At 41.5% G+C, this 224,547-nt stretch overlaps 1 protein-coding gene across 3 annotated transcripts; it reads right to left on the bottom strand.

The window, feature by feature from the left end:
* Positions 1–20,299: 20,299 nt before the first annotated feature.
* PDS5A (PDS5 cohesin associated factor A) lies at positions 20,300–157,856 on the bottom strand. 3 transcript variants are annotated; one of them, XM_062212636.1, is made up of 34 exons: positions 157,766–157,856; positions 156,717–156,894; positions 110,513–110,716; positions 107,422–107,508; positions 106,861–106,958; positions 101,565–101,691; positions 98,599–98,679; positions 96,232–96,372; positions 91,943–92,058; positions 89,332–89,426; positions 86,997–87,142; positions 84,652–84,803; positions 83,339–83,452; positions 81,264–81,345; positions 79,236–79,284; positions 78,869–79,008; positions 73,836–73,951; positions 68,393–68,498; positions 65,804–65,964; positions 61,963–62,086; positions 60,982–61,140; positions 58,507–58,575; positions 57,254–57,390; positions 53,271–53,394; positions 52,880–53,084; positions 52,324–52,438; positions 43,232–43,364; positions 42,589–42,708; positions 37,104–37,166; positions 36,273–36,418; positions 35,153–35,261; positions 28,273–28,625; positions 26,164–26,220; positions 20,300–22,889 (listed from the first exon to the last, which is right to left on the bottom strand). In XM_062212636.1, the coding sequence occupies exons 2-33, from the start codon at positions 156,852–156,854 to the stop codon at positions 26,208–26,210; spliced, it is 4,023 nt and encodes a 1,340-aa protein (XP_062068620.1). In that variant the 5' UTR covers positions 156,855–156,894; positions 157,766–157,856; the 3' UTR covers positions 20,300–22,889; positions 26,164–26,207. The 3 variants fall into 3 exon arrangements, with proteins under 3 accessions (XP_062068620.1, XP_062068619.1, XP_062068621.1); XM_062212635.1 differs by lacking the exon at positions 157,766–157,856 and adding an exon at positions 157,634–157,652; XM_062212637.1 differs by lacking the exons at positions 26,164–26,220; positions 157,766–157,856 and adding an exon at positions 157,634–157,652.
* Positions 157,857–224,547: the final 66,691 nt, after the last annotated feature.

Genomic DNA, 224,547 nt, shown 5'->3' with positions numbered 1-224,547 from the left:
TCTTAAAAATTTTCCTGTGTAAGTAATAATGTAAAAATGGAGCTGCCAGTTTTGTTTCCTTGCAAAAACAGGAACTACTTGACGTTGCAGTATTCCCAGAAAGGAAGGACGCCGCTTAGTTTGTCACAGAATTTGACTTTTATTCCTAAACCGATGAACTCTTTGAGGACTTGCAAAGATGCAGTCAACTGTTTCTAGTAGCTTTTAGCCCTATTGTGGGCTTTGCAGAGATGGCCCTATGGGATCCTGTGGTGTCATTCTGGCCTGCACTTCCCCATGTTCACACCTGAGAGCTGTGCTGCTGTTGCACTGTACAGACTTGAGACACACATAGGACTAGAGGTGTGTTACAGATCTAGCTTGCTTTATGATGTTTCTGATTATGTGAGAACTGAAAACTTGACCTTCTCTTCTTGTACATAGTCACACTTTCTATTCATATTAAAGTTACATTTCATTCTAAGTTCAAAAGTTTGACAGTTATTAGTTTTGAAAGCTCAAACAGTAATGTGACCATTTGTGAAGACTGAGTGGATTTCTGCAGGCAGTTCTGTGTATCGAAATACAGTTCTTATCAGATTTTCAGGACCAATGGTAAATAAAAACCTAATGGATTTAGACTCAATTTAGGCTGTACATTGAAGGACATATGATAAAAGTTTTGCTTTCTTCTTGTGTTACTGATATTAAATTATAATCATTAAGTGTTTAAAAAAATAATTTTTGAACTACAAAGTCAGCCTACCTTCATTTGACTTCTCAATAATCTTGATACTAGAAGCAATAAAAGAACCATTCTTAAATATATTGTAATGTTAAAATGTGAAGGTTCTTCCAAAAACCCATCAGGCTTCCCTAACTAACCCTTAGTGTTGATATTGCATACTAAACACAAGTTGCTATGTTCCCCCCATGTATTTGATTAAGCTAAATTTCTTTATGCAGTCACATTCTTTTAATATTGTAGTTTATTTTCTCAAGATGCCAAAGGAAACAAGATTTTTCTTTATTTTAGATAGCTAAAATCTGTACTTTCTATTTTGAAGTAAGGTGGGTTGCCTGGAAATGTTGATAGTTCTGCTCCATTGTTAGTTAGAATTAATTTTTTTTTTAATCAGAGAGTGGCCTCTTAATATTAGTAATGTTTGGATTTTTACAAATACCCAGTTTACTGTTTGCCTGTATTGTCAGGGTGTTTCTAATTGTCCTGTGGTTAGACAAAGGAAGAAGAAAACTCAGAAATGACATCAGGGGAAGCATGACCTACTTCACTCTTGGAGGCAGCTCTGTCTAGCTTTTGGTTTGTGTTTGTACGGTAGTCCCATAAGGTAGCTACTTGTCTAACCACACTTCAACATCCCCAGTACCCAGGAAATTGGAAAGTATAATATTTGATTTGAGAAAGTCTGTATTGTGAATTATAAAGATTTTTCTCATTTATAGTTAATGTGATTTTTCTTTTTTCTCCCTAGTAGACTTTCTACTGCCTTGCCTTTATTTTTGTCCACTTCCCTGTCTCCTCCACTGGTGGATTCACTTTTCCAAACAGAGAAACAAAGGCCCCCAGTGCTTTTCTTCTGCTCTTAAAGGTTTGCACAGGGGCACTAGAAGTTCAGACCTAGGGAAAAAGTGCCCTCGGCGAAATTATTATTTTTGTAATTCTCAGTGTTTTAGGGTGTGTCAATTTTAAAAGCCTCTCAAACTACAGGTTCAAAGGAAAATACAGTGAGATCCCCTTTAGCATAGGCAGATTTGCTAGAAGTCACTGATACTCCAGTTGGCTTTCATTATAATCAGGTCTGTTTCCTAAGTATGTGCCTAACATTTAAAAGAAGAAATAATGAGCTCTGTAGTATTTCAGTGCAGATTACTGAATGAAGGGCAGTGTGTGCTCCAGATCTGTATACAGTAGTATATAAATATCTGAGGAACTTGGTACTAAAATTAATGCTCTGAGTTGGCTCCCTGAAATGTTTAGAATTTTTACTATGGTTTACCTAAATACATGACATGTTCAAGAATATATAACTGTTTGGAGTCTGAGTATTTTGCTTTTGGGAACAGTGATCTATGAAGTAAACTAAGACTGGTTTCTCTCACATTGTTGGTGACACGTAAAACTATGCAAAATGATTGTTTTCAAGTATAAGAAAGAATTGGCAGTTGCAGTCGCTTTTGCTTGCTCATGCACTACAGAATGCAGCATGTTTATTACTGTTACTGAATTTAACAATGTGAAAGCAGAGCTTAGCTATAAGTGTATGCTTGACTTGAGCTTTTAAAATGCTGCTCTAGGGATATGGTAAATGTCTTCACAATCCTATGTAGCAACTCAGAAAACTTAAGATTTTTTAAAAATTATTTTAAAGATTAATATGGGGCTGGAGCCAGGTCTACCTTCTTGTACATAGGTGGAACCAATGTTTAGGACAGAAAAAGGCAGATGTCTACACAGTTAACCTTATTTTGGACTTTTTACACAATGATGATGTATTAATTATTTTCTAGTTCAAGGAATTTCAATTCCAGGGTACAGGTTGTTTGATTTTTAAAAATTTGCATTTCCATTCTTTTAGTACTTGTTTTAAAATAAATATCAGCCAACTGATTCCACTGGGAAGAAGGCAACCTGAAGTGTTTCCTGATAAAGTCTTCTTCCCCAGTCTGACTTTTCTGTAGTGTCAGCATATTCTGTCACGCGTTCTGTTTGCACTGTGGCAATATAGATCAACAGTCAACAGTCTTGCAGCATAGGGATAGGGGAGCATTAATGTCTCCTTTGTCCTGGTGGTAGTTACTGCTTTGTTGGACTGATCTACCCTCATAAACCTGCTTTCATCACCTAAGTGGAAGTGGTGAATGTGTCACCCTCTACTCGGCTATTTCAACCATGCTGCTGTATATAATCAAGTGGGGCACAGTGGACAACTTCGGCACTACACTGAGTTGTAGGATAGCAATCATTGCACTGTGCTGTTCCCGTCCTTGGCTGCTTGCCATCACCTACTGTTGATAGGCATCATCATAAAAGCTAGACTATTTCTTTGGTGGGGGGGAAAGAGACTTATTTAATGTAATTTAAAGACTTTTCCAATAGAAAATGAAATACTATTGAAAATAATATCTATTTTTTAGCTTTCAGCAATTGATGGTGCTTTGTTGTGGTGTCTGCTGGAAGTCTACTGCCGTTGTAGGGATTTTCATTAACCTCACTGAGAAAGAACCGTGCTTGTTAGCTTCCTCTCGGTCTCTATCCTAAACAGTCTGTTAGTGATGATACTTTCTGTAGGCGGTCTATTCTGAGCCGTTAACTTCCTGTAAGGGAAAAATGGGTGGGTTACCAGAAATACCATCACAGCAGGGTGGGCTGTGGGTGGAGGGTTGGGGGTATTTGTCTTGAGACTTAAAAACTACGAAACACTTTTGTACACAACTGATTTTTAAAAAAATAAACACATTTTTAAAGATGTTGAATTTTTCCCCCCTTATTGGGAATTCTTAAAAATAAATGCATGCATGTTTTCCCCTGAAATGGTTTACATCTTATTTCTGGATATTCATCTCTGGACAAGAAGTTAAGGCTTCACAGTAACAAGAAAAATGAGGTAACTATTTCTCCGACAAATTTTATAGGGATGGGCATATGATGATAAATGCAATAAACTGTAGGGTCTTTGCATTTAGAAACAGGTTGAAATTGTTTAGTCTATGTATTTGAAAGAACAACTTTGGTTAGGCTGTAATCCCAAATGCAGAGTAATCTTGAGAGTTGGGACTGTTTATTCTGCTTCCAGATAGGTAGTCAGTCTTTGTGGTCTACATGGGACTGCAAAGGGCTCTGGGATGGTTAAATCCCAAGTATTAATTCTAGCCTAGACTTTGTTGATCTTCAGTTTCTTCATCTAGGTCAAACATTTGGCCACTATGCAATATGTCTGTATAGAATTTAATATAAATCTAGTGCTGAATTTTGGCTGAACTTCTGTGCAGCCGGAACCACCAACAGGATGACTTGTTTATAAAACTTGTTCTGCTTTGGCAGAGGTGCCATTTTTTTAAAGTCTAATAACAGAATTACCCAATTACATTACAATTGGAAGAGGCTGTATTTGCCAGGGTTTGCACTGATGATTTCAAATGGGGCAAAACTGATTTTGTCAATACAATATTTACAACCAGTTCAAAGTTTGCTTTACAGAGATGGAACTGCTGCTCATGTGGAATGCCTATATGAACTTCTCTCTTCATGGAGTTGGAGCTTTAAATGTTAAATCACAGCTAACAAATGGCATTCCAGCGAGCTGTCGTACCTGAGCAGTGGCTGGCCAGGTAAAAAGTTCAGTAAAACCTGGAAAATGGTTTAGCAGTGAGTTCTTTGGGGGTGAATAACAGGTTCTCAAGAAGGGAAATCTTATAGTATCATCACATGGAAATTAAACCAAAAGACAAATTTTGTTTTGAGAGACAGAGTTGGTACTGATTACTTCTCAGATGCCTTTTTAAAACACTGACTCCAGGTCAAGATAATAGTCACTGAAGGGTTTATTAGCATGGTTGGTTTTCTTTGTTTCAAATAATTCTTTCCAGGTGTTTATTTAGCGAAATCAGTAGTAGGGGAGAACTGAAAGTGATTGCATCTCCAGCTCTTCCATAGAATAGCTTTTTTCCTAAGATACTGAATTTTAATTTTCAGTCACTAAATATTTTATCCTGCTTTATGTAATTTTAGGCTTGCTTTGTTAAGTTTGTCTCTCGATTTCCAGTTTTCATCCCTAGTCTGTATCTTCACTCTGTAATGGAGTTTAGGTTGAGAGAAAGATGTTGCATTGTGCATAAGTATTGAGAAAACTGAGGGCACTGACTCCCTGAAATAAAATTGCTTTGAATTTAGGTAGAGGAAAAGAAAATGAGTTAATGGGAACAGGATTATGGCACCTGGCTGAGGGTCATCATTGGATGATTAAAGAGATTAGGAAAGGAAGGAAGGAAGTCTGGGTATGCTAAGAGTATGAGGGTTGTGAACCTATTAAGGGCAAAGTGGAAAGGATAAAATTTACGTGTGTAAACTGCCCATAAATCCTTTGGTAATCCTGCTAAAATTATTTGCTAAAAGTGAAATTGGTTAAAGGATGCCAATCCTGCCTCCTCTCCATCTCTTGCTTCAGCTGATTAAAGTGCTCATTGGGTGTTTCTGGCTTCCCAAGGGAAGTCATACTCAGGACTACTTTCCAGTGGGCTTAGATTTTCCTAGCTCTTTCCTCCAGGATCTCTTTCCCAGAAACTAATTAAATATGCTTATATTTTCACTTTCTGCGTCCCACTAAATTTGAGAAAGTTGCTTCCTTAGCCTATTTAAATTTTCATTTGAGAAACAGATCTTTTCATCCACTGGTTCATTCCCCAAACACCTCAAGAAGAGAGAACTGTGCCAGTTTGGAAGCCAAGCGCCTGGAGTTCCCTGGGTGGCAGGGAACGAAGCACTTGAGCCATCATCTGCTGTTTCCCAGATGTGCTCGCAGGAAGTTGGAGCAGACAGAGTAGCCAGGATTCAAAGGAGGAACTCATAAGGGATGCAGGTGTCTTAGCCACTGCACCAAATGCCTTACTTGTCATACAGTTTATTTTTGAACATTCACTCTTTCAGCCTGGCCTCCATTATGTTTAATTCAAATTGGCTTGAAAATCCTGCAGCGCTTTAAGTTACAGATCCATAAAAACAAGGCACTGAGTTGCTTGGAGGTAACGTGATGACCGGTGCTGTGGTTTGTCCCCTAAAGGTTCCTGTGCGAGGTAATGATATTGAAGTGGTGAGGCCTTCAACGAGGTAAGTGGAGTCCTCACACAACTTGCTGAGTTCTCACACACTTGGCCTCTTCTGCATACGGCTATTTCCCTTCCTGCAGTCAGGCCCTCCCCTGAGGCCTACACCATGCTGTTTGGACTTCCTGGCCACTGGACTCGTTAGCCAAATAAACCTGTTTTCCTGATAAACCACCCAGCCTCCAGTATTTTGTTACAGCAATACAACATGTACTAATACAACTGGCACTGAGAATCTGGGTTTCCCATCCACTGTATTGCTTAATTCACTTTCATTTTCTAGGCAGTTTTAATCACAAGTGCTCATTTAAGCAGTTGTTTAAAAAGTGAGATCAGGGGGTTGGTGCCATGGTGCAGTGGGTTAATCCTCCACCTACGACACCAGCATCCCATATGGGCGCCGGTTCTAGTTCTGGCTGCACCTCTTCCGATCCAGCTCTCTGCTGTGGCCCGGGAGGGCAGTAAAAGATGGCCCAAGTCCTTGGGCCCCTGCACTTGCATGGGAGACCTGGGAGAAGCACCTGGCTTCTGGCTTTGGATTGGCGCAGCTCTAGCTGTTGTGGACATTTGGGGGGTGAACCAACGGAAGGAAGACCTCTCTCTCTATTCCTCTTACTGTCTGTAACTATACCTCTCAAGTAAGTAAATAAAAAAACTTAAAAAGACACATATTAAAAAAGACCAAGTCACACTGCCTAGAATCAACTTAGTATTTTGGAATTTTTTTTAAAAAGATTTATTTATCTGAAAGAGTTACACACAGAGAGAAGGAGAAGCAGGTAGAGACAGAGAGAGGTCTTCCATCGCTGGTTCACTCCCCAATTGGCTGCAACGGCCAGAGCTGCGCTGATCAGGAGTCCGGAGCTGCTTCTGGGTCTGCGACACGGGTGCAGGGGCCCAAGGACTTGGGCCTTCTTCCACTGCTTTCCCAAGCCATAGCAGAGAGCTGGATCGGAAGAGGAGCAGCTGGGACTAGAATTGGCGCCCATATGGGATGCTGGTGTTAACCTGCTGTGCCACAGCGCTGGCCCTGGAATATTCTTTTCAGTACAACTTGTTTTGAGCAATTATTACACAACTGAAATAGACATCATAATCATAGTTCTTTAGAGTCTCTACCGAAATGTGTGGATGGCTACATACAGACCATGAGTAGAGCTGCCATATTTTCTTTATTGACCTATTAGCTACGTAGATGGTTTCCAGTTACGTGCTTTACATTAGCCCTTTCTTCAAACTCCACAGAAATGATAGTTACAGGTAGAAATCTTGAGGGTGAAGACAATGGAGAGAAGAGGAGACACTGTTTTAGTGCAGTAGAGCAAGCTGAAACCTAACTCCTTCCTTATGTGCCTGGGAAAGCGGCAGAAAATGACCCACATGTTTGGACCCCCCCACACACTTGGGAGGCCCTAATCAAGTTCCCACTTCCAGCTTGGGTGGCCATTTGGGGAGTTAATCAGTGGATGGAAGATCTGTGTATCTCCCTCTAATTCAAAGCTAAAACTCATGTTGTGCCATGTTACCAACCTGGTATTTTCAAAACTATTTTTAACATTTTCCCTCTTTTAGTAATTCAATGTAAACTGATTACAACTAAAATGGGCTGGCACATCCACCCCCAGTTTCCCAAGGGCACAGTTAACAGAAGGAAATGAAATATAAAGTGACAACAATGAAGAAGCCATGATAGACTCAACAGTGTTAAAACAGCAAAAATCTGAAGAGTAGAAATCAAACAGGTCTAAACTACACAAGGAGAAAAAACACAGCTAAGAATTCAGCTGATTGAACCATGGAGGCATATAGGCCTTAAAGAAACCAGAAAATGTGGGAAAATAGAATTATTATGAGACTAAACATGAGAACTCACTCAAAATGAGTGGGGTCAGCGCTGTGGTGTAATGGCTAAGGGCGCCGGTTTGAGTTCTAGCTGCTCCACTTCCAATCCAGCTCTCTGCTAAGGCCTGGGAAAGCAGTAGAAGATGGTTCAAGTCTTTGGGCCTCTGCGCCGACGTGGGAGATCTGGAAGAGTCTCGTGGCTCCTGGCTTCGGATTGGCGCAGCTCCAACAGTTGCAACTATAGCAGAGAGCTGCGTCAGAAGAGCAGCTGGGACTAGAACCGACGCCCAAATGGGATGTGGGCACTCCAGGCCAGGGCTTTAACCCGCTGCGCCACAGCGCCGGCCCCTATGATTATCTTAAAGAGGCAGTCAAACCACAGTCGCAGAGCTCTTCACTAGCCTTCCTGTGCTCCTGGTTGTCCTCTGCCTTCTCTCTCTCTCCCTGGATGACTACACCAGCCACAGGAGCCTCTGGCTGGCTCTCAAATGCACACGCCTTTCCACTTCCTCCTCCTGGAGTGTCCTGCCCCAAGACTGTCATGTCTTGCTCAAACACCTCAGTACTATGTGGTCCCTATGTCAGGTCTGCCTTCTGTGCCACCCTAATGCAAGCAGCGTCTTCACCTCCGTTCCCTTTCCCTGCTTAGCTCCCCTTTAGTGCACTTACCATTAGGCCACGTTGACATTTTGCCCAACATTTGTCTTTATTGGCTGTATTTCCATTTGCCTGGAACACAGATAACAGAGCATGCAGTTATAAGTAACCATTTGAGTAAATGAATAGAAATATAAAGGAAGCTTCAATGGGGAAAAAATAAGAGCAAGAACATAACAAATAGATCAACCCAGATCACATAACTGTTCCCAGGGAGGGACCAGAGAACAAGTTCCACCGAAAGAGAACAGAGAAAGTGGGGGCTGAAATTGCCAAAGAACATCTTCATAACTAGAGGTCACAAATTTTCAGACGCCCAGCTCTAGGCAATCAATGAAAAAGGCTTTCATATCTTTTTTTTCCACCAAAGATTGATTTATTTATTCAAAAGGTAGAATTACAGAGATTTTCCATCCACTGGTTCACATCCCAAATGGCTGCAGCATAAGGGCAGGGCTAAGCTGAAGTCAGGAGATTGGAACTCCATCCAATCCCCCTCATGAGTGCAGGGGCCCAAGGAGATGGAAGATCTGCTGCTGCTTTCCCAGGCCATTAGCAGGAAGCTAGATCTTAAGTGGAGCAGCTGACTCAAACCAGGACCCATATGGGATGCTGGTGCTGCAGGTGACAGCTTAACATGCCATACCACACTGCCAGCCCCAAAGTCCCCATGTCATTATCCACTGGCATAAGAAGATCCTGAAGGCCCCGTGAAAGAGAAGAGCAAGGATCAAGAATATCTGGTTTCTTGGGAACTGTATGGAAAAGTGTTTAAACACTGAAAATAATTATTTTTATCAAAAACTGAAACAATGTAGCTCTTCATGAACCACTTTTGGAAAGTAATGAATACTGATAATTGACAACTAAATGCAGTGACAAAACTCTACAGATTTTCATCTGAGCAGGTTGCAGACCAGACCCACAATTTATAAATTAATATTTAAACAGGCCGGTGCTGTGGTGTAGCGGGTAAAGCCGACACCTCCAGTGCCAGCATCCCATATGTGCGCTGGTTCAAGTCCCGTGTTCTCCACTTCTGATCCAGCTCTCTGCTGTGGCCTGAGAAAGCATAAGATGGCCCAGGTCCTTGGGGCCCTGCACCCATGTGGGAGACCTAGAGGAAGCTCCTGGCTTCGGATCAGCGCAGTTCTGGCTGTTGTGTCCAATTGGGGAGTGAACCAGCGGATGGAAGACCTCTCTCTCTCTCTCTCTGCCTCTCCTCTCTCTGTGTAACTCTGACTTTAAATAAATAAATCTTTAGGGGCCCAGCGCCATGGCTCACTAGGCTAATCCTCCACCTGCGGTGCCAGCATCCCATATGGGCACTGGGTTTTAGTCCCGGTTGCTCCTCTTCCTGTCCAGCTCTCTGCTGTGGCCCAGGAAGGCAGTGGAGGATGGCCCAAGTACTTGGGCTCCTGCACCTGCATGGGAGACCAGGAGGAAGTGCCTGGCTCCTAGCTTTGGATCGGCGCAGTGCCAGCTGTAGCAGCCATTTTGGGGGGTGAACCAATGGAGGGAAGACCTTTCTCTCTGTCTCTCTCACTGTAACTCTACCTGTCAAATAAATAAAAATAAAAAATAAAAAAATCTTTAAAAAATTAATATTTAAGTAAAAATATGGAAAGTTTTTTTAAAAAAGATTTATCACTTATTTGAAAGATGACACAGTTAGAGAGGCAGAGAGTTTTCCATCTACTGGTTCACTCCTCAAATGACCACAATGGCCAGGGCTGGGCCAGGCCAAAGCTAGGAATTAGGAGCCAGGAGCTCCTTCCAGGTCTCCCACATGGGTGAAGGGACCCAAAGACTTGGGCCATCCTCTGCTGCTTTCCCAGGTACATTAGCAGGGAGCTGGATTTTAAGTGGAGCAGCCAGGACTCACACCAATGCCCACATGGGATGCTGGTGCTGCAGGCAGCAGCTTTACCTGGTACCCCATAGTGCCAGCCCCATAAATGAAATTTTTTTAAAAAGGAACTAAATTGGGGGGGGGGGGGGGAGCCATTGTAATCCATAAGCTGTACTTTGGAAATTTGTATTCATTAAATAAAAGTTAAAAAAAAAAGATTAAAAAAAAAAGAACTAAATTAATGGTAACCTAATTGTAGTAGGACCAGGGAGAAGACAATAGAGGCAAGACCAAAGGACCAGGCAACGCCCATGCAATTGTGTAATCTTCATCCCACAGTGCTAAATGCTTGATTGCTCTCAGGGACCAAACCAAGCAATCAGTGCTGTGTCTGGCCCCACCTCTAGGATTTCTGGACAGCATCTTTTTGTTTTCAGTCAGATCCTGTGGACTAAATTGAAAAATTAACAGCAAAACGTACTAAAATGTAGAGAATGTTAACCAGTTTAGAAATCTATAAATTATCTCAAAATTTAAATAAACTAACCTATGTGTTACTTAAATTCTCCAGCAAGAAGCTATATTTCATGGCTACAGTCCTTGTTACTACATCTGATCATGAGATAGATGAGTATTACTCTTTTATTTACCTATATCCATTCCAAATTCGCCTTGCATTTAGCCAACACCTGAAGAGATGATGTTGTTTACAGTAAGGTGACCCAAACATTTATTCTTTGGGCACACACCAGTCAAGGCTGGGGAAGAAGAAAACTCCCAGTCCCTTAGGTAAGAGGTAGAAAGCCTCCTGAACCTGGGCCAGTCCATTCGACTGCTGGGAGTCAGAATCACCCAGGAAACATCCTTAAGACCTAGGAATCCAAAGCCTGCCTATGTCTGAATTGGCCCAGAACAGCAGAAAACACCTTCCAGGTGAAGCAGAGGGCAACAAGTTGGGTGAGGATTGAGATACCCAGATAAGGTTGAAAGCCGAGGGTGAGGCTGGAATACTGCACCCCACCGAGGGCACTTGGAACCAGGGTTGTACAGAAGGTAAGCATAGCAACAGGTTCAAATTCTGAGCAGCATGACTCAGTCCTCCACTGCTGGCCTAGCAGGAGAGGCCTGATGGTGCGAGGAAAACCTCCCTGTGCCCCCAGGTGGCCCTACGTCGCCGCGTCAGAGTGTTGCTGGGAAGGAAGGCTGGGGGTGTTGGGAGTTCAGATGATGCCAGTCAGTGCTCACAAGACAAATCCAGGGAAGCTGGCGGTTCAACACACTGCAGGTTAGCAACACCAAGAACAAAACTTTGGATTTGATTTTGACTATGTCAGTCCTAAAAATGTAATGAGTAAGAGGTTCATGGCAAGTCATCCAAAATGCTTAGTCCCTGAATTCCTTCTGCTTTCTCCTAGTAAGCTGTGGCAACTGGCACTTAGTCCCCAGAAAGCTTACCTTCCACGGACACCTCACTGCATATGGCCTCAAGGCATAGCTCCGTCACCTCAGGCTGCCACAACATAATACCACGCACCGGGTAACTTCAACAAAGTTATTTTCTCACTGTTCTACAGTCTAGAAATTGTGTATCTGTGTGTACATGACAGAGACACACAATATAAGGATGCTGGTCCTATTGGATCAGAGCTTTAGTCTATGACTTTTTAAAAATTCTCTCCAGAAATATTCATATTAGGTATTAGTGCCTCGGCACAGTTCACAGCAGTAATAATTTGACAAATTATTTCATCACTGTTCAGCTGCTGAAGCACAACCTGCAGCACTGGCTAGATTTTCACTACCTTCTGCGCAGCCCCCTACAGAACTAATCAGATTCCCCCCTCTCCCTGAGCACCTGCTGGCTGCGACTACTTCAAGTACCAATTACCAGTCAGCAATCAACTCTGGCTAACTTAAGAATAAGACACATTCACTGATGTTGGTTAAGAAACTCAGACTCTCAGGGTAGGCCAGAAAACTAGCCCTGGAGGTTTTAGAGCCAGGAGAGATCCCAAGTCACAGAACTGGTCCAGGAATGACCCAGCCTCTGGGCCAATGCCTGGAGCACCCCAAGCAGCCTGCACCACCACCACTATCACTCCTGGACACTGGGCACTGCTGCCCAAGATCCACTAGGGAGTGCTCTCTAATGTATGGTATTCCAATCACATCCAAAATAAGGTGTGTGTGTCTGGCAGAGACCAAGTCATATGTCTGGGCCCTAGGTACAAAGGAGGTTGGGAAAGTGAGTGTACGGATTTCTCAGTTTCTACAGCGAAACAGCTTGTACTTTATTAACAGAATCTTGGGGCAGGTTCTCAAAAACCCAAAATGGGGGGGGGGGGGGTTTCAGTTATGAACTGGGCAAAAATAAAGTTTTGCTATGGAGATGGCTTCCTTGAGGATGAACTGTAAGGGAATATAAGAGAAAGTAGGATGTTATAGTACCTGGCTTAAGAAAGTAAGAGAGTGGGATGGTTGGCTTAGAGTCTGGAAAACAGATGCAAGAATCACAAACAATCATACCTGTAAGTCTGCCTTTCTTCACTTGTTGCCCAAGGATATCCTGGTCACAGTTAGGGCTTCTCAGTCTGTTTGAACAGTGTTAACTGACCTGAGCAGGTCAACAGTTATTACTGGCCAGGCATTGAGGGAGATATTTTCTGGATCTTAGCTCATTTTATTCTCCTATCTTTGAAGTAGTTATTACTTTTCAGGTGAGAAATCAAGTCGAGTAAGGGCCAATATTTTCATGAACTCAGTGCCAGGCTCATCAGGATACAGAAGGATGGCACAAGCAGTGGGCCATCAAAGGCCGACAAGGAAGATGCCCCATTACTCTCCCAGCAGAGTCCAGCATTCCCAGACCTCATTTGAACTCAGCCGACCACAAAGACTTCCCAAGCAGAGAGAACGAACTGATCTGCTGCCATGAGCGTGTTGGCCTCTGGGCCTTTTGGTCTATGGCTTTTGGGAGACACCCAGGAGCCATAGCCATTTGGAGAAAACTGTTTCCAGACCTCACAGCTAAGAACTAGACTGACCCAGAGAGTAACCCTGTGAGGAAGGGAGTTCACCAATGAGTGGGGAGGGTACACTATCCATGAACTCAAATATCATTCATTCTAGTGCTTTGGAAAGGGCATGTCAATTATTTAACAAAATGAAACGTAGTGTAAAGCTGAATTGGGAGGGTGTATGTGTGACACATTTATTGAGGTGTTATCTACATATTGTAAAAGCCACCCACTTTAAGTACACATATGGGGCTGGCATTGTGGTACAGTAGGTTAAACAGCTGCCCATAATGCCAGCATCCCATATGAGCACCAATTTGATTCTGTCTGAGGTTTCTGATCCAACTTCCTGCTAATGTGCCTGAGAAGGCAGAGGGGGATATGGGAGACTTGGATTTAGTTCCAGCCTCAGCTGTTGCAGTCATTTGGGGAGTGAACAACTGTATGGAAGCTCTCTTTCAAATAATTTTTTTAAAAAGTATGTATGCAATGATCTATATTAAATTTTCTGAGTTGGGAAACCATCATTAAAATCCGTTTTTTAAAAAGATTTATTTATTTGAAAGACAGAGTTACAGAAAGATGTAAAGCCAGAGAGAGAGAGAAAGGTCTTCCATCTGCAAATTCACTCCCCAAATGACCACAAATGGCCAGAGTTGAACTGATCTGAAACCAGGAACTTCTTTCAGGTCTCCCATGTGGGAGCAGGGACCCAAAATCTTGAGCCATCTTCTGCTTTCCCAGGCCATAGCAGAGAGCTGGATGGGAAATGGAGCAGTTGGGACTTGAACTGGTGCCCATATGGGATGCCGGCCCTGCAGGCCGGGGATTTAACCCATTGCCACAGCACAGGCCCCAGGAGCTTCTTCTTGGTCTCCTACACAGATGGCAGAGGCCCAGGGACTTGGACCATCTGTTGCTGTTTTTCCAAGTACATTAACAGGGAGCTGGACTAGAAGTAGAGCAACCAGGACTCAAACTGGCCCCCACATGGTATGGTGGCACTGCAGGTCATGGTTTAACCTGCTGTGCCACCATGCCAGTCCCAAAATCCAGTTTTAGAACATTTCTATCACTCCAAGATTTGTGAGCCCATTTATAGCTGATCAGGTAACTACAAATTTACTCTCTGTTGCTATAGATTTTACCTCTGCAAATTTCATAAAAACAAACCTGTAGTTTGTATCTGGGTTTTTTTCAGTTAGCATAATGTTTGAGATTCACCTATGTTGCAACAGGTACCAGATTTCTTTTTATTGCTAAGTAGTATTCCACATTCCCCAGTTAATGGGTTCTCATTTAATTCCATCTTCTTCATTTCCTCAAGATCTCATTTAATGAATGCCTGCATGTAGGCAATGGTAACCAATAATGGTATTATCACAACGCTTTACATCTTCTCATTCCTATGATTCATTTCCTTCTATAATATTTCAATGACTATCAAGTCTGAGAGGCCAGCGCTGTGGTGCAATAGATTAATCCTGTGCCTGTGGCACCCACAACCCATATGGCCATCAGATTCCAGTCCCGGCTGTTGCTCTTCCTATCCAGCTCTCTGCTATGGCCTGGGAAAGCAGTGGAAGATGGCTCAAGTCTTTGGGCCCTTGCAACCATGTGGGAGACCGGAAGAAGCTCCTGGATCCTCATTTTGGGTTGGCTCATCTCCAGCCATTGTGGCCATTTGGGGAGTGAACCAGCAGATGGAAGACCTCTCTCTCTGTCTCTCCCTGTCTCTTCTGTAACTCTACTTCTCAAATAAACAAAATCTTAAAAAAAAAAAAAAAAAAAAAAAAGAGGTTGTGAGGGGCCAGTGCTGTGGCCTCCACTCATGGCACTGGCATCCCTTATGGGTGCCATTTTGAGTACTGACGGCTTCACTTCTGAACTAGCTCTCTGCTAATTGCCTGGGAAAGCAGTGGAAGATAGCTCAAGTCTTTGGGCCCCTGCACTCATGTGGGAGACCCAGAAGAAACTCCTGGCTTCCGATCGGCCCAGCTTCAGCTGTGGTGGTCATTTGAGGAGTGAACCAGTGGTTGAAAGACCTTCTGCCTCTCAAATAAATACATCTTAACCAAAACAGAAAAAAAGAGGTTGTGAGCCTCTCAGTAACCTGGTCAAGCAAGCAGCAGTTACATAGTCGGGTGTCTCAGGTTCAACTCCTGTTCTGCCTTACTCTTGCTGGGTGGACTTGGGCTTTAACTCCTTTTTATCAGGTTTGGGTGTAGGATGAGGACCCCAATCTTGACCAGAAAAAATGCCCTCGGTGTCTCATTTTCTTGATAATAAAATCGTCAGGACACATAAGGAAATCTGAGACCAGCAATCCTGAGCTGATGGTGAATAGCAAAGGTCCTGACTGGCTGTTTTCAAGGGGCCTGGTTGGCTTTTTCTCCATGAGGGGAGGGGAGTCTGTGGGCTGAGAAAAACAAAAGCATCTTGGTAGGGTCGAACATTATGAAACCCTAGAAAGCAACTCTTAAATTCCTAGATAAGAAAATATTTTGGTTTTCTTCACATAATCAAGCAGTTCCACCACTCAGAAGGCCTAAGTGGCAGGCTCACAAACTATAGTGTGGGGCCTCTTTGCAGCCTCTTTACTGGGCTTCCCTTTGGGTACTACCCAGGAGAAAGTGGGTAAGACTTCTTAGGAACCCTGTTCTCTGATAGACCCAGGTCTGGCATCCTAGACCCTGCTATGTTGAAGGAATATTTCCACCACCACCACCTGGTCAGTGCCACTGCATAGAAACTAAGATATTAAATTCCAGTCTTGGGGCAGGTGCTATGGCGTAGCAGGTAAAGCCACCACATACGGTGCCAGCCTCCCATATGTGCACTGGTTTGTGTCCTGAATGCACGCTATTCTGATGCACCTGGGAAAGCAGCAGCTGATGGCCCAAGTGTTTTGGTCTCTGCACTCATGTGGGAGAGCAAGAAGTTGTTCCTGGCTCCTAGCTTTGGCCCGGCCCAGCTCCAACCATTGCAGCTATTTGGCGAGTGAATCAACAGATGAAGATCTTTCTGTATCTCCTTCCCTCTCTGTAACTTTGCCTTTCAAACAAATAAATAAGTCTTTAAATTAAAAAAAAAAAAAAAAAAAAAAAAAAAAACAACCAGAAACCCGGCCTTACAAGAGTTGCATCCAAGCAATCCAAGCTTTCATGACTCACTTTTCCTGCCACGTCAGAATCTAGCTGAAAGGAGCTGGTGTTGTGGTACAGTGGTTAAGCTGCCCCTTATGATGCTGGTGTCCCATGAGTGCTGGCTCCAGTCTTAGTTGTTTCACTTCTGACCCAACTCCCTGCTGACTGCCTGGGCAATCAGTGGAATATGGTCCAAGTACTTGGGCTCCTGCACCCATGTCGGAGCCCCAGATGGAGTTCCAGCCTCCTGGCTTTGGCCTGGCCCAGATGGGGCTGTTGCGGCCATTTGGGGAATCAATCAGCAGATAAAAGCTCTCTCCCTTTTCTTTTGTTGCTCTGCCTGTGAAACAAATTTATATATATAATAAATATATGTATGTGTGTGTGTGTGCCTATCTATGCAATGTCAGCCTTTTCTGTGCCTCTCTGCTCAATTATTGTTGTCAAAAACTAATCATAAGCAGGGACTCTAAAATCGAAGTCAAATCAAGCAAAAATCTTTCTAATTTGTTCCTCCCTTTTTTTCCAGAGTCCTGTTCTCCCCAAAGCCAAAAGGCAGAGAAAGCCATAGGTATTTGCATCCCTCCCCCGCGACTTGACTGTTATGGGATAATTGTAATTTCATCCATCCTTCCATTGCAACTGTACCTTTATTTTTTTTTAAGATTTATTTACTTGAAAGGCAGAGTGACAAAGAAAGATGTCCATTTGGTGTTTCACTCTCCAAATGACTCCAATAAACAGGTCTGAGCCAGGCCAAGCCCATGAGCCTGGATCTCCTTCTGGGTCTCCCATGTGGGTGGTAAGGGCCCAAGTGCTTAGGACAACATTCAGTGTCTTGCCAGGTGCATTGGCAGGACATTGGATCAGAAGTAGTGCAGGTGGTACACAAACCAGGTACTCTGCTATGAGGTGTGGGCATCTACAATGGCAAGTCAACTCACTGCATCACAACACTAACCTAAAATTAAGGTAACTTTAACTCTTAAGACAGAATACTGAAATTATCAATGAGGTAGAAATCACGTGTCAATGAAGATGAGAGCTTTGGACAACAAATACCTACTTTTCTTCTAATATGCCTTCTGTGTGGCCGGCACCGCGGCTCAATAGACTAATCCTCCGCCTTGCGGTGCCGGCACACCGGGTTCTAGTCCCGGTCGGGGCACCGATCCTGTCCCGGTTGCCCCTCTTCCAGGCCAGCTCTCTGCTGTGGCCAGGGAGTGCAGTGGAGGATGGCCCAAGTGCTTGGGCCCTGCACCCCATGGGAGACCAGGAGAAGCACCTGGCTCCTGCCATCGGATCAGCGCGGTGCGCCGGCTGCAGCGCGCCTACCACGGCGGCCATTGGAGGGTGAACCAACGGCAAAAAGGAAGACCTTTCTGTCTCTCTCTCTACTGTCCACTCTGCCTGTCAAAAAAAAAAAAAAAAAAAAAATGCCTTCTGTGTGAGACTTGGAGAGAGGTCTGGCCAGCCCCAGGTGTTACAGGCACTTAGGAAGTGATCCAGCAGATAGATCTGTCTGTCAAATAAACAAACCTTTAAAAAGAAACAAAGGGCCTCCATAAAATAGGCACAGTATGGGAGTTTTGGGAACCAGTGTTGGCTGTTCAGCTCTTAGCTTGGGGTGGTTGCAAAAGAAGTCTCCTTGTCTCTGTGGCTGACATGTCACTTTGAAGGGACATGCCCTCACAAGCGAGGTACACCAGATGGCAAAACTGCCAAATCCCTTTCCCAAGAGGAAGGCTTTCCGATTTTGGGTGAGGCAGGTGGTAGGTGGCTACTATGGTGGACCTCTTCCTCAAAGAAAGTCTCAGAACAAACTAAACTGGGTGCCTTACAGGGACACCACCTGAGCTCCCACCGAACTTGGCTTTGGAGATACTCTCAAAGAACCTAGGGCTGGGCTTGGGGATCGGGATGTTGGACAACAAAGATTTGGGGGTTGGGACCAGGTCCTTACCAAAGCAATGGCTTACACAGAACTCAGACTGCTTAAATATTTATCACCTGGCACTTCCTTAGCTACGGCCACCATCTCTCAGCGGCCATAAAAGTGAAGAGCTGCCTCCTCTCAGGCTCAGCTCCTGGTGGTCAGGCAGGCAGGTTACTTAGTTCAATCTCTTTTTTAGGAGCCTATAAGCTCATGCTAGCTCTCAGAATTGCACCTCTCTTTTGACAAAGGGCAGAGACGGACATTCTGCTCCTACTGCTCCTGTCGGAGCTCTGGAGTTCACATATGCATGGCCCAAGTAGTCATGACTGCCAGTGCTGTAGAATCTGCAGTGCACTGCGAGTCCTGCTAAGGTAACAATACTAGTCTTTTTTTTTTTTTTTTAAGTTTGCTAATTTTATTTGAAAGGAAGAGCCACAGAGAGAGATTATCCATCTGGTGGTTCACTCCCAAAATGGCCACAATAGTCAGGATGAGCCAGGCCAAAGCCATGAACTCTATATCCAGTTTTTTACACGGGTGGCAGGACCCAAGTACTTGAGCATCACCTGCTGCCTCCAAGGGTGCACAGTAGCATAAAGCTGAAGTGGAGATGAAACTTGACCCCAAGTACTCTGATACAGGATGTGGGTGTTGCAAGCAATGGCTTAACCTGCTGTACCACAACACCTACCGCATTGTTAAGTGTTTTAATGTCAGCCCCTGGCATTGTATCTGTACAGTTTCAATACATTTCTGCAATGAAGAAAATGGCTATTCCCTACCTCCCAATTTTCTTACTGGATTCCATATATTTGGCAATGCTCCTTACATTGTAATTGACCTCCAGTTGGTTGCTTTTCATGCTTCTTCAGCTGTTTACTAAAAAGAATGGATATTCAGAATGAAATGGTCTCTGTGAGAGAACAGTAACTAGAGAATGAAGGCAGAAAGGGGCCTAACGGTAGCACTCTATTCATAAACACTATTTGAGAAACACCTCTATAACAAAGTTCTAATTGCCAGCCAATGTTCTACAGAAGCGGAAACTGTACACATACCTTTTAGACTTTGAAACAGATATAAAATGAAAGAAATGGAGGTCATTAGTCTTACGGGAGTGAGAAATTGGAGCCTCAGTTTACAGGTAGAAAAGGTATTTGATGATTTTGCACTCTGTATCCTATAAGCTGCCACTGACTTGTGGTAAACTTTTCTTCTAGACAATGACGTGATTACTACCTTGGCAGTGTTGCAAGCTTGTCAGTACTGCTGGAGAGTACTGGTGTAGCATTTCTCCTGACAGTTCATGTACATCCAGGAGGACATAAAAATCCTACAATACAGGTGTCCCTTGCTATCCACACAAAACAGGTTCAAGGAACACTCTGGATACAAAATCCATCTCTAAATTACTTCTAATTCCTAACACAACATTAGTGCTATGTAAAATTGCTATGCTCCATTGTTTATGGCATGATGACACAAAGAAAAGTTTATACGTGTACAATACAGATGTACGTTATTCCCAAATATTTTCAATCCACAGTTGGCTGAATCTATGGATATAGAACTAGTGGATAATGAAGGGCTGTTTGTGCAAACATCCGATGTGGGAAGATAAACCCATGAAGGGTAAAATACAAAACTAAATATAATAGCTTCTCTTACCTCTTAATTCTGTTCACTTCTGATTCCAGATATATTCGTGTAAATCTGCTTATTCTCCATGAACTAAACTAAGTCCAAAATTTGTAATAAATAGATGTGTCATAGGGCAGTGTAAATTAAAAGCGGCTTTTAAGTTCTGAGGTTAAAGAACAACTGAAGTTTTCCAAATGTCCATCAGAATTTATCATCCATTATGCTCTTTCTCAAATCAGAGTACCTAGCGAGGAAGTTTGAAGGAGGCATTTGATTTCTTATTGGATACGCAGACTCCAGAATCTAAACAGAAAATATGCAAAGACATTAAGCCAACTTGTGACATACCAGGGATACATGAATATTCAGGGCTCCACACTACTATATAATGCTGCATTTCTTGATTTTATTCGAAACAGTGCATATTTTTAGCATTTTATGGTAGGATTTTACACTTGTCATTTACACAAATTACAAGGTTCTGCTTCAAGTCTTTAAAAAAATTCTAAAAATTCAGCCCATGTGCAGCACAAGAATATGCAAAACTACTTTACATTATACACACTTTTTATCAAAGGAGATACAAAATTCTGGCTTGTAGTTTTAGACAAATACAAGAAGCTTCAAACTAGACACAAAGGGTTAACATTAATTTTCAAATATTAAGTCTGCACTTTTGTGTTGTATTTCTCTGAGATGTGAATACCAAATTCCTAAGAGATTTTATGTTTTCCTTTTTGAGGGAAAACTGACAAATTTCCCAAAAACAAGTCCCTCCCCATCGGTTTAATCTTTTTACCATTCTACTGTCCTTCCCTTAGTGCCAGACACTTGCATCATTTTATAAAGTCAGGAGTGGGCCACTTTTAGTTTTAGCTAACTCCTCTCCTGCAAAATTCTAAACAGTCATAAGCTGATGCAAATGCTTCCACTGAATTTCATTTAACATGATTTAACACCTAACCACCATTGGGCAATTTGTTAAAAGGAGAGAGAGAGAAAGTCTCTGAAAAAGCACATTTGGTTGTTGATAAATTAGGGGCCTTAAGATCAACTTGTCTGATGCTAAGAGAACTTTAAACTCTTTCAAAATAGAACCTGCCCACTAACTGCCTGAGGGACTTCTCTGATATTTGTGCATAGATACTCTTGTCAGCAAGTTGGAGGCAATATTTTACATCTTCTTTCTAAAGGGTCATGAAAAGGCAAACAGGAAGTTTTCTGTACTTTTAAAAGATATTGTTTTCTATCATTGGCATCCATTTTTGACTAACCATTTTCTGATACTTGTGTGTGTATATATATTTATATGCATATTTAAAAGAATTATCCATCTCTCAGAGTCAATATACAGCCAACTCTTGATTATCTATGAGAACCTAAGTGACATTTACTATCAGCAAATTTCACCCTAACATAAATAATCTCCTTTTTCAGACTGATCTCCTTATTGTACATCCTATGTAAACTACAGCCAATCAAGATCAACCAGAATGGAGAAGTGAGCAAACTCTGCTGGGGCCTGGAGATGAGCCCCATACACTCTGGGAACAGATGTCATTCTGAGTATGAGGAGGGACACATTTTAAGCTCCTCTGGCAGCAGACCTTGCAGAGTGCCTTGATTATGTTCTTTGAGTTCATGATTATCACAAAATTAAAACCTGAGGCAGTCACTGTTTTATATAGATAATTGAGAGTTGACTGTAATCATGTTTATGACTTTAGCCCTTTCACATGAAAAACTTGACAAGAAAATATGATAAAAAGATTAAAAGACTGCCATATGACATCTAGAAGCATTTATTTTATGCAAAAAAACTTAAATATGATTGTGTACACCAAAATGTACACATTACCTATGCTGAACAATGCCGAGAAACATAATATACTGATGCAACAGTTGTCTTCTAAAATAAAAAACATTAAAACTGAGCCCAGACCAGCAGACAAAAACCAAAAACAAAACACTTATATCCCAATAACACAATGCTGAAAATTGACAGGGAGCCTGAACACCTCCAACTTCCCTTTACAAAGCTGCCAAAGTCCAACTATTTAAAAAATTGACTTTTTTTAATATCAGTAATAAAAATCTGGTGACAAACATTATAAAACCAAATGCTGGGCAGTCTTTACTCCTTAAAAATTCCAAGTATTCCAACATAACCACAGGAGTAAAAACTGTTTTAAAGTGATACGCTTCAGGAAACAAACAAATATGTACACTTATTGAAAATTATATTAACCTAAATTGGAGGAGAAATCAAAATATGAAGTGTTTACTACTTGCAAATCAATAACAATTTTAATTATTTTCTCACTCTGATAAAAATCAGAAAGCAACATTTATAAAATTGCCACCACATCACTTTTCATAGCAGGGAACTGAAATCTGTACATCTCATTTTTGCAGAAAAGTAGGCAGGCAGAAAGAATTATACATAAAGTTTCCAAAAGGAAAAACAAACAAATATTTCATCTGATCTCTCTTCTTCTAAAAAATTAATTCAGTAGACTTCTTTTTTTTTCTTGTGTAACATGGGAATTCCTGGCTCTAAAATGGATGAATTTTCAGTGTCAGTGTAAGGATATCTTGTTACTTTCTTTAAAATAAAAACTGCAGCATGGAAATTAATGGTGCATTATGCGTTTAAACTCCAGATATGCAGGAACTGGAACCAAATGTTAAGCAATTTGCTTAATTATTGACTTTTCATAAGAAAAGTCCAGGGGACAGGGAAGAATAGAGTTGCTTTTAGCCTCTCTTTCAAGAGTTTCTGCTGTACATTTCCATCAAAAGATTTGTGGTCATGTGAAAAGGAAGTCATAGTTTCCTTCAGTTTTCAAGGCAGAAAGTGTGTATTAAGTGAACTTCATTCTCTATTCAGACATGTAGAATCCAAGTTTTTGCAGAAGCTGGGGCATGCTTCAGTTTGGCCTTCATTTTCTCCCTTTGCATATGAGTTTTCTTTTTACCTTAGGGACAGAAGTATAATGCAAAGTTAGAAAAGATGTAGACAGGATAAAAACCAAACCAGAATAATTTTATTCCTACAGTTGTTATCTAAAATCTTATTGTTTTCATTTTTTTTAACTGGAACTTTACTTGGTTTAAGAAATAACTTATATAAAAACAAAACATCGAACAAGTTTTTGTTTTCATCTTAGAATTAAATTAACCCCAAACTGTGTATCTTTACATGTTAAACATCATAGCTCAGGGGCACTGTGATATAATCATTAGCATCATCCATCCATCCCTAGCTTTTTTGTCTTTCCCAACTGAAACTGTACACCCACTGGAAATCAAGACTCATTCCTCAAAACTCCAAGTGATCAAGTTCCTGTCAATCACCATTCTATGTCCTGTCTCTATGATTTTGACTATTCCAGGTACCTTACCTAAATGGCCACTTAGTATGATGTCTGTCCTTAAGATTCCTCCATGTTGTAGTATTTCAGAATTTTATTTGCTTTATAAGTAATTTTCAAAATAATGCTTTATTATTTTATCCTATCAATCAGCAGACTTAAAGTAAAAGGTTTTAGCAGTCTTCAGGAGTTGACAAGCTCAGGAAGCATACTCTTTGGAAGCAAGAACCTATGCATTTTGGATACTTTAGGATTGTTAATACACAGCAGGGTGCCTGGACCAGTAAGTCCTTTTGTCAAAACCATGAAAAAGTAGTAAAAGGAGCAAATATGAGCTATAATATTTTCAATTATATAAACATGGTTTTGCAAGCAATACTACAATGCTGATTTTCTGGAGTAAGTCAATTTTTCTGAAGAGCTTATCCAGATTGCAAGTCACAGTCGTAACACCGTAGTGTGAGGGCAGAGTTGTATACAGGTCCATGAAAAAAAGGAAAAAACAAAAGGAGACTTGGCAAAAAGTTTTAGGATGCACTTTTAGGTTTTGTTAGTCATCAATTGGTACTCAACAACTCAATCACAAGTTTCTGAAATACCTGTGCAAAATGTTTGATATATTCTAAATTCACACAGTATAACATTATCACACACATAAAAATCTTACCATCCATCTTCACTGAGAATAAGAGCATCACAGAATTAGGTATTTTGAATAACAGACTACTTATTGATGTACTAACTGGCATACTTAAGACATATAAGGTGAGGTGCCTTTAGCGCTCTTTTTTTTTTTGTTGTTAAAAGATTTATTTGAAAGGAAGAAGCAGAGAGAGAGAGAGAGAGACTGAGAGAGAGAGAGAGAGAAAAAAAGGTCTTTCATCTGCTGGTTTACTCCCCAAATGGCTGCCAATGGCGGGAGCTAGGTCAATCTGAAGCCAGGAGCTTCTTCTGGGTCTCCCATGTGGATGCAGGGGCCCAAGAGGTGGGCTATCTTCTACTACTTTCCTAGGCCACAGCAGAGAGCTGGATTGGAAGTAGAGCAGCTGAGACTCGAACCAGCACCCATATGGGATGCTGGCACTGCAGGCAGTGGCTTTATCCATTATGCCACAGCCCCCGCCCCTCCTTTTTTTTTTTTTTTAAATATTTATTTATTTATTTCAAAGTCAGAGGAGAGAGAGAGAGAGAGAATCCTCCATTTGCTAGGGCGGGGCCAGGAACCTCTTCTAGGTCTCCCACTTGGGTGCAGGGTCCTAAGGACTCAGGGCATCCTCTGCTGCCTCTCCAGGCATATTAGCAGGGAGCTGGATGGGAAGCTGATCAGCCAGGACTCGAACCAACATCCGCATGGAATGGCAGTGTTATAGGCGTTGGCTTAACCCACTATGCCACAGTGCTGGACCCCTGCCTTTAGATCTTAAAAAGAGACTTTCTAGGAATTTTTTTTTTAATTTTAAAGATAAATTTATTTACTTGAAAGTCAGAGTTACACAGAGAGAGAAGGAGAGGCAGAGAGAAAGAGAGAAGGGTCTTTCATCCACTGGTTCACTCCCCAATTGGCCACAATGGCCGGAACTGCACTGATCTGAAGCCAGGAGCTTCTTCCAGGTCTCCCACGTAGGTACAGGGGCCCAAGGACTTGGGCCATCCTCTACTGCTTTTGCAGGCCATAGCAGAGATAAAACTTTAAAAATAGGCAGGTGTTGGGGCCGGCGCCGTGGCTCACTTGGTTAATCCTCTGCCTGCGGCGCCAGCATCCCATATGGGTGCCAGGTTCTAGTCCCGGTTGCTCCTCTTGCAGTCTAGCTCTCTGCTGTGACCCAGGAAGGCAGTGGAGGATGGCCCAAGTGCTTGGGCACCTGTACCCACACGGTAGACCAGGAGGAAGCACCTGGCTCCTGGCTTTGGATCGGCGTATCTCTAGCCGTAGTGGTCATTTGGGGGGTGAACCAACGGAAGGAAGACTTTTGTCTCTCTCTCTCTCACTGTCTAACTCTGTCAAATAAAAAAATAAATAAAAAATAAAGTATAAAATAATTAAAAAAAAAAATAGGCAGGTGTTTAGTCTAGCAGTTAAGATGGCTGAATCCTGTATTGGAGCATATGGGTTCAATACTGGGCTCTGTCTCCCGACTCCAGCTTCCTACCAATGCAGACTATAGGAGGAGAAGTGATGGCTCCAGTAATTGGGTTCCAGTTACCAACACGGGAGTCAGATTGAATTTATAGCTTCCTACTTTTAGGTTCCCTTATCACTATGAGCATTTGGGGCAATGAACCAATAGAAGAAAGCTCTCTCTGCTCCCCCTCTCAAATAAAAATAGAAAGAAAAAATCTTTAGAGAGTTTTGGCAGCCTCTAGGAAAATATTCAATTTTTGTATATTTGAAAACATATATTAAGCTGTAAAGGCCACTAGAATTTAAAATAATGATAATAATTACTGAGCACTTTCTGTATAAGAAGCATGTTGCTAAAATGTTTTATAGTTATTGATTCATTTAATTCTTAGAATATTCAATCTTTAAAAAATTATTTTGTTTGTTTGGAAGTCAAAGTGACAGACCAAAAAAACAAAGACATCTTCTATCCGCTGGTTCACTCCCCACATGGCCACAACGGCTGAGGCTGGAGTAGGCCCAAGTCAGGGACTTGAAACTTCACCTTAGTTTTCTACATGGGTGGCAGGGACCCAAGTCATCGGGCCATTTTTCGCTGCTTTTGTCAGTTGTATTAGCAGGAAGCTGGATAGAAAGCAGAACAGCCAGGATTGAACTGGCGTTCTGATATGGGATGTGGAGCTGCAGGAGGTTGTTAACCCCCTGAGCCACAATACTGGCCCATTACAACAATCTTTTAAAGTATTATTATATTACCTTACTGTTAATGAAGAAAAGGAAGCAGAGGATGAATATATTGTTCAGGGCAAAGGTCTAGGATTGAGGAAAAAAGTCATGTCAGGTTTGACCAAATTTTGGCTTTCATTACTATACCTATCAGTAGAAATAGAAACAAATAAGAACAGCACATCAGTACTCAAAGCAGGTTTTGATTTCTTGGACCTGATTCTACAAGATGTTGTAGAAAGAAAATCAGAAGTATTTACATAAAGTCTCAGATTTCTGAATTTCGTAAGTGGTAATATTTTATTTTTTAAGATTTATTTATTTGACAGGCAGAGTTACAGACAGGTAGAGGTAGAGAGAGAGAGAGAAAGATAGACAAACAGAGGTCTTTCATCGGCTGGTTCACTCCCCAAATGGCTGCAATGGTCGGAGCTGGGTCAATCTGAAGCCAGGAGCCAGAGCTTCTTCCGGGTCTCCCACACGGGTGCAGAGGCCCAAGCACCCGGGCCATCTTCCACTGCTTTCCAAGGCCTTAGCAGAGAGCTGAATTGGAAGTGGAGCAGCCGAGACTCAAAGCAGCACCCACGTGAGATGCCTGCACTGCAGGCAGCGGATTTACCCACTATGCCACAGTGTGGGCCCCCATGGTAATATTTTAAATGTACCTACACATGCTTATGTGACTCTGTACTTTATGAAAATATTGAAGCAAGTCAGAGGGGGTAAACTGAGCTGATCAAAGCCAGGACTCATTTCTAGAAGCAGTTCAGATGCTTACAGTCTAATTCAGCAGATAAGTCAGGTATATAAGGAAACAATAAGGGCACACAGGTAAGATCTATAAAGTGGGGCCGGTGCTGCGGCTCACTAGGCTAATCCTCCGCATGTGGCACCAGCACCCCAGGATCTAGTCCCGGTTGGGGTGCCGGATTCTGTCCCGGTTGCTCCTCTAACTCTATCTGCCAAATAAATTAAAAAAAAAAAAAAATCTATAAAGTGACTCCTTCTGGCCAAGTACAGATCTCCACACTGTGGACAATCTAAAATTCCAACCAAGACTGATCAGAGATGAGCAGCTACAACGTTGTTTCACTGGGAAAGGTGGAAGTGGATACCTTCTTGATCTATATTAGAATGAACTACAACAAGGGGCTGGTGCTGTGATGCAGCAGGGTAAGCTGCTGCATGTGACACTGGTATAGCACCCTGCAGTGCCAGCTGGAGTCCTGGCTACATCACTTCCAGTTCAGCTACCTGCTAAAGCACCTGGGAAAGCTGTGGAAAGTGGCCCCTGCCATCCACATGAAAGACCTGAGCAGAATTTTAGGTACCTGGCTTCAGCCTGGCCCAGTACCAGCTGTTGTGGCCATTTTATAAGTGAACCAGCAGACTGAAGATGTCCTTTTCCCTCTCTCTGTCACTCTGCCTTCCCAGTGAAAATAAATTAATTTTTAAAAATTTAACAAGAATTAAAGAGCAAAATCTACTTATTCTGATTTCATGAATACCTTCTGCATTCCAAGATTCTGTATCCAAATGATAGCTCTTTGCATTATGTAAAATCCAAACAAAAGATAATATTTTCCTTACTAATAAACAGAAACACCACAATACTACCTCTTAAATAAAACTTAGCCAAAGGAAAAAGGGGATTCTTTGGGTGCCTTAAAAGTGGAGGTTATGAGGGGCACGTGTTGTGGCCCAGTGGGTGAAGTCACTGCTTGGGATGCCTACATCCCAGACCAAGTACTCTGAGCTGCCAGCTCAGCTTCCTGATGATGTGCCGGGCTGGCAGTGGATGATGGCTGGGATGCCTGGGTTATTGCCACCCACAAGTAAGACCCCAAGAATTCGTGGCTCAGGCCTGGCCTAGCCATAGCTATTGCAGGCGCTGGTAGAGGGGGTAGCAGGGCAGAGGCGCAGAGCTCAACCAGCAGCTGGAAACTCTCTTCCTGTCTCTGTCACTCTGCCTTTCAACTAAAATACATAAAATGGAGCTAATGAGATAAATACTTTATAATCTTTGCAAGGGATACCAAGCTCACTTTCACTCCCAAATACCTAAGTGTTGGGAGGCAGTGGCTGACCTATAAGAGAAAATGCATAAATTCAAACTTTAGGAAAAATGGTGTACATTACCTTTGTAAGTCAATTTGTCTCTCTGCTGGTACTGCCTTTTTGGCTACATCTTGCAGTTTGGGTGCTTTGGCATTACCTGCTTCCAAGCCCCCAGGGCTCTCCTGACTGACTGCCGCTCTCTTCCTTCCTTTGCTAGCAGGTTTATTTACATCATCATTTTTGGTTGCGTTGCCCTGAGATTCAGACTTGGGTCGACGTCCTCTCCTGGGTTTGGCCGGGGCAGGTGGCCCTGATTCATCTTCTTTCTCATCTGGTTTTTGCTGGATGTTCTCAGCACCGGCTGCTGGTACCGCTCTTTTCTTTCCCCGGTCACTGCTGATGTTACCCTGGGTAGCCTGATCGGAATTAATTTCCTAAAATAGCACAAAACAACTCGATAAACACAAATTCCTTAAATATGAATGATCTCTACTAGAAAAAACATTTCTGTAAGTATTTTAAAGGACTTGGGATTTCAGGACTTATGGTTAACTGCTCACATTCCATTAGGAAAGTAAATTACTTGAGGAAAGAGCCTGTGCCTGCTGCCTCAGCAGTGGTACGTATACTATGTTCAATAAATACTGATTATCATCAAAGGTAGTACATTTAAAATAAAGAAAATTTACTAGGTTTTGCTATTATAATACCATGCCAAAAGAAAAATTCCTTTTATTGAAACTATTCTAAATTTATCACTTTTCAAAGGAGAAGTATTTTTCTTAATTCAAAGTGCTATTTTCTTTCTCCCTGATGGATCTAAGTATAATAATCTTTGTAGTGCTGTGACATGAAGATCTTTAACTTCTCATTACATTCATTCACTAAAACTTTTGTCTCTTTTTACTATAACAATCACTAACTCACTTGTTTGCTATACATTTCCTTTGTGAGCTTTATATGGAAGATATAAGGAATACACTGGGGCCGGCACTGGGGCCTAGGAGGTTAAGCCTCCACCTGTGGCACCGGCATCCTATATATAGGCACTGGTTCAAGTCCTGGCAGATCCACTTCCGATCCAGCTCCCTGATGAGGGCCTGGGAAAGCAGTAGGAGATGGCCCAAGTGCTTGGGCTCCTGAGCCTCTGACTCCGTCCATTGCAGCCATCTGGAAAGTGAACTAGCAGATGGAAAGACCTCTCTGTCTCTCTCTCTCTCTCTCTCTGCCTCTCAGTTAAATAAATAAATCTTAAACAAAAAATAAGTTAAAAAAAAAAAAGGATTACATTAAAATTTAACTGATACATTATCATCATTCAAAAAGCTATAACACATCTTTATTATTTTTTTTCGAAATTTTATTTTATTATTTTTTATTTTTTGACAGGCAGAGTGGACAGTGAGAGAGAGACAGAGAGAAAGGTCTTCCTTTGCCGCTGATTCACCCTCCAATGGCCGCTGCGGCCGGCGCACCGCACTGATCCGAAGCCAGGAGCCAGGTGCTTCTCCTGGTCTCCCATGTGGGTGCAGGGCCCAAGGACATGGGCCATCCTCCACTGCACTCCTGGGCCACAGCAGAGAGCTGGCCTGGAAGAGGAGCAATCGGGATAGAATTCGGCTCCCCAACCGGGACTAGAACCCAGTGTGCCGGCGCCGCAAGGCGGAGGATTAGCCTGTTGAGCCACGGTGCCAGCCACCACATCTTTTTTATTAATTTGCATTTTCCCCAGAAAATGTTTCAATAATGATAAGAAAATTTATTTAAAAATTCCAAAGAGTAGTAAATTAAGTGAAAAAAATCCAGAAATTGGGTTGTAATCTAATGTTAAGCCTAAATGTAAGAGAATGCATAATACATGAAAGGATGGGAATAATATGGCCCACAAGAATTAAACTGAAGCAACTAAGATGAATCATGAGAAGACATACAGAATGTCATCCTGAAAAAAGATGTTGACTTGTAGGCAAAACAAAATGGATCAACAATATATCAATTATTATTAAACACAGAGTAGGAACCATTTGTTTAACTGAATGCCTAATTAGGTGTGATGACTACTGGGAATAGACTGGGAAACCTGTCTTCATTTCCTGTCTTCATTTAGTATGACACATAACTAATTTCTTAAAAGTGAATACATTTCAAGTACAAATCATTCCAAGGGCTATGAGATTAAAGAATGGAGTGTTTTGGGGGGGAAAATTAGAGGAATTATCAATTTCTAATGAGTCCTTTTGGGAATTATTAGGCAAGTAATGTCAAAGTAGGATTCTGTCATATGAAGACCGAAGTACAGAGGAAATAGCAAAAAGTACCCATAAAAGAAAACAGGTTGGTAGATGTAAGGAACTCAGACCTTAAAAAATATGGGAAGAGCACATAAAATAAAGTCCAGCATTATAGCACAGTAGGTTGAACTGCTGACTGCAACACCAACATCCCATATTGGAGTGCCATTTTAAGTCCTGGTTACTCCACTTCCAATCCAGCTTCCTGCTAATGTGACTGGGAAGGCAGTGGAAGATGCCCAAAAAATGGACAATATAGGAACAGGAAATTTATAGAATACAGCCAAAGAATCAACAAACATAATGTCAGTCAGAGAAATGCAATTTAAAACAGTATTTCTGATAATTGAGACTGAACCAAAATTCAAAAGAATTGTAAAACCTGTTGTTGTCATTGTCAGGTATATAAAGAAAAAAAACAGTATGCTTACATACTGCTGGTAGAAATGTCAAATGTTCCAATCTTTTACAAGATCAACATGGAAATATCTAATGTTCTATATATCTATATATCTAAATATCTATGTTCTTTCACTCACTGTATTCTTTGACTCAGTAATCTGGGAACAAGGAATTTAGCTGATAGCAATAAAAGCATCAGTAAGTTGTATGTTTATAAAGGAATATTTATTGAAATATTGCTTGTAGTTGTAGAAAAGAAAATAGAGGGACAAAAGATGGGACTGAAAATCATGCACATGATCACATTTACACATTCATGAAATGTGATGGGTATGTGTGTGTGTATATATATAACAAAACTCAGACAACAATACTGAATATGGCAACTTAACTGCTATGTCAAATGTCCACTCCCTTAGGTCTTAATACTGTTTTTAGTATACTGACAAGATAACTTCTTAATAAAAGCCTACAGGGCTTCGTGTCAGACATTGGGGGCAAAATGACCATCTCAACTTACAGGAACATGACTGAAGCCTTTACACCTTTGACAATATATAACCCATGTCTCTTCAGGTTACAGTGAGTTTCTAACTCACTGCTAATGGCCTGGGAAAAGCAGTAGCAGATGGCCCAAGTGCCACCCACATGGGAGTACTCAAAGAACCCTCTAGTTCCTGGCTTTGGAATGGCCCAACGCTGGTTATTGGGGCCATCTGGGGAGCGATTTAGCAGATGCAAGATCCCTCTCTCTCTCTCCATCTCTCTGTAACTCTTTTTTAAAGAGTTATTTATTTATTTTGAAGAGAAAAAAATTCTTTGGAAGTATGAACATAATACTATAGATTATTCAGACAGTAAGATTTGGCTTCTCCAAAATAGGGATGCTTGGCCCAAGAGTGCTTAATTAATTTTTTTTTTTTTTTTGACAGGCAGATTGGACAGTGATAGAGAGAGATAGAGAGAAAGGTCTTCCTTTTGCCGTTGGTTCACCCTCCAATGGCCACCACGGCTGGCGCGCTGTGGCCGGCGCACCGGGCTGATCCGAAGGCAGGAGCCAGGTGCTTATCCTGGTCTCCCATGGGGTGCAGGGCCCAAGCACTTGGGCCATCCTCCTCTGCACTCCCGGGCCATAGCAGAGAGCTGGCCTGGAAGAGGGGCAACCGGGACAGAATCCGGTGCCCCGACCGGGACTAGAACCTGGTGTGCCGGCACCGCAAGGCGGAGGATTAGCCTAGTGAGCCGCGGCGCCGGTCCTGCTTAATTAATTTTTTAAAGATTTATGTATTAATTTAGTTGAAAGGCAGAGTTAGAGAGACAGAGACAGAGAGAGATGATCTACTGGTTCATTCGCCAAATGGCTGCAATGGTCACGGCTGGGCCAGGTTGCAGCCAAGAGCTTCATCCCAGTCTCCCACATTAGTGCAGGTGCCCAAAGATTGGGCCATTTTCCACTGTTTTCCCAGGCAATTAGCAGGGAGCTGTACTGGAAATACAGCATCTGGGACTTAAATCAGTGCCAGTCCCCAGAGTGCTTAATTCATGCAAGGATCCAAAAATACTTCAAGGTATTGGTTTCTATATTCCAAATTCATTTTATTTGAGAAAAAGAAAGAGAGAGGACACACTCTTCCCTCCATCTGCAGGTTCACTCTCCAAATGTCTGCAACAGGTCCCAACTTGTGCCAAAATCAGAAACAGGGAACTTAATCCACATATGGCACATGGGTGGCAGGAACCAAATTACTTGAGTCATCAACAGTATCCCCCAAGATCTGCATGGCCAGGAAGCTGGAGTCAGAAGTTAGAACCAGGACTACAACTCAGGTCATCTGATGTGGGATGCAGATGTCCTAACCTGTGGCTTAACTGCTAAGCTTCATGCCTGCGTCGTCCCAACTCACAAAGAGTTTTGAGAGAAAGACATACCCTGTTACCCCGAATCCATTCACATGCTGTGTTTCAGAAAGCAAATAACAGAGTTTGAGTAGTAAGAGACTAACCACACAACCATCTCTATCTATCAGTTCGAGCTCAGATACTGAATTTGGACAGGCAAAGTTAAGCTGTAATGAAAAGACTGCATTTTACTTAACTGATAGTAATACTAAAGCATTTGATGCTCACCATAAATATATGATGGGCAATAAAAAGTATGTCAAGAATATTCTATGGAAAAAAATATACTTAATTGTATCTTCAGGCCATTCCTACTGAGATAAGTTATCAAGCTGCTCTTATTTTCCTTTCTTTAATAACTGAAAAGTTAAAAAAAAAAAAAAAAATTCAAATGACAGGGGCCAGCGTTGTGGTGCAGCAGTTAAAGCTGCTGCCTGTAGTATTCGAGACCCAGCTTCTCCACTTCCGATCCAGCTCTCTGCTATGGCCTGGGAAAGCAGTACAAGATGGTCCAATTCCTTGTGTCCCTGCACCTGTGTGGGAGAACCAGAAGAAGCTCCTGGTTCCTGGCTTCGGATTGGTGCGGCTCTCGATGTTGCAGAGATAGGGGAGTGAACCATCGGATGGAAGACTCTCTCTCTCTCTCTCTGTGAAAATCTAACTTTCAAATAAGTAAATAAATCTAAAAAAATTTCAGATGACATAATTTAAAAGTTAACAGTAAAAAATGCAACTGGGCCGGCGCCCTGGCTCAACAGGCTAATCCTCCGCCTAGCGGCGCCAGCACACCGGGTTCTAGTCCCGGTCGGAGTGCCGGATTCTGTCCCGGTTGCCCCTCTTCCAGGCCAGCTCTCTGCTGTGGCCCGGGAGTGCAGTGGAGGATGGCCCAAGTGCTTGGGCCCTGCACCCCATGGGAGACCAGGAGACGCGGTGCGCCGGCCGCAGCGGCCACTGGAGAGTGAACCAACAGCAAAGGAAGACCTTTCTCTCTGTCTCTCTCTCACTGTCCAATCTGCCTGTCAAAAAAAAGAATGCAACTGTTTTGGGGGGGCATTTGTCAAAACAGTGATGATACCATTGGGATGCCTGTTTCCCTTATTGCAGTGCCTGGGTGCACATCACATCAGTGCTTCCAATTCCAGCTTCCTGCTCTTGTGCACCCTGAGAGGCAGCACCACCCACATGAGAAATCTATATTGAATTTTTGGCTCTTGGCTTTGACCTGCCCCAGCCCCAGCTGTTGTGGGCATTGGAGATCCCTCTCCATCTTTCCAAAAAAAAACCACAAGTACTTCCCAGATTGTGCTGTGGCTCTCTAATTCAGCCTGGTCCTGTGCTAGCTGATGTAGGCATTTAGGGAGTAAACCAGCAGATGAAAGATGTGTCTCTTTCAAATAAATAAAAAAAAAAAAAATTTATGAATACAATAGAAACAAAACAGAGTTCTTGATGACCCCAAGCAGTAATCTATAAACTTCAAAGTAAAATCTCAAAAACTTGTGGTTCTTATTCTTTCAAGCAGTTGGGAGAGGTAATGTGAGAAGAGGATACCATCAGGAGTGACCACATAAATTGTTATAAAATGAAGTAGGTAGATATAGAGGAATTGTATTTGGAGAACAGATGCACAGTAAGTATTGTAGGCAGCAGAATACACACATGTATAAAATTCAGTATGGTGACTGTATTTTTTATTTTTATTAAGATTTAGTCATGTATTTGAAAGTCAGGGTTATAAAGAGGGAGAGATAGAGAGAGAACTTATATCCCCTGGTTCACTCCCTAAATGGCAGCAATAGCCAGGGCTGCCACAGGCTGAAAACAGGAACCAGCAGTTTCATCTGTTTCCTACATGGGTGTTTCAGCCATCTTCTGCTGCTTTCCCAGGCACATCAAGGAGGGAGCTGGATCAGAAGTGGAGCAGATGGGACTCTAACCAGAGCCCACATGTGATGCCAACATCAGAGCCAGTAGCTTTTTGTTTGTTTTAAAGTTTTATTTATTTATTTGTTTATTTGAAAGCCAGAATTAAAGAAAGAGGAAAAAAAGAGAAAGATCTTCCATCCACTCCTCTAAATGGCCACAACGGTCAGGGGTGGGCCAGTCTGCAGCCAGGAGCTTCATTTGGGTCTCTCTTGCAGGTGCAGGGTCTAAGCATTTGGGCCATATTCTACTGCTTTCCCAGGCTCATCAGCAGGGAGCTGGATCAGAAGTAAAGCAGCCAGGAATCGAATTGGCGCCCTTATGGGTTGCTGCATGCAGCTTAACCTGCTGCACCACAATGCCGGCCCTAGAGTTTCTTCCTCCTACATTGAAATTATAATAAGAAACTCCTTGGCAAATACCCATTTGTTAAATTGTACATTTACCTTATTCTTTACCGGGTCAATATTCTTTACAGGAGTAACAGAGATAATTCTCACAGGGTTCTCCTCATTTTCACTAACTCCAGTTTCTCCTGACTCTGAACTCTGCTCCCTGTTGAAGAAAAATAAATCATGGCTTTGAATTTTAAACATGAATAGAAAGTTAATTCTCTTAATACACAAGTGAGGGACATCTTAAGGCTGGTATAGAAATCTTGCCAAAGGATGCAATGACAGCAAGATTCAGATCAACTATGTTTATAGATCTCTGCTTTTTAATATCGTGTTATTGATTTCCATTTAACCTTAATGACAGAAATCATTGCCTAGAAAAACCACCTAATAAATAGATTGTTGAAAGCTATTCTAAACCTTATCTCGTGGGGGCAGGAAATCCTAAAACAAAAATAAAACTGGAGATTATGGTAGAGTCATTCCCAGTGGTCTTAATATTCTGCAAGGGAGACACAGTACAGCAAAAAGTCACCTGGGAGTCATTTGGGCCTCCACCATCTCTTTGACCCTCGGCTGCTGCATATTTATTTGCCCTGTGTTTCAGGATTCTACTGTTAAAAATGATTGACACTCCTGGTTGAGTTTGCTCTTCGGATTTCATGAATGAGAATGAAACAATTAAAAGCCTCGAAATTTATTGCTGATAAGAGTAGGGTCAGTTGGAAATTGTTATGGTGTGGCTAAGACAGAAAACACTTGACATGTTAAAATAAACATGGGATATGTAAGTGGAAAATGTTGTAACAATGTTATCTTAACTAATACTATACTAACTTCTATGAGTTAAAAATGAAAAAGAATTCCAAACTATTTGAAAGAATTGTATTTTCAGCTTTCCTACACTGAATTTTCTTGAGTATACACAATAAGCATTTCCACATAAATTAGTTATAATACTAGAAATTCTTATGTTTCTTCCATTACCTTTTCTATACACTTAGAATGCTATATAGTTTCAAAATTTACATCACACTCTGGATTCTGATCATTAAAAATACTAAAATTCATCAAGAAGTTCATTTTACAATGCAGTGCTTTTAGGAATAAATTGAAAGATAAGCCAAGTAGTGAGTGATTGTAATAAGAAACAATTAGAGAAAAAAATTGCCTTGATCGATTTCCGGTTGCAGCATTCAGCTCTGAATTTACATTAATATTGCTTCCAGTTTCAGTGCCAGTGCTTCTAACATAGGGTTTCCTTCCCGTTGCTGATAAAGGCTTGTTTACCGCACCTAGTACTCCAGTAGGCTTTGGCTAAAAATTACACACACATATTATTTTATTACTGAAAGGAATACATATAAACTTAGATACATGTACAAGATACTAATTAATTTGAGTTAAACAAAACTGTTGTTGACTTGGAAAGTTAAATTTATTAGAAATGAGGCTTTATAAAATTAGTTGCATAAATACAATTAAAAGTCATAAGCATTACTTCTACCTAGTAATAACTAAAGCAACATTTATTATTCCTTATTCCTCAATCAAAATAAAGTGACCCTAAATGAGAGTGAAATACATAATAAAATGACTTATAGACAAACTAGTAAATGTATAAAGTTTAGAAATTATATAAAAAATTGTGTTTTTTTTGTATTTTAGACCTCATCACATACCTCTATGGAATAAATTATAACTCATTAATATTTTTAAAATAATATTTTCTTTATCTTACAGGAAAACCTACATGGTAGATTCTGTGGATTCCAAAAAAAAAAAAAAAAACAAAAAAAAACAAAGTTTAATTTTACTGAGAAGAATAAATGATGGCAATTCAGAAGACTGAAAAAAACCTGAGATGTAGATACAAAAAATCTACAAGGTGATCCCTAGGAATCAGAAAGTATAAAATCTAGAGAATATTTAAAGGTTATTTCCTGGAGAAGGAGATTATATATGTGAAATAAAGATCACAAAATTCTCATGTCCATAATACCTTTCCTGTTAATAGAAGTACTCTTGTCTCTTCTGAAATATAACTCTTGTCATTACAGAAATCCTATATAAAAAAGAAACATCAAGGTGAACAGGCATATTTTTATTGTCCAAATAAGACTTGAGGCATTGTTCCTTTTATTTGAAAGGCAGAGTTACAGAGGGGGTTAGGGAGGGAGGGAGGGGAGGATTGGGAGAGAAAGAGAGAGACAAAGAGAGAAAAGAGAAAGAGAGATATCTGTCTTCAACAGCTGGGGTTGGGCCAGTCAGAAACCAGGAGCCAGGAGCTTCTTCCAGGACTCCAAAGTGTGTTCAAGGGTCTAGAACTTGGGCTATCTTCCACTGCTTTCCCAGGTACATTAGCAGGGAGCGGGATTGGAAGTGGAGCAGTTGGGTCTCCAACCAGTGCTGATATGGGATGCTGGCATTGCAGGCAGAAGCTTACCTTCTATACCATAATGCCTGTCCATATATTTTTTTTTTAAAGATTTTTATTTATTTGAAAGGCAGGAGAAGGAGGAGGAGGAGAGAAAGAAAGGGGCATTGTTTCTTCTAACAACAATTATGGGAATGGGGAATTGGCACAGCAGTTAGGATGCTACCTGCATCCCATAATGGGATGCCTAACTAACTCCAGTCTTCTGCTAAGGCACACCCTGAGAGGAAGCAGGTGATGGCAGAAGGACGTGCGTCCCTACCATACATGTGTGAGTCCTGGATTAGGTTCCTGATTCTTGGCCTTGGCATGACCCAGCACAAGCTGCTGCAGCTTTTTGGGAAATGAACCATGAACCAGAAGATGGAAGATTCCCCCACCCCCCCAACCTCCCTCTCCCTTTCAAATAAACAAATACAAGTTAAAAAATAAATAAATAAAATTAAGTTGCTGCCTGAAACAATGGCATGCCACAGAGGTACAGGTTCAAGTCTTGGTTACTCCACTTCCAATACAACTCCCTGTTTATGAGCATGGGAAAGCAGTGGAAGATGGCCTAGGCACTTGGGCCCCTGCCACCCAAATGGAATACCTGGATGGAGTCCAGATCCCTGGCTTTGACCTGGAGCAGCCCTGTCTATTGTGTCCATTTGGAGAGAGAACCAGCAGTTGGAAGATAAATCTCTCTCCACCTTTCAAGCAAATTAATAATTTTTAAAAAGTTTATTATTAGTAGTACTATTTATTTGAGAGAGAGAATTACAGACAGAGAGGAAGAGACAGAGAGAAAGGTCTTCCATCTGCTGGTTCATTCCCCAAGTGGCCGCAAACGCCAGAGTTAGGCTGATATGAAGCCAGGAGCTTCTTCCGGATCTCCCAACTGGGTGCAGGGCCCAAGCACTTGGGCCATCTCCAACTACTTTCCCAAGCCATAGCAGAGAGCTAGATCGGAAGAGGAGCAGCTAGGATATGAACCAGCACCCATGAGGGATGCCGGCACCATAGGTGGAGGTTTAGCCCACTATGTCACAGCACGGGCACCAAATTACTAAGTTTCAACAAAGGCTTAAAAACTCAATTATATATATACTAATGTACATCAGCTCATCAAATAATCAAAACACATTTAATGAGCCAAATCATGTCAAGCTTTACGTTTTATCGGCACATAAAATTTAGTCAAATGTCCCAAGTTTACTAACTTTTACATAAAGTACATTCATATTTTTTCATATAGCTCAATGCAAACAGTTATTCATGAAACCATCTTCACCTTCTCCACTGTATCATAAGATCTATTTCTGGGCTTTTCAAAATATACAATATGATAATATGGAAATTTCAGGCATTTAATATTAACTAAAGAAACTCCAAACTAGATTAAGAAAATTATCATTACTGAAAAAAAATCCATTATCTTAACAATATTTTATTTTATTTTATTTTTTGACAGGCACAGTGGACAGTGAGAGAGAGAGATAGAGAGAAAGGTCTTCCTTTTTGCCATTGGTTCACCCTCCAATGGCCGCTGTGGTAGGCACGCTGCTGCCAGCGCACCGCACTGATCCGATGGCAGGAGCCAGGTGCTTATCCTGGTCTCCCATGGGGTGCAGGGCCCAAGCACTTGGGCCATCCTCCTCTGTACTCCTGGGCCACAGCAGAGAGCTGGCCTGGAAGAGGGGCAACCGGGACAGGATCGGTGCCCCGACCAGGACTAGAACCCGGTATGCTGGCGCTGCAAGGCGGAGGATTAGCCTGTTGAGCCGCGGCGCTGGCCCATTATCTTAATAAAAATATTTTTTAGAATCATAAGTAGACTAATTGTCCAAATCATAAAGGTAAATATACTATCATTAGCTATGTCAATAAATGAACTAGATTGAATATCAATACTGATATTATCTTTATGAAAGTTGTACCTTAGGGGCTAGTGCTTTGGCTTAGCAGGTTAAAATGGCATCTGCAGTGCCAACATCCCATATGGGTACTAGTTTGAGCCTCAGCTGTTGCACTTCTGATGCACATGTGCCTGGGACAGCAGCAGCAGATGATTCAAATGCTTGGGCCCCTGCACCCACATAGGTCGAGACCCAAATGAAGCTCTTGACTCTTGGACCAGCTCCAGCTGTTGCAGCCATTTGGGGAGTGAAGAAACAGATGGAAGAGCTCTTTTTTCCTCTCTCTACTCTGGCTTTCAAATAAACAAATAAATCCATTTTTTAAAAAAAGTTATATCTTGTGATTCCTCTCCCTGTTATCTTAATTACAAACAAATAAACCACAATGGTATGTGACTGGAATAAAATCATTTACTATACTACAATCAAGACATCTTGGAGGCTGGCGCTGTAGCATAGCAGGTAAAGCTGCAGTCTGCAGCAGCAGTATCCCATATAGGCGCCAGTTTGAGTCCTGGGTGTTCCACTTTGATCCAGCTCTTTGCTATGGCCAGGGAAAGCAGTAGAGGATGGCCCAAGTCCTTGGGCCCCGGTAACTGGAAGAATCTCCTGGCTCCTGGCTTTGGATCAGCCCAGCTCTGGCTGTAAGGGCCACCTGGGGAGTGAACTGACAGACTTCTCTCTCTCTCTGCCATTGCCTCTCTGTAACTCTGTCTTTGCAGTAACTAAATAAATCTTCAAAAAAAAAAAAAATCCATTACATTTTCATTAAAATCTTTTATTATTAAATTTACTTTCACAAGGGTACCACAGGACTGGACAAAGGGCTTCAGTATGCCTGTGAGAAAATCATACTTTTGTCATGTATGATATGCAAAGCTGTATCTTTTTTTGTTCAAAGGCTTTTATGTGGCTAAAATAAATGTTGCCAAGCCTGGGCATCAATGTGTACTCACTAGTTATGAACAAACAGGATAGCCTCTTTAGGTTCACTACCTTAACAAGCTTAGTGCTCTTGTGTTTGAATTTATACTAAATTAAAATAAACATATTAGAGAAAGGAGGAAAACAAAGTTTTCAAAACACACAAACAAAAACTCTAACTTATAAAGATTGTAAGTAGCCCAAGTTACAGACATCAAAACAAAAACCAGTATTTAAGGTGTGGTGACAAATTCATAATGATTTCATTCCTGATGGCCATGATTCAACAGGATAGAGTTCTCCTTCATTAGTTCACCTCTTATATGCCCCCTGGCCAGAAGTCATGGTCAGGTTTCCCAAGCGGGTTACAGGAACCCAATTACTTGAGCCATCATGCTACCTGCCATGGTCTACACTGGTAGAAAGCGGAACTTAGGAGCCAGATTTAGGAATAGAACCCAGGTATTCCATTATGGGAGATGGGCATCTTAACTATTATTAGGCTAAATGCCCTGTTCCCTACCTTTTTTTTTTTTTTCTTAAATTTGTGAGGCAGAGCGACAGAGACAAAGGCTAAGTCAAGGGCCACTGAAGAACATTCATAAAGACCAGTGGTTCAATCAGGGGGCAAATGCCTTTGCTATTCTTATTTCTGTTAAAAGTAAGGCATATTCAATGCTGAACACTAAGTAAATCAGGTAAAACATTTTTACCAAAGTTCGGCAATTTAAAGTGGAATTTAAAGTCCATTTCCAAGACTGTGTTAGTAAGAATAAACCAGGGGGTTATGACTAAGGCAGATCTACATGATCACAGTGTGTAAAAACTTGTTAAGTGCTGTATTTTCAAACTAAAAATATTCGTAACTTAGTTTCTAAAACAAATCACAGGAAAGATAAACTTCAAAATGACATCTAAAAAGCAGCAAATAAAAACAATTTAAGAAGAAATTTTTTCAAAACCCAAATTAACTGAAAAAACAAACAAACAAACAAAAAACAAAACAAAAAAAAACAAAAAAGTTTGGGTAACTATGAAATTATTTAGATGGAAAATATAATTTGCTGATCGCGAAGTAAATGCACTATGCCTGTTAGCTATTAATCTCATGTAATGAATGGTTACTATATGATAAATTCTTGATAAAATCACTAGATAATTGTTCATTCACACTAGAAAGATGTCGCTTATAGGAGGAGTTAAGTTTTTCTCTCAAGCTACAAGTGGTTGAAGAGAATCTAGGCCTAACAAGTGCCAGAATCAACTGCATTAACTCTTTTCATTTCATTTTTAAGTGTATTTATACTGTATTAAAATTTAACATTTTCTTTACAGAAATAACAATGGTTTTAGTAAAATGAAATTAAAATATTTTTAGAATCTGAGGGGAGGGCAGTTCAGATGCCCACATCCCACGTCAGAGTGCCTGAAATGGATACCCTTCCCACTGGCACCAGACTCCAGCTTTCTATTAATGCAGACCCTGGGAGGCAACAGTGATAACCCAAGTAAATGGTTTCCTGTTACCCAGGAGAATGACCTAGACCAAGTTCCTGGCTTTTAGCTTCAGTCTTGATTCATCTATTTGGAGACTAAACCAGCAGAAGGGATTTCTGTCTCTCTACACCATTATTTATTTTTTATTTTTTTGACAAGCAGAGTTAGAGAGAGAGAGAGAGAGAAAGGCCTTCCTTCCGTTGGTTCACCCCCCAAATGGCCGCCACAGCCAGAACTACACCAATCCAAAGCCAGGAGCCAGGAGCTTCCTCCTGGTCTCCCATGCAGGTGCAAGTGCCAAGCACTTGGGCCATCCTCCACTGCCTTCCTGGGCCACAGCAGAGAGCTAGACTGGAAGAGGAGCAACCGGGACAGAACCCGGGGTGCCAGCACTGCAGGTGGAAGCTTAACCTAGTGAGCTGCGGCGCCGGCCCCCCTACACCTTTTGGCCTATCAAATTAGCTTTTTAAAAAACCTGAAAATTCCTCTTCAAATGAAAAGGACTGAGAAGGAAGATTAAGAATAACAGAAGCTTGATTTTTTTTTTACTAGTCAGGTAAGAATGATGCTTAAGGATTTGAAGGAAATTTCCCATCCCTCAATAAACTCACAGGTATTTTTTTTTCACTTGTAGCAAAGACAATCCAAAATTTGCCACTAGGATTGATGGTAACTGAAATTTAAATCAGTTTAGTGTGGCTAAAAAAAAAATGCTAAGAGAAAAAAATTACCTTTTCAGGCTGTGTAAAAAATTTCATTGGGAGGACTGGGTCCTTTGGTGAATCTGCATTGCACAAAGCACTTTTACTATTTATAACACACAGAGCCACATCACATACTGTATAAAGTTTCTAGGGAGGAAAAAAACAAAGATGCTATAAGTCTCATTATTGCAAAATAATCACAAGTACTACCAATTCCACAAAATCAATAAATTAGACTTAAAGGAAGGAAGGGTATGTGGTTATTTATTCCTTAAGTATCTCATATTACTGCTTAGCAATGCTACTTTTGTAGTCTCCTGGTCAAGAAAAACTCTTTACCATAATTTAACATGCAAGTCAACCATGCAATAGAAATGTCAAATCAAAGACAGGGTGCTTGTCTGTAACTTTAAATAAAACTTCAAAATATGGCACACTTTAAAATTTTATTCTTATCCTCTTGCTCTGCAGAAGTTTTAATGTCTTTTAAATATTAAAAATTCCAGAAGTAGTAAAATTCATTTTAATGAAATGCAATAAACATTAATTATAAGTATATTTTTACAAATATTCTACAACTTAAATTATTATGTAATGGTGAGGAAAAACAAGGGTAATTATATGTTTTTCTATAACATCTTAATATCCACTGGCTTAATACTCATCTTACTTCATTTGTCTTGGATTCATCTGGAGACTGGGCATCTCTGGTTAACTTGATATTCTCTGCCATCTTCTTCATAAAGGCATGGCTATTGTTTTCATTCTTTGTCATTAAAACTTCAAGCATGAACCATAGGCACCTAAATGGTAAACATTAAAAAAAACAAACGTAGGAGCTTTTGCTTAATGGATTATCTCACCGGAAGTTATGTTGTTTGAATGTAAAGAAAACCTTGTTAGTTTCCTGTTAACAATATTTATTCAATTGGAAAAAATAAAAATCACAAATAATATATTAAAATATGAAAACATAGCTTAACATAAGAAATTCTAATAGGTTCATGAGGCACATAAAGACTTACACTACAGGTATTTAAAATAAATGTTTAAGTGATTTGATGTGACTTAACACCGGGCAATGATGAACAAACCAGCAAAGTCTTAGCATTTGGAATATTTGTAAATTATGCAAATTGTCTATGATTAATATGCCGTTCTGCTGGGATACAATTCTGAACTGTGTGTAATACGAGGCTGAGCTAGGTAGTGACACCTAAAGGCATTTTGCTCTTTTTTAAAAAAATATTTATTTATTTGAAAAAGTTACAGAGAGAAAAGAGGCAGAGACAGAGTAAGGTCTTCCATCTGCTGGTTCATTCCCCAATTGGCCACAATGGCCGGAGCTGTGCTGATCCAAAGCCAGGAACCAGGAGCTTACTCTGGGTCTCTCACGCAGGTTCAGGGGCCAAGCACTTGGGCCATCTTTCACTGCTTTCCCAGGCCATAGCAGAGCTGGATTGGAAGTAGAGCAACCGGGACTTGAACCAGGGTCCATATGGGATGCTGGCACTGAGGCAGTGGCTTTACCTGCTCTACCACAGCACCAGCCCCGCTCCTTTCCATTTGTCACTGTAAAATCATTTAACACATAAATGTATGAAAGGGGCATGAGGATTTTTAAAATAAAACTGAGGAGCCAGCCCTGTGGCACAGCTGGTAAAGCAGACGTCTGCAGTGCCATCATCCCATATGGATGCCAGATCAAGTCCCAGCTGCTCCAGTTTCGATTCAGCTCTCTGCTATGGCCTGAGAAAGCAGTGGAAGATGGCCCATGTTGGAGACCTGGAAGAAGCTCCTGGCTTTGGAGAGGCCCAGCTCCAGCCATTGTGGCCACTTGGAGAGTGAACCAGCAGATGGAAGTCTCTCTCCGCTACTCTCTGTAACTCTGCCTTTCAAATAAATAAATAAATCTTAAATCCTATATTCCCCATACATGTTTTAAGTGACTACAGTAAGGCAGTATCAGGTGTTTAACCTAACAGTTTAAATCAAATCTAAATGACTGCTCAAATCTTAGACAATCAAATAAAGGAGCAAAATAAGAAATTACAATAACTGTAACCAAGAATTATCTGGTATTTAATGACTGCATATCTGTCTGTAACTTACTCTACATTATTTTCATGGAATCCCTCTAATTCTGAATATTTAAAATCTTTTCTCCATTTTATAAAGAATCTAAAAGTACTTTAGAGGGGCTAAGTGATCTAAGTCAGAGACAGAAAGATGAGACCAGAATGAAAATGAAGATTCATTTTAAGCATTTAACAAAAATTGGGGCTGGTGCTGTGGTGTAGAAGATTAAGCCTCTGTCTGCAGTGCTAGCATCCCATATGGGTGCTGGAGACGTGACTGCTCCACTTCCAATCTAGCTCCCTGCTAATGCACCTAAGAGAGCATAGGAAGATGATCCAAGTGCTTGGGCCCCTGCACCCATGTGGGAGATCTGGAAGAAGTTCCTGGTTCCTGGCTTCAGACTGGCCCAGCCCCAGCTGTTGCAGATATCTGGGGAGTGAACTAGTGGATAGAAGATTGATTTCTCCCACCCTCCCCCACTCTCTCTCCTACTCTGTGTTATATGCCTTTCAAACAAATAACTCAATCTTTAAAAAAGAAAAATCTAGCCGGCGCCGCGGCTCACTAGGCTAATCCTCCGCCTTGTGGCACCAGCATACCGGGTTCTAGTCCCGGTCGGGGCACCGATCCTGTCCTGGTTGCCCCTCTTCCAGGCCAGCTCTCTGCTGTGGCCAGGGAGTGCAGTGGAGGATGGCCCAAGTCCTTGGGCCCTGCACCCCATAGGAGACCAGGAGAAGCACCTGGCTCCTGCCATCGGCGGCCATTGGAGGGTGAACCAACGGCAAAAAGGAAGACCTTTCTCTCTCTCTCTCTCACTGTCCACTCTGCCTGTCAAAAAATTAAAAAAAAAAAAAAATCTACAGAATAAACTAACATCTGGGTTGCTATGTGCTAAACTCTCAGATTGTAAATTCTGAAAGATTTTATTTATGTGAATGCTGAAATCACTTCATCAATTCTTTGGATTCAGAATTCTATTGAGGTTTTATTAAAGATTTAGTTGATCCCTTTACACAGAACTATAGCATAATTACTCTCAGTCATAGGGGATATGTTAAGGAAGCATTCTCATTGCACCACAGACATAGATACATTTCTTTGAAAAGCTTTGTTTTGTTTTTTGACAGGCAGAGTGGACAGTGAGAGAGAAAGGTCTTCCTTTTGCCGTTGGTTTACCCTCCAAAGGCTGCCGCGGCCAGCGCATTGCGCTGATCCAAAGCCAGGAGCCAGGTGCTTATCCTGATCTCCCATGCGGTGCAGGGCCCAAGCACTTGGGCCATCCTCCACTGCACTCCCGGGCCACAGCAGAGAGCTGGCCTGGAAGAGGGGCAACCGGGACAGAATCCGGCGTCCCGACTGGGACTAGAACCAGGTGTGCCAGCGCCACAGGTGGAGGATTAGCCTAGTGAGCGGTGGCGCCGGCCTTTTTGAAAAGTTTTAACAAAATACTTCACAATAAGGTTTTGTTTAAATATGTATGTAAAGGTACACCAAAATAAAGTATACTTAATGTCTTCTAGCAACTGGAGAAAAGTATGACAGTCTTGTGATAAGAATACAAATTCAACCTTAATTTTAAGTAGGTTGCCTATGTACTAACAATAAGAGATTTGTTCAATTAATTCTGTCACTTGGAATATTGTTCAATATATTGTTACACTGTTTCCTTTATAAAACAGCAGGATATAAAACAATGCATGCATCTTTTATTAAACAGTACACACATATATTAAGACTGCATTTTTGGGAAATCAGAGTTATACTGAAAACTCTAGGCCATGCCTTTCAACTTTATCCTCAACAGTACCCAATAAACATCATGTCCAGTGCTTGCCTATGCTCTGTAGTACAAAATGCTGAACTTTTTCATGTTTCATCTAACAGAGCTACCTCCTTTCTTCCAAACTTTCCCCTGAGCTCTTCGGAACATACTTTCCATAAAAAACAGTCATTTATGAATGTTCCTTTCACCTGTTGCTACAGTTGAAACTAAGCTCATCTCCTCTCAAAAGAACTTGCCTTGTAGCCTCCTAAAGCTACAGCTGTTCATTCTATTAGATGCTGCATACTTAGGATTGGAGAGTAGGTTCAGAGTCTATCTTCCCTAGTGCCAATTCTAGTTATTGTCCCATATGTGTATATCAGTTATTCCTAGGAACCTCATCTAACTGTGAAATCATAAATTCAAATATTCCACTTTCTGCATATCTCCTTTTCTTCCAGCTTTTCTTCAGATACTTGTGGAATACAGATGTGTCCTCTGATCTCATTGGACCCTCTGGGCCACCAGCCTGCTAATTTTCCAGCCCCTCTCTCCTTGCTCTCAACTCCACCACTTTTACTTCATTTGTTTCTAATTTATATTCTGAGAGTCAAAATTTTAATCACCCTTTTGAAAATAGTCTCTACTCTCTGACCAATTTTCCTTCTGATAACTTGCTTTGAAAAATTAAAAATCTGGAACATTCCAAGTGTTTGGCTTCTTGGCAGCCATTATCCAGAATGTTTACTGCTAGAGAAAAATCATGCAGCTCAGGAACTTGATGTAAACATAAGATTTTTATTTTTGTACTTACTGCTAACCAGCTATCCTGAGTTCCCAGTCAGAATTTTTGTCCAGTTCTTCATAGTGGCTGTTTTAAATCTGTTATTCTCCTCAAATCTATGACTCTACCATCCTCACCGACCATCTTCTGTTCCTATCTCATACAGAAACAATTCTTCCGATGGGAATTCCTCGACTTCTTAACCCCAGTCCTGGAAAATTATATTCCCCTCCTTTCCCTTTATTGATCCCTAGGATCCCACCCACTCTTTTGTTTTGGACATTTCTCCTCAATTTATTAGAACCAGTTTTTTTTTTGTTGTTTTTTGTTTTTTTTTTTTTTTTTTTTTTTTTTATATGAAAGACAGAGTTAAAGAAAGAGGTAAAGACAGAGACAGAGGTCTTCCATCTGCAGGTTCACTCCCCATATGGTGGCAATGGTTGGAGCTAAGCCAGTCTGGAACCAGCAGGCAGGAGCTTCTTCTGGGTCTCCCACGTGGAGTACAGGGGTCCAAGGACATTGGGCCATCCTCTGCTGCTTTCCCAGCCACATTAGCAAGGAGCTAGATCGGATGTGGAGCAGCCAAGACTCGAACCGGTGCCTGTATGAGATTCTGGCACTGCAGGCTGGGGATTTAACCCGCTGCACCACAGTGCCTGCACCAGAACCAATTTTTCTTTACCTGCAACCAAAGTCCACCTTCTAGAGATGTACTACTGTTTTCTTCCCAAACTATTCATATCCAATTGCTTTAGGGACTTGTCTATCCTATTTCTATTCCTTATCCTTAGGCAATTACTGGATTACTTTACTGCCAAGGTTATCAGTGAATGCTTTGAAGCTCAATTCAAAAGGGAATGACCACCTGACCTTATCATTGCTGGCTTCTTCATCTGTAAAATGGAAACAACAAAAACTATCCCAGAAACTGTTGTGAGAATTAAATAAAATGTGTAGAATACCTGGCATATAACCCAACCATTTCTTTGAATTTTATAAATTTTCTTTAACATGATACTGCTTTTCCACTGACTCCTCCGATATTCCTCCTCCAGGTCCTTATATGAGTCTCTGTTCTTTCTAGCAAATCTTGGTGCCCCTTGTGATACATCTGAAATCTACACTCTTAGAATTCTTGTACTGATTATTTCCTTCCTCCTATTAATTCTGATTTCCCAATGTGTGGGTTATATGCCTGTTCTAGGTACTCCCACCATAGCAGAGCACATCTTAAAATTCTTAAAAAGGTGAGCAAAGTAAGCCTAAAGCTAGCAGAAGGAAGGCAGTAATAAAGACTGCAGCAAATATAAGTGATACATACAACAGAGAAAATCAACAAACCCAAAGGTTGCTTTTGAAAAGATCAATAAAACTGACAAACTTTCAGTAAGACTAACTACAAAGAAGACTCAAATTACAAAACCCAGAAATGGAAATGTGGACATTACTACCAACGCTACACAAATAAAAAAGATGATATACTATGAACAATAGCATCAAAAATTGGATACCTTAGAGGAAGCAAATTCCTAGTACACAAAAAAACATATCAAGGCTGAAAGACAACATTAAAACCCATTATCCCTTAAGTAAGCTAATGCAATATGGGTCCTATATGTGAGCTTCAGGGACTCAAGAATGGAGCCACTGTTGCCATCTCCAGGGGAGCCCCTTAACAGTAAGCTTAAAGGGGAATCTGAGTGAGGAACAGACCCTAGGTGTTCTGATAAGAGATAGAGGAATGCCAAGCAATGTTTTCACTGTGGCATGAAATAGCCACCCCTCAATAAAGGAATTCTACAAAATTTTGTATAATAAAAAAGTTATACACTAGCAATGAATAATCCAAAAAAGATATTAAAACCACAATTTCATTTACATAGAAGGATCTCAAAGAATAAAATATTTAGGAATAAAAACAACCAAGCAGGCATAAGCTTTGTACACTGAAAACAGTGCCAAAAAACAAACTTAAACTACTAAGCTATAATAATCAATGTCATACGTCACAGGGATAGACACAAACTGGAAAAAAAAAAAAAAAAAAAAAAGCCTGGAAATAAACCCTGGCATGCATGATCCACATCAAGGGTGTCAAATCTTTGTGGGAAAGAATAGATGCTTCATGAAATGGTGCTGGAAAAACTGGATATCCACAGGATAAGCAATGATTCTGAACCTTTACCTCACAGCTTATACAAAAACTAATTCAAAATGGAATCAAAGATCTTAATTTAAGAGTTAAATATCTTAGAAGAAAGAATCTTTATGAATTTGGCTGTGGTTTCTGAAAGCAAATTATAAGACAAGGGAAAAAATCCTCTTATATTTATATAGTAAAAGCTTTTGTGCATTAAGATACCTGTCAAAATGTCAGATAAGAGATTAATATCGAAATAAACTCAACAACAAAGACAAACCAATTAGAAAATGGTAAAAGTATTTGAGCACACATTTCTTCACTCAATGGTATATTTAAAATGGTAAAAATTTCCAATTCTGTTAAATACATTTTACCACAACTAAAAAAAGTAATCATAAGGGGTTTTAAACATACTAAGTTACTAATTTCCGTAAGGTTAAATAACCACACTTTATTTAGCACTTTAAATTATATGAAAAATTTAATGTTCAAAGATACTAAAAAGTGTTACATGTTAGGCAGAACAAAAAATATGTGTCAATGATTTCAATTCTAGCTCCAATTATTTTGCATACTTCAATACTCTTCCCACATCATAGCCAACTCCCATAAGTCTAATCTGCCTTCCACATGACTGCCTTGCAATTTAAATGCAGCTATACTGGGGTGGACATTGGTGCAGCAGCTAAGATACTAATGGGGATGCACACATCCCATACTGGGGTGCCTGGTTTGAATTCTGGCTCCTCCACTTTCAATTCAACTCAGTGCTAATGTATATCTTAGGAGTTAGAAGATGATTACTCAAGTACTCAAGTCTCTACTACCCACGAGGGAGACCTGGATTGAGTACTGGGCTCCTAGCTTCAGCTTGCCCAAGCCCTGACTGTTACAGGCATTGGAAAAACGAACAAGTAGATGAAAAATCTTTCTCTGCCTTTCAAGTAAAAAAAGAAAAACAAAATGCAGTTACAAGGTCTTCTAACACAGATCTTGTATTTTAGGCAAATATATATCACTGTTTCACTTTATGAAAGTACTTTCTGGGAAATCACCAAATAAAGAAATTGTTGCAAAGCAATAGAATTTTCAAATAGAATAGAAATATAAAAAACTGGAAGACCCTTTCAGAAAATTTCTATTTCAAACCCTTAAGGTTACAGATAAGCAAAGTGAAGTGTTTTAGTCATATAGCTGGGACTAAACCCTTCTGTAACCTAATTACAAAGCTTTTTAAAATAGCTAATCAGGCTGGCGTTGTGGTAAAGTGGGTTAAGACACAGTCTGCAATGCTGGCATCCTATATGGGTGCCAGTTCGTATCTTCGTTGCACTGCTTCTGATCCAGCTCCCTGATAATACACCTAGAAAAGCAGTGGAAAATGGCTCAAGTGTTTAGGTACATGTCCCTCATGTGGGAGACTTGGATGAAGATCCTTGCTTTGTACAGACCCAGCAATGGCTGTTAATAGCCATTTGAGGAACATCTCTTTCTTTCCCTCTCTGTACTCTGCCTTTCAAATAAATAAACAAATCTTTAAAAAGAACATTTTTATTAGAGTATCTTTACCAAAATAACTGTGCACAGTTTACATCCACAAACCTCCAATCATGCAAATTGTGCCTCAGATGGCTTCACTGCAGAAATATTATAAATATTTAAAGAATAAAAATATGACCAATTTCTTCTCAATATATTCCATAAGACAGAAGAGAAGGAATGCTTACCAAAAGATTTTATATAACCTTGTATTTTTCCATTCTATTATTCATTTTTTGAAATTTCCACTGGTATATAGATTTATTTTCAAGCATTTGAAATTTAAAGGTAGTATTATCTGAATGATGTGTTGGAAAAACAACATTAGAATCACAAGCTGCCTTCCTGTGGAAGAAGCTCATAATCTGGATGCTTAAGAATTATATTGGGGGACTGGTGCTGTGACGTATTGGTGCCGCTCGTGTACTGGATCCTCCTCTTCTGATCCAGCTCTCTGCTTATGGCCTGGAAAGGCAGCAGCAGATGGCCCAACTACTTGGGCCATGGAGACCCCGAAGAAGCTTTAGGATCTTGGTTTTGGATTGGCCCAGCTCCAGCTGTTGCGGCCATTTGAGGAGCAAGCCAGTGGATGGAAGACCTTTCTCTATCTGTAACTCTGACTCTCAAATAAATAAATAAAAATCTTAAAAAAAAAAAAAAAAAAAAAAAAAAGGTGGATAATATATAGTGTCTGAAGTCTGAAACTATTTGGTTATCAAAGCTAAAGGGGGAAAGATAAATGTTGAAACCTTAAGTCAGATCAGAAATAATTCTTACTGTCTTACAAACAGAAAAACTGTAACAAATTACAACTTTAAATATAAGCTGAAGGCATCAATTTGAAAGCATGAAGGAAAAAAAATCTATCAATGAAGAAATAATGCAATACCCCTTTAAAATTTCTTAAAGGTCATCTGTAGATAATCCTTGGCTTTCTTTCATTCGTTGATCCTGCATCATATACAAAGCTCTATTTTACATAAGTAAAACACTTAAACAAGCGTTTTTAATTGCCTTTCCACTAGCAGCAAATCCCTCTGATCAGCGCAACAAATCTTATTTTTATTACTACAGTCTTGTGACAGAATATTTCATTAGTAGACATGTTGTTTTTAAAGATACTATATTTTGAGGTAACAAGGGAAGCTTAGATTAAGTAAATAAATTTTTATTGCATCGCTTTCTAAACCAAACGGAAGTAACTGAAGCCCATAATAATATATGCAATAAAAATCACAATATAAAAACTAAAATAACCACACTAACCTATTAGAAAGACTCAGCTAAATGACTGCAAACAGACAAGGAGAAAAACCATTAGCAAGAGCTCATCAGATGGGAACAACACTAAAAGATAAAACTTATAATTTACAACAAATGAATAAGCCATAGGAATTTAGCACGTTATAAAAATTAAAATAATCTTTAAAATTCTTGACAAGCAATGTAACTTACTCTTTGATATCACGAAGCTGATCAACATCTTGTGATCTTGTAAAATCTGGATCGTGGGCTAGCAGGTGAATCATGTATGGAACTACATACTCAGGCAACAGTGATAATAATTTCTCTAAAACAAAAACATTATTATTAAAATAAGAGGAACCACTTTAGTTTATATTTTTCCCATAGTTACTTCTAAATTAATGTCCACATGATAATTAGATGACATTAAAACACTTTTAATTTTCAAACATATTAAAGCCAAAAAAAAAAAAAAATGAACTTATTACCTAGGGGGTCCCTAGCAAAGCCAGGAGAAAACTATTTACTCTGACATCTTTGCAATATCTTCACTACTGCTCCTACACACAGTAACCTATACCAGTTTTATGAGGTATAAAGAGTACTCAGAAACTAGGATTTCAGTTAAGTAAATCTTAAGTACAGCATCAGCATTTTATAACACTCCCAGTTTTATTATGAACTATAAATAGAAATATATGACCCTTCCCCAACTGAAACATTGACAAGATATATTTGTATACTCAGAACTTCTGAAGTTACTCACCAGTAGCCATAGGGTTCTGTTTAATGTACTCCCTGCGTATGCTGATATTTTTTAGCAAACACTGTCGTGCATGTGCTCGTCTCTCCTTCACAGGATCTTTGGCACACAAGGCAAAGATCGCCATATACTCCAACGGGAGCAGTAACTTCACAAGTGCCTTATGTAGCTTCTGAGCAAAAATCTGCCTTACTTGGTAACATTCATCCTATAGTGGCACAGAAACATTAACATTTAACTTAAAATGATAATTATATTGAGGAAATAATAAATAATGGGATATAATAGGTAATACTAGTAATTCCTTATGTGCGTATATAAATTAAGTAGACTTGTAACCACAGAAAAGGTATTTAATTGAAAAGTAATTGACAAATATAAAATTGATACTTACATTAATAACAAGTGCACAGAGCTGAAACTGTTCTGGGGTAATAATTTCATGGTAACAAGGTTCCTGAGCAAGCTTCATTATGGCACTACCAGCAGCTAATCGCAAGCGAGACATATCAGATTTACTATAAATAAACAAAAAAGAAATAAACATTTTCTATAACCATTATCATTCATAAGAATGTTTTGACCCCTTTTGAGTGTAAAATCCTTAGGAATATTTTACGCACAGTATAATGTACAAATATAGAAAACCAACTTTGAATTCATTAACTTAACATAGGGAAAAAAGGATCAAATCATGACATTGTGAAAACAAAGTCATCTCCCTTCACTTCTAGTCTGCTCTAGAATAAATCTTCCACAACAGTAAAAAAGCTCTGATTACTTTTGCAATAAATGAATTACAACATTGGGAAGAGCCATTTATTCAAGAACCATATCCCTCATTTGAAGAGACAGACATACAGTTGCAGAAAAAGGATCTTTTAAATTGAAATAATTAAAAGCCATCTATCATTTAAAATACAATTATTACATATTTTTACGCATATACATACAAAGGTACTTCAAAACATTCATGGAAAATGGAATTAAAAGATGTTTAGTTTGGTGTAAACATTTTGAAATCCATGTGTACATGTATATGTGTTAGGAACCCAGCGAAATCCTTTACCTTCACTGAAGAGGTAGGGTCAGAGTCACACTTAGGAGGGAAGAGGTATCAGATGAAAAAATAAAAGGAAAGGATATGAAGGTGAAAGTCAGATATTGTATTAGGTACTGTACAAATTTGTGGAGCTGATTTCCTATTGCAGAATGAAGTTTTCAAAGGGACACAGAAGAGTTTGGCATGCCCACTCTCATTTGTGGATTTTTATTACCTAAATGTTAAAATGTGACAGTGAATGTAGGACAGTCTTCCTATTAAAAAAATAAAAGATTTATTTATTTCAAAGTCACTTATATACAGAGCGAAAGACAGAGATCTGAACATCCACAGAGTCACTCCCAGATGGCCGCAATGGCCAGGCCTGAGCCAGACTGAAGCCAGGAGTTTCAGCCCGCTCTCCCACATAGGTGGCAGGGTCTCAATCGCTTGGACCATCCTCTGGTGCTTTCCTCAGGCCATTAGCAAACAGTTGGATCAGAAGAGCAGCCAGGAAACAAACTGACAATCATATGATATGCTGGTATTGCAGGTGGCAGCTTTATCTGCTGCACCTCAACACTGATCCCCTATGTCAACTTCTTTGTGTAACTCGGCATGGACTATTGTTTTAAGGACTTTAAGAAACGGGAAAACTTGGCTTAGGACTATTTTTAAGTTTACAAAAGGAGAAAACACAGCATTTTTCAAATGACCTTTGACTCCACTAATAAAAATAGTATCTATTATTTGAGTGCTTATACTGTGCCAGGCAGTGTCAGGGCATTTATTTTCACTCTAAGATGAAGAAATTGAAGCTTAGAAAAGGTAGGTGCCTTATACAACAAATGAAGTGCAGAGTTCAGTTTCTCATTCTGTAGCCCAAGCTAACATCATGGTACACGAGGGAACATATGTTTATGAATATATGTATAATGAAAAAGCTATGCCACCTCTTGCAATGCCAGTATCCCGTAACAGAGCGCTAATCCGAGTCCTGGATACTCTGCTTCTGATCCAACATCCGGCTAATGTGCCTGAGAAAGCAGAAGATGGCCTAAATAGTTGGTCCCCTGTCACTCACGTGGGAGACCTGGATAGAATTTTAGACTCCTGGTTTTAGCCTGACCCAACCCTGGTCAATAAACTAATGGATGGAGATCCCTTTCCCGCTGTCATTTTATCTTTCAAATTAATAAATAAATTAAGAAATCTATTTTCAATCGCCTTTATACACATATGATTAACTCTATGTTAAGTAAAGATTTCAAATAGTATGAAGAAGAAGAAGAAGAAAAAAAAACTGTTCCTTGACAGTCAGTAAAAAAAATAAGAGTGGGAATGAGAAGGAGGAGGAAGTTTGTAAGTATAAAGCTGTATAATTCTGCATACATTCCTCAGGAATTACTACTAAGAGTACAGTTTAAAAACTTGCCATAGTTTAAAAACTCCAAATCCCATTTGTGTGTATCCTTGGGCCCCTGCAACTACATGGGAGACCTGGAAGAAGCTCCTGGCTCTGGATCAACTCAGTGCTGGCCATTGCAGTCATCTGGGGAGTGAACCAGTGGATGGAAGACTTGTCTGTTTTTCCCTCTCTGTTAACTCTACTTCTCAAATAAATACAATCAATTTTTTAAATAAAAATATTTCAAGGGTGTTTTTGTCACCAAAATAACCTTCTTTTAATTCCATTTTCCACTATTTCAAGTACCATTTATAACATTTAATTAAGATCTAATTGTTCTTGCAATGTGTGCCAAAATTAATAATCATTTTCCCATTTGCTGTGAAGATAAACACTGCTTAAAAGAACATATATGGGGGCTGGCGCCATGACACACTAGGTTAATCCTCCGCCTGTGGTGCCCGCACCCTATATGGGCAACGGTTCTAGTCCCGGTTGCTCCTCTTACAGTCCAGCTCTCTGCTGTGGCCTGGGAAAGCAATGGAGGATGGCCCAAGTCCTTGGGCCCCTGCACCTACGTGGGACACCCAGAAGAAGCTCATGGCTGCTTGGCTTTGGATCAGCCCAGCTCTGGCTATCGCAGCCATCTGTGGAGTGAACCAGTGGATGGAAGAGCTTTCTTTCTCTCTGTAACTGACTTTCAAATAAATAAAAAATAAATATTTTCAAAAAAATCTTTTAACAAAAGAACTTATTACTATGCCTTTGCCATACACTGAGAATAGTTAAACAAAATTTAAATATTTCATTTGTCAATTTTGCTCTGATCATGACTGGTAATTCAAGGATACCTTTGGCTTATTCTATGATAAAAATAACAAGGTTTCTGTCAATTTATCAAAAATAATTCCACATTCTTTGGAGTCAAGGATTTTATTATAAAGCTTAAATAGCCCAACAGTACTTGAAAGCATACATGAATGAGTAAACCTTTGTCCTCTAAGAAATTTTTAGGTAGAACACATCACAAGTAAAATTCATTGTTATCTCAATTGGTGCTCCTGGTCCCTAATAAATAAGGACTTAAAGAAACAAGGATCATGAAAAATTGGTCTTTCAATTGCATTTGAAAATGAACAGAAAGGAGATGCATTGTTACAGCTTTGAAGAATGAAGAGGTATAGAAGTGGGAAAAATTATTTTTGCATTAGTAGAATCACATAGTCCTTCTGGATACTATTGGAAGACTAACTCTCCTTCTATGAACACACTGACAATTTTTTTTTTTTGACAGGCAGAGTTAGACAGTGAGAGAGACAGAGAGAAAGGTCTTCCTTCCGTTGGTTCACTCCCAAAATGGCTACTATGGCCGGTGCGTGCGCCCATCTGAAGCCAGGAGCCAGGCGCTTCCTCCTGGTCTCCCATGTGGGGACAGGGCCAAGCACTTGGGCCACAGAAGAGAGCTGGACTGGAAGAGGAGCAACCGGGACAGAATCCAGCGCCCCAACCGGTACTAGAACCGGGACTAGAACCCGGGGTGACAGCGCTGCAGGCGGAGGATTAGCCAAGTGAGCCATGGCGCCGGCCACACTGACAATTTTATTCCTTTCATTGAACTAAGTCACTCCACTTGTTCCATCACCTTATTACAGTAAATTTCTGGAAGGCAGAGACTGATCTTACAAGTTTTTGGTATTATGGCTTTCAAAGTGTTTTACAAAGAGTACAAAGTCAACAAATAACTCATTTGGTTGCAGCAAATATGGATACTAACTGTAAAAATTAAACCATAGTAATTATGACAAAGTTACCAGAAAAGTTTATAGTTTTTGGAAGCAAAGAAAACATATTAACATTAGGTAAATAATTCCTATGTAAACTCTAACAAAATTTTTGAGCTAAGAAAATTAGGAAGGAAAAATCTTACCTGATCCTCTTTTGCTCTGTCAGATCACCCTCACTAACCAACATTGCTGATAATAACCGAAGAGTTGAATTGGCAGATTTAGACTGGTTGTTTTTCATACCCAACAGCCACCTTACTAGAAGTTTAATTGCCTGTACCTATAAAATATTAACATGCTAAAGAAAGAAAGCAACTCAAAATTCCAATTAAAGGGAAGCATATATTAATCAGATTAATAATTATGGTCAAATAACCTTGTCACCAGACATGTTTTATTAGATGTGTCCATGAGATAACAGTATCAACAAGAACTATTTATTCTGTTTTTAAATCTGTACCAAAACTACTCTTTCTACAGCTATGCATGTATTAACTTCTTTACCTCCCAAACAACTATAAGAGAAAAATTCTATTTTCCAACAGAAAAGGCACCTAATGATATGTTATGACAGACTTAAGGACTGACTCTAGAACTCAGCTTTTCACTCACATACATTTATCCAAAATTTTTAATTACTTGATAATATTCTAAAAATAATTAAACTATAGATTATTTTGATCAAAATAACTATTTAGATAGGATTTCACTATTACTGAAAAACTACTTTGAAGAAATCAAGTTTGGTTAAGTCTCTGTAAACATTATGACTCCACCCCGCACAAAAAAATAAGTTTTCATAATTATTTGTAGTCTCAATTACTTGGAGTTGTCCACTCAAAGCATCATTACCAATATATGTGAAAAAATTAACAAAAGGTTAGGTATTTTTTTACTATATGCACTGGCAACACAGAAAATAATTTGATAGACTATATGATGACCATGAAATAGAAAAATTCATTAATGATGATGTTACAAATCCTATTTTAAATCCCAAACCCATGACTTAAAAATTAGCTTTATTTAGGATTAACTTACATCTAACAAAAGTCATCAATTTGGTGAAAACCATCTGTCTTTGCCAAGTTAATATTCATATGCTTGCAGAAAGTAGTGGTGAAGTTAGACTTGAGATGCCTCTGGGCACCAGCAATACTCTACAATCTCTGTATAAAACAGCCTCATTGAGATTGTTTTAGCTGGCAGAAGACAATGACATATATAAGAAAAAATGATGACTATAATTACTTTGAGAACCAAACAACTTCTTACTATAGATTTTAAAATAAAGCACCTCATTTAAAAATACTTATTAACTGTTAGGTTAATAAAAAGGATACCTGTAAATGTTTGTTTTTCAACACAAATGTTAATAGGACCTATGTGAATTTACCTTTGCTAGTACTTCAGGGGAAACCTCTTCATCTGGAGACCATAATTTACCATTCTTCTCACCTGTTGACTATAGACAATTAAAGAAACTTAGCTTCTAGAAACAAAAAAATTTTAGGTTTTTCCTCATAATTTTTTTTTAAATTACTGTAAATATTATCTTTAAATTTAAGATAGCTGTTAGAAGTTTTCTAACTATTCTTGAAACTTTATTTGTCTGATAGGCAGAATGACAGGGAGAGAAATATTTCATTTGCTGGTTCACTCCCCAAATGGCCACCATAGCTGGGGCTGAGGCAGGCTGAAGCCAGGAGCCAGGAAGGAACTTCATCTGGGTTTTGTGGATGCATGGCAAGGACCTAAGTACTTGCATATCTTCTACTACCTTCCCAAGAGCATTAGCAGAGAGCTGGATTAGAACTGAAACAGCTGGGACTCAAGCCAATATTCCAATATGGGATGCCAGCGTCAGAAGCAGAGGCTAAACCCACTGTGCCACAACACTGGCCCATGCTCATGAAGTTTTACATACTGAGCAATGTAGGCTCTGGAAAATCTATGGGAAAGTCATCAAGTAGAGCTTAGAAAAGAACAAAGAAGACTCAGACTTCACACTTTCAAAACTTACTATAACCAAAGTACTCAATACAGCATGACTCACACAAAGATAGACACATAAACCAGAAGAATAAAATGAAGAATCCAGAAAACCCTTACATTTATGGCCAACTGAATTTTGACAAGTGATTTTGCTAAGACCAATCTCTGGGAAAAGAAAAGTCTTGAGATTTTCAAGAAAAGCACCTTTTAAGCAAATGGTGCTAAAAAACTGGATATACAAAAGCAAAATCTAGGGACTGGTGCTGCTGGGTAGTGGGTCTAGCTGCCGCCTGCAGTGTCAGCATCTCATATGGGTTCTGATTAGAATCCCAGCTATTCCACTTCTGATGCAGATCTCTAATATGGCCTGGAAAACCAGTAGAAGATGGCCCCAAGTGCTTGGGACCCTGCAACCACATGGGAGACCTGGAAGAATCTTCTGGTTCCTGGCTTCAGATCAGCCCAGCTCCAATTGTTATGGCCATTTGGGGAGTGAATCAGCGGATGGAAGAGCTCTCTCTCTGTAACACTACCTCTCATATATAAAAATAAATCTTAAAAAAAAAAAAACACAAAAGCTAGACCACTAGATATACAAAAACAAATAAAAATGGACCAAAGATATTGATTTAATAGCTAAAACTACCAAAGTCTTAAAATGACATAGGAGAAAATCTTCTTAATCATAAATTTATCAAATATCTGACAAAGGTTTAATGTATAGGACACATTGAAAAAAAAAAAAAGACTTAGAACAGAAATACAAACAACTCAATCAAAAGTGAGTAAAAGACATGAATAGGTAGTTCTCCAAAGATACACAGTCTGCCAGTAAACACATGAAAAAGTTCCTCAAGGGGTTGATATATAGTGTAGCAATTAAAATGCCATTTAGGATGTTTATGTACAGGGCTGGTACTGTTGCATAGTAGGTTAAACCTATGCCTGGGGAGCCAGCATCCCATATAGGTGGCGGTTCAAGCCCTGGCTGCTCCACTTCTGATCCAGATCCCTGATGATATGCCTGGGAAAGCAGTGGAAGAGTGCTTGGGTCCCTGTACCAGGTGGGAGATCCAGAAAAAACTCCTGACTCCTGTCTTTGGACTTGTCCAGCCCTGGCCATTAGAGCTATTTAGGGAGTGAACCAGCAGATGAAGACCTCTCTCTCTTTGTCTCTCCCTCTGTAACTCTGCCTCTCAAATAAATAAATGAATCTTTAAAAAAAAAAAAAAAAACTGGTATCTTCATAGAACTAAAATGTAGAACACAGGGTTGCCATAGGGGACAATGGGGAGCTATTGCTAAAGAGGTACAGAGTGAATGATTTTTCAAAAGTCAGAATAATACCATTTGACTTAATGTTATGATTTATCCATCTCATGTACTCATTTTTTTCCCCTTCTTAAATGTTAAGTAAATAATGGGGACCATTGGGTACTGGTTCAAGGCCTAGCTTCTCCACTTCTGATCTAGCTCCCTGCTAATGTGCCTGGGAAAGTAGTGAGGACGGCCCAAAACTTGGACCCCTCTATCCACATAGGAGATTCGGAGGAGGCCCTTGACACCTGGTTTCTGCCTGGCCCAGCCCTGGTGGTTGTGGCCATTTGGGGAGTGAACCAGCAGATGGGGGAATCTCTGTTTCTTCCTCTCTCTGTGTAGCTTTGACTTTCAAATAAATAAATCTTAATAAAAAAAAGTTAAGTAATGGCAACCCTGAGATCAAGAAGCATATGAAACTTTGTAAATAATGAGGGCCAAAATGCAACAAAGGAAAAGATAATTATATCTACAGAGAAAAACAAAAATGGTGTTTTCATGATAAAGGTGTAAGCAGTCTTATCGCATGATTCTAAATTTAATTAAATGAGAAACTTACCCTGTCATTCATTAGCAGATCTTTCACAATAAAATTTGCTACTACGGATTTCATTGGGGAAGCAAACTGATCTGGTGCTAACATAGAAATGTGGCCCAAGGAAACTAATGGAGTTATAAGTTGTTCTGGTACATCAGCATTCAGACTCCTACTGAGTGGCTATAAAAACAAAACAGAACAAAATTATCAAATTGGTTTATAATTATCTATGTGTTCTATGGCTACAGTAACTTTTCCTGAGTCCTTCTGAATTTATGGTTTCCAAACCAGTCTGTTTTAATGGTGTGATCATAACTAATTTTAACTATGTTAGACACTGGTTCTTAAAACACCATATTGGAAATTAAGATTGACAAATACAAGGAAGAAATCAAGCCCCCCCAAAAAGACAGAAGTTAAAACAAAAATTTATCTGCTTCATCAAATTAGCATTATTTTCAACTCATCAACAACACATTTGACAGGTCAGTAGACTTCCTGCCCTGTAGGAACTTTTTAATCTATCTTGTATCATAAAAAATTAACAGTCTGTTGGGTTCTGCCTACACTATTTCCAATTTAAGATAACAGAAATATCTTTCAAGTGGCATATTTAGGCCAAGGATAAGGTAAAAGAAGAGAAACAAGATTAATTTTCCGGTAGGGTCATTAGGTACTTTAAATGAAATAGCTCAAAATCATCCAATACTTCAAGGATAAATGGACTATTAAGCCAATAGCACTAAAATGAAGTGAAGCATTCTAACACAAACACACAAAACATCTTTCAATGTGAAGTATTTGCACAATATAACCTGTTCTATAGACTAGGAGTATAGTGCTAAATAAAACAGTTAGAATCCCTGCTCCCAAGGATTTTATATTCTAGGGTAGGAATACATAAAAAGAGCTAAGAAAAAAACTTAGCTTCCACCTTTATCAAACCACAAAGCTTTAAAAATAAAGACCAACATAAACACAAAACCTATGTACTATATATACCTCAAAAATCTGCGCAAGCTGGACTTCTTTATTTGTGAATATGGCATGTATACAGTGCACAGCCTGTTTTGCTTGGTGTGGAGTACCCCTCTTTGCTTTTTGATGTAAGATGGGTATTAAGGTCCTGCAAAAAATAACATCATAGTTTTTTCTTTTTGTGAAGCCAAAAGTGTTCTTTTGCTTGTCTCCTGTTACCTTTCTGGATATATATTGGCAGGGGACCTCTACCTCTTTTCCCGAAAATACAAAATTAAGAATGATGATACTTCACAAAAAAAAAGGCTACATCAGGAGACAATTTTTACTTTAAAACTCCGCCTGGGGCACTGGTATCCCATATGGGCACCGGTTCAAGTCCTGGCTACTCCACTTCAAATCCAGCTCCCTGCTTATAGCCTGGGAAAGCAGAAGACGGCCCAAGTGCTTAGGCCCTTGCACCTACATGGGAGACCCAGAGGAAGTTCCTGGCTCCTGGCTTCGGATGGGCCCAGTTCCATCCTCTGCAGCCTTTTGGGGAGTGAACCAGTGGAACAAAGACCTTTTTCTCTCTCTAACTCTACCTCCCAAATAAATAAATTAGATCTTAAAAAAAGGCACATCCAGACTTAAAGAATTAAATGTTGGTATCATACAAAAACATTAGGTAGAACAAAACCACATAAACCTATAAAAATAGGAATACACATCAAGTATGATATTCATAATATCATACATATTAAAATGTTAATATTGATATTTCTTTAGTTCTGGCTTTTTTATAGTCAATATATAAGCATTTTTATGATCAGAAGAAAATTTAAAAAGCAAAATTAAAAATTCTGAAGATATATTGTTATACACTTAATTTGAAAATATCCTGTTTTATAGATGATAAACAAGAGACCAGTGCTATAGTGTTGTAGGTTAAACCTCCACCCGTGATGCCAACATTCCACATGGATGCCAGTTTGTGTCCCAGGAGCTCTATTTCCAATCCAGCTCCAGGAAATGGCCTAGGAAAGCAGAGGAAGATGGCCCGGTTCCCTGGGCCACTGCACCCACGTGGAAGCCCTGGAAGAAGCTCCTGGCTCCTAGCTGTGGCCTGGCACAGCCCCAGTCACTGCAGCCATTCAGAGAGTGAACCAGCAGATGGAAGAGTTCTCTCTCCCTTAACTGACTTTCAAATAAATAAATAAATAAATAATCTTTAAGAAGAAAGTTACTTTTGTCCTTTATTCTTGTTTTTTTTTTTTTTTTAAAAGACTGACATAATCCCACAAGAATATCAGGGTTGTTACTGAAGTCTTCATTGTGCTTCTCAGTGATTATCTAATTACCTATCAGTCTTTTTTTTTGACAGGCAGAGTGGATAGTGAGAGAGAGAGAGAGACAGAGAGAAAGGTCTTCCTTTTCTCCGTTGGTTCACCCTCCAATGGCCGCTGCGGCTGGCTGGCGCATCTCGCTGATCCGAAGCCAGGAGCCAGGTGCTTATCCTGGTCTCCCATGGGGTGCAGGGCCCAAGCACTTGGGCCATCCTCCACTGCACTCCCGGGCTACAGCAGAGAGCTGGCCTGGAAGAGGGGCAACCGGGACAGAATCCGGCTCCCGGACAGGGAATAGAACCTGGTGTGCCGGCGCCACAGCCTATTGAGCCACGCGCCGGACCCCCCTATCAGTCTTAAGAACAAAAGTTGTGTCCAAAGTTAATTCTCCTTCATTCACTTTAAAAAATGTACAAGTTTTCCCAACTTGAAAAATTCTGCAGGTGCCAACATTGTATCATAGCACATAAAGTTGCTGACTGCAACATTGTCATCCCATATGGGTGTTGGTTTGTGTCCTAGCTGGTCCACTTCTGATCCAAATCTGCTAATGGCCTGAAAAACACATAAGATGGTCCAAGTACTTGGACTCCTGCCACCCTGTGGGAGACATGAATGAAGCTCCTGGCTCCAGACTTTTTTTCTCCCTAACTCTTCCAATCTTTAACCAAAAAAAATTCACCAGTAATGTTAACCTATCATGTCAGTGATCTTTATATAATGCACATGATGATACAAAGATCATCGTCTCTAGACTATAAAGTCCTTGAGTGCAGGGACTGTGGTAACTCTTTTATATTATCTACCACAGTGCTAAGAATAAGGAAAACATAAAATTTATATGTAATGATTTCACAAATTAAACTATTAGCTCAAAAATGTAATTAACAGTTCAGAAGTACACTTATCCTGTGAGGAAAAACTGCTTTGTATTAGCTATACTCTGAACACCTGATTCAATAGCTGTCAATAATATGTCTTCTTTCCAAGGACAAATTTTACCATAGGCAGCCTCTTTAAGATGCCAAAGTGAAAATTGCAAAGTGTACTTCATTCTTACTTGGAGAGGGGAACTAATCTAGAGGGAGAGATCAAAGAAACAGAAGCATCACTGCCAACAACAATGCAACAAAGAAATAGTCTTTATTAAGCACACTATTTGACCCATTCTTTGGTTGGGTAAAGCAGGGGCAGCTACTGAATTTATAGCACAGCTGAGGAGAAAAAAGATGGGCATACATAGAATACATATATCTAAGGACACTTCAAAAAGTTTATGCAAGCTGGACAAATGTTGGTGCCCAAACTTTGAAATCCACTCATAGTTCTTTTTCTAAGATTTATTTATTATTTACTTGAAAAGCAGAGAGTTATAGAGAGGCAGATACAGAGGCAAATAGAGAGAAAGAGGTCTTCCATCTGCTGATTCACTCCCCAAATGGCTGTAACAGCCGGAGCTGGGCCAATCTGAAGGTAGGAGCTGGGAGCTTCTTCCAGGTCTCCCACACAAGTATAGGGGCCCAAGCACTTAGGCCATCTTCCACTGCTTTCCCATGCCATAGCAGAGAGCTGGATTGGAAGTGGAACAGCCAGGACTTGAACAGGAGCCAATATGGGATGCTGGCACTGTATGCGGTGGCTTTATCCACTAAGCCACAGTGCCAGCCCCCACTCATTGTTTTCTTTTATAATACACATTTTTGTGTGAAGTTTTTGAAGATCCTTCATATATATATATATATACACAAAAAGTTTTGCACCAAAATATTAGCAATAATTATGCATATTTATGGAATACAGTGTATTATCTCAATACATGTACACCGTGTGTACTGATCTAAAGAGGGTAATCAACATTTCCCCATCTTTGACATTATTTTATGGTTGAAGGTTTACAACTTTTTTCTTCTATTTGGTATACTACACATATGTTTAATTCCATTTTTCATGAACCTTTTGAAGTACATATGTACTAATCAAAAATAAAATTCTAAGCTTTTAAATAACTTTTAATTTTTAAAAAAGATTCATTTATATTTATTTGAAAGGCAGAGTTACAGAGAGACACAGAGATCTTCCATCTGTTGGTTTACTCCCCAAATGGCTGCAATGGCTGGAATTTTGCCAGGCCAAAACTAAGAGCCTAGAGCTTCTGCCAAGTTTCCCATATGCGAGTACAGGAGCCCAAGCATTTAGGCCATCTTCTGCTGCTTTCTCTGGCCATTAGCAAGGAGATGGATTGGAAGTGGTGGAGCCGGGACTCAAACTGGCATCCATGTTGCAGGAGGTGGCTTTACCCTCTAGGCCACAACGCCAACCATGACTATTACTGGTTCCAAAATAATTTTGTTATAAACTGTTATACTTTACTTTTACTTTTCTACCTACATTCAATAGTCAAGGGAGCACTGAGGCAGAGGACAAAAAAGGAAAAAAAAAAAAAAATACAGAAAAGTTCCATCTAAATGAAACTTGATTTTCTCTCCTTAGAACAGACACAAAGAAACTTTTTTGTTTAGCATGAGAAAAAATATACTCACGATCGTATCTGGGGAAGATCTGTTTCTATTTTGTGGCCTGTATTTCTAAAAATTTGTATAGCAGCTTCTGCTACCTTATCATCCTCCATTCTCAGGCACTGTAACAAGGACTCATATGTCTCTGCAGAGTGGAACGAGGTAGGATGTGTGAAAGACAGAACCTGGAAGGATAGATAAAGCTTTAAGTGTAGACAATCATTTTAATCTACTTAAAAAAATTATTTCCTATAAAAAATACAAGTTAAAATTCTAAGGTACATATGCTAGCTACACAAAATAGAAATTACATTACCTTTCTTTACTTCGCAGTTAGTTAAGGCTAATGAGATTCTAACAGAAAAACTATTTGTTAGCTTCCAGTTACTTCCTTATGACTCCTGAGATGTAGCCTTTGCCCTGTTTTCTTCTTTTCTGCTTATTCTGATATTTAGAATGTAAAAAATGTTGTTCATTTTTTATGGAATGATATTCCAATTTTATAATGATCAGCTTATAAATGCATTTTGTTTATGTGCAGGAATGTCTAGTGAAAATTAAAGATCCATACTTAATAACTCAATATTTGTGAGATACACAGAAAATGCTAATTCAGGCATTATTTGACATACAAGATGATAATCTATTTTCAAATGTTAAGTGAAATGGATCACAAAAAGTTTGTTCGTCATATGTAGAAACAATCCATTAAAGTGAACTTCCAATTAGGATTGCAAATATATTCCCGTTTATTATGACTTCAGCCCCAGCCTGTCCTTAAGGAATTTATAGCAAGTTATATATGACATGCTAATAAAATTTTCTTGCTATAAAGTAGAAAATCATTTATTGGAATATCAGGAAAAAGGGTTAATAGTGAAAAGCCAGAGTGTGGAAGCAACAAAGCAAGCAGTCGTTGTTAACTTCATCAGTAAGCACTTATTTAAAGTGTCATGTAGCACAAAGACGGTCTCATTTAGTAAGGTTTGGAGTGATAGTTATAAGCTTTTAATTATTTACAGACAAATTGAGAATTTGAAAAACAAAATCAAAAGCAACTCATTGAATAATGTTTACCTTAATGATGATTTAACTTTTAAACTATGTAAAAATAGCCCAAATATTAAAAATATAATTAAAATCTTATTCATGAAGCATATCAATTGTTTCAATGAAATAATACATGACCATCTCAGTACGATATTACTTTCTTTCCTACTACGCTGAATTACCTTTTCCCGCTTAGTTTGTGTTGCAGGGTCCTCAAAATCTCTTCCAACTTCTTACTCTCTCTACTCAATCCAATGAAAGTTTTATCAAGTGTTATAGGTTGAAAGCCAGACTGAAAACCTCAACACTATGTCTCTGCCTCAAAGGATGTCCACAATATGGAACCAGACTTTTGTCTATTGCTCCCCAAAGCAGTCTTTTTCTTCATTCAGACTAGTATTCCAAGATTCCACAAGGATGCAAACAATTATTCCCTTTAATGATATTATGCTTCCTGTACATCTAGCTACATGGTGTCCAAAAAATTTTGAGTCACTTGGCTCATACCAGTTGCTCAAATTGTTGGATTATTTGGCATATATTATGATTATCAGTTATTTAAAAATTCCTGGGGCCGGTGCTGTGACGTGGTGGGTAAAGCCGCTACCTGCAGTGCCAGCATCCCATATGGGCGCCAGTTCGTGTCCTGGCTGCTCCACTTCCAATCCAGCTCTCTGCTATGGCCTGGGAAAGCAGTACAAGATGGCCCAAGTCCTTGGGCCCCTGCACCCGTGTGGGAGACCTGGAAGAATCTCCTGGCTTCGGATCGGTGCAGCTCTGGCAGTGGTGGCCATTTGGGCAGTGAACCAGAGGATGGAAAACCTCTCTCTCTCTGCCTCTCCTCTTTCTGTGTAACTCTGAGTTTCAAATAAATAAATAAATCTTTTTAAAAAATTCCCTAATTTTTGACAGACGTTGTCATATAATAATCCCTATTTGCAGTCTACTGTACTAGATGTAGGTTCTCTGAATGAAAATATTAGGTAATTTAGCATACATCGTTAAAAGCATAGCAGCAAACAACAAAATAAAAAAACATTATATTATAAATATTATCATGTAACATTTTTATAAAATATAACTTCTATCATACATTTTTAATTTTTTAAATAGCTTCCAATGCAATAAGTCCAACTTTTGCATATCTTAAAGGAAATACAGGCCGACGCAGTGGCTCAATAGGCTAATCCTCTGCCTTGCAGCACCGGCACACCGGGTTCTAGTCCCGGTCGGGGCACCGGATTCTGTCCTGGTTGCCCTTCTTCCAGGCCAGCTCTCTGCTGTGGCCCAGGAGTGCAGTGCAGGATGGCCCAAGTGCTTGGGCCCTGCACCCCATGGGAGACCAGGAGAAGCACCTGGCTCCTGCCTTCGGATCAGCGCGGTGCGCCGGCCACAGCACGCCGGCCGCAGCGGCCACTGGAGGGTGAACCAACAGCAAAGGAAGACCTTTCTCTCTGTCTCTCTCTCTCACTATCCACTCTGCCTGTCCAAAAAAAAAAAAAAAAAAAGAAATACGAATTATGACTATGGGCATACTAAGAGACAAAATTATTCCAAAAGTACCTTAAGAAGTTCAAGTCCTGAACGAATAGCAGTATCGGGACTTACACCCTCCTCTTCATCATCTGCTGTCCCCTCTATGGATTTATTCATCAATTTTACAAGTGCACTATTAAAAGAAGAAAATGTAAATTAGAAATATCACAAAATTAAAAGCTGTAATCTAATCTAAATGAATCAGATTTAATTAAGTTTCTCTACTTAGCAGTTAGCATATTTTTGGTTTATCCCTTGAAAATACTTAATGTAGGGCTCGCACTGCAGCCTGAAATGCTGACATCCCATTTGGGTACTGGTTTGAGTCCCAGCTGCTCCACTTCTGAGCTTCTGATCCAGCTCCCTGCTAATGTGCCTAGGAAACCAGATGGCCTAAGTACTTAAAGCTCTGTACCCACGTGGGAGACCTGAATGAAGTGCCTGTCTACAGCTGTGGCCATTTGGGGAGTGACCCAGCAGATATAAGACCTCTCTCTCTCTCTCTCTTTCTCCCTCTAACTCTGCATCTCAAATAAGTAAATTAAAAAAAAGTATAGTAACAAAACAAAAATTAAATGACATATCACACTGGAAATTCATAATACAATATAAGCAATTAAAGATTCATTTCTATATGTAAGGAAGTTGTTTACAATTTTAAGATATACAGGGCAATCAGTATTCACAGGGAAATAGTTCAAACACCCTATCCAATACAAAACCCTTGGTTGTTCAAGTACTCCAAGATATTATAAAGTGGGGTAGCCTTTGCATATAACCAATGCACATCCCTTAAATCAATTCTAGATTAATCATTGTATCTAATACAATGTACATGCTATGTAAAAAGCTCTTATATTATTTAGAAAATGACATTAGGGGCCAGCACTGTGGCGTAGTAGGTTAGGCTTCTGACTGAAGTGTTGGCTCCCCATGTGGTTACCAGTTTGAGTCCCAGCTCCTCCAATTATGATCCAGCTCTATGCTGATGATCTGGGTGCATGGGCCCCTGTACCATGTGGGGGACCTGGAGGAGGCTCCTGGCTCCTGGTTTTGGATCAGCCTAGCTCCAGCCAATGCGGCCATTCAAGGAGGGAATCAACAGATGGAAGACTTCTTTCTCTTGTCTCCCTCTGTAACTCTGCCTCTCAAATAAATATTTTTTAAAAAAGCATTAAACAAAAGTCTGTACATGTGTAGTACAGTTTTATAGTTCCAAATATTTTCAATCTGCAGTTGGCTAAATCCACTGATACAGATCTCACAGATGATGATGGCCAATCACATTAACTTACTAAACTAAGAGGACATCAACTGAACTGACTTTGTATATAAAAAACATTCAAAAAACATATTTGGGTTAAATTGTTTCCCTTTGGTGTTATGCATATGTCAGTTAAATTATTAATAAAATATTTTTAAAAGATTTATTTATTTTACTTGAAGTCAGAGATACATGAGAGAGGAGAGGCAGAGAAGAGAGAAAGAGAGAAGTCTTCCATCTGCTGGTTCACTCCCCAATTGGCTGCAACGGCCGGAACTGCGACGATCCAAAGCCAGGAGCCAGGAGCTTCTTCCAGGTCTCCCACGCAGGTGCAGGGGCCCAAGGACTTGGGCCATCTTCTATTGCTATTCCAGGCCATAGCAGAGAGCTGGATGGGAAGTGGAGCAGCCAGGACTCGAACCGGTGCCCATATGGGATGCCGGCGCTTCAGGCCAGGGCGTTAACCTGCTGCACCACAGCACCAGCCCCCAATAAAATATTTTTAAAAATGAGTTATTTATTGGAAAGAGTAACACAGAGAGGAACAGACAGAGAGATGGAGAACAGATCTTTCATCTGCTGGTTTACCTCCCAAATACCTGCCAACAGTCAGGGCTAGACTAAAGACAGGGGCCAGGAATTGCATCCGGGTCTCCCACATGGGTGACAGGAACCCACATCTGTTATTAGGTCATCTGCTGCATCTCAGGTACACTAGTAGGAAAGTGGATCAGAAGCCCAGTGTAGCCAGGACTCAAACTGGCACCCAAATATGGGATGCAGGCATCCCAAGAGGCAAGTAATCTGCATCACAATGTCAGCCCCAATAAAAGAATCTTTTAAAGTTTGAATTGGATGAGGATATTGAAATTTAATGGAATTTTAGCACTTTAATTACCCATTTATAACTTCTCTTTAAAACTTTTAAGGGTCCGGTACTATGGCATAGCGAGTTAAATTGCCATCTGGAGTGCCAGCATCCCATATGGGCGCTGGTTGAGGCCCAGCTGCTCCACTTCCGATCCAGCTCTCTGCTGGGCCATCTTCTACTGCTTTCCCAGGCCAGAGCAGATGCCCTTCTTCCTTCTCGGCTTCCTTAGGAACACTCCAACATTATCAACACTCCTCTTTCTCCATCTCAACATATCTGCTATTAGTTCTGTTCACACATATTTAAGATTCTTTCAGAAAAAACAAGATTTCTTCAAGTCTACACCTTCCATCATCTCAACTGCCTTCTTTGGATAGCTGAAGGCTATTTACATTGATTGTCCCCACAGCCAATTTATTTCATACCACAGAGCTTAGAAGTATGACAGACTATTTATTCTTTTGATTTTCTTGGATCTAAGTGTAGCCAATTGTGTCCTAGTGGGCATCTGTTGAGCTAGGTCAGTTAACTGCAGGCTTGAACAACCTTGTCTGCCCAAATATTATAAAAGGAAGACTCTACTATGTCTTTTTCTTATTTATTTTTTTTTAAGATTTACTCACTGAAAGGCAAGTTATAGAGAGAGAGGGAAAGGCAGAGACAGAGATGTCTTCCATCTGCTGGTTTACTTCCCAGATGACCAGGAACCAGTTTTTTCCAGGTATCTCACATGGGTGCAGGGGACCAAGCACTTGGGCCATCTTCTGCTGCTTTCCCAGGAATATTAACAGGGATCTGGATTGTTATGGAGCAGCCGGGACTTGAGCTGGCATCCATATACCATGCCAGCACTCCAGGGGACAGCTTTACCCACTATGCCAAGTGCAGGCCCCTTCTATGTCTTTTTGACTTAATGGTATTCTGTTCTGGACACTATGATTTATTTCCTCTTCCTAATCAATGAATGCTATTTGGTACTTTCTTTACTTCTTCATATGATTGATCCCTACATCTTTCAGTACCTCTGGCTCTCTGATACCACTCCTTTTCTGATTTTTGACTTTTAAAAAAGACTTATTTAAAAGGCAGAATGACAGGAACGAGGGAATGGAAGAGAGAGAAGAGATATCTTCCGTTTGCTGGTTCAGAAACATGCTTTGTAAATCTTTAATTCTCCAAATGGCCACAACAGCCAGAAATGGACGAGGCTGAGGCCTGTAACTCCTTTCTGGTTTGTCCCATGGGTAGAAGGGGCCCAAGTCCTGGGGTCATATTCTGTTTCTTTCCCAGGTGCATTAGCAGGAATCTGGATCAGATGCAGAGCAGTCGGGACTTGAACGAGCACTGTGATAAAGGACACTATTTTTTTTAAGTGATGGCTTAATCCATTGTGCTACAACACCAGCCCCTGAATTCTGACTTTTGACTGTCTTCTCAAAACATCTTAAAATGAGCTCCTTATCTTCCGCCAGTCCCTTGTCAATTTTTCTCATGATGTAGTCCTCAAAGTTTTTCAGTTAATTTCATTCTCTTTCTCCTGGGTTTCAACCAATATAACCATTACAACAACTACCTAATTGTCAATTACCATCTTCATACCACTAACTACAGCATATATGTACTCATCTGCATAGGCAAACATCTGAGGGAAAAATTTGAAAGGCAGAGTGACAGAAGTGTTGGGGAGGGGAAAGAGGGAAGAAAGGAGAGAACAAAGAGAGGGAGAAAGACAGGGAAAGAAAGGGGTGCAGAGGACAGGAGAAGAAAGTGGGGCAGGGATATCTTTCATGTTACTTGACTCTCTAAATGCCAGAAACAGCAGGGCTGGATCAGATGGAAATTTTAGGAGCCAGGAATTTCATCCAGGTCTCCCACATGGCTGGTAGGGACCCAAGTAGGTACCTATCATCTGCTGCCTCTCATGGTGCACATTGGATTGAATGTGGAAGAAGGGGGCTGGCCTTGTGGTGTAGTGAGTAAAGCCTCCACCTGCAATACTGACTTCCTATATGGGTGCCAATTCCAGTCCTCTTCCTATTCAGCTCCATGCTAATGAGCCTGGGAAAGCAGCAGAGGATGGGACATGTGGTCTTCTTCCAGAAGAAGCTCCGGTTGTTGCAGCCATCTGGGGAGTGAACCAGCAAACCAGCAGATGGAAGATCTCGCTCTCTCTCTCTCTCTCTCTCTCACTTTGCCTTTCAAATACATAAATCAAATCTTTAAGGGCAGTAAAAAATCAAAACCAAGACACCATGAATTTTAATATTTCCTGTATCATCTGGAAAAAGAATCAACAAGTACAATATAATAACCCAACACAGAAAAATACACATCTTACTTACTGGAAAAGTAATTAGTGTAAGAAAAATGGCATCCACAGAAGGATGCAACAGAAAAGTCATAAAATCAAACTCAAATGTTTGAAATTGTAGGAAGTACTAACAAAAAATAACTCTCAATTAACACCAATGATGCCAAGCCACTTGCTTTTTATGCTATCTCTAATTCTCATAATCATCCAACAAACAGATGTAATATTAATGTTGAAAATTTGGATAATTAATAGAGCTTTTTCCAAAACCACAAAGAATATTAATGTTTACAAACCAAAAACCTCTAATGACAACTGTTTTATTTTCAACATAATATTCTGTTTTCACATGGTAAGTGAGCAATGGTGTAATACCCATATAACTACAAAACATGATGTGATCAATAAATGTTTAAGAACCTTCAGAGGAGCCAGCACCGCGGCTCAATAGGCTAATCCTCTGCCTTGCGGTGCCAGCACACCGGGTTCTAGTCCCGGTCCGGGAGCCGGATTCTGTCCTGGTTGCCCCTCTTCCAGGCCAGCTCTCTGCTGTGGCCCGGGAGTGCAGTGCAGGATGGCCCAAGTGCTTGGGCCCTGCACCCAATTGGGAGACCAGGAGAAGCACCTGGCTCCTGGCTTCAGATCAGCGCGATGCGCCGGCCACAGCGGCCATTGGAGGGTGAACCAACGGCAAAAAGACCTTTCTCTCTGTCTCTCTCTCACTATCCACTCTGCCTGTCCAAAAAAAAAAAAAAAAGAACCTTCAGAGGGATGTTGACAGCTATCTTGAATCACACTTTATTCTGAGTTTTCTTCAATGAACAGGAGAAAGGTTAAAATAAATATTTAAAAATAAAAAGCCATAAATAAAGCCAAAGATCATAAAATCAGCAGGCCTTCTTTCAGTTGGAACATGTGTTCTTCTGCTATTAAAAAGAAGTATACAAAAAAAAAATATATACAGGAAAAGCATTTTTTAAAAGATCTCTTTACGGGCCCCAAATTTAAATTTACAACATCTTACCTTATGGCTTCTGAATCAATGTGCACAGGTGCAATTCTTTCCAACAGAAATTTGACCATCTCTAGAAAAGGATTTGTTGGCTGCTTAGGATTTGCAAGTTTCCGAGCTATTTCTCTCTACAAAAAGTAAAGAGTTTTATCATAAATATGATTTACTCTCATGCCTATAAAAAATAAAAATGATTACAGGAATAAAACACAAAGATTTAAAACCAACAGTAGTGAAAAAATGTTTTTCTGTTTTAGATCCTGAATAAAATTTAGACATTCACTGAGCAACCTTGGAAAAATCTGGACAGTGAAGAACATAAGCGGATGACTTGGTTTCTCTGTGGTTTTGACCTTTTGTCTGCTATTACTCCCATGAAATTTTTCTTTTAAAAAATATGACTGTTAACTGTTAATTTGTTTGAAAGGTGGGGCGGGGTGGGGGAAAGAGGGAAACAAGAAAGAAAAAGAGAGACAGGGATTTTCTATCCACTGGTTCCACTGGTTCACTCCTCAAAAGCCCACAACAGCTGAGGCTAGGTTAGGCCAAAGCCAGAAGCCAGGTAATCAATCCATGTCTTCTGTCTAAGTGGCAGGAACTCAAGTGTTTAAGCCATTACTTGCGGCCTTCCACAGTGCGCATTAGTAGGAATGGAGAGTAGAACCAGGACTCAAACCCAGGCATTGAACTGCAAAGGTCGGGGAACTGAATACAGGAGCCAAGAACTCAATCCAAGTCTCTGTGGCCACCGAGGAAGCTGGAGTGAGGGGGAAGAACCAGGAATCAAATTCAGATACTCTGATATTGGATGTGGGGATCTTAATGAGTGTCTTAGTTGCTAGGCTTAATGCTCACCCCTCATGAAATGATTACTTAGTGTAACAACTGTTTTTAACACTCAACTGTTGAAAAAATAATAAAATTTACACTTTCATGAGAATGTTTTCTTAGTTTTAATTATTTCATAATTTGAAAACTTTTTCAGTTTTGGATTAACCATGCACTCTCTTAGAATCTTGTTTATTTGTAACCTAGACATATAATTATTGTACACTGTTTGATGGATAAAAAAACAAAAGTCTCTCAATTTAAAAAGATTATGACATTATGTCAAACAGATCCTATAAACAAAGATATCAATTCAGGAAGTTTCTAAAGAAGGTAACAACTGTGACTGATTCCTCAAAAATATGATTAAGTATATAATGTGTTGGGCACTAAGAAAATTTATTGTAAAAGCAAGTTTTTTAATTCAATAGTTCTGTTAAATATGCATCTGGGCTGAGGAAATAATGTACATTAAATGTGCTTTCCCAACTATAAAAGAGAAACATATTAGTATATTTTAAAGTTGTTTCAGTGACACTGGCATCCCACATAGGCAACAGTCCATATCCCAGCTGTTCCACTTCCGACCCAGCTCCCTGCTAATGTGCCTGGAAAAGCAGCAGAAAATGGCCAAAGTGCTTGGGCCCCTGCACCCATGTGGGAGACCAGGAAGAAGCTCTTGGCTCCTGGCTCTGGATCAACCCATTCCCAGCTGCTGTGGCCATTTAGGGAATGAATCAGATGTAAGACATTCCCCCGCCAACTTTGCCTTTCAAATACATAAATTGAATCTTTAAGGGGAAAGTAAGGCAGTAAAAACAAAAAAAATGCTCAATTTCACTATCTTTTGAAATTACTCTTGGGGGCCATTGCTGTGGTGCAGTGGATTAACACCCTGGCCTGAGAAAAGAAAATTAAATCTTATTTTGTGAGGTATCTCAAAAAAGGAAATTTTCTTATAGTCTCAAATATAATTTTTTTAACATAAGATAAATACATCAGAGGCTAACAACAAAAATGACTATTGAAAAACTGCTAGGAAATGTATATTATCAGTACCTTGAAATACATTACTAATAAATTGAAAAACTTGGTTTAAGGAAAGAAAGCACTATACATAGACATAGAAATAAGAAACCAATTCTAAGGGGAAAAGAATGCATAATTACTCAAACACAGCAATAGAACTATGTTAAATACACATTTATCTATCTCTATATATATATAAACATAATACTACACAAAGAGCTTTTTGAAACGTGTTTTGGTATGCCTACATAACAATCTTCCATTGAGGAAATTTCTCACCACACAAGTACTTTATGTATGTAAGATTTAAACTCTCATAACAATTATATTAATACATTTGTGTGATAATCTTAACTGATATTTGAGATAAGGAGCAAGCCACATCAATCTATGACAGGTAGGTAGCAACAAATAGTTTTCTATACACATTCAAGGGGAAAAAAGTAATACATACCTCCAAAATATAAATGGAAACATTTAAAACCAACAAGAAGTCTTTTTTAAAAATTTTATATATTTATTTGAAAGAATTAGAGAGAGGGAGAGACAGAGTTCTTCCATCTGCTGGTTTACTTCCCAAATGGTGGAGGCTGGGCCAGGCTGAAGCCAGGACCTTTATCAGGGTTTCCCACTTGGGCCATCCTCTGCTGCCTTCCTAGGTGCAGTAGCAGGGAGCTGGCTAAGAAGTGGAGCAGTTGGGACTCAAACCTGCACTCGTATCAGATGCCGGAACTGCAGACAGTGGCTTAAAGTGCTATGCCATTATGTGGCTTCTTAAAAATTTATATATTTGGAAGACAAGAATTACAGAGGGAGAGAAGAGACAAAGATCTTAATCTGCTGGTTCATTCCCTAGATGGCTGTCACAGCAGGGGCTGGGCCAGGCTGAAGCCAGAAGCTCTCTCTGGGTCTCCCATGTGGGTGCAGGGGCCCAAGCCCTTGGGCCATCCCGCACTGCTTTCCCAGGCGCATTAGCAGGGAACTCGATCAGTAGTGGAGCAATAGGGACTCCTATGGGATGCTGGTGTTTCAGGCAGCAGCTTCACCTGTTATGCCACAGTGCCAGCACCAACAACATAAAGTATTATAACTGAAAAGTAGTTGAGAAAGTTTCAACCAAAGCAATCCTTTCAGGAAAGGACAGTAGACAGTTTTGCTTTTGTTTCTAAGAGTTCTTTCTATATCCCTGATAATGTTTCATAAATTTCTCATAAAATCTATGCTATCACTGCATACTATTACTACTCATAATACGTATTTACTAATTTACATAAGTTGGTTAGTATACTAAACACTGCTATGAAATACAAAACCAATAAAGAGCTTCTATTACTATAAGCTTATAATTTATTAAATCCAAGTATTACACAAACTAAAAAATAAGAGCTTCAAAAATACTATACTCTTTTTTTTTAATTTAATTTTTTATTTGACAGGTAGAGTTATAGACAGTGAGAGAGAGAGAGACAGAGAGAAAGGTCTCCTTCCATTAATTCACTCCCCAAATGGCTGCTATGGCTGGCGCTGTGCCGATCCGAAGCCAGGAGCCAGGTGCTTCCTCTTGGTCTCCCATGCATGTGCAGGAGCCCAAACACCTGGGCAATCCTCCACTGCCATCCCGGGCCACAGCAGAGAGCTGGACTGGGACTAGAATCCAGTGCCCATGTGGGATGCCGGTGCCGCAGGCGGAGGATTAACCATATGAGCCACGGTGCCAGACCCATACTCTTTCTTCTTTGTACAATTTTCTATGCACAATTTTCATTGTTATTTCAATTAAAACAAAAAGGGTGTTTGGTTTTTAAAAAGTACTTTTTCAGGGGCGGATATTTAGAACAGCTGTTAAGGCAGTGTTTTGAGACACTTGCATCTGGTATCAAAGTGCATGAGTGTTTGGTCCTAGCCCCAGTCTGCATCCAGTATCCGGCTGATGCACACCCTGAGAGGCATTAGAAAATGGCTCAACTACCTGGGTCCCTTGCTACGTGCATAGGAGACCTAGATTCAGTTCCTGGCTCCTGACTCCAACCTGCCCAGTCCCAGCTGTTACAGGCATTTGTGGAGTAAACCAGCAAAGGACAGATCACTGTATCTGTCTCTCTGGCTTTCTAATAAATTAATTTAAAAAATTATTTGGAGAGGGTGCTGTAGCACAGCAAGTTAAACCATAGCCTGTGCAGCCAACTCTGGTATTCCATATGAGCAGTGGTTAGAGTTCCAAATGGTCTACTTCAACCCAATTCCCTGCTATTATTCCAGGAAAGCAGCAGAAAATGGCACCAGAGCTTGGGACCCTACCACCAACATAGACCCAGATGGAGTTCCTATCTCCTGACTTCAGCCATTGTGATCATGTGGGAAGTGAACCAACGGATGGAGGATCCCTCTCTTCCCGCTTTTCTCTCTGCAACTATGACTTTCAAATAAGTAATATAAATCTCATAAAATAATTATTTCATGTGCAAAGTAATCACTTATTAAAGTATGAGATAGAATAAGAGAAAACAGAACATCCTATAACTGTTACTAACTGGCATAATTCAGCACCTCTCTTCCCTCTCCCTCATGTCTTCTCTGTTTCCCCCAGCAGATAAATATGTGCTAATAAATACTGAGCAGGCCTGAATCTCAGCTTTCTCAACTGCTGAGAAGACTGTTTCATAAAATGCTGAGTAAATAAATAAATGAAGTGTTCTTTACCAGTAGTTTCAAGAAAAGTGCCTTTCCATAAAATAAGGAGTCCAAGAATAGAATGAGGACAAAAGTCTAAATAGGAATTTATCTATAAAAGAAATCACATATATGGCAATATTACTATTGCTGATTTATTGACAAGGACTTTGTCCATACTAATACAAAGGAGAAGAAAATGCATGCACAGACAACCATTTAGAAAATTCTTACCATTTACTCAAAGAATGTCTACTAAATACAAAGTACTTTATCATGCTCAATTCTTAGGACCAATCTCCCTGGGTTACTTCTCTAGATTTTTCCTGGGATGTGGCTGGAGAGTGAGTGGTAAGTAAAGAGAACTAAGTTGATCCACAGACACATACCTAAGTAATTCAGAGTGCACAATATTATTAAATTCACACAAAATACTTTGTGTAAAACAGGCTTTTAATGAAATATAAAGTTCTATAAGTCAATCTAGTAAAATGAATGTAAAAGTATAATTCACTAACCACACAAACGTCTGCCTGTTTGCATGAACAGGTTGGGCTGATTAATAACTCCAACTGAGACCTCAGTTTCTCATCATCACCAAGAACCTGGTTAAATTTCTTCACAAAATCTTGTGCTTTGCCAGGGTCGGGCAAATTCTCTGTAAAAGAACAATATCAGTTAAGGAAAAATATCCTACCATACTAAAATCATATTATTTAAAAAAATTGCTGAGCCATTAAAAGCAAATCGGCCTAGTTGGTTCTTAGAAATATAATTAAGATAAGAATGTTCTCTTATTGAGCAATAAATGATAGTTCTATTGGGCAAATTAAATTATCTATTGTGATGTTTACTGCATGTTAGTGAGTGAATAAACAAACTTACTTGCTATGGTCATCAGTTTTCCAAACATAGCAGAACAATTAGCTTCTGACTAGAATTTAAAACAGGAACAAAAGAACAATCAGTCATATGTATCAACAAAATTCTGTAAGAATGATCAATACTCATTACTGCATATTTTACATAGTTAAAATTAATCCATTACAGTAAACCTACCCACAGGAAAATGGCTTACCACATCTACATTTTAAGTTCATAGCAAAGAACTTGGAGTAGCAACAACTATCAAGTTAAGACAAATAAAGGAAAGGAAGTGTTAGCAGGAAAGTATTAAAAATTAAAAGAGTACATAAACTTTCATAGGAACATTATTTTGCTAAAAGACTGACTAAAAGATAAGCAATTAACAGATATAAAATTATCACATCAACACTTGATCTTAGCCAAAAGGCCGAAAAGCGATAAATTATCACATCAAAATTATTAGGAAGGTAAAATGCCACAGAATATTCTCCAAAAAAAGGGAATTAGAAATTTTTCTTCTGGAATATAGTTTTATTACTTTTTTTGTGGCACATTACTTACATATTCTCAAATTATATGCCCCTCCAAAATGTACTTCCCTTTCATCTTTCACAATGAATAATTACTTTATTCAAAATTTTCACTTATACCATGTTTGAATATTTTGGATGAGAAACTGTTAAGTTATAGCTCCATGGTTTCCCTGTTCTTGTTAACAGCGTTTTATGGTAATACAGACATGTCTCTTCATTTATACATTATCTATGACTGTTTTTACACAGCAAAAGCATAAGTGAATATCTGAAACTATAAAAATAGGTAGCAGACATCTCTTATTTTTACTATCTGCTCATTAACAAAAGAAAAGATTGCCAGTCTCACTGGACTCTAAGTTCCTTGGTTAGAATATCTATTCAAATAAATACAGTGGAAAAGTGTATGAAGAGAATTTTTCTCCCACTTCCAAAAATCTTTTAGTAGAATTTCTTGGTTAATTTCACATTGTCAGATTTATAACACTGATACTGATATCGACTCTATAGTGAAAGATTAAGAACCATGGAGTAAAAACAAATGATGTTTAATATAATTTTATCTTGAGATCTAATTCTAATTATTTGAAAATTGCTAAAATATGTATAAACTCCTCTTATCTAAAATCCTTTTTTTTTTTTGACAGGCAGGTGGACAGTGAGAGAGAGAGAGAGAGAGAGAAAGGTCTTCCTCTTGTCGTTGGTTCTCCCTCCAATGGTCGCGGCTGGCGCGCTGCGCTGATCCGAAGCCAGGAGCCAGGTGCTTCTCCTGGTCTCCCATCAGGTGCAGGGCCCAAGCACTTGGGCCATCCTCCACTGCACTCCCGGGCCACAGCAGAGAGCTGGCCTGGAAGAGGGGCAACCGGGACAGAATCCAGCGCCCCGACCGGGACTAAAACCCGGTGTGCCGGCGCCGCAAGGTGGATTAGCCTATTGAGCCGTGGTGCCGGCCTCTAAAATTTTAATATACGAAAACACCCCATTTCTTTGCCTGTGCTAGAAAAATTTGTCAGGTTAATTACAAATATTCAGTTTGAGCAACTATAGAAATTATTAATTTTTATTTATTTATTTGAAAGGTAGAGTTATCTATCTATCTATCTATCTATCTATCTATCTATAGAGAGAGAGAGATTCTCCATCTGTTGGTTCATTCCCCAAATGGCCACAACAGCTAGGACTGAGCTGATCCAAAACCAGGAGCTTCTCTCGGGACTCCCACATGAATGAGGGGTCATATGGGTACTTGGGCCATCTTGCACTGCTTTCCCAGGTGTATGGGCAGGGAGCTGGATAGGAAGTGGAGCAGTCGGGACTCAAACTAGTGCCCATATGGTATGTCAGTGCTGGAGGCGGCAGTTTTACCCTGTATACCACAATTCAGGCTCCAGAAATTATGTTTAACACACATTGGGAATGTCTGAGATATTATCCTTGCTTTATTATATAGCATTACACAAAAACTGAGAAATTACTATAATAAACTATGAATTTAAACAAATAATGAACTTACTGTAGGCTGCTTGTGCAAATCTAACAGTTCACGTACATGACTCCGAAGCATGTTCTGACACTTCCACATTTCATTGAGAGCTCTATAAATGAAGTTATGAACATGAAAAACATTACATAACAAATTTTGCAAATAATTCAACTTTTAACTTCACCTGATAAATGGTATATATATATATATGGCACATATATTATTCCTCTATTTTAGCTTAAAATTTTAAGCAGAAAACTTATGCTAGGATTTAAGACAATCTGGTATAATGTAAATAAAAGATTTCTTATAAGAAGAAATATTTGGGACATTTAGGAGGAATAGGATCTTGCTAGGTATATAACAGGATTCAAAGATGTTCAAAACAGAGGTAATCAGAAACTTCTGGTGCAAGGAGAGATGAAACATCAAAGCTCTTATCACATATTAACAATCTTTTTTTTTTTTTTTTTTTTTTGGACAGGCAGAGTGGATAGTGAGAGAGAGAGACAGAGAGAAAGGTCTTCCTTTTTGCCGTTGGTTCATCCTCCAATGGCCGCTGTGGCCGGCTCATCGCGCTGATCTGAAGCCAGGAACCAGGTGCTTCTCCTGGTCTCCCATGCGGGTGCAGGCCCCAAGCACTTGGGTCATCCTCCACTGCCTTCCCGGGCCATAGCAGAGAGCTGGCCTGGAAGAGGGGCAACCGGGACAGAATCCGGTGCCCTGACCGGGACTAGAACCCGGTGTGCCGGCGCCGCAAGGCGGAGGATTAGCCTGTTAAGCCACCGCGCCGGCCACATATTAACAATCTTAAAAAACATTTACATTCTTGGATCACAAGCTGTGAGTGGGGAGCATACCAGAGACAAGGATTAAATCACAAAGGCCATTTTAATGGCAGGGTAAGGGATACTTATAAAGGGCTATAGACTACATTAGAAAAATGAAATGTCTTAGAAATGATGTAGGTTCACAATGTCACATTTAAATTGACTGTGCTGGAATGGACATTATGGCAGAGCAGGTTAACTTGCCACTTGGAACAACCACATCGTGTACTGGCTTGCCAGTTCAAGTCCCAGCCACTCCAGACTGAAGCCTGGAACTCAGTATACATCTCTCATATGAGTGGCAGAAACCGAACTACTTGAGCCATTACCATTGCCCCCAGAAGTCTGCATTAGCAAGAAGCTGGAACCAGAAGCTCAGGTACACCAACATGAGATGCCAAATACCCTAAATCATACATAATCTTAATCTAATAATGAAGAAACACTGTTACAAACTGAGGCAACGTTCTACAAAATAATCCATCTATGGGATCCTATGCCAAACAACAGCAAAGGCAAAAAAACAAAGATTAAGAAATGGTTTCATATTCAGGAACTAGAAACATAACAAAACACACAATGTATAATCCTAGACTAGGCAAAAAACACTGTCCAAAACATTATAGAGCCAATTGAGGAAATAAGAATATACCTTGGATCGGGCAATAATATAGTATCAATGTCATTTTTGTTGTTTCAATAAGGATATTTGGGTTGTGTAACAGAATGTCCTTCTTTTTAATGAAACAATAAGGGATTCATATGTCTGTAAATGACCCTCAAATGCTTCAGAAGAACATGTGGCCAGGGCTGGGGCAGGCCAAGGTCAGCATTTGAGAACTCAATCAATGTCTACTACGTGGTGGTGGTGGTGGGGACTCAGTTATTGAAGATATCACCTGCTGCCTCACAGGGTGTGCATTAGCAGGAAGTTAAACTCAGGAGCAGAGCTGGACCTCAAACCCAGGGACTTTAACAGAATTGTGGGTACACTAGCAGTGTCTTAAGAGCTGTGCCAAACAGCTGACTCTTGTGTTATTCACCATCCTGCTTGCATACGTTCATGCTGTTCAACATGTTTACATATATATTTTTATGACACATGCTGCATATATATTACACCATTTTTGCTGTTAAATACTCTAAATGTAAACCATATTTTTCTCTATTTACCTGAGGATGTAATTCAAATAGAAGCAGCAGAAACCCCAGCAACAATTAATTAGTTTTATCAAATCTTGCAGGCATATTTAAAAGATTTAAAAAGTAACTTACTTTACAGCATTTGGATCCAAACTAGCATATAAATAATATAAGCATTTCATTCTCTCTTCTGTTTCCAGGTTATGGGGGACAAGGTACTGAGCAAAGATTTTTTCTACCAACAGTCTATGAAACAACAAGGAAAACAATTCAAGTAACACAACAACTTTATTTTTAAGAAGCAACATTTTATATCTTAATAATCCTATACAAAGATATTATTCAAATATGATGGCTAAGTGCACAGATACAATGGGAACCACCACATTATTATCATTTCCTTCCCCTGGAAGTTTGAGTACAGTTTTTTAAAGATTTAGAGACATGGTTTTCATTTGTGGTTTTACTATATAATATGCCAGCATAAAATATTTGTTCTAAAAGGATTAAATATTATTCCTAAGCACAGGTTGCTAGGCTAGGCTGTTCCATGTATTCTTCTACAATCTAGAACTATACCAAACTAGGTAACAATACATACATAGCTATGATTCCAAGTATAGCTAATTCTCAAGAAACTCATTAATTAATTTTCCCTGGTTAAAGTTCATCTCCTTTCTCCCATGCTATTAAGTAGTAAAAACAGGGAGATTTCCCTTCATGATACATTCTGAAATTAGCTGTTCTTATGTATATTTGATCTTCTTTACATAATCTGAATTTCTTACTAACACTGAAATTTTCTTCTTACTAAGTTTACATCTAATTATTTGGTATCACCAGAACAAGAAAAAAAATGTCATTAACCAGTGAAATATCCATCTGTTGATGTCCAAGTTCAGAATTTCAATAAAATATTACAAAGCATGTTGCACAAATCAAGTATCATTAATACAATGCAATGCAGAATTAACTTAATATTCAAAAAATTAAAATTTAGCAGTTCTTCTATTGGTAGTCATAGTGTTACAAAAAGAAAGCTAATAACCAGGAATTATTGACTAGTGCTCCATTGCCAGGCATCATGCTATGGAACTATATACTCATTATTTTATTTAATCCACATGACAATCCTGTAAGAAAGGTCTTATTACGCCTTTTCCTATAAAGCTGAGGTACACAGTAGTTAAATGACTTGTGTGAGGACATACATCTAGTAAGGGACAGAGTGAACAACTGGTCTCTGTACTGTTAGATTCCACAATTCATTCTCATTTCACTATTATTGTACCACCTTTCAATTTTTGGATACAATTACTGAAACACAATATAAATAAATATGCATAAAATGATTTTTAAACTTAAGAAGGAATTAAAATGTTTTTTTATTTACAAAGTTAAAGCAATTTTGGATTTAACCTTTCTACCAACATATTAAGACTTACTTGTCATCGATGCTGTTCTGATAATAAATATGCAAAAGTTTGTCCTTTATCCAGCTGACTTTTTCTGCAGCTTCCTTTCCTGCTTCACCATGTAGACAGTATTTCTTATAAAGCTGAGCCAGACCCATCATAGCTTCTTTTCTTACTCGCCACTAAAAAGTATAATCTTTATTAGAAGAGCAAGATATCAAAATTTCATGCTAATTTTCAAAAATTGTCATGGTTTCACTAGATTATAAAAATCAGTCTTACGTGCATATATAAACTGGTACAGTATTTCTCTTCATAAGAGTCTTTATCAAATCACTTTACATATTTTGAGTTTGTGTCTTTAGAAACCAGTCTGCTTTAGAAAATTCGCAAATACTGGTCACTGTTTTATTTCTCTCAAAGCCAAATAGTAAATTTTTATAGAAGATTTAATTCAATTCTAAGAACATATTGGCCAAGTTTCAGAAGTGATTAAAAGGTAAAAGGCGAAGGGTATTATTCACTCAACAAATAAGTTATCACCTGGAATATCTTAACTCCTAGTTACATTCTTTTTGACATTAACCTAATATAAAAAGAATAAAGCTCAGTCCCAAGAATTATGAAATTACTAAGTTGGAAAGAACCTGTGTGATTATTTTACATGGAACTTAAATATAGATTTACCTAACCATGTTCTAGTCAGTGGAAGAGCTTCTAAAGTTTCGTAATATTTACTAGAGGAGAAAAGAAAGGCAGGGGAGAAGGACAAGGGAGGAGGCCACAAAAACCTAGAGTGAGAATCATCTTGATGTAAAAAAAAAAAAAAAAAAAAAAAATATGTCTCAAAAAATGGGATTATACTAATTTTGGTTACTGTACTTCAGTACTTCTTATAAAATTTTTGTGTCATTTCATTTTTCGCCTCGTTAGTACATGGAATGAAATTTCATTTCTGTGCAACAGGTTAAAAGATATATTTTAACATTTTGAAACAAAAATGTGTGAGCACAAAATCTAAAATTAATCTTTGTCCCCAACTTCTATAGTGCAGAAAGACTAACAGTGGCCCTCTAACTAGGCCACAATTCGAGTACAAAAATACCCAGTGGATACTTTTAGGATTATAACATGCTGTTTGTTTGGGGAGAATAATTTACTCAACTCTTGTTGAGATTGTGAAATCAATATTTATGGGAATGAGATATTTCAAAAAGGAAATCACACAAGTGGTAATATTTTACAAGGAAGGAATATGAAGTAAGGCCAGCTTATTACTAAGTAGAGACTCATTTCATTTAAATTAAGACTAAAAGAAAAAAATCTTCAACATTAGAATTACACATTGAACAAGTCAAATGTTCACTCAAAAAAAAAAACCTGCCTCATATGATTATGTTATGTACTTTTAAGATTCTCCTATGAGTATTTTAAAGGAAAGTATCTATTCCTATATTTGCTTTCTTACTCTGAAATTATGAGTAAATAACACATTTCCACAGGTTAGACAGTTCTCAACTATGCCTCAAACAGCACACTGTTTAACAGTCACTGTTAAAGATGTAAGTAGAGGCCTACTTAGCCATCTTTGTATGCCTGACTATGGCTTTTTTGATGAAGGAGCATTACAAAAACCCTTGGGAAATAAAATTAAGCATTATATGTACTTGGATGTGAAACAATTTTGAAATCTATGCATAGATGAAACATCTAAAACTTTCATATAAAATGGATATTAAAAATACCATGCATGAATATCATTTTACATTAAAATAAATGTCTTAATCTCATTTCCACAAACATTTTGAAATATGTTTGTGTTCCTTAGCAATTGTTACTGGTATTCTTAGGATTATTTTCCTTATTAATCCATATTTCTAACAGCATCAAATAGAGGAAACTGCATTAAAAACTAAACACAAAACAGAAACTGCCCTTAGCTTTGCACAGGAAAATGGAAACATCACTTCCTTAGGATGTATGATTTTCTTTTAGATCAATGAAAAACACACTCAAAGTTATATTAAGAAAATCATATTTGAAAGGTTAAACATAGGACATAAATATAGGTGATCAATATACTTTTGAAAATCATCATGTATGTGGAAAAACAGAATAAAACTTTGATTTAGCAGCTTTTTTATTCAAGCTATACTCTAACAGTATATATGTCTAAGATCTGAAAAACGATGGAATCAAATGTATTTACTGATAATTAAAAGATACACAAGAAATATACAAATTAACAGCTCTTTATTTAGCAGTTATTCATTTGATTTTCAGAAAGGACTTTAAATAGAAAATAATAACAGCTGTATTTAGCAAACAATTTAAATACAGAAAGTTACAGAACAATAAAATTCCTCAGATTTTACCCGTTTATCCAGTGTTCTTTCTCTTACAAAGCCAAGCAATTGATCATTTACTAAGGCAAGGTCTCTTTTGGCAGCTGTTATTATAGTAACAATGACATCGTGACGAATAGCTTCTTCTGGATCATGTGATCTAACCTTCAAATATTCTGTAACAAGAGAAAAAAAGCTTAAGCTAAATGTTAGCTATGCAATTTGTCATGATTTAGAATGACAGAAAAGACAATTGCTTTGAATTTAAAAAAATTTTGTTTAGTTATGTGAAAGACTATAGAGACAGAGAGGGATATATAGAGAGAGAGACAGAAAATCTTCCATTTGCTAGTTCACACCCCAAATGTCCACAACAGCCAGGGAAGGGCCAGGCTGAAGCCAGGAGCTTCATCCAGGTCTTCCACCTGGATGCAAGGGTCCAAGCATTAGGACCATCTTCCGCTGCTTTCTCAGGCCATTAACAAGGACCTGGATCAGAACTGTAGCAGCCAGGACATGAACTAGTGTCCAAATGGATTGCCTGTATTGTAGGCAACAACTTTACCCATTGAGCCACAATGCCAGCCCCCTTTGGGCTTTTGTCTACTAAAACAATGTTTACAAAACATGGCATGAATTAAAATCATTTTTAAAGGCAACAGTACTCCACACAATCACAAACCTGCACTTATTGCACAGATGCATCTTAATAAATAACATGTTTGGCCGGTGCCGTGGCTCAATAGGCTTATCCTCCGCCTTGCGGCGCCGGCACACCGGGTTCTAGTCCTGGTCGCCCCTCTTCCAGGCCAGCTCTCTGCTGTGGCCAGGGAGTGCAGTGGAGGATGGCCCAAGTGCTTGGGCCCTGCACCCCATGGGAGACCAGGAGAAGCACCTGTCTCCTGCCATCGGATCAGTGCGGTGTGCCGGCCGCAGCGCGCCTACCGCGGCGGCCATTGGAGGGTGAACCAACGGCAAAAAGGAAGACCTTTCTCTCTGTTTCTCTCTCACTGTCCACTCTGCCTGTCAAAACAAACAAACAAACAAACAAACAAACAAAAAAACATGTTTTACGAAAATTATGCTGGGAAAGTTATATTCCACACAATGTCTGATTTACATAACTTGAAATTTCAGTTACAAAAAAAGGAGTTAAAAGAAAAATAGTAAAGATGCTTAAAAAAGTTAGTTGATAATGTATACACCTGTGCATTTAATAGGGGCGGGAATTGTGGCATGTCTGCTTCAGCTGCTTCTTGAGACATCAACATCCCCTACCTAGTCCCAGCTATTCCACTTCCCACGCAGCTTCCTGCTGATGTGCCCCAGGCAGTAGGTGACTGGCTAGTCTTTGGGTTCCTAACACCCTCCATGACAGACCTAGAAAAAGTTCTTGGTTCCTGTCTTTGGCTTGATTAGCCCCAGCTCTTTCAGGTATTTCTCTCTCCCTCCCTCTCTGTTACACTTTCAAGTAAATAAAACTTTAAAAAAAAAAAAAAAAAAAAAACAGAATAATGCTCTCTAAGTTCTAAAAAAAATTTCTAAACACTTCACAATACAAAACCAAAAACAAACGTTATTTCTTGTGTTTCTTGGTAAACAATACCATTTTGACAGAAGCCACTTACTTGTTGATACCAAAGGATAGGTTGTTCCTTCGTTCTTTCTTTTAAGATTTTGTTTCATTGTTTTGAAAGGCAGAGTTACAGTTAGAGGGAGGGAGAGGAAAAGAGGGAAAGTCACAGGAAGATAGAATTCTTCCATCTGATGGTTCACTCCCCAAATGGCTGCAAAGGCTTAGGGCTGTCCCAGGACAAAGTTAGGAGCTTCGTTGGGGTCTCACACGTGGGTACAGAGGCCCAGGCACTGGGACCATCTTCCATTGCTTTCCCAGGTCATTAGCAGGGAGTTGGACCAGAAGTGGAGCAGCTGGGACTCAACCAGCACCCATGAGGGGTGCTGGCATTACAGGAAGCAGCTTAACCTGCAATGCTTCATGGTCAATTCCAAAGGGATACGTTTAAAGATTCTAGGTTCACATGAAGAATAAGAAATTCTAGTCTAGTCCAGAAGATCATCACTTTCCCTTACTACATTTAGTCATATAGATACAATGATTTGTGCCTAAATTCCATGTCATAGGAAATACTCTACTTCCTCAAAAAATGATTTACAAGAAATTTCAGGATTAAAACATGAAGATTTAAAATGCAATTTTATTACATAAGCATTAAATCAACTCCCAGTTCTTTAAGAATGCAAGCTTAAAAACAGCTAAAATCTATTTAAAAAACAGAAGTTAGGTTACAAGCTACATCAAAAATGTGTGATTACTACAGTATTTGTATTAAACAATGTAGCTTACCTGTGAGATCCTTTGCTAAATCCGGGTGATTCATTAAACAGTGGCTGGCAAATTTCACACTTTCTAATCTTACAGGAACATGAATGTCATTAAATCTACATAGAAAAAATTGGTAAACACTAATTCCAACGCAAATAATTATTTTCAAAAAATGTATATTTAATATGTAAATGCCTTTAAACAATTACTTATTAGCAAAGTGTTATAATGACAGCTAATGTGTTCTGAATAAAAAAGTACAACAGAAACAAATGAATTTTACAAAAACATTTTCAAAAACAGAATTTAACATGCTAAAACAAAAACAGTATAAGCACACTCGGAACCAAAACTACTCTCCCAAGACCTGAAAGTTTGAGATTTTAAAATTATACTGACAGTAAAAAAATGAATAAATAAATAATAATTCAGGGGCTGGGGCTGTGGTTTAGAAGGTTAAGCTTCTGCCTGCAGCACTGGCATCCCAGATGGGTGCCAGTTAGCGTCCCAGCTGGTCCACTTCCAATCCAGCTCCCTGAAAATGTTCCTGGTAAAGCAGTAGAAGATGGCCCAATTACTTGGGCCCCCTGTATCCATGTGAGAGACCCAAAGAAGCTCCTGGCTCCAGCCTGGTCCAGCCCTGGCCATTGTAGTCATTTGGGGAGTGAACCAGCAGATGGAAGAACCTTTGCTCTCTGTCTCTCCTTCTCTTTCCCTTTCAAATAAATGAATAAATCCTGTTTAAAAAAAGTTTATAAGATAAAAAAAAAATTGGGAAATTTGAGGTAGAAAGCAAATCATATATAAAAGGCAGATACAATGTTTTAAACACAAGTACATAAAATGTGTGAGTCACACTGCCTCATCACAAAAGTTTATCTGCTTAGGAACAACTTGTATTAAAATGCTCTGTTTTGAAGGTCTAGTGCATAGTAAGGATTCTAGAATATCAAATATGTACATATTACATAAGGATAAGAATAATAAGGGTAAGACAAGCAGTATCAAATTTTTAAAAGTGGGCAACTGTCAAAATATATTTGATAATGATAAATAATTTGATTTTAAATAGCAGAAAATCATATTTTTCAAGTAAACTGAACTTGTTGAAAAAATATGAAGTATTTATGGTCTCCTACATTCTTATTCAGATATTCGTCATAGTTCAATGAAATCCTGCACTTATGATTTAAAATAACAGAGAAACTTAAACGTTATTTATTTATTTTTAAGGATTTATTTGAAAGTCAGAGTCAGAGAGAAGGAAAGACAGTAAGAGAGAGAGACAGACAGAATCTTCTGATTACAGGTTCACTCTCCAAATGGCAACAATGGTTACGGCTGAGTCAGGCCAAAGCCAGGAGCTTCACCTGGGTCTCCCATATGGGTAACAGGGTCCACGTACTTGGGCCATCTTTCATCGCTTTCCTAAGCCAGAAGCAGGGAGCTCGAACAGAAGTGAAAGAGCCAGGACATGAACTGCTATCCGTATGGGATGCCAGTGTCACAGGCAGCAGCTTTACCCATTATGCCACAATGATGGGCCCAACTTTAGTATTTATGATCAAATAAATTTCAATGTAATTTACAAGACTAAATGCTATAAAATAAGGAAAACAATACAGTAAGAAAGACTAATACTTTTATGTTTCTGTGAATCAGATTCATCAAAAAGTTATTAGTCAATGTAAGATGATGAATAAAAAGCTTAAGGTTTATTTCATTTTCACAACTCAGGTAAAAAATGAAGCCTTGCATTTTTGTTTAACTGATACACAACAAACATTGATGTCAATCACTGCTATACAAAATTCCTCCTTTGTATCTAAGTACAGTTGCTTCCTTCCCTCTATTCTCAACTCTTATAAAGTCAAATTTAATTAAAATGTGAAAACTCATAATCAGCACTTATTACAATCAAGATCTTTAAAACGGTCTCCTGAAAAACAACTTCTCAGATATTATGTCACTGAGACTTTTCAGAAACTAAGATTGTTACTATAAAGGACTATTATGAATTTATTGTAATGAAATTCTGAACCCATTCTCCAAATCAGTTGAACTAAACAATGGTGAATCTCAAATGTTCTCCAGAATACTAATATTTATTTTTAAGCAAAAGAAATATAAGAATTTAATATGTCCTTAACAAACATAATAGTTGTTCAGAAAATAATTAAAAATTATTCAAGTTGAAGAAAATTATACTTTCTGTTTTAAAAACATACAATTAAATAAAATTAGTTAAAGCATATTAAGTAATTAGATAATCTACAAACACAAGACAAACAGTAGTAAATGAATGATTTTGTGGACTGATGACAGGGATTCTTAAAAATTGCACTAGTATATCTTCAGTTTCATGATTTAAAAATTTAAGAACTTGAGATATTGTCCATCTCTTTATTCTAGTAATATTAGTATAGAAAAGACAGTAAGTTTGTTTTATAAAAAATTTGTCCCCCCACTAAAAAATTTGTCCTACAACTTGTTCTCCAACAAAGACTACAACACAAATGTCAAGAAAACCAACAGTTAGCAAGTTTTGATATGTATGGTTTTCATCAACTTGAAGTTATTAACTAGCTTCTAAAATATACAACAAAATATATATAAAATATAGTTCTCTTACCGTCCAAGAAAACACTGCCAAAGAGGACGATTCTGCGTTGCCAAATCAGAATCTTTAGAGCCAAACAATTTAGCTAGAAGCCGAACAACAGCTAATCGCTCTTCCCCGTCATTGCTCTGAGAAAAGAGAATGAGGCCCAAATTTTATTCATCAACTTACAGAAAACATTATGAATATTCACAAGACACAATTCGTATTTTTGCTTAAAATGATTAGAACTTCAAAATAGAATATGTGGTCATTTAAAATGCAGAAATTGATTTCATTCCATGGTGGATCATCTGGTACTTTGCTCTTACTTCAAACTCTCCCAGCTGTTACTTTAGGCATACTTCACTGCTTATTTGCAATCTACACCTTGGTGATAGACCTTGTACAAATATTAAGACATATCATTCAAAGGAACACTGTTCATTAGCCCTAGAAAAACTATGAAGGACAAGCCTGCAAATAATTCCCACTCTAGTAAGTTTCATTATTAGAAATCTGTTTGGGGCTGGCGCTGTGGCACATTAGGTTAATCCTCTGCCTGCGTTGCTGGCATCCCAAATGGGCACTGGTTCTAGTCCCGGCTGCCCCTCTTCTGATCCAGATCTCTGCTGAGGCCTGGGAAAGCAGTGGAGGATGGGCCAAGTGCTTCAGCCCTGCACCTGCATGGGAGACCGGGAAAAAGCACCTGGCTCCTGGCTTCGGATCGGCGCAGCTCCGGCCCATTGCGGCCATCTGAGGAGTGAACCAACGGAAGGAAGACCTTTCTCTCTGTTTCTCACTCTCACTGTCTATAACTCTACCTGTCAAATAAATAAATAAAATCTTTAAAAAAAAAAAAAAAAAAAGAAAAGAAAGCTGTTGTGCAATTTAAGTTCCAAAAAAACCACACAGATCACTTAAAGTGTTGATATCCAAAATTCTAATCAAGGATCTCAATGCACAGGAGAACATGATATTGAAGAATTTCATAATTCAAAAATATTCATTTTTATTAGCTAAACAAAAACTTTAAGATGCATCTAAGAGTCTTATAAGTTGAACACTATAAAAAAGCAAAATTTGGTACTTTTTGTTAGGTCATTTTTTAAAAAAATTCCAGACTGAGTTATATTCACTAGGACAATAAATGCAATACTTAAAACTCATCATTAATTTTTTTAGGTTAGATATACAATGTATATCTAAAGCACTGTCCAATATCCAATAAATATTGTGGACAAAGTTAAAATAAAAAAATTAAAATTATATCAAGCGTCAACATTTAAAATTATGAATGATAGAAATGATTGACAATTTTTCTCAAATAACAATGCAGAGTAACAGTACTATCAATAACCACAGTTAACTAGTATGATACACTATATACTGTTTAAATTACGAATACACACACATATTTTACTAATTGAGAGAAGGTAAAATGAGAAATTCTGTATTAAAAATTTACCAATGACTTCCTAAAAGAAATGCAATAAAGCCACACTAGTTTTCATTTCTGACCAATCCCAGACAGAACAGGTAGCTAACACAACTACTGTCTCTAACTGCCAAGTAATTAATCTAGAACAATTGACGGTGAAAACTTAATGACTGCATTAAAACATTTTTTAAATCTTAAGAATAAATATAAATCTCTCTCCTTACACCTGTAAGTGTTTAAAATGTTAACTGTGAAAATTTTCTTGATAATTACGGCCATGGCTGCAAAGCAGCACCACTCTGGTGTGCTCCTTAAATACTTGTTTATTCTGTGGACCCATGTAGTAAATTACAGATATAGCAACATGCAGCAGAACATAATACTGTAAAACCAAGTAAGTTGTTACTTTAAAACATTTTCACCAACATTTTTATTGTTCCCAGAGTCCTGTAACCAAGGACTATGAATAATAAATGTAAACAATTATAACTGTATGATTAAGAAATACCACTACAGGGGCCAGGGCTTGCAGTGCAGGCATCCCATGCGGAAGCTGGTTCAAGTCCTGGCTGCTCCTCTTCTGATTCATCTCCCTGCTAACATGCCTAGGGAAAGCAGCAGCAGATGGCCCAAGTACTTGGGCCACAGTACCCACATGGGACACCTGGAAGAAGCTCCTGGCTTCAGCCTAATTCAGCCCCAGCTGCTGTGGCCATCTGGGGAGTGAACCAGAGGATGGAAGACATTTCTCTGTCTCTCTCTCTCGCTTTCTCCTTCTCTCTGTATTTTTAACTTTTCAAATAAATATTTAAAAAAATTAAAAAAAAACGCAGAAAATAATCACAGTCATAACTTCCTAGCCTATCTGCTTAGCACATATTAGTGACAAAACTGCAGCCTAATCATTCATATATATATATATATATCTATAAGTATTTACCTAAACTATACCTACATATATACCTAAACTATGCCTATGTATCTATATACCTAAACTAATCTATATCTCTGCTTCTTCATTTGGAATGAGAAAACTTATACCAGTAAATCTAGGGTTGCACTAAGGAACAAACAAAATATAAGTGATATACTAATTGTAAGATAATAAAGAAAATATTCCATTAATAAATGTTTTATTTGGACACAGTATTATTTCAGTATATTTTTAATCTAAAAACAAAGGAAAATATAAAACTTACTGGCTTGGCCTTGAGTAAGATGCATTGTCTTTAAAGAGATCACAATGCCATAACATTGACTACTGTGTTAATCTCTTTAAAAAGGAATTAAAGATTTCTGAAAAAATCTCAGTCATTTTCCTTTGTAACATGGTTATAAAATCTATCAATGAAGAGTTGGTATAACACAAAGGAATAACTGGAACTATGACAAACTCATAACCCATTTAAGAAGCCGCTATTACACAAATTCTACCACTTTGTTGTCATGTAGGAAATAAGGGCCTAATATTGTCAGATCTTCCGATTTTCTTTAAAAAATGGAAACTTATATACCTACACCTTAAAAGTAAAATCCCTTAGTTTTTTAAGTTAATTCATTAATTGTGGGCAAGTAACAAGTGAAAAACATCATTATGATCTAAAAATAAAATGAATCAAACAAAACCCATTTTGGGGAATAGCCACAGTTTACAATAACTTCCTTCAGTTTACATTAAGTCCACAATCTGGTTCCTAATGTTGTGTCCCCATTCTCCAGTGACAGATTGATCTAAGGGCTAAAGAAATTTGACTTTACATATACAGACTCCAGGACAGATTGGAGGGAATATTTTAATGCCTATACTTTGAAATAACTTATTACAGAAACATCTTCAGACTGTTGTCACAATAAACTCTTTAATGGTAAGAAAATGAAATCTTTTTTTTTTTTGACAGGCAGAGTGGACAGTGAGAGAGAGACAGAGAGAAAGGTCTTCCTTTGCCTTTGGTTCACCCTTCAATGGCCACTGCGGCCGGCGCACCGCGCTGATCTGAAGCCAGGAGCCAGGTGCTTCTCCTGGTCTCCCTTGCGGGTGCAGGGCCCAAGCACTTGGGTCATCCTCCACTGCACTCCCAGGCCATAGCAGAGAGCTGGCCTGGAAGAGGGGCAACCGGGACAGAATCCAATGCCCCAACTGGGACTAGAACCCAGTGTGCCGGCGCCGCAGGCGGAGGATTAGCCTGTTGAGCCATGGCGCCGGCGAAATCTTATTTTCTATAATATTTTTCCCCACAACCATTGTTTCTTAGAAGAAACTCTTGGGGCCAGTGCTGTGGCATAGTGGGTAAAACTGCCACCTGCAATGCCAACATCCCATATGGGTGCTGGATAAAGTCGTAGGTGCTCCACTTCCAATCCAGCTCTGCTATGGCCTGGGAGGACAGTGGAATATGGCCCAAGCGCTTGGGCCCCTGCACTCCCGTGGGAAACTCAGAAGACGTTTCTAGCTCCTGGCTTTGGATCAGCTTAGCTCTGGCTGTTGCAGCCATTTGGGGAATGAACCAGCAGATGGAAGACCTCTCTGTCTCTACCTTTCTCTGTAACTCTGCCTTCCAAATAAACTAAATATAAATAAACAAATCTTAAAAGAAAAATCTTTTGATGTTTTAAAAATATAGTTATCACAATGAATGTCTAAGGTAATACCATTTCTATTAATTGTATCACTGTGTTTATCAGTGGATATTTAACTAGGTATATTGAAATTCTGCAATTCTTTTTGTCCTCAAGAAATATTATTTTATTCAAATGATTAAAAAATTTATAAACAAGTATAATCAATTTAACTCACATTTAAATTTTTTACAGTTATACAAAAACTATCTGATACATATTTTTTCTTGAACGTTTAAAGGGTTTGAAAATCAGTCAATCCTACCTTCAGTTTGAATTCAAGCTGGGGCATGACAGATAACAATAAATGAGGATCTATAGCAAAAAGTTCCTGAATCAGATCAAACACATGTTCTGACAAATCACTTACTGATGATCTTCCCAGCACCAGGACTTGATTGAAAAACTATAGGAGATAGTAAAAACAAAAATAAAATATTTCATATAAAATTTCAAATTTTCCATTAGTGTACGATTTAAAAAAAAATAATCAGGCATTACATACACTATTGAAGGGATGATACAGAGGAAGTGTCTAAATTACTATATAACGAGTCATCTAAGTAACAGAAGAAATAAATCTCCAGATAACACAAAGGTACCCCAAAATACATGGAAAACACATTTTCAACACCAAAGTAAACATTTTAAAATTTCACTTCTCCTTGAACTTTACAAAACATCCTATCAAATAACATTACAGGGAGACAAATAAAGCAGAATTGGGATGTTGAACAGAATACATTCACAGAGTGAACTGAGCCACCTAAACAAGAAAGCCAAATTACCTATGCTGTTGATGTATATTTCAGGGAAGCACTTTGTGTTAGTAAACCTAAAGCACTAAAGGCTCTCAACCTCCAAAATAGCCCAATGTGCAGCTTTTCCAGTTTTGGTATTGGCTACAAGGCACCTCAAAGTCCTACCATATGTAGCACAGCCACAGAAAGAAGAGCTTAAAACTGATGAAGCTGAACCCCTTAATAAAGAAGAGTTTTTAAAAAAAAGCTTCTAACACAGGGATTTACCAATTGGAATATGAGGGATTTTAATCATTTTATCAAAGCTAATGAGAAATGGGGTCATAATGATATTGAAAATATATCAAGAGAAGCAGAAGGACAAACTCTAGAGGTCACTGAATACTCAATTATGGGCTAGGGAAGATGCAATGAACTTCAGGACACAGAGAAAGTCATGGTTTAGAATGAAAGGGAGAGTAAGAATTCAAAGTAGTATAAAATGGCACTTGACACAAAGATTGGACAGTACAAAGCACCTTTCCAACAGAGAATATTATATGGTACTAAATAGTAAAGGAAAAAATTACACTGAAGAAGGGGATTATTTTCTGATTGGTGTGCTCCACAAGCTTGGATCAATTAAAATGTTTATGATGAGTTGCGATGGTGTATTTGAAACTCTCCTCAGTTCTGATCTGACTGGTTCCTTAAGTCTAGTACTGCAATGGAACTCCAGAGGGGGTAATACCTTGACTACTTTTACTTTTACACAAAGCTAAAAGAGAAGAAGGCAAAGAAAAAGAAATAAGGAACAAAGCCTTCAAATGTGTAAAATAGATGGAGCATAAAATGGATGATGTATAAAATTGATGGAGCACCAGAGGGTCAAGGAATGAAAAAGAAACTGAACTATGAATACATATTTGCTTTGCAATCACTAACTTTAAACCAGCAGTGCTTTAATTCACAAGTCTTCATAATATGCACTGTACAATACTCTACTGTTACTCAACGACATCAGGCTCATCAGCTTTCTCAGAATGAAATCTTAGTATGTAGTTTCACTTTTTAAAATACAACAGCTGTGTTGAAAGTTTTTATTAACACTTAAAATAATACATGGAAATTTATTTATTAAGAAAAAAATTAGGTTGTTAATAGTGTTCTAAAGATGACATTTCAAGGGATCTTAATTATTAAAATAAAACAACTTAGCTAATTTGTGTTCTCATCATACCGAAAACTTCCCTTGGACCAGAAAAAATTTTTAGTCTCAAGCTTTGATTTTATTTTAAAATCCATGATTTTACTAGTCAACCTGCCACTCTGCTAATGCTCCTGGGAAAGCAGTGGCCGATCAAATGACTTGGGCTCCGGCTACTCAAGTGGGAGACAAGGATGGTATGAAATTACAAATATTTTACTTTTCCAAAATGATCAATTTTTCAGCAAAAAAAACAGAAAAAAAATTCTATTCAAAAAGCTTTTAAAAAATTATTTTCATTACTAACAGTCATTCAAAAAGAAAAAAAAATATTTCAGAAGAATGACTTAGAAGACATAAAAAAGAAAACAGAGAAAGATCCATGAAGATGGAGAAATACAATAAATGAAATCAGCATATCTGGGAGAAGAGGTGGGAGCTATAGACAAGTTTTCATAAAGTAACTTTCACTACCTTGTACCATTTTAAAACACCTTAAAGCTTATCAAGTTTTGCTACATTTCTCTAACTTTAGTGACACATGGACATTTAAGTTCTTTCATATTTGCAGATAAAACTGTTTACAGTCTAAATAAACTAATACATGAGCTATTCTACTACATTTGTACAATGGATTAAGAATTAATTATACAACTACGGAATAAATATAAACAGAAATACATACATTGGCAATGCATGCCTCAATAGTCTGGACTGTTCTTTTCAAGAGAACTTTTGCAAGGTCGAAGGACTGTTTATTTAAGTTCTGAAAATCAATAAAAACGTGAAGTTAAAATGAATTAATAAATTTGTGAGATAACATTAATAGAATATGGTAGTCTTCAAATCTACTAAAATATTAACAAAAAACAAACAAGAAAGCCAATTCCATTCAAGGTATTACCCAGTATCTTGAACTCAAGCAACCTTAAATACAGTAGTTGCAAAGTGAACTAAATGGAATAACAGAAAAAATGCAAATATACTATTTTATGGAACCAAGGACCCTAAGGATTGTTGGTTGTATCTGTTAACCAGTATGAACTGGCAACATCTCTAATTCACCATGCTCAGCACTTCACTGTTAAATCAATTTGTGTTCTGAGGAAGAATAGACTTGGAAAGCAACTCAAAAGGGTGCTGCCAACTAGGCAAAGAAACACGCTAAATATTTTAGGTTTTATAGGTGATAGTCACTGCTGCAACCACATAACCCTTGTGTAGCAGTATGAAAGCATTCAGACCCAAAATGAAAAAAATAAGCATGGTTGTGCTCCTGTAAAACCTAATGGAACTTCCATTCTCCTGATCTGAAAAGGGTAAATTAAAGACCCTCAGGAGATGCCTGAAACAAAAAATAGTATCAAACCCTACTTATAGAGCTTGAGTATCACTTTACTGAAATTGTTGGAACCAGACGTGAACTAGAATTTCTAATATGGATATTACATCTTAGACATACAGTCTGAAGGTAATTTTATACAGCATCTTTAGTCTGTGTTTTGACTCAGAGTCATCATACAATTAAGTCAGTGGCAGAATTTTCCACCTGGGGAACCATCTTGGATTTCCAGATTTGGGATGCACAACCTGTACTATGTTTTTTCTATTCACAATTACTATAGATCTTAGCAACCTCAGCATCAAATTTTTTTCCTTTCCTGAAATGAAGAGCTTTCACTTTTTCTTAAAGTACTTTAAGGCTTCCCCTTTGGCTTTCCGAATTACCAGCATAACTACTACTGCATTTTTGGATTTACTTATTAAGTAAAATAACAGTTATTTTAACACAAGCACTGCATGCCTCTACAGTTGGTTTGATAGCTGAGATGGCTACTAAACGATTAACTGACAGGCAGCATACACAAGGTGAATATGCTGAACAAAGGGAAAATCCATGAGCGAGACAAAGCAGATTTGAACACTGTATTCAGAACAACGTGCAATTCTAAATTTAGGAATTATTTCAGTAGCTTTCAAATTAATGCCTGTGGAATGTAGTTGACTGTGGGCAACTGCAACTGTAGGCAGTGAAATCACTCATTTAGCTATAACACAAACACCAAATACACCATCTATTCCTCTCAATGTTTTTCTCTGCATGAGATATACTCCTTTTTGTCACATTATCAAAATCTTTATCAATGACAGGTTTGGAACAGGTGTTGTGTAGCAAGTTAAGCCTCCCACTGTGGTGCAGGCATTCCATGTGGGCACCAATTCGAGTCCCAGCTGTTCCACTTCTGGTCCAGATCCCTGTTGCTGGCCCAGGAAAACAGTGGAAGATGGCCCAAGTGCTTGGACCCTGGCATTCCCGTGGGAGGCCTAGAAGAAGAACCCGGCTCCTGGCTTCGGACCGGCCCAGCTCTAGCTGTTGAGGCCATTTAGGGAGTGAACCTGCAGATGGAAGATCTCTAACTCTTCCTCTCAAATAAATAAATAATTCTTTAAAAAAAAGATAGGTACACTTGAATTAATAAAATGCAAATAGCAGGTAAAGCCGCCACTTGCAGTGCAAGCATCCCATATGGGCACCGGTTTAAATCCAGCTACACCACTGCTGATCCAGTGCTTGTGCTCTCCCTCTCTCTCTCTGCCTCTCTAACTCTGCCTATGAATAACAACAACAAAAAAATCTTTAAAATAAAAATTTTTATTTGCTAGAGCCATGAGAAGAATTGAAAATGAGTCACTTCTTCTTATGAATTAAGTGTAATTAGATATATTTATCTAACATCTGAAAATAGGATACTGAACCAATTGAGGAAAAAACCAGTGGGGCAAATATCAACTGCAGAGTGGGTTTGAGGAAAGCCCAGTGGATGAGCTTGTGAGGAGATAAGTCCTTCAGTTTCTTAGGAGAACCTGCTAGAAAGAAACATAAAAAGGAAATAAGGGGGCTGGTGTTGTGGTATAACAGGTTAAGCTACTGCCTGTAACACCAGCATCCCATATGGGTGCTGGTTCAAATCCTGGCTGCACCACTTCCAATCCAGATTCCTGCTGATGCAACTCGGAAAGCAGAGGAAGACTGCCAAGTCCTTGGGCTTCTACATCCAAGTGGGAGAGCCAGATGAAGCTCCTGGCTCCTGGCTTCTGCGTGAACCAGCCCTGGCCATTGTGGCCATTTGGGAAGTGAACTACCAGATGGAAGATCTCTCTCTCTAATTCTGCATTTTAAAACAAAGAAAATAAAGCCTTAAAAAAAGAAAAAATAATAGGTAATGAAGAGGAATGATTAGCTCTAAAACATCCTGTTATCTTAACATTACCCATACATCTCTAGCTTCTATTCAAATGTTTTTCTGACAATACCTATATAAAAGGTATGATAGGTATTCTGAAAAGGAATCCAAACTCTTGTGTTTTAAACCTATGATAAAGAGGAAACTAAACTAGCCAAAAGACAACATCACAATGTTCATAAATCCAAGATTGCTTATGGATGGTAAACAGCACTTAACTGAGGGTAATCTTATACAATGTTAAGCAATGCATCGGAAAATATAGTTACAAAGCTAATGTTTCAATGGGGCTGGACAGTGATAATGTGAACTGCATTTGACTGCAAATGGTCAAAAACAATTATTCATTTTTAGGTGTAGCACTAAATTTAAATATTAACCTTTAATAACTTTACATTATACAAACCTTATGTGCAGGAATGAGGTTAATAAGAATGGAGTCCAATAATTCTTGAGTAACTCCATCACCTTCCATGATGATAGAACTCATCAAATCCAGCATATGCATTTGTACTTTCTTATTGTGGCTATTGCTTAAAAAAAGAAAAAAAATTCAGGTGTAAAAAAATTTAAATTCTCACTTTTAAAACAGTTATCTCAAAATTAAATAGATTTTCAGTTAAAGGAACTGTGCCAATGATGGCAAAATAAATTTTGCCTATTTCATTTCTCCCTCTGTTGACAACTGCCACAACTGAAAGGTATTATTGTAAAGTATTAAAAAAAAAAAAAAGACTACTCTGGTTTCTAATAGGTGAATTCTTCATTATCGACTTTTTTTAAAAGAGAAAGAGAAAAGAAGATATTTAAAATGAATTAAGTCTCTATACTATAAATGAGGATTCCAAGTGTTGAGTTAAACCAATCCCAATAAAAATGTCAGCTTTAAAGAAAGGACACTTGCTTATATATGTCTCAGACTTAAAAGGTGATGGGGCAGGTGCTGTGCTGCAGGTAAAGCCACTACCTGCAGTGAGGGCATCCCATATGGGTGCCAGTTTGAGACGCAGCTGCTCCACTTCTGATCCGGCTCTCTGCTGTGGCCTGAGAAAGCAGTGGACGGCCCAAGTCCTTGGGCCCCTGCACTTGTGTGGGAGACCTGGAGGAAGTTCCTGGCTCCTGGCTTTGGATCGGCACAGCACTGGCCATTGCGGCCAATTGGGGAGTGAACCAGTGGATGGAAGCTATCTCTCTCTCTGCCTCTCCTTCTTTCTGTGTAACTCTTTCAAGTAAATAAATAAATCTTTAAAAAAACAAACAAACAAAAAAAGATTAAAAGGTGATATAATGGGGTCAATGTTGCTGTTTAGTGGGTTAGCCTGTGATGCTGGGATCCCATATGGGTGTCAGTTTATGTCCCAGCTGCTCCACTTCTGATCCAGCTACCTGCTCAAGGTGCCTGGGAAGGCAGTGGAGGATAGCCCAGGTGCTTTGGCTTCTAACACCCACATGGGAGATCCAGATGAAGTTCCTGGCTTCAGCCTAGCTCAGCCCTGGCCTTTGAGGCCATTTGGAGAGTGAGAAGCAGATGGATGATCGATCAATCTCTCTCTTCCTCTGTCTGGAACTCTTTCTTTTAAATAAACAAACAAATCCTTATCAAAAAGTGTTATAATTTTAAGGAAACAAAATTGTGCGGCCAGCTCTGTGGCGTCGTGGGTAAAGCGACCACCTGCAGTGCCAGCATCCCATTTGGGCACTGGTTCATGTCCCAGCTGCTCTACTTATGATCCAGCTCTTTGCCATGGCCTGGAAAAGCAGGGAAAGGTGGCCCAAGTCCATGGACTCCTGCACCCATGTGGGAGACCTGGAAGAAGCTCCCGGCTTCAGATCAGCACAGCTCCGGCTGTTGCAGCCAACTGGGGAGAGAACCAGTGGATGGAAGACCTCTCTCTCTCGCTGCCTCTCCTTCTTTCTGTGTAATTCTGCCTTTCAAATAAATAAATAAATCTTTTAAAAAAATTGTAAGATGGTGAAGACAAATTTTTCAAGTCTTCTTTCCTATTACATTTCAGTAATTCTTCAAATAAGATAAAAACATACCTAAATGCCCAAATTAAGTCTAGACCAACAAAAGTAACTCTTGCCACTAGAGGTTTTAATTTACCAATACTGCAAATCAAAAGTTTGATCTAAAATGCTTATCAGAGCTTGTAACAGAAGATTCCAAAAATGTTATCCCGGTTTCTCTCAAACAATTTCAAATAGACAAGAAAAAAAAACTTAAATCAACAAAGTATAAAAACTAAGGCCTTGGCTACTTCCTTAATTGGTGAAGAGTCAATTTTAGGCCTCCTTGATGAATATACTAAAAGCTCATATAAATTCACTAAAAATAGTTACAAACCTCTATTGGCTGTAGAATATATAGATTTTGCTCCTCCTAACTATAAAGACATGTGTTTATTTTTGTATTTATCAGAATATGTGTATAAGGACATAAAAAAGAATATGGAACAATTATATAGTTATATTATAAATACATGAGGAAGTTTAAATCAATACAAAGTAAATTTTAGTGTATCTCACCTACAGCTTTTAAAAAATTAACAGGTAGGCATTGTGCTTAGACACCAGTACCCTAAACAGGACACTTGTACCCCAAACAGGAGTACATGAGTTCTATGCCCAGCTCTACACTTGATTCCAACTTCCTTCTCATGCAGAGCCTGGGAGGCAGCAGGTGTTAAAAGTAACTGGGTGCTGGTGCGGCGGCTCACTAGGCTATTCCTCCACCTGCGATGCCGGCACCCCGGGTTCTAGTCCTGGATGGGGTGCTGGATTCTGTCCCAGTTGCTCCTCTTCCAGTACAGCTCTCTGCTGTGGCCAGGAAGGCAGTGCAGGATGGTCCAAATATTTGGGCCCTGAACCAGTATGGGAGACCAGGAGAAAGCACCTGGCTCCTGGCTTCGGATTGGCACAGCGCACCGGCCATAGCGGCCATTTGGGGGTGAACCAATGGAAGGAAGACCTTTCTCTCTGTCTCTCTCTCTAACTCTATCTGTCCAAAAAAAAAAAAAAAAAGTGACTGGGTTACTGCCACCTATATGAGACACTCGGATTGAGTTCCTGGCAGTTTAGGTTCTAGCCTGCGGCAACTGTGGGTGTTTGAAGAGTGAACCAGTGGATAGGAGCTTTCTTTCTCAGTCTCTTTGCCTCTCAAATAACCAAATGAAAACAAAAGACAAAACAAAAAAACTCACAAAACTTGAAATAATGAATAATAAACTTGTTTGGCCACTGTGGTAAAACCAAGAAAAACTTCAAAAGTTGATGGGGAAACCACACCATCAGTTTTCACCAACTTCCAGAAAAACATACCTCTTGTAAGCCCTCTCTCAAGCATATTTTTATTGCTTTTTCTTTTTTAAAGATTTATTTATTTATTTTAAAGTCAGAGTTACAGAGACAGAGTTTTGCCAGGCCACGAGCAGGGAGCTGGATTAGAAGCAGAGCAGCTGGGACAGGAACCACTGAACATATGGAATGCTGGTCACAGGTGGTGGCTTTATCTGCTATGACACAATGCCAGACCCTTGTTTATGTTTACAAAAGGCCAACATTATAAAGGATCAATTGTATGGTTCTATATGTGGAGGGAATGCATGGGGGTTGCTGAGTGGGCAAGAAAGAACAGATATTTAGCTTGATACCAAAACAAACAAACAAACAAAAAACAAAAGAAAAAAAAAAAAGAATATTTGTCTCTCAGATCCAATAGATACTTGAGGGTAATGAAGAAGTGAGGGGCAGGGCTGGTATCCCTTAAGGGCGCTGGTTGGAGTCCTGGCTGTTCCACTTCCCATCCAGCTCTCTGCTGTGGCCTGGGAAAGCAGTAGGAAATGGCCCAAGTCCTTGGTCCCCTACACCCACGTGGGAGACCTGGAAGAAGCACCTGTCTCTTGGCTTGGAATCAGTACAGCTCTGGCTGATGCGGGCATTTGGGGAGTAAATCTGTGGATGGAAGACTTCTTTCTCTGCCCCTGACTCTCTGTCTTTCAATTAAATTTTTTTTTTTTTTTTAAGATTTATTTATTTATTTGAAGGAGTTATACAGAGAGAAGAGGGGAGGCAGAGAGAGGTCTTCCATCCACTGGATCACTCCCCAATTGGCCTCAACGGCCAGAGCTATGCCAATCCAAAGCCAGGAGCCAGGAGCTTCCTCTAGGTCTCCCTAACAGGTACAGGGGCCCAAGAACTTGGGTCATCTACTGCTTTCCCAAGTCAGAGCAGAAAGCTGGCCCCTAAATAAATCTTAAAAAAAAAAAAAAAAAAAGTGAGGGAAACAAAGCAAAAGATAATGTGGAAATTTCTATAGATCCCATCAATCTAAATCAGTCAGTTTAAAACTTCTAGTCAAGATATGGTAAGAAGGAAAGAATTGGCCGGCGCTGTGGCTCAACAGGCTAATCCTCCGCCTTGCGGAGCCGGCACACCAGGTTCTAGTCCTGGTTGGGGCACCGGATTCTATCCCGGTTGCCCCTCTTCCAGGCCAGCTCTCTGCTATGGCCTGGGAAGGCAGTGGAGGATGGCCCAAGTCCTTGGGCCCTGCACCCGCATGGGAGACCAGGAGAAGCACCTGGCTCCGGCCGCAGCGGCCATTGGAGAGTGAACCAACGGCAAAGGAAGACCTTTGTCTCTCTCTCTCACTATCCATTCTGCCTGCAAAAAAAAAAAAAAAAAAAAAACCAACAACAACAAAAAGAAAAGAATTTACTCCACTATCTGAAACAACAAAAAAACTGATGAAATACACACTAGTTTACAGATTACAGATATTGACTATTATGTGCATATTGCTGAGGAGGGGAAAACAAAGTATATGTTTCCAAAAAATCTAATACTTTAGAGCACATCTCATGATGACACTTTGTTTACCATACCAAAAAAAAACAACCAAATTTAGGCTCTCTTGTCCAGCAATTTGTCCTTGGCAAATCAGTAAACTTCATCTATCTGCATTAATTGCCCTATTTCCATAAATAGATGACTTAGACAATGTTAAAGATTTCTTTCTCATTTCAACAATGAGAAGATATCAGAGTCAATGTGCTTAGAGGAACACCAAGGGGATATATGATATTCATAATTTAGTTCTTCAGTGTTTAAGGCCTCTTATCATTTGTTCTATAACTTTATGCAGTTGCCTTTATTGGATAATAAGTTTCTTAAAAACAAGACCCTACTTTATATTTATTTATTGTCCATAGCTCCCAGAACACATTAGGGCACAAAAGTGTCAATCAATAAACTGACCCATATTTTAAAATGGCAGTGTAAGGGCAAAGGTAGTTTTCTTGCAACCTAATTTTATTTTCCTCTTCATATTTTCTTTTATTATTTTTTAAAATTTATTTGACAGATAGAGTTAGACAGTGAGAGAGAGAGGGATAGATAGAGAGAAAGGTCTTCCTTCCATTGGTTCACCCCCCCCAAAATGGCCTGAACAGCCGGTGCTGCGCCAATCTGAAGCCAGGAGCCAGGCGCTTCCTCCTGGTCTCCCATGAGGGTGCAGGGGCCCAAGCAGTTGGGCCTTCCTCCACTGCCTTCCTGGGCCACAGCAGAGAGCTGGACTGGAAGAGGAGCAGTCGGGACTAAGGAAAACAATTTCTTACAACTCTAAAACATTGTACTGTACACAAAGTATAGGACACTACAACAAACACAGCAAGAAAAACAGAAATGCTTCAGAATTAACTTACTTGATTACTGAGAAGAGAGTCCTAAAAAGTTGAATAAAAATTTCATTGCAATCTTCCAATTCAAAGCAGATGTTATATGATTTAACCCAAGCTAAATTCTTAAAAAAAAAAAAAAAATTACAGTTACACAAAAGCAAGCTCATTAGTAAAATTTATAGAATTATAGTAAAAGCCTATGAAAACCTAACATGCAAAATTACATGAGTGTTAAAGTTCTCTGACCTTTAAGAGGGCATCAACTTTCTCAAATTGAAAAACACTTATATTTAGTGGTCGGTAGACATACATTAAATTATAAGAAGCAGTGAAAATATATATTTAGATTAGAAAATAGAAAAAAGAAATAAAATTTATAATTTAAATGATCTATAGAATACATCTTTAGAGGATATAAGGAACAATAAAAAGATTATATTGTCCTTAGGAAATGTCAAAGATTTTGTAAGTTGGCTTTGTATAAAACAAAGAAAGTTTTACTCTACAAAGTTACTACATAGAATTTGCAACAATGAAATAATGTGATATTTAGTAAATGAAGTGTTTTGTTATTTTTTTTTTTACCTCTAATAAATAAAAGTATCTATTAAACTGTGGACTCTTTGTATCCTCCAAACCTTTTAACTGTCTGGTGATAAACAAAAATATGTCCTGTTAAAAAAAAATAAAAAGTATTAATTTAGACACAAATACTTCTTATTCTTTCATAACATACTAACAGCTCATAAACATATTATGAACTAACTGGCTCTTGGCTTCAATCTGGCACAACCCTGGCTGTTATGGGCATCTGGGGAATGAACTAGATTTCTCTGTCTCTCTTATTCTTCCTTTCAAATAAATAAATCTTTTAGAAATTTGTTAATTCTGTAAATATTTAAACATTCTCATTCAAAAGGGACATCAGGTTTCGTATCTAATATATTACCTTTGCTTCTGCTGCAGTGCTTCTACGTCACTATCTTCACCCTGCATCATGGCAAACAACTATCTTCATTTTAAGGAGCTGAATACGAGTCTTTCAATTATATTTTCTACATGTAAATACTAAGTTTTAGCACTTAGTTATGAATTTTATGTGGGACTATAAAGTTGTATAAAACAGGAGACAGACTGGTCCACGGGACACACTTTTAAAAATGACAGTACTCTGTTTCTGAAGTTTTATTTAGTTGCTTCATTTGAAAATAGTATCAGTAGGGTACAAAATAATTTCTGGACTCCTATACTATACTCTCCCTATTTGGACTGAATAAATTCCAAGGCTTCCAGTGGATTCCTGAAACTACAGACAGTACTGATTCCTATATTTACATTTTCTTCTAAATATATCTAAGATAAAATTTAAAAATTAGGCATAGCAAGAGATTAACAACAAATAATAGGATGATAATAATAATAATAATAATATGCTGTAATAAAAGTTTGCATTGGGGCCGACACTGTGGCACAGCAGGTTAAAGCCCTGGCCTGAAGCACCAGTATCCTGTTCTAGTACCAGCTACTCCTCTTCCAATCCAGCTCTCTGATACTGCCTGGGAAAGCAGTGGAACATGGCCCAAGTCCTTGGGCCCCTGCACCCACGTAGGAGACCCGGAAGAAACTCCTGGCTCCTACCCTCGGAACGGTGCAGCTCTGGCCATTGCGGCCATCTGGGGAATGAACCAGCTAATGGAAGACACCTCCCTGCACCCTTTCTCTCTTTCTCTCTTTCTGCCACTCTGTAACTCATCTTTTAAATAAATTAAATAAATCATTAAAAAAAAAAAAAGTTTGCACTATTTGCAGTCACTGTTAAGTAAAATAAGAATTACTTAAATACAAGCACTGAAATATCTCACAGTTAACCTGATAACTAAGATAACTACTAAGTGACTAAAGGATGGGTGGTACAATTTACAACTTATGAACTGTTTTTCTATCTAGAAACTCATATTTAATATTCTCAGACTGCAGGTATCTGTAACTACAGAACACAAAATTGTTGATGGGGTGACAGCCAACTGTGGTCATAAAAAACTAGTCCAGGCAACATTGTGGCATAGCAGATAATGACACCTACTGTGACGCCAGCATCCCATATGAGCATCAGGTCATATCCCAGTTGCTCCACTTAGGATGCAGCTCCCTGCTAATGGCCTGGGAAAAGTGGCAGAAGACAGCTCAAGTACTTGCACCATGCCATCCACACAGGAGACATAGATGAAGCTCCTGGCTTTGGTCTCATCCAGCCATGGCTATTGTGGGCATCTGGGGACTGAATATCTCTGTCCCTTTCTCTCCATAACTTTGACTTTCAAACAAATAAATGAATCTTTAAAAAGGGGCCAGCATAGTGGTGTAGTGGGTTAAGCTGCCACCTGCAATGCTTGCATCTCATATGGATGCTGGTTTGTGTCCCAGCTGCTCCATTTCTGATCCAGTTCGCTGCTTATGTGGCTGGGAAAGCAGCCAAGTGGCCATGTCCTTGGACCCATGAACCCACATGGGAGACCCAGAAGAAGCTCCTGACTCCTGGCTTTGGTATAACCCAGTCCTGGTTGAGGCCATTTGGGGAGTAAACTAGTAGATGAACAACCTCTCTCTCTGTCTTTCCCTCTCTCTGTAACTCAGCCTTTCAAATAAAGAAAGAAATGTGAGGCAGCAGTGATGGCGCAAGTAATTGGGTCCCTGTCACCCACATGGGAAACCTGAATTGAATTCCCAGCTCCCAGCTTCATTCTGAGCCCTGTTCCAGCCATGGCAGCGATCAGAGGAGTGAATCAACAGATGGGAGCTCTCTCTCCATGTGTCTCTCTGCCCCTCAAATAAACTGAAGTTAAAAACAAAAACAAACAAACAAACAAAAAAGCAATTGGAAGGATTAAAATTTGTGAAGAATAAAACTATTCAAAATATAAAATCACCTCAAGAGATAAATAAGTGTTCCTCATTGGGGCTGGTGCTGTGGTGCAGCGGGTTAATGCCCTGGCCTGAAGCACTGGCAGCCCATATGGGTGCCGGTTCAAGGCCCGGCTGCTCCACTTCCAATCCAGCTCTCTGCTGTGGCCTGGGATAGCAGTAGAAGATGACCCAAGCCCTTGCGCCCCTGGCACCCATGTGGGAGACCCGGAAGAAGCTCCTGGCTCCTGATTTCAGATTGGCGCAGCTCTGGCCTTTGCAGCCAATTGGCAGTGAACTATCAGATGGAAGACCTCTCTGTCTCTCCTCTCTCTGTATAACTCTTTCAAATAAATAAAAATAAATCTTTGGGGAAAAAAAAAAAAAGAGTTCCTCATTTTTTTAAAAAAGGCAAAATCTCCAAGATAACCATCCAGTCTTGCAAGTTGAATAACTTGTAGGGGGAAACAGTCATTTGATATATAAATCCTGGTATATTCCTGCTTTAAAAATTATCTTGCATCTACTATGTATCCCTTTGTGACAGATTAGCCTGAAGATAAAAGAGGAGTAAGCATTTAGTTTAGACTTGGGTTTGATACACACCTTTTAGTTCCTCATAAAAAATACCAGTCATTTTTACTAATACTCAATAAATATTAAGCAGATAATTGGCTTTGCAATTTATGATGTTAAAATGGTAAGAATAATAAAAAATCTGTGTTTCTTAATCTACAAAATCTAAGTAAAAGTATTTTATAAAGATTATATTTACCTTAAGTTTATCGTGGGAAGTATATGGGGCTTCTGGGGCATAGATTCGAAAGATGTCAGCCAAACAACATGCTACAAGGAGACGCACATCTTTATTGGGGTTCCTGAGGAAAAATTCAGATGCAAGATGCAAGGCTAGTGGGAGATACTGCTGTTTTTCGTCTTCTGAGTCCTGATCCATATCCATAAAAGTTTTTACTACCATCTGTAAAGATGCATAAAAGAACAATATAACCAACTCCCAATACTTAGAAATCAGAGAATTTATATATCATTTCGATTATAACACAAACCAGCAAACAGTTACTATCAAAGGTTCCTAATCAAATTTCTATAATGAAAAAACCATAAACATGAAATGTCTAGTCTGAGTCAAACCTATAAGTATCAACTTTTGAATTTCTCATGATGCATCATCTGTATTAGCATCACAATTACTCTTCTATCCAGCTCAGCAAACAGTTCGTGGCCCCATGTACACAACCAAACTCATTTGATACTTGACATCATCATCACTTATGCTTCTCTTCCATTTTTATAGTCAAAGCTGCCTTGTTTAGGTTCCTTAAAATTGCTATTTCAATTCACAATTTAATGGGTTTTGCACTTCACAATAGAGAGAAAGCCAAGCTTAAATATTTTTCTTGTACTTATTTCTGATTAATAGGGGCTGGTGTTGTGATACAGCAGGTTAAGCTGTCACCAGCAATGCTAACATTACACATGGGCCCTGGTTCTAGTCCCAGCTATTCCACTTCTTTTTTTTTTTTTTTTTTTTTTTTTTAGATTTTATTTATTTATTTGACAGGTAGAGTTGCAGACAGTGAGAGAGAGAAAGACAGAGAGAAAGGTCTTCCTTCCGTTGGTTCACTCTCCAAATGGCCGGAGCTGCACCGATCTGAAGCCAGGAGCCAGGTGCTTCTTCCTGGTCTCCCATGCGGGTACAGGGGCCCAAGCACTTGGGCCATCTCCCACTGCTTGCTTTCCCAGGCCATTGCAGAGAGCTGGATTGGAAGAGAAGCTGGGGCTAGAACCCAGTACCCATATGGGATGCCAGCGCCACAGGCGGAGGACTAACCTGGTGCGCCAAGGGGCCAGCCCCGCTATTCCACTTCTAATCCAGCTCTCTGTTAACATCTCCAGGAAGGCACAGAGATGGTTCAAGTACTTGAGCCCCTGCTACCCATGTGGGAAACCTGCATGGAGCTCCTGGCTCCTGGCCTCAGTCTGGTCCAGCCCGGGCTGTTGAGGCCATTTGGCGAATGAAACAGTGGATGAAAAAATCTCTCTCTTTCTGCCTCTCCCTAACTCTGCCCTTCAAATAAATAATTTTTAAAGTTTTAATTATAAATAATTTCTGTTGTTATTTATGGTTACAAAATAACAAATATACATTGTCTCCCATGTGGTTTGCAGAGACCCAAGTAGTTGGACCATCTTTTACTGCTTCGCAAGGCAAGAAGCTGGATTAGAAGCAAAGCAGTGGGGACTAAAACCAGTGCTGATATGGATGCTAGTGCCACAATCTGTAGCTTAACCCAGTGCACCACAATATAGACCCTATAATTCTTTATTCACATATCTATCACAATAATACCATCATACTTTAAACATTTTTTTCTAATCATAATAATTTTTTTTTTTAACAGGCAGAGTGGACAGTGAGAGAGAGACAGAGAGAAAGGTCTTCCTTTGCCGTTGGTTCACCCTCCAATGGCCGCCGCGGTAGCACGCTGCGGCCGGCGCACCGCGCTGATCTTATGGCAGGAGACAGGGGCTTCTCCTGGTCTCCCATGGGGTGCAGGGCCCAAGCACTTGGGCCATCCTCCACTGCACTCCCTGGCCACAGCAGAGAGCTGGCCTGGAAGAGGGGCAACCGGGACAGGATCGGTGCCCCGACCAGGACTAGAACCCGGTGTGCCGGCACCGCAAGGCGGAGGACTAGCCTAGTGAGCCGCGGCGCCGGCCTAATCATAATAATTTAACCTGCCACATTGGAAAATACTGAAGCTGCACTATGTGCCATGAATCAAGTATTGAAATTTATCATGTATTTTTTCCACATTAAAATGATTATATTTTCTCCCTAGTTTGTTGATATAGTAAAATCCATTGATTTTTTTCAAAAGTTTAAGTAAGAGCAACAGAAAAAGACAGACTCAAGACACAGAAAGCATTGTCCATCCACTAGTTCACTTTTTTTTTTTTTTTTTTTTGGACAGGCAGAGTGGACAGTGAGAGAGACAGAGAGAAAGGTCTTCCTTTGCCATTGGTTCACCCTCCAATGGCCGCCGCGGCCGGTGCGCTGCAGCAGGCACACTGCGCTGATCCGAAGGCAGGAGCCAGGTGCTTCTCCTGGTCTCCCATGGGGTGCAGGGCCCAAGCACTTGGGCCATCCTCCACTGCACTCCCTGGCCACAGCAGAGAGCTGGCCTGGAAGAGGGGCAACTGGGACAGAATCCGGTGCCCCGACCGAGACTAGAACCCGGTGTGCCGGTGCCGCAAGGTGGAGGATTAGCCTAGTGAGCCATGGCGCCAGCCCCACTAGTTCACTTTTAAAATGTCTCCAACAGCCAGGGTATGGGCAGGCCAAAGCCAAATGTCAAGAACTCTACCATGGATGGCTGAGATGTAAACACCTCAGCATCATTTGCTGCCTTCCAAGAGCATCAGCAAGAAGCTGGATTGGAAGGCACAGAGGAACTAATCTCAGGTACTCCAGATACGAAATGTAGGCATCCCAAGCAGTAACTTAACCTAAATCCCCAATAACTAATTTTCTAATCTTAATCTAAGTTTATAGTCATAAAGTACAATTTTACTCCAAGTTTACATTCCTAAAATAAAGCTTAGTCAAATTACTTTTATACATCACACTGCATTTACTTGCTAAAATGTATTTCCAATTTTTGTAACTATTTACACAATCACATGCCATTGAACTGTTAAAATATAAAATTTTGTTATGTTAAAATAATAAATTTTACATAATGTAGATTTTACCACAGTTTTCAAAACCAGTACTAACAACTTCTAAAACTACAATATCAGCTCCATTTTATTAAGGTGCCACACAGTGGAACAAAAAAAGTTACACCAAAACAAGTATTAAAAAAATATTCTTAAAGAATAATAGGATAGGGGCCGGCACCGTGGCTCACGTGGTTAATCCTCCACCTGGGGCACCGGCATCCCATATGGGCGCCGGGTCCTAGTCTCGGTTGCTCCTCTTCCAGTCCAGCTCTCTGCTGTGGCCTGGGAAGGCAGCAGATGATGGCCTAAGTGCTTGGGCCCCTGCACCCTCATGGGAGACCAGGAGGAAGCCTCTGGCTCCTGGCTTCAGATCAACGTAGCGCTGGCCGTAGCGGCCCTTTGGGGGGTGAAACAACAGAGGGAAGACCTTTCTCTTTGTCTATCTGTCAAAAAAAAAAAAAAAAAAGGACGGTGCCATGGCTCACTTGGCTAATCCTTTGCCTGCGGTGCCTGCACCCCGGGTTCTAGTCCCGGTTGGGGTGCCAGGTACTAGTCCCAGTTGCTCCTCTTCCAGTCCAGCTCTCTGCTGTGGCCTGGGAGGTCAGCAGAGGATGGCCCAAGAGCTTGGGTCCCTGCACCCACATGGGAGACCGGGAAGAAGCACCCAGCTCCTGGCTTCAGATCGGTGCAGCGCTGGCTGTGGCAGCCATTAGGGGAGTGAACCAATAGAGGGAAGACCTTTCTCTCTGTGTCTCTCTCACTGTCTATAACTGATTTGTGGAATTTAGCTAAATTAAGTTTTAAAACTTTCAAAAAATTTAGCTAAATTAAGTTTTAAAACTTTCAAAAACATAATATATTATTTTGTCTTGCTTTGAATTTATTTGAAAGAGTTACAGAGAAGGAGAGGCAGAGACAGAAGCAGAGTCAGAGAGAATGTGAGAGACACATCTGCTGGTTCATTCCCCAAATGGCCACCATGGCCAGGGCTAGCCAGAACTGGTCAAACTGAAGGCACGAGCCAGGAAGCTCATCTGGGGCCTCCCACAGGGGTGTAGGGGCCCAAGAACTTGGGCTATCTTCCACTGCTTTCTCAAGCGCATTATCAGGGAGCTGGATCAAAAGTGAAGCAGCCTGGGACTCAAACTGGGGCCTATGTGGGATGCTGGCACTATAGGAGGCAGCTTTACCTGCAATGCCACAGTGCTGGCCCCAGTATAATGCATTATTATCATAAAATATACAGAAATTCTGCATAAATGACACAGGTGAGGATCGCTGTCAGGAGCCTCAATAACAAATACTTAGAATGCCACCTTGGGCCAGCGCTGTGGCTCACGAGGCTAATCCTCTGCCTGCGGTGCCGGCACCCTGGGTTCTAGTCCCGACTGGGGCGCCAGATTCTGTTCCGGTTGCTCCTCCTCCAGTCCAGCTCTCTGCTGTGGCCCGGGAAGGCAGTGGAGGATGGCCCAGGTCCTTGGGCCGTGCACCTGCATGGGAGACCAGGAAGAAGCACCTGGCTCCTGGCTTCGGATCAGCGCAGCGCGCCGGCCACAACGCACCAGCGGTAGCGGCCATTTGGGGGGGGTGAACCAACAGAAAAAGGAAGACCTTTCTCTCTCTGTCCCTCTCTCACTGTCTAACTTTAAGAATGGCATCTTACAGAATGCAGTATGATGTTTTTATTCCAACTAGATTTGTGCTCACACGAGACTGAGGAGAGAATGAGGGAGAAAGAAAAAGAAGCAAATGTGGGAAAAGTTATCTGTAGAACACAGAACTTATACTATTTCTACAAGTTTTCTAAAATTATATGAAAATAAAAACTGACAGGGCCAGCGCTGTGGTGCAGTGGGTAAAGCCGCAGCCTACAGTGCTGACATCCCATATCGCTGCCAGTTTGAGTCCCCGCTGCTCCATTTCCGATCCTGCTTTCTGCTATGGCCTGGGAAAGCAGTAGATGACCCAAGTCCTTGGGCCCCTGTACCTATGTGTGAAACCCAGAAAAACTCCTACCTCCTGGCTTTGGATCGGCACAGCTCCGGCTGTTGTGACCAATTGGGGAGTGAACCAAGGATGGAAGACCTCTCTCTCTCTCTCTCTGCCTCTCCTCTGTGTAACTCTTTAAAATAAATAAATAAAGCTTAAAGAAAAAAACCTAACAGACAGGTGTTTTTGGCACAGTGGGACACTGAGTGCCTGGGCTTAGTTCTAGCTTCACTTCCAATCCCGGCTTCCTGCTAATGAACTCCAGGGAAGCAGCAAGTGATGGATGACTCCAGCCATCTGGATTCCTGCCACCCACGTGGGAGACTTGGATTGACATCCTGAATCCTGGTTTCTGCCTGGCCTCACCATGGTTATTGTAGGCACTGGATGAGTGAACCAGTGGCTGGAAGATCTCTATGTTGCTCTATCAGCCTTTCAATTAATAAAAAATTTAAAATCTAAACAAAATATATTTCCGACATGGCCCAGGATAAGTAAACTTATATTATATGAATAGTTGAAAAACAAAATTCACAAACAAAATGTCTTTTTAAAAAGTGTAAGTAATGTTGCATAATAATGTAAGAGATATGTATCATTCTTTTTCTAATTTTAACATTTTTAATCATCATGACATTAGCTTAACACAGAAATATTACTGGTAGGGAAATAAGATCACATTTTTAAAAAATATTTATTTACTCCTTGAGAAGCATAGTTAGAGAGAAGGGAAGGCTCCAGTGGTTCTGGCCACCCACAACGGAGACCTGGATTGAATTCCTAGCTCATGGCTTTACTCACCCTCATTTCAATCATTGGGGGTATCTGGGGAATGAACCAGCAAAAGGGAACTCTCTCTCCCTGTCTCATCCCTTCTGTCTCTCAAAACAAAACAAAACAAAACAAAACACAAAAACTTTTTAAAACTTTTAAAATAAATAAATAGGAGCAGGCATTGTGGCAAAATGGGGTTAAGCTGCTATCTGCAATGCTGGCATTCCAGATGGGTGCCTGTCCTGGCTGTTCTACTTCCAATCCAGCTCCCTGCTAATATGCTTGGGAAGGGAGTGGAGGATAGCCCATACCATGGAGTCCCTGCACCCACATGGGAGACCCAGATGGAGCTCCTGACTTCAGACTGGTCCAGTTCCAGCCATTGTGGCCATTTGGAGAGTGAACCAGCAGGTGCAAGTTCTCTCTTTCTGCCTCTCCCTAACTCTGCCTTATAAAAATAAATAAATAAATAAGCAAACATAAAAGGGAGAGGGTGAAAAAGAAGGGGTGATGGAGAAAGAGACCTAGACATTATTAAGTTGAATAAATACAATGAGCTAATAGCAGATATAGGACTAAAAACTAAAATTCAGGTTTTAGGTATTAATAATCTACATTCCAAGATACCATTTAACTCTTACATACAGTGAAGGCACAATCTCTATATCTTATTGGAACTATTTTTCAACTTATTTATTTTCTGTCTTCTGCATTAGACTTCTAAGTTCTATAAAAGAAATTAAATTTAAAGAGGCCATCTTCTGTTGCTTTTCCCAGCTGCACTAGAAAGGAACTGGCTTAGAAGTGAGCAGCCTGGACTAAAACTTGCGCTCATATGGAAGCAGACATTGGCTTAAACTGCTGCACCACAATGCCAGCAATTATCTTCAAAATGTAGTCATTTGGGGTCAGCACTGGCTTCCCCATACTGGCACCAGTTAGTGTCCCAGCTGCTCTTTTTCTTTCTTTCCTTTTTTTTTTTAAGATTTATTTGTGTATTTGAAAGGCAGAGTTACAGACAGGCAGATTCAAAGAGAGAGAGAGAGAGAGAGAGAGAAGGAGGGAGGGGAGGTTTTCCATCCACTGGTTTATTCCCCAAATGGCAGCAATGGCCAGGGCTGGGTTGAACCAAAGCAAGAACCAGGAGTTTCTTCCTGGTCTCCCAGGAAGCAAGGGTCCAAGGACTTGGGCCATCTTCTACTGCATTCCTAGGCCATAGCAGAGAGCTGGATAGGAAGTGGAACAGTCGGCATTTGAACTGGTGTCCACATGATATACTGGCACTGCAGGAGGTGGCATTACCTGCTATACCACAGCACAACCCTTGCACCTTTTCTGACCCAGCTCTCTGCTTATGGCATGGGAAAGCAGTGGAAGATGGCTGAAGTGTTTGGGCGCTGCACCCATGTGGGAGACCCAAAAGAAACTCCTGGATCTTGGCTTTGAATGAGTCCAGCTCTAACCACTGTGGCCATTTGGGTAATGAAGCAGTAGATGAAGACCTTTCTCTACGTCTCGGGCCCCTGCACCTGCGTCAGAGACCCAGAAGAAGCTCCTGACTCCTGGCTTCAGCTCGGCCCAGCTCATGCCCAAAGGCAGACATATGGGATTTAAGACCTCTCTCTCTCCTGTGTCTGTAACTCTGCTTCTCAGTAAATAAATAGTTTTTTTAAAAAAGGGTATTACACAAATCAATGAACTATACTAAAGTTTGACCCTCATATAACAGGAAAAAAAAAATCCCAATTCAGAAAGTCTATTCTAATATGTGAAGTATTTGTAATATCAACATCAAACATTTTCAAGTTTTTATTATATGCCAGGCATATATCAGATAACTTACATGTATTATTCTTTTAACTATTCAATATTTTGAAAGGCAGAAACACAGAGGCAGGAGAGATAGATAAATCTTCCATCCACTGATTCTCTCCCCATATGGCCGCAACTGGCCAGGGCTGAAACTAGGCAGTAGCCAGAAGCTTTATCTGGGGTCTACCACATGCGTGTAGGGACCAAGCATTTGGACCATCTTCCATTGCTCTTCTGAGGCCATTAGCAGGGAGCTGGATCCGAAGTGGAGCAGCCGGGACACAAACTGGTACCTATTTGGGATATTAGAGTCCCAGCAGCAGTGTTGCTAAGCCACAAGGCCAGTCCTGCAATGGAGGTTTTTTAAGGTTAAGGGGATAAATAAGTGGAAAAAGGCAGCAGGGGAAATGAAGTTCATACAAATGTGTATATATGTGGAGAAAACATTACGTTGGCATGTACCAACACCATAACTAGTAGTTAAAGTGATCAGTTTAAGTTCATAATTGATCATAAAGATAGGATTAAGCGTCAAAGGGATCACATAAATAAGACCAAGTGTCTGCTAATAATAATGCAATTAAAAAGGAGAGAATGATCCAACATGGGAAGCAGAATACACAGCAGACTCATAGAGTGACAAATGCCCTAAAGAGCACTCTGGCCTCAGAATTGCTCTTAAGGCATTCAGATCTGGCTAAAAAGCCCATGAGAGCATTTCAGGCATGGAAAGGCAAGACACTGTGGCAAAAATGGACCTAAATTAAAGATCTCAGTGAGATCCCGGTGGAAAGAAGGGGCCATCAAAGGAGGAGGTACCTTTCTCTGAAGGGTGGAAAGAATTTCCACTTTAATTATGGCCTTGTCTAAATAAGGTCGGACTTAGTGAACTCAAGAGGCTTCCATAGCCTTGGCAGCTCATGACAAGAGCCTTGGGTGACTACTGACATCATAAAGAAGAGTATCAATTGTTAAATCAAGAACAGGAGTCACTGTGCACTTTCTCCCCTGTAGGATCTTTGTCCTTAATGTGCTGTACTATGTGAATTAACGGTAAAATTAGTGTTCAAACAGTACTTTATACTTTGTGTGTCTGTGTGGGTGCAATCTGTTGAAATCTTAGTATATACTAAGTTAATCTTCTGTATATAAAGATAATTAAAGATGAACTTTATGAAGAATGAGATGGGAGAGGGAGTAGGAGATGGGATGGTTTGTGGGTGGGAGGGTGGTTATGGGGGAAAAAACACGATAATCCAAAAGTTGTACTTTCTAAATTTATATTTATTAAATAAAAGTTTTCTAAAAAAATATGTGGGAAAAAAAAACAGATGGAATTAATTATGGTATGAGCAGCAAAAGAACAAAATCAATAGTAAGCCCAGAGAAAAGTCCCTTAGTATATACTAAGTTATAAAGAGAGTAAAAAGGCAACCTACAAAAGACGAGGCAGTTTTTGCAAATCATAAATCTGATAAGGGATTTATATCCAGAATACATAAAGAACTCCTACAACTCAATAACAACAAAGTTGAAAAAAAAAATGTGAAAATGGGCAAAGGGGGACAGTGGTGTGGCACAGCACATTCAACCACTGCCTGCTATTGCTGGCATTCCATATGAGCACTGGTTTGAGTCCCAACTGCTTCACTTCAGATTCAGGTTCCTGCTAATGTACTAGGGAAGGTGTGAAAGATGGTCCAAGTGCTTGGGCCCTTGCCACCCACGTGGGAGAGAGTCCTGCATGGAATTCCAGGCTTCTAGCTTCAGTCTGGCCCAGCCCCAGCCATTGAAGCCATTTAGAGCATGAACCAGCAGAAGGAAGATATCTCTCTCTCTCTCTTCTTTGTTCTTTCTGTAAACTCAGCTTTTCAAATAAATAGGGGTCGGTGCTATGGTGCAACGGGTTAACGCCCTGGCCTGAAGCTCTGGCATCCCATATGGGCGCTGGTTCTAGCCCCGGCTGCTCCTCTTCTGATACAGCTCACTGCAATGGCCTGGGAAAGCAGGAGATGGCCCAAGTCCTTGGGCCCCTGTACCCACATAGGAGACCTGGAAGAAGCGCCTGGCTCCTGGCTTTGGATTGGCATGGCTCCGGCCGTTGCAGCCATCTGAGGATTGAACCAGTGGATGGAAGACCTCTCTCTCTGTCTCTTCCTCTGTAACTCTGCCTTTCAAATAAATTTAAAAAGATAAATAAATCTTTTAAAAATAAATAAATAAATAAAATTGTTTAAAGGGGGAAAAATTCACAAGCAGATGCCAGTTCACTCTCATTGGGATGGCTAAAATCCACCAGTCAAAAACAAGTTAAATAAACACAAACTTTATAGACAAATGGTGCACATATTTTAGAAGTCTATCAGTGAGGCCAGCGCTATGGCATAGTGGGTCCCATATGGGTGCCAGGTTTAGCCTCAGCTGCTCCACTTCTGATCCAGCTCCCTTCAAATGTGCCTGGAAAAGCAGTGGAGAAAGACTTGGGTCCCTGCAAACATGTGGGAGACCGGGAAGAAGCTTCTGGCTCCTGGCTTCACATTGGCCCAGTTCTTCAGTTCTGGTCATTTAGGGAATATAGGGAATAAACCATCAGATGAAGATCTCTCTCTCTCTTTTTCTCTCTGTCTCTCTCCAATTGCCCTCCCCATCCCCTGACTTTCAAATAAATAAATAAATCTTAAAAAAATAGAAAAAGTCTATTAGTGACCCAAATAATTAAATGTAAAGTTCCCATATGACCCAGCAATTCCCATTTTATAGGAAATATATGTCCACATAGAAAAGTGTACATTAATGTTTACAGCAGCATTGTTATATATTACCAAAAGGTGAAATCAACCTAAACTTTCATTGACTGATGAATGAACAAATAAAATGTTGTATACCCACATAATATAATATTATTTGGCCACAATAACTGATAAATTACTCATGCTATACAAGGTGTATGAACCTTGGCAACATTATTCTAAATGAAACAAGCCAGAAAAGATCACATTACATGATCCCATTTATATGAAATGTATTTATTGGGGCAGGTACTATGGCAGAGCAGATAAAGCCATTGCCTGCCGTGCCAGCATCCCATATGGGCGCCGGTTCAAGACCTGGCTGCTCTACTTCAAATCCAGCTCTCTGCTATGGCCTGGGAAAGCAGAAGATGGCCCAAGTCCTTGGGCCCCTGCACCCACATGGGAGATCCGGAAGAAGCTCCTGGCTCTGGATCAGCACAGCTCTGGCCATTGCAGCCAATTGGGAAGTGAACCAGCAGATGGAAGAACCCCGCCCCCCCCCCGCCCCCCGCGCCTCTGCTTCTCTCTGTAACTCTGATTTTCAAATAAAATAAATAAATCTTTAAAAAAAAGAAATATATCAGTAAAATATACAGAGACAGAAAATAGATCAGTGATAAAGCTGTGGGAACACATCAAAGGGTGACAGCTAAAAGATTACCGGTTTCTCTTTGAAGTGGCAAAATTGTTCTAAAATTGACTATGAAGATGGTTATTTGGTGCAGCGGTTAAAAAGATACCTGAGACACCCTGATTCCACAACAGATTGCCACAGTTCAAGTCCTGGCTCTGCTCCCCATTCTAACCTCCTCCTGACAAGAGTCAGGAGCCTCTACTGGGTTTCCCATGTGGGTGCAGGGGCCCAAGCACTTGGGCCATCTTCCATAGCAGAGAGCTGGAGTGGAAGTGAAGCAGACAGGACTTGAACCAGGCCCATATAGGATTCCGGTGATGCAAGTGGAGGCTTATCCCACTACACCGGCCCTGCTCCATTTTCAATTCAGTTCCCTGCTAATGTGCCTGGGAAAGCAGCTGAAGATGGCCCGTGTCCTGGGAACACTACACCTGTATGGGAGACCTGGAAGAAGCTCCTGGTTCTGGCCTGGCCCAGCCCCAGCTGCTGTGGCCAATTGGGGACTGAACCAGCAGATGGAAGATCTGTCTCTCTCTCTCTCCTCCCCCTCCCCCTCCTCTCTCTGAATCTCTACCTTTCAAATAAATAAATATATCTTAAAAAAATAAAACTCAAATGAATAAAAATGAATTGGATGGGATGGGTGTTTGGACTAATGGTTAAAACAAATGTTAAGAGGGCCAGCCTGTGGCATAGTGGGTAAAGCCACCACCTGCAGTGCCAGCATATGGGCAGTGGACTAAGTCCCAGCTGCCCACTTCTGATCCGGCTCTCTGCTAATGGCCTAGGAAAGCAGTAGAAGATGGCCGAAGTCATTGAGCCCCTGCACCTTTGTGGGAGACCCAGAAGAAGCTCCAGCCTCCTGGCTTCAGATCAGCCAAGCTCTGGCTGTTGTGGCCATTTGAGGAGTGAACCAGAGGATGGAAGATCTCCCTCTCTCTCCCTCTCTGCCTTTCAAATAAATAAATAAAATTTAAAACAAAACAAAAACCAAAGGTTAAGACATCTGAATCACATACGAGTACCTGGGTTCAGTACTGTACTCTGATTCCTGCCTCCTGCTTCCTGCTATCCACATGGGACCTGGACTGGATTCCTCACTCTGGCAATGTCCAGGTTCAGCTAATCTAGGTATTTGGGAGTAAGTTGTGTTTTTTTTTTTTTTTTTTTTTTAAGACTTATTTATTTACTTGAAAGTCAGAGTTACACAGAGAGGGAAGGAGAGGCAGAGAGAGAAACAGAGAAAAAGAGAGAGAGAGGTCTTTCATCCACTGGTTCACTCCCCAGTTGGCTGCAAAGGCCAGAACTGTGCCAATCTGAAACCAGGAGCTAGGAGCTTCCTCCGGGTCTCCTATGAAGACGCAGGGGCCCAAGGACTTGGGCCATCTTCTACTGCTTCTCAGGCCATAGGAGAGAGCGGGATTGGAAGTGGAACAGCTTGGACTTGAACTGGCACTCCTATGGGATGCCGGCATTGCAGGTGGCAGCTTTACCCCCTACACCACAGTGCCGGCCCCAAGGGAGTAAGTTTTAAGAACAAACAGGAACTGAAGAGATCTTCTAAAATCCTAATCCCCCCCCCCCCCCCCAAAAAAAAAAACATATTATTTCAAATGTGTAATATCCCTTTAACTGTTTTCAGTGCCAGCATCCTATATGGGTGCTGGTTCAGATCTTAGCTGCTCCACTTCCAATCCGGCTCCCTGCTAATGCCCCGGGAAAGCAGGGGTGGATGGCCCAAGTCTTTGGGTCCTTGCACCTATGTGGAAGTCCTGAAAGAAGCTCCTGGCTCCTAGCTTTGGCCTGGCCCAGCCCTGACCATTGCAGCCATTTGGAGAGTGAACCAGCAGATGAAGATCTCTTTCTCTCTGTAACTCTTTCCAATAAATAAAATAAAAAGCTTTAAGAAAATTATTTTATTGCCAAGACTGCACAAAATTACAGTGCTAATGTATACACTTGCAATCCACATAAAAGAAAATCATCTGTTATGAATGAAAAGAACTCCCTTAAGTTAATGAGGAGGGTAAGATTGACAACACAACATTTCATAAGCCACTTTCTAATATATTGGAAAACTCATAGATCATGTCTGCAAATTAAGCTTTTTCTAAATAACTATTGGAGAGGCCAGTGTTGTGGTGTAGCAGTTTTAAAGCCACTGTCTGCAATGCCAACATGCCATGTGGGCTCTGGTTCAAGTCCCAGATGATCCAGTTCCAATCCAGCTCCCGGCTAATGGCCTGGGAAAAGCAATGGAATATGGTCCAAGTGTTTTGGCCCTTGCCACCAACATGGGAGACCCAGATGAAACTCCTGGCATTTGGTTTCATTGGGGCCATCTGGGAGTTAATCAGCAGATGAAGCTCTCCATTTCTCTCTCTCTGTAACTCTGACTTTCAAATAAATAAATCTTTAAAATTAAATAAAATAGGCAAAAAAAAGTCACCTGGAGAAATTAGAGGGGACTGCATAAGCTCCAAGACAGACAGGTAATCCTTCTACAATTCCTTTCACATAGTGAGAAGGGCTAGGGTATTATCAAAGACCACAAAGTTAAAACCTACAAAAAAATAAACAATATAGAATATGTAGAATATTAACCCTTAAGTGTAAACTGGGGAAGGGGAAGACTGAATACACCTATTAAAAACATTGTTTTTAAAGATTTATTCATTTTGGCCGGCACCGTGGCTCAATAGGCTAATCCTCCGCCTGCGGCGCCGGCACACTGGGTTCTAGTCCCAGTTGGGGCACTGGATTCTGTCCCGGTTGCCCCTCTTCCAGGCCAGCTCTCTGCTGTGGCCCGGGAAGGCAGTGGAGGATGGCCCAAGTGCTTGGGCCCTGCACCCGCATGGGAGACCAGAAGCACCTGGCTCCTGGCTTCGGATCAGCGCGGTGTGCTAGCCGCAGCGCGCCAACTGCAGCACGCCAACCGCAGCGGCCATTGGAAGGTGAACCAACGGTAAAGGAAGACCTTTCTCTCTGTCTCTCTCACTGTCCACTCTGCCTGTCCAAAAAAAAAAAAAAAAGATTTATTCATTCAGCCAGCTCTGTGGCACAGTAGTTTAAGCTGGCAACTGCAGCACTAGCATCTCATATGGGCACTGGTTTGAGTCCCAGCTACTTGACTTCCCATCTGCTCCCCTGCTAATGGGCCTAGGAAAAAGCAGCAGAAATGGCCCAAGTACTTGGGTCCCTGAACCCACATGGGAGACCTGGAGTGAACTCCTGTCTCCTGGTTTTGGTCCGGCCCAACCATGGCTATTTTGGTCATCTGGGGAGTGAACCAGCAAATAGAACGTCACTCTCACATGCACTCTCTCTCTTCCTGTCTAGCTCTGCCTTTCAAATAAATAAATCTTTAAAAAATAAATAAAGATGTATTTGTTTATTTAAAAGGCGGAGTTACAGAAAAGGAGAAATCTTCCAGCCACTGATTCACACTCTAAATGGCTACAACAGTAAGGGTTGGGCCAGATGGAAGCCAGGACCTTAAAGCTTCTTTTGGCTCTCCCACATAGGTAGCAGACCCAAGTACTTGGGCCATCTTCTGCTACTTTCTCAGACCATTAGCAAGTAGCTGGATGGGAAGTAGAGCAGCTGGGACTTGAACCAGTGACCATATAGGATGCTGGCATCACAGGCAGTGGCTTTATGGCGGCCCCTAGCCAGCCCCCATTCTTACTTCTTTGGTTTGGACCCCTCACAGGACAGATACTCAGGAAGCCTTGAGCATCACGGACTGCATTTGTGATGGCGAAAAATGGACACAGTGGTTCTTTAGTGGAAATTTTGGTGAAACTGAAGATATGGGGCCCATCTATAACGTTATACCAAAAGAAATTTCTAAATTTTTTTTTGGTAGCTATTGTGAACAAAATTGCTCCTTGACTGCCTTCTCAGCAACATCATTATCATTATGTACACATGCTGTTTTTAAATGTTAATTTTTGTATTCTACAACTTTACCTACTTGGTTTATCAGTTCTAACAGTTTTTTTGGTGGAATATTTAGGTTTTTCCAATTAAAAAAAACACATCATCTGCAAACAAGGATAACTTGACTTCTTCTTTTCCATTTTGGATACTCTTTATTTCCTTCTCTTCCCTAATTGTTCTTACTAATATTTCCAGTATTACAGCAAATAAGAGTGGTGAAAGTGAGCCTCTTGGTCTTATTCCAGATTTGAGAGGAAATGCTTTCAGCTTTTCCCCATTTAGTAAGATTTTGGCTGTGGGTGTGTTATACATAGTCTTTATTTTTTTGAGGTATATTCCTTCTATACCTAATTTGTTGAGAGTTTTTATCACAAATCAATATTGAATTTTTTTCAAATGTTCTTTCTGCATCTATTGATATGATCATGTGGCTTTTGTTCCTCCTCTGTTGAGGTGATTTATTACACTCATCGCATTTATGAATTCTTGGACCATTCTTGCTTCCCTGGAATAAATTCAACAAATACAGAAAATTTACAAATACATGAAAATTAATCATGTACCTGAATGGCCAATGATCACTTAAGAAATAAAAAATTTACAAACTCCTCGAAAGAAATACACATAAAAGTAAAAACACAACATATCAAAATCTGTGGGATACAGCAAAAGCAGTATTAAGAAGGAAGGTTAGGGGCCAGCACTGTGTTGCAGTGGGTTAAGCCGCCTCTTGCAATACCAGCATCCCATATCAAAGTGCCAGTTCAAATTCTGGTTACTCCACTTCTGATCCAACTTCCTGCTAATGCCTCTTGGAGGGCAGTTAAGGATATTCAAAGTACGTGGGCCACTGCCACCCATGTGCAAGACCAGGATGGAGTTCCTGGGGTCAGCTTGGCCCAACCTTGGCTGTTGTGGTCATGCAGGGAGTGAACCAGGTGAAAGCAAGATCTTTCTGTCTCTCCCTCTCTCTGTTGCTCTTTTTTTTAAAAGGTAGTTTATAGCAATAAGAGCATTCATTAAATAAAAGTTGTCAAACTACCTAAAAATGCACCTCAATACTCAGAAAAGAACAAACTAAACACAAAATTAGTTGAAGACAAAAAATAATAAGGATCAGGAAAGAAATAAATGAAATTATAACTAAAACATACAAGATTGAAAAAATAATATGCTGGCTTTCTGAAAGATAAAGAATAAACTTTTAGCCAGAATGATAAAGAAGGGAAAAACTCAAATAAGTAGCATTAGAGATGAAAAAGGAGGCATTACAATGACTAAGTAACTAGTAAGAGCAACTATATGCCACTAAATCAGAAACCCTTGAAGCTAAGGCCCACATTTTAACATCTCTGAAATTGAGATGGTTATCAAAATCAATGGTCTTAGAATAAGTGACACTCAGAATTAATTCTAAAGAAACTTGTTGCTTGCACTTGTATGAACTTCACTTTGAAAATACTGGGCATTATCTAGAAAGCACTAGCACGAAATCTTGTATTAAGTATTAATGGCTTAGAAGAACACTTCAGGAACAATAGTGGAGCACTATGAAGATTTCTGCAACACAGTCACTTTTGATGATGATGACACCATGGAGAAACACAAATGTCAGTAAGTAGCTAAGGGGCCAGCACTGTGGCATAGTAGGCTAAGCCTCCACCTGAAGCACCAGCATCCCACATGGGTGCCGGTTCAGGTCCTGGCTGCTCTTTTTCTGATCTAGCAGTGGAAGATGGCCCAAGTGCTTGGATCCCTGTACCCACATGGGAGACCAGGCTCCTGGCTTCAAATCGGTCTAGCCCTGGCTGTTGGTCATTTGGGGAGTGAACCAGTGGATGGAGGACTGTCTTTCTTTCTATCTCTCCCTCTGTCTGTAACTCAGCCTCTCAAATAAATAAATAATCATTTAAAAAAAAAAAAAAAAACTAGCCAAAAGAAAAAAGAATCAAATTCTTTTTTTTTTTTTTTTTTTTTTTTTTTTTTTTTGACAGGCAGAGTGGATAGTGAGAGAGAGAGACAGAGAGAAAGGTCTTCCTTTTTGCCGTTGGTTCACCCTCCAATGGCTGCTGCAGCCGGGTCATCACGCTGATCCGAAGCCAGGAGCCAGGTGTTTCTCCTGGTCTCCCATGGGGTGCAGGGCCCAAGCACTTGGGCCATCCTCCACTGCCTTCCCGGGCCACAGCAGAGAGCTGGCCTGGAAGAGGGGCAACCAGGATAGAATCCGGCACCCCAACCAGGACTAGAACCCAGTGTGCCAGTGCTGCAAGGTGGAGGATTAGCCTGTTAAGCCACGGCGCCGGCCAAGAATCAAATTCTATAAAGCGTTTTAGGAACAACCAATTATTTCAATTTCATTGTCTTTTTAAGATTTTATTATTCATTTATTTGAAAGGCAGAGTTATAGAGGGAAAGGGACAGATGTGGAGAGAGATCAGCCATCTGCTGGTTCACTCCCCAAATGGCTGTCAAAAGGCAGGGCTGATGGCCAGCGCCGCAGCTCACTAAGCTAATCCTCTGCCTGCAGCGCCGGCACCCCGGGTACTAGTCCCGGTTGGGGCACCGGATTCTGTCCCAGTTGCTCCTCTTCCAGTACAGCTCTCTGCTGTGGCCGGGAAGGCAGTGGAAGATGGTCCAAATACTTGGGCCCTGAATCAGTATGGGAAACCAGGAGGAAGCAACTGGCTCCTGGCTTCAGATTGGCACAGCGCGCCGGCCATAGCGGCCATTTGGGGGTGAACCAATGGAAGCAAGACCTTTCTCTCTGTCTCTCACTGTCTAACTCTGCCCGTCAAAAAAAAAAAAAAAAAAAAAAAAAAAAAAAAAAAAAGCCAGGGCTGGGCCAGGCTGAAATCAAGAGCTTCATTTGGGTCTTCCATGTGGGTAGTTGGGACCCAAGTACTTGGGCATTCTTCTGCTGCTTTCCCAGGCCATTAGCTGGTAGCTGGGTTGGCAGTGGAGCAGCCAGGACTCGTGCTATAGGCAGTGACTTAACCTGTAATACACAGCGCCAGCCCCCAATTTCATCTTTCTTTATATACATGAAACAGTAATATGAAAAAAGGTTTTCCAAATTATAATGTACAGGAGCCTTTTCAGTAAGCATAAAATAAGTCTGTGTTAAATTTAATTGGCATCCTTTATGAAGTGAGTCACTCATGCCCAATGTAGTCCTTGGTTTTCTTATATACCCTGCCACTCAGTTACAGCTAGCTTCACAGGAGAGTGGAAGAGTTTACTGTTACAGTACTAGCTGAAAGTCAAGTCCCTAAAAGGATCACTGTACAAGTGATCAACAAATTGTGCTTCTAGAGATAAGGATCTAGAAATTGGAAGGTGACAATCAGAGTGCCCACTCTCATATCATGCTTAAGAAAAAGAGACTTTTTGCTACCATCCTTAATCTTGTGGTAAGCTGATTTAGACGTTTTGGCTTCCATGATAGCAATTGCTTCTACAATAGGACACAACAATGGATCCATTCCACTTAAATTGAGACTGCCACCTGACTATTTGGGGCTGCTTATGTCACTAAAGTTAAAGAAGTGCCACTTTTGCCGGCACGCAGCTCAATAGGCTAATCCTCTGCCTTGCGGCCCTGGCACACCGGGTTCTAGTCCCAGTTGGGCCACTGGGTTCTGTCCCGGTTGCCCCTCTTCCAGGCCAGCTCTCTGCTGTGGCCCGGGAGTGCAGTGGAGGATGGCCCAAGTGCTTGGGCCCTGCACCCACATGGGAGACCAGGAGAAGCACCTGGCTCCAGGCTTCAGATCAGCGCGGTGCGCTGGCTACAGCGCACCAGCCGCAGCAGCCATTGGAAGGTGAACCAACGGCAAAGGAAGACCTTTCTCTCTCTCTCTCTCACTGTCCACTCTGCCTGTCAAAAAAACAAAAAGTGCCACTTTAACTACTAGGGCAATAAACTAAGTTGCTACCATGAAATTCCAGATATATTCCCAATGGGGATGGGAATATATTCCCAACAGTGATAGGAATATATCTGGAATTTAGTAGATGGTCTTTGGCAGTGTATCTCAAGCCATCAGGGGTAAAGAATCAGTTGAAGTTTTTAAAGACTTCTTAACACATTTGTAAAACATAAACTAATACATATTAAAAATGTTGCAGCTACAGAAAATCACCTAGAAACATTTCATTAAAAAATTTTATTTACTTATTTAAAAGGCAAGGAAAAAGAGAACTTACATCTGGTGGTACAAACCCCAAATGGGCACTACAGATGAGACTTTGGCTGAGCCAGGCTGAAGCCAGAAGCTCGAAACTCCATCTGGGTTTTCCAAATACGTGGCAGAGACCCAAGAACCTAGGCCATCTACTGCTGCTTTTCCAGGCCATTAGCAGGAAGCTGGATCAGAAATTGAGCAGACAGGACTCAAACCAACACTCTGATGTGGGATGCTGGTGTTGGAAAGCAGTAGCTTAGCCAGCTGTACCACAATGCCAGCCCTTCCTAGATACATTTCTAATGGCTTATTCTAAAATTTCTGTATTTACGCTGCTAGGAATTGCCATATCATGTTTGGAATAGCTAAAGCACAATATACAATTGAAGTTTTAGGACAACCTACTACATTTAAAGCAAAATCAAATCTGATCAGCTCCAGTTGAAGTACCAAATAAGGGCAAAAGAAGCAATGGTGGGGAAGAACATTGTGGCACAGCAGGTAATACCACCACCTGCAATGCCAGCATCCTATATGGGTGCCAGTTCCTGGCCTGACTGCTCCACTCCCAAGCCAGTTCCCTGCTAATGGTGGGGGAAAAGCAGCAGAGGATGGCCCAAGTGTCTGCCACCCACAGCAGAGACCTGGAAGAAGCTCCTGGCTTTGGCATGACATAGTACTGGCCACTGTGAACATCAGGGAAGTGAATCAGTGGATGGAACATCCACTCATTCTGTCTCTTCCTCTCTTTTTCTTTTTTTTTTTTTTTTTAAGATTTTTATTTTATTTATTTGAAAGACAGAATTACAGAGATAGGTGGAGACCGAGAGAGGTCTTCCATCCGCTGGTTCACTTCGCATTTGGCTGCAACGGCAGGAGCTGTGCCGATCCGAAACCAGGAGCCAGGAGTTTCTTCTGGGTCTCTCACATGGGTGCAGGGGCCCAAGGACTTGGGCCATCTTCTCTTGCTTTCCCAGGCCATAGCAGAGAGCTGGATTGGAAGAGGAGCAGTCAGGACTAGAACTGGCGCCCATATGGGATGCCCTCTCTTCAGGCCAGGGCTTTAACCTGCTGCACTACAGTGCTACCTCCACCCCTCTATTTCTAACTATGATTTTCAGATAAATAAATCTTTAAAAAGAAAAAAAGAAAAGATAGAAACAAGGGCAAGTGCTGTGGCACAGTGAGTTAAGCTGTGGCCTGCAATACAGGCATCCCATAGGGGCACCAATTCGAGTCCTTGCTGTTCCACTTCTGATCCAGCTCCCTGTTAATGTATCTGGGAAGACAGCAGAAGATGGCCCAAGTCCCTGGAGCCCTGCCACCCATGTGGGACACCCAGAAGAAGCTCCAACTCCTGGCTTTGGCCTAGTCCAGCCCTGGATGTTGCAGTCATTTGGAGAGAAAACCAGCAGATGGAAGATCTTTCCCTGGGTCTCTCCTTCTCTTTGTATATAATTCTGTATTTAAAATAAATAAATAAATATTAATAGAAAGAAGCAAGAGGACAAGCTGGCCTAGCAATTAAGGTGCTCACACTGGGGCTGGTGTTGTAGCCTAGTAGGTAAAGCTGCCAACTGCAGTGCTAGCATCCCATGTGGGTGCCGGTTCAAGCCCCAGCTGTTCTACTTCCAATCCAGTTCTCTGCTGTGGCCTAGGAAAACAGTGGAGGATAGACCAAGTCCTTGGGCCCCTGCACCCATGTGGGAGACCTGGTGGAAGCTCCTGGCTCTGGATAAACGCAGCTCTGGCTGTTGCAGCCATTTGGGGAGTGAACCAGCGGATGGAGAACTTTCTCTGCTTTTCAAATAAATAAATAAATCTTAAGAGAAAGAGAGAGAGAGAGAGAGAGAGAGAAATGTTCACATCCCATGTTGGTGTGCCTTGTTTTGACTCTTGGCTCTAAATCCTGATTCCAGCTTCCTGAAAGGCAGCAGAAGATGGCTCCTTGTCACTCACTATGAGACCCAGGCTGAGCTCCTGAGTCCTGGTCCTGGTCCTGGCTCTAGCCTGGCCCAGCCCTGGCTGTTGTGGACATTTGGGAGAGAAAACCAGCGGCTGTGAGCAATCTCTCCCTATGTCTTCCAAATTGAAAAAAAAAAAAAATTTTTTTGTGGAAAAATGGAACTACAAGTACTTAATACCCTATGACCAGTAAAAAATGAAGAGTAGGGATAGGTATTTGGCACAGCAATTTAGACTGCCACTTGCATCCCATATTGGAGTGCCTCATTCAAGTTCTGGCTGCTCTGCTTCCAATCTAGCATCCTGCTAATGCACACCCTGGAAGGCACTGGAGATAGCTCAACTACTTGTGTCACTGCTACCCACATGGAAGACCCAGACTGAGTTAAGGGCTGCTGACTTCAGTCTGACCCAGCCCTAGCTGTTGCAAGCATTTGTGGAGTGAACCAGCAACCAGAAATCAATCTCATTCTCTCTCTAATAAAATGAAATAAAAATTCAAACTTTTTTTAAAGATGAGAATTGTGAAAAGCTATACAATTTCATTGTCCCTGCTTATGAGCATTTGTGTGTTGATGTATTAATTTTTTCTTCCCTCATTTTTCATCTTTTATTTAGATTCATTTATTTATTCATTTGAAGGGTAGAGTTGCAGAGAGAGAGAGAGAGACAGACAGACAGACAGAAGAGATCCCCCATCTGCTGGTACACTCCCCAGATGGTCACAACAGCTAGGGCTGGGCCAGGAGGAAGCCATGGGGCCTGGAACTCCAAGTATGCCACATGGGTGGCAAGGGGCCAAGCACTTGGGGCATCTTCCACTGCTTTCTCAGGTGCATTAACAGGGAGCTATATAGGAAGTAGAACAGCCAGACTCAATGTGGAGCTCATATGGGATGCTGGCATTGTAAGTGGCAATCCAACCTGCTGCACCAGAATGCCAGCCCCTTCACTTAATTACTTTAGGTAAGAATTGCAGCAGTAGTTTCCAACGTGTATGTTTGGGTTACAGCAGAGGTTGGCAAATTTATTCTGCAAAGGATAACAAAGTGTTTTAGGCAGTACAATCAATCGATAAGGTCTCTATCATAATAATCTACTGCATTATATCATGAAAGCAGCCACAAACAACATGCAAACTAAAGGGCACAGCTATAGTCAGTAAAACTTATAACTGAAATATGAATTCCATATAATCTTTATGTATCATGAAGTATTCTCTCAACCACTTAGTAATGTAAATCCCATTTTTGGGGCCAGCACGGTGGCATAGAGTGTAAAGTCACCACCTGTGGCACCAACATCCCATATGGACACCAGTTTGAATCCCAGCTGTTCCACTTCTGATCCAGCTACCTGCTAATGTGCTGGGGAAAGCAGAGGAAGATGACCCAAGTACTTAGGACCCTGCACCCAAACTGGAGACCTAGAAGAAGTTCCAGGCTCCTGGCTCCGGATCAGCTCAGCTTTGGCTGCTGCATTTGGGGAGTGAAGCAGCAGATAGAAGATTTCTCTCCATCTCTCCCCCTCCCTTTGTAACTTTCCCTTTCAAATCAATCAATCAATCTTTTAAAATCCTCCGCCTATGGCGCTGGCACCCCAGGTTCTAGTCCCAGTTGAGGCGCCAGATTCTATCCCAGTTGCTCCTCTTCCAATCCAGCTCTCTGCTATGGCCCGGGAGGGCAGTGGAGAATGGCCTAAGTGCTTGGGCCCTGCACCCGTGTAGGAGACCAGGAGGAAGCACCTGACTTCCTGGCTTCGGATCGGTGCAGCGCGCTGGCTGTAGCAGCCATCTGGGAGGTGAACCAACAGAAGGAAGACCTTTCTCTCTGTCTCTCTTTCTCACTGTCTAACTCTGTGATTGGAACAATATTAGCTGCTGAAAATGACTTTATTGCAGTGTAAGTTTCACATGTAAGTGGTGTTATCCCTTTTAGTTACAGTTTGAATTGGTTGAGAAACATTACCAAGTCTGCAGCTAAAGCTACTTTTTAAAGTCACATACTGCTTAAAAATACAACAGCTGGCACTGTGGCATAGTGGGTAAACTTGCCACCTGCAGAGCCAGCATCCTGTATGGGCACTGGTTCGAGTCTCGGCTGCTCCACTTCTGATCCAGCTCTCTGCTATGGCCTGGGAAAGCAGAAGATGCTTGGGCCCCTGCACCACATATGTGTGCGTGTGTGCATGTGTGTGTGTGCATATATATATATATTTTTTTTTGCTTTGAAGGCTACATAAGCAGGCAATAGTAGGCCAGTTCACAGTTCCTCAACTTCTAAGTTAGGTTCCTCAGGTAGAACAGCATTTTAATTGTAATTCATTAACATAACAAAAAGTTAGATATATTGTCATTTAGAGGTTGAATACTGCTGCTATTAAGACTACCTAGAAAGAGATGATTGTATCCTTTTAATTATTTATTTGTGATTGATTTCTGTGACTATTGAGACTATCTGGAAAGAGATACAAATACATTATTTTGTTTTATTTATTTGAAAGGCAGAGTTGGGGGTGGAGGGCATTAAGGACACAGAGAGATGTCTTCTATCTACTGGTTCATGGCTACAATGTCAGGGGGTAAGCCAAGCTAAAGCCAGGAGCTTCTTTCAGGTCTCCCATGTGGGTGCAGGGCTGCTTTCCCAGGTGCATTAGCAAGCAGCTGGATTGGAAATGGAGCAGCCAGAATGTGAACCAGTACCTGTATGGGATGCTGGCATCACAGGCAGTGGCTTTACCTACTATGCCACAATACAGGCCTCATGATGCACTTTCTTTTTAAAAGTACTTATTTATTTGAGAGCAATCCCATCCATCTGCTGATTTATTCCCCAAGTGCTTATGACCAGAACTCTGTCAAGCCAAAGCCAGATGCAGGGAACTCAATCCAGGTCTTTCATGAGGGTAGCAGACCCATCACTGCTGCCTCCATGGGTCCATATTGGCAAGAAGCTGAAAAAAGAAGCCAAAGCTGGGGACGAACCTAGGCACTCCCATATGAGGCTCAGGCAGCTCAACTACTAGGCTAAATGCCTATCCCAACATCTGCATTTTTAAAGATCAATGTACCTTGTTAGAAGAAAATACAAAATAATTCTTGTTCTCTGGAAGTTCACATATCAGTATAAAAGTGTACTAATATTTACATAGTAACTCTTAACTCCAAACCCATCCTTCTATACTTTATATAATTATGTTGAGACTGGGATTCAGCAAAAACCCATTTCCCACACTTATTTGGCAACTGCTTTCCTATTAGATTCTCCAATACAAAGCAGAGTGATTAAAAGGCAGGCAGAGGAAAAAGGGAATTCCATGTTGTTTTTCTTGTCATTCCTGCCAAGGTCACTACAATAGTCTGTAGCTTCTTTCAGCACTCAGTACTCCCTAATTGATACTATTTGTCAATGTTTTTTAATTATTATATATTTATTTGAAAGGCAGAGTTAGAGAGATCTTCTGTCAGTTGGTTCACTCCCTAATTGGCCACAATGGCCAGGAGCTGCACCAATCCAAAGCCAGGAGCCAGGACCTTCTTTCAAGTTTCCCATGCGGGTGCAGGGGCCCAGGTATCTTCTTCTGCTTTCCCAGGCCACAGCAGAGAGCTGGATCAGAAGTGGAGCAGCTGAGACTCGAACCAGTGCCCATACAGGATGCTGGCTCTGCAGGTGGCAAGTTTACCCACTATGCCACAGTGCCAGCTGTTGTATTTTTAAGCAGTATGTGACTTTAAAAAGTAGCTTTAGCTGCAGACTTGGTAATGTTTCTCAACCAATTCAAACTGTAACTAAAAGGGATAACACCACTTACATGTGAAACTTACACTGCAATAAAGTCATTTTCAGCAGCTAATATTGTTCCAATCACAAGTAATGTCAAATGCCATCTTTCTGTGCTGCCAAAGTTATAAGAATTGAGATCTTTATTTCCAAGTTCAAACCACAGTTCCTAGAAGTATTTTTAGGATATCAATGCACAAGCACAGGAAATTTCCACATTTCAAAGTCCATTTTACCCTATGCAATTGAGGAAATCTAACCCTTCAACTGGAAGCAATTAACCTGCAAAAATATGCCATACTAAAAAGCAACTATTAAGAATCCAAAAGAATTTTACAAGTGTCTTCCAAGCAATGAGTATGCTCAATTAAGACCTTCTGATCATGGACTTGGGAGTATCCATCTGTGTGAGAAAACATTTTCAAGTGAAATTAAAAAAAATTTTATACACTAACTTTGAACTCCTGTCAAGCAAAAGGCTATTTCTACTCCCTCTGAAAAATAATTTCATTCTTTTTATTGCTAGACTAGCATTTTAGAAAGATATCCTGAATCACTGTTTTGAATTTTGTCCCTTCAAAATTGTAGTATCTACATCAGAGCCGGGGAACATCCAGCCTGTGGGCTATATATAAGACTTGCAAAATCATTCAGTCTGACCCTCCCAAGGCAACCTCAAACAGAACTTGAAATCAATAAATCTACAGCAGGCTAATTTTTAAAGTGAAATTTTGTATGGCATGTGAATGATATTATAAATATCCAAATGGCCACTGACACAAAAAAAGTTCCCTACCCTTGACCTATGTAATATCCTCTTGATCTAATATTTACTATTTTTTAACCTTTTACAGAAAATGTCTCCCAATTCTTGGTAAGTACTGAAGATAAATATGAGTTATAAGTCTACCTAGGGGCCGGCACTGCAGTGTAGGGGGTAAAGCTAACGCCTGCAGTGCCAGTATCCCATATGGGCACTGGTTCAAGTCCTGGCTGCTCCACTTCCGATCCAGCTCTCTGCTGTGGCCTGGGAAAGCAGTGGAAGATGGCCCAAGTCCTTGGGACCCTGTACCAGCTGGGGGGACTGGGAAGAAGCTCCTGGCTCCTGGCTTTGGATCCGCCCAGCTCCAGCTATTGTGGATGTTTAGGAAGTGGACCAGCAGATGAAGACTTCTCTCTCTCTATGCCTCTGCCTCTGCCTCTCTGTAGCTCTGCTTTCAAATAAATAAATAAATCTTTTAAAAAATTACCTAAAAGGGGCAGGTATTGTGACACAGTTGGTTAAGCCACTTCTTAGGGCACCTATATCCCAGATCAGAGTGCTGGCTTGAGAGTCCCAACTACTTTGCTTCCAATCCAGTTCCCTGACAATGCACCCAGAAATCAGCACAGGAGGGCTCAGCACTTGTATCCCTATCGCCCACATGGAAGACCCAGATGAAGTTCCTGGCTTTGGCCTTGCCTAGCCTCTACTGCCACAGCAATTAGGAAGTAAAGCAGCAGATGGAAGATTTCTCTCTCACTCATTCAGCAAATAAATGGCTTTTTAAAAAGTCTATCTAAAAACACACAGGCATACCTTTTACTGTGTTTGCAGATATTGTGCTTTTTGTTTTCACAAATAGCCTAGTGGCAACCCTGCAAGCAAGTCTATCAGTGCCCCCCACTTTTGAGATTTATTTATTTGAAAGGCAGAGTTACAGAAAGACAGACAGACACACACACACACACACACACACAAAGAGATCTTCCATCCAATGGTTCACTCCCAAAATGGCCACAACAACTAGGGCTGGGCCAGGCTGAAGCCAAGAGTTTCATCCAGGTCTCCCACGTTGGGGCAGGGGCCCAGGTACTCGGGCCATCTCCTGCTGCTTTCACAGGCACATTAGCAGGGAGCTGGATCAGAAGTGGAGCACCTTAACCAGTGCTCATATGGGATGCCAGTGTCATTTAACTTGCTGTACCACAACTCTGCCCTCTGCCCCGCCACAAACACAAACCTCCATACCCTTTTTCTAATAATAGTTCAGATAACTGTTAGCAGTTTTTAGCAAGGAAATATTTTTTTAAACTAGGATACATAGTATTTGTATGTAAATTTTTAAAAAATATTTATGAATTTTGTTTGAAAGGCAGAGCAAGAGACAAGGTAGAGACAGAGACAAAGGCAGAGAGATGGATGGCAGAAACCCAAGTACTTGTTTCATCTTCCACTACCTTCCTGGCACATTAGCAAAAAGCTGGATTGGAGTCAGAGAAGCCAAGAGTGGCATTCTGAAAGTGGATGTTATTGTCACAAGTGGTAGTTGAACTCATTTTGCCACAAAGCCAGGCTGCATACATTTTTAAAGATATTTTTGTACAATAAATAGATGTCACTGTGACAACTGTTTTATGCTTTGGAAAACCAAAAAATTCTGTGTTACTCACTTTACTATATATAATTGCTTTACTGTAGTCTGTAACATATTCTGCATTATCCTCAAAGTATACTTGTACCTATCTAAAAACTATTCACAGCAGTGTTATTTAAAAAAGCAAAACAAAATTTTTAAAAAACTAATAACTTATGTATCAACAGTAGTCTGGATAAAGCTCAGCATATTCAAAGTGAAAAAATTACAACAACCCACAACAATATAGATGAATCTCAGAAGTAATATTTGGCAAAAGAACCAGACATAAAAAGTACACACTAGTAGTGGACATTTGGCACAGCAGTTAAAGACACTGCTTCAGTTGCCAGTACTGTGGCATAGCGGGAGCAGCATTACATTCCATATGGGCACTGGTTTGAGTCCTAGCTGCTCCACTTCTGCTCTGACTCCCTACTAATGAACCTGAAAAAGCAACAGATGATGATCCAAATACTGAGGCCCCTGCACCCATGTGGGAGACCCCAATGAAGCTCCTGGCTCCTGGCTTCAGTCTGACCAAGCCCTGGTCATTGCAGCCATTTGGGGGAATGAACCAGGGGATGGAAGACCAACCTCCCTCGCTCTCTCCCCCTCACTCCCTACCTTCCTCCCTACAACTCTGACATTCAAATAAATAAATAAATCTTTACAAAAAACAACAACAACAACAAAAAAACTGCTTCAGACACCTGCATCCCTGGAGTGCCTGGGTCTGAGTTTTGGCTTTGTTTCAAATTCTACCTTCCTGCTAACAGGCACCCTGGTTCAAGTATTTGGGTCCCTAACAACCATGTAGGAGACTCAGACTGAGTTCTGGGCTCCTGGCTTCAGCCTGACTGTTGTAGGCATTAGGGGAGTAAACAGTAGATGGAAGATCTCTCTCACACACAAATAAGATGAGGGGGCGGGGGGGGGGGGGGGGGAGTACATACTACATGATTCCATTTATATGAGCTTGACAGCAAGCTAATATATATTGACTCAGATCAGAAAGATGTTTACATCTCAGGGGAGGGGACTTAAAAGCAGTCTGCTGGGTTGAGAGAAATGTTCATCTTGATCTAGATAATGGCTATGTACATACATACATATATAAAAATGATCAAAGTGAAGAACTTTGAAATAGGAGAGACAAAGCATGAATTAACTCTGTGCTAGATATATTTTAAAAAGACATATATGAGTTGAAAGTAAAGTGTATATTTGGCACTTTGTGTTCTGTGTGGGGGCAAACTGATGCAATCTTTACTTAATATATACTAAATTGATCTTCTGTATATAAAGATAATCGAAAATGAATCTTGATGTGAATGGAATGGGAGAGGGAGTGGGAAATGGGAGGGTTGCGAGTGGGGGAGAAAAAGCCATTGTAACCCATAAACTGTACTTTGGAAATTTATATCTACTAAGTAAAAGTTAAAAAAAAAAGAAAGCGTAAAAAAATAAAGTACAGAAACTATTGAAACAGATAACAAGCAACAGAGAAAAACCAGGAAAGTCAAAAATCAGATCTTTTGAAAGAGTAACAGATAAGCCTCCTGCTGGAGAGCCAATACAAGATATCCAATATAAGAAATTCAAAAGAGAAACAGCACTATAGATCCTATAGACATTAAAAGATTAATATGGGGCCACCATCGTGGCACAGTGGGTTAAATCACTACCTTCAACTCTGGCATCTGACATGCGCTCCAGTTCAAGTCACAGCTGTTCTACTTTTGATCCAACTTCTGGCTAGTGTGCCTGGGAAAGTTGCAGAAGATGGCCCAGGTACATGAGCCCCTACTACCCACAGAGGAGACTCGGAAAGAGTTCCAAGCTCCTCACTTCGGCCTGGCCTAGCCTCAGTCATTGAGCCAATTTGGGGAGTGAACCAACGTGCAAGATTTTCCTCCAACTCTTTCTTTAATTCAATCTCTCAAGTAAATAAATAAAATCTTAAAAACAAAAACAAAAAAGATAATATCATCAAATCAATTTTTTAAATTTTAATTTATTTGAGAGAGAGTTAACAGATAGAGAGAGGGAGAGAGAGAAAGGTCTTCCATCTGCTTGTTCATTCCCCAAATGGCCACAATGGCCAGAGTGGGGTTGATCCAAAGCCAGGAGCTTCTTCTGGGTCTCCCACAAGAGTGCAAGGGCCCAAGCACTTGGGCCATCTTCTACTGCTTTCTCAGGCCATACCAGAGAGCTGGGACATGAACTCGTGTCCACATGGCACCAGCACCGTGGGTGGAGGCTCAGCCTGCTACACCACAGCTCTGCCCCATCAAACCAACTTTAAGTGGGTAAATTAGACAACTTAAAAGAAATGGTCAAATTTCCTGAAAGTACAATACTGTTTCCCTTACATTACTGATGGAAGCTAAAATAACATAAAAACTTGGGGAAAAAGGCAGTTACTTACAAAATTAAACATGATCTATCTTATAATCCAATGGTTGCACTCCTAAGTATCTACCCAAGATGAATTTAAAAACCTATATATAAAACAGAAGACTTATAAAGGAACATTCCTGGTACCATTATTTATAATAACCTACAGTATAAATAGTCTTCATTTCTATCAATAAGAGAATAGCAAAACAAATGAGTATATAATCATACAATGGAACACTAATGAATTTCAAAAATATTTTGTGTACAAAAGGCTTCCACAAGAGCACATAAAGTATGACTATATCAAGTTTTAAAATAAGTAAAACTAATCTCGGTTTAAAAAATTATAAGAGCAGTTGCATATATGGGGATTATGTAGGAACAGGAATGAGTGAGTCTGCAAGTGATGAGTGAACATGAGTGAGTTAGCACGTGATGGTAATATTCTATAGCTTTATAAGAGGTCAGAACTGGGGCCAGCACTGTGGCATAGCAGGTAATGCCACCAGCCTGCAGTGCCAGCACCCCATATGAGTGCTGGTTGGAGTCCCGGCTGCTCCACTTCCAATGTAGCTCCCTGCTAATGCACCTGGGAAAGCAGCAGAGAATGGTCCACGTGAAAGACCCAGAAGAAGCTCCTGACTCCTGGCTTCCTGTCGGCCTAGCTCTGGCCATTGTGGCCTTTTGGGGAGTGAAGCAGTGGATAGAAGATTCTCTCTCTCTCTCCCTAACACTTTCAAATAAATAAATAAATCTTTAAAAAAAGTAAGAGTTTGGGTCACAGCCTACTATTCTTTTATATATAATACATATCACTAAATCAAAAACAAGGCAAGGGGTGGCCGGCATGGTGGCAAAGTGGGTTAAGCCAACACCTGTGATGCTGGCATCCCTTACTGGAGTGCCAGTTTGAGTCCCAGCTGCTCTGCTTCCAATCTAGCTCCTTGCTATGTGCCTGGGAAAGCAAAAGATCGTATCCGGAGTTCTTGGCCCCTGCTACCCATATGGGAGACCCAGATAGAGTTCTGTGTTCCTGGCTTAGGCCCAGGACCAGCCCCAGCCATTGTGGCCATTTGGGGATTGAAGCAGTGGAAAGAAGATTGATCTCTTTCTCCCTTTGTCACTCTGCCTTTTAAATATATCAGTCAATAAATATTAAAAGAAAAAGCAAAAACAAGGTGCGGGCAGGGAGAGAACCCTTTTTCAAGAGATAATGAGGTAGCCCAAATGTTAAGCTATCACACAAAGACAATTACTGTGTTAAACGATATAATGAATGGGAAAGCCAGAAAAAAATCATTAACCAGGCGGAAACTATCACCAACTATCAGTCAAGACCAAATAGAGGGGCCGGCGTTGAGGCACAGCAGGTTAACGTACTGGCCTGAAGCGCCAGCATCCCATATTAGCACCGGTTCGAGACCTGGCTGCTCTACTTCCGATCCAGCTCTCTGCTATGGCCTGGGAAAGCAGGAGAAGATGGCCCAAGTCCTTGGGCCCCTGCACCCATGCGGAAGACCCAGAAGAAGCCCCTGGCTCCTGGCTTTGGATCAGCACAGCCATTGCGGCCAACTGGGGAGTGAACCATCAGATGGAAGATCTCTCTTTCTGCCTCTCCTCTCTTTCAAGTAAATAAATAAATAAATCTTTTTAAAAAAACAAATAGAATGAAGAAAAGAGAACAGGATAGGGAATATCTGATGAAATAATTATTGAATTTTTTTCACAAATAACAAAAATTAACTATAGATCCAAGAAACTGAGACCCTCAAACAAGATAATACATAATACACATCATAGTCAAAATAGGAAATCTTGAGGGCAAACAGAAAAGAAGTAATCTCTTAGTAGGGCAATTTACTAATTGAAATGATTTGTTAAATTACTGTCACATTTCAAACATTGTCAATCTGCAAATAATTAAAACACAGGGATAAGTAATAAGCTCACAAACATTTCATTTCTGATGATTCAGAAGTCCCACAGGAATTATATCATGTATGCAAATAAAATGATTAATTTTGGAATGCCACAAACTATTTTTTAAAAGAAATTTATTTATTTGGAAGACAGTTACAGAGAGGGAGCAACATAGAGATCTTCCATCCGCTGGTTCCCTCCCCAAATGGCTGCAATGGCCGCTGCTGGGCTGGTGAGAAGCCAGGAGCTTCTTCTGGGTCTCTCACATGGGTACAGGGGCCCAAGTACTTGGGCCATCCTCTGCTGCTTTCCCAGGCACATTAGAAGACAGATGGATCAGCAGTGCAGCAGCTGAGACTTGAAGTGTTGCCCATATGGGTTGCTGGCCTCTGTGCAGGTAGCAGCTTTACCCACTACACCACAAGGTTAGCCCCAGAAATGCCACATACTATTGAAAACGCAAAACAAGTCACTGTCTATTGATCCTCCTGGTTTAGAAAAAGTAAACCTTTAATAAAATGCATGGGAATATCAATTCAATTTGGATTCTTTTAAAATGCCAACATATTAAATTTATGGCAGTCAGTTCAAACTCAGAACAATAGGATGGCATGAGCTATCATTTGGGAACCCAGAATGTCTGCCTTCATCAAATGAGCTCATAAACTAATACCAGTAGAGAGTATTTTTGTTAATCTAAATTTTTATAAATTTACTAGTAAAGTCGGATTTAAAAGAAATGTAGAGTACTGGTGCCAGTGCTGTGGTATAACAGATTGGGCCGCCACCTAAAATGCTGGCATCCTTTATGTGTGCTGGTGTGAGTTCCGGCCGCTCGACTTCTGATCCAGTTCCCTGTTAATGTGCCTGGGAAAGCAGCAGAAGATGGCCTGAGTACTTGGGTTACTGCACCCACATGGGAAACGTGGATGAAACTCCTGGCTCCTGTCTTCAGTCTAGTCCAGCACTGATTGTTGTGGTCATTTGGAGAGTGAAAGAGCAGATAGAAGATCTGTTTCTCCTGCTCTCTCTGTAACTCTGCCTTTCAAATAAGAAAATAAATCTTAAAAAAAATTTCTACATTACAAATTGTCACCAGATGAAAGAAGACATGATATATATAGTCACATGTTCTCCAAATAAATTCACACATTTTGGACAGAGCCAAATTTAAAATAATTAGGTGACAAAATTTGTTTCTGAGTGGAATTTAAACAAAAAAATACCTATAAATAATTTTTAAAATTGTTTTTAAACAATATCTTTGAAAATAACAAAATTTATCAATAAAGAAAAAAAAACAAAGAAAAAAAAACATATCTCTGGGATTCTCAGTGCATTTTCTCTGCATCAAGATCACCTAAGGAAAAAAAAAAAAAGAAAATTGAGCCCATCCCTAAACCACTAAATTTACTTGGGGTAGAAAGTAGGAGAGCCTTCCAGTTATTTGATACTTTTAAACAACTTTATTTATTTGTTTTCATTTTGTTTGAAAGGCAAATAGGGAGACAGACCCAGAGAGAATTATCTTTCATCTGCTGGTTCACTCTTGATGCCTCCAACAGCCAGTACAGCTGTGCAAATCCAAAGTCATGATCCTAGAAACCAAGTATTTAAGCCATTATCTGCTGCCTTCCCAGAGCAAGCATTAACGAGAAGCTTCACAAAATAAAAAAATATTTACTATTAATGTTTACTTAGAACTGTCACCACAGAAATGTTAGGAATTTTTTTGGAAAGCACACACTACATATATGTCATAAAAACGCAATTCATATTATAATTTGAAAATCTGGGTACCTAAAATTCTTCCAACCACTCTTAAAATTTCACCCACGACTTTCTTTCTTTCTTTCTTTCTTTTTTTTTTTTTTTTGACAGGCAGAGTGGACAGTGAGAAAGAGAGAGACAGAGAGAAAGGTCTTCCTTTGCCGTTGGTTCACCCTTCAATGGCCGATGCGACCAGCGCGCTGCGGCCGGCGCATCACGCTGATCCAAAGGCAGGAGCCAGGTGCTTCTCCTGGTCTCCCATGGGGTGGAGGGCCCAAGCACTTGGGCCATCCTCCACTGCACTCTCGGGCCATAGCAGAGAGCTGGCCTGGAAGAGGGGCAACCGGGACAGAATCCGGCGCCCCGATCGGGACTAGAACCCAGGGTGCCAGCGCCGCAAGGCGGAGGATTAGCCTATTGAGATGAGGCACTGGCCACAACTTTCACACCTAGCTTTAGATGACTAATCTCAGCAACTAACAGACTTAGTTAGAAATGGACTACTATTTAAATAATGATGCTCTCTGTTTGGATAAGAGGATAAAAAAGACTCCACAAACTATCCACAAAGAGAAAGGGTGGTGTTCATGTGCCTAAAAAACTACTTGGTTACTTAGCTTTGTTAATTACGCAAAACTTTCCACAACTCCGATGCCTGAGATTTTATTTCTAATTCAAATTTTTTGCACTGAAAACTTCAACAATTTCACAGGTACTTTCCTCCTTTAATCTCCCAAAACTTTCTTCAGTTACTTCAGCTCTGGTAAAACTGTTCTATGAATTTTTCTCTGAAAACACCAAGCATGTTTCTGCCTCTCAGTCTTTGTCCTTGCTATTCATCTATATGTAATGTTTATGATCATTGCCTACCGAAATCTGAGCCTTGAAATATCAGCCCTATTGTCACTTTAGGAAACATTTGACTATCAAAAATCGTAGTCATTTCTTAATCCAAAGAAACAAATGGAATCCTACCACATAATTGCCACTTAAGTTATAAATTGTAATGTGATCATCTCAAGTATTCTTCATGTAAGTGGAAATCCATTCCAATGTTATTCTCAGTACAAGCCCAGTTTCCCTTAATGGACTAATGCTATTTAAGGACTGGCTTTACAAGCACCAACAACAGTGTAACATGTTTATAACATGGAAAATAATACATATATACAGCAGCTCCTACTTTTTAAATATTGCATTAATACACAAATACAAAAAATGACATAATATGTGTAACTTCCAAGGGCTGAAGGACTCCAAATCTAGGCACACCTCTAAGTGTGCAGAAGTACCAGTTATGAAGCTCTGAATTGATATAAAAGACCAAATGCCAACAAAAAGGGGAAGAAATTTAGTAAATTTCTTCATTATGTCTGTGTTAAAATTTCTTTTTTTTTCTTTTTTTATAAGTAAGCTGTTTTTTCTTTTTTTTTTTTTTTTTGACAGGCAGAGTGGACAGTGAGAGAGAGAGAGACAGAGAGAAAGGTCTTCCTTTGCCATTGGTTCACCCTCCAATGGCCACTGCAGCCGGCGCACCACGGCTGATCCCAAGCCAGGAGCCAGGTGCTTCTCCTGGTCTCCCATGGGGTGCAGGGCCCAAGCACTTGGGCCATCCTCCACTGCCTTCCCGGGCCATAGCAGAGAGCTGGCCTGGAAGAGGGGCAACCGGGACAGAATCCGGTGCCCTGACCGGGACTAGAACCTGGTGTGCCAGCGCCGCTAGGCAGAGGATTAGCCTGTTGAGCCACTGCGCTGGCCTTGTGTTAAAATTTCTATTATAACAGTGGTCTGGAAACTCCTGTAAAAAAGTTATTTAAGGCCGGCGCCACGGCTCACTAGGCTAATCCTCCGCCTTGCGGCGCCGGCACACCGGGTTCTAGTCCCGGTTGGGGCACCGATCCTGTCCCGGTTGCCCCTCTTCCAGGCCAGCTCTCTGCTGTGGCCAGGGAGTACAGTGGAGGATGGTCCAAGTCCTTGGGCCCTGCACCCCATGGGAGACCAGGAGAAGCACCTGGCTCCAGCCATCAGGTCAGCGCGGTGCGCCGGCCGCAGCGCGCCAACCGCAGCAGCCATTGGAGGGTGAACCAACGGCAAAAGGAAGATCTTTCTCTCTGTCTCTCACTGTCTACTCTGCCTGTCAAAAAATAAAAATAAATAAATAAATAAATAAAATTTTTAAAAAAAAGTTATTTAAGAGTCAGAGAGAGAGAGAGAGAGAGCAGTAGCAAAAGAATAAGTACATTCCCATCCACTGGTTACTCTCCAAATACCTACAAGGGGAATGGGAGGGAGAGGGAGTGAAGCTGGTCTGGGCCAGGCCAAGTCAGGAGCTGGAAAACTCAATTCTGGTCTCCACAAGAATGGCAGATACCCAACCATGCGAGACAACATCCTTGCTGCCTTTCAGGGTCTGCATGAGCATGAAACTAGAATCAAGAGCAGAGACAAAGCTCAAACCTAAGGACTACAATCAGAATGCAGGTGTGTTAACCATTAAGCTAAAAACCAGCCCCTAGAAACTTCTTGTGTTGTCTTTAAAATTTGTTTTTTTGCAGGGATGGCGGCATGGCATAGCAGGTGAAGTTGCTGCCTGCAATGCCGACATCTCATATGGGGGCTGGTTCAAGACCCAGTTGTTCCACTTTGGATCCAGCTCCCTGCTAATGTGCCTGGGAAAGCAGCAGATGATGGCCTAAGAGCTTTGGTCCATGAATCCATGTAGGAGATCTGGAAGAAGCTCCTGAACCTTGGCTTCAACCTGGCACAGCCCTGGCCATGTTGAGGGAGTGAGTCAATGGATGGAAGATTCTGTCTCTTCCTCTCTCTGTGCAACTCTGACTTTCAAATAAATAAATAAATCTTTTTAAAATATTGTTTTAGGGGTCAGTGCTGTGGCACAGTGGGTAAAGCAGCAGCCTCCTGTGACACTGGCATCCCATATGGACAGTGACTCAAGTCCCAGGTGCTCCACATCCAATTCAGTTCCCTGCTAAAGGACTGAGAAAAGCAGATTACCTAGCTGGATGAAGCTCCTGGTTCATGGTTTCAGTCTGTCCTGATCTTGGCTGTTGGGGCCATCTAGGGAGTGAACCAGCGGATGGAAGATTCTCTTTGTGACTTCCACTCTCAAATAAATTATTTGAAATAATTTATTTTTTAAAAAGAATTTTATTATTTATTTGAGAGGTAGAGTTACAGAGAGAGGTATTCCATCCACTGGTTCACTCTCCAAATGGCTGCAATGGCTGGAGCTGAGCTGATTCAAAGCCAGGAGTCAGGACCTTCTTCCAGTCTCCTATAAGGGTGCAAGGGCCCAAGCACTTGGGCCATCTTTCACTGCTTTCCCAGGCCACAGCAGAGAGCTGGATCAGAAGAGGAGGCGCTGCGGCTCAATAGGCTAATCCTCCAACTGCGGCACCGGCACACCATGTTCTAGTCCCTGTTGGGGCGCCGGATTCTGTCCCGGTTGCTCCTCTTCCAGTCCAGCTCTCTGCTGTGGCCCGGGAGTGCAGTGGAGGATGGCCCAAGTCCTTGAGCCCTGCACCCGCATGGGAGACCAGGAGAAGTACCTGGCTCCTGGCTTCGAATCAGTGCAGTGCGCCGGCCGCAGTGGCCATTGGAGGGTGAACCAAAAGTAAAGGAAGACCTTTCTCTCTGTCTTTCTCTCTCACTATCTACTCTGCCTGTCCAAAAAAAAAAAAAAGAGGAGCAGCCAGTACTAGAACTGGTGCCCATAAGGGATGCCAGTTCTGCCGGTAGAGGTTTAACCCACATGCCATAGTACCATCCCCATAAATTACTTTATTTCTTTTTTTTTTTTTTAATTTTATTTTTTATTTTTTGACAGGCAGAGTGGACAGTGAGAGAGAGACAGAGAGAAAGGTCTTCCTTTTGCCGTTGGTTCACTCTCCAATGGCCGCCGCGGTTGGCGCGCTGCGGCTGGCGCACCGCGCTGATCCGATGGCAGGAGCCAGGTGCTTCTCCTGGTCTCCCATGTGGGTGCAGGGCCCAAGCACTTGGGCCATCCTCCACTGCACTCTCGGGCCATAGCAGAGAGCTGGCCTGGAAGAGGGGCAACCGGGACAGGATCGGTGTCCCGACCGGGACTAGAACCCGGTGTGCCGGCGCCGCAAGGCGGAGGATTAGCCTAGTGAGCCGCGGCGCCAGCCACTTTATTTCTTTTAAAGACAGAGAGCTGAGACTGATTGATTCATCTTCCATCTACTGGTTCACTTCCCAAATGTTTTCAACAGACTGGGCTTGGCCAGGCTGAAGCCAGGAGCCTGAAACCCAATCTGGGTCTCCCATGTGGACAGCAGGGATCCACACACTTGAGCCATCATCTGCTGTCTCTCAGGATGCATTAGCAGGAAGTTGGATCAGAAGCAGAGATACCAGCATTCAAACTGGCACTGATATAGAACACATGCATTCCAAATGGCAGTTTAACTCACTGAACCACAATGCCCAGCCCTTTATTACATTTTTTAAGGGTTATTTATTCATTTGAGAGACAGTTGAAGACAGAGAGGGGGAGAGACATAGAGAGCAGTCTTCCATTCGCTGGTTCGCCCCCAAAATGGCCACAATGGCTGAAGCTGGACCATTCCAAAGCCAGGAGCTTCTTCCAGGTCTCCCATGTGGATGCACCAGCCCAAGCCCAATCTCTCACTGCTTTCTCAGGCCATTAGCAGGGAGCTAGATCAGAAGTGAAGCAGCTGGGACTTTAACCAGCACCCATATGGGATGCCAGTGCCATACACGGAGACTTAAACCTACTATGCCACAGTGCTGACCCCTTCATTCCATTTTTGATTGAGACTTAATTGTATACATTGATGCAGCTGCTTGGCACAGTAGTTAAGACATTCACTTACCCTATCTCAGAGTTTCTGGATTCAAGTCCAGGCTCTGCTCCTGATTCCAGTTTCCTGCTAATGCATACCCTGGGAGGCAGCAGCTGATGGCTTCAATGGTTGAATCCCTACCACCCATATGGAAGACCCAGAGGATAGATTTCTCTTTCTGCCTTTCAATAAGTAAATATTTAAAAAAACCAAATGTACATATTTTAAGGGTACAATATATTTCAATACATTGTGTATGATAGAATCTGGATAATTTACATATCCATAACCTTAAACATCTATAATTGTTAGAATATCCAAATTCCTCCCTTGAAATGATACTTGTCATCCTACTATGCAAAAAAATATCAGAGCTGATTCCTCCTATCTAACTATAATATTGTACACTATATCCCTCCCTCCTTTACCCACTCCAAACACTAGTAACCTCTAATCTACTCCCAGCTGCTATATCAACTTTTTCAGGCTCCACATGAATGAAATCATATGGTAATCTGTCTTTCTGTGTCTGGTTTATTTCATTTAACATAACATCCACCAGATTCATCCATGCTGTCATAATGAATGCATGTAATCCTTTATTAGAACTTGAGTAGAGGAAAAAAAAAAAGATTTTAAGTCATAATTTCCCCTAACTAAAAAAACCCTTCAAATTTTCTTTAAAATTTTACGAAATTTTTTTTTTAATTAATTTATTTGAAAGGCAGAGTTACAGAGAGGCAGAGACAGAGGTCTTCCATCCCCTGGTTCTCTCTCCAAATGGCCACATCGGCCAGGGCTGGGCCGATCCAAAACCAGGAGCCAGGAGCTTCTTCCGGGTCTCCCCCAAGAGTGTGTAAGGGCCCAAGCACTTTCCCCAAGCCATTGCAGAGAGCCAGATTGGAAGTGAAGCAGCCAGGACCTGAACCAGTGTCCATATGGGGTGCCGGCACTGCAGACGGCAGCCTTACCTGCTATGCCACAGCGCCGGCCCTCAAAGTTTTACAGATCAAGTTGGTTGCACATATAATTTTTAAAAAATCAAATCCTTTTCAAATTTATGAGTCTAACTACAAATTACATATACAGTATGACTTGTTCTAAGAACTCCTATGGCAGATTAAAGATAGCTATAAACTTTTTCCAACCTCTTCCACTGAGAAGTAGGGTCAATATTTTCTCCCTTTGAATGTGGCCCAGGCTTTAACCAATACAGTAATTAGATGTGACACTGTCAATTCTGGGCTAAGTACTTGACAACTTCCTCTATAGTATCTCAGAGCCCTTCTCCACAGAGACCATGGAGAAGCCCTAAGACTATATCCTAAGACAGGAAAAAGAGACCAGCTGAGTCCAGCCCTCTAACTGTTGCCAGCAGGGCACCAAATGTTAAAGTGAAGCCATGTGGATCCTAAAGTCTAGACCAACCTAGTCACCTGCTAAATACCAATGAATGAATGAATGAATGAATACAGCAGCCACGTGATTTTGTTGTGAGCTAAATCCCACCTTAATTCCTGATCCACAAAACTATGAGGTAAGAAAAGTTGCTCATAAGAGCCAAAACATGAGTATCCACTGAAGGATGACTAGAGAAACAAAATGAGGTATATATATCTGATGAACTATCACTCAGCCTTAAAAAGGAAGGAAATTCTGCTACAACATAGATATCAAATTAACTATCAAACTATCAAATGAACTATCAAATTAAGTGAAAAAAAAAACATCATAAAAGGAAAAATACTGCATGATTTCACTTATTTGAGAACAAATTCATAGAGACAAAAAGTAAAATAGTGGCTGCCAGTAGCTAAGGAGGGAAGGAATGGGAAGTCAGTATTTTATAGGAATAGGGTTTCAATTTTAAAAAATGAAGTGCTAGAGATGGATCGTTGTGATGTTGTAAAACAATGTGAATGTACTTAATGTTACAGAATTGTATAAACATGATTAAGATAAATGACTAAAATGATAAGTATTCTGGCCGGCGCCGCGGCTCACTAGGCTAATCCTCCGCCTTGCAGCGCCGGCACACCGGGTTCTAGTCCCGGTCGGGGCACCGATCCTGTCCCGGTTGCCCCTCTTCCAGGCCAGCTCTCTGCTATGGCCCGAGAGTGCAGTGGAGGATGGCCCAAGTGCTTGGGCCCTGCACCCACATGGGAGACCAGGAGAAGCACCTGGCTCCTGCCATCGGATCAGCGCGGTGCGCCGGCCGCAGCGCGCTACCGCGGCGGCCATTGGAGGGTGAACCAATGGCAAAAGGAAGACCTTTCTCTCTGTCTCTCTCTCACTGTCCACTCTGCCTGTCAAAAATTAAAAAACAAAACAAAACAAAAAAAAAAACAAAACAAAATGATAAGTATTCTAATGCATATTTTATCACACACAAAAAGAACTATTTTTAAGATTTATTAATTTCAAAGGCAGAGTTACGAGAGGCAGAGGCAGAAAGAGAGAGAGGTCTTCCATCCACTGGTTCACTCCCGAGATGGCCACAATGGCCAGAGCTCCGTCAATCCAAAGCCAGGAGCTTCTTCCTGGTCTCCCACATGTGTGCAGGGGCCCAAGGACTTAAGCCATCTTCTACTGCTTTCCCAGGCCACAGAAGAGAGAGCCAGATCGGAAGTGGAGCAGCTTGGACTTGAACTGGCGCCCATATAGGATATCGGCCCCAAACTTTTTTAAAAGTTCTTTTTGTGGGTTTGACACTGTGGCATAGCAGGTAAAGCTGCCACCTGCAGTGCCAGTATCCTATATGGACACCAGTTCAAGTCCCGACTGCTCCACTTCCAATCTGGCTCTCTGCTGTGGCCTGGGAAAGCAGCAGAGGATGGCCCAAGTCCTTGGGCCCCTGCACCGGTGTGGGAGACAAGGAAGCTGCTCCTGGCTCCTGGCTTCAGATTGGCGGAGCTCTGGCTGTTGCGGCCAATGGAGGAGTGAGCCAGAGAATGGAAGACCTCTCTTCCTCTCTCCCACTCTCCGCTCCTCCCCCCCCAACCGTTCTCTCTTTCAAATAAAAAATAAACCTTTAAAAATAAAGTTTGCTGTGGAACAGGCATCTTGCCTAACAGTTAAGATGCCAAGTAAAGTATCTGTATTCCATATCAAACTATCCTGACACCTAATTAATGCAGACCTTGAGAGGAAGTAGTGATTGGGGCCAGCCCTGCAGTGCAGAGGTTAAGCCACCTTCTGTAGCACCAAGATCCCATATGGGCATGGTTCAAGTCCCGGCTGCTCCATTTCTGATCCAACTCCCTGATAATGCACCTAGGAAATCAGGGGAGGATAGCCCAAGTGCTTGGGCCCCTGCATCCACAAGGGAGACCTGGATGACGCTCCTGGCTCCTGGCTTTGGAATGGCCCAGCTCCAGTAGTTGCAGCCATTTGGGGAGTCAACTACTAGATGGAAGAGCTCTCTCTGTCTCTCTCTCTCTCTCCCCTCCTGTAACTCTGCCTTATAAATAAAACATCCTTAAAGAAAGAGAAAGGAAGAGGTGGGGCGGGGAGAAGGGCAGGCAGTGGTGATGGCTTAAGTAATTGGGCTCCTATTACCCAAATAGAAGACCTGGATTAAGTTCCCAGCTCACACCTTTGGCCCCCTTGCTGTTGTGGGTTTTTGGGAAGTGAAACAGTGGATAGGAGCTCTGTCTCTCTAAAACAAATAACTTTTCAGGGGAGGCATTTGGCCTTATGGTTAAGATGCTCATAGCCCACATTAGAGTACCAAGGATTGATCTCTAGCTCCTGATTCCAACTTACTGATAATGCAGATCCTGGAAGTCAGTAATGGCTCAAGTAATTGGATTCTGTCTCCACATAGAAGACCTAGATTGACAAGTTCCTGGTTCCTACCTTTAGTCTCTCAATGAGCCAGCAGATCAGAGCTCTCTATCTGCTTATACTTATCAGACACGACTCCTACAGAAGCCGCAACTATACGGAAATATGGCTATTTGTGGTGCTTAACATAACAGTGGTACTAAACTATTTGGTATCCTTTAAATTAGCTAACTAATTTTAGTATGACTTTTTAATTTGCCAACTTATATTATCTGAGTAATAGAAGTTAATGACAGGGGCAGTGCTGTGGCATGGCTGGTAAAGCTGTCATCTACCATGCTGACATCCCATATGGGTACTGGTTCAAGTACCGGCTACTCCACTTCCAATCCAGCTCTTTGCAGTGGCCTGGGAAGGCAGCAGAAGATGGCCTAAGTCCTTGGGCTCCTGCACCCGCTTGGGAGACCTGGAAGAAGCTCCTAGCTCTTGGCTTCAGATTGGCACAGCTCCGGCTGTTGCAGCCATCTGGGGAGTGAACCAGTGGACGGAAGACCTCTCTCTCCCTCTCTCTCTCTGCCTCTGCTACTCTGTAACTCTGCCTTTCAAATAAATAAATCTTTTTTAAAAAGTTAATGACAATTTTCAGCTTTATATGACTAGGGTTGTTCATAATCCCTCAAAGGCTCAGTTTCTTCATCTAGAAAATTAGAAAACCAAATAACCTGTAAACTATCTTTTAGCTACGAAATTCTTAGTATCTACATTATTATCTCTGAGATGCAAGTTCAGGGTAAGTACTCAATTGTAATTAAAATTTTTTTCAAATTACCTGTCATTTTCAAAATTAATATTCCTTGCATTGGGCGTTGTTGCACAGTGGGGTAGGTAAGCCACCACTTGGGATACCCACATTCCATCACACTGGAGAGCCCAGGATCGAGTCTTGCCTCTGCCTTCTAGTCCAGATTCCCAATGCACCTGGAAGGCAGTAAGTGGACTTGTATCTTTCACCCTCCTTCTATTGTTCTGCTTTTAGGGGCTTGCATTGTAGAGCCTGCAATGCAGGAATCCCATATCTGGCAACCCGTACTAGAGGTATGGTTATATGTCCACTTATACTTAACAGCACTTCTGATATTTAATCTATTTTGAAATGGAAATTTAAATAAATTTAAATAAAATGAACTTTCCATTTTTCTAAGGAAATTCAAGCTTTTAGGGCTGGCTTTGAGGGCTGTCTCTCCAGCATCCCATATTGGAGTCCCAGCTGTTCTACTTCTAATCTAGATGCCTGCTACAGTGCCTGGAAAAGCAGTGGAAGATGGCCCAAGTGCTTGGACCCCTGCACCCACATAGGAGACCTGGATGGAGTTTCTAGGCTCCTGATTTTGGTCTGGTCCAGTCCCAGCTATTGCTGCCATTTGGGGAGTGAGCCAGTGGAAGGATCTCTCTGTGTCTCCAACTCTGCCTTTCAAATAAATATTTTTTAAGAAAAGCTTTCAATATTCTTAATTTAGAAATTAAGATTCGGCCAGCGCCGTGGCTCAATAGGCTAATCCTCCGCCTTGCGGCACCGGCACACAGGGTTCTAGTCCTGGTGGGGGCACCAGATTCTGTCCCGGTTGCCCCTCTTCCAGTCCAACTCTCTGCTGTGGTCCAGGAGTGCAGTGGAGGATGGCCCAAATCCTTGGGCCCTGCACCTGCATGGGAGACCAGGAGAAGCACCTAGCTCCTGGCTTTGGATCAGCGCGGTGCGCCGGCCACAGCGGCCATTGGAGGGTGAACCAAAAGTAAAGGAAGACCTTTCTCTCTGTCTCTCTCTCTGTCCACTCTGCCTGTCAAAAAATAAATAAATAAATAAATAAATAAATAAATAAAAGAAATTAAGATTCAAGGCTGGTGCCGTGGTGCAGTAGGTTAATCTTCTGCCTACAGCACCAGCATCCCATATGGGCGTAAAGCAGTAGAAGATGGCCCAAGTGCTTGGGCCCCTGCACCCACATGGGAGAAGCACCTGGCTCCTGGCTTTGGATTGGCATAGCTCCAGCCATTGCAGTCATTTGGGGAGTGAACCAATGGAAGGAGGAGCTTTCTCTCTGTCTCTCCCTCTAACTGTCTGTACCTTTACCTCTCAAATAAATAAATAAATTTTTTTAAAAAAAGAAATTAAGATTCAGGGCTGGTGTTGTTACATAGTGGGCTAAGCTGCTGCCTGCGATGCCACCTTCCCATATGGGTGCTGGTTCAAGTCCCAGCTACTCCACTTCTGATCCAGCTCCCTGCTAACATGCTTGAGAAAGCAACAGCACATGGCCCAGATGCTTGGGCCCCTGCATCCATGTAGGAAACCTGGAAGAAGTTTCTGGCTCCTGGCTTTGTCCTGGACCAGCACCAGCCATTGTGGCCATCTGGGGATTGAATCAACAGATAGATCTTTTTTTTCTGTCGCTCTCTTTTTTTCTCTCAGTAACTCTCCCTTTCAAATAAAAAATAAAATTTTTAAAAAAAATTTTTAATGAAAGATTTGGGGCTGGCATTGTGGTATAATGGGTTAAGCCACCACCTGCAGCACCAGCATACCATATGGGTACTGACTGGAGCCTGGCTGCTCCACTTCCAATACAGCTCCCTACTAATGTGCCTGGGAGACCAGTGGAAGGTGGCCCAACTGCTTAGGCCCCTGCAGCTTAATGGGAGACCCAAATGAAGCTCCAGGCTGGGTGGGGCAGTTGTGGCCATCTGGGAAGTGAACCAGTGGATGGAAGAACTGTCTCTCCCTATCTCTCCCCCTCTCTCTTTAACTTTGCCTTCCAAATAATCAAAATATTTTTTTAAATTAAAGATTCATAAATTTTTCTCAACATCTTTATATTTCATAACTTTAGGAAGCATCAATTCAAAACCTCAATTCATGTATAATGTTTAGTATCAAGATTTGTTTTAATGAAATGAACTGTCATTCCTTCCAAAGAGGCAACAAAGTATAGAATCTCATTAAATTTCTTAAACTAAACTACAGGAGTAAGTTAGAACACATTGTACCCATTTACTAAGCATTATACTAAGCTCCAAGAACAAAGGGGCAACATCATTCCCTAAAAACACATTTTAACACATTGCCCAAGGTAGAGAGGTTATTTCTTCCCTTACCTCCCATCAAATCCGATCCATACTCTGAAATGTCTCCTTAAGCACTCCTCTGCCTCTCTCCCCACTATCATCACCCTACTTCTGTATTCAAACATCCTTCCCCAGACTGTTAACAATTTCCTAATTGGACTCACTGTCTCCAGGCTTTCCCTACTGGAGAGTGAACCAACAGATGGGAGCACATGGGCTCACGCTCTCTGCCTGTCAAGTAAATAAATAAAAAATTCTTACAAAGAGCCACAATACTTTAACTTCTCTGTATACATGAACTAAAATCATCACCTCACTTCAATCATGCATTCTTAAGTCAGCACTTCTGGCAAAGTTGCACCACACTATATACAAAGAAATTTCTGGATATTCAAAAATTGTGATAATTTTTAAAAAACAGCTTCTTGTGCTTAAATCAGTCCCTTCAGAAGCTGATGAAAACAGTAACCTTCCTAAGCAAATTATTGCTAACATTTAAGGTTGCAAGCCACTGTGAACAGTATTCTTATGCTTGAAAAACAGACTTTAAAAAAAATTACACTCCGGGCCAGCGCCGTGGCTCAATAGGCTAATCCTCCGCCTTGCGGCGCCGGCACACCAGGTTCTAGTCCCGGTTGGGGCACCAGATTCTGTCCGGGTTGCCCCTCTTCCAGGCCAGCTCTCTGCTATGGCCCGGGAAGGCAGTGGAGGATGGCCCAAGTGCTTGGGCCCTGCACCCGCAAGGGAGACCAGGAGAAGCACCTGGCTCCTGGCTTCAGATCAGCACGATGCGCCGGCCGCAGCGGCCATTGGAGGGTGAACCCACGGCAAAAGGAAGAACTTTCTCTCTCTCTCTCTCTCTCTCTCACACACTGTCCACTCTGTCAAAAAAAAATTTTTTTAAAAAAATCACACTCCTTTTTAATTTCCTATTATGGTTATGTCCCTACAGAACTCATTCAAAGATGAAGCCAAGACAGAGCAACACCTCTCAGAGCGCGTAAGGGAGAAGACGATAGGATATCTAAAACATCTTGGAAGGTGAAACTAAGAGCGCCACAGCCAGAGGAGGAAGCCCCTTCGACACAGCAGTCAGACCATGCAAGCTGTCGGAAGGCTTACCTTCAGCCGCTTGATCATTTCGTCGGTGGTGATCTTGTCGGTGATCTCCTTCACCCCCGGAGGGTAGGCGATCTTCCCATCGGCACTCACGACGCCACAGAGGGCAGTGGCAGGCTTGGGCTGCGCGGTGAAGTCCATCCTGGGGGACAACTTTTCTCTCACAGTCCTCTACCGGCCTCTATCGGTCAGAAAACCAAAGTTCAGCGAGAAAGGGGCGACTTTGTAACCTCTTTTTTTCATTTCAAAAATCTCTAATCGGGAAAGGGCCCTTTCTCCCCCGGAGGCCAGAGACCCGGCCACGGCTCCACCGCTGGCTCCTTACCGGGCCTGGGGATCCCGCCGCCCGCCCGCCGCCCCCACCCGCGCCGGCGCCGCCAGCCCCGGGCCCACGGGGCTCCCGGGCACCAGCCGCCTTGGCCGCGGGAGAAGCCGAGCAGCGCCAGGAGTTTCCCATTCCGCCTTTCACAATGAAATCCACCCCGGAGCTCCTAGGCCCTAAGTTTGGCTGCCTCCGGAGGCCGATGAAGACCCCAAAGCCCCCGGCTCGGCTAGGGAGAAGCGCCCAGTCCCCGCCTGACCGGTCCACTCCGGGAAAGGAGACGCGAGGCCTATAGGGCTCGGCTTAGGCCGCAAAACTAGGGACCCAACCGGACCCACACGCCGCCGCGGCTCCCGGGAACAAAACGCTCCTGCACGGCCGAGCTTGGGCCCCTGGCAGTCCCCACCGGCTCCCGGCCCTCCTCGGTCCCGCTCCCCCACCCCTGCGGGAGGGGAAAACAGCCGCCTTCCACCCGCAACCCCACGCCAGGAAGCGGCTCCGCACTTCACATTTTGTTCCTTCAACTTCGGCTGATGGACCCCGGAGGCTTCCTACGCCCCCGGCCCCTCGGCGCCGCCCGGCCCCGCCAAGGCCTTACCGGCACCTCCCGGCAGCCGTGCCGGGCCTCGGACCCGCGGCACCTACCCCCCCACCCCCCGCGCTCCGGTCTCCCCTTCCGTCCCCTCCCTCCACCAGCCGAGGGCGGGAGCCGAGCCACCGCCGCCTTTACCTCCTCCTCATGCGGGCGGAAGGTGCATCGAGCGCCCGGGCCTCTGTCAGGTGGTTGCGCCGCCGCCCCTCGTCGGGCTGCACACAAAGCGGCTCCGCGGGTCCCGCCGCCGCCGCCGCCCGCCCGCCCCGGAGCGGCGCTGGGGCTGGCGGTGCCGAGGAGGAGCAGCCGCCGCGGGGGGAGACGCGGGGCGAGTGTGCACTGGGCGGGGAGACACTGCCGCTCTCCGTCTGGCCGAGGAAGAGCAGCCTCGGAGACGGCTCCTCCGGGAGCGTAGGCGCGGGTGGCCGCCCGGGACGCCCCCCACCACCACCACGGCCAGCCCGCCCGCACCTCGCGCGGCCCGGGGCCGCCGACCCGGACCCGGACGCCCCACGCAGCGGCGCGCGCCCGGCCCTCGGTGCCCCAGGGAGCCGGCGCCTCGCGCACACACCGGCCGGTCACGCGAGCGGCGCGAGAGCACGCGAGAGCAGTGCGCGCGCCTCGCTCCCTCCCCTTCCTCCGCCGGCCGTGCCTCCGCCTCCCTCGGGCCTGAGGCGGCCGCGCGCGGGGCCCACAGCGCCGCCATCCGGTTGGCGCCAAGACCCGCCGCGCGGGGCGCCTGAGGGAGGACGAGCGGAGGCGGAGCTCGGGTGGCGGGAAGCGAACCCCCGTCCCCACGGCCCTGCGAGGGGGCGCCGGGCGGACGGAGCCGCGCCTTTTCGCCGCGGCGATGACTTGGTGACTTTGAGGGAGGACCACCCTGAGGGACTGGACGGAACCGGTGGAAAGACGATTAAATACTCGGTGAAAATGAACTTTATTTCCTCCCCAGGGACAGAACTACAAAAGTGAGGGGAAGTTTTTGCAACCCGGCAACGTGGGCTGCTCATTTTTGTGTCTTCCGACAGCCAGTCGACTTCGCCTCCTACCCCCCCCCCCTTAGATTTCTAAACTTAGTATTTTGAAAGCCACAGAAATACCCAGATGGCGCGCAGTCGACTAGTTCTCAAGGTATGGCCTCTGGGCCCCAGGCCTCGGGATCACTCTGGACACTGCCTGAAAAACATGTGTCTCCACCTGGAAAATCTACAGAATAGGAGCTCTGAGAGTGGAACCCCGGAATAGCATTTGTACACGTTAGCCAGGTGGTTCCGGTGCGTGTGGGAGAACTCATTTTTAAAGTGTTCTAAACATACCAAAGATGAACCTTTTCTTTCATCTGAAGGAAAACAACCGCCAGGGAAAACTCAGTGCAGCAGCGTGTGAATAATTTAAGGTAAATAATTGAAGCAAGTGAACCTCAATAGCACACACACAATTTCAGAAAAGGAAGTTGAAAAGAGACTACAGTTACGTGAAATAGAATTCAGGTGTTGAAGCTGACCCCTGCCAGAGTTTAAAATGATGGTTGATTGTTTATTTAAATGATTCTTGATGACTTTCCTTGCTCTTCTCTCCCCTCCAAATCCTTCAACTTGACCTTAGAAATGCTAGAGGTATTGCCATTGTTTTTCAAGTGTAACACAAGGGAGTAATCATCTTGGACTCCACAGTTGCTGATTTGCGAGAGCTCTTCAGAAAAGTGCTGCTTTCTCCTTAGGTCTAAGAGTAGCAGGAAGAATGCATTTCAGACTGTCCTTAGTTGACCAAAAGTGACATTTTACTCTCCCTCATAACTTTGATGTTTCTTGATCTTGTATATTTAAATAAAGAGGGAGGATGCTTTTGTTTTTCATACTCTCAATAACTTTAAAAAAATATATATTTATTTATTTGAAAGGCAGAGTTACAGAAAAAGAAAGACTCTTCCATGTGCTGGTTCACTCCCCAGATGGCTATAAGCCTGGATGCAGGAGCATCATCTGAGTCTCCCATGTGGGTACAGAAATCCAAAGACTTGGATCATCTTCTGCTGCTTTCCCGGGTGCATTAGCAGGGAGCTGGGTCAAAAGTGGAGCAGCCAGGACTCTAACAAATGCCCATATGGGATTCCAGTGCTGCAGGTGATGACGGCTTTTCCCTCCATGCCACTGGGCCTTACTCTAAGTAATTTATGTACTATTAAATGGAGTTTTGTATATGCATAGTTTTTATCCAATGTATTACATTGTTTCAGTCCAAATTTACCATATGTGCTGCCTGAAGCCAGTACAATGTATTACATTGTTAACATTATATAATTTTGTAATCACTCAAAAGATAGTAAGTTAAAAAATAAAACAAACTAACATCACAAAAGAAAAAAGATGGTAAGCCCTGAGTATTGCAACAAAGGGTAGTTGAAAAAAAAATTTGTAGAAGGGAAGGCATTTGGCTTAGTGGTTAGGCTGCCATTTCAGGCATAGCACATCCCAGTGCCTGGATTCCCTGACCCCCTCCTGCTCCTGATTCCAGCTTCCCACTAGTACAGACCTTGGAAGACGGCATGATGGCTCAAGTAGTTGGGTCCCTGTCACCCACGGGGGAGACCTGGATTGAGTTCCTGGCTGCCATTTTAGGCCTATGGGGAGGGAAACAGCAAATGGGAACTCTCTGATTTGTTATATTAGTCTCTCAGAAGAATAAATTCCAAAAAAAAAAATTAAAATTTTTGTGAAAAATAATTAAAAGATGTTTATTTTTATGCAGAAAAATTTTGAGATCAGTGATTTTTAAAATAAATCTATACATAGCTTTTTTCATATTATGCATTTTCATGAATTTTTGAAGACTCTCATATGTATTAATTCCAAAATTGCACCAAACTAAACATCTTTTTTATACAAAGATTTGCTTTTATTCATTTGAAAGAGTTACAGAGATAGAGGGAGAGAGAGGGAGAGAGAGTGAGAGAGATCTTCCATCTGCTGGTTTACTCCCCAAATGGCCACAATGACCAGAGCTGAGTCAGACCAATGCCAGGAGCCAGGAGCTTCTTACAGGTCTGTCACATGAGTGCAGGGGCCTGAGAACTTGAGCTATCCTCCACTTCTTTCCCAGATGCATTAGCAGGGGGCTGGGTCAGAAGTAGAGCAACCAGGACTCAAACTGGCACCCATATGGGATGCCTGCATGGCAGGCATGTGGCTTTACCTGCTACACCACAGAGCTGGCTTAAAAAAAAAAAATGAGTCTTTTGAAATATACTGATAAATAATTTTGTACAGTATACTTTAGAATTCTTATTTTTATTTCTTTTTTAAAAAATTTTTGTCTCCATATAAAATAAATGAGAAGACATGTTGATTTGTGTGACATTTACTCATTTTTTATTTGTTTAAGATTTATTTATTTTTATTTGAAAGAGTTACACAGAGAAGGAGAGAGAGAGAGAGAGGGAGGTCTTCCATCTGTTGGTTCACTCCCCAATTGTCCTTAACAGCCAGAGCTGTGCTGATCCAAAGCCAGGAGCTAGGAGCTTCTTCCAGGCCTCCCACATGGGTACAGGGCCCAAGGACAGCTTTCCCAGGCCATAGCAGAGAGCTGGATCAGAAGTGGAGCAGCCGGGACTCGAACAGGTGCCCATATGTGTTGCCGGCACTGCAGGCAGTGGCTTTACCTGCCACACCACAGCATCAGCCCCCATTTACTTATTTTTTTAATTGTATTTATTTGTTTGAAAGGCAGAGTGACAGGAAGAGAGAGAATCTTCCACTGGTTCATGCCACAAACTACTATAATAGCTGGGGCTTGTCAGAGTCAAAGCCAAATGCCCAGAACTCCATCTGGGTCTCCCATGTGGATGGCAAGGGCCCAAGCACTTGGCCATCTTCTGCTGCTTTCCTAGGCACATTAGCAGGAATTTTATGAGAAGTAGAGAAGCTGGAACTGGAGCCAGCACCCTGATATGGTTTAACCCCCCATACAATATTATTTAAGGAGGACCTATCATGAAAGACATTGTTTTGGGCCATAAGACCAAAGCAGTTTGGTGGGATGAGGAGGACAAGAACCCCTGCTTGGGGGCTGGTTTTCTATGGTAGTGGGTTAATCTTACCACCTGTGATGCCGGCATCCTATATGGTTGCCAGTTTGAGTCCGGCTGCTCCACTTCCCATCGAGCTCCCCGCTAATGTGCCTGGGAAATCAGTGGAAGGTGGTCCAAGTGCCTGGGCCCCTGCACCCATATGGGAGACCTGGAAGAAGCTCCTGGCTTCTGGCTTCAGATTGGCCCAGCTCTGGCTGTTGCGGCCATTTTGAGAGTGAGCCAGCAGGTGGAAGACATCTTGCTCTGTGTCTCTCCCTCTCTGTCTGTAACTCTGCCTCTCAGATAAATAATCTTAAGAAAAAGGAAAGTAAAACCACAAATAAGGAGGTCACTACTATATAGCCCTTTGGTCTTTGGTAACTTTGGCTTTCACTGTAGGTAGGGAACAACTCTACTGTTTAAGCAAGGAAGTGATGTGATATTTACGTCCTATCAGCAAACTTGGACAAATTTCCTTATCTCTGTGCCTCATTTCCTCATCTGATAATGATAGTATATATCACAGATGATCATTATGAGGAACTATTAAGTTTAGAAGGTGCCTAGAATACTAACAGGTATGTACTAAGCTCTACACAATTTTTTTTTTTTTTTTTTACATAAAAGAGCCATTCTAGCTGTTGGTTTGAAAGTATTGGTAGATAGATAAACATAGAAGTGGACTACCAGGTATGAAACAACTGCAAGAATCCCTGAATTGTCAATACTAAGTATATACTACAGATAATATTGTCAATAGTAAGTGTATACTACAGTTATTTTGCCTAGGTTTACTGGACAGACAGGTTTCTGTTGTCTCCACTAGATGTTTTAAAGTCATAAAAACTTAAATTCTGGGGCAAATATTTGGCACAGCAGTTGTTGTCTGTAACAAAATCTAGTGCCTAGGTTCATCTCCCAGCTCTGCTTTTGATGCCACCTTCCAGGATTCCAGTTTCCTACTGATGCACACCCTGGGAGGCAGCAGGTAGTTGGCTCAAGTAGTTGGATCCCTGCTACTCATGTGGAAGATCTGGATTGAGTCTCTTCCTCCTAGTTGTGGCCCCTCATGGCCAGCCTTACCTCTGCAGGAATTGTTGGAGTGAACCAACAGATGGGAGCGCGCTCTCTCTCTCTCTGTGTGTGTGTGTGTCTCTTTCTCTTTGTCTCTGTCTCTGCCTCTCAAACATAATCTAATTAATATATGGAGGTTAAAGCTAGAAACAATAAAGAGAATAGTGTTGTGGTACAGGGGGTCAAGCTAGTACTTAGGATACCTGCATCCAGTATCTGAGAGCTAGTTTGAGGTACAGCTCCTTTGCTTCCAACCTAGCTTCCTGTTACTGTGCTGTGAGACAGCAGATGATAGCCCAAGTACTCAGGCCCATGAAGACATGAAAAGAGTTGTTCTGCGCTCCTAGCTTTGGCCTGGCCCAGCCCTGGCTGTTGCAAGCACTTGAGGAATGAACCAATAACTGGAAGATCTCTCTCTCTCTCTCTCCCCCTCTCTCTCTCCCTCTCTCTTTCATAGGTGAAAATAAACTTTTAAACAAACATTCATTCTTTAAAAAAACTGAAAATAATAAAAGAAGCAACTCATATTCAAGGAAAGTAAGACGTGCTTTTGATAAGTAAAGTCATGAAGTACGAAAGATATATATTTTTGTTAAAAAAGAAAGGGTAATTTTTGTCCTAAAATAGAATGTCCCAAAATGAGAAAGAAGAAAAGTATAGGACAAAAATGAATGGCTAGGAAGGTTGTAGAAGGTTTGTGGAAGATGAATTTTACTTTTAAACACATATTTGGGGTTGGCTCTGAGGTGCAGCAGGTTAAGCCACTGCCTATAGTGCTGGCACAGGTTCAAGTCCCAGCTGCTCCACTTCTGATCTAATTATCTGCTAATGCTCCTGTGAAAGCAGCAGAGGATGGCCCAAGTGCTTGGGTTTGTGCACCCATCTGGGAGACCCAGATGAAGCTCCTGGCTTCTGGCTTTGGCCTAGGCCAGCCCTGCCTGTTGTGGCCATTTGGGGTGTGAACTAGAAGATGGGAAGTCTCTCTCTCCTTCTCTCTCTCTATAACTCTGCCTTTCAAATAACTAAAATCTTTAAAAGATCTTTTTTTTTTTTTTCATTTTATTTGAAAGGGAAGGAGAAAGAGACAGAGAGAAAGAAATGGGGTGGGGGAGGGTGTGGAGTGAGAGAGAGGTCTTCCACCCACAGGCTCACTTATCAAATGCTGCAACAGCCAGAGCTGGGCCAGCCTGAAACCAGGAGCCTGGAACTCAATCCAGGTGGCAATGACCCATGTTTCTGAGTCATCTGCTGCATCCTAGGGTACATATCAGCAGGAAGCTACATTGGAAGCGGAGGAGCCAGGATTCAAAGTAGGTGCTTCTGTATGGGCTGGAGTTATGCCAGGCAGTGACTTAATGTGTGCACCAAACACATGGCACAGATTAGTCTCTTTTTTTTCCTTAAAATTTATTGATTGGAGAGGCAGAGCAACAGAGGGAAACACATACACACACACACACACAAACGGAGAGAGGGAGAGTCAGAGAGAAAGATCTTTCATTCACTGATTTAATCCCCCAAATTTTTGCAATAACCAGGGCTGGGTCATGTAGAAGACCAGGGCCAGGAACTTTATGCTGGTCTCCCGCATGGGTGGCAAGGGTCCAAGTACATGGGCCATCTTTTGCTGCCTTCCCATACATGTTAATGGGAAACTGAATTAGAAGTGGAGCAGCTGAGACTCAGACTGGCACTCCAAAATGCAATGCTGGGATTGCAAGTAAAGGCTTAACCCACTGCTCCACAACACCAGCCCCAGATGAATCTTACAAAAGGAATTTCATTCATGTTCAAACTGACTGATACAGAAGTATTTCTTGTTATTTTTTCTAAAAAATGAGCATCAATATCAAAAGTGCACTGATTCAAAACTAGAATTTGGTCCCTTCTGTTAAGATGGCAAGTTTTTCTTGTAGTATTGATCTGCTTTTAACAGGAATTTGTGAGAAGTTTGTCATCACCTTTAAGGTAATTGGCCATGGAAACAAAGATTCTTTTTTCAAAATGATTTCCCATGCTTCTTGTTTTCTTTATTAGGTCTTTCATTATTAAGAACTGGTCCCTCTCTTTTATAGAGCTAAGATTTTCCCTCCAATATATAACTTTCTTCATTTGCGTTTGAAATCTTTATCATCCTAGATAAATGAATGACTTTCTTCACAGTGGCCTATGATCCTATTTTGATGAAGCATTTTAAGCCTATTGACATTTTTGGTAAACTTGCCAAAATCAAATTCTGAATTGTATTTTTGACCTTGAATTGTCTGTGAGATTTTTCCACTTAAGCATCTGAAAAACCTTGAAGGATGTGTCTCTTATCTTATAAAAGAGAGATATTAAACAAATTAAATTTATTTGATGTATTAAACTGAATGGGAAGCACCATCAAATAATAAGTAAAGCTAAGCCTTCTTTAAATTGTATTTATGTGTGTATTATTAGCATGTTCAAAAATTATATGAAATTCATGCAAATATGTTGTTAGTCATAATGCTGGTTATTATGTTACAATGTTGTATGTTACAGAAATAACCAAATTTCTTTGTGAATTGTGTCATCATCACAATGAACTCTCATCATATCTTTAGTCATGGCCATTGTAGGTATTGTTGTCCACAGTTAACTGCTTTGTTATGATGCTTTTCTAGAAGCTTTTTGCAAGCAATTATAATCCTAAAGTGGTATTATCTTCTAGGAGATTTGTGGAAAGGCCTCTGACAAGTATAGCTTTATGATAACTTTATAGATCATGCTACTTTCTGGGTAAGAAGTTCCAGAACTCTAGTGAAGAAACTGATAGGTTTGTGAAATTGCCAACCAAGATCAAGCAGAACAAGAATTAATTACATGAGGGAGCAGGTGTTCTAGTGAAGTGGGTTAAACCAACATCTGGGACATTTTCGCACCATCTTGTAGTGTCTGGGATGGAGTTTTGCCTCCACATCCTATCCCAGCTCCTTGGGAGGCAGCAAGTGATGGCTCAAGTAGTTAGGTGCCTGCCACCCACACTGGAGACCCAGAATGAGTAATGCCCTCCTGGTTTTGATGTAGCCATTCTCTCTCTCTCTCTCTCTCTTTCTGTGTCACTCTGCTTTTTAAATAAATAAATATTAAAAAATAATTATGTAAAATTGAATGAGCTGATAAAAGAATTATGGGTATTGGCAAAGTATACTTTTTTTTTTTTTTTTTTTTTTTTTTTTTTTTTTTTTTTTTTACAGGCAGAGTGAATAGTGAGAGAGAGAGACAGAGAGAAAGGTCTTCCTTTTTGCCGTTGGTTCACCCTCCAATGGCCACTGCGGTGGGCGGATTGCGCTAATCCAAAGCCAGGAGCCAGGTGCTTCTCCTGGTCTCCCATGGGGTGCAGGGCCCAAGCACTTGGGCCATCCTCCACTGCCTTCCCGGGCCATAGCAGAGAGCTGGCCTGGAAGAGGGGCAACCGGGATAGAATCCGGTGCCCCAACCGGGACTAGAGCCTGGTGTGCCGGCGCCGCAAGGCGGAGGATTAGCCTGTAAAGCCACGGCGCCGGCCCAGCAAAGTATACTTTTGTGAACAAAAATTGAAACATTCACTTTTGCTCTCTACCTGATTCCACAAAAATTCAGGAACTACTTGTGAGTATTATTATTTTTATGATAATGCAGTTATTTACATGAGTTCAATTAGAATCTGCTCTCTTTATAACAAATTGAATTAGAAATATTGGTTTGGCTTCCTAGCCATCAGAAGCCTTTATTTAATGTTTAAAAATATTTATTGGGGCCAGCTCTGTGGCATTGGGGGTAAAGCTGCCACCTGCAGTGCTGGCATCCTATATGGGTTCAAGTCTAGGCTGCTCCATTTCCAATCCAGCTCTCTGCTATGGCCTGGGAAAGCAATGGAAGATGGCCCAAGTCCTTGGGCTCCTGCACCTGTGTGGGAGACTTAGAAGACTTAGAAGAAACTACTGGCTCCTGGCTTTGGATCTGCCCAGCTCTGGCTGTTGTGCCCATTTGGAGAGTGCCTCTGCTTCTCTGTAATTCTCTACCTTTCAAATAAATTAATAAACCTTTTTAAAAATATGTATTTACTTTAGAAGCAGAGAGAGAGAAAGAGTCAAAGAGAGCAAAAGAGTTCCCATCTGCTGGCTCTCTCCCTAAATGCCCAATGAAGCTGGGAGCCAGGAATTTTCTTTTAGTTCCATTCTTTGGAACTTTTAAAGCTCCTTGGTGAGTTAATTGCATAGAATGAGTGAATAAAGGTACTCCATGGACCAATGAAGTGTATATTCAGAATCCTAGGACTATTATTAATCCAGTCAGGGTATCTGAGGCTCAGAAGAGAGAAAGAAATAAAAAAGAAAAGAATTTAAATATTTTCCAAAAAATGTGGCATTATAATTGTTTTTGGAAATCATATCCCCAAAAGTCAAAGATGTTTTGCCTCCACTATGCTTTTTTCTAGTAATTGTAGTACTATGATAAATTATTTGGAGTTCTATTTTGTACAACGCCACTTTGCAGCCCTTTTTCAAGTTGCTAGTGTTAGGAAAATAAATAGAGGGCTGAAAGGGTTTTCAAGGATAATTAAACTTTGAAGAATAGCATTGCAGTATATTTTTGTTATATAGTTTGGATGTTGGTTTCCTGATTTACATCATTTAAAATAATTAAGAATGTATATGACATATACTTCTTCACTACTTGGGCCATCATTTGTTGCCTTTCCAGGCATCTTAGCAAGAAGCTGGATTGGAATCAGAATAGCCAAGACTCCAAGCTCCCCACCTTGGAGCAGCTTAACCTACTAAACCTCAATACCAGCCCCCACAACCCCTCTTTAGAATTGTTCTTATCCCAGCCCTATAAATTCTCCCTCCTACTCACTGCATACACAACAACTGAGTCTACAGAGACATTTCACCCATGAAAATGCAGTCCATAGGCTGAGTTAAGCCAATCAAGACATTGTGAGAGGCTGTGAACTAAGACTCAGTGACAGTGAAATTTTAACTGAATTATATGAATTATATCAATGCTCAAATAATGAACAGCTTTAGCTATTTATGTATATGCTAAGGAAACCTAAAGTTCCCTAAATTATTTTTGTGTGTACCAATAAAATTTTATTTGTGGATACTGAAATTTAAAGTTCTTTTTAAATTTTTTATTAATATAAAATAATAATTTTATGCATTCCATAGATACAGTTCCAAGAAGACAACCACAATTTCCTCACTCCCCTGTTTTCTCATCTCCTTACTTCCCTCCCTCCCCTCTCTTCATCAGTTTTTTCAAAGACATAATTTCAATCCACTCCATATTCACAGGCTTAATTCACCAATAATCATAGTATTCAACAAGTAAAAAGTAGGAAGACCACAGTTCCATTGGAGTATAAGTGAGGGCTAAAAACAACAATTGTATCCCAAAATGACCATTTCATTCCTATACATTTTTTGGTATTCTATATTAACTGCCACATACCACGGTAAACATGATATTTGTCTTTTTGAGACTGGCTTATTTCACTAAGCATAATGTTTTCTAGTTACATACACTTTGTAGCAAGAAACAGGATTTCATTCTTTTTTATGGCTAAGTAGTATTCTGTAGTGTATATATACCATATTTTCTTTATCTTGTCATCTATTGTTGTACATCAGGGTTGAGTCCATATCTTAGCTATTGTGAATTGAGCTGCAATAAACATGGGGGTACAAATAACTCCTTGATATGCTGACTTCCTTTTGTTTGGATAAATTACCAGGAGTAGGACTGCTGAGTCATGTGGTAGATCTATTTTCAGATCTCTGAGGAACCTCCATACTGTCTTCCTTAATGGTTGTACTAGTTTGCATTCCTACCAATAGTGGATTAAGGTACCTTTTTTAAAAAAAATAAGGATATGAGTCTTTCTTATTTTTTTATTTTTTTTTATTTTTGACAGGCAGAGTGGATAGTGAGAGAGAGAGACAGAGAGAAAGGTCTTCCTTTTGCCGTTGGTTCACCCTCCAATGGCCGCCACGGCCAGTGCACTGCGCTGATCCAAAGCCAGAAGCCAGGTGCTTCTCCTTGTCTCCCATGGGGTGCAGGGCCCAAGCACTTGGGCCATCTTTTACTGCTTTCCCGGACCATAGCAGAGAGCTGGATCAGAAGTGGAGTAGGGCCAGTGTTGTGCTGTAGTGGGCTTAGCTTCCTACTGTGGTGCTGGATTCCCATATGTGGCACTGGTTCAAGTCCTGGCTGCTCCTCTTCTGATCCAGCTCTCTGCTATGACCTGGGAAAGCAGTTGAGGATGGCTCAAGTATTTGGGACACGACACCCACGTGGGAGACCTGGAAGAAGCTCCTGGCTCCTGGCTACTAGCTCCTGGCTCTGGATTGGCTCAGCTCTGGCAGTTGTGGCCATCTGGGGAATGAACCAGGAGGTGGAAGACCTTTCTCTCTGTCTCTCGGTCTCACTGTAACTCTACCTCTCAAATAAATAAATAAAATATTTTTTTAAAAAATGGAGCAGATGAGACTCAAACCGGCACCTATATGGGATGCCAATACTGCAAGCAGCAGCTTTATTCCCGTTGCCACAGTGCCAACCCCAATCTTTGCTATTTAAACATAGCCCCCTGCGTTAAGGATTTTACTATGAAAGCCATTTTAGAAACATTTATTTATTTGTTTGAGAGGTAGAATTAAAGACAGAGAGAAAAGCCTTCCATCCACTGATTCACTCCCCAAGTGACTTCAATGGCAGGAGCCAGGAACTTCTTCTGGGTCCCCTATGCGGGTGAAGGGCTCCAAACATTTGGGCCATCTTCTACCACTTAAGACCATTTTTTAAAAAGCAATTTAAAAAGCAGAGTGACAGAGGGTCCCTCTGATTCACTCCCCAAAGGTCCCCAACAGCCAGATCTGGGCAAGGCCAAAGCTAGGAGCCAAGGACTCCGTTCTGGTCTCTTATGAGTAGGAATAGCTGGGACTTGAACAGGCACTCCAATATGGAATATTGGTGACTCAAGCTGCTGTCCAACCTCTAGATCACAGTGCCTGCCCTTGAAAGGTATCTTAAATTTGTAAAATTGTGGTTCTGTAGTTGTAGTGTAGTTGGTTGGATGCTACCATGTTGGATCACCAGTTCAAGTCCTGGCTGCTTCTTTTCTGATCTAGTTCCCTGCTAGTATGTCTGGGAAAGCAGAACAGGAATCCACATGGGAGACCCTGAGGGAGTTCTAGGCTCCTGATTTCAACTTTGCCCAGCTCTGGCCATTGTGGCCATTTGGTGAGTGAACCAGTGGATAAAAGATCTCTTTGTCTTTCTCTCTTTGTCTCTCTCTGTTTTTCTGCTTTTCAAATAATCAAAGTCCAAAGGCAGGAACCAAGAGCTTCTTCCAGGTCTCACACATGGGTGCAGGGGCATGAGCACTTGAGCCATCCTCTGCTGCTTTCCCAGGTGCATTAGCAGGGAGCTAGATTGGAAGTAGAACAGCAGAGTCTTAAACCTGTGCCCAAGTGAGATGCTGGCATCACAGCTGGCTTTACCCTGTGTGCCACAATGTCAGCCCCAACAAATAAACCTTTTTTAAAAAATTGCAAAATTGTAGGTTTAGCATCAGAGAGATGTACAGAGGCTAAAACTTTCTACAGAAGTTAGGTTCACCCATATGTATATTGATTTGTTGTTGATATTATTATTTAATACAATAAGAACATGCAAGTTAAGAATATATTACACTCGTGAATGAACAGTGGGTTATAGAAGAAATCAAAAAATTTCTGGAAATAAATGAAGATGAAAATACAACATTCCAAAACTTAACACAGCAAAGGCAGGGTTAAGAGGAAAATTTAATTAAAAAAATCTTAAAAGGGGGGGGGGGGCAGCTTAACCGTGTTCACACCCTGACCTGAAGCTCCAGCATTCCATATGGGTGCCGGTTCTAGTCCCAGCTGCTCCTCCTCTGATCCAGCTCTCTGCTATGGCCTGGGAAAGCAGCAGAAAATGGCCCAAGTCCTTGGGCCCCTGTACCTACATGGGAGACCCAGAAGAAGCTCCTGGCTCCTGACTTTGGATTGGCATAGCTCAGGCCATTGCAGCCAACTGGGGAGTGAATCATCGGATGGAAGACCTCTCTCTCTCTCTCTCTCTCTCTCTTTCTCTCTGCCTCTCCTCTCTCTGTGTAACTCTGACTTGCAAATAAATAAATAAATCTTTAAGAAAAGAGGAAAACTTACAGTGATTAGTGCCTACATCAAGAAATTGGAAAGGTTCCAAATGAATGAATTATCAATGCACCTCAAGGATATAGAATAACAACAGCAAACCAAATCCAAAACTAGTAGGAGAAAATAAATAACTAAAATTAGAGATGACATCAACAAAATTGAAACAAAAAAATACAAAAGATCAGCAAAACAAAGAACTGTTTTTTAAAAAAAATAAAAAAGAGACACCATTGTCCAAACTAACTAAAAAAAGGAGAGAGAAGACCTAAATCAACAAAATTAGAGATGAATAAGGAAATGTAAAAGCAGACACCACAGAAATAAAAAGATTCATCAGAAATTATTACAAAGAGCTGTATGCCAACAAACTGGGAAATCTAGAAGAAATGGATGGATTCCTGGACACATACAACTCACCTAAATTGAACCATGAAGACATAGAAAACCTAAATGAACCATAAACAAGATGGAAATTGAATCAGTAATGAAGACCCTTTCAACAAAGAAAAGCCCAGGACCAAATGGCTTTACTGCCGAATTCTACCAGACATTTAAAGAAAAATTAACTCCAATTCTTCTCAAGTTATTCAAAACAATTGAAAGGAAGGGAATCCTCCCAAATTCTTTCTATGAAGACAACATCACCTTAATTCCTAAACCCAGAAAAGATGCAACAGAGAAAGAGAACTACAGACCAATTTCCCTGATGAACATAAATGCAAAAATCCTCAACAAAATTCTGGCCAATCGAATCCAACAACACATCAAAAGATCATTCACCTGGTCCAAGTGGAATTTATCCCTGGTATGCAGGTATGGTTCAACATTCACAAATCAATCAATGTGATATATAATACTAACAAACCAAAGAACAAAAACCATATGATTATCTCAATAGATGCAGAGAAAGCAATTGATAAAGTACAACACCATTTCATGATGAACACTCTAAGCAAATTGGGTATGGAAGGAACATGTCTCAACACAATCAAGGCAATTTATGACAAACCCATGGCCAGTGATATATTGAATAGGGAAATGTTGGAAGCATTCCTACTGAGATCCAGAACCAGACAAGGAGGCCCACTTTCACCACTGCCATTTAATATAGTCCTGGAAATTTTAGCCAGAGCTGTTAGGCAAGAAAAAGAAATCAAAGGGATTCAAATTTTGAAGGAGGAAGTCAAACTATCCCTATTTGCAGATGACATGATTCTATATAAAAAGGATCCAAAAAACTCCCCCAAGAGACTATTAGAACTTAGAAGAGTTCAGTAAAGTCACAGGATGTAGAATCAATACACAAAAATCAACAGCCTTTGTATGCCCAGAAAATGCCATGGTGGTGAAAGAAATTCTTTATTTTTTAAAAAATTAATTTATTTGAAAGTCAGAGTTACACAGAGAGAGGAGAGGTAGAGAGAGTTCTTCCATCTGGTGGTTAACTCCCCAGATGGCCACAATGACTGGAGTTGCACCGGTCTGAAGCCAAGAGCCAGGAGCTTCTTCTGGGTCTCCCACATGGGTACAGGGTCCCAAGGACTTGGGCCATCTTCTATTGCTTTCCCAGGCCACAGCAGAGAGATGGATCAAAAGTGGAGCAGCCAGGACACAAAACAGCACACATATGGGATACCAGCACTGAAGGTGGTGATTTTACCTGCTATGCCACAGCACCAGCCCCAAGAGAAAGAATTTCTAAGACCAATCCCATTCATAACATCTACAAAAAAAATGGAAATACCTTGGAATAAATTTAACAAAGATGTCAAAGATCCTTATGATAAGAATCACAAAATATTAAAGAAAGAAATAGAAGACACCAAAAAAAAGGAAAAAATTTTCATGTTCATGGATTGGAAGAATCAATATCGTCAAAGTGTCCATTTTTCCAAAAGCAATTTACAGATTCACTGTGATACCAATCAAAATGTCAAAGACATTCTTCTCAGATCTAGAATAAATGATGCTGAAATTCATTTGGAAACACAGGAGACCTTGAATAGCTAAAGCAATCTTACACAACAAAAACAAAGCCAGAGACATCATAATACGAGATTTCAAAACATATACAAGGCCGGCGCCGTGGCTCAACAGGCTAATCCTCTGCCTAGTGGTGCCGGCACACCGGGTTCTAGTCTCGGTCGGGGCACCGGATTCTGTCCCAGTTGTCCCTCTTCCAGGCCAGCTCTCTGCTGTGGCCCAGGAGTGCAGTGGAGGATGGTCCAAGAGCTTGGGCCCTGCACCCCATGGGAGACCAGGATAAGCACCTGGCTCCTGCCATCGGATCAGCGTGGTGTGCCGGCCGCAGCGGCCATTGGAGGGTGAACCACCGGCAAAAGTAAGACCTTTCTCTCTCTCTCTCTCTCACTGTCCACTCTGCCTGTCAAAAAAAAAAAAAAAAAAAAAAAAAAAAAAAAAAAAAAACTACAAGGCAGTTATAATCAAAACAACCTTGTACTGGTACAAAAACAGATGGATGGACCAATGCAACAGAATAGAAATGTCAGAGATCAATCCAAGCATCTACAACCAACTTATATTTGACCAAGGAGCTAAAACCAATCCCTGGAGTAAGGACAGTCTCTTCAACAAATGGTGCTGGGAAAACTGGATTTCTACATGCAAAAGTATGAAGCAAGACACCTACCTTACACCTTACACAAAAATCCATTCAAATGGGTTAAAGACCTAAATCTATGACCTGACACCATCAAATTATTAGAGAGCTTTGGGGAAACCCTGCAAAACATTGGCACAGGCAAAGAGTTCCTGGAATAGACCCCAGAGGCACAGGCAATAAGAGCCTTGATGTAATAAATGTGATTAAATCAAATTGAGAAGGTTCTGTACTGCAAAAGAAACAGTCAGAAAGTGAAGAAGCAAATGACATATTGGGAGAAATTATTTGCAAACTTTGCAACTGATAAAGGATTAATAACCGGAATATATAAAGAGATCAAGAAACCCCACAACAACAAAACATGGCAAAGGGCTTAAACAGATATTTTTCAAAAGAGGAAATCCAAATGGCCAACAGACACGTGAAAAAACACTCAGGATCACTAGCCATCAGGGAAATGTGAATCAAAACACAATGAGGTTTCAGTTAGAATGGTTTTTCATACAGAAATCAACAAACAACAAATGCTGGTGAGGATGTGGGGAAAAAGATATCTTAATCCATTGTTGATTATAATGTAAACTGGTAAAACTACTATGGAAAACAGTTTGGAGATACTTTAGAAATCTGAATATAGTCCTACCATACAACCCAGGCATCCCACTCCTCAGAATTTACCCAAGGAAAATGAAATAAGCAAATAGAAGAGTTATCTATATCCCTATGTTTATTGCAGTTCAGTTCACAATAGCTAAGACATGGAATCAACCTAAATACCCATCAATTGAAGACTGGATAAAGAAATTATGGGATATGTACTCTATGGAATACTATACCGCAGTAAAAAAAGATGAGATCCAGTCATTTGCAACAAAATGGATGACTCTGGAAAATATCATACTTAGTGAAATAAGCCAGTCCCAATGGGACAAGTACTGTATGTTCTCCCTGATCTTTGATAACTAATAGAGCACCTAAAAGGAAACCTGTAGAAATGAAATTGTCACTATGAGAAGCAATGACTTAGGCCGGTGCCACGGCTCAGTAGGCTAATTCTCCGCCTGCGGTGCTGGCACCCAGGTTCTAGTCCCGGTTGGGGCACCGGATTCTGTCCTGGTTGCTCCTCTTCCAGTCCAGCTCTCTGCTGTGGTCTGGGAAGGCAGTAGAGGATGGTCCAGGTCCTTGGGCCCTGCATCCGCATGGGAGACCAGGAGGAATACCTGGCTCTTGGCTTTGGATCGGTGCAGTGGCTGTAGTGGCCATTTTGGGGGTGAACCAATGGAAAAAGGAAGACCTTTCTCTGTCTCTCTCTCTGTCTAACTCTGCCTGTCAAAAAAAGAAGAAGAAGAAGAAGAAGAAGAAAAAGAAGAGGAAGCAGCAGCAGCAGCAGCAGCAGCAGCAGCAGCAGCAGCAATGAATTGAACAGCCCTTGTCTTGACTGTTGAGGAACAGTTTTTTTTTTTCTTTTAAAGATTCATTCATTGATTTATTTATTTATTTGAAATTCAGAGTTACACACACAGAGAAGAAGAGGCAGGGCGTGGTGTGTGGGGGGTCTTCCATCCATTGGTTCAATCCCCAATTGGCTACAATGGCCGGAGCTGTGCTGATCTGAAGCCAGGAGCCAGGAGCCTCCTCCAGGTCTTCCCACGTGGGTGCAGGGGTCCAAGTCCTTGGGCCATTTTCTACAGCTTTCCCAGCCATATCAAAGAGTTGGATTGGAAGTGAAGCACCCAAGTCTCAAACCAGTGCTCATATGAGATGTTAGCATTGCAGGCAGCAGCTTTACCTGCTACACCACAGCTCTGGCTCCTCTTTCTCCTTCTTAATAACATTGGTTGAACTCTTTATTTAACATAGAATTAAAGTCAAATTGAAATTGTATAAAGTCAATTGAAAATAGATCCCTGTAAAAAATTAAGAGTGGGAATAAGAGAGGGAGGAGCTGTATAGTTCTGCATACATTCCTATGGACTTTATTTATTTGAAAGGCAGAGTTACAGAGGCAGAGGCAGAGAGAGAGAGAGACAGGTCTTCCATCCATTGGTTCACTCCCCCAGATGGCTGCAACTGCCAGAGCTGTGCCGAATTGAAACCAGGAGCCAAAAGTTTCTTCTGGCTTCCCACGCAGGTACAGGGGCCCAAGGACTTGGGCCATCTTAGGCTGCTTTCCCAGGCCATATCAGAGAGCTGGATGGGAAGTGGAGCAGCCAGTACTCAAACTGGTGCCCATATGGAATGTCAGCACTGCAGGCGGCAGCTTTACCCTCTACGCCACTGTGCCAGCCCTAAATTTATTTTTTAAATGTGACATACAGAATCTACATCTGATGAGTTAAAATACCTAAGTGATTAGTACAGTGCCTGATAGATAATATATGCTTAATAAATGTTAGCTACTATAGTTAATATTACTACCATCCTGCTATTAGTTCTCCTTTGTGGCAAGAAAAAAGGAAACTAACCCAAGCTAGCTTAAGTAAGCAAGCAAGAGAGAGAATATGAGACAGTGTGTATGTATGTATGTATATATATATGTATATATATATTCAAATATATATATATTCAAATATTGTTTACATATGTTCCCCAAATTTCCCATGCTGGAAGTGTTGAAGCCTGGACCTCAGTGTGGCAATGTTGAGGTGGCACCTAGTGGAAGATGATTAGATCACTGTTGGCTTTGCCCTTGGAAGGGGTTAATGTAGTTCTTTTGAGACTCTGGTTGGTTCTGGAGACAGCACGTTGTTGTAAAGTGCAGCTCACCATATATTTGGCCCCTTATACGTGCAATAAGTTCCCTTTCTCAGGTATTTTGTTATAGCAACAAAATATGAATTAATACATATATGCATACATACAATAGTTATTCTAAGAGGTATTGAAAAAATATATCGTGAAAAGTAGGGGTAAATGTTGTGATACATCCAGTTAAGTAGCCACCTGTGATGATGGCATCCCATATGAGCACTGGTTTGAGTCCCAGCTGTTCCGCTCCCAATCCAGTTCCATGCTAATGTACCTAGGAAAGCGACCAAGGATGGCCTGGTGCTTGGACCCCTGCCACTCTTGTAGGAAACCTGGACAGAGTTCTAGGCTCCAGGGTTTGGTGAGGAATGAAAAAGTGTATGAAAGCTCTGTCCCTCTTCCTCTTTCTCTCTGCCTCTCCCTCTCTGTAACGCTGCTTTTCAAATAAATAAATAAATCTTTAAAAATAAAAAAGAAAAACTATACATGGATGTTTTTGTACAAAGATAAGCCTATTTTTGGCGTAATAGGTTAAACCTCCACCTGCAGCATCTCAGTTTGAGTCCTGGCTGCTCCACTTCCAATCCAGCTCCCTGCTAATGGTCTAGGAAAGCAATGGAAAATGGCCCAAATGCTTGGGCCTCTACGCCCATGTGGGAGACCTGGAAGAAGCTCCTGTCTCCTGGCTTTGGCCTTGTCCAACCCTGACTGTTGCTGCCATTTGGGGAATGAACCAGCAGAAGAAAGACCTCTCTCTGTGTCTCTCCCTCTTTCTGTCTGTAACTCTGCCTCTCAAATAAATAAATCTTTTTTAAAAATAAGCCTATCTTATATTTTAGAAAAATATTGAGGGGCTGGCACTGTGGCTCTGTGGGTTAAAGCCCCAGCCTGCAGTGCCAGCATCCCATATGGGTGCCAGTTCTAGTCCCAGCTGCTCCTCTTCCGATCCAGCTCTCTGCTATGGCCTGGGAAAGCAGTAGATGATGGCCCAAGTCCTTGAGACCCTGCACCCATGTGGGAGACCTGGAAGAAGCTCTTGGCTCCTGGCTTTAGATCAGCTCAGTTCTGGTCATTATGGTCATTTGGGGAGTGAACCAGTGGAATGGAAGACCTATCTCTCTCTGGCTCTACCTCTTTCTGTAACTCTGTCTTTCAAAGAAATTAAATAATTCTTTAAAAAATTTATATATTTATTTGAAAAGCAAAGAGAGAGAGAGAGAGGGAAAGAGAGAGAGAGAGAGAGAGAGAGAGAGGGAGAGGGAGAGGGAGAGGGAGAGGGGGAGAGAGAGAGAGAGAGAGAGAGAGAGAGAGAGAGAGAGAGAGAGAGAGAAAATATGCTGCTTTACTTCCCAAATGCCTGCAATAGTTGGGGCTGGGCCAAGTTGTAGCCAGGAACTGGGAACTTAATTTTGGTCTCCTATATGTGTGGCAGGGACCCAAGTATTTGAAGTGTTGTCTGTTTCCCAGGATCACTAAGGTACTTTAACTCATCAGCAGGAAGCTGGAATCAAAGTGGAGCTGAGACTAGAACCCAGGCACGCCAATATAGGATGTAGTTGTCCCAAGGGGTGTTAACTACAAAACCAAATGCCTACTGCTTAACAAACTTTAATTTACTCATTTAGCTTATTTGAAAGACCTAGAGAGAGAGAGAGCTTGTTTTTTAATTCTATTCTTCCACAATTTTTTTGAAGTATCTTCCAATAACCATTAAATATATATAAAATGTTGATATATAATCTTCACCAAAATGCTTGCCACAATTATTTGCTCTTTAAAGAGACTCCTTTCTTTGCTTTTCAGTTCATATGATGTGTAGAAGAGAACCATGCTTATCTTCTGAGTTTACATCTCTTTCATCTTAGATTAACCTATACTAAACTAGAATCTCTTACTCCCAATTCCAAATATCAAGGTCAACGAATGCAATTACTTTTTCTTTTTTCCATAGCACTTGCCATCTAGAATACTAAATAGTTTACTTATTTATTAGTAAATGGTTATTTATGATTCATCTATTCAGGTGCTCATGCCTGGACGTATCAACTGGGGTCAGGTAGGTCAAGTCATGTTAAAATGAACCTCTACATGAGTCACCATTAATGAATTGGAGAGAAATGAAGAGTCATTGGATCCTGGACCAGGCATATTCTTCAGAAGCTCTGCAACAGGTATGAGCATTTGGTTTATTTGTTAAGTTACCTGATGGGGATGCCCACATCTCAAATTAGAGTATATGGGTTTGAGTACCAGCTCCACTCCTGATTCCAGCTGCCTGCTAATGTGTACCCTGAGGAGCACAGGGAATAGCCCAAGTACTAGGATCCCTGCCACCCACTGGGAGATCTGGATTGAGTTCCTGGCTTCCATCCCAGCTCCAATCATTGTGAGCATTTGAGGAATGAACCAGTGGACAGGATCTCTTTATGTCTGTCTCTCTGCCTCTCAAAATAAATTTTAAAGACCATGTAAAATCAGATCTCCTGGACGGGCACTTGTGGTACAGCAGGTTAAGCCATTTCCTGCAGCACTGGCATCCCAAATGAGCACCAGTTTCTGTCCCCACTACTTTACCTCCAATACAGCTCCCTGCTAATGTGTCTGGGAAAGCATCAGAAGATGGTCCAAGTCCCTGGGCCCCTGCACTGATGTAGGAGACTGGAAAGAAGCTCTAGTCTCCTGGCTTCACCCTGGCCCAGCCCTGGCCATTGTGGCCATTTGGGGGAATGAACCAGCAAATGGAAGACCTCTCTCTGTCTCTCCCTCTCTCTCTGTACTTCTACCTTTCAAATGAATAAAATAAATCTTAAAAAGATAAAATAAAATAAAATCTCCCTCAAAGTTTTGTCTCTGTTAAAGTAATTCCAAAGCAATATTCTTCACGTTTATACATATGCACAAAGTTCCCTATGCACCCACCAACCTATAAAAAAGTCCTTTCTGTTAGCATCACACTTAATTATTTAAATGTAATTTTCAGTTCTGACATCTTTATTCTTAAAAACCTAATACATTATTCACATTTAATAAGTAACATTTAATATATATTAATAAGTTCAGAATTTATAACACAATACTTAACTTTTTTCATAAAATTTAGCAGAAAACTATTATCTACAAGAAGTGCCATTTCTGGACCATGATTCTCTCACTGTTAGTGTGGCAGGATGGACTTTTTTTCCTTCCCTGTTTTCTATTCCCTTCCTGATGCATTGCACATACCAGGGGGAACACAAGGGACAGTTGGTGATGTGATAGAATGCAGAGGGAAAGACAGAAACCCTTTAGAATGTTAACATATGGAGGAGGGCAGTGATTTCAGTGTGGAAAAGTCTGATTTGATATACATTACTGATAGGATGATAGGATTTGATGCATCCATGATCTCATGTAAAGTGAAATAGACTTGAATGGCTCACAGCCTGTGCCAGAGGTAGTAAAGAAGCGATAGGCTCCTAGAAAGGGTACATGGAGGGAAAAGAAACAGAAGGTCCAAAGAAGAGCATGGTTTTTGAAAGCCTTATTTATCTGAAAGGCAGAAAATCAGTGAAAAAGGAAGAGACAGAGAGAAAGAGATCTTCTACTCACTGATTTACTCTCCAGATGGCCACAACAGCCAAGTCTGGGCCAGACCTAAGCCAGGAGCCTGGGATTCCATCTAGATCACTCACCTGGGGGGCAGGGCCCATGTGCTTGAGTAATCTTCCACTGCATTCCCACACACATTAGCCAGAAGCTGGTTTGGAAGCAGAGTGGCTGGCACTCTAATATGGGGTGCCTGGGATACTGGCATTGCAAGTGGTGGCTTGATGCACTGTGCCAAAACATCAGACTGAGAAGAGATTTATTTTGTTTATTGGCATAAAGAGGGGTGGCTATGTAAGGGCAGCTCAGTAAGCCTAGGTGGAAGTATCCTTGCTCACTAAGGAGTTAAGGAGACTGATACAGATGGACTAGAGGAACCCTTTTCAAACCTATTCCTTCTGTGACCGTGAGTTGTGAGATCTGACACTAACTTGAAGCAAAAGACTATCAAACACATTCTGCTAGAATATAAACTCTGAGGGCAGGGATTTTAGTTTATTTTAATTAATTTTAATTTTTAAAATATTTTATTTATTTATTTGAAAGGGTTACGCAGAGAGAGGAGAGGCAGAGAGAGAGAGAGAGAGAAAGAGAGAGAGAGGTCTTCCATCTGCTGGTTCACTCCCCAGATGGCCCCAACAGCCAGATCCAAAGCTAGTAGCCAGGAGTTTCTTCTGGGTCTTCCACGTGGGTGCAGGGGCCCAAGGACTTGAGCCATCTTCTACTACTTTCCCAGGTCATAGCAGAGAACTGGATCAGAAGTGGAGCAGCCAGGACTTGAATCAGCATCCATATGGGATGCCAGCACTGCAGCTTTACCTGCTATGCCACAGCACCTGCCCCTATTTTAATTAAAAAAAAAAAAAAAGATTTATTGGGCCGGCACCATGGCTCACTAGGCTAATCCTCCGCCTGCGGCGTGGGCACCCTGGGTTCTAGTCCCAGTCGGGGCACTGGATTCTGTCCCGGTTGCCCCTCTTCCAGTCCAGCTCTCTGCTGTGGCCCAGGAGGGCAGTGGAAGATGGCCCAAGTGCTTGGGCCCTGCACCTGCATGGGAGACCAGGAGAAGCACCTGGCTCCTGGCTTCGGATTGGCGCAGCGAGCCAGGCATAGCAGCCATTTAGGGGGTGAACCAATGGAAAAAGGAAGACCTTTCTCTCTGTCTCTCTCTCTCTCACTGTCTAACTCTGCCTGTCCCAAAAAAAAAAAAAAAAAAGATTTATTTATTTGAAAGACAAGGTTATAGAGACAAAGGGAGAGACAGAAATCCTCTATCCACTGGTTTAGTCCCCAAATGGCCAAAGTGGCTGGAGCTGGACCAAGATGAAGCCAGGATGCCAGAACTCCATCCAAGTCTCCCACATGGGTGGCAGGGACCCAAATATTTGGGCCATCTGCCACTTCCTTCCCAGGTACAATAGCAGGAAGCTGGATCAGAAGTGGAGCACCAAGGACTTGAACCATTGCTCATGTGGGATGCTGCTATCCCAGGCTGCAACTTAACCCACTATGCCGGAATGCCAGCCCCATGTTTATTTTGTTTACTGATGCATCCCAAGTGCCTGGCCTGTAAAGTCTCTCAATAAATATATGTTCAATGGAATCCAAATAATTTTGGACTATGTGTCTATGCTTGACTGGCTAGCCATAGGGTTGTTTAATATTGGACGGTATCACCTTTCCTTTCCTATTCATAGTTCTGATGTTTCATTAGAAATGAAATACATTTTTCATATAGTATGCATAGAAGAGTAGGAGGAAGGAATACTTTACAGGCCACAACCAGTCACATTAGACTTTTACTGCTGTTATCTGTGACTCCACTCCAGATGTAGGAGGAATTAGAGTCAACACTGGAGTAGAATTCATTTTTTCAGTATTACTTAAAAATATGGACTCTGGAAGATATTTCCGGAATAGGCAGGAAGCACACTATTAGGCTGGAGAGAGAGACAGGTTAATATAAGTGGAGATACTGCAGGGTCAAGGAAGAGTAGGGGATAAAACAGCATAGGAAACTCTTCCGGAACTAGAGATTCACAGTGTACCTGCGTGGAGAGCGTGGGAGCCCAAGATCGGGACACCAGCAGCAGACTCAACGCACCAGCGCTGGAACGCGAGGTGAGCCGAACCACAATAACCCGAGACACCAGCGGACAAGCGGAAAGAGGAGGCTAGAGGGAACGAGGCTTGAAACTTCGTGGGGAAAAGTTCACCAGGCTAACTTGAAGAGAGAGAGGAAAAAAATAAAAAAAAGCGACCGATACGGACACAAGTTTCTCTCTCTCCGCTCACCTCTCAAAGGCGAGCAAGACAGAGCAGGCGCCATTTTGGACATACGTCATAAGCAGGGCGACCTCAGGTCTGCGCTAGCCCTGAGCCTAGCAGAAAAACCTGACTCTGGGGGGAGGGGTGAAATAACAGGAGATTAGCATCTAACTTGGCAACCCAGTGGGAGATTGCGGGAGAATTGGTGCCCACACTGAGGGCAGCAGAGATTCCCTGTGTGGTCCGTGGGAAAGAGCTTCCGATCTCTGGCTCCTGTGGGTATATCATTTGCCTGCTAACTACCTCCAATTACATTCAGCTGTGCGGAATTACTTCCCTTTTGAATCAAAAAAGAGAGAGATTTACCACACCTAACCTGGGAGTCTCATCTTTGACACACCCTCAGCCCTGAGGAACCAAACACAGCTCTCAGTCCACACTCATCCCAAGCCTCTAAGGCACCACTGAAAGCAGACAGTCCACTTAATATAGAGCCATAGTGTAACAAGAAAAAACACCACAGTGAAGAAACCAAATATCTCCAACATGCCAAACAACAAACGCAAAAACCGAGCTAACAAGAACAAGGAAGACACTATGACACCCCCAAATGAAAAAGACACCCCAATTCAAGATTATGAAGATGGGGAGATTGAAGAAATGCAAGAATCAGATCTCAAAAAATTGATAATAACATTAAGAAGTTCTCAAAAACAAATTCTTGAACTACAGAAATCCTTCATGGACAAGATAGAAAATCTCTCTCGTGAAAATGAAATATTAAGGAGGAATCAAAATGAATTGAAACAACTAGTGGAACAAGAAATGGTGATAGTGATGAGAAATCATAATGAAATGAAGAATTCAATAGATCAAATGACAAACACATTAGAGAGTCTTAAAAACAGAATGGACGAGGCAGAAGAGAGAATATCAGACTTAGAAGACAGAGAACAGGAAAGGAAACAATCAAATCAAAGAAAAGAAGAAGAAATCAGAAACCTAAAAAATACTGTCAGGAATCTACAGGATACTCTTAAAAAACCCAACATTCGGGTTCTAGGAGTACCTGAAGGCATGGAGAGAGAGAAAGGATTAGAAGGCCTTTTTAGTGAGATACTAGCAGAAAATTTCCCAGGTTTGGAGAAAGACAGAGACATCCTAATACAGGAAGCTCATAGAACCCCTAATAAACATGACCAAAAGAGATCCTCACCATGACACGTCGTAATCAAACTCACCACAGTGAAACACAAAGAAAAGATCCTAAAATGTGCAAGAGAGAAACGCCAGATTACTCTCAGAGGATCTCCAATCAGACTCACAGCTGACTTCTCTTCAGAAACCCTGCAAGCTAGGAGAGAATGGCGAGACATAGCCCAGGTGCTAAGAGAGAAAAACTGCCAGCCCAGAATATTATATCCTGCAAAGCTCTCATTTATGAATGAAGGTGAAATAAAGACCTTTCACAGCAAACAGAAATTGCAAGAATTTGTCGCCACTCGTCCAGCCCTGCAAAAGATGCTTAAAGATGTGTTACATACAGAAACACAGAAACACGGTCACCAATATGAAAGAAGGTAAAGGTAGGAAACCTCACACCAAAAGATCACAGGAATCTCAAACCATATATTAGAAAGTATCTTTGGCTAATGGCAGGGCAAAGTTACTCCTTCTCAATAGTCACATTGAATGTTAATGGCTTGAACTGTCCAGTTAAAAGACACCGATTGGCTGATTGGGTTAAGGAACAAAACCCATCCTTTTGCTGCTTACAAGAAACCCATCTATCCAACAATGATCCATACAAGCTGAGAGTGAAAGGCTGGAAAAAGATATACCACGCCAACAAAAATGAAAAGAGAGCGGGCGTAGCCATCTTAATATCGGACAACATAAACTTCACCACAAAAACTGTTAGGAGAGACAAAGAGGGGCACTATTTAATGATTAAGGGATCCATTCAACAGGAAGATATAACGATTATCAACGTATATGCACCTAATTACAGGGCACCAGCTTATTTAAAAGACTTGTTAAGGGACTTAAAGGGAGACTTAGACCCCAGTACAATAGTACTGGGGGACTTCAATACTCCACTCTCAGAGATAGACAGATCAACAGGACAGAAGATCAACAAGGAGACAGTAGATTTAAATGACACTATAGCCCAAATGGATCTAACAGATATCTACAGAACATTTCATCCTACATCTAAGGACTTTACATTCTTCTCAGCAGTACATGGAACCCTCTCTAGGATTGACCACATACTAGGCCATAAAGCAAGTCTCAGCAAATTCAAAAGAATTAGAATCATACCATGCAGCTTCTCAGACCACAAAGGAATGAAATTGGAAATTGGCAACTCAGGAATCCCTAGAGCACGTGCAAACACATGGAGATTGAACAACATGCTCCTGAATGAACAATGGGTCATAGAAGAAATTAAAAGAGAAATCAAAAATTTTCTGGAAGTAAATGAGGATAACAGCACAACATACCAAAACCTATGGGATACAACAAAAGCAGTGTTAAGAGGAAAGTTTATAGCAATAGGTGCCTACATCAAGAAATTGGAAAGGCACCAAATAGATGAGCTTTCAAGTCATCTCAAAGATCTAGAAAACCTGCAGCAAACTAAACCCAAACCCAGTAGGAGAAGAGAAATAATTAAAATCAGAGAAGAAATCAACAGGATTGAATCCAAAAAAACATTACAAAAAATCAGCCAAACAAGGAGCTGGTTTTTTGAAAAAATAAACAAAATTGACACCCCATTGGCCCAACTAACTAAAAAAAGAAGAGAAAAGACCCAAATCAATAGGATCAGAGATGAAATGGGAAACGTAACAACAGACGCCACAGAAATAAAAAGAATCATCAGAAATTACTACAAGGACTTGTATGCCAGCAAACAGGGAAATCTATCAGAAATGGACAGATTCTTGGACACATACAACCTCCCTAAATTGAGCCAGGAAGACATAGAAAACCTAAACAGACCAATAACTGACACAGAAATTGAAACAGTAATAAAGGCCCTCCCAACAAAGAAAAGCCCAGGGCCAGATGGATTCACTGCTGAGTTCTACCAGACATTTAGAGAAGAACTAACTCCAATTCTTCTCAAACTATTCAGAGCAATCGAAAAAGAGGGAATCCTCCCAAATTCTTTCTATGAAGCCACCATCACCTTAATTCCTAAGCCAGAAAGAGATGCAACATTGAAAGAGAATTACAGACCAATATCCCTGATGAACATAGATGCAAAAATCCTCAATAAAATTCTGGCCAATAGATTGCAACAACACATCAGAAAGATCATCCACCCAGACCAAGTGGGATTCATCCCCGGTATGCAGGGATGGTTCAACATTCGCAAAACAATCAACGTAATACACTACATTAACAGACTGCAGAAGAAAAACCATATGATTCTCTCAATAGACGCAGAGAAAGCATTTGATAAAATACAACACCCTTTCATGATGAAAACTCTAAGCAAACTGGGTATGAAAGGAACATTCCTTAACACAATCAAAGCAATATATGAAAAACCCACGGCCAACATCCTATTGAATGGGGAAAAGTTGGAAGCATTTCCACTGAAATCTGGTACCAGACAGGGATGCCCTCTCTCACCACTGCTATTCAATATAGTTCTGGAAGTTTTGGCCAGAGCTATTAGGCAAGAAAAAGAAATTAAAGGGATACAAATTGGGAAGGACGAACTCAAACTATCCCTCTTTGCAGATGATATGATTCTTTATTTAGGGGACCCAAAGAACTCTACTAAGAGACTGCTGGAACTCATCGAAGAGTTTGGCAAAGTAGCAGGATATAAAATCAATGCACAAAAATCAACAGCCTTTGTATACACAGGCAATGCCACGGCTGAGGAAGAACTTCTAAAATCAATGCCATTCACAATAGCTACAAAAACAATCAAATACCTTGGAATAAACTTAACCAAAGACGTTAAAGATCTCTACGATGAAAACTACAAAACCTTACAGAAAGAAATAGAAGAGGATACCAAAAAATGGAGAAATCTTCCATGCTCATGGATTGGAAGAATCAATATCATCAAAATGTCTATTCTCCCAAAAGCAATTTATACATTCAATGCAATACCCATCAAGATCCCGAAGACCTTCTTCTCAGATCTGGAAAAAATGATGCTGAAATTCATATGGAGACACAGAAGACCTCGAATAGCCAAAGCAATCCTGTACAACAAAAACAAAGCCGGAGGCATCACAATACCTGATTTTAGGACATACTACAGGGCAGTTGTTATCAAAACAGCATGGTACTGGTACAGAAACAGATGGATAGACCAATGGAACAGAATAGAAACACCAGAAATCAATCCAAACATCTACAGCCAACTTATATTTGACCAAAGATCCAAATCTAATCCCTGGAATAAGGACAGTCTATTCAATAAATGGTGCTGGGAAAATTGGATTTCCACGTGCAGAAGCTTGAAGCAAGACCCATACCTATCACCTTACACAAAAATTCACTCAACATGGATTAAAGCCTTAAATCTACGACCCGAAACCATCAAATTATTAGAGAGCATTGGAGAAACCCTGCAAGATATAGGCACAGGCAAAGACTTCCTGGAAAATACTCCAACAGCACAGGCAGTCAAAACCAAAATTAACATTTGGGATTGCATCAAATTGAGAAGTTTCTGTACTTCAACAGAAACAGTCAGGAAAGTGAAGAGGCAACCAACAGAATGGGAAAAAATATTCGCAAACTATACTACAGATAAAGGATTGATAACCAGAATCTACAAAGAAATCAAGAAAATCCACAACAACAAAACAAACAACCCACTTAAGAGATGGGCCAAGGACCTCAATAGACATTTTTCAAAAGAGGAAATCCAAATGGCCAACAGACACATGAAAAAATGTTCAAGATCACTAGCAATCAGAGAAATGCAAATCAAAACCACAATGAGGTTCCATCTCACCCCGGTGAGAATGGCTCACATTCAGAAATCTACCAACAACAGATGCTGGAGAGGATGTGGGGAAAAAGGGACACTAACCCACTGTTGGTGGGAATGCAAACTGGTTAAGCCACTATGGAAGTCTGTCTGGAGATTCCTCAGAAACCTGAACATAACCCTACCATACAACCCAGCCATCCCACTCCTTGGAATTTACCCAAAGGAAATTAATTTGGCAAATAAAAAAGCCATCTGCACATTAATGTTTATTGCAGCTCAATTCACAATAGCTAAGACCTGGAACCAACCCAAATGCCCATCAACAGTAGACTGGATAAAGAAATTATGGGACATGTACTCCATAGAATACTATACAGCAGTAAGAAACAACGAAACCCAGTCATTTGCAACAAGATGGAGCAATCTGGAAAACATCATGCTGAGTGAATTAAGCCAGTCCCAAAGAGAAAAATATCATTTGTTTTCCCTGATCGGTGACAACTGAGCGCCAAAGGGGAAACCTGTTAAGTGAAATGGACACTATAAGCAACAATGAACTGATCAGCTCCTGTCCTGACTTTAGATGTACAATGTAATACTTTATCCTTTTTAGTATTTGTTGTTGTTGTTGTGGTTCTAGTACTATTGGTTGAACTCAGTAATTAACACACAATTATTCTTAGGTGTTTAAATTTTAACTGAAAAGTGATCCCTGTTAAATCTAAGAGTGGAAAAAGAGAGGGAGGAGATGAAGAGCTATGGGTTATTTAACTATGTGCTTATTTTCAAAGACTTGAATAATCACCTTGTAACAATGATCAGATTTGGTCTATGTTATGTCATGATTTTAAGGAATCTTATTTCAACCAGATATTTTGGATTTTGATATTGGTCTATTATGCTATGTTATATGTGCGTACATATTGTATTTCCACATGGGGAAATTTTATTAAGAGTTTTATTTTAAATGGCTTTTAGATAAGATTGTCCATAAATTTAAGCTGCTAAAATCAATCAAAGATACATTTTAATTTGTATGACCTGAATCTGTGTATCATATGTTTTAAACTTGTTGGTAGAAAGAAACTAAAAACATTTTATATGGTTGTGCTTAAGTTTACTGGTTAAACAAACTACACCATGTTAGATATTTAAGACGTGTTTTCAAATACATGATTCTTAAAATTTATAGAAGGCATTGGACCTTCCGGTAAATGTTCTATTAAGTTCTTATCTAATGGTTGAAACTGTTTGCTAAGTATTCATGTAATATTGCTATTGTCAGCAAGTGATCTAGGACTTGCTCCCTCATCTCTCTATTCTAAGCCCAACTTGTTCTTTCACTTCTCTATTCTCTTCAAGGTAGGGAACTAATTCTATTATGAAGGAATCTGTAGGATGCACAATTTAATCTTTAGACCTTATAAGAGATGGCTAACATTTTTCTGTAATAGCATAGCCAAAATATGAACTTAACTAATAATCTCATAGCTAGATTCACATTGCCATCAGCGAAGTATACAGTAAGTAGGAAAAAAAAACCTCCCTTTCAGACCAAAGGGAAAGAAAGTTTTAAAGTGAGAATATAATTTTCCTCATGGGCATTGTCTACCTTAGAAAAACTACTACAGAACATGCCTGTGACTATAGACTTGTAGTTCAGGCCACCGAAGATTAGAGATGGGACACGGGCACTCCCTTGACTTGCATCGTCTGGTCTGCTTTAACACAAACCAGGAGGAAAAGAAAGCTCGACATCAGAAGCAATGGGTGGCAGGCCTATTAATGGCTGATCTGTACAGTGATCTGCCCTCAAGGAGACCCAACAGGCCAGTCCACTGCAGTGGCTTTCCATGTGGTAAGCCTGGGCTTCAGCAGAAGTCAGCTTGTGAAGAGCCCTGGCAGCTCTGCCAAGAGTTGGATCACTGGAAATGGACCTGCCCTGGAGTCGAAGGATGCCCAGGTCAGAGCCACAGATCCTATTGGCTCCAAGCTGAAAAGCCCTTCACTCAGCCCAACTTCCAAAGTGACCACTGCAGTTGAGGGGACAGCCAAGTAGGGTCAGCAACATTGCAGGCAGAACTGTAAATTTCTTGTTAGAGATGCCTCCTGCCTTTACCTGGCCAGCTCTCCTCCCAGGCCAGCCAAGTAATGAAAGTCAACAGAGTGCCTTCCCCTAGGAGGTTCACACCTCCCTTAGGATATACCCCATGTGAAGAGATAGATAGGTCTGGGCCTCTTAACTTACAAGGCCTAAAGCCCAACAGATTATTATCAAGCCCCTTCTATCAGGTTCTATTTGCCTCTCAATCAGAAAAATTACTTGTAGCTTAGACAGCACCTTTCTTAGCTCCTCTAATAATGACTCTGTCCTTTGTTCTAGACCCTGTCTAGTGCACTTGGGCCTCATTCCTTTGTAATCATAACCTCTACTCTACCACCAATGGCTCTACTCCCAACCTGTGTGTACTGATGGTCCTCTTCCCCACTTAATGCTGTATAATTGTTCAGACCTGGTTAAGGCCACTCTTAGGATCATTGGTTACTATCCTCAACCTGTCTTTATGACCTTGTCTAAATATGATCAGAGTCGGGGAACTTGGAAGGCTTCCATAGCCTTGGCAACTCATGACGACAGCCTAGGGTGGTTACTGGCACCATAAACTAGAGTGTCAATTTGTTGGGTCAACAACAGGAGCCACTGTGCGCTTGCTCCTGATGTGGGATCTCTGTCCTTAATGTACTGTACATTTTGATTTAATGCTATAACTAGTACTCAAACAGTATGTTTCACTTTGTGTTTCTATGTGGGTGCAAACTGTTGAAGTATTTATACTAAATTGATCTTCTGTATATAAATAGAATTGAAAATGAATCTTGATGTGAATGGAAGGGGAGAGGGGGCGGGAGAGGGGAGGGTTGCGGGTGGGAGGGAAATTATGGGAAGGGGAAGCCATTGTAATCCATAAGCTGTATACTGGAAATTTATATTCATTAAATAAAAGTTAAAAAAAAAAATATGGACTCTGAGATGGCTAATATCATGTGTCATCTTGCCTGGGATAAGGGATGTTCATATAGATGATAAAACTTGATTTCTTGGTGCCCAGGAAGATGTGCTCAGGATATCAGCATTTAAGTCAGAGGACTGAATAAAGATCACCCTCACCAATGTAGGAGAGCATCAGTCAGTCAATTGAGGGTCCCAAAAGAATAAAAAGTTGGAGGAAAGATGAATTCTCCCTCTTTTCCTGGGCTGGGACATCTGTCTCTTCCTGCCCTCAGACACAGGAGCTCCTGGTTTAGCCTGGGACTCAACGACACCACAAGTTTTTTCATTCTCCAGCTTTTAGATGGCAAACTGTGGGACTTCTGGACCTCCGTAATTGTGTAATCTAATTCCCATGATAAATGTTCTCATATACATGTGTATATATGTATATATATACACACATACATACTATACATAAATACATATGTATATATAAATCCTATTGATTCTATTTCTCTGGTGAACCTTGGCTAATATAGATTTTGGTACGGAGAGTGGGTCTGGTAGAATTCTGAGGATCTGTTTTCTGAATCATTTTAGGATTTCTGGAATTTATCCCAAATCTGTTTAGGTTTAAAGACCTAGTGACTTTATTTCATGTAGTAAAGAGAGCATTGACAGTACATGATGTGAACTATTTATAGAGAAATTCAAAATATTTGTAATGGTTGCCTCTAATCAATCACTTGCAAGGAGCAAGAATTTAAGTAATTCTGCATATATTTTCTTAAGACATTTTATTTATTTGAAAGGCAGAGTGACAGAGAAACACAAAAAGAGATCTTCTTTCCATTGGTTCACTTCCCAAATGGTAGTGACAGTCAGGGCTGCATCAGACGTGGAGCAGCTGGGACTTAAACTGATGCTCTCATATGGGATGTTGGTGTCACCAATGGCTTAACCCACTGTGCTACAATGCCAAATTCTAGTTTTTGTTTGTTTTTAAAAAATGTATTTATTTATTTTAAAGTCTGAGTTACAGAGATAAAGAAACAGAAAGAGAGAGAGAGAGAGAGAGAGAGAGAGAGATCTTCCAGTACTGGTTCACTCACCAAATGGCAGAAACAGTTGGGGCTGGGCCAGGCAGAATCCAAGAGCCAGGAGCCTCATCAGTCTCCAATGTGGGTTCAGGTGCCCAAACACTTGAGTCATCTTCCATTGCTTTTCCCAGACCATTAGCAGGGAGCTAAGGGAAGCAGAGTAGCTGGGACACAACCTGGCACCCATGTGGGATACCAGCTTCAAAGGCTCTAGTTTTATCTGCTACACCACAACATTGGCCCCTCAAGGTCTTAAAAAAAAAAAAAAAGGTTTTTTAAAGAAATGTTTCTTTAAGAAAAAGAACATCTAAATTAGGGGAAATATAACCTTCTCAGGGGGAATAGCAGGAACAAAGGGTCTGAGATAGAAATGTTCTTGTTGGCTTAAAAAAAAAAAAAAAAAAAAAAAAAAAAAAAAAAAAAGAGGGGTGGGCGTTTGACACAGAAGCTAAGCCACCACTCAGGATGCCCTTGTCATGTATCAAACTGCCTAGGTTTGATTCCCAGTTCTACTTCTAGTTCTAGCTTCCTGCTAATACACACCCTGGGAAGGCAGCAGATGTTGGCTCAAGGCCTTGTATTCCTGAGTCTTCCAGGAGGGAGAACTGGATTGAGTTCCAGGCTCCTGGCTTCGGTCTGGCCCAGCCGCAGATGTTGAAGGCATTTGGGGAGTGAGCCAGTGGATGTGAGATCTCTGTTTCTCTGCCCTTCTGCTTTTCAAACAAAAGTCAGAACAACTAGCTTGTTCCATAAGAAGTGGGGAAGTGGTGAATGTGTCCAATAGACTAGTTTTGCCTGTTCTGAAGCTTCATTGAAGTGAAATTTGGAGTATTCAACACATATATGTTTGTGTAAGCCTTCTTTTTTAAAAAAAAAAAAAATTAGTATTTATTTGCGTATTTGAAAGGCAGAACTAGAGAGAGGGAGAGATAGAGAGAGAGGGGGGGAGAGAATCAAGATCTGTTGGTTACCTCTGCAAATGCCACAACAGCCAGGGCTGAGTCAGAACAAAACTGGAAGCCTGGAACCCCATCTAGTCTCCTGTGTGGGTAGCAGACACCCAAGTACTTGAGCCACCACATGCTGTCTCTCAGAGTATGCATTAGCAGGAAGTTGGACTGGAAACAGTACTAGAACCCCTATGCTCCAAGATGAGATTGTGGGCTTCCCAAGCACTGTGCCACAATGCCTGCCCCATAAAGCTGCTTTAACTTATCATAATGTTTCCGAATTTCACTCACACTGTTATAGGTGCTTGTCTGAGCAGGGTATTATTCCATTGTAGGCATATATACAATTTACTTATCTACTCACTTGTTGAAGGACATCTAGATTATTTCCAGGTTTTGGCTTTTATAGAGGGGCTCTGAACAATTTTGTATAAGGTGATGTGGGATTTTTAGTCTACTGTTTCCCACCTCACTGCATTGTAAAACCAAGAATATGCTCTTTGTTGCACAGCAGTTTCACTAAAAGTGCTAAGAATAGTTTAATTCCCATCTGGCCCTTTGGTTGACCTCAAGGAGGCCTTTGGATTCTAGCAACTACAGATAAGAAGAACTGGATCAGGTAATTTAACATGGACACAGCAGCTGCATGGCCTGAGCTCCAAATCACCAGCATCTGATATATGAGCCATACTTAAAGGCAGAGGATGTCCAGATATGAAAGGGTCCTTGCTGATGCTTGAAGGGAGGAACTGATCTTGTCTACACACTCAAGTCCAATCAGGATCCTGTAACTATCAAAGGGACTGTTTATGCCCTGCCAAATGGTCTTAATCCTACTTTCCCTTTGCTACTTCCCCCAAAGGAGTGAGCTGACAGTACAGATCTGTAACTTTAGCACTACTGTATAAGCTCTTGGTACTTGAAGTGTATCTGTGTATTCTGCAGAAGCTGAATCTGCATGCCCCAGCATTACAACAACCCCTGTGCTCATCTGCTGTATAAGGTCAGTGGCTAATCCCCTACGCATCTCTGTCTGATGACTCCAATTTTAGTCACTTTAAATTTAGATACAACACTGAAAGTATTAAGGCAATCAGTCTTTAGTGAATTATGCGTATTTCTGTATATAAACAAAGATAACTTTTTGAAGTAGTTTTTTTCTTCAGAAATTGGTAAAGCCTCCTTTTGTTTTTGCTATATTTATTTGATACATTTTTTTACTTTTTTCTTTCTTCTTTCACTCAAAGTTAACTTTTTTTTTTTTTTTTTTTTTTTTTTTTTTTTTGACAGGCAGAGTAGACAGTGAGAGAGAGAGACAGAGAGAAAGGTCTTCCTTTTGCCCTTGGTTCACCCTCCAATGGCCACCGCGGCCGGTGCGTTGTGCTGATCCGAAGCCAGGAGCCAGGTGCTTCTCCTGGTCTCCCATGCGGGTGCAGGGCCCAAGCACTTGGGCTATCCTCCACTGCCTTCCTGGGCCACAGCAGAGAGCTGGCCTGGAAGAGGGGCAACCGGGACAGAATCCAGCGCCCCGAGAGGGACTAGAACCCAGGGTTCTGGGAGGATTAGCCTATTGAGCCACGGCGCCGACCAAAGTTAACTCTCCATTTTCGCCTCCTGGTAACTCAGTCCTTTCACATATTTCGTAAAGTGCTTCGTATCCCATCATCTTCTCTGTTCTCCAGATTTCTTTCAAAGGAGTCTTTCTGTTACTGGCAGGCTTTTTCCTTTTAGCTTTTTCTCCTTAGCTTCTAAATACCACACTTGAGTAACAGGGAAGTAATAAGGAGGACTTCTTATTCTGGTGATAATGTAAACTGGTAACTGGGAAAAGCTCCTTGTGAAATACCTGGAAGCAGTGGGTACAATTTAACAGATATTCTTTTCTTTTTTAAAATTTATCTTTTATTTGAAAGGCAGAGTGACAGAGAAAGATAGTCAGAGAAAGGGAAAGAGAGAGAGAAAGAGATGAGAGAGGGGAAGTGAGGAGAGAGGGAGAGAGAGAATCTGGGCTAAGCCAAAGCCTGGAGCCTAGAGTTGCGATCCAGTTTCCCAAGTGCTAGAGGCCTAAACACACTATCTTCTTCTGCTTTCCCAGGTGCATTAGCAGGGAGCTGGATTGGAAGCTGAGCAGCTGGGACTTAAATAAGTTTTCTGATATGGCATACTGGTGTTGCAAGTGGTAGCTTAATTCACTGCACCTGCCACAACGCCAGCCCCACAATATTCTTTTTTAAAGGTTTGTTTGTTTACTTGAAAGGCAGAAGTACAGAGAGAGGGAGTCAGAGATCTTCATCTGCTGGCTCACTTTCTAAATGGCTGCTATGGCTGGGGCTGGGCCAGGCCAAAACAAACAGCCTGAAACTCCATCTGAGTCTCACATGTAGGTACAGGGGCCCAAGTACCTGGGCCATCTTCTGCTGCCTTCCCAGGTGCCTTAGCAGGGAACTGGATTGGAAGTGGAGCAGCTAAGATTTGAAACCCTGCTCATATGGGATGCTGGCATCCCAGGCGGTGACTTAACCTGCTGGACACAACATCAGACCTTCACAAATATTCTATTAAATGTAGAAGCGAGTCAGCAAGAAATTCAGTGAAGACTGTTTCATGGTCAAAAATTCCTACCATCCCAGTGTGCATGCCCTTTTGCAATATGATTTTGTTGTACCCTTTAAGCCTGTACTGTCCTTGTATACTGACATCAACTTGAGTACTACAATATGATTTAGCTCTTATGTGAACCAGCTGGCTTTGGTGTCAGAATTCACAGGTTCAAAGGCACCATCATTAACAAGACTGTCCACTACTTCAGTGTCAGCCAGAAGTGGAGTCTCCCAGTACCCACACTTACTGTGTATTCCCAGGATGCCCCTCAGGTTCAATAATTCATAATAATTTCATAGCAAAGGATACTAATCATGACCAGTCAAATGAACAGATGATGTGTAAGGTGAGCTCTTTTGTGGGTGGAAGGTGAGGTGATAGGGAGGGGAGTTCTAAAAGCTGAGATTCCATGCCCTTTCCCTATGAAATCAGGGTGTGTCACCCTCTTGGTACACCATTGTATTCAGCAGCCAGAAAGATAATGAGTGAGCTTCAGTGCTTGGAGACTTCCCTGGGGTTTCAGTCCATTGGCAGGATTGGTTAAATTCACTGTCTGTATTACTGAATTTAATCTCCAGCTCTTTTCCCTTTTCCAAAGGTTGGGCTGACTCATAGCTCCAATCCTCTAATTACATGGTGGGTCTTTCTAGTGACCAGCCTCATTCTGAGTCACTTCATCTTTTAGCATGACCTCAGGTGTTGTCCCAGTGGCTCCTGAATAATAAAGATAATTGTTATGGATTGAACATAACTTGGCTCCCCAAATGTATGTGAATGTTTAAACTCTGAATTCTCTTGTTAGGGTTTGAAAGATTAAGGGGGTGGGGGGAGGTGGAGACTTGATCTAATCATGGCATCTGAGCGGTGAGTCTGGTGGGAGATCTTTAGGTCACTGGGTCTTGCCCTCAGAAGGTGGTTCTCGGAAGAGGGTCGGTTGTTATTTAGCTGGGTTCAGCCTAGCTCCTCTGTTTACTGGATTACCATGTGATTGTTCCCCTGAATGTTCTCTGCCACAGCCGGCCTCTGCCAGACGCCAGGCCAGTGAGACATTCTGATCCTGACCTGTGAACCTCCAAACTGTAAGCCATAAATCAGCCTTCTCCTTCCCTAGAAGCTCCTCACAGGTGTTTTAGTTAAACTAACAAAAAGCTGACTAATACATTATTGTTACTCAGGAAATTTCAAAGATTTAGATTTTCTCTCCCAGAACACAGGGACAAAGGCCAGGCACAAGGCTGATCCCATTCTTTCCTTTCTTATTTTTATTTTTTGAAAGATTTATTTATTTATTTGAGAGGCAATTAGAGAGAGAGGGAGAGAGAGAGAGAGAGAGAGAGAGAAATCTTCCATCTGCTGGTTTACTTCCCAAATGGCTGCAACTGCCTGGGCTGGGCCAAGTTGAAAGCTGGGAGCTAGGAGCCAGAAACTCCATCCAGGTCTCTCACATGGGAGACAGGGACCCAAGTATTTGGGCCATCCTCTACTGCCTTACCAGACACATTAGCTAGAAGCTGGATAGGAAGCAGAACAACCGGGATTTGAATCAGCACTCTGATATGGGAGGCCAGCATTATAGGCAGTGGCATAACCCACTGTGCCACAGAGTGCTAGTCATTTTCTTGAGTACAGAACACATTGTAACCAATAGAATGTGTTGAATATGACTTCTGAATCTAGGGATTAAGAGATATTAGTTTTCTCTATCATATCTTTGGAACAAAAAAGCAAAATCCAGAAAAGAAAAAATTATAGAGGTCGCATTGTGGAACAGCAGGTTGAATCCCTGCCTGACACCAGCATCCATTGTGAGTGCTGATCAAGTCTTGGCTTCTCTGCAGCAAATGTACCTGGGAAAGCAGTGGAAGATTGTCTGAATGCTTGGGCTTCCACCACCTACATGGGAGACCCTGATGGAATTCCAGGCTTATGGGATTGGCTTGTCCCGGCCCCAACAGTCACAGCAATTTGGGGACTGAACCAGATCTCTCTTTTTCTCTTTCTCCTTCTGCCTCTCCCTCTTTTTTTTTTTTTTTAATTTATTTTTATTTTATTTTTTGACAGGCAGAGTGGATAGTGAGAGAGAGAGAGAGAGGTCTTCCTTTTCTGTTGGTTCACCCCACAAGGCCGCTGCAGCCGGTGCACCACGCTGATCCAAAGCCAGAAGCCAGGTGCTGCCTCCTGGTCTCCCATGCGGGTGCAGGGCCCAAGCACTTGGGCCATCCTCCATGCCTTCCCGGGCCATAGCAGAGAGCTGGACTGGAAGAGGAGCAGCCAGGACAGAATCCGGTGCCCCGACTGGGACTAGAACCTGGTGTGCCGGCGCCGCAGGTGGAGGATTAGCCTAGTGAGCCGTGGCACCAGCCACCTCCCTCTTTCTATAACTCTGCTTTTCAAATAAACAAAATAAATCTTTAAAAAAGAAAGAAAGAATTATAAAATTAGACTTCATCAAAAAAGGATAATCACTTTTTAGATGAGTGAAATTATTTGTAGAACATATATCTGATAGAGAACTTATATTTACAATATATATTTTTTGATCCTTAGAGGTCAGTGAAAAGAAGGAAAAAGAATGATATAAAGACAGACAGAAGATGGCGTGGGCCAGATGTGTAGATGGTAGGGACTCTACTTCTGACTGGCATCTAAATGAGGGAAGTCTTATTAGAGATTGCACCCTTAAACCTGTGAATTCTGGCACTCCAGGTGGTTTACAACAGAACTAAATCATAGCACTCCAAATGTACAAATCTGAGCTTTACTCATAATAATAAAAAACTAACAAGAACCTAAATGGCCATTAAGTGATGAATGGCTAAACTAGGTGTGGTATATCAATGAATAAACTACTGATATACATGACAAAATAAAAGAATACCAAAATCATTTTAAGTGAAAGAGTCAGAAACAGAAGACTAGGTATTCTGTGGTTCCATATATATGAAATTCTAGAAAAAGTAAAAGTATGATGACATAAAGCAAACAGTGGTTGTCTGGGGTCAGGAGTGAGAGATTAACTGCAAGGGAACACAAACCAGCTTTTGTGAGTGATGGAAGTATGCTGTATCTTATTATGATAGTGATTACGTGACTGTTTACACTCATCAAAGATCATTGAATTGTACACTTTGTTAGTGAATTTTTAAAAAGATTTGTTTATTTATTTTGAAAGTCAGGTACAGAGGGAGAGGGACAGAGAGATCCTCCATCCCCTGCGTCTCTCACCAAATGGCTGCAACTGCCAGGGCCAGGCCAGGCTGAAGCCAAGAGTCAGGAGCTTCATTCGGGTCTCTCACATGAATTGTGGGGCCCAAGTGTTAGTGAATTTTATTGTGTGTAAATTGTATCTTAATAAAGCTGGTGAAAACAAACAAGCAAAAAAACTAGTCTGCTGTCAGTGTGCTCCTGGAAAACACCAGAAGTTCTCTAAAAGGATTCCCAACAGTAAATCCCAGCTAAGCATGCGATTACCATAAAGTTTTGTAAAACACAGAGGGAAACCACTAGCTTCCATCAATAAAGACACTGGTGCTGGTGTCAGTATTGTGGTGTAGCGGGTAAAGTCACCCCCTCTAGGTGCCAGTTCCTGTCCTTGTGCCCCACTGCTGGTCCAGATCCTTCTAATGGCCTAGGAAAAGCAGCAGACAATGGTCAAAGTCCTTGGACCCCTGCCACTCATGTGGGAGACCCAGATGAAGCTCCTGGCTTCTGGCTTCAGCCTGGCCCAGTGATGGCCACTGGGATCATTGGAAAAGTGAACCAGTGGATGGAAGATCTCTGTCTCTCTCTTTCTGTAACTCTGCCTTGCAAAATACATAAATCAATCTTAAAAAAAAATCACCAGAGGCACATACACATTAAGGCTGCCTTTAGAAAGAAGAGAAAGAGACAGACAGAAGGGTACTCTGCACAAGACAGCTTTTTGGCCAGCGCCATGGCTTAACAGGCTAATCCTCCGCCTTGTGGCGCCGGCACACCGGGTTCTAGTCCCAGATGAGGTGCCGGATTCTGTCCCGGTTGCCCCTCTTCCAGGCCAGCTCTCTGCTATGGCCCGGGAAGGCAGTGGAGGATGGCCCAAGTGCTTGGGCCCTGTACCCGATGGGAGACCAGGAGAAGTACCTGGCTCCTGGCTTCGGATCAGCACGATGCACCGGCCACAGCGGCCATTGGAGGGTGAACCAATGGCAAAAAGGAAGACCTTTCTCTCTGTCTCTCTCTCTCACTATCCACTCTGCCTGTCAAAAAGGAAAAAAAAAAAAACATACAAGACAGCTTTTCAAAATGTTCTTTCAAAATTATATTTAAAACAAACAAGCCAAGTCATATGTAAGAGAATGAATTGAAAGATCCTTTACTTACATCATTAATATAGAAGTAAAAAGATAAAGAAGGGGATGTGAGGAAGGTTAGAGAGTTTGTTTTAAAAAGTTATTGATTTTCACTTATTTGAAAGGCAGAGATACAGAGAGGAACAAACAGATAGAGCTGTTCCATTTGCTGGTTCACCCCCACCACTGCACCCCAGATTCCTGCAACAGTCAGGGCTGGACCAGGCCAAAGCAGGTATGCAGAATTTAGTCCAGGTCTTCCAGGTGTGTGGTGGGGACATAATCACTTCAGCCATCACCTGCTGCCTCCCATGCTTTAACAGGAAGCTGAATCAGAAAATGGAGCTGGGCTGGCCTTGTGGCCTAATGGGTGAAGCTGCCACCTGAGATGCTAGCATCCCAGTTGGATGATGGTCTGAATCCTGGCTGCTCTACTTCCAATCCAGTCACTGCTAATGCACCTGGGAAAGCAGCAGAAGATGGTCCAAGTGCTTGGGCCCCACACCCATGTAGGAGACCTGAAAGAAGCTCCTTGCTCCTGGCTTTGGCCAGGCCCAGCTCTGGCTGTTGTGGCCTTTTGGGGAGTGAACCAGGGAAGGGAAGATTTTTTTTCTCTCTCTCTCTGCCTTTCAAATCAACCAAATAAACTGAAAAAGAAACTGGAGCTGACATTCAAACCCAGGCACTTCATTATGGGATATGGGCATCCCAAGTGACATAAGAACTCTTATTCCAAACACCTGTCCCAGGATCCCAGGCTAGGCAATTGTGAAAGGCACAGATCCTCTGTATGCGATACATGGGTGCATCTCTAGTTTTGCCTCCATCAATGTGAGGAAAAATTAAGCCTGCCACTTCTAAGTTGGAAACAGCTTTATTTGCAAACAGGTCTAGCTGTGCTTTGTGCTTGACTTGGTGGGGTGGAGTGGGTTCAAACCCTGCAGTTTCTGCCCTTGAAAATTTACCATCTCAGGGGCCGGCACTGTGGCACAACAGGTTAACTCCCTGGCCTGAAGCGCCAGCATCCCATATGGGCACCGGTTCTAGTCCTGGCTGCTCCTCTTCCAATCCAGCTCTCTGCTATGGCCCGGGAAAGCAGCAGAGGGTGGCCCCTGCACCCGCGTGGGAGACCCCGAAGATGCTCCTGGCTCCTGGCTTCAAATCAGCACAGTTCCAGAAGACCTCTCTCTCTCTCTCTCTCTCTGCCTCTCCTCTCTCTGGCTTTCAAATAAATAAATAAATCTTTAAAAAGAAAAAAAAAAAAAAGAAGAAAATGTACCAACTCCATCTTAGACCATAAGAAGTCTAAGGAGCACATAAAATGCCAAGGTAGTTTTCTAGGTCATTGACAGATGAGGTCCCCCTCCCCCAACCATCCTCAACTCAATTTTGTGTCATTCCAAGACTACTCTCCTCAAGTGTGGTGCCACTCAAAATTACCCATGGGACCTCATAAAAAATTACTCACATTGGTCCTCATCATAGGCCTGCTGAATCATAATTCTTGAGCTTAGGGTTTCTTTCTTGTTTTTTCATCTGTTCTCTAATCCTTTGTTGAGATATAATATGGTCAGCCTTCCATATCCATGGGTCTGCATCCTTGGATTCAATGAGCTGTGGATTAAAAATGCTTGAAAATATTGCTTCTGTAATAAACATGTACTGTCTACTTTTTTGTCATTATTCCTTAACCAATACAGTCCAAGTATTTATGTAGCATTTACATTGTATTAGGTATTGGGTTTTTATAATTTCTTTCCTTATTTACTTGAGAGGCAGAGAGGGAGGGAGGCAAGGAGAGTGAGGGAGAGAGAAAGCAAAAGCCTCTTATCCTCTGGTTTACTCCTCAAATGCCCACACTGAAACTTGGAGCTGGGAACTCAAAACAGGTCTTCCCTTGGCTGGTAGGGACCTAATTATTTGCACTATCATTGGTTTCTCCCAGGCTATGCATTAACAGGAAGTTGGTATCAGATTTGGGTGAACCCAGGCCCTCTGATGTAGAAGTCAGAGTTACAGAGAAAGAGAGAGAGAGAGAGAAATTCCATCCACTAATTCACTTCCCAAATGGCCACAATAGCTGGGCTGGGCCAGGCCAAAGCCAGGAGCCAGGAGCTCCCTGTGGGTCTCTCAGATGGGTAGCAGGGCCCCAAGTACTTGGGCCATCTTCTGCTGCTTTTCCCAGGCCATTAGCAGGGAGCTAGATCAGAAGTAGAGTATATGAGACTTGAACTGGTGCCTACATGGGATGCCTGTGTTGCAGGCAGTGGCTTTACCTGTTAAACCATCCCCTACTGTATTTTTTTAAGCTTTATTTATTTGAAAGGCAGAGTGATAAAAAGAGGGAGAGAGGGGCTGGCACTGTGGTGTAGTAGGCTAAGCCTCCACCTGCGGTGCCACCATCCCACATGGATATCAGTTCATGTCCCGCCTGCTCCTCTTCTGATCCAGTTCTCTGCTATGGCCTGGGAAAGCAGTAGAAGATGTCCCAAGTGCTTAGGCCCCTGTACCCACATGGGAAACCCAGAAGAAGCTGGCTCCTGGCTTTGGATTGGCCCAGCTCTGGCCCTTGTGAGCATTTGGGGAGTGAATCAGCAGATAGAAGACCTCTCTCTCTCTCTCTGTCTCTGTAACTCTACCTCTCAAATAAATAAATTTAATAAAAAGAGAGAAAGAAAGAATTTTCTATTTGTTGGTTCACTCCCCCAATGGATGCAATAGCCCAAGTTGGATCAGGCTGAAGCCAGGAACATGGAACTCCACATGGGTCTCTCACAAGGGTGGCAGGGCCCAAACACTTGTGCCATCATCTGCTCTCTTCCTAGGTGCGTTAACAGGAAAATGGATTAGAAGCAGAGCAACTGGCTTAACCCTCTGCACCACAAAACCAATGTCTTCATTGGATTTTTCACACTGTATTGCATCAGCTTGTACATCTTCTTAATTAGACTATGAATGCTAAAACAGCAGAGTTAGTGTATTCTATATTTTTGTATCTCTGATGTGTGGTAGGTAGTATTTTCCAATAAATATTTACTGAAAGAAGAAAAGACTTTAAATCTAGAAAAGTGAAGAAGAGAGAGGAATAAAAAAGTAGATATGCCTAATGCATAGCAACGAAGAAGGGAAAGAAATGTGAAGAAAGATTAAAGCAAGAGAAGTGAAGGCAAGGGGTATCAGGATGCATTTCAGCCATGACTGGCAGAAAACCCAGACAACAGGAGATTATAGAATAGAGAAGTGGAGCTAGCACTGTGACGTAGTGGGTAAAGCCTCTGCTTGCAGTGCTGGCATCCCATGTGGGTGCTGGTTTGAATCCCAGCTGCTCCACTTCTGATCCAGCTCTCTGCTATGGTCTAGGAAAGCAGTAGAAGATGGCCCAAGTGTTTGAACCCCTGCACCTGCATGGGAAACCCAGAGGTTCCTGGGTCCTGGCTTGGGATTGGCATAGCTTTGGCCGTTGCTTCCTTTTGGGGGTTGAGCCAGCAGATGGAGGACCTCTCTCTCTCTCTCTCTCTTCCTCTGCCTCTCTGTAACTCTGCCTTTCAAATGAAGAAATAAATCTTAAAAAAAAAAAAAAAAAAAGAAGAAGAAGAAGAAGAGAGAAGTTTATTATGTAAAAATATGTCTGAAAGTAGGTTTTTCAGGTCTGGTAAGGTAACATGGCTTCCCAGATTCTTATTTTGCTACCTAGACAGAATTAAGATGTGTTTTCATCTCATGACCCAAGATGGTTACTTGACCTCTAGTTATCATGCCTTCATTCCAGCCAACAGAAAGGACAAAGGGAAGAAGTACTTATTCTCTCCCCTCAGGGACACTCTGTGGATGCTGCACACATTAGTTCAGCTTACAACTCACTGCTCATCATTTAGGCAAAACTATAGCTTGTTTCAGGAAAGGCTGGAAAATTGTCTTTCTTCTGAGCGCCCAGATGAGGATCAGGAATATTTTTATTTTTAAAAGATTTTTATTTATTTATTTACTTGTAAAGCAGACAGAAAGACAGAGACAGAGATCTTCCATCTGCTGATTCACTCCCCAAATGACTGCAATGGCTTGGGCTGGGCTAGCCCAAAGCCAGGAGCCAGGAACCCCATCTGGTCCCCTACATGAGTGCAGGGGCCCACATACTTGAACCATCTTCTACTGCTTTCCCAGGTGCATTAACAGGGTGCTAGATCAGAAGCAGAGCAGTTGGGATTTGAACTGGTGCCCTGAAGGATTCTGGCATTGCAGGTAGTAGCTTAGCTCACTGTGTCACAGTGCTGTCCCCAGAGTCAGGGATTTTATTTCTAAGGAAGAAGAAGTAAGATTTGTGAATCCAAGATATGCATATTTTAATTTTATTAGACATTATTATGTTTAATATATATACTATGTACATTGTGTGTTTCTTCTTTCTTTTTTATCAGTATTTTTTAAAACTTTGCCACTTTTTTTAAGATTTAAAAATTTTTATTTTATTTTATTTTTTTGACAGGCAGAGTGGACAGAGAGAGAGACAGAGAGAAAGGTCTTCCTTTTTCCTTTGGTTCACCCCACAGTGGCCGGTGCACTGTGCTGATCCGAAGCCAGGAGCCAGGTGTTTCCTCCTGGTCTCCCATGCGGGTTCAGGGCCCAAGAACCTGGACCATCCTCCACTGCACTCCCAGGCCACAGCAAAGAGCTGGACTGGAAGAGGAGCAACTGGGACAGAATCCGGCACCCCGACCGGGACTAGAACCCGGGGTGCTGGTGCCACAGGTAGAGGATTAGCCTATTGAGCCACAGCGCTGGCCAGATTTTTTAATTTATTTACTTGAGAGTTACACAGAGAGAGAAGAGGCAGAGAGAGAGAGAGGTCTTCCATCTGATGGTTCACTCCCCAATTGGCTGCAACAGCCAGAGCTGTGCTGATCTGAAGCCAGGAGCCAGGAGCTTCTTCCAGGTCTCCCACAGGGGTGCAGAGGCCCGAGGACTTGGGCCATCTTGTACTGCCTTCCCAGGCCATAGCGGAGAGCTGGATAGGAAGAAGAGCAGCCAGGACTTGAACCAGCACCCATATGGGATGCTGGCACTGCAGGACAGGGCGTTAGCCCACTGAGCCACAGTGCTGGCCCCTTTTATGAGAATTTTTTTATTTGAAAAGCAGAGTTACAGAGAGAGAGAAAGAGAGAAAGAAGCAGAGAGAGAGAGAGAGAGAGAGAGATCTTCCATCCACTGTTTCATTCCCCAAATAGCCACAATGGCAAAAGCTGGGCCTAAGCCAGGAGCCAGGAACTTTCTCTGGGTCTCCTACATGGGTGCAGTGGCCTGAGCACTTGGACTATGCTTTGCTGCTTTCCCATGCACATTAGCAGGGAGTTGTATTGGAAGTGGAGCCAGGACTAGAACAAGTGTCTATATGGTATGACAGCATTGCTGATGGCAGCTTTACCCACTGTGCCACAGCACCAGTCCCATACATTGTGTATTATAATGTTTTCTTATTTTTTAAAGATTTATTTATTTTGGCCGGCGCTGTGGCTTAACAGGCTAATCCTCCGCCTTGCGGCACCGGCACAAGTCCCGGGTTCTAGTCCCAGTTGGGGCGCCGGATTCTATCCCGGTTGCCCCTCTTCCAGGCCAGCTCTCTGCTATGGCCCAGGAAGGCAGTGGAGGATGGCCCAAGTGCTTGGGCCCTGCACCCGCATGGGAGACCAGGAGAAGCACCTGGCTCCTGGCTTCGGATCAGCACGATGCACCGGCCGCAGCGGCCATTGGAGGGTGAACCAATGGCAAATAGGAAGACCTTTCTCTCTGTCTCTCTCTCTCTCTCTCACTATCCACTCTGCCTGAAAAAAAAAAAAATTATTTATTTATTTGAAAGGCAGAGTTACCAAGATAGAGGTAGAAACAGAAAGAAAGATATCCTCCATCTGCTTGTTCACTCCACAAATGGCTATGATGGTTTGGACTGGGTTAAGCCGGAGCTAGGAGACAGGAGCTCCACCCAGGTCTCCCACCTGGGTGGCAGGGATCCAAGTACTTGGACCATCTTCCACTGCCTTCTCACGTTCATTAGCAAGGAACTGGATTGGAAATGGAGCAGCAGGGATTTAAACCAGCACTCTGATATGGGATCTGAGGTGGCAGGCAGTGGCTTAACATGCTGCGCCACATAACTGGTCCAATAATGCTAGAAGTATTTATTGAATATCAAAAAAATACAAAAATGTTTTTCTTCAAAACAAATTTAAGCTTGTTCACAGATAGGTGTCTGGCTTAGCAGTCAAGATGCCAGTTAAATCACCTGCTTCCCACATTGGAGTACCTGGGTTTGACACCTCCTCCAGCTCCTAATTCCAGCTTCTTGGTAATGCAGACCCTGGGAGGCAGTGGCAATGGCTTATGTGTTTTTGGATTCCTTCCACACACATATGGCTGTTTGGGCATTCAGGTAGTGAATCAATGGATGGGATTCTCTCAATATATCTCTTTTCCTCTCTCTGTCTCCCTGCCTTTTAAAATACAGCTTGTTCTCTTTTATTTCCCCTTGTAAAAATCCTTCTTGTTACCTACTGTGAATATGACACAGTAGAATTTTTAAAGCATGGACTTCAGAGCAGAATGCCTATATTTAAATCATGGCTCCACAGTTTACTTGGCTATGGTTATATAACTTTGGAAAATTCACTTAATCTCTTTAGGTGCGATTTCTTCATCCTCAAAGTGAAGATAATAATAGTACCTATCTTTTAGGGTTGTCACAAAGATGAAACGTATAAATATACATAAGCACAAAAAATTGAATGCTCAATAAATGTTTGCTGCTGTTATGGTTGAAACTTTAGAAGATTAAAAAAGGAGAGCAAGGAAAGGTAATCTATAATCCTACTTGTCAAAGGCAACAATTAGTAAAATGTTGCTATATTTGCTTACAGTCTACTTGCTGTGGGTATTTTTCCTCACTGAAATACCTGTGTGTATGATTTGTACCCCTCCGTAGTCCAGATCCTTCCTTCCCTTCTCCACTCTGCTTTGTGGCCTGGAAGGCTAACTTGTGAGGACTCCATCAGTAGGTTCTATTTAGTCCTTTTATTTGGGTTTGCCCCACAGGGGACACTACATCAAGGTATTTATTTTCCTCCCTACTTCTCTGAGGGAGCTGTGTGTCTTTACTGAATTTCTTAGTTCCCACCAGAGGCTGTCACCACACAGTTGTTCTTTATGGAATCTCCCTTTCGGGCCTATGTTTGGTAACAGCTGTTGATAGACAGCTGCAACAAGTTCACAATAATCCTTATTGGTTTCCCTATACCTCTATTAAAGCTTACATTTCTCAGGTCGAGTGGACCCTACCCTTTCTGTTAGAATTTTGATACATAGGAAAAAAGATTATTTTTCCAGAAAGATTAATTTTAGTAGCTGTATAATATTCTAAAGTACCAATGTACAGTAACAACAACCACAATTACTTAGTGTGCACCTTGGGCACTTCAAAAATACCATTTTACTCACTCCTCAGCACCCCAGGGCCTGGTATTTTACAGAAAAAGAACCTGGCTTCAGGGAAGCCTGAAAATGTACTTGTCTGAGGTTACAGAGCTGATGAGCACAAGGTCAGGTCTACTTCAGAATCTGCATGCTTCCCACTAAGCTCTGGGCTTTCCTGGGGCATCAGAAGGGTCTGATTTTTTTTTCCCCCTTGTATCTACACCCAAAGAACTTAAGGTAGTAGGTCAAGAATGAGACCCAGAAATCTCTGCTTTTATAAAAGCTCCTCAAGGTATTCTGATGATCAGCTGGATTTGGGAAAGTGCAATATTACCTCCTTGTAATAGCCTTTTGTTTTTTTCTTTTTTAGTGGATATTTGGATCATCTATATGATTTGTTGCAATAAATATAGTTATGTCTAAAACCTTCCCTGTATTTAGTATTGCTCATGTAAATCCCAGAAGAGTAACTGTGAATCAAAGATACAAATATCTTTAAAGATTCTTGATATGCTTCACTGAAACATTCATTCACTCAGCTACTCAAATTCTCACAAATTGTGCTGCTCCAGGCAGGTGTCTGGCCTAGTGGTTAAGATGCCCACATCCCATTTCAGACTACCTGAGTTTGAGTTCTGGTTCTGCTCTTGATTCCAGCTTCCTGCTAGAGCAGACCCTAGGAGGCGTAAGTGATGGCTCAAGTTATTGGGATCCTGTCACTCCTCTGGGAGACCTGGATTGAGTTCCCTGCTCCCAGCTTCTTCCTGACCCAGCAGCCCCAGGCATTGTAGCATTTAGGGGGAATGAACAGTGATGGATGGTTCAATGTCTGTCTCTCTCCCTCTGCATCTCAAATTTTTTAAAAAAATATGAATTCTTCATATAAATAGTTGTTAATCATTACCAAGTGCCAAGCATGGTGCTAGAGATTGACATGTAACAATGAACAAGTTATATAGTATGGGGAATGGATATTAAACAAATGATTGTGTACATGAAATATTTAATTTGCAATTGTGACAGTAGCTATGAAGGAAAAGTAAGGAGGACTATAACCCCTAGTTTGGGTATTAGTCTAGTAAAGATATTATTGAGTAAATGACATTTATTCAGAAGTTTGATGAATGAGTAGAAGTTGGCTGTGCAGTAGGAAGTGAGAGCATTCTAGGCAGAGAAAGTGACATATACAAAGGCTCAGAGAAGCAAGTTACATAAAATTAGATTTATGTTGTAAGGATATGCCTATGGGTGTACTGAGTTTAAAAAAAGAATGAATGTGGAGGAATGGATTAAGTTACCATAGTGGTTCATGAAGGACATGAAGTAGGAAGAAAATATATGACATCTTGAAGTGAAATGTTGTCAGTAGAGATAAGTGGATAGATAAACTATAGATTTATTTTAAAAGTAAGACATATACGATTTGTTGATGTACTGTATAATGTAAAAGAAGCTATCAAAGGAATTCCAGCTTTCTGGCAGAGATGAGTAGCTGAATCATGTTATTATTGACCAACATGAGGGACAGAAGGTGCAGAACAGGTTTGCAAAGGGTCATCATGAGTATGGTCTTCAATAAATGAGGGAAAGTGAGGTGGGTGTTGTGGCACAGTGTGTTAAGTCACCATTTGGGATGCCTGCATTCCGTATCAGAGTGTCAGTTGGAGTCCCAGTTGCTCCAATTCCAATCCTGCTTCCTACTAAGGCATCCTGGGAGGAAGTGGAAGGCTCAAGTGCCTGGGCCCCTGTCACCCATGTGGGAGAACCAGATGGAGTTCTAGGCTCCTGGCTTTGGCCTGCCCAGCCCTGGCTGTTGCGGGCATTTGGGGAATGAACCAGCAGATGGAGGATCTCTTTCTCTCTGTTGCTCTGCTTTTCAAGTACATGAAAATAAATAAATAAACATGAAGAAAAAAATAAGGGAAAGTAGGAAGTCAACAGCAGCAAGAAATAGGGGTGAGAGGGGGCTGGCGCAGTGGATCACTTGGTTGATCCTCAGCCTGCAGCACCAGCATCCCATGTGGGCACCGGGTTCTAGTCCCAGTTGCTACTCTTCAGGTCCAGCTCTCTGCTGTGGCCCAGGAGGGCAGTGGAGGATGGCCCAAGTGCTTGGGCCCCTGCACCTGCATGGGAGACCAGGAGAAGCACCTGACTCCTGGCTTCGGATCGGCGTAGCTCCAACTGTAGCAGCCATTTGGGGGAGTGAACCAATGGAAGGAAGACCTTTCTCTCTGTCTCCTCTGTCTCTCTCTCTCTCTCACTATCTATCTGAAAAAAAAAAAAAAAAAAAGAAAGAAAGAAAGAAAGAAATAGGGGTGAGGGATAGTACTGACTTCATACTGTTATTAAGGCACTACTTTAAATCTTTATTTAAAAAAATTCCAGGGGCTGGTGCTGTGGCATAATAGGCTAAGCCTCTGCCTACTGCGCCCATAAGGGTGCCAGTCCATGTCCCACTGTTCCTCTTCCAATCCAGTTCTCTGCTATAGTCTGAGAAAGCAGTGGAAGATGGCCCAAGTCCTTGGGCCCCTGCACCTATGTGGGAGACCCAGAAGAAGCTCCTGGCTCCTGGCTCCTGGCTCCTGGCTCCTGGCTCCTGGCTTTGGATTGGCTCAGCTCTGGCCATTGCAGCCATTTGGAGAGTGAACCAATGGATGGAAGACCTTTCTCTCTGTCTCTCCCTCTCTCTGTAACTCTACTTCCCCAATAAATATATAAAATTTTCAAAAACGAAAAGCCACAAAAAAAAAAAAAAAAAAGAAAGAAAAGAAAAAGAGATTCCACAGGGAGCTGTTGGGTTAAGTGGCTGCCTGCAACACTAGCATTCCATTTTGGAGCATGGGTTCAAGTCCTGGCTGCTCTGCTCCTGAACTAGCTCCCTGTTAATGTGCTAGGGATAATGGTCCAACTACTTGAGCCCTTGTCACTCATGTGAGAGACCTGCATGGAGTTCCAGGCTCCTGGCTTCAGCCTGGCCCAGCCCAGTCCATTGTGGCCACTTGGGAAGTGAACCAGTGGATTCATTCTCTCTCTTCTCTCTCTCTCTCTCTCTTTCAAATAATTTTTTTTAAGAAGTCTTTAAAAATTTTATTTAAAAGAATGACACAGGCTGAGAGTCAACAGTGGAAAACAGTAATGTTGTCTAATCTAACAGTAGAGGAGATAGAGCAAATGTACTAAATTCTGTGCAGGGAAGGTAAGGGTGCCATGGAAGCACCACAGGATAGAATTTACAGTTGGGAGGGAGGGGTAGTGAGAGATTTTCTGGAGGCAGTGATATTCATGCTGTGCCCTGAGGGACAAGCAGGGAAGCACAAGCTAGGCCTGTCCTCTGGGTAGAGAGTTAACCAGTGCCACGTGTGTCTGGTTTGCCACGCTATCCACTAGCACATAGCCTAAAACAGTTTATACTTAAGACATGTTTTTCTTTTGTATTTAAGTTTTTTATAAAAGATTTTATTTATTTATTTGAGAGGTAGAGTTACAGACAGTGAGAGGGAGAGACAGAAAGGTCTTCTGTCTGTTGGTTCACTCAAATGGTCGCAACAGCCAGAGCTGCGCCGATCAAAAGCCAGGAGCCAGGTGCTTCTTCTGGGTCTCCCATGTGGGTGCAGGGGCCCAAGGACTTGGGCCACCTTCTTCTGCTTTCCCAGGCTACAGCAGAGAGCTGGATTGGAAGAGAGGCAACCGGGACTAGAACCGGAGCCCATATGGGATGTTGGTGCCGCAGGTGGAGGATTAACCAAGTGAATCACAGCGCCAGCCTCTGTATTTAAGTTTAAAAGGATGTTCACTGGTGGGGTTTGAAGGATGAAAGCTGGGCATCTCAAGCAAGCAATATGCAAGAGAGCTATGATCAACCAGGTGGGACCCCTGGGGAGCTTGAAGGAGCACTGTCCAGTGTGAACCTCAGGTGGAAGGAGCAATGTCTATTTAACACATGAAAGATGGAGGGACAGCCAGAGATTATTCAGTAGGTAGGTGAGTGAGTAAGAGCTAACAGAGCTCTAATGCTGTCTCCTTTGTTTCTAAGGTAAGAAATGAAGGGATTTGGCACTAATGAGAGAGAGGCAGTAGGATCAGAGACATGAGGAGTGTGGGGAAGATCTGTGAAGAATGAGCGTATGAATTGCAGGGAGGAACAAAGGAATTCTGGGCAGTGTTAAGGGCTGTTAAGTAAGAATTAGAGGAGGTTGCTGTTTTGGACTAAACTCTTGCACTGGGATCCAACAGGCCAGGCTAAAAACCAAAATGGAGTTGCTCATGCTAAAGTACCATGTCACCAAGCAGAAACTAAGTGGTTTATCTCACCTTCCAGCAATGAGGCATAGGCCAGTTTCAACTGGCATGATAATGAAGTTTCCTCTGCTTTAATCTTTACACTAAAAAGAGTCACCTGAAATGGCCTGATGATCAGGAACCAGTTATTTTCCTATGGTCTATTTCCTTGTCCCTGTCTTCAAAGTAAAGAACTTTGAAATGACCAATCTGTTTTCTGTTCTTTTGTTTCTGTTTTCAACAGCCTTTCTCTATCTATAAAACCAACCTCTTTTTGCTTAGCCCATCAGAATAGGTATTCTATTTGCTAGAATGGAAAATAGGGGCTGGTGTTGTGGCATAGCAGGTTAAGCTGCTGCATATGGGCGCATCCCATATGGAGGCTGGTTTGTGTCCTGGCCGCTGCACTTCCAATCCAGCTCCCTGCTAATAGCCTGGGAAAAGCAGCAGAGGATGGCCCAAGAGTTTAGGCCCCTGCTACCCATGTGGGAGACCCAGATGAGGCTCCTGGATCCTGGTTACTGGCTTCTCAGCCCTGGCTGTCATGGTCATTTGGGGAATGAACCAGCAGATGGAAGATCTCTTTCTCTATATATAACTCTGACTTTTAAATAACTAAATAAATAAATCTTAGACTGGAAAATAAAGCCAACTAAGATTGTTAAACTAAATTGTTACAATTTTGTCTTTCAATGGGGCCCAAGGGAGATTTGAGACCATGCATTGATAATGGTGCCAATCACACAGCTCTGCACAGTATGAATTTTCTCTCCAGGATGTACAGCAGCACAGGTGCAAATACAGATAATAAGAACTGTTGGGATTTTTTTTAGAGTGGTATAACAGGACAGACAGTTCAACTACTGAATTCAAAATATTGGTCAATGGTGTTTGATATGGTAAACCACAAAGTATATCATTAGAATTGGGGAAGACGGTGTACTTTTCAGCAAAAGCAGTCTGTGCACGAGACAGTACCTCTTACCATTTTCCTGTGGGGTGGGAGAGGAAAAGAATGAGGCAGACCCAAGCAGAGAACTGAATAGATAGTCCTTGAAGGTATCAGTAGACAGGCGGGAGCAACTGGGGAGAGGCCACAAAATCCTCATTCAGGGGAGGGACCAGAGACCCACCCAAGACCACCCACTTGGCAGCTTAACTTGTGATAAAATATCCTGATAAAATGGGAACTCAGCCAAAACGAGAAAAATCCAGGTTATAGCCACATGCACTGAGAGCCCATGAGTAGGTCACGCCCAGATATCGATCATAAATGTCAATCATGAGCATCATAGTCACATATTAGTCAACTCCCCTCATACTGTAGGGATAAAAATCCCCAAACCAGAAAGAAACTGTGCCATGTGCTCTCTCGACTGGACTGTTCCTCCCTTGGAACATACTTTAGTTAATTTTGCTATCCTTACTTTCATTTCTGAACTGTAATTCATTGTTCTGTTGGCAAAAAGGAACCGAGGAAAGCCTGCTGCCCCTAGTGACAAAGGGACAGAGTAAGGGAAGGGAGAAAGGGAGAGGTAGAGGGAGGGAGAGAAGGAAAAGGGAAGTAGAGAGAGAGAGAGACAGAGCTAAGAGATATTTATCTGGTTTGCCATGGCTTTCTCTTCCTGGTTTCCAACTCATGGGCTCAAAAGATTCTCCAGTATTCTTGCAGTGAATTTTCTGTTTTGGCTGAAGGGAGTTGGAGGAGTCTCTATTTCAAAATAGTCTTAAGTAAAAAGTAAAGGAAAAAATTGTGAGATATGCTCAATTTAGTTAGAAAAGCCAAAGGATGGAGGGGGAAGAGATAAGGGAAGTTAATCAGTTAAAGGCTCCTGACCACAGCCAGCAAGAGACTGTTTCACATTCCTGAATGTAAATTAAAGCCTTGACTTAAAACCCCAGGTGGCCAAGCCTCAGGCAGTCCAGAAGCTACAAGTACTTTTGCTTGTAAGAACAGTCTTTGGATCCCCAAACTTGCCCGGCTTTGGGTTGCCCTGCCCCTCTTATCTATAGCCAATCTAAGTTCAGTGTAAACAATTTAGGTTTTACTTCCCCCAACTTTCATTGTAAAAATGCTCTTGGCTCTTTGGTCAGGCAGATACTCTTCCAGCTGTTATTTAACCTCTCGCTGGGAGTTGCAGAACTTATCCCAAGGCTGGTCCTTTTCTGCCTAGTATCTGTAATGGCTCAACAATCCCTTTAGTTCCAGAGAACTCTCAGTCTCCAGAATTTTGGTTTAACTTGAGAAGGTAAAATGTAATAGAGATGTGCTACTTCTCATATTATGTTTGGTTTGTCTTGTTTTGGAAAATAAGGATGATATAGAGCCAAAGTTGATCAACTTTTCAAGTGTTAGGCATTTCTGTCAAAGCCATCTGACAGTCCTATTGCATAAGGCTCACAATCCTGCCTCATGGCTGTGGGGCTTCTGGGGCTTGGACTCACTGCTTTGGTTTGGGATGTGGTTCCTCTTGTCTCTGTATTGGAGGCTTAGTCCTCAATTGTGAGCATGTTAGGAGGTGAGGTCTTTAAGAGGCAGGGCCTAGTGGGTGGTTTCTTAGGTGGTCCTTGAGAAGGGATTAAAGTGGTTCTCACACACAAAGTAATGTTCTACACATATTAAGGTGGTTATGACAGCCTGAGCCCTGGCCTCACCCACTTCTCTGACTTACCTATTGGTAAGCTAATCTCTTCTACCTGCTCCCATCATTGCCATCAGCCTTCAGGGGGTGCAGAAAGAGGTAAGGCCTTTGCAAGGCTTGCAGCCCCTAGAACTGTGAGCTAAATGAACCCCTTTTCTTTATAAAGTTAGATTGCCTCAGAGATTTCATTTTAGGAAGGTAAAACTAATGCAGTCACTAATAGGTTCCTGCCTCCTTACTTCCCCAACCCTGTTCAAAGGCATCTAAGACTGGATGTAGGAGGGCTACTCCCTTGATTGCCTGAGGTTCTTGTCCTAGGAAAACGGGAACTTCAGCCTCCAGTTCTTAGCAGTCTCCAAGATCCTGTTGCACAATGAGTCAGGTCGCAATTTCTCAGTCATCATTCTCTTTCCAGGCGGTACCAGATATCTGGGTTATCACAGTATTACTACCCTTATGCTTGGGTCCCCAAAACCAGTAGATAAAGAGTTGTCAAAACATCTACCTGTTTTGCCTCCTTTATACTGAAAGTATTAAATGCAATGTGGGGCTTTGAGGCTGCCCATTTCTGGACTGATTGATACATGGCATTTGGTTTTAGTTTCCCACAACACTAACACACCATCAACTTTCATTCTCTCCTTAGTTCCTTCTTTCAATTTATTTTTTAAAAGATTTATTTTTTTATTTGAAAGCCAGAGTTACACAGAGTGAGGAGAGGCAGAGAGAGAGAGAGAGAGAGAAAGAGAGAGATCTTCCATTTGCTAGTTCACTTCCCAGTTGGCTTCAATGGCCAGAGCTGTGCTGATCTGAAGCAGGAGCCAGGAGCCTCTTCTGGGTCTCCCACATGGGTGTAGGGGCCCAAGGACTAGGGCCATCTTCTACTGCTTTCCCAGGCCATAGCAGAGAGCTGGATCTGAAGTGGAGCAGCCGGGACTAGAACCGGTGCCTGTTAGGTAGGAAGTCAGAAATGAGCTTCTGTGTGTGTGACAAAGGCCTAAGGAATTGACATTCAGGTCCAGTATCTGCATCTCAAAGTCATCCTGATAACCTTCCAGGTGCAGCCCAGTATCTGCACTTCAAAGTCCTGCCCCTTCTACCTGATAACCATCCTTCCCCTAAGGCGGGGCAACGCCAGCCAGGCTTCCCCTGTCTGGACTGCGCGCTCAGCCCTCTGCCTCTCTGCTGAGCTGCCCGCCTGGCCTGCACAGGTGCGTATTCTCTCCACTCAACCAGGTAACCTCGCTCTCCCCCAGTCCGAGTGACTGGGCACTCTTTCTCACATTCTGTCTGGAGAGGTGCCCATCTGTTCTTACGGATGTCCCTTCCCTAATAAACTTTGCTATTTTGCTTTCCACTTACTCTCTGTCTCACGCCTGAATTCTTTCTTGCGCGAAGACAAGAACCTTGCCTTCTCTAGTAACAGCATATGGGGGCCCGCACTGGAGGTGGCGGCTTTACCCGCTACACCACAGCACCGACTCACCTGTAAGGCCGCCACAAAACACACCAAACGCTGGAGTAGGGTAAAGAGTTTATTGGGGGAAACCTGACAGACTGGAGGGAAGGGGCAAAGAAGGAGAAGAGGGAGGAGAGCGTAAGAGAGAGGAAGAGACAGAAGTCAGAAGACAGAGTTACAGGCCCGTGCCGTGGCTCACTTGGTTAATCCTCTGCCTGCGGCGCTAGCATCCCCTATGGGTGCCAGGTTCTAGTCCCAGTTGCCCCTCTTCCAGTCCAGCTCTCTGCTGTGGCCCGGGAGAGCAGTGGAGGATGGCCCAAGTGCTTGGGTGCCTGCACCCACATGGGAGACCATGAAGAAGCACCTGGCACCTGGCTCCTGGCTTCAGATTGGCGCAGTTCTAGCCGTGGCAGCCATTTGGGGAGTGAACCAACGGGGAAGACCTCTCTCTCTCTCTCTCTCTCTCTCTCTCTCTCTCTTTCACTGTCTGTAACTCTACCTGTCAGAGAGAAAAGAGAGAGATAGTCACCTGTTCAGAAACAGGCCCTTTTTTTTTTTTTTTTTGACAGGCAGAGTGGATAGTGAGAGAGAGAGAGACAGAGAGAAAGGTCTTCCTTTTGCCGTTGGTTCACCCTCCAATGGCACCGCGCTGATCCGATGGCAGGAGCCAGGTGCTTCTCCTGGTCTCCCATGTGGGTGCAGGGCCCAAGCACTTGGGTCATCTTCCACTGCTTTCCCAGGCCATAAGCAGAAAGCTGGATGGGAAGAGGAGCTGCTGGGACATGGACCCACACCCATTTGGGATGTTGGCATTGCAGGCAGAGGCTTAGCCTACTTTGCCACAGCACCAGCCCCCATAGATAAATATTACAAAATATATGAATGAGTCCTTTATATGCAAAATAAACTGTAATGCTACTAACGTAAATTCCATCAAGGGATTGATGCTGTGGCATAGTGGGTAAAGCTGCCGCCTGCAGTGCCAGTATCTCATATAGGATGCTGTTCCACTTCCAATCCTGCTATGGCCTGGGAAAGCAGTAGAAGATGGCCCAAGTCCTTGGGCCCCTGAACCCTTGTGGGAGACCCAGAAGAAGCTCCTGGCTCTTGGCCTCGGATTGGCCCAGCTCTGGCAGTTGCGGCCATTAGAGGAGTGAATCAGAGGATAGAAGATCCCTCTCTCTCTCTGTCTCTCTCTCTCTCTGCCTCCATGTAACTCTGAATTTAAAATAAATAAATAAAATCTTGAAAAAAAAATCAAGTCCATAAAGTAAATATATTATACTTAGTTTCACCATCCCCATATTGCTGGATATTTAACTTCTTTTTTTAACACAAGGGTTCTTCAGAAGATTTGTGAGGATGAGTGTTTGGCCTAATGGTTAAGATGCCTGTATCCCATATGGCAGTACTTGGGTTTGAGTCCCAAATCCAGCTTCTTCTTCTTTCTTTCTTTCTTTTTTTTTTTTTTTTAACATTTATTTTATTTATTTGAAAGATGGAGTTAAAGAGTCTTCCATCTGCTGGTTCACTCCCAGATGGCCACACCAGCCACATTTGTGCAGGGGCCCAAGCACTTGGGACATCTTCTGCTGCTTTCTCAGGTGCTTTAGCAGGAAGTTGGATTAAAAGTGGAACAGCACACTTGAACCGGCACACACATAGGATGCTGACGTCATAGGCGGTGGCTTTACCTGCAACACCACAAACCCTGGGAAGTGATGAGTGATGGTTCAGGTACTAGAGTCCCTGCTACCCACATGGGGAACCTTGATTGAGTTTCCAGTTCTTGACTTTAGCCTGGCCCTGTCCCAAACACTGCAGGCATTTGAGAGTGAACCAGTGAATGTGAACTCTGTCTATTTGTACATCTCTCTCTCTCTCAATACCTTTCACATAATAATAATTAGGGGTAGGTGTTGGTGCAGTAGATAAAACTGCTGCTTTGGATGTCCTCATCTCATTTCATTCCTTCTACTATCTCTGTTTTTTCTGAATTTATTCTAGGCTCCTTTGTTTCTGATCCAGTTTCTTGTTAATGTACCTGGGAAGGCAGCAGATAATGGAACAAGTACTTGGGTCCCTGCCATCCATGTGGGAGACCCAGATGGAGTTCTGAGCTCCTGGCTTTGGCCTAACCCAGTCTTTGCTACTGTGATCAATTGAGGGAATGAACCAGTGTGTAAAAGATCTCTCTTTCACCTCTCTCTCTCTCTCTCTCTCTCCTTTCTCTACCACTCTGCCTTTCAAATAAATGAATAAACTTTAAAAATTTGTGGAAAATGGGATTAAAAGATATTTGTTTTAGTATACAAGTGTTTTGAAATCCATGCATATAAGAATTCTTCAAAAGATTTATGAAAATGCATATTGTGAAAAAACTATACATAAGTTCTGAATTTTTTTGTACCAAAATAAATGTATTTTTAAATTCTGTTTTCCACAAGTTTTTGAAAAATGCTCATATTTGATTTTAAAATTAATTAATAATTGTAAAGCCTATTTTTATGCATAAAGATTTTCTGTATTTAGGAAAATATGAGATTTCCCCTTGAATTTGCAGAGTTTTCAATACCACTAGCATGTAAATATTGTTTACTGCTGAGACCAAGAGTGTAAAATAATGATATAACCTTCCTCTTCCCCACCCACTGCTTTCCCTAGTTTCCTTTGAACCTCGGTCCAGCAGAAAGAGAGAGTCTTGCAAGAAACCATACCATGTTGTTTGGACTTTCCACCTCCCAAACTGGGAGTTAAATAAACCTCTTTTCTGTGTCCACATCTTCCCTCTATAAAATGCTTATGAATTCCATTTCATTCTATGGTTTCCATTTTCCACACAGACTTCCCTCCTGAAGGACTCCACCCTCCTACAGAGATCTGTACTGATTTCTTTCTAGGTCTTTTGCACAACTATCGTGCTCAGACTACCCAGTTTCTGGATCTGATTGCTTGCTCTCTCTTGGTGATTGTTTTGAGAGAGTGCATCCTTCACCATCATCCTTACAAATGGTGGAAGGAAATTAAATGTCCTGATATTATGCATGTCATGTCTAAATCTGTCTAATCTAGAAATCCTTTTTTAATTCTGAATTTTTTTATAATTTTTAAAAATTTATTTGACAGAGTTAAACAGTGAGAGAGACAGAGAGAAAGGTCTTCTTTCCATTGGTTCACCCCTGAAATGGCCGCTATGGCTGGAGCTATGCCAATTTGAAGCCAGGAGCCAGGTGCTTCCTCCTGGTCTCCCATGCGGGTGCAGGGCCCAAGCACTTGGGCCATCCTCCACTGCCTTCCTGGGCCACAGCAGAGAGCTGGACTGGAAGAGGAGCAACCGGGACTAGAACCTGGCACCCATATGGGGTAATGCTGCCGCTGGCGGAGGATTAGCCAAGTGAGCCAAGGAGCCGGCCCCCTTAATTCTGAATTTTATGGAAGACAGTCCACTGTTTTCTAACATTCAGTGTTGTTGAAAAATTCAATACCATTCTAATCCCCAATCCTCTATATATGTTTTTTTTTTTTCCTCAAAAGTTTCCAAAATGGTCTCTTTCTCTGGTGTTTGGAAATTTCAAGTTGATATGTCCTTTTTTAAAAAATAGAAATTTATTTATTTATTTGAAAGAATTACAGGAAAAGAGAGAGAGAGTAAGAAGGAGAGACACAGAGAAAGAGAGAGATCTTTCATCTGCTGGTTCACTCCCCAATTGGCCACATCTGCCAGAGCTGTGCCAATCCGAAGCCAGGAGCCAGGAGCCAGGAACTTCTTCCAGGTCTCCCACATGGGTGCAGGAGCCCAAGGACTTGGGCCATCTTCTGCTTTCCCAGGCCATAGCAGAGAACTGGATCGGAAGTAGAGCAGCCAGGACTAGAATCAGCACCTATATGGGATGCCAGCACTGCAGGCAGCGGCTTTACCCGCTACGCCACAGCACCAGCCCCTTGACTCTTTAATTTAATTTTTTTAACCTCATCTCCATTTTTAATTTCCAAAAGCATCCCTTATTCTCTAATTTTTTCCCTCCTTGATTTTCCTTCTCCCCACCTCTCTCACTCCCTGTCTCCCTCCCTTCCTTCCTGGGAGTATCTGAGGTTTATTGTATGATGTAAAAATCTTATCTTCCTGAGGATATTAATTTGCTCTTTGAAATTTCCTTCTACTGCCTGTATTATCTCTGTTTCCTCGGAGTTCTTTTTCCTTTCTCTAGTTTATTTATTTTGGTCTGTGTCTTTACTGTTGGAAGCTTTCCTCAAAGATCTGGTAATCCTTGCATATTTGTTCAGATTTTCAACTGAATCGATGCAGAGCTGATTGGAAGCCGCGTGTGAGTGGGCAGGGCTTGTCAGCCTGTGGGCTTATTTTTAGATTGATGAGGTAGTCAGCAGCCAGCTTTCCTGCGTGGGTGTGTATGTGGTCCCTCAAATGTCACTAGGCATAGGTATTTTCTCTGTAGCATGTTAGCTTATCTGGAGAGAGAGCCCTAATCTCTTGCCTGGGAAGTACAAGCCTGGCTGCTGGTGCTGCAACCCAGGGCAGGGAACAGGACCCAGGAACCTCAGGGTTCAACGTACAGACCTTCATGAAATCCTCACCCTCCCTCTTCTTGCTGCCTGCTCTTGCAGCTCCTCAGCCTGTTTCTCCTTGGATAGAGGCCTTCCGGCTGTGAGGGTGGGGTGGCTGCCCGACTGATGGGAGTGGCGACTTGGGGGGCTGTTTTTTCAGTCTTCACATACCCCCACTGCTTTCCATGGCCCCCTTCCCACCATTGCCTTGCAGTCAGGGCTCCAGTTGCTGGACCCGTCAGGGGTGCAGTGTCTGTTTCCTGTCAGTGTTCTCCCACAAAGTGGGGGCTTCCCCTGCCCTGCCAACTTCATTATCATTCTTCCTTATGCCTTCTCTCTTCACGTGGGGTAAGATTGAGGGGGCAGATGTTTCCTGGTTTTTTTGAAGAAGGGAGTGTGTTTCTGTTTCTCACACTGATTGTGTTTGAGGGAAAGTTTTTTTTTTTTTTTTTTTCAAAAGAAAAGGCTAGACAGGTTGGTACTCGGCTATCTTAACCCAGGAAGTCACAGAGGGCAGGCACATCCAAGCATTACCTTCATCATCGCCATCCAAACAAATTTCAGCAAAAGGTCAGAGTGCCCCAAAAGTGCTTCTGTCTGCCTGTACTCTGCTCGGTGGTGGTGCCAAGCCCAGCTGGGCTTGGCCATCCTGGAGTCTGAGGCAAGAGAGAAAAATGAGCCTGCTGTTCCCAACTTTATTTACAATTTTGAGATTTTCTTCATTATAAGTTTTTGTTTTTTTGCCACAAATTTTGGTTTTATTTTAAAATATTTATTTACTTATTTGAAAGTCAGAATCAGAGAGAGGGAGGAGATAGAGAGAGAGAGAAAGAGAAAGAGAGTGAGATCGATCTTCCATCCACTGGTTCACTCCCCAAATGGTCATACTGGCTGGAGCTGGGCCAGGCTAGAACCAGGAGTCAGGAGCTTCCTCCACGTTTCCCAAGTGGGTACAGAGGCCCAAGCACTTGATCCATCTTCTGCTGCTTTCCCAGGTACATTCACGAGGAGCTGGATTGGAAATGAAGCAGCTGGGACTCGAACTGGCATCCATATGAGAGGCTGGCATTGCAGATGACAATATAACATCCTATGTCACAGCACAGGTCCCCCAGTTTTGATTTTTAAGATAATGCATTAAAATATGTTTTTCTTAATTACTGAAAGTTTTGGGCATCCATTCATTTAAAAAAAAATTTATTTATTTATTTGAAAGAGTTACACACAGAGAGAAGGAGAGGCAGAGAGAGAGGTCTTCCATCTGCTGATTCACTCCCAAACTGGCCGCAACAGTCAGAGCTGTGCCAATTGGAGTCAGGAGCAAGGAGCTTCCTATGGGTCTCCCACATGGGTGCAGGGGCCCAAGCATCTGGGCCATCTTCTACTGCTTTCCCAGGCCACAGCAGAGAGCTGGATCAGAAGTGGAGCAACCGAGACTCGAGCCAGCACCCATATGGGATGCCGGCACTGCAGGCAGCGGCTTTACCCACCACGCCACATTGCCAGCCCTACACCCATAACATTTTATATGCCAGTTGAGTAAACTATTTGCTTCACCCTAATCCTACCCTGGAAGGTATTGCTTTCCTCATCAGCTTACTACTCCCTGCCCCATAAACCTCCACAAAGAAATGGGCAATCCAAGAGAAAGGAGCCTGCTGCACCACAACGCCAGCTCTATGGTGTTGATTTTTCTGCTAAAAACTTTGAGACAGAGTAAAAGAAGTCAAATTTCTTTGGGTATTTCTATACCTGCTAAAATAAATGGCAGTGTCAGAAACGGATCCTCCCTTGCTAATTATGAGATTTTCCTTGGCTGAGTAGGGGACTGAGAAAGAGGTATTTTGGCTGCTAGGGGGCACTATGATGCAATGAGAGTACATATTTTTTTTTTATCCTTTTAAGTCCTTGTTTTAATTGGATATGATGATTTAAAGATGGCCTTTAGACCCCATCCATGGCCATAGTAAGGAAGAGTCATGTGGATGGCATTTGCAGTTCTTGCATGTTCATAAGATATCTTAATTATTTTGGGGCACTCTGTAAGCCATAGAGGCACCATAGCTGCATAAGGACTCAGTGGTCACCTCACCTTACTTGCATATCACACCATTAAGGAAGATCTAGAACAGTGCTCCCCATAGTCTCAAAGTGTGCACCTTGAACCAGAGTTGGTTTATTTATTAATTTACTTATTTTTATTTGTTTGAGAGACAGACAGAAGAGCTGGTGCTGTGGAGTAATGGGTAAAGCCGCTGCCTGCAGTGTCTGCATCCCATACGGATGCCGGTTCGAGTCCTGGCTGCTCCACTTTTTTATCCGGCTCTCTGCTATGGCCTGGGAAAGCAGTGGAAGATGACCCAAGTCCTTGGGCCCCTGCACCCATGTGGGAGACCCAGAAGAAGCTCCTGACTCCTGGCTTTGGATCAGTGCAGCTCTGGCCGTTGCGGCCAGCTGGGGAGCGAACCAGCAGATGGAAGACTTCTCTCTCTCTCTGTCTCTCCTCCTCTCTCTGTGTAACTCTGACGTTCAAATAAATAAATCTTTAAAAAAAGAAAGAGAGAGAGAGAGAGAGGCAGATAGAGAAAGAGAGCTCCTGTCTGCTGGTTTACTCCCCTAAATACCTGCAATAGCTAAGAATGGACTGTGCAGAAGCCGGGAACCAGGAACTCAATCCATGCTTCCCATAAAAGGCTCAGTCACTTGAGCCATTCCTTCTATCTCCCAGGGTCTGCAGTAGCAGGAAGTGAGGAGCTAGAGCTAGTTCTTGAACTAGTTTTCTGTCTGAGTCCAGATAATCACAGAAATTGAGAACAAGCATTTAGAAATTTTTATAGTAATTTGACAGGATAATTTTATGTCTATTGAATTTATTTATTTATTTATTTATTTATTTTTTATTTGACAGAGTTAGAGAGACAGAGACAAAGGTCTTTCCTCCATTGGTTCACCCTCCAAATGGCCGCCACGGCCAGTGCTGTGCTGATCCAGGAGCCAGGTGCTTCTGGTCTCCCATGCGGGTGCAGGGGCCCAAGCACTTGGGCCATCCTCCACTGCCTTCCCGGGCCACAGCAGAGAGCTGGACCAGAAGCGAAGCAACCAGGTCTAGAACCCGGTGCCCATATGGGATGCTGGTGCCACAGGCAGAGGTTTAACCAAGTGAGCCACAGCGCTGGCCCCATATCTATTGAATTTAATAAACATATCAACTTATATTTTCCATTTCTTTTGTAAAAAAAGATTTATTTGAAAGTCAGAGTTACAAAGAAAGTGAGTGGGGAGAGGGGGAGAGAGTGAAAGGAAGGGGGAGGAGAGAGAGAGAGAGAGAGAGATTTTCCATCTGCTGGTTCACTCCTCAAATGGCCACATGGCTGGGGCTGGGCCAGGCTGAAGCCAGGGGGCCTGGGACTCCATCTAGGTCTCCCACATGGGTACAGGAGCTCAGGACTTGGGCCATCTTCTTCTTCTTTTTTTTTTTTTTTTTTTGACAGGCAGAGTGGATAGTGAGAGAGAGAGAAACAGAGAGAAAGGTCTTCCTTTTTGCCGTTGGTTCACCCTCCAATGGCCGCTGCGGCTGGCGCATCGCGCTGATCCGAAGCCAGGAGCCAGGTGCTTCTCCTGGTCTCCCATGCAGGTGCAGGGCCCAAGGACTTGGGCCATCCTCCACTGCCTTCCTGGGCCATAGCAGAGAGCTGGCCTGGAAGAGGGGCTACCGGGATAGAATCCGGCGCCCCAACCGGGACTAGAACCCGGTGTGCCGGCGCCGCAAGGCGGAGGATTAGCCTGTTAAGCCACGGCGCCAGCCGACTTGGGCCATCTTCTGCTGCTTTCCCAGGTCATAGCAGGGAGCTGGATTGGAAGTGGAGCAGCTTGCTTATGTGACACCAGTGCCTCAGGCAGCAACTCAACCTGCTGTGCTACAACACCAGCTCCAATGTCATTTTTTTTTTTTAATATTCATTTTATTTACTTGAAAGGCAGAATTGCAAAGAGAGAGGAAGAAGAAGAGACAGAAAAAAAAGAGAGATCTTCCATCCACTGGTTTACTCCCCAAATGGCCAGAAAGGCCAGGCTGAAGCCAGGAACCTAGAACTCCATCTGAGTCTCCCATGTGGTTGCAGGGACCCAAGCACTTGGGCCATCTTCCACTGCTTTTCTAGGCGCATTAGCAGGGAGCTGGATTGGAAGTGGAGCAGCCAGGACTTGAACCTGTTCAAATAGGATGCTGTTGTTGCAGACAGCAGCTTAATCCACTGTGCCCCAATGCTTGCCCTCTATGTCTTTTTTTAAATTCATTTTTCTAGTTATTCTTTTTTTTTTTTTTTTTTGACAGGCAGAGTGGATAGTGAGAGAGAGAGACAGAGAGAAAGGTCTTCCTTTTGCCCTTGGTTCACCCTCCAATGGCCGCTGTGGCCTGCGCATCTCGCTGATCTGAAGCCAGGAGCCAGGTGCTTCTCCTGGTCTCCATATGGGTGCAGGGCCCAAGGACTTGGGCCATCCTCCACTGCCTTCCCGGGCCATAGCAGAGAGCTGGCCTGGAAGAGGGATAACCGGGATAGAATCCGGCGCCCCAACCGGGACTAGTACCCCATGTGCCAGCACTGCAAGGCGGAGGATTAGCCTGTTAAGCCACGGTGCCGGCCTAATTCTTATTACATTTTACAAAAGTACTTATGTTAACTGCTAATGGAGTGGAAATAAAAACAGTTTTTATCATGGTTAATTTGAGAAGTTCAGATCTGGGAAGTATTCCTGGGGTTTAAAGATATTGGACTTGGCAATGGTTTTTTGGATGTGACACTGTAAATACCAGCACAGAAGCAAAGATAGACACATGAGATTACTTCAAAATTTAAAACCTTGGTAACATAGAATACAATCAACAGAGTGAAAAGGCAACCTATGGAATGGGAGGTAATATTTGAAAATCATATATCTGACAATGGGTTAATATTTAGAGTATAAAGACTCCTATAATTCAATAACAACAAAAAAATCAAGTAATCTAATTT

The sequence above is a fragment of the Lepus europaeus genome, chromosome 16 (genome assembly GCF_033115175.1).
Source record: "Lepus europaeus isolate LE1 chromosome 16, mLepTim1.pri, whole genome shotgun sequence".
Lineage (NCBI taxonomy): Eukaryota > Metazoa > Chordata > Mammalia > Lagomorpha > Leporidae > Lepus > Lepus europaeus.
Note: the sequence above shows the minus strand (reverse complement) of the source record. Positions and strands in the feature narration are given on the sequence as shown.

Excerpts from the sequence above, each read along its gene's own strand:
- PDS5A (XM_062212636.1), bottom strand. The coding sequence starts at position 156,854 with ATGGACTTCACCGCGCAGCCCAAGCCTGCCACTGCCCTCTGTGGCGTC. Across the intron at positions 106,959-107,421 it reads GATACTTTTATTTATTAGAG|AATTTAGCTTGGGTTAAATC; the intron begins GTAAAAAAAAAA and ends TTTTTTTTTAAG. Across the intron at positions 53,395-57,253 it reads ACAGAGCAAAAGAGGATCAG|TAAATCTGATATGTCTCGCT; the intron begins GTAAGATTTTTC and ends GTTTATTTATAG.